Here is a 288,358-nt window from a genome sequence, read left to right on the forward strand (position 1 = left end):
CCTGCAACCCAGGCATGTGCCCTGACTGGGAATCGAACCGCGATCCTCTGGTTCACAGGCCTGTGCTCAATCCACTGAGCTACACCAGCCAGGGCTTGACTGGAAGTTCTTATGTAATTTAAAATGAATCCCAGGATGCCAGCATAAGGCTTTTGTAACTGATCATATGTCAGGTCCATAGTGTGGCCCATCCTTGGTCCAGTGAAAATGGAGAGATCAGGGAATGAACTTCAGCAGGGCAGTGGCTGACCTGGGATCGAATCTTAACTGTAGCAACATGGGAGACGCGAGACAGGCTATGGAGTCTGGCATAAAACCCCTGAATTCTCATGCTATGTGTTGACATTTCAGACTATGCCATCTTGGGCATGTCCCCTAGTCTGCATGAACCTCAGGAACAGAGGCGATCTGAGACAGAGTCAGCCAGTCTACTTCCCCTTGCCTTAGGAATCTGCCTTTGGTCAGCCCGACCTCTGGGGCCGAAGAAAGAAGGCAGCACATAGTCTGAAATGCAGATGGGTTCGCTGGGCCGAACATTCCCCATTAAACCGTCTGGTTTCTCTGAGGGGAGTGCATAAGTCCCGGGGCACAGATTGGCTGCCTACCACCGTATAGTCCTGTCCTGGATGTTCCAAGGTATGTTCGGTTTGAGAAACAGCACTGGGGTGTTGACTTGTCCCTGTGTTAGGGAGCATGTCATAGAGCAATCGTATTTATTTTGTGCTTCCTAAGAGCCAGTTGTTCTTAGCAACAGTCCAAGAAACAGATTATTTTTTTTTATACGGTAGCTCATTTGTGTGTTTCAATCAGGTATCTGGTCTTTCCTATGACTGGGGTTTTTCACCAATGCTACTGAATACGCTTTCTTGATCTACCGTGACCCCAGCATTTTGGTTTTCTTATCGGACCGTTTTCGCCTCAAGGACTGGTGTGGATTTGTGACGCGTGGTGCCCCACGCTGATCCTGAGGGTGGCCAGTGGCATCAGTCTGTGACCTGAAACCTGGACCTGTTGGAAGCGTCAGTGCCCTCACTTGGCCTGTAGGACGGGTACTGCCAGAGGGTCCAAGGAGGCTGTTGGGAAAGGAAGGGAGTTAACCCCCGGGCAGGACGGGTGAACCTAGGGGTCCCTCTCTGTTCTTAGCTACTGCGTGGACCTCCCGGTGCACTCTTTTCATTGCACTGAACGTGCATGTTCACTCGCTCCAATTTCCTATTCCCTTCCCAACTAAAATAAAGCGGCTGGCACCAAAGACTGGGAGCTGGATGGGCACGGGGGGAAGTCAAGCCATATTTCTTTCTATGTCACTTACTTTTAGTGCCTGGTCTTATGTCACACACTGAATGCACTTGTGCTGGGGGTGTCGTCTCAGTCCCCGAGGCTTTCAGTCCAGCCGTCTTCAATCTTTTGTAAAAATTAAGCAGATGAATTTCCGAGTTCAGGATTCACACCCATGGACTATTTTATGACCCATGTTTATCATTCCTGCCCAGACGAATTCACATTCCTGGCTGCAAGGGGCTAGTTGGAATGTCTAGCCTTAGAAATTCAGATTTTGTAGTCATTTCTATCTCATATATTTAACCCACAAACTGAATATAGTTGAAAACAGCAGTAAATCTGTTTCATATTAGGTGACGCATGTAGGGTATTAGCAAAGACCATAGGAAAACACGAGGCAGAGTATAAAGACTTAGAAATGCAATATCAGAATCTGTAAAATGGAAAACACCTTAGCTTTCCAACGACCATTAATATAAATTTTGTAGAAATGAATACGTCTCCAAGGATTTTTTAAAAAATGCACTCAGAAGGAGTTTAAACTCAGAGTAACAGATTTAATTTGTAAGTATTCTTAAGTGGTAAATATCAAGAAACTCTTCTTAGAAGAAGCCAATTTATAATGTGTGTCATGAGACTTGGAGTCTGTTTGTATTCTTATATACACACATCACTATAAAAGATATAACTATTTTATTCCACATGCTGCAAGATTAAAGTAAAATAGTCTGAAGAAAGAAAAGATAGGAAGTTGAGGAATCCAATAATATAATTCCCCGCGACATAGCATGCCGGCTACTTTAACGTCAAACTGAAGGGCTGGAATTGAATTGCTCTCCTTTCTTGGGGAAAACACCAGGGAGTTTTCCCTGAATAAGAACCAATGAATCAAGACCAAAGGAAACGGACCACACCTGTCCTGGATGAAAGAAGGGAATAGGAGCTGCCACCAGAGGCCGAGCGACCTAAACCAAGCCGATCAATGGGCTGTCGGCGACTTCCCGTGGCCCTGCGACCACGTGCAGGTGGGTCTCCGATCCGCTCCGCACCAGCAACGATGGGGCTCACAGGCTCCCACAGCGCCCCCAGCGCACACCCACGTGGCTCCAGGAAGCCAGCCAGGAGCACAGGCATGTGTATAACGGACTGTGGCTTTTCTCTCCCCCCCTGTCTGTGGCTTTTTTTGTGTATGTGTTGGCAACCACTGCTCAGAAGCGCCTCCTGAGAAATACAATACTATTAAAAATATACAAATAAGTCACATTTTTTGTCTGAACCCATGCAATAAATTTCCAGTCAGAAGAATCCCTTCGGCAACTTAGAATTATGCAGGACCATCTCCGTTTAGCTCTTTAACTCCTCTTTTCTTTTTTTTTTTAAAGATTTTATTTATTTATTTATTTTTAGGGAGAGGGGAAGAGAGGGAGAGAAACGCCAGTGTGAGAGAGAAGCATCGCTTGGTTGCCTCTCCACCCAGAGACCTGGCCTGTAACCCAGGCATGTGCTCTGACTGGGAATCAAACCAGCGCGTTTTTGGTTCACAGGCTGGTGCCTCGCCTGCTGAGTCACACCAGCCAGGATTCTTACAAAAAAAAAAGAAAAGAAAAGAAAGAAGAGGGAAAGGAAGGAAGGAAAGAAAAGAGAAAGGACGGAAGGAAGAGAGGAAGGAAGGATGAACGGACAGAACAAACCTTTTAGACCTTTCCTCTCACCATTCATTTTCTCCATCATGGACCAGGATGTCTCTCTGGTGGAGTCCCATGGGCGTCCTTCAGGTGACTTAGTCAGTAGTTAAATGGAGTTGGCAGGTGCCTTGTGTATGCACAGCCCTGTTGTAGAATTCGGTAGGTTAAAATCAGAGGAGTCTGCCTTTCCACTCAAAAGCAGATGATCTGGAAAGGTAGAGAAACAGAAGTACGCTTATGAAGTGATTAATTCAAGTTATGGAGGCAATGCGGAACAACAGACGAATACCTTGTCTTAAAGGCTACCGGGCATTTTTAAGAATATGGGCAGGAGTGTTAATTATGGATTTCTCAAAACAGATTCTGGATAGGAAGAGAGTTTTTTTTTTAAATTCTCTCAACTTAAACATAATTATTTTCCTGAATACCAGCACAGTTGGCTACATTCAGTGATCAAACTACATTCTATTCCAAGAGTACGTTAGATTTCCAAAGTTAACAACAGGATTGCATATCTACAGACTGAAAGAAGAAAATTATACTTGTACATTGTTGGGATAACTGTGTGGAAATTATAAAGCAAAAATAGACCCCATAAGAAAAACATTTGATTGCAACACACACTATAGTTGTCCTGCAAAGAATCTCTATGGAATTTTAATTCATGTTCACTTCAGGTCTTTTCTTCATTTGTGTTAACATATATTCAGTAAGTATTTATATAAGAATATAAAAACCATCAAACCAAAAATTCAAAATGTTGAGAGTACTTGGTTCATAGTTTGTCCATGATGAGATCCTTAAGAAACTACTAGCATAGTCTTATATTGAAGTCAGCTTTTCTGTTCCTTGTATAAAGTATCTGCCCAAGCAAATGCTTTAGAAAGTTACCCCTTCTCTGTTTTAAGTCCTAAAAGTATGCTTGGGCTATCAGCTCACGAGGAATGTGGTCAAGCCCCCACGTGGCAACACGAGAAAGCGTCAGTTCCGCGGCTGCCTTCCAGTGGCAAAGCCGTCCGGGGAGTGTGTGATCAGAGATGAAAAGTTTAGAACAGACGCTGGACACAGTGATAGCTCATAAACTCGGGAGCAGGTTGTCCTAAGATTCCCGGTGAAGGTGGCTTTATGCTAACGTACACCCTAGAAAAGAGTTTGATTGGTATAAAGAACACAGTTGGAACGGAATCTGATTCTGTCGTGCTGATGGATCCATAATTATGCTGAAAGGCTTGAGGACGCCTTCCTGTGCATTCCTGGAGTCATTCATGAATCCAGTGACTCACACGCGGTCACCACGTGAAGCAGGTATGAGTTCCGCTCACAGAGGAAAGAAACACCTTGTTAAAGAAACTATCTTGTCAGGTGACCAGATAGAGGTGGGGTGTGGGGATGCCGGGGCTCTGACCAGGGGGCCTTTGCAAAGAAGGTTGTTCTGAGCTTTGACTTGAAGGGTGTCTAGGAATTTCCCTTGAAGGGTGTCAAAAGAGAATTTTATGTGAAGAAAATAATATAGGCCTTCTCCCTAGAAGTCAGATAAAAGACGCCCTTACCTGTGTTTGACAAACACTGGGCTAAATTAAAGTTTAAAAGTTCTCTTTATTGCAAACTCCTCAGAAACCTCAAGGACTGCTTCTTAACTTTTCTTCATGATAAAAATGCTTTAGGTCACTTTATAAGAATTCACTGTCTAATTCTTTAATTCACTAATTCACTGTCTCAGCCCTGTTAGGCCGTGCAAACAGATACCACAGGCTGGGTAACATATAAACAGAAGTGTATTCCTCCCAGTTCTGGTGGCTGGAGCAAGGGTACCAGCGTGCTCATGTCCTGGTCAAAGCTGCCTTTCTGGTTGTAGGCATCTCTTGTCCTCACCTGGTGGAAGGGGCTAGCACCCTCTCTGGGGTGTCTTGTATAAAGGCACAGGCATCATTCATGGGGACTCTGGGAGGGACCCACAAATGTTCACACCATAGCGCTCCCCTCAAATATGTGACTCAGAAACTTTTTATAAGTAGGCTGAGAATCCACGACTTTGAACAAACGTCTAAGGTGGTTTTTCTAAATCTTGTGAAATGTGTGAACAACTCTACTATTTCAACAATTGTCCAGGCAAGTTCTTTCTAAAAAGAATATGGTGTAGGCCGTCTCACAAACTCACTTTACACAGTAGCTTCTATACCCAGGAAATTCTTGTTTGCATGTTGTGAAATAATTGTGCTGTGCGGAGCATGTTTGAAAATAGTCACAGAACTATGAAGACACAGCAAGTTGCAAAGCGAGGAGTCACCCTGTGAATCCTGGATCTGTGCTTCTGGTCACGGGGCTGTGGGACTTGAGACTTAAGAATTTCGGGGACAAGACAATGCAGCCTCGCTCGGGTGTTTGTACCTGGGAGGATCCCAGAATAACTTTGAGGGCAGTAAAATGATGTCCGCAAAGGTTCATGGATGACTTGATGGATTTGCGTCATCTTGTGGCATACATTAATCATGATTATGAAGTTACACGTTGTGCAAAACAGTGGCGAGACCAACCAGAGAAAAATGAATAAGACAGGATTGTGTACAAATGAGTGAGGATGGAAGCCAGCGCCCCCTAGGCACTCACTGGTGAATGTGCGCATGTGCCGGGGGTGAGCTCTGAATATGGCCCAGGCTTACTCAAGGGCAACCTCCCAAGGACAGCAAAATGCAATGTTAGGTCAAGGTAGTATTGCCTGAGTATCTGTTGAATGAAAGATCAAAGAGTGGACAACTGACTGAGTAACTAAATGGAGATTTACTTTAGAGGAAGATAAGTCTGGGTGCTACACCAAGGCGGGGAGGCTGCAAGAAATTCTGGTGGCAAAAGCACAATGATGACATCAGGGAGAAAGAGCTGAGGCTTGGGCAGGCAGGCAGCACTCGCAGACGGGTGGGGAAAGCCGGATTCGAGAGGCAGTCCTGAGACGGGAGCGATGGTCCTCAGTCATGAATCTGATGATGGACAACAACAACAACAAAAAAACGTGATGGGAGTTGAGGGTGACCCGGGCTTCGAATTGATGGCCCAGGGGTGTCCAACCCGTGGCCCGTGGGCCGCAAACAGCCCACGATGGCTGTGAATGCGGCCCAACACAAAATTGTAAATTTGCTTAAAACATTATGAGATTTTGGGGTGGTCATGTGTCACGATGTATTTAATGAGTGGCCCAAGACAGCTCTTCTTCTTCCAGTGTGTCCCCGAGATGCCACAAGGTTGCATACCCCTGGCAAAAGCTCCGTATCGGAGAGTGGGGACCAGCTTGAAGCAAAGGGTGCGTAGAGGCGAGAGATAGGGGGTTTAATGTGGGATATATTAAGTTTGACATTTCCACAGGCCGTTGGAAATGCAGTTTGTGGAGCTCAGGGAAGTGTGTAAAGACCAGTGATTTTTTAATGAACAATCTATGTAGCTATTTCCAAGACAATAATAATATTACTTAAAACTTCCCTAAGAATAATCTAAAAGTACAATAATATAATATCAGAAAATGAAGATGTGTTTTCAGCATACCAGAATATAAGTGTGAAAAAAGCTGTCAATAAGTATGATATTAACTATTTGAAAAATATGCTTTTTGCCCTGGCTGGTGTAGCTCAGTGGATTGAGCGCGGGCCTGTGAACCAAACAATCGAGGTTCGATTCCCAGTCAGGGCACATGCCTGGGTTGCAGGCCAGTTCCCAGCAAGGGACTCACGAGAGGCAACCATACATTGATATTTCTCTTCCTTTCTCTTTCCTTTCCCCTCTAAAGATAAATAAATAAAGTCTTTTAAAAAATAAAAAATAAATAAATAAAAATTAAAATATCCTTTTTTTACTGTGAAAAGAATGGTAAACATTTACTTGGTAAATTTTAGAACTAAGAAAAATATCTAACATAAAAAATTCAAATGAATACTATCTACCTATTTCTTATCAAGAAAATAAATCAGGAGCAGAATTTTAATAAGGTTTTGTTTTTGTTTTTGTTTGTTTGGTGGGTTTTTTTTCTTTACCAGAGTATACGTATTGTCAGAAATCACGAGGGAAGCAAAGCTGGGGTTCATGAGTATCCCCGCATCCTACTGCCAACATTTTACTGTGAATAATGCACAGATGAAAACTGAACTGTGGTCCATCAAAAGCAGTTGTTCGCTAAGCAACCTCAGGATTCTAGCAAAGTGTATCAGAACATGTATTAAAAGTAGATTCAGTGAAACGGTTAATAAATAACAGGGAAAACCGTGTGTAGTCCTTGACAGAGTTACTTTTCATGGGTATAAAACCTCATTGACATAAGCTGTACCACCACTCCCTAGGAACGCGTTAGGGACCTCATATCCCTGTTAGATTTTAGAAAAAGAAGAAAGTCATACTTTTTTCTCTGTCTCCTCCAGCTTCCAAGGGTGCCCCCAGGTGAATCACGGTGGTGGGACAAACCCGACAGAGTCGCTTATTCCAGACAAGCCAGACGGAGCGCTGGGCTGTCCCTTCCCTGGACACTGGAGGAGCAGTGCTCATGAGGAGATGCTGAGTTGGCTTTGCTTAGGTGCCACAGTGTGGGTCCCCAACACGAGTGATCCGAGTGACAACATTCCGAATCAAGATCCGAGCAGTGTATCCAGGTCATTTATCTATTTCCAGACAAGGAGAAGAAACAATGGATAAGGGCCCAAGATTAGTTTATTGAGTGCTCTCAAAGTGCCAGGTGCTGAAAATACAGCAACAAATGGACCAATTCTCTGTTCTCATAGAACATTCCAGGGATGTGGGAGTCTGAAAATAATCACGACACAATCAATTTAAATTCGTGGAGTAAGCACAGGGCATTGCAAACCCCTGGAAGAGGATGAAAGGAATGGGGTAAAACCTACCAAATTATTGTAGCAGTTTGTTGCTGTGAAGAGCAAGGCATTCTTCATGCTCAGCCCAAACGCTGCTCCCTTTTAGAGGCTTGTCTGAAGAAAGCAGGTTCTCATCTGTCTCCCCAGAAGGTGCTTCAGGTACAAGTATTCTCTCAGACCATGTGTGAGCTCTCATTTAATGAGACTCATTATCTCTGTTTTGGCTCTATCCTGGGTTCTTTGCTTTTATTACTGTTCATTTTGGAACCCTAACTGTCTTCAAAGCAGTTGACAGATTTGATCCCCGGCCAACATACCAGACATTCTTCCGAGGAGCTCATAATGTTTAAAACAAAACCCTTTGGAAACACAGCAGATCGCATAGGTACTCTCTGCGCCAAACTCCTACCAGCCTGCCTCTGGACCACACACTTGAATGGGAGGCTGGCTACTTTTTAGCCCCTCTGTAAGGACTTGTCGATTCATCAGCTATGTGTGAGGTTTTACTGTTCGTTCTTCGGTTGCCCTCAGTGAGTCAAATTTCCTCAAGTGGAATGTGAAAAATGTGATGTTCAGAGCAACATTGTTTTCTGTGTTCATATACTGTCTGAGTATTCATTTTTTTCTTCTAAAATACTCAGAAAAGGAGAAAAAAAGTCATCTTCTTTATCTTCCACCACGATCTTTTCATACAAACTGCAGAGAGACATGAGTGAATAGAAGTGGACCCCATGGGAACCAAGTTGTAATTTCAGGAAATGAAGCCAATTTCACCTCACATTTGTCACATGTTTTTCTGTCTCTTTAAAAGGAGACAATTTGAAGAAAGAAAGGAGGAGGCGATGAAAGAAACGCGGGGAAGATTTAGAGGAATTCAGTGAGGACCACATAAATCAGAAATAATACACATGATGTGTGCTTGAGGGGGGAGAGAAAGGGAAGACTTCTCAATAAATTCTGCTTTAAGTGATGGACGACTACGAGACGGCTTCGTAAACACCGGCTGGGATTTAACTTTCATTAACAGCCAATTCCTGCTATACTTAAATGATGTAAAGTAAGGATTTATGTAGCTGTCATCCCGATGGACGCCGAGGATTGTACAATTGGAGAAATAATGCCAGAGTTAAATGACTACGATATAATTTATTTTACAAAAAGAGAAACGTAGGCTTAGAAGATTAAGTGGCTTGCTGCTGGTCCTTGCCCAAATTGGTAGCAGAGCCAGCACAATCAGTGCCTAGAACCCAGTTCTTCTCCCATTCAGCCCAAGGCATGCATATGATTTACTTTTGATACACAAGAACTGTTTTCAGTCACATTGAACTTGGCTAAGATAAAGCAGATGGTGATACAGGGTGTGTGGCACTTCGATACATTTCAATATAACCACCCAAGGAGTAGACCAAAAACCACCCTAAAGTGGTTTTGCATTTTACTCTGGTAGGAACACTGTGAGGAAACTTTTTTGAGAGTTTTTAGACAATCACCCATATTTATACAATTAAAATATTTCCCCCCTTCCTTGATGTTTGAATACCACATTTAGTAAAAATACAGACTAGCGAGGGAAGGGGTAGGGTGAAGGATGGTCCCTGAATCTCGATGCTTTCTAAAGCAAAATGCATCTCCAAACATTCAGGAAATTAAATGATGAGTATGACTATCTTAAAATTTTCAAATGAATCTTATATAATATGTCTAATCTCTTCAAAGGGAGGGACCCTTTGATGTGAATCTTCCCACTTCTTCCTTTCCGTTCGCTATTTCTAGACTTTGACTTTCCTTTTAACGCCTATCTGGAGGGTTTATTCTCATCAAATGACAGTGATATGAACGCGTAAGTTAAAAAAGAACTGTTATGAAACCCATTCCGCCTCTTGAAGTAGAAATGTGCAATAAAACAGCAGTCAAGGCTTTTCTCCCCCTGCCGAGATCCACCGCATCGCATTGTCCCTCCCTTCTGCTTACTTCCTTACAGAGCTGATAGTAACTAGCATTTGGGCAGTGTGTGCCAGCTCACCATTCCAGCTCGTGCGTCACCAGCATTGCCTCATGTGGTCCCCACAATACGCCTTTGGGTGGTGGTGGTCCTTCCCGACACACCGTGCACAAGGAAACTAAGATTCAGAGAGGCAAAGCAACTTGTGAATAGTTTTCAGAATGCATTAGATTCATTATGCATCTATTAAGAATGAGGATTTGGTTAGTAATTGTATGATACGGGAAAATGCTTGCGAAAAAATAAATTAAAAAGAAAAACTCAGCAGGCCATAAACAATGGTAAATGAATCCAATTTTCTCTTTTCTGCACCTCAAATTTCCCACAAAAAGCCTTTACTAATTTTCATAATTGGATTAGGCCCATGCTAATTTTTATTATCTGGCAAACATTAGCTCTATGCTATGTTAAGTTTCCCTACCAGCTTGCTTACAGCAAAACCATTCATGTCAAGTTATAGAACTGTAAACACTCATTTTGGAAGTGATTACCTCGAGGATGCATGTAAGCGGGTTAATTCCCTCATAAAAGCCATCAGTTTCTTTGTTCTTCTCAATTATTTTTTCCCCCAAAAGTCATTGCATCAGGGGCATGCCAGGAGAAATGGACTAACCGGAGGGTATTCATTGTCCTTGGAAATCTTACACTTTCCATGCTCCAGGGAAGTATTCAGAACTCAGTGTAGCTAACATTTATCGAATAGTTAGTTATTTCATGCTAAATATTTTATAAAACACTGCAACACAGTAAGCCACTGAATTCTAAAAACATCTCTATGAAATCGGCCGTATTTACCACACACGTTTACAGCTCCAGAAATTGAGCCTGGAAGATGTGAGATGAATTTCCACGTTCGTGCTAAGCGAATGGCAGAAGTACAAGCTCAAGCCCAGATATTTCTTTCTCCAAACGCCCCGTCCTCCGGCTGCTACCGTGCTCTCCTTGACCGGAAGGGTGCAGAGAACTTGACCTTAACCCCTGAGTACTCTTAACGTAGTAACTCCACTTGATCACCTCCTTCTTGGTTTATTTTAAATTTTAGAACCTAGTTTAGTTCTTGGTTTGTTTATTAGCTAGCTATTTGTTAATATAGAGAAAAATATATAAATACGCTTTCTTATGCTGGCTTCCAGTAATCAGTCATTTGAGAGCAGTAGGAAGGACCAGGGCATAAACAAACCAACAATTCACCCCGCAGTGAATTCACAAATCTGGAGGTTTGATGAACTTTGCTATGTTAGGAGCCATTGGGTTTTTACATCCCAAATGGAAATTTGCACTGTGAAATTAATAGATAGATCATTTTTTTTCAGACCAAACGTTCCTGGGCTCATCAAATATCGGATCTTAGGTGGTCCCCCTTTCCTGCGAAAAAAGGGGAACGTGTTGAAGATGCTCTCCGTCCCGGATTGGAGGCTGGGGGTGGGTTGCCTTGCCCTTTTTGCAGACTGTCTTTGAAAGACTGAATTATCCCCTTATCTCTATGGCAATAAATTCTGACTCTGCTAAATTCTCTGCAGGAGCACAGGTTTGAGACTGGAATGTGTCAAGATAAAGAAAAAAAAAAGTCAAATGTCATGTGAGAACTGAAATAGGGCCACCAAGGGGAAGTACCCAATCAGAGGAGGTGCCTTTTCTCAGTCCCTACGATTTTATCGTTGGTTTTCTGTGTAGAAACACATCTTATCGCTTTATTTTATTTCATCTTTCAGTGGTTTGTTGCCTTCACATAATAATCCAATCTGTTCTCCACATTCCGTTTAGTATAAGATGTGATGGGAATAATTTTAGAATTGACAAAGTTTTTCCTGAATATTTCACTTAATTTCTTTTGTTTGCCTTGGAGGGGCTGGCAGCCTCTGCTTCTCTGGCTCCTTCGTGATGTTTTCACTTACGTAAAATAACATTAGTTGCCCACTTTTATGTTTTATATGGTTTTACTTATTATATACAATAAAATGTTATTCTATATTCTGTGACTTTGGGGTCTGAAACTGCAAACGCAGATACGCAAGGCTTGGAAGACTCTCCAATGTGAGCATTCTTTGGTTACGAAGTAACCCACCCCACGCTCCATGAAAAAGGATGCCTTTTCATGCACTCAGATTTTTGAAAATTAAATTGAGAAATCAAACCCAACGCATGAGTGTGAGTGTGGAAATACGCCGTGTAAGGCATTGTACATAATCCATTGCAAATTAGTTTATTTTTTATTGCAGTGTAAAAAAATTGTAAAATTTTATTTGTCATAAATAGAAAAACCATCTCCATCTTTCCTTTAAGAGCCAGACCAGTACATCCGGAGGGAAATGCTGCCATTCAAGCCGGAGAATATGGGTTACAATTTTCCCCATTCACGGAATGTGTGAAGTCCAGTGCAGTAGGTGACTTCTTGCAAACTGGCAAGGCTAATGAGCTATATTGATCCATAAATCCCTTGGGGGCTATGAAAACACACACTAGAGGATATATACGTGCTTCTTATATGGTGAGTGTTAATATTGAGAACAATAATATTCCTTTAAACAAAAGAATTATCTAAAGTTGGTTAGGTTTACTGAATTCCTATTATAAATTGATTTCCAAATGCATAGTGTGGCTTCGAAATGCTCACCTACTGAGATAATGCTCACAGTATCTCACCTACTGTGGGAGTTGGTATTTTGTTTTCAATCTTTAGTTGCTTTAACTTCACGGCCCCACAAATGTTACATCTGTTTATGTTACCTTCTTTGTACTGGTCTCGAAGTAACTCACAGCCATACTTCCTGTGCCTCCTCTGCCTGGCATGGGTTGCACAGGTATGGGCTTCTATTTTAACTTGACTGATTTGGGGTTTTTGTTGTTTTAGTCTTCCTTAGTGTAATTTAACTTTTTATTTGCAAATAATTATAAATACACTAACATTACAAGAATAGCAGAGAGGTCCCGTGCGCCTTCCACTCCAGGCCGCACAAAAGAAGATGACTTGAAACAGAACCCGTGTGGTGTCCAAACCGGCACATCAGCATTGGTGCGATGCCAGTTTATTTCCAGCCGCCTCTTTGTCATGCGCTCGTTTTTTGCATTTATACTCCCATGCCTGTTTATCATATATGTACAGTGGTATAATCACTACCATAATAACTGTTCCGTCACTGCAAAAATTCCCCTCAAGCTACCCCTTCGTTCATTACAGATTTGCTTCCTCACACCCTCTCTCCCCAGGCCCCAGCCTTATAGGATCACTCATCTGTTTTCTGTCATTATAGCTTTATCAGTTCAAGATTATTCTGCAAATGGAATTATAACATATGTAACCTTTGCTATTGGCTTTTTTCTCTCAATATAAATCTGCTGAGATCCACCCAAGTTCTTGTGTGTATGAATAATTCATTTACCTTTTTTTTAGTAACCGAGTAGTTTTTCACGGTGGACTATATTCCATGTAGATGTGCCACAGTTTGTTTGATGAGTATCTAGGTTATTTCCAGTTTGGGGTTATTATAGATAAAACTGCTGTGAGCCTTCCTGGTCTATTTTTGTGTAGACCTACGTTTTCATTTCTTTGGGATAAATGACCAGAAATGGGATTGTTGGGTTGTATGCACGTTGTATTTTTCTTAACGAAATTCTCACACTATTTTCCAGAGTGGCTATACCTTTTACACGATATTCTACCAGCAATCTGTGAGGGACGCGAGTCCCTCACCTCCTCACTAACTTGGACGCTGTCACTGTTTCCAAACACTCACCTAATATGAGTGCAGTAATAGCTCATTGCGATTTTAAGTTGCGTTTCCCTAATGATGGTGAATATCTTCTGTGTGTTTATGTGTTTATTTGTTATCTGTACATCCTCTTTGGTGAAATGTCTGTTCAAAGTCTTTAAGCAATTTTTAATTTGTGTGTGTTTGTGTGTAGGCTGCATTTGGAGAGTTCTGCATAGATTCTAAATAAGAATCCTAATGCAGGTATGCGGCTTGAAAATATTTTCTTCCATTCTAGATTGTCTTTTTATCTCCTTAATGATATCTTTTAAATGAATTCCTCAATTTTTCCTTTTCTGGCTTTTCTTTTCATGTGTGAAAGTTCTTCACCTAACACTTAGGTCCTAAAACATTTTTCTGATATTTTCTTCTCTGTAAGTTTCACAGTTTCATAGTATACATTTAAATCTTTCATCCGTTTAGAGTTAGTATTTGTGTAAGGTGTGAGGTTTATGTTGCTTTTTGTGTGTGTGTTTTTAGGGGTATTTGCATATGTTTATCCAGCTGCAATTTGTCGAGGCTGTTCTTTCTCAATGGAAGAGCTTGTCCACCCTGTTTACACATCAGCTGGCTGTGCCTTGGGGAGCCGGTTACCGCCTCTTCTATTCAGTCTCATTCGTCGGTGGGTGTGCAGATCCTCACGCCAGCACCACACTGATGGCGGTGCCTAAACAGTAAGCGTTAGCCCTGGCTGGTGTAACTCAGTGGGTTGAGTGTGGGCTTGCGAACCAGACGATCGCGGTTCGATTCCCAGTCAGGGCACATGCCTGGGTTGCAGGCCAGTTCCCAGCAGGGGACCCACGAGAGGCAACCACACATTGATATTTCTCTCCTTCCCTTTCCCTCTAAAGATAAATGAATAAAATCTTTAAAAAAAAAAAACGGTAAGCATTAAAGTTGGGCGGCGCTTCCTCCCATTTTGTTCATCTTTTCCAAAACGCTTTCAGCTCTTCCAGTTCCCTTGACTTCCCACATAATTTGTATTTTTTAATCCAAAATCTAGAGTCAAGAGGCTCAATTCATATGTCAAGTATTCCAAGAGGTTAAAAAAAAAGAAATAATCCAGTTGGATCCAACCCTCATAAAAGAAAATAATAAATGAGCCTCATGTACATAGTATAATACATCAACAGAGCTGCATCATATGAAATGTAGTGTAAAAAAAGTTACAGCAGAAATCTTTTTGATATGATTTAAAATAAAGTTAATAAACTAAGCTATATATTATTATGGAGCACAAAGGTGTACTAAGAATATAACAAAAATAATGTGTCACTATAGTTAAATCTATGCCAAGTATCAAAAATTGTGACATTATAACACTACCCACATTTCTTTCACACCTTACACGGAGGGACCTCCGTGTGATTTCATGTGTGATTTCATTGACATTTTTAGTTGTATAATGCAGGGCTGTGAACTCAACTTCCAAGTATATCATTCATTTTTAAAACTTAGTCCATGTGCATTTTGCACATCTAAACCGACCACTCTTTCTCACAGAGTTTAAAAGGACGCCTTATAGCCGTCGTCTCCATCGCGGGCCTTTGAACACAATAATGGAGATTTTATTTGCACCATTTTACGTCTGTCTGTAAATGGTTTTCCAACTAATCCTCCACCTGTCCCTCTTGCCTGTCTCGGAAATGACAGTTCCATGGTCACGAAGGGACCGTGTGCGACGTGCCCACTTCCGAGTGATAGCACACGGTGGGTTCCGACACCCACATGCACGGAGCCAGCACCTTCCAGCACCTCAGACACACTCAGAGCCCCGCGCTGGTCTCTGTGCTCCTGCCCCTGCTGCCCCACAGCGTTTCCTCAATGCGGAGGTCAGAGCAATTAGCTAAACACGCAGGTCAGGTGATTCCTTGGTCCACAGCCTCCACGGCTTCTGGTTGTAGGCAGACCCTAACAATGACCTACGAGACCCCACGACTCAGCCCCTGTCCTCTGAGTCATTTCCTCGTCTCCTGCTCATCCTTCTCTGTCTGCCCAGCCTCCCCTGTTCTGCCCCGCCCCCCGCCCCTTGGCCTTTCCAGGGCCGGTCCTCTGCTCAAAGTGGCCGCCCCTGGGCAGGATAGCGAGGCCCACTGCCACCTCGCCTCCTCTGGGCACTTCCTCCATTATCGCGTTCTCAGGGAGGCCTTGCTGACTCATCAACGAAATTTTTCAACTTATTGTTATCTGCATGCATGCAGAGAATTTTTAAAACTTACTTACTTCATTTGTTTCCCTTCCCCTTGACTTCTAGAATGTAAGCAGTACAAAGACAAGAACTCTTATTTTGCTTTTTTTCTTCCTCCTCCTGCTCCTCCTCCTCCTCTCTCATTGATGCTGACGTCAGTGCCAGACTCAGAATACAACCCGTTGTGAATGCTTCTCATTCCTGAGGTTGCTGGTGTTAGGGCTGAGTCACTGTATGTACATCCGGGCATTATACAGGGGCTGGCACAAAGAACGCCCCTTTTTATTGAAAAAGCACCGTAAGTGTGTAGTTCTGTAACATCACAGTATCACACTCAAGCACACCATGTGACATTTTAGGTGAAATGTAACACACATATGTTACATATATGGTGTATATATGTTATATAATGTGCATATGTGTGTGACATATATACTGTATATTTATATATATTTTATATATATAAGAAAACTGTGTAGAGCACTTAAAATTCATTCAAACATGGTTCCAGAAGGGGAAGGGCCCTGTGGGAACAGTGCTGATGCATGAAATACGCCCCCTAAGTGCAAGGAGAAGAAATGGTTTGACACTCAGGAGATGCAGATGTTTATGGGAAAAGAGAAAATGCTAGAATAAGGTGCAAACAGCCTCACACTCTGAGAAAGGACATTGCATGGACATTATACAAATTTCATGTATAATTTAGGTTTACGTTAGGGTTTTATGTCCAGTTCAAGCTTCTTTCTCTTTTTGTTTCCAAGTACATTATTTTTTTCTTTGCAACATGAAATAATTTCTTTTTTTAAATTTAATTCTTGTTCAAGTACACTTTTCTCTCTTATATTTTCTTTAATGGCAACATTTTTGTTTGTTTCTGTTGTTGCTTCAAGTGAAAGTGTGATCCGTATAGGAAATCACAAGAGTAAGTTCTTGTCAATCGTATGCATAAATTGCTTGTGTTTCTTGCAGCTTTGAAAAAGACCACCCCTAAAGAAAGTTTTTTTTGAAAACGTGAGCTAAAAAGAATAAGTATGAACTCTTCAATTGTCATAGTTGACCACATCCTGGCAAAATATTGTTATTTTCTTGGGTGTGGTAAACACATGGTAACCCTGAGAGCAGCAATACCATCTATTTTGCTCATTGGCTTTCTTAGTACGTTTTTGTTACAGTAAATGCTCCATAATTAACACACCTAGGCAGCATCTACAAAGATAGTTATTTCTCATTCATGAGAGCTGTGGGTTTTCCAAGGCTGGACCCTGCTGGGTTCTGCTGAGCAGGACCTGTCCCTGAGGTCAGGTTGAAGACACACAGGGACAGAGTAACCAATTCTCTGGGATGCGTTTGTTGTGGAAAGTGGAGCCCGTGACCCACACACTGCACAGGGCTTGGATGAGGCACGTCGTGGGCTCCCTCCCTGTTCCTTGCAGGAGCAAGTCCCTCGGATGAGACTGAGGATGGAAGGAGAAGTTCCGCTGCACTTGCAGGGATACACAGCAGGTCTGAGGGCGGACAGTTAGAGAAATCCTCCTCCTTAGGAGGAATTCACGAGTGGAAACAATAATGCGATCTACCACATGGGCCTAACCCAAGCAACCAGTACAACGTTACATAAAGGTTCGTGGAACGTATAACATTAAAACTTAACCATTGATCCAGATTAGGAAATATACACGTTGTATATGATCAATACATGTTTTTTGAATTACAAAAATCAAAGGGCATTGATCTTCTGGCATGGCCGTCGAACGTGGGCGCACACGCACCCGAGGGTGCGTGCGAGCTTTTCAGGAAGGAGGGCTGGTGTTGGTAGAGATGAAAGGAAATGATACTCAAACCCTCGGCTTCTTACTGTTGTTCTTCCTGGGGAAGCATTTCTGGCCACCAGCTCCCCTATCACGTCCCTTTTCATAACTGCCTTTGTACCACATTACAAAACAAGGCATGTTCCCTGCCCATCGAGACTCTTCAATCTCCAAGGCATCAAACGAAAGGGTGTGTTTCTCAGTGAAAACAGGCAAAGAGAGCCTCCTGGGGTTTATGTGTGGTGTTGGCCCCATGCACCGCTCTGGGCAGGGCTCCATGCTGTTACTCACTGGCTCCCTTAACTATATATCTGAGGACTGGAACTCAAAAGCGAGGGGAGGTTGTCCTAGGAACATATATCCATGTATACAAAATCACCAAGTTAAAAATAGAGTCCAACTCTCGTTGACAGAAAGCAGATTGGATTTGGCTAACCGATTGAACAGTGAAGGCTGACTTTGCCAATCGGATTACATGGTGACATTTTCTATAAATTAAAGGAGCTAAATCTGTTACTCTAAGGGTGTAATAAAATACAATCAGAGCGATGAAGTTCACAATATAGAATATACGGGAAAACATATCCTTCGCCGGAATTTAAATTACTTTTAGCACATTTTCAGACTCTAAGATGTACTTTTTTACCATATTTTTTGCTTCAAAAATTTTCCCCCTGTTTTCCTCCTCTAAAACCTAGGTGGATTGTATCATGAGGAACCCAGACGCACCCAGGTTTTAGAGGAGGAAAATAGGGGAAAATTTTCTGAAGCAAAAAATGCGGTCAAAAACTGTGTCTTATAGTCCAAACAATACGGTATATCAAATTTAAAATAAACAGGAGGATGCATAAGCTTTCAAAAACATTTTTGCGCAGTAAGCAAGCAAAACTGTCGCATCTGGAGTACGGGGCAGGAGGGAAATGAGCAGCCGGTGTAGCTGGAGAACACTGAAGATGGATTTTGTCTAATTAACAGCTGCATGCATGGCTGGCTGTGTGTTTCTTACCCAAAGCTGAGGATTCATAATAAACGTCCAAGATCTCCACACACAAAACCAAACGTGTAGGCTTTGAATTGATACCTTTGAAGGCTTTATTTTGAAGACCCGTTCTAAGAGCAGGTCTCCCAGCCACTGCAAAATAAGCACCGGGAATGCAACATGATGAGGGTCTCAATGCCATAATGGCTGTTCTTCAGCACCTAAATTATGTAGCCACCCGTCACCCAGAGTCGGCATTCACACAGGGCAAACCGCCATTGCGGAGCTGCAAGGGTTTGTTTGGAGGGTGCAAAATAAGTCACTTCAGGCCGTCATGACCAAATTGCTGGGCTCAGCATCACTGGCTTCTATGATCAGCCGCAGAGGTGAAGGCGTGGTCGAAGAAACAACCTCCTGAAAATTAACCGCACACGAAAGAAGGGCCGGCTGAAAAGCAACGTATTGGCTTTGACCCCTGAAACCCCTCCATAGCCACACAGCCACTGTGTGGTTGCCCAAGTTGAATTTTGCAACAATCCCCTGCCAGTGGAGTATTGAGTTTCTGCCCTAAATGTTAACATGAAGTTTTGGAAGTTACGTTATTTTTTTTAAGATTTTATTTATTTATCTTAGAGGGGAAAGGAAGGAGAGAGAGAGAGAGAGAGAGAAATATCAATGTATGGAACCGGGAACTGGCCTGCAACCCAGGCATGTGCCCTGACTGGGAATCAAACTGGGTCGTGTGGTTCGCAGGCCCGCGCTCAGTCCACTGAGCTACACCAGCCAGGGCTGGAAGCTACTTTATTGCTTCATCACATGCCAGTGCAAACTCTGATGCTGGTGGTGTGCTTGTCACACCATGACTGAACACGCAGGTCTCAATGGAGGCTCTTGATCAGAGAGGCGCCATGACATGTATCCGGGTGTTTTCCAAATACGTGTTTTAAAAAATGAGGGTAAGTGATACTCATTTCATTTAAATATTGCTTGGACACAACCTAGAATTTTAAAAATCTCATAAGAACAGACAATGTAATAATTTTGATTTCAGGAATGAAGGAATGTGGGCGCCATGTGGTAGTAAAACCTTGAGAGTCAAGGGTGTCATTTGCCTGGGAGGCTAACTTTGTCTTCCTACCTACACATCTGTCTATTTTTCCTTTAGATTTGATGAAGTATGCTATTTGATAGACAAATATCAGCTTTTCTAATATCCCAATTATTCTCAGTGTAAAATTAAAGTCTATAGTTAAATTTATTGAATGTATTTTCTAAGTTGAAATAATTCAATAAGTTATTGACCCATTTCCTTAAGGAAACAAGTACATTTCATAGTGTTTTCCCCTTACTTCACTTTAACTTTAAGTCTTTTGACATTGTGATGATAAATCACCCCTTTGAATTAATTTTCTTTAAAAAGTGGCATGTTAAATTACAAGTTGCTACAATAAATGGCATATTGTTTTATATAGCAAAGCTATTTATTTATTTATTTTTTAATCTTTACCCGAGAATACGCTTATTGATTTTTTAGAGAGAATGGAAGGGATGGAGAGAGAGAGGGAAAGAAACAGCAATGTGCAAAAAATATCAATCAGTTGCCTCCCCTACACACCCTGACTGGGGACTGAGCCCTCAACCTAGGCATGTGCCCTGACTTGGAATTGAACCCATGACCTTTCTGTTTATGGGGTGATGCTCCAACCAACTGAGCCATACTGGCCAGGGTGCGGAGCAAAGCTTTTTAAAAAGTATCATATTGTTATTAAATTACCACCAAAGTAGCTGAGTGTTCTGGAAGCAAATACATGGAAAAACTAAATAAATTCGCTCCATACTTGGACCCCTCTTCATCCCAGGATCCTCTCGCTGCCTTTCTCTGCACACCTCTGTGTCCACGAGGCTGGTGCCCACGGGCCCCATCGTTCAGACCCCTTACCTTTGGCTTCCACTTACATTTGGTTATTTCAACAGAATTTCTCAACCAGGACACACCCGATATCCTGTGCTGGGTCCTTGCTCGTTGTGGGGGGGGGGGTCCCTCCTGCACAGGCAGTATATTTAGCAGCACCATTGGTCTCTAGCCACTAAAAGCCAATAGCACCTCCTGCCCCCATCACGACAACCAGACATGTCTCCAGACTTTGTCAAACGTCCTGGAAGTGGGGGTGGGGAGGGATTGCCTCCATCAAGAAGCACTTATTAACCAGAGGAAGCAATAGGAGATAAAACAGAGGAAATGGAGAAGTCTGGGTACGTGAAGCTACTCCAGCCCTCACCGGGCAATGGCTTGGCCATGGCTTCCTCCTTCTATGTTTGGGATCTACATCTCAAAGCTGCATTTCTCTCTGGGTTCTCACAACAGTAACAGTGTTGCCCCCTCCCCTTCCACATCCGATCCAGAGTGGTGATGGCTTCCTGCCTTGCTAGTCCTTGTCCAATTCACCAGCTGCTGTTTCACACACGTTCACTCTCCTGCAAACAGTCCATTTACCAAACTCCCTTCGACCAATTCCCTGCTGAGTTCTGGACCAATAAAGCACACCTTTTGGGAAGATGACTGATGAGTCTAGTAAACAGTGTTTGGGGACCATCACTCATTTCAGATCTCTCTCATTGTCTCTACCATAAGAGTTCTATTGTATTGCATATCAGATGATATTTGCTAGAACAACCAATGTTTAGTACAAGAGCAAGTATTTGTTCATAGCCCAATATTCGATATAATGACTGCACAATTACACAAAGTGAAAATCATTTCTTTTGAAGAATGTGTGGCTTAGGTAAGCACTTATGCACATTTATGTGAATCATTGTGTGTTATCTAGCAGGTTGGATATGCTGAGTGAGGTATCATCATTGCTGTCTCTAGCAAGGTCGCAAACCAGTCAGTGGCCAGAACAAAGGGTTGGTCCAGCCTTTGTGGGGAGAAGATGGGGTAGACAGAAGGTCGGAGCTTTAATCGATAGGACAGACCTCTGCTCCTAGGAGATATCTCTTCATAGAGACCTGACTTACTCAATGCAGGTCACAGTAGAAACACGCTGCTTAGCTGGTTTGGGGTAGCTCTGGAGCAGATCAGAAGCTCCTGGTTCACCTAGATAAGGCCACAGGGTTAATTCTAGACCTTGCCCGCTGGTGAAGAGGTAGTTTCTAATATACTTCTGTGTATGGTCTGGATTAGCCCACAAACTTTGATGGGAATGAGTCCCTAGACAGAATTATTTGAAGTTGAACTTGACAAGAAAAAAATAATAACAAAATAATTGAATCACTCATTCACATATTTAACAGATCCACTGATAACTTACTCAAATGAACAGCGGGGCTTCAGGAGTTGAGGATATAGCAATAAATAACAAATATCTTTATCTCGTGGTGCTTCCATACTCATAGACACGGATGGGCATACCTTAAATTCCTTCACACAGGTCTTTTCCTCAGAGGAAAACAACAACTGAAGGAGACCTCAGCTACAAATTTCATGCTGAAATTTTTGATTTGCCCCTAATTTGTTCTTTTAAAAAAATCTGTGATTTCTGTTTATCTTTTATTGTTCCTTTGAGTCTCTGGGACTCGACTGGAGACAATTCTAAAATAGAGCAAATTTGGGTTTGGGGGTCATTTATCACACTGTCGTGCCCTTTGTCCTCATTCCCCCCTTAAGGCATTTTTAGTGGGAGATCAGCATAAAGGAATAGAAATACTTCAGTTAGGGCCTGCTGGAGTGGAACCCGGAATCTGCTGCTTATGAATTATGTATCTTGATACCTGCCTAGGGCCTCAGTTTCCACACCTGTACGGCAGAGACCCACAGGTTGAGAGGACGGACCTGTACGACAGTCTCACTGCTCTGCTCCTCGCGTGCTCTGAGAAACGGAGAGATTGGTAGAATTTTCGGTTTCAAGATAGATTTGAATTTTTAGTGATAACTTCATGTTTTGGATAGCTAAACTTCTTTCTGTAGAACTGTTAAGAACTTAAAAGCCAGAACATGGGTTATTTAGATCTGTTTTCTGGATGTTTTAAAGGCAATACTACCTATCTTTCCCTTTTCACCTGCTATCTAACCTCTCTGAGTCCTCCTTAGCAGGTATCCCAGGCAAAGATGACCCCATGTTAGCCAAAAGTGAGTCTCCTTCTGAGGGTGAGGTTTTCCAGGGCCGCTCATTTGTTCTGTGGCAAGGATTCCCATCCCAAGTCCAAGGCCTTGTTAGCCTGGGGTCCATTCCTGTGGTTCCTACACTTGGAAGGCACTCGCAAGGCATGGGGACGGCCGCTGCTGGCCAAGTCAGCAGCAGCAGCAGCCTCACGTGTCTGAGATCATGTTGTGGTTTTCCTCCATTTGATTTTTATGGTCTGTTTGGCCTAAACACTTGCCGCTATGTTGTGACGCTCAGGACCCAAAAGGCCAGCGTTCCTTACTGTCACGTGGCCTCACGACCCCGTTGTCACAATCAAGACCCGCCAGGAATCCCCCCAAAGAGTGAGCTGATCTTATTGATACTTAGGAAACACGTAGCAAGGGTCCGTGGCGGATTTTAAAGAAGAGAATTTTTACAGTTTCACCAGCTTTAAAGGAAGGTAAAAATATGTTTCAGAAGAATTTACAAATAATTATTTTTTTAATTTGAATATATTTTATTGATTATGTTATTACAGTTGTCCCTTTTTTTCTTCCTTTTTTCCCCTCCACTCTGTACCCCCCCTCCCACCAGCATTCCCCCACCTTAGTTCATGTCCATGGGTCATACGTGTAAGTTCCTTGGCTTCTCCGTTTCCCATATATTTTTTTAAAGATTTTATTTATTTATCTTTAGAGAGGAAGGGAAGGAGAGAGGAGGAGAGAAATATCAATGTGTGGTTGCCTCTCGTGAGCCCCCTGCTGGGAACTGGCCTGCAACCCAGGCATGTGCCCTGACTGGGAATCGAACCGCGATCGTGTGGTTCACAGGCCCGCGCTCAACCCACTGAGCTACACCAGCCAGGTCCCATACTACTCTTAACTTCCCCCTTTCTATTTTGTACCTACCATTTACATTTCTTATTCCCTGCACCTTCTCCCCCATTCTCCCCTGGCCTCACCACTCATAACCTCACAACTATCAACAGCCAAACAAAAAACAAAAACAAAAAAACAAAAATGAACTAAGCAAACCACTAGAACAGGAACAGATCCACAGAAATAAAGATCACATGGAGGGTTATCAGATAGATAATTCTTAATAGCCGGACATACCCCATGAGAAAGGAGCACACAGATTAATCCCCTGTCCCTCAGTCCTTGGAGGACTCCTTTCTCAAAAGCATCTGTATCGTTGACGCTAAAATCACATGACTCATATCCAGGCTTCTCCTCTCTGTCACCGGGGTGCCCCTGGGCATTTCCCCTAACCTCACCAAGCTTCATCTTCTGATCGGTAATCAGCAATTACCAAAAAAAGCGAAGGGGCTGATTTTTCACCCAAATTGCCAGCATGTGAGCATGGCTCATGGTCACGGACTGGCAGGAAACCACAACACTGCAGGTCGGGGGCACCTAGGACTCCCAAGTCCCAAGTCGTAGTGATTCTGTGGCAAGAAATCTTTACTTCCTGGCTTCTTCTCCGAGGACTTTTATTTTTCCCCAGCCTTTTAAATCATGCATCACTTTCCATAAAGGTTTTTGGTTTCCAGAATTTTATTGACATGGAATGCTCGTTGGTGTATCTACTCGCTTTTTCCTTTTAGGAGGAAGAAAAATGCCGATTTTTAGGGGGAAGCACAGCTGAATGAAAATTTGTCTGCAGGCACATTTTTAGAAGTGTGTGTTCTGAGATGTTACAAGGGTTGTTACCTTCTTCCAAGTCCCAAGTTATCAGTTGTATACACAAGCCTGACGTTCATGGTGCCGTGACAGTTAATTATTTCTTTTAAACACTGTTTTTCTCCCGTAGAGGTAATAAACTTGTTTACTTTGCTGTGGGGACCTTTGACACAAACACAATTTTTCTAAATCCTTTAAAAGGGTCAGAATTATTCCATCTCCAGGGTGAAGTTAATGTCATGTGAGTTTGTGTAAAATCTTTGTCTCAACTCTTCCACTAGTTGGCTGCATTGCCTGTTTGGTTTCATTTCCCTGATATATAAGAAATCTCAGTGCTTTTGTAAAGATTCAAATGTAACATTATATATATGGACATGATTCAAACACAGCAGAAAAGTATTATATGAATGTAAGGAATTATTTAAAGGAAAGTATTCTACAGAATTTAAAGTTAAAAGCAGTGCTATTTTTTTCCGAGTCACTCTTTTGGTTGGTTTCTTTGTATAGTCTCCAATTCTTTGGTATGTCTCTTCAAATATGAAATTCCATCCTAGATGTAATACCTTTAAGAGAAACTTACCCAGGCCAAATCCATTGTTCTCTGCTTTCATTCCATTAACTTGTTTCATTCCAGTCTTTTGTCAGCTTTTGAAGTGGATGCAGAATTCCATCTTACTAAATGCCATTGTAATGTCCAGTCCTCCAAAGGGGAATGTTTCCAGGTTTCCAAACACATGAAAAGGGCATACAACTGTTGAAATACTCTTTTACTGACTTGGATACAGCGGTTGGTATGAAACACAAATTTCTGTTCACGAGACATATTCAGAAATCTCCATCTACCACGTGACATTTTCAACGTAAATCTTGTCCTTGGAGTAAAGTATTAGGTAGAGCAGATCACTGTAAAGAGTGAGAAGTGTTATTTAGTACTTCACACACTTTATTACTTTAGATTAAAACACACGCTCGTCTGTGCTTTCAAGACCGCTGGCCGCAAGGTTGCCCAGAGAGGGTAATTAAAAGCATCAGAAGTGCTGGTACTTCCGGCCAGCACCCCTCTGGAATGCGCAATGGGTACAACGGAGTCACTGAGTAAAGCAGAAGCTAAATCCAAAAAGTGTTCTGAGATGTTTCACAATAGCCTTTGAGCTGCAAATGCGCCATACCTCAAAAGCCCCGGGAGGGCAGCCTTTCAAAGTGACTGTCCCCTTCTGTGGCCGTTTCTAAACACAGTTGCTCATATTTTGATGTTTATCCCATCATGGCGTAGGGTTTCTGTCACTTCCTTTTGCTTCTGGCAAGCTTCTGACTGCTGCAAGCAATAGATCACAGTGCCAATGACGGTCTGTGACTTGAAGGCTTGCTGGGAAAGGCCACACGGCTTCATCTGGTGACCTGGAGTCTCCAGTTGTCAGGTGAGGAGTCTTACCGGCTTGACATTGTCATTCCACTCCAACGTCCACAGTACCCAGAAAGGCTGTGGAATGACACTCTGATTGGCAGCCCAGCTGCATCCGAATTGGAGTCATCCCAGCCCTGGCACAAGATAAATGAGTGAAAATTCGTGCAGACAATTCCAGTCCCAAGCCAGCGAAGTCCATTCAAGTTGAATCTTTCTCATCTGTGACCCTGGACCTGGAGCAGAGACAAGTCCTCCAAGCCCGGCCCAGGCTGAATTGCTGACCTGCAAAGTTGTAACATAACAACGTGGTCATTGTCTCATGGAACGACGTTTTGAGAGGGTTCAATGGGCAGTCACCGATCTCTAACTAACCTCAAATCAGCAACGGCCTTGAAAGAGTGTTGTTCTTCACTATATGACATTCACACATAGCATCAAACAATCTTTGGATCAATCACTTTGCAAAAGTCAAGAGAAGCATAAAAAATGACCTTTTGAAATCAGTGCTCTAATCATTGTCAAGCCGTCATGTTTAGTAATAATTGCATCGAACATAACTTCCTTCTTTGGTGTGTTTTATGTAAGCCCATTTTGCACTTTTTAAAAATTTAGAGCCTCTTAGAAATATATGCACTTTTCTGATGAAACCAATTCTGCTCACAGAGAGTAGAATGAAAATGTATCAGAATTTCTAATGGAAATAATCTGTGTCACTTCAAAAATAAATTTTAAAAAGTACACAAAGTCAAGGTTAGAGATGGAGAGTTGGAGTTGGAAGATGTCCCCAAGAATATGCCTTAATTATTAGCATTGCTTGGTCTCTCATGTGAGATTTTTAATTTATAAAGTGCTCCTTGTCCAAAGTCTTTCCTCTTTGTCTTCTTTCCATGCATAATTCACTATTTTCCTAAATACTCATAAAACACATTACTGTTGACACTCAGAATGGTTCTCTAAAATTATATGTATATTTTTATTTTAAATCACTTTAGTATCTGTGTCAAATATAATTTAAAAAACCTAGATGTTATCTATGTTCTTTGCAATGACTTACGTCAATTAAAGATATAGCTAGAGAATTTCATAGGCGTTTCTACTAAATAAACTTGGGATATCAATGCTCATTTAGAGATAAATGCTTTAGATAACTTTGGGATAGATATACTAAAATAAAAAAAATTCTACTGAGATTGTTCAGCTATTTTTTGGAGTGAGACATATTTAGTAAGAGAATTCCTGAATAAACGTTACGCTTCCCGAGTGACTAACAGGTGATTGTTATTTTGAGGCCCCCAACTAGAAATAAGTGATCTCTGTAGGAGTGGTCAGGCTTCTAGGTAAATTATGGGTTAGATATTAGCAATGATATCTTTAGGTCACACATCGTGATGAAGGAATTCTTGGCTTGTTGAGGACTGTAAACACATGATATCAATTAACCTCACTATACTCAATTGTACAGATACGGAGACCAAGAGGAAGAAGAGAGAAGAATGAATATTTATTGAGCCCTAAATATACACAAGCAGTCTCTTAAGAGCTTTATATCTATTCACTAACTTAATTCTGACAAACAGCTCTATGAAGTAGAATTATTTATTTTGTAGTTGAGTTGACTGAGGTCAGGAGAGGTAAAGTATCACCTTCAAGATTGTCTACACAGTAAGTAGTAAATATGGAATTTAAAACAAAACAGACTGTTTCTGAACCTGTATTCTAAAACATTATGCTCTAAAAATACCAATATCTGTATTTATTTCAACCAGTTCAACCTTTCCCAAGAAGTACCGGTTGGTACTCAATTGCTCACCAGACTTAGAAACAGATAGATTAGGTAGACAATTTGCTAATTGTTCTCATCTTTTTTTTTTTGTTACAATTAATAGCTTTAAAAACATCGCCCCTTGGCACTCTGCTAGCTAAACATGATGGGGGGAAGAAACGGTACCCAGACTCACTGACACCGTGTTTTCAACCTCTACCCTGTGGTGCTGCTGAGTGAAAACCCAGGGTTAGGTGACCTGCCTTTGACTCTGGAACAGTGGCAGCAGGGAGAACTTGACCTTCAGCCCTTGAACATGAAGTCCCTTGCTTTTTAATTTTTTAAAGCCACACCACACAATCTCTTTTCCTCATCTTCTCCTCTGCCTCTTTCCACGTATGTGTCCCAGATCACACATCGGTTTGCTCTGGGGTGCACTCTATGTTGGCCCCAGATTTTCTACCTGAAACCCTCCATTCCCCACACAGTACGGAAATGAAGTACAGAGTCCTGCCAAGTTTACTCCATAGAGTTTAAATCATACATGCAACGCTTCTTCTGTCAACAGACTCCCTAATTTACGAATACAAAGGTAACTGAAAACTGTCCACTTTTCCTTCAAAGCATCTCACAAGAATATTCTAGTTTAGTGAGTTCCACCCCTGACATTCAAGGTCACGTTACATCTGACCTGGATACTTCCATTGTTGCCAAACGGTCTCCCAACACCCACGTTGGCACCCCTCCAATCCGTTTTCCACAGCAAATCCAGGACACAGTCTTTGAAATGCAAATATAATGGTTTTTATATCCTGCCTAAAATCTCCCACTGGCTTCCCACTGCTCTTAAAATAATTTGACCGAGAGATTTTCCTCTGGTTCAGGCCCAAGGTGTCTAAAGTCCCCTTTTTTCCTTCCGCAGGAGAGCCACGCATTCTTGCAGTCCTTCAAACCCTCTTTATCCCCGCCAGGCACGGAGAGCTCTTCCTTGTTCGTTTGACCTGAGTTACTCCTACTCATTTTAGATTTCATTTTGAACATGACTTCCTCAGCTAGCCTATCCAGGCCAGTTTCTACGTGGCCAACTTCAACTTCCACCCTGACAGCCTCCTACTCTGGCATAGCAGGCAGCACACCGACAAGTTCACTTGGTCGCATGGTGCTAAGCTTAGGGTAACCTCTCTTCTCTCACCCGCGGTAAGCTCTCCCAGACAATGTCTCTTTTGCAAATTGGTGGACACCTGGAGACGAGCTGAGCGTGTGGCCCAGAGTAGCAACCTGGCGATTGCTGACACGCATTCACGTTCCGCGCCTGCCCATGGACTCCAGACCTGTGGACTCCAGGCCTGCGGTTGTGGCGCCCATTCTCTGGCTATTGCTTCAAGATGCTTGAAATGCCTCCCTATTCTATACAGGGCACACTTTTTATTTTTGATATTCAGTGAGTTACTTGTGAAATTTTTGAGCCACAGATAAAACAATGTAGTGAATGAATTGCTCCCCGAGGCCCTGACCGAAATTCTCAGAGCTGGTTATTGTAGGGGACAATCTGGTTAATTCCCAACATCCGTTGTCCTCAACACACGGGAACCCTGCATTTCTTACTATGCCAACACGAGGCAAATAGCTCTTCCCTGGAAGTTCTGAAGGTGCTAAAGTAACACACGTGGGTCCCATACACTCTTCTGTTTTACCGTGCAAATTAAGTACCTTATTTTTTCAAAAGTACGACCCACACAAGCAGAGAAATATGCCTGGGTGAAGACTGTCCAGCATAGCAAGATGGTTGAGCTTTTAAATTGTTGTTGGCATTGGTACAGGTTACGTTTCAAGCACAGGATCGGGGAGTGGGATGGAGAACAGAGTAGGATGTGGGGAGTCCATCGTCCTCTAACTGGACAGGCTCGGTGTGATGTTGCTGGGGGTCATTCCCACTTCCTGTTTTAGCTTTGTTCCAGCGAGTACGAATATATGCAAGGAACTTAATACATGGGAGAGATTTTCAGAGTCCTACTACCTTCCATGGTCCCCTTATTGATAAGGAGAACCTAAAGGACAACAGCATGAACTGATTTTACACAAACTGCAGGTTTACTGTGATTTTCTTTTCCTGCTTTGTGAGGACACACAAACATATGAACATTTTCCCTAAGTCTTTTCTCCACGTGGAAAGCAAGGGCTCATTTATTTAAAAAAAAAGAAGAAGAAGAAGAAGAAGAAAACTGATGCTTGTTGCCGAAATCTAATAAAAATCGATGAATCTGTTCAACTTGAGCATTGCAATGATCAAGAAGAGAAGCAGAGTGTGACTGTTTTAGGATCCACGTAAAATGGGGTTTCGGTGAACCACCACACCAACACCCACTCAATGAGAGCAATGCCTTACGGTACCAAGGGCTCCTGGCCCTCCCCACCCAGCCATATGAGGCTCCTGGCTGCCTCTGTTCCTTGTGACACACCTTCTTGCCTCAGAGTCTTTGCACTGTGNCTGTTCAACTTGAGCATTGCAATGATCAAGAAGAGAAGCGGAGTGTGACTGGTTTAGGATCCACGTAAAATGGGGTTTCGGTGAACCACCACACCAACACCCACTCAATGAGAGCAATGCCTTACGGTACCAAGGGCTCCTGGCCCTCCCCACCCAGCCATATGAGGCTCCTGGCTGCCTCTGTTCCTTGTGACACACCTTCTTGCCTCAGAGTCTTTGCACTGTGGTCCCCTTTATCGAGGGAGGGGGATACCTTCCAAGGCCCCCAGGGGATGACGACTGAACAGAGAGTAGTTCCGAAGCCTTGTATATACTATGTTTTTCCTTAGGTAGACATGCCTGTGATAAAGTTTAACTTACAAATGATGCACAGTGGAGATTAACAACAGTAACTGATGATGAAATAAAGCAATGATAATAATATACTCCAATACAAGTTCCGGGAATGTGGTCTCTCTCTCTCTCATAGCTCATCTGATAACTGAGATGACTAAGTGACTAAGCTGTAGGCAGTGTATACAGTATGCATATGCCGGCCAAAGGGATGGTTCACATCCCAGGGAGGAAAGAGCGGAAAGACTTAAGATTGTATCACGCCGCTCTGAACAGTGTGTGGTTTAAAACTTATACATTCATTATATCTGCAGTTCTCCATTTTTTTTCGCACTTGCCCTGTGATAGTTGTGGAGATGCTGTTATCTATCTTCTTACCACGTAGACTGGACGCTCTTTGAAGGCTGAGATGCCGTCCTTTTTACGTTGCCTTCTAAGCCCTTCTCACAATATTTGCTACACGGTGAGAAGTCAGTAGATACGTTGAGTCGTGGATGGATGGGGAGAGTAGTGAAGACCTATAGTTTTATCTACCCAAGAAGGACTTCCGGGATGTTGTCTTCGCCCTCAGACACACGGCCACGGCCACTAGAAAGTCATCCTGCTAAAGTGGAAGTGATCCGGAGGCAGGCCATGAGGACGGATTCAGAGCTGAACTCTTTATATTCCTTCGTGTATCGTAGTCTTTCTGTGGGCATTTGGAACACAGGACTGAGGGAAGAAGGGCACGAGGGATCATGGAGTCAGCATCGCACTATTGACATTTCCTCAATGGAACAATTCATGATGTTTTTCTGCAAAGGACCAGAATTTACTATCATTCCCATATTCCCCGATGCTTGGTTGGTCAATTTCTTCTTGGATTCAGAGAGATGCTAATGAACAATTTCAAGTAATTTTTTCCTGTGCCTGAGCTAGGCAGAGGAAATTTCTGTTTCTCGTAACCCAGTGAATTGTAGCCACTAGGACACGATGAGATACAGGCTGGCTGGGGAAGGGTGGGCACAATGTCAATATCCGGGAGATATTAGACACGGTAAGTACGAGAGAACTTCATGAGGACAGACCTGACATAACCCATTTTAAGGATTCTATCACAAGAGGCGGGGGGTGAGGTGATGTTTTTCCAATGGGAGCTTAGTTCACATGCTGTAGGGGATTGAACACGTGTCCCCGTTTAGCATTGCTTCTTAGAGGCACCAAGTCTCCATAGCACCTGGATCTTTGATAGACAAACCCGTATATGGCCACATTAGCAGCCATCACAGAACCTCGGGGCTAGCCAGGGATTCAGCCAGAAATAGAACTCACAAAGTTGAGCTCCAAGCCCCACTCTCTAACCGCGAGCACCCCTCCCTGCCTACAGTACATTCAGTGTGAAATAGTTTGGGGGTTTCTTTTCATGCTTGCAGTCAACTGAAGGAGTGTGGAAAAATTCAAAACAGACCATGCACTAGAAAAAAAATGCATATTTTCCCTCCCATTTAAGAACCTTGACTTTAAACAAAAAAAAATAATTTAAGAAATTTCATGGACATTAGTAATGCAAAATTCAGTTTTCTGCTACCCATTTTACTTTTTTAATGCTGAAGCTCTTAAAACGTAAGTGTGGAATCTTTTCATCTGTGCACAGAATTAGACTATTTTTCTTTTTGCGAAACAGCACCTTTCAGAGAGGGACCCCAAATAAGGGCCTATTTTTCTTCAGATTGTTTGGCCCGACCAACTTTGACAAGGAACGATTATTTTTTTAAAAAAATTTAAAAAGAAAGAAAGTTACTTTCACATTTTAAGTTACATTACACTACTAATTTGTATCATATTTTGATTTTTCCAGAGTTCGGGTAAATTAGCATTTTGACAAACACAGAATTCAGAGGTAAAGGCAGCTTGGTGTCTAGAGACTCAGCCATGAATGAAAGAACCTCTTTTTCCCCTCCTGTTTCCTGTTTTGGAACCATACAGGCAAAGAGTGCTACTGTACCTCAGCACCAATGGCCGAAAGTGACATTGATTATTGTATTTATTTACTTTTGTGTTTGTTTGGGCAGCCTGCCTGCAGACAGCGGAACCTGGCCAACTGTTTTACTTTGCAGATGTGCTAAATAATTTTTAAAAATTTTTTAATGGCAGAGAGGATGGCTTTAATGGAGCTGATTTAAATTAGACAGCAGAATTGGACTCCTGGAAACTGATGGAAAAGAGTCATCTGACTCAAAGCTAAGTATTCACAATAAAATTCTTGATGATTATGTATTTATCACACTTTGCATTCTGAGGTGAAAAAATGATTAGATGTGTGTATTTAATGTGAAGAAAATAACAACATACCCACCCGATTTATTTTAGTGGGCAAAGAGACCAAAGGTTTAAAATGCTCTTTATTGCATATTACTGATTTTGTTCTTGAAATGGGTATCATGCCTGTAAGTATGCTGATGATAATGCTAAACGGGATGATGAGTTTTTGTTAATAGCAGATTGTCATAAGTATACTTTTCTTAGAGAGATTTTATTTATTCATCTTTAGAGGGGAAGGAGAGAGGGAGAGAAACATCAATGTATAGTTGCCTCCCGTGCATCCCCTGCTGGAAACTGGCCTGCAACCCAGGCATGTGCCCTGACTGGGAATCGAACTGCAATCCTTTGGTTCACAGGACCACACTCAATCCACTGAGCTACACCAGCCAGGGCATAAATACACTATTTGAAAAATAATGAAGTACCTTCAAACGGTGTATTTTCATCTAAAAAAGGCTTTAATAAAGAAGAAGAAAGTTTTGATTAAAGGATAAAGGATGTGGAATTTAACAATTATAAATAGCAATTTTCAGGGCATCCTGAACCTGAAGGAGGTCATTCTAGGGTATGGCTCTTAACATCCCCGAATTCATGCCCAGCTAATTGACATTGGTGTTTCAACCCCCACATTCTTTTCCTCACCTCAGACCAGCTGAGCTTTCCTGCCTTTGAATTCCTCTTTTATAATCCCTGCTCTTCATGGTGCTGTGAGATGCATATTTTCTATAAATAGAACATTAGTCACAAAAAAGGGATTCAGTTTGGTTTCATGATCAAATTTTTTTCCACTGTATTTAGGTTGCCCCATAATAACTGATTTTTGGAGCAACAAAATTGAATTTCTAGGCTCATTTATTCCTGGGCGGAATTTTCCATAGCCCTTTGCCCCTAAATTTAGTGCCCCTAATTTTCAGGGGCTTTGGGCCCAGTAAATCCTGATACACTGAAATAATGGAATAATATGCAGTAATTAAAATATTATTGAATACAAAGTTGCTATCCCGTGAGAAAACAGTATGTATAGCGTCTTCTAAGTTTTTCTAAAAACTAATTATAGCTTGATGTATAAACCTGAGTGGAAATAGAATTCAAAGGAATACATTAAAAGGTAGTGGTATACAGACTGTGGAATTAAGGGTGATTTTTATTTTATTGTGCATGTTTTTGGTAGTTTGTATGATGCAGAAGTACTTATTCTGCAATCAGGAAGATGTTCTTTTAAATGAGCTTTATGATAGGAGCTGGGGCAGTGAATTATAGTGCCGTCAAAGGTGGATATGATTGTGAGACAGTGCTGATGAAATGATTATGAATCATCGCCTTATTAATTAAGGCTCTGGAATGTTTCACCCAGGAGGAAACTGCGTTGCTTTTCTGTGGTGTGCCTTTGGCCACAAGGAAAAAATAATTGTCCCCAAAGATGTTGGACATTAGTGGCTGTGAGAAAAGACCTAAGATTCTCAGCTCACTGGAGCACGTTATTTGAGTTTGTGGAGATGAGAAATGTTTCCATTTTAAATCTGCATTTAAAGTGCTTTCATTTGAGTAAATGGTAGAATAAAATAAAGCCCTTAATTTGGACTTGTATCTGTTGAAAAGAAGTCAAGTTACATTCTCCTGACCTAATGTTACTCTCCTTTCTCTGGAATCCTCCAGTTCCCTGGCTAGGAAGGATAGCATACCCTAAAGAGCCGAGCCCAGTTACCCAGAGGGGTCCTCTTACCCCGCTTTCAAACTCATTCCCGACACTTCTTAAGCAATCGCCATCTGAAAATCATAAGTTAGCCAAGTGTCTGCTTTATAATTCTGGAGAATTATTACTGTGTCTACAGAAGAGTTCCTGATCACTTGTATGGTGCACGGCACATAGTAATTTTATATCATTTGGGTTAGGTGCCTTCCCCTATTTAGGGGGCATTTATTCCCCTGGGGAGACATGAACATGTATATCAATATACATTTACTTATTTATATGCATTTATTACATATGCACATTAAGTTATAGATATACTGAGTTATTGTATTTGGATGCTAATATAGATGCAGAGAAAACACACATGGATACTGGAGTCCACGTCAGCAGTGGGGCCTTCTCACTGCCTTAGCTGCCGTCTCGTACCAAAGTCTGTGGAGGAGCTTGTCAGAAAGTTGGAAGGACGGTACCTGGCCATTCCCACGGAAAGGTCGTTTTCATTCCTAGGAAATGCAGCACAAGCGGTTCTTTCCCCATATGCATTTAGTGTGACCACACGGGAGGGCCCTCTGTGGGGCGACTCACCTCCACGGACCTGAGTTTATCTTTCCCGACCCACGGCCTCGGCCAGACCATGGAGGGTTTGATCTGCCAAGAGGGTATAATATAACGTGACACTACACCAAGAAATCCTCTTTGCAGCAGTGCAGGACGTTTAGCAATGAACACTCGGTGATGGAATCCGGGAGTCTGGTCACGTGCTGCGTGACTCAGAAGGCGCTGGCCTGAGAGAGCCGTGGGATGCTCTTGTGAAGGTAAGGAGAGGCGCCACCTTGGAGATGCTACTGGGCAGGGAGTGAGGACCATCTTTTAGAATGCATTAGACTCGCTAAGTGAACAGTTAGCGTCGAATTCTATGCCCCCAGCCAGTGGAATACCTGGGTATGGAATGGAAACTAAGGGGAGAAGTAGGAGTAGGTCCCCCGGCATTACCACTGCGGTTACCACGGGCCACACAGGGACCCCGGGGGGAATCTGTGCTTCCTGCCCCGATCACCTTGAGCTGGAGGATCGGATGTCCTAGTTTCCAGGCAGACACCGCTTCCAAGGAGGGGTGCAGCAAAAGTCTCATCAACTAAAATGCTGCCCCATTACTTCTGGTTCCTCCTTCTGAGAGACTGGAGGGCGTGGAAGAGAGTTGCTGTTTTGTTAGAGGTGAATTGGTTCCACTTAGGAAGAGAAGGTCGGGCCGCCGCTGTGCAACAGGGCAAGGAAGGCATATTGGACAGTGGGTGACCCACTGGGCAGGCAGTCTCTTGGTACCACTTCGCTCTATCTTTATTATGAACACATCTGAGAAGGGCATGGTCAGAGCCCCCAGAGGAGAGTGTTGGGTAAGGATGCAGGTAACTGAGCCGAGCCCAGTTACCCAGAGGGGTAGTGACATAGTGACATAGTCCAGCAAGACAGGCAGAAAAGGAAGAAGGAAACGAGTGCCCACCTGGAGATCCGCTCCTCAGAGCCCGGCCGTCTTCCTTCCTGAAACAAACAGGCTAGGATCTGGGGAAAGCGCTTTGTGAAACAAAACAACATTCAGGTTGTTCAAGAGATAAGCTGTACCAGGTGCTCTAACGTGTCATGTCGGTGACCCCCTCAGAATTGTGATCTTCTCTGGGTGGCTGGGAGCGTTGTCAGCTGAGTGACTGTTTAGACATTGACCTCTGTGACCTGCATTTGTATGTGTGTGTGTGTGNTCTGTGCTTCCTGCCCCGATCACCTTGAGCTGGAGGATCGGATGTCCTAGTTTCCAGGCAGACACCGCTTCCAAGGAGGGGTGCAGCAAAAGTCTCATCAACTAAAATGCTGCCCCATTACTTCTGGCTCCTCCTTCTGAGAGACTGGAAGGCGTAGAAGAGAGTTGCCCTGTTGTTAGAGGTGAATTGGTTCCACTTAGGAAGAGAAGGTCGGGCCGCCGCTGTGCAATGGGGCAAGGAAGGCATATTGGACAGCGGGTGACCCACTGGGCAGGCAGTCTCTTGGTACCACTTCGCTCTATCTTTATTATGAACACACCTGAGAAGGGCATGGTCAGAGCCCCCAGAGGAGAGTGTTGGGTAAGGATGCAGGTTAGTGACATAGTCCAGCAAGACAGGCAGAAAAGGAAGAAGGAAATGAGTGCCCACCTGGAGATCCGCTCCTCAGAGCCCGGCCGTCTTCCTTCCTGAAACAAACAGGCTAGGATCTGGGGAAAGCGCTTTGTGAAACAAAACGACATTCAGGTTGTTCAAGAGATAAGCTGTACCAGGTGCTCTAACGTGTCATGTCGGTGACCCCCTCAGAATTGTGATCTTCTCTGGGTGGCTGGGAGCCTTGTCAGCTCAGTGACTGTTTAGACATTGACCTCTGTGACCTGCATTTGTATGTGTATATATATACGTTAACCGTATATGATTATGTATTCTATAGAACCCTTAAACTATATGCATAATCGATTTAGAAAAAAGTGGATTAAATGAAGATGGAAAACTAAAACTTATTCCATTATTTCTTAATGTAAGTCTATTATTTTCTTAAATAAAGTTGCTCTTCCACTCTAGTTCACTCTTTTCCTTCTTGAACCCTATAATGTGAATGTTAGTTTGCTCCATAAATCCCATAGGCTTTTTTTCATTCTTGCGAGAGTTTTATTCTCTTCTCTGACTAGATCATTTTAAATCACCTGTTTTCAAGCCCGCTGATTCCATTTCTGCTGGTTCCAATCTGCTGTTATTCAACTCTTCTAGTAAAATTTTCACCTGAATTATTCTGTTTTTCAGTTCTGATATTTCTCTTTGGTTCTTTACTATACTTTATGTTTCTGTTGGTATTCTCATGTTGTTTATGTATCTTTTGCCTGATTTCACTGAACTATATACAGTGTTCTATAGCTCACGAAGCTGCTTTTAGGCCATTAATTTGAATTGTTTATCAGGTAATTTATCAATCTCCATTTAACCCCGGGCTGGTGTGGCTCAGTTGGAGCATCATAATCTGGTACACCGAAGGGTCACAGGTTTGATTCCCAGTCAGGACACATACCTAAGTTGCAGGTTCCATCCCTGGTGGAGAAGCTTACGCAAGGCAACCAATCAGTGATTCTGTCTCACACCAATCTTTCTCTCTCTCTCTTTCTCCCCGTTCCTCTTGTTCTACAAGCAATAAAAAAATGTTCTCCAATGAGGAAAAATAAATAAATAAATAAATAAATCTCCATTTATTTTGCCAGGTACTAGAGATTTGAGTCAGTTACTGGAGACTTAATTTCTTCTTTTTATTGTATCGACATTTCGTGTCTCTAAAATGTAAAATATAAATTATCAGTGAAAGACAAGACAGGAATAGAATTATCATTCTTAAAATAATCTTGACTTGGCAAGGTGCTATATGAAACATAAAACAAGTGGTTCTACTTTCATCTTGATGATTTAGTTTTATTTCTGTAATTGGAAAGGGTCTACTCACAGCAATAAACAGTGATGTTCACCCTTTAATCTGTCCTTGACTTAGGGAAATATTTTTCTTGAACCCAGCAATGATCTTGCAGATTGCAGAAAGTGTTGCGTGTCTACTTGTTTTTTAAAAGAGCTCCAAATTCACCGAAAATCTTTATTTAAAAGGTTTAGACAGCTACAAATGTTTCCACTTCCTATGAGTCCAGATATGAAAGTTTTGTAGGTGACATAGGTGATTCTTGGCATTGATAGAACGAGAGAAACACTCCCATACCTATGTTTTCTAAGTACTCTCTCCACAATATAACTTCCTTTTCAAAATTATTGCTTTCTTAGCCATTGCTGAGATGTCATCTTTAACTTGAAGACATATTTCACTGTACACTTGTTGATTAAAATATCAAGTTAAACAATATTGTCAGCCATTTATCATCAAAGCACTTATAAATTTAGAAAACTTTTGTGGGAAGATGAAAGCAAAAATGTAGAACCTTAATTATGTTCTCCTACCCCTTAAATATTTGGCCACCAGATACTTTCATGGTTACTCTCCATTTCATTAGGACATACTGTCATAAATCAGCTGTATTTGTGTGTGTTCCTATAAAGCTATATTTATAAAACAGGTAATCTCTTGTTTTCCCGCCACTCTTGCTCTACATATATCACTTGCTTTGCATATATCACAAGCAAAAGCGAGGGAGAGAAGTCATATTCTGAAACCCACTGTATTTTAAAAGTCTTTAATGACTTTATCCCCATTGATGACATCTTTGTGCCTTTTTAGCTCCAACTGCTTCACTGCTATGATTTGTCTAAGGATAATTTTTGGAAATGAATGTTTCATGTAGAAATATCACTGAACATAACTTCAAAATAATTTTCTCTGTATTGCTTTCGTAGCAGGCCCACTCAGATGGTTATACTTGCAGTGTTTTTCCAAGAAACATTATTTTTTATTAAGGATTATTTTGCATCCTCTTTAGCACATCTTTTATTGACCACACACACACAAATAGTCTTTTCTGTTTTACTGCTGAAGAAGATTCTACCAAAAAGTAGCACTGGAGAAATGTTAGAAACAGCTGTACTTCCTTCACCAGAAAACCTCTGATGCTATGCAATTTGCTTGGTTTATTTTTCTCCAAATCTTTGGCAGTATTTCGTTTCTTCTGAAGTTCTTGCTGTTAAAGAAATACATTTTAGTTTTCATGCCGTATAGTTTCAATAGTATAAGTTGACCTCTTTTTACCATAGCAGGAAGAAAGAAAAATTTATCCATAGGTATGAAATTGTTTTAAATTGAGGTAATATTTATATAACAGATAACCAACCATTTTAAACCGGGCAGTTCAGTGGCATTTTGTCTAATCATAGCGCGGTGGAACCTCCATTTGTATATGGCTCCAAACTATTTTCTTCGCCCCAGGTAGACCTCTGTCGTTAAGCAGTTATTCTCATTTTCCTTCCTTCCAAACCCATGGCAACCACCAGCATGCTATCCGACTCTATGGGCACAACTATGCTAAGCATTTCACGTGGTCGAGTTACACAATGCTAGACCACTTCTGTTTAGGTACTTTCAGTTAAGCATCGTGTTTTTAGGGTTCATCCATACTGTAACACGTATCAGTCTTTTGTTCCCTTTTTTTGGCTGAACAGTATTTCATTTTTAAAATGTACATCGCAGTGTGTTGATCCATTCATCCATGGGAAGGCATTTATTTGGGTTGCTTCCACCTTCCGGCTGCCGTGCAGAGTGCTGCCGTGGATGTGTGTGGACACGTATTTGTCACAGTACCTGTGCCAGTTCTCCTGGGTGTATTCCGAGGCCTGGGTTTGCAGGGTCCTGCGGGAATTCCGTGTTCACCTTTGTGTTGCGACCCTTCGATACTGGGTAGGTCCGCGGCATTTGCACAGATGGAAGAATATTCACAGACCTGTTGGGATGTCTGACGTGCCTCTATTCAAGGGTGGACGAGCCACGCATGCTGCAAGCCACGTGGCCACCTGCATGTCTCCAGGGGGCACACATTTTGGCCTTTGCCCTCCAGCATGACACCCAGTGGGAATCCCTACTTGCTTAAATAGTAGAGGCAAACGAGCTGGAAAAGCGCCGGAACATTATGTAACATAATATAATTCTGCACATGCAAGCCCACTTCATGTTATGGGAACCGTTTATCAGACCCAGTCTCAAGGCTATGAGAACACTATTATCAAACCCATTCACGGCTACAGGAACACTGCTTCCCAGTTACCCAGACACCTGGGTGAGGAAGCCAGGCTGCCTCCACTTCCTCTACGACCTTGTTGGGAAACCACCAAACTACTGGGTTGGCCAGTAAGTTTGTATGATTTTTCCTGTAAAATAAAAGACACAATTTTCACATTCACCAATAACTTTATTGATTTAGATATTTTTGAGTATGTGCCCTATCTCCTGTGTGGTAGAGTGTTGATGGTTCTCAACTGGTGTCTCAATTTGATCGCTATCAGCTTCAGCCGGTCTACTGGACCGAGGAGCATTACCCATCAAGGACTCTCCAGCATGCAATTTCACAAACCACTTTTGACCCATTTGATCAGTCACAGCAACTTCTCCATATACTGCACACATCTTTTCTTGTGCATATTTACCTTTTTTTGAAATAATAAAGTATAATACACTAAAAAGGTTTGCGTATTTTCTTCCATTTTCTATACTAAAATGGTGGCACACAATTTCGCCAGTTTTGATTTCTTTTTTAAATTCATGCTGATATGGTAGCTGTCACAATACAATATGACAAAATTATGTTGAATGTAGTTAGACAACTAAGTGCTACTAGAGCCATCTTATGGAAAGAAAAAAAAAACTAACTAAATTTTTGGCCAACCCAATACTACGGGATTAAGTTTGCTGGTCATTTGTTGAGCATTTGTGCAGCTATAGTCATAAGAAATATTTCCCAATATGTATAAACTTTTAAACAAGGGACACGTTCTAATTTCCCTGTGATATGTTCTTTGACCTAATGCTTCTTTTAAGAATGTGTTTCTACGCATTTGTGAAGTTTCCAGTTTTCCATTTGTTATTGATATCTAGCTCCATTCCATGGTGGCCAATGACAATACTTCGGGTGCTCTGAATCTTTTGAAGTTTGTTGGGACTTGTTTGGTCACCTGAAGAAACGCTCTGTGCTGGAGACTGTTCCCTGTGCACTGGAGAAGAGTGTGCGTTCTCCTCCTGTGGGGTGGGAAGTTCTGTATGCCTGTCAGGGCTGGTGGTTTATTATGTTGGTCAAGCCAGTTGCCTTTTGATCCTCGGTCTACACATCCTATCCATTACTTAAAAGTGGGTTCTGAAAGGATCCAGCTATTAATGCAGGGCTGCCTGTTTCTCCCTTCAATTATGTTTCCATCAGTGCCATATACTGTTCTATACGGTTCTAGAACCTGTAAACAGGTTCTACTGTTTACAATTGTTATATCCTCTTGATGAATCGACCCTTTTATCAACATAAAATGTCTTCCTTTGTCTTTGTAACCACTTTTTGGCTTATAGTTTATTGTATCTGATGTATTTCCCAAAGCAGTTACCATTATCAAGATTCTTTACTTCTTCACGGGCTTTGAATTACTGTCTAGTGTCTCATTATTGCAGTTGGGGGGGGGAGGGTCTCCTTCAATATTTCATTAAAAACAGATCTACTAGCAAGAAACACTCTCACTTTTGTTTATTTGGGAATGTCTTGGTTTCTTCTTCATCTTCGAAGAATAACTGGGCACAGAATTCTTGGTTGAAAGTTTTTCCTTGTAACACTTTTTAAAATGGAACCCTGCTCTCGTCTAGCTTCAGATGAGAAATTACTGAGAATTTCTTGGAGTGATGAGCAACTTGTCTCTGGCTGCTTTGAAGGCTCTATTTGTCTGGGGCTTTACACAGTTGCATGATACGGTTCAGCGGGGATCTGTCCACATGGATCCTTTTTAGAGTTTATTGAATTTTTGAGTATGAAGATTCCTGCATTTTTTCAAATTTGGAGAATTTGTTTTCCTCATTTCTTTAAATAGTGTTTTAGGTTTTTTTTCTTTCTCTACCCTTTGACATTTTCATTATGTGTGGGTTGATACATTTGATGGTGTCCCAAAGGCGTATCGGGCTTTGCTCATCTTCGTGCTGCTATTTTCTGTTCCTGAGACTGGATAATTTCAACTTCCCTATCTTCAAATTCACAGATTCTTTTTTCTGTCCACACAGATAAATCCTCCAGTGAGTTTTTCATTTCAATTGCTGTGCTTTCCAGCTCTAGAATTTCTGTCTGATCATTGCTTTAGATTTCTCTTTATTGATAGTCTCTACTTGGCCACTATCATTGCTCTTATTTCTTTTAGTTCTTTTCCTACAGTTTCCTTTAAGTCTTTAAAAATAATGAAGACAGTTGATTTACGAATTAAAGTTGATTTTAAGTACTTGTCTAGCAAGTGCAATGTCTGTACTTCCTCGGTGACAGTTTCTGTTCATTCTGTGACTGACACAGATTTTTACATTACTTTGCATGCTTTACAAGTTTTGTTGACAATTGGGAGTTTTGTAAATATAGTATGGCAGCTCTTTAAATCTGATTCCCCCCTCCCCTTGGGGTTTTGTTTAATACAGCTTGAGCTATTTGTTTAGTGCCTTTTCAAAGCTATTTTTAAAATCCACAACTTTTTCATGTGTTATCTCTGAAGTACCTGTTTAGCTTGTGTTCAGCTATTGCTTTAACAGAGATTTCCTAAGAGCCAGGACCAGGGGCAGAGAGAGAAAGAGAGAGAGAGAGAGACAGAGAGAGAGAGGGACAGAGAGAATAACTTATAAAAACCACCTATGCCAGACTTTGCAGGTTGCTTCTGAGCTTCACACTTTCAGCGCTTAGCCAGGCCTTGTAAAACTCTGCCTTAGCCTTCACTTCCTGCTGCACTGAACCTAGAGATCTGCAAGGGATTAAATATAAGAATTCTTTTAGGCCCTGGCTGGTGTAGCTCAGTGGATAAAGCACGGGCCTGCGAACTAAGGGATCGCAGTTCAATTCCCAGTCAGGGCACATGCCTGGATTGCAGGCCAGTTCCCAGCGGGGGACACATACATTGATATTTCTCTTCCTCTCTCTTTCCCTTATAAGAATAAATGAATAAAATCTTTTTAGAAAAAGAATCTTTTTAGGTTTTTACCGAGCAAGTGTCTTTCCTGAGCATGTGCTGTGGCTTTCTAATCTCCCCTATATGCAGGGGTGTTTTTGAATACCCTAATTTCCCCCCCAAATTCTTTACCCAGCTTTTCCTCCCAGGCTTGGGGCACTCCGTCACATGCCTCAGGTTCATCTGCAGGTCGTACTTCTGCCCTGCAATGTGGTTCGGGTATATCTGCTGCTTTTCCGACCTGTGTGAACTCTGAGTCAGGCAAAATAAAGACAAACACCTTAGGTAGGTCTTTCCGTTAGCTCCCAGAGAGTTAAGAATTCCCTGAGGATAAAGTGTGCTATGCTCCTGGTGTCTGCCATCAGGCCATACATTGGCCATGTAGCTTGTGGTCTTTGAGATTTCCCTTGAGCCAGCCAGAGCAGTGGAACCAAAGCAAATAAAAATGCCACACATCTTTCCTCCCATTTTTATGTTGCCTTTTTCTGGATTCACTGTTCTCTCTTTGTGGTAAAACTTAGTTTTTCAGAGTTTTAACAGAGTTGATTCTGACCATATTTGCTTGGTTTTTCAGTATTTCTGTAGAAAGACAAATGCTTGGATCTGCTTCCTCCACCATTTTTGCTGACACACTCTTCTTTGTGTTTTTGTCCTCATTTATTGTGAAATGTCAATGTAGTTTCTAAACATGAGGTCGGTTGAAGTTTTGATTATTATGTAGTTCATGAAAAGTTAAACATCACCGACAAAACTACAGCTTTCTTCCAATTACAGAGGAGTTTATATGCCATATTTTGATCATTGAGATAAGTTAAGCTTGCCACTAGTGAGCAACAACATTCAAAAACAGTAAATACAGATTTTAATTGATTTGCATGATACATATCCTAAAAACCAAAATGCAACTAGTTTACTTTGTTATCTGATCAGTTCAATGAATGACATTTGCTATAGACTGAATATTGTGTTTCCTCAAAAGTTGTGTTATTTTTACTATTACCCTACCCTAGTGAACACCTAGTGAATACTTACAATGTAACAGGCATGCTGACAAAAAAAAATTGTGGTTCAAAAGAAAGAACAGATCAAAGCTCCAAAAATAGAACTATGTGATGAAGAGAGAACCAACTCATCAGATACAAAATTCGAAACACTGGTAATCAGGGTGCTCGCAGTATGGGGACTCACAGTATGGTCCCAAAATAGAGGAAAAAGTGAAGGTTATAAAAAGTTAAATAAAAACATGTACAGAGAACCAACAGTGAAAGGGAAGGAAACTGGGACTCAAATGAATGATTTGGAGCAGAAGGAAGAAATAAACATTCAACCAGAACAGAATGAAGAAACAAGAATTCAAAAAAAAAAAAATGAGGAGAGGCTCAGGAACCTTCCGGACAACTTTAAACGTTTCAACAGCTGAATCATAGGGCTGCCAGAAGGAGAAGAGGAAGAGCAAGAAATTGAAAACTTATTTGAAAAAATAACGAAGGGGAACCTCACCAATCTGGTAAAGGAAATAGACTTCCAGGAAATCCAGGAAGCTCAGAGTGTTGCAAAGAATTTTGACCCAAGGAAGCACACACAAAAGACACATCATAATTACATTACCCAAGATTAAAGATAAGGAGAGAATCTCAAAAGCAGCAAGAAAAAAGGAGACAGTTACTCCCAAAGGAGTTTCCATCAACTATCAGCTGATTTCTCAAAAGAAATTTGCAGGCAAGAAGGGTCTGGAAAGAAGTATTCAAAGTAATGAAAGGCAATGACCTACAACCTAGATTGCTCTATTCAGCAAAGCTATCATCTAGAATGGAAAGGCAGGTAAAGTGCTTCCTAGATAAGGTCAAGTTCAAGGAGTTCATCATCACCAAGCCCTTGTTATATGAAATGTTAAAGGGGGGCTTACCTAAGAAAAAGAAGATGATCAAAAATATGAACAATAAAATGACAACAAACTCACAACTACCAACAACTGAACCTAAAAATAACAAAAACAAGAAAACTAAGCAAATAATGAGAACAGGAACAGAATCACAGAAATGGAGATCACATGGAGGGTTATCAGCAGGGAGGAGGAGAGGGGAAAATGTACAGGTAATAAAAAACATAAGTTGTAGGCACAGAATACACAGGGGAGATTAAGAACAGTACAGGAAGCAGAGAAGCCAAAGAACTTATATATACGACCCATGGACATGAACTAAAGTTGGGAGTCAGATGTTGGTGGAAGGGGGTGCAGGGTAGAAGGGAATAAAGGGGAGAAAAATGGGACAACTGTAATAACATAATCAATAAGATACATTAAAAATAAAAACAAATATTTTGGATAGTTTGGAGAACTGTTAGTGCAATTATAATTATATTTTTTCTCTTTAAAATATTGAATGCCTTTTTTTCTCTTCCTTCTTGGAAAGAGTAAAATGACTTGGGGTTAACTTCAGTAGTGTTTTCTGTTTACAGGAGCATATGAAGTTACAACATTTATCTTAAAATCTCAAAAGAGTGAAACTGGCAGGTTGGCATTGGAATAAAAATAACTCATCTTTCTGTATCTTTAAAAAACAGATTTTAAAATTGTGTTAGAAATGTATTCAGATTTAGACTTTTTTAAAGGTTATACATGTAGTCAGCAATGTTGCCTTTCCTTATTTTAAGGTTTGTAGTACTGGGATCACATTTGTTTTAATAATTAATCTGTAAGGAAATAATATGCCTACCGTAAAATGCAAAAATATATTCTCAAAGCGTACTACTTATAAAGAATTAACAATAAGAGCAGAAATATGCAAATAGAATGCTTCTTCACATGTTAGGTTTCTGTAGTCCTGGTTTGAACTTTGGGTACCCCAGACGTCATTCTTAAAATGTAACTCTTAAAAACTGTGACGTTCCTGTATCGTGAAGATGTGCTGAAGACTAATAAAACAAACCCATGATGTGTTTTCAATAAGATGTTCCTATTCTAGTAAAAAAGTTACTTTTCCTTCAAAGGTATACCTTCTTATTGAATAGTGCTTCTTTTGAAATCATTGGAACCCATATGTGATTTTCCAGTCTTCATAGATGAGACTGCAAGAACTTTTGAAGAAGAATCTATTGCTTGTCCAGCATTTAAATGAGCAATAATCTGACCATACTAGTTCTGGCAGAAAATCCAATGTTGGGAGGGTTATTAAACACTGAGAATCTGCAAAACAAATTAGGTTGGCGTTATTCATCACAGATGTTTTACAAATCCCATCTCTTTGGATATTTAACCCTATCCGGCAGCCTAAAATGCTGTATTTGGCATTCGTTGTGACCCCAAGAGAATGTCCAAGACTGTCATATAAAATAACAGAAACATTGCATATAATTCTGAAATGTGTTTTGTGTGAGTCTTCAGATTTCTAAAGTGCCTGCGTTTGGTTTCAGAATTAAATGAGTCATTACAAATGGTGGAGGCACAATACACATTACATATAATTGTCTGACTAAAGAATATTTATTTTAAGGCAAGAATCCAGAGAAATGCCGTGATGGGTAGATAAGTCAGTGAAGACGCAGTAGCGGTGAGAGAGGCTTCTAGTTATTTCAGAAGGCGCAATGGTATATGTGGTCATCTTGTTGCCTTTTATTATTCATTTCATGAAATAATAAGTGTCCAAAGAAGTCGATTTCTATATTCTTAGTTTACTACCAAAATGAAATTTTAAAGAGCATTTGTAAAATTGTTATCAGAAAAGTCGTAAGAGTAAATAACCCCTTGAAAGTAGCTATAATCCTTAACTTCAGCAATGTTATTTTATTAGGAGCAGCTCCTGTGAATAAAGATAATCCCCCCTCGGGGGGTAGCTGGGACGCCACGTGCAGTGAAACATCATCGGCGTGCGTCATCGGTGCGCCGCTGCCCTTGGCCTTGGCCGTGGCACGAGTTTCACTGAATTGCTTTAAAGTCCACCTTCAACTTCTGCTGATAGAGACGTTGAGACTGTTCAGTCCCCTTTTGCAACGAGTCCTGTGACATTTTTGCTCACACACACACGAGCTCACGAAATGCCAAACCCATTCAATTAAGGAGAAAAAAGATGCAGAGAGTAAAAACATCCTGATGAATGTCCAAAAATACCTGTTTTTAACCTCAAATCATTTTGTTCGCCGTTCATCCCTTCCCACTTTGGACAATCACGTATAAGGACTGTCATGGCTTCCTGTAAGTAGAGGTGGCGAAGGGTATTTTACGGGGAGACGTGCCGGAGTGTAAAGGGCTGTATTGCTCACTTGTTTGGGGTCATTTAGAGCTGACTTTTACGGTATTTCCAGCAGGATGGGTCTGTCACCTCCACTGAGTTGACTTCTTCAACACTTCAACAGACCAACTTTCCATGTAATGGTTCTGTTCTATCATGGAAATGGGGCTAAATTTGTGCTCGATGTTATTTCACAGCAAAGGGGCTGACACTTCATCATCAGTGTGGGGTCACTGGTGAGCTGGCCTGCACTGTGGAAATAAACTCCCCTGTCTCCTCCCCACCCCCACTTTCCAGGGTGAACAATGGTGGGTCTGTGCGGTAAGAGGGACAAACTCCACACTTAACCAGAGACTAATTTCTAGCCACTGATGTATTAGAAAAACTGTAAAATAAATGTCAAACTGCTTAGTCACTTCTTCTTAAAATAATTGACCCAAGTTCAGAAAAGGGCAAGAAAGACAAACCATTAAGCACAGTAAGAGAGGATTACGTTCAACAGCAATTTTCTTTGAAATGTTTTAAGTATTTCTGATGTGTGTGAGGGCTTCCCACCCCTGTAATTATTTCTCATTCAATAAGTCAAATTGGATGCAATGGTTTTACCTACAGTAAAGTGTCTAGAGAAAATGCCTGTCCATGTAAGATACAAAAATAATATACAGAGCTTCAGAGGAATTAGCCCAATTTCCACAATAAAAGAGAATCTTTAGATAAAAGCTTGGTCAAAGGCTTGAAGAAGCCAACCCAGAGGCTACACACACACACACACACACACACATCAGCATGAGAAAAGAGAAATGCCAAATGATTTAAAAGATGATGTAATTTTCTAAACCTATTTCTTCTTCTAATTCTACCTGGATTTATGTTTTATAATAGAGTTGTCTTCACCTCCAATACTTTATACTCTTGTGTGAGGGCCATCCAGCTCTGGACAAGGTTTCCTCAGTCCCAGATTGGCTTTGGGGTCTCAATATGTAAAACATTGGTTTCATATTCCCCAACGCCTTGGGATTTGTGAAGATGTAAAGGGGATCTGCTGGCTTTTCACGATGTTTAGTGAAATTTCCAGGAACTCGGCAGATCATCTAAAACAGTCACATGTCTGTAAACTCACCTTCCAATCAATTATCAAATTATAATCTGTTTCTCTGACGAACCATTATGGACAAATAAATTTAAAATATAGCTACCAAGAGAGACTATTTTTTTTTCTGTAAACTGTTTCCATCCTGTTTTTTTTAAAAGATTTTATTTATTTATCTTTAGAGGGGAAGGGAAGGAGAGAAGGAGAGAAGTATCAATGTATGGTTGCCTCTCCTGTGCCCCCTGCTGGGAACTGGCCTGTGACCCAGGCATGTGCCCTGACTGGGAATTGAACCGTGATGCTTTAGTTCACAGGCCCGTGCTGAATCCACTGAGCTACACCAGCCAGGGCTCCATCTTGTTTTTGAAAGGCTTGCAGTCAGAATGAATTCTACAAAGCTGCCAAAGACCTTTAAACACTGTCTATAATGCGGTGAAATAGGAAAAGTCATATAGCCGATAGTGCTTCAGACTAAGGCTATGTCAGGAAGCTGTCATATTCTTTTACATTTTGAATCTATGTATATTAACAAAGACTGGCTGAAAGGTGGTGTAGGAACAATGCCCTTGGAAGGTAATCCGTGGCGAGTTGAAGGTAGTGAGGTGTCCTCCAGCTTCCCCGCACTCCATTTCTTGTTCAGGATTCTCCTTCCTCTCACTGAATTCATCTCCGGTGCCTCCACGGGCAGGGTCCTGGGCTCTGGACCTGGCTGCTAGCTTCAGGCTAGATGGGGTTCGACATAATTTATATTCCTCACTATGAATCTACTATATTTCCTGCTAGAGGCGTTCATTCAGACCCAGGTTGTGCCTCGCTGGGCGGTGGCCAGAGGAATGCAGACCACAGAGCGCAGACAGCGTAAGGTAGTAATAATGCTATTCACCCAAGTCACTTTGCCTGAAAGGACCCTTTCACCGCAGGGAGAGGCTTGAGATGTGACCAGAAGGTGGGGCTTGCTAGACTGACTGCCTGGTTTCTCACCTTCCAGAACAGTGTCAGGCCGTGAAATTCCCAGTAAGTCAGGAGAGGGATTGAGAACAATTTGAAACACTATTGTACCTGTTCCTACAAACCCTATAACTCTCTTGCTATTGAGTTGGTTTCTGATTTTGGCCACCTCACACATACGTATTTCCAAACCTCGTATCAAGTACACCATCTTACAGATCGGGGAAGACTTACAGAATGGGTTTAAAAATAGACAAAGAATTGAATGGGAAAATCATGTTTCGAAAAAGCATGGAAACTGCAAAAAAAACCACACATTTTTCATTTTGAAGAGTAAAGGCTGTTGAAGGTGGTACATTGACCTGTATTAACACTACAAAGTCCTGTGTATATTCCAGTTTCAAGCACACTCTGATACTGAATTATTTTATTAAATTACTAACAACCCGAGGTTGTCATCTAAAAAGCTGGTGGGTGATATTTTTCTCTTTTTTAACGATTTATTTATTTATTATTTTTAGAGGGGAAGGGGAGAGGGAGAGAAATATCAGTGTATGGTTGCCTCTCATGCATTCCCTGCTGGGAACTGGCCTGCAACCCAGGCATGTGCCCTGACTGGGAATCGAACCTCGATCCTTTGGTTCGCAGGCCCGCGCTCAATCCACTGAGCTCCACCAACCAGGGGGTGATATATTTCAATAGCTGATATAAGGCATCCCAAACATTGTTGTAGCATTTACTAATACAAAGGTGTTTTTTGTTTGTTTGTTTGTTTTTAGCTGTTATCTAGGAGGTAAACTTCTTGATATGGGAATGGTTCTTTGTCGCAGAGAGCGGCTGTCATATTGAAGGCATTTTCCAGTTGCCTTCCTCATTTTGCCTGCCTCCTATCCTACACGTGCCCTTAAGCCATTCCATCCTGGGCCTTGATCTAGTCTTTGAACACCTCGCATGTCTTACGCCACATCAGCAGAGCATTTGATTAATCAGATGGGTCATGAGTCTAGTTCCATAACTAATAGAATATTGGGTTTCTAAAGATTAGTGGACTTGTGTGTCTCCTAAACTTAGCTGGGAACTCTTAAATGTGGAACTCTCCTAACTACTCCGCATAGGTCCTGGCCAAAGCTTCTAGTCTTTGCCAACAGGAGGATGGATTCATCCACTGAATGCATCACTATTGAGGGCCAAAGGATGCAGGCACCTCCCAGGGCTCTGTTCCAGAGCGCTGCTGAGAGAGACACCTGAGGAAATATTAAGGAACACGAAGGAGCTACCAGGAGGAAATGATTCAAACGTGGAAAAAATGACCAGGGAAACTGTATTCCAGGTTTCAGTGGACTGACTAACTTTGAGGAAAGGTGTAGAAGGACCTCAGAAACCCACCCCTCCTTATTTTCACTGTGGCGCGACCCTGTTTTCAGTTCCTGAGACCCTTTCTGAGGGGGCCCTGGGGACGCTTGGAGCTCCCTACTGATTGCTTTCCTGCGGTTTTCTCTCCCACTTTCCCCCTCTCCTCGGGGATCAGACAGAAGCAGCTGGAAAACTAAATTGCCCACCGCCTTCACGTCAGCTCCATGCGTGTCTTTCTCCTGCTGCTCCGGAGCACAGATCCTGCAGAATTCAAACCTTGAGGACAGCAGCCTGTACGTTTCGGATCCTAAAGAAGACCTTCTCTGTAAGATCACCAGGGTCGACCTTTGGGGTCCCTCTAGCTCACCTTTATCCCTTTCTTCTAATTGCCGGTTAAAAAAAAAAAAAGTCAACCGTTTTCCGAGCACGCAGAGCCGTGCGTACGCCGGTTCCAGGTCTGCTCCGAGCAGCAGATTTTTGCCCAGGGATAAGGTTACGGCGGCCAGCCCCGGACTCCAGCGGTGCGGCGGATCCGACGCCGGGCTCCTGCCCTCCCCCGCCGCGCCGACGGCCGAGCGGCGAGCAGACGGTGCAGGCAGACAAGTAGCTGTTTTTATTGAATACAGAAGCTCCTTGAAAGCGCTGTGGGCTCCGGGGCTCTCCAGCCATTCCTTTCATTCCCAAAGTGCAGGAGCCAAGCACGCGTCCCCCGTCACTCCCTCCCACTCCTTCCCGGGGGCTCGGGCTCGGAGAGGAGGGAGGCGGGCGGGGGGCCGGCGGGGGCTGGTAGGTGGGCTGGGCTTGCCCGGAGTCGCGATCCCGGGGCCGGGCCAGCGCGGGGCGGGCTCGGGCCGCGCGCGCGGCGTGTGATTGGGTCGGACCCGCGGCCGGCTTGTCAGTTTCGCGCGGGGGCCGGGGGGGGGGGGCGCGGGGGGCGTGGGCGGGGGGGGGGGCTGCCCGGGGCCCCTCGTTCNGGCATGAAGCCTTTAGGGGCGCGCAGTCCTCTCCGATTTTTGTTTGAAGCCCCTCATCCGCCTTCAGTCTGAAGGCAGGGCCCCGCAGAGGACGGATCGAGGGTCCCGGCCGGCGGGGCCGAGCGCGAGGGCGAGGAGGGGGCGAGAGACAGGAAGGAAGCACACCATCCAATTTGAAAGAAAAAAAAAAAGCCCTTTGATTTTTTTTTTTTTTTTTTGGCTCCCGGCTCCCTCCCCAATGGCTGTGTAGCAAACATCCCCGACGCTACTACCTGGGCAGGGACGAAGTCGGGGTGCCGTCGCGGTCTGGTGGGTAGAGCGCCCAGCTGCGAGTGCGGGGCTCGGAGATGGAGCGGTGGTCCTCCAGGTGGAAAACGAAACGGTGGCTCTGGGATCTCACCGTAACGACCCTCGCGCTGACTTTCCTCTTCCAGCCCAGAGAGGTCAGAGGAGGTAAGAAACCAGGGACTTGGGGAGGTGGGCGATCGCTGTCGGTCTTGCTCATGCTGCGCCCCTCCCCCTGGTGGCCCCCCTCCCCTCCTCCCAAAAAAAAATTTTTTTCTCCTAAATAAAATCCAGATTGCAGCTGCCACCAGCTTGGAAGTAAAGACTGGAGAGAGAGCTGGATGTAGGCGGGACAGTAATGGGAGAAGAGGTAGCAGGGAAAAGGTCTGTCAGGCACAGAGCCTGCTGAAATGCCCCTCGCCACTTTGCAGCGTCTTTGAAAAGAGGAAAAATATTACCTGGAACACAAGGGCACTTGTAAAGAGCTTTTGTTTCAGGATCAGCCCTCAGACTGCCCATGGAACACATCTCCTGGTTTCTTCAGACTCTAGCCAATGGAAATACCTTTTTAGAGGCGAACTGAGCCGAAAGTATAGAGACAGAGTATAAAATGAACCTTGATAAAGTTCTTTGTCTGGAATAAAGTGAGAAAAGGGGCTGTTTTACTTTTAGGGATATGAGAAAGCAAACGAGGGTGAATCTAGAAGACTGAGAACACTTGGTGTGTGTGGCATTTTGATGAGATTTTAAGTGGGGGGAAAATTGGCAGGTTATAAGGAATGGGGTTGAAGACCTGGGGAACGCTTTTCCCCGAATTTCAGCCCCCTCCCCTCCACGATGACCGCCCCCCCCCCCGCCTTTGCAGGTTGGACGTGCAGTTCTCACGGAGAGTGGTGAAGCTGGCCAAGCAAATGGGCTGGGGGGGGGCGGGGGTTAGGGGAGGGGGCGCGGGCTAGGGCGGGAGGAGAGAGGTAAGGGAAAGTTCCTACGTGGCACCAGCGAATAGTCAAGGAGCAGACCTGTCGGGAAGACGGCAGCCCTGTCAGTACCCAGGGAGGGAGAGCCACTTCCCTCCGCCCCGCGTCTCCTCCCGCCCCTACCCCGCCCTTTCCCTCCTGGGCGTGTGGCTGGAGCGGTCCGTTAGGTGCCGCAGACGCGGCTGGCGGTGGAGCGCCTTTGGAGTGCAGGGAGCCCCCACCGCGGAGAGTAGAAAAGCCAGCTTTGTTCAAAGGGCAGGACGCAGCGGGGGTGAGCAAGAGGGTGGCGAGGATTGGCCGAGGGCGAAAGAGAGTGTCAAGCCCAAAGGCGCAGGCTTTAGCAGAAACCCGAGTCTGGCCCCGGTGGGTGCCAAGATCGGGGTTCTCCCTAATGGGAGCTGGCGCTCCCGGAGGCCGGGCTCTTCGAAACCAGGTCTGTGTTCCTGCGCCACGCGCGCTGGCCTTCACCTGGAGCAGGAGCAGGCCGCGCGGGCTGGCTCCTTCCTTCGTGCGACCCTCCCCGGGTGGGACCAGGCAGTCCGAGCCTCGGGAGGACTGTTTGAGCTTTTACGGAGTTACGGCAGTTATGTGGACTTCTTCGTTTCTGCCTTTCCAAGGATAAAGAGTAGAGTCTTTGAAAGTGGAATCCATCCAAAGTTTGCTTTCTACCTTGAGTACCTGGTCACCCGCGGGATTGCTCCTTCTGCCCGCCGCTCTGCCCTCTGCTGGTTCTGGTCTTATTTGGAACCCAAGCTTGTGCCTAGCAAGTGAGGCTTCTTAAAATCCTCACCGCGGAGGAAGAGATAGACCTACCATGTCTTCTTCTGCGCGTCACAACTTATGTGGACACAAGTATCCTAAAGTCAGCTGTTTGTTCAAAAATAGAGACACTCAGACTGTCTTCTGGGAAAGGTGAAATGTGAACTCAAGAGGCGCCATTGTAGCCTTCAGGGTTAGAGATTTGTTTCTTTTCCTTAAACTTCTAAGGATGTCAGACAGATGAAGTTTCTACTCCTGTGGTGTACAGTTTTCTCTCTCCAATCTGGCTACATCCCTGGGCCACTTTTAAACAAACATCCCTGTACCGCAGCGAATAAGTGATGGAGAAAGAAGCTGTCCTGTTATTATAAAGCCAAGTGGTGTGTGAGAAATGGCAAAGCGTGAGGACCCTATGTGATTTCTGTTTGTCCTTTCTGGTGAAATGTCTTGAAGGTTGTATGATTGTTTAGATAGTCCCGCCGCAAACTTTGGTATGCGTTCAACCAAGTTGCCAGGTGTTCGTGGCATAGCGGGAAGCGAGATACTGACTTAAACCTACTTGTAGGCATTTTTGTCACTTAATAAGCATCCAAAAGGACGTGATTGTCTATTAATGCGTAACAGGAGACGTTGGCCTGACTCGTCACACAAGGGGAAAATAAACCAGTGTCCAGCACTCATACTAGTCATTATACTTGCAATTGAAAAAAAAAACAATGAATGAGATTTCACTCTAGTTTCTAAATAAAGGTGTAATACACTGAATTGTTCTATAATGTATTGATTTCACTGAGGCACAGCGGTGTGATTTGGTTGCTAAGCCCCAAAATGATTTAAAACAGCCTGTTTTATTCTACAATTTGTATTTCTGGGATTAAAAATATTAAAGCCTTAAAGAGTTATGAGTTGATAATACATTAGACTCTGAAGGAAGTGGAGTTAGGGTCCTGAAGCATCTAACCCGACAGGGGAGAAAGTTGTGAATGGGTTTAAAGAAAATTTATGGCTGGACACCGTCCTTATTTTTCTTTGCAAGTCCGAACCCCGTAACTTGACAATCTTTAGCAAACTTATTCAAACCTTTTAGCATTTATTGTGATTTAATATAAAAGGGTGTTATAATATATTCATTTACATTAGCTTCAATATTTTGGTTAACATAAATGCATATCTCAGAAACTGATGGGTTTCTCTGTCAATGAGCCCACTACTTATTATAGAAAGAACCTGAGATTTACCTGCACTCTATAACGACTGCGCCACAGTTGTGGGAGGATATGTGCTTTTCAAGTTTTTAAAATGAGTTAAGGCATAATGAAGTGCTGAGAAAAACAACATCTCATTGAATCCTTTTTACCAATTAAAGTGGTATTCAACCCTTGGTGGTTCAGCCAACACTGTTCTTGCAAAAAGTTGATTAGTTTTATGAGAAGTTTTCGGAGCTGGTCAGCAGATGGTGGTGAGCCCTGCTGGGTGTTGTTCTGAGTGCCCGGGACCAGCAGGTGAAATGGCGCTGGCTTCCAGGGTCTGTGCTAATCCGTCTCCGCACGGGGGTCAAGTTCGTCCGTGCGGTTACTTAACAGACTTCAGTTAAAAGATCAGATGCACTTCTGATAATAAATGCCGCGACCGCTGTGATTATTGATACTGTCTTTCCATTTGTTTTTCAAATGAAAATGGACCAAGTCTGGAATAGAGACACAATAAAGACAAATAGGTATCTCATCAGAAGCATCTTCCTGCATGTCGTGTGCAAATAGTCTCACTTTAGGTTGTGTGCGTGTGTGTGTGTGTGTGTGTGTGTATTTAGAGGCACTTTCTCAAAATTGTTCATCAGTTTACTGTTATTTTAAAGTGATGATTTACTTCATAATTAATACTTAACAGAGTCTATTTTATAAAAATACTTTCTAAGTAGTATTCTCATCGTTGCAGACAAAATTAAAAGGTTGTTAAATGAGAAATGTATATATTCAGTATGATTGCTCACAATGCATTTATTTATTCTTTTTAGGTTCTTTTTAGGTTCTGTGTTTGCCTTACTTTGTGACTAAATTACCAGGAGCACGTTGTTCAAGTTAAGTTTTCCCCATAATGTCGTAAGGCAACCAGTGGACCCCCTTTTTAGATTTGTGGGTAGGCTTTCTGACCCCCCAAAATCTAAGTAACCCCCTTTTGATTTCTAAAAATTTGTTTCTTTTGGGGACAAATTCTCTTCACGTTGGTTAATTGACCCAAGTGCTGCCTATTTAACAATAACAAATGGACTCATGTCAAGCTTGGGAGGGGGTGTCTGGAATAAAACGGCGAATTTTTCAAAGGAGGAAAAGGTGTCTAGATTTTTCCAAGGGAATGCTAGACATAGCGATTGTTATAGAAATTGCTTTCCCACATACGACCTTCTCACTTTACTAATGAGGAAACTAAGACACAGAGAAGATCTGCAATAGCGATAAAAAGAACTTTGAAAAATAATGGTCTGAGCCTTGATGGGATGACCAGATATTACGTAAATGCATGTGCTGGAGTGATTGCCGAGATGGGTTACGTGAAAAGGACTGATCTAGAGAAAATTGGACAGGAAATCGAGTTGCAGAATGCATGTGAAAATCCCTCAATTTCCTAAGTTTGGAGAAAGGTACTTTTGGATTGCTTGTGTTGTTTTCAATACATTTTTTAAAAGATCTTATTTATTTATTTTTAGAGAGGGGAAGGGAGGGGAAAGAGAGAGAGAGAAACATCAGTGTGTGGTTGCCTCTCACGTGGCCCCCACTGGGGACCTGGCCCGCAACTCAGGCATGTGCCCTGACTGGGAATCAAACCTGTGACCCTTTGGTTCACAGCCCACGCTCAATCCACTGAGCTATGCCAGCCAGTACTTGCTTGTATTGTTAATATACTTAATTATGTGATTCTGTAAGATTACCTGCATCAGAATAGAAAGCGTAATAGTTTGTAAAATATTTTTGTGTATATTTGTGGCTGGATTAAGAACATAGGTATTTTTTAAAAGATGTTATTTATTTATTTTCAGAGAGGGGAAGGGGAGGAGAAAGAGAGGGAGAGAAACTCAATGTATGGTTGCCTCTCATGCACCCCCTACTGGAGACCTGGCCTGCAACCCAGGCCTGTGCTCTGACTGGGAAATGGAACTGGGAACCCTCTGGTTTGCAGGCTGGCACTCAAATCTACTGAGCTATACCAACCAGGGCAGAACACAGGTATTTTTTGTTTGTGTGTTTGTTTTATCTTCTCTAAAGTCGTTACTGGAGGAGCTGACACAACTTTGAAATTTTTAGAAGCTAAAAAAATTATATATTTTACATAGGGCAAATAATGTCAAATTTCTATGCTTCGCATATTGATTTCAGATTGGTCCAATGATATATATTTTATATATAATTATACGGCTTTCATTGTTAAGTCAGATAATAAATTGATCATTACTTGACATGGGTTGTCTGTCTCATGGATCTTTTTTTAAACAAGTGGTCCACTTTGGGAAAAAACAGGAGAGGGCTCATTAGTGCACATTCTAATTAAATTCTTTCTTCTGCATTGTCAAAGCCTCTGGAATTGCATAAACCCCCGTTACCTTAGGAATGAACCAGCAGAAATTTTGTTTATCGGAAAGTACTCTTAGTGGGCTACCATGGTGCGTGCGCTGAGAACCCCACGGTAGGGCAGCCTGAAGCTTCCCTCTGTACTGATGGAGAAGCGGCGGCTATCCTCAAGAAGGTAGAGTGGAAACTCAGGCTGACACTCACGAGACATCTAATGATTCATAGAAACATAGGGTTTTATCAGTGCTGAGCTCATCCCATCATTTTATATCATCTTTAACGATTCTATCCAGGTGGGTAAGAGCCAGAGTTCTCTTGTATCCTAAGTGCACTTTTCTTTCTTCCCCACCTTTGGGGAAATGATTCAGGGCAGTTGGCCTAATCATTCAGAATTCGAGGCACTGTGAAGGTGGGGCCGAGAGCTGACCTGCATTTCTGCTTTTACTCCTCCACTTCCCTCCTCTCATTCTGGGCAAAGAAATGTGACCTGAGCTGGTGTGCGGAGAGGAAACCAAACTTGGTCGGTTTTTTTGTTTTTTGTTTTTTTTTTTGACCTTTGAAGCTTTGTGTCTTTGCAAAGGAGAGGTACACACAGATGCTGTAAAATGTTGCCATGGTCCACATTCTCTCACCCGAGAGTCAACTCTAGCTGCAGTTTTTGGTGTAGCCTTCAGGATGCCTTCCTATGTTTGGACTTTTCTTCTTCTAATCTCACAATTTAATTTACAGCCCAAAGGGTTTTTTTTCCCATTTTAAACTGCCTTGTATGTTCTATTTATTTCTCTTTTCGAAATTGTAGTATGGTTTTATTTTTATAAGTTAATGCTTTTTTAAATCTCTACTCAGTCGTGTTAGAATGCCACCTGAATAATACTAAGCTGGTTGAGAAGATGAAAGTCAATTTTAAAGTGATTTCGTGAGTACTATCTATTTATCAGTTACAGTCTTCGGCCTACTACTGACTTGGCTAGTGGGTCTTTAGACATTGGCTGATCACCAGACCTCCTGTTATCTGGTAAAATAAACTCTTTGCTTGCTGCGCATGGAATTAGAGACAGTGCTATTAATTTAGGAGAAAGAACTCAGAGAAAAGAAAGGTTATCATATTTCAGAGTAAGAGACCAGCTTAAATACGACGGGACAATTGAGAACTAAAACAAACCTGTGTAAAAGTGCTTTAGCACAATCAACTTTTGCAATCCCCTCAAACCTTCTTTTTTTTTTCCTTAAAAAGCATTTCTTTCTTATTTTAACCAAATTTAATTGCTCTTGAATGGCCCTGTACTGTACAGGCAAATGAAGGTCCCTATTCATGGGACCCGAGCGCATAGAGTGTCGGAGAAGCTTCCTTCCTCTGTCTGACTGGTAAACTGACATCCGGGCTTAAAGGAGTGAACCTTAGACTGTAGGAGGCGGTTGGCTCTCCTTCCTCACTCAGATTTGCACAAATTCCCGAAAGGACGACTGCTAGAGCGAACAGTAGTTGCGATTCTTGACGAAGCTGATAAGACACTGGAGAGCATGTTTGCACTTGGCGTTCTTGGTGGTTCTGCGGAGAGAAAGGAGGGGGAAGCCTTATAGGGGCACTTGCCCTGACTTCGCTCTCCAGACCGGAGTCTGACCCTGGAGCTCAGGCTACTTCCTGCCCTCATGCTCCTCTTTGACCTCGGATGAGCCTTCAACGAGTTTCATTGGTTTTGAGGATCACGGGAGTGTCCAAATGGCTTAGCGTGAAGGAGTGTGCCCTGCAGAGTGGAATGGCCCCCTGTGTGTCCTGGGCTCAGGATGGGCCATTTCCCACCTGTTCCAATTCCACTCCCACTCTCCTGCGCGTCATCCACTGTTTAACCGTGTGCTGCGTCCTCCACTATCTTTGAACACACTGTTCTCTGTCCCTGGGATACGGGTTCCCTTCTCCTCCCTCAGGCAATTGCCTTTTCATATGTAAAGACTGAGCTCCAGCTAAGATCTCACACTGTGTGCATGCTGCTCGTTGGGCTGCACATGGGTTCTGGTTTCATTCTGACAAATGCCTTGGAAGTAAGCTCGTATTAAGATCTTCATTTTACCCACGAGAACGTTAACAGAGAAGTTAATGACTTTGCCTAAGGTCACACAGCTACAAGGCCACAGAGCCAGGATTTGAACCCACACAACCTCGCTTTTGATCACTGTCCATGGTGACTTTCTCGTGTGTTCTAAGGCTTCTCCACAGCCCCCCTGACTTGTGATTATGGCATCTTGGGGTCTAATATTAATGCACGGGTCATGCATTAATATCATGCATGTTTACATGCAGCTACACCCCAGTAAATACCATACATTTGTATGGATAACTGCAGTGCCACCCAGGAGATAGATAAAGAGCTCCTGGCAAAGGTGATGTTCTAATTCAGGTAGCTCTGCAGCCTGCACTCAAGTTCACGGGTAGATCACTGTCATCATTTATGGACCAATGATGGGGGAAACCCAAAGAGGGGTTGCTGGGAGCCAAGAGAGGTCACTTGTTCCTTTGACTAAGTTAAGGAGAAGTTGACAGCTGATCTGTGGGTATTCAGGGTTTAGACTGGGGTTGGCTTGGTTACGTTAAGTAACAAGGACTCTTGCAAATTGCCACCTATTCCTATCAGGATCCAATGCAAGGAACGACAGGTCCCCCTCCACTTTGGGGGGTTGATGGATAGAAGTAGCCTTGTCCCCTTCAGTCTGAAGGTGTCAGATCTGATGATCTAAAAGCTGTTTGGAATGTAATCTACTGGGAGAATGTCACTGGAAGATTCATGGTTTGCCAAAAGAACCCCACAGAAAACTCACGCCACAGTATCGTTATTTTAAAAATCACTCATTTGTATGTTAGTCTTCCTCTAGAAATTGCTGGGAGGGTCGTGAATGTGGTTTGGTTTTATTTCTGTCCCCAGTGTCTACCGAGATGCCAGAATGCCCAGTCTTTGGCATGGTCACTATTCAGATGATTAATTATCTTCTTACTTTGCACCGCAGACTGGAACAGGGCAAAAGCTGGTTAACTCGGAGTGGTGTGGGGTGACCCCCTCCTCTTGTCACGTAGTTAAGCAGTAATAAGACCCCCACTCCCTTTGCCCTTCTTCATTTTCAGAAAGTGAATGAGTTGGGGCTTCTCTGTAGCTTTCCTCATCTGGGAAACAGTTTTACACTTTCTCTCCAAAGATGCCTCTACATATTTGAAGCTACTGATGGACTGTTTCCCTCTAAAATGTGGTCATCTGGTAGAGAAAAAGCCCACGAGAAGTAGTGTGTTCACTTTGACAGCAGCATAAATCATCCCTTCACTTGCCTTCCGGTGAACAAGAAAGTTTAATTCAAGACTGATATCAATCTATAAAAGTAATAGTTGGAGAAATTCCTATCATCTATTCATTTTTGACCTTTATTTTCCATGCTACTAGGGATCATCTATTTTTGCTTACTATCAGAAACAGTAGCCTCTCTAATAGTTGCTGCTTTATAATTACGTTAGCAAACATTCTTCATGTTAGAAAGTGATTTGCATGTTATACATATAATTCTGCTGGGAAGTGCCATCTTTAAGGAGAGAGTGGGTAAAGTTTTGAGTGCTTACTAGGACTGGTAGATAATAGTTGTAGAATTGTTTTGGAAGAAAGTATGTATGTTTTGTATTCTACTTCTATCCATCACGACTTTAGTGACACCACAGTCGCTGGCCTGGGCATCTTCATCTGTTTTATGCAGTGGCTCCCCAAACACCCAGAACAGATGCCTGTCTCATAGCGAGCATCTGGTACATCTTTAGTGAAAGCAGTGAAGGTATAGGTTGCAGCTCTGATCAACTGCTCTTCAATAGCCTGATGGCCTCAGTTGGCATAGAAGATCATGTGCATCAGTTGTTGCTGCTGTCTCCAGAAGTATATGGAACCGATGTTTGCTGATGTTAGGGTGGTTTCTTGCAAATATCAGTCTCTATTTTGCCTCTGGGCAAGCTGGGGTCTCTACCCAGAACACTCTCCCAATCTGCTTGTCATCGTCTATTCAAGTAGTGTTTAGATATCATCTCTCCAGGAATACTTCAACCATTCAGTTTCTGCTAGTTGACCTTGTATAACACCGCAGAGCATGAGGTAGTTACTCCAAACTCGAGTGCTTATCGCAGAGCGCTCTTGGCGCTGAAACGAAAGCAGGCGATGCACCTTTTTTCATCAGTAGAAGAAATTCTGGCATCTGGCGCCATACCTGCAATATAACAGACGGCCAGTAAGTATTTATGGAGTTCATTAATGAACTCATTAGAAAGGACATTTCACTGAAGTCAAGAAAGTAGAGGTATTCAGCCCTGGCTTGATATCACCATCATTTTCAGTCCGTCCCTTGTGAAGTTCCGCAGATAATTTTGATACACCGTCAAGAGTTTACAGACCTTCTGTTACAGGAAATAAATATACTCAAAACAGGGATGTGCCTAGCTTGTCTCACGAGGCACCGGAAGTCAAGCGAAAGATTATTTATCTGCTGTGTGCAAATTATCCAATCCATAAATACCCGATCGTCACACAACCATGGCTCTGCAAACACTGCTGGGGGTAGATCAGCTGATTGTGTTATAGATAATGCTTTTTGGAAAAATCCTCTCCATAGCATGTCATGGAGTAAATGTCAATGAGTATAGATAGCTCTTTTCAACATTAAAGTCAAATGGTTGCGTTGAACATAGAACGTTAGTTTTATAAGAAGCATTTCCATAGCTTTGGCCACTTAGAAATCAGAAATGCCATACTTTTCTTATAACACACTCTCGGGGTGGTGATATTATTTCTGCTTTCGACTTTCAGTTCACAGAAGTGTGCATGACACGAGACAGTTCGGGACGGAGGCCGTTCCATCGCTGCGAAAATTAAATGCCTCCCCTCTCCGTGCTCTGTTAGGTGCTGTGGCTGCAAAGACAGCCTGCCAGGCTGTGCTCCTGAGTGTGCGTGTTATTAGAGGGGCGTGGAGGCTGAGGGAGTGGGCGGGGCCACATAACACAGGACCATATGGATATTGTTTTCTGCATGGCGTGGGATCCTGTGACTGATTAAAAAGTACAGGGGGGGCTGCTGTGTTGGCAGGGTGGGTACCGACTTTGAGATCTAGCCATCCTGGGTGGTTCCAATTGATTATAACCATTGTGTCCCCCGACAAATAGCCACGCTGCCCTTCCTGGAACAGCCAATCCCCTTCAGAGTTACCTGGGGTTCTCGGTGATGATTGGTCCATTGAAGCCACACTTGATACAGAGTTATGGCCACGCCCCACGCTGATAAGACGTGTATAAGGCAAAGAAGTAGCCTAACATTTTTACACCCTACAATGGGATTGTTCTTGTTATAACCCCAATGATAGCATGTTCTGAAACATAAATTGTAAAGGGCGATTTTTGTTTCTGAGGATTAATAGAGTGATCCAAGATCTCTATTTTGATTATTTGAGAGGATGAAAATATTTATTGCAAGCATTTCTAAGTCATAATGATTTCTTTCAGGGAAGGTTATACCAAAAAAAAGTTTTCAAATAACCATGTCATTAAGTTAATTATGGCTTTAAATAACATCGGTCGGCTGTCAACTCCCACAGTTTTATTTCTACCCTGGATCTTTCCCTGGAACTTCAGACTCGTATACCCAACTATCTATTTAGACATTTCCAAGACGTCTATGAAGTCATCTCAAAGTGAGCCTGCCAGAAACTACAGAACTTCCCTACGCTCACCATCTTCCCCGTCTCAGGCGATGGCAACGATGTTCAAGTTCAACTGAAAAAAACACCGGGAGTCAGACGAAACTCCTTTTCTCTCATACCCCGCATCCAAGCCATCGGCAACTGCTGCGGGTGCTCTGTCCTCAGAACACGCCCACGATCTGACTCAGTAACTCATCTCTCAGTCCAAGATGACCAAGTCTGACTCGGAGAAGATTGGAGTTGCTTCCTGTCCGCCCCGTGCTTGCACGCCAGGGCTCCTCCAGTCTGCTCTCAGCTCAGAGCCGCAGTGATCTGGAAAATCAGTTGGCTCGTGATACTCCTACGCCCGCAGCTTCCAGTGGCTCCCATCTCACCTGGGAGAAAACCCCAAGCCCCTGAACCCACAGAACCTGGGCAGTCTGCCTTCAACCTGCTCTCGCCCTGCCCTTGTTTCTCTGACCCCATACCGGTTTCATTTCCTTTGCTGGAGACATATTTGCCTCCTTGCATTTCCCGCAACATCTGGGGCCACTCCCAACTCAGGTTCTTCGCCCTTGCCATTCCTTTCACCTAGAATGTCTTTCTGTAAAAAAGAGCAAGATAGGCATTTCTGGACGATGTCTTTCTAGACTGCTCAAACATCATATTCTAGGGAAGCCTTAACTATCTTTCTTATTTGTTAGGGACTCCTCCCCTAGCCTTCTTATACTCATTTACTGACTTACTTTGCTCTTTTATATTTAGCCAAATATTTGTCATTTATAAAAAGGAATGTCCTGCCTGCCCTGACTGGTGTGGCTTAGCTGGTTGGGTGTGGTCTTACAAATCGAAAGGTCACCAGTTCGATTCCTCATCAGGGCACATGCCTGGGTCTCTAGTTTGTCCTCAGTTGGGGAGCGTGTGAGAGGTAACCAATGGATGTTTCTCTTTCACATCAGTGTTTCTCTCCCCCTCTCTTTCCCTACCTTTCCCGCTCTCTAAAAAATAAATAAATAAAATTTTATTTGAAAACGTCATGCCCTATTTAAATTTATATGAAATGTGGAATTAGATAATTTTGGAGTACAAATATTGCCTTGAATGACTTGGGCAGCTTCTAGGCCAGATTTGTGATCCAAAAGATTGCCACAGTTTTTCCTTTCATTGTACATATTTAGATGGAGCCCACCTGACAGCCCCATTCCACCTGGTTGGAGAGTTCCCTCGTGTGATGGACACCATGCACATCCATTGTTTTCTGAGGTTATGTGTCATTGTGTAGAGATGGTGATGGGAGTTCGTGCTTTGCTTCCCGGTTTCACGGAGCGATGATGTGTTCTGTCCAGGAAGCAGATGGGAGATGTGCGTGGAGCCAAAGACCTAGAGAGTAGTTACAGAATAGACGCTGCGGAAGAAGTGTGTGCACAGGCTGACACCAAAGCCAGGCCATTTATTGTTCCTAATCAATGCAAAACTTATCCCAACCACTCGATAGATCAGAGTTAGAATAAATACTCAGCACAATGGGTTGCGACTGCAATTGATTTTGGTGGGAGTCACCCTTTTCCCATTTGCTATACTTCAGAATACAGGATGAGACCCAAGTAGGTTTCTAGTGGTGAGTACGTGAAACACAGGGTTTATTCTTGCATTATTATTTATNGACCTAGAGGGTAGTTACAGAATAGACGCTGCGGAAGAAGTGTGTGCACGGGCTGACACCAAAGCCAGGCCATTTATTGTTCCTAATCAATGCAAAACTTATCCCAACCACTCGATAGATCAGAGTTAGAATAAATACTCAGCACAATGGGTTGCGACTGCAATTGATTTTGGTGGGAGTCACCCTTTTCCCATTTGCTATACTTCAGAATACAGGATGAGACCCAAGTAGGTTTCTAGTGGTGAGTACGTGAAACACAGGGTTTATTCTTGCATTATTATTTATTAATTATTGTATGATTTTCTGCACAGCCGATGGTAAACCTACTTGTTTCCCACCCTGTATTTCATTGTGTACTTTTCCCTGACCTTTTTTATTTTGAATTTCACTGTGTAACTATTTTTTAAAAACTGGCATTTTCATGGAGTTGCAAAAAAGTGCATTTACATTTGACCAATGGGTTTCTATTTCCTGAAATTCTAGTCCCAATAGGCTTGGTTTGACAAGATGAACCGTAAAGACCCTATGACTCCAGGATACTGTTTCATACTGTCTTGCCATACATCATTCTTGATTCGGGGCTGTTCTTTGTTGGACTATCAAAACGCATTTTTTAAAAATGCCCATCAAAAACTCAAGCCTGTGACATATTTTTCTGTAGGAGAATATATTCTCTAAACATAGGCTTAAAATGGCAAAACATTTAAATTTGTTCTAGAACTGCTTTGGGGAAAGTAAACTTTAAACACTTGCCATGCCCAAGAGTAAATAATGCAAATTGTACAGCTCAAATCTTATATATTTGCAATTTGCTAATGTTTCCCAGCAGTCTATTTCTCTCATTTTGCACCTTTTTTTACTACAGAGGTTAGATTACAATACACACACAAAGAGTCTGGTATTTTATTTCCAGTAAAAAGCTGTGTGGCCATAGGAAATTTATATGATTTCCATTGACATTAGTTATCCTTGTAGGCATTTAAAGATGAACTTCCATGCTTTTAAACATGGGAGGATTCAGGCCAATATGTTTTATTTTCTAATACTTCATATTTGCCGATAACACAAGATTCATACGTAGCATGTGTGTCCGAGATAAATGAAAGAAAAACAGTAGAGGAAAGACAAGAAAATATGAGGTTTTAAACCCTTTTAATAAATACCTGCCATCAGGGTTCCTATGTTAAAGCTACAGTTATATTCATAACCAAGAAAATGCTGTGTATGCAGTGCCAAGAAAAATTATTCAAAGGGAAAATGCTAATGTTGTCAGTGTATTAATGTCAAGTTAATGCAACCGGGCAGCATTTGAGCAGAGAGCATGATGGTACAGATTTGAGACTCATGTGGTGACAGCTTAGCTGTCACGATTCCAGGAACCCTCTTGGGGTCGTGTGTGGGTAGGGTGGCATGAGAACGTGCTGGGGAGATTGCTGAGCACAGGGCAGTTTTCGTGGGTGCCACGTCATGGGCCTTTCCAGACAGAACTCCTCCCCTGGGAGGAGGGTCCCCAGGGTCGTCCGAGGAAATGGACGGCAGGAATTGGGTGAATGGCAGCTCTGGGGAAACGTGGGTGGCACTCCCCAGAACTCATCCAGATCTCCCAAAGGGTTGACATTTTGAAGAAGTAACGCCTTTTAATATTATTTTTATTGAATGCTTACTGGGCATCCAAGATTAGAATCCCCTATATCGTTTATTCTCAAAATGAGGTTGAGTTGAAGAAACTAAGTCTTAAGGGTAAGAAGGGAAAGTGACTTACCCAATGTCACAGACGCAGACAACAGTATGGTGATGGCCAGAAGGGGCATGGGGGCTGGGTGGGGGCGGGCGAAGTGGGGCAGGAAATGGGACGTCTGTAATAGTGTCAACAACAAAAAGTAAACGAAACAAAACAGAGGAAAACATGAATGAATGTCTGGGCTCCAGCCCAGTCGTTGCAGCAATTAATTTTTTCTTTATTTTAAAAGACTTTATTTATTTTTAGAGAGAGGGGAAGGAGGGAGAAAGAGGGAGAGAAACATCAATGTGTGGTTGCCTCTCACTCACCCTCTGCTGGGCGCCTGACCTGCAACCCAGGCCTGTGCCCAGACTGGGAATCGAACTGGCGACCCTTTGCTTCGCAGGCCAGCACTCAATCAATCCACTGAGCCACACTAGCTAGGGCTGAGCTATCAAATATTTTTGTTTCAGAACAAGAGATTTATGGACTTCAGAGAGAGTTGATTCTATACATTTTCACATTATTGTGTTTCACATTCAGTCAATGTTTTACATAGTCCATGTGTGTCTGTGTGTGTGTATGTGTACATACGAGTTCTCTTCCAGTTTGGGGAGAACTGAAGTCTAGGTAAACCAGTAAAGGCAAATGTGAAGGCTGTTGTGATAGAGGTGTGCATCTCTAACCCAGCTTCCAGAGAGAGGAACTGCTTTCTAGAGGGCGTTTCCCATCAGTCACATCCGGCTCACCCCCAGGGGGAGGAGCTAGCGTTTCAGACCTGGGAATGAGATCTAGAAGGGCCCAGAGGCAGGAGAAGCAACATGGTGGGCCCTGGGAAGTCCGAGTCCGGCATGGCTGATGCAGGGAGTGAGGAGGTGTTAGCGGGTAGTGAAGCCAAAGGATGCAGAGCCACAGAGACCTGAGAGGAAGAGTGAGTACAGCCAGGTCATCACCATTGTATGTGCATGGTATGTACATACATCTGGAAGTCAGTGGGCTTCTCTGAAGGGATTCAAGGAACAGGCTGCTGTGAAGCATGGAGTTTTGGAAGCTTACGCAAGCGGTGGCGTGCAGATTAGTAAGAAAAGCCATGGAAAACTGTCGAATGGCTATTGTCGTAATGGACTGGCTCTGATGTCCTATTCTCCCATAAAACAAACAATAAAAGTAGACAATAAAAGCCAGGAAAATATGACGGAACAAAATATTCTGATTGGGCCCATCTGAAAACTTCATCATGCCGCGTGGGATCTCTATTAGCAACATAGAAACCATTAAAATATTTAGGGCCTTTAAGATTTGCTTTGAATATGGAAATTTCACTTCTTTTAGATCGATTGAGTTGAGCTAAACCCAATGAGCACTTTTAATCGTTCACAGTTGCAGTCGAGTTAATAAAATGTGACGACTAGTTTGCCTGTGTACGCATGCACGTTTGTGTAAAAACTTAGAACCATAAGGATTTGTTAAATGCTGTGATTATGAGGTCGGACAAAAGGCAAATTTCAAAGTGGCTTTGTTTATTATTGATTTAATTTGAAAGGAAAAAGACAACTTTGAGACTTGGTTAATTGCACTATGTCTTGGGAACTTGACATGACTTTTTAGAAAAAAAAAATCTACTTGAAATCTCCATTAGATGTCTCAATTTTTTCGGCTGTTTTGTGAAGAGTGAGTAAGTACTTCATAGCATGTGTCTCTCCAAGGAACTGCATGGGGAAACTAGAACCCATAGTGTGAGTCCGGAAGAAGGAATGTGTTCTTGTCACATCCCTTTCCTAGTAGGAAAGGGCCAATGTCACAAGCCCTTTGCTCGTGGAGGAGGTCCCTCCTGTGGAAAGATCGCGTGGAGGGAAGGGAAGTCACAGTCCATTTTACGTATTATTTCCCTCTATGCAGTCCGACGATGGGGCTGCCTCCTTTTCTTCTCAGAATTACAGCCTTTGTGCCTGTGTTCCCATCCTGGGGTTTTTAAACCATTCAGAGGTACTTTTCCTAATGGCTTCCAAGCAAGAAGATAAGATAAAACACGCAGATAAGAAGTGGGGGTCTCCTTTGGTCTCCTTTGCAGTGTACCTGCAGCCTGAATTGAGTATAATTGAAAACAAATATAAACATCAGGGATCAATTAACGGCCTCGAGATCATTTTCATATGTGATATCTATGTTTTAAGTTTCTTTCTGCAGGGTTTTTATTTCTGGGGTATAGCAAGGGGGGTGGTGGAATGCCAAAAACCCAGGTTCGATATGTGCAAAGACTTTAGGAACGTCCTTTTTTTAAAATTATTTTTTTATTGTTCAACTACTGTTGTCTCCATCTTCCGCTGCCCCACTCATCCCCACCTCCCACCCTTGTACCTACCCACTTTGGCTTTGTCTATGGGTCCTGTACACATGTTTCTCGATGGCTCATCCCCTATTTTCCCCCATTATCCCTCCCCCCACCCCTGATTACCGTCAGTTTGTTCTTTATTCCAACGTCTCTGGTTGTATTTTGCTTGCTTGTTTGTTTTGTTCATTAGGTTCCAGGTACAGGTGAGATCATCCTTAGTTTGCTTTCGGTTCCCATTTCCTTCCCATGCACCGTGTGGGTGGGAACACAGCCCCCGAATGGCCTGTGGGGGTTAAGGCCTGAGAATAACTTAGCCCGGTGACTGGTACACACGAGACTCTGGACATTGCAGCTGGTATAGTTCTTACTCTCTTAGTTTTAACTCAGGAGAAAAGACAATAGTAAGAATGGTCAGGTGTCCTACTGGCCCAAAAAGATTGGCCATTGCAAGGAGGACCTTGTAAAAGATGCTCTTCACTTCTCTTATTGTTCTCTAGATATCCCAAGGCTGAACTGAAAAGTGTCATATTTGATAGAGTTAGTGATCCTTTCAAAACATCCAATTTCCATAAAGAAAAGTTTTTTTTTTCTTTTTAATAATTAGAAATGATGTCTGCTGTCCTGGGTTGTAGGTTGATGTTCACTCAGAAGCTTGGTGAAATAAGTGGACGGTCTTTTTTGATAAAAGAAAGTACATTAGTTATACTGTAAGAGGCAAATTACTTAAAGCCTCATCCACATATGTTTGTACACATCAAAGTCAGTGCCCCCCCAAATTAGTTAATCAAGGAAGTGACCAGATGCCCACTGCTCACAGGCATTCACTCAAAGATTCTATAAAAGACTGAAAGTTATGGTGAAGAATATCAATTGCAATTGTCATTTTCAAAGAACAGCATGGTTGTGGATCACTTCTACTTTGTGTGGTGAACTCTGGTGATCACAACTCCTGACTCTCAAACCAGCCCTATTTTCGTTCTCCTCAAGTCCTCCCAGAAACAGTGCATTTATGAAACCTACCGTGTTTGAGACGTGATGGCAATTCCATTTTGTTTTAACAAACAATGGAGACTTTCCCAATCTAAAATATTGGTGCTCACTTTCAGCCAGAAGTGATTTCTTTTCCTTCTGAACAAAACGGGGCTTTGTGAACCTTCCCAAATACAGACACTGCCTTCTATATACTTCCCGGGGCGTAATTAGTCACTTTTTAGGTTGAATCTCAGTATTTGAGGTGAAAGCTATGTCTCAGACATGCTCAGTGATACATTGGCCAGCACGTGGCCTCTTCTGAAATTTTAAATTTTTGAATAAAAATAGAAAGCCCATAGAATGGAAGTGTATTGACTGAGTGACACGGATTCTTGAAGTCTGGTTTTGTAACGACGCTTACATCTCGTGATCCCTGCGGTTTGTACCCTTCGAGTGAAATGGAATGATGCTGGTTGTGGGTCAGGAAATTTGAAGGTCTAAAAAAGTCGTTTGTCCTTTTATGCCTGGCTCATTTCAAACAGTGTCATGTTCTGAAGGTCCATGCATGTTGTAGCATGTATCAGAACTCTGTTCCTTTTTACCATCAACTCCTATTACATTGTGTGTTTATAGTACATTCTGTTCACATATTGATCAATACCTGGGTTACCTCCACCGTTTGGCTATCGTGAATAATGCAGCAACGAAGAGTGACCTGCAGGCATCTCTTTGAATCTCAGCTTTCAATTCTTCGGGTCTATGCCCAGGCGTGGGATTGCTTGGTTGTAGGTACTTCTATGTTTAATGTTTTGAGGAACATTGTAATATCCTATGAAATATCTAAAATAGGCAAATTCACATAGACAAAAAGTAGAATAGAGATTACCGAGCACTTAGGAGAGGGGGAAGTAGGGAATTAGTGGCTACAGAGTTTCTCTTTAGGGTGATGAAAAAGTTTTTGGAAATATTGGGTTGGCCAAAAAACGTTGTTTGGTTTTTTTTCTGTATGATGCCTCTAGTCATGCTTAGTTGTCTTTAACTTCATTTGAGAAAATTCTGTTAGATGGTATTGTGACAGCTATCACATCAGCGTGCATGATAAAAACACTTACCAAAATTGGTGAATTTTCTCATAGCCATTTTAATATTGAAGATGGAAGAAAATACGCAACATTTTTGGCATATTATGCTTTGTTATTTCAAGAAAGGTAAAAACACAAGTGAAATGCAGAAAAGATTTGTGCAGTGTGTGGAGAAGATGCTGTGACGGATGGAACGAGTCAAAAGTGGTTTGTGAAGTTTCTTGCTGGAGATTTCTCGCTGGACCGTGCTCCACGGTTGGGTGGACCAGCTGAAGTTGATAGCGATCAAATCAAGACACTAACTGAGAATAATCAAAGTCATATCATGTGGGAGATAGCCGACATGCTCAAAATATCCAAATTAATAAAGTTTATTGGTAAAAATGAAAAATGCATGCTGTGTTTTATGGAAAAAACTAAACACACTTTTTGGCCGGCCCAGTAGGTGGTGGTGACGGTTGCCCAGTGCTGTGAATGTGATTATGCTCCTAAACTGTATACTTTAAAATGGTTAAAATGGCAAATTTGTTGGTGTATCTATTTGTAATGTGTAAAAATGAAAAGCATAATATACCCAAACCGATGAATTGTCTAGTTTAAATTGCGTTGTATGTGAAGTATATTCCAATAAGTCTGTTTACTGCATCAAGTTTACCCGAAGGGGAAGTCCCAGGTCCCCAACTTATTTCCTACTGATCACTTCATGGTGGTGGGAGGGGCTGGAATGAATCAGATTTGGGGAATTCATGCTTCCATCAACAAGTGGACCTGCGTGAGACACTGGGATGCTACTTAAGGGAGGGGGGAGGAGAAAGAACATGATTACTTATCTCCAGGGGCTTTTAGTCTAAATATTGCAGCATGATGCAATGTCCATGAGGTTGCTCTAGCAAATTTAGATGGGGAAAATCAATAAATTAGACATTGATACGTATGTGATGCATACATACACAACACACACACACGTCCATGCAAGTATAGGCTCTTTTATATGTAGTACTTTGTAAGTAATATCAGAAAGCACTCAATATGAGGGCATTATATTTTGCCACTGTTCTTTTTTTAAAAGATTTTATTTATCTTTAGAGGGGAAGGGAAGGAGAGAAGGACAGAAATATCAATGTATGGTTGCCTCTTGTGGGTCCCCTGCTGGGAACTAGCCCGCAACCCAGGCATGTGCCCTGGCTGGGAATTGAACTGCGATCGTGTGGTTCACAGGCCCGCGCTCAATCCACTGAGCTACACCAGCCAGGGCTGCCACTGTTCTTTTAACATCTTGTAACGTCTCTTTGTTCATCCAATGTGGCTTAGTAACTGCTCATTGGCAGTATTTATGCATAACATCCATTCTGAGTTTGACTCTTCAAAATCACCTGCATTTAGATTACAAAACATTAATTAGTGAATCTATTAGAAGTTAATGGAATATGTACAGATGCTGGCTTTCCCTTTGATGGCAAACATGTCATTATTTAGAATAATTAAAGATGTATAAGTTGTAATAGAGGTGCATCAGAATGTTTGTACATTCATAGATAGTTTGTATTAGGTTCTCAATCTGCATATATACCCATTCACATTTATATTATATATACTCATATATGTATGTACATATGCATGGAAGTATTCAGCTTTGTTATTCCACAACTTGATTCCTGATTAGAGATACTTTGCCTTTGAAAATGTTTTGGTTGGTATTGTACCTGCTGCCCCGCTTCTTGGCTCCCCACCTGTGTTAGGGAAGCATTTCAAGTGATAAACAGATTTGAGAAGTGGAACAGCAAACCATTGCTTCTGTTCAAAATACTCATTTTTATATTAGAGATGATTTGTTCGATCATGTTTTTCTTCTTTCTAATTTATTTTTCAGCTGCTCCCGTTGATGTACTAAAAGCTCTAGATTTTCACAATTCTCCAGAGGGAATATCGAAAACAACGGGCTTCTGCACAAACAGAAAGAATTCGAAAGGGTCAGATACTGCTTACAGAGTTTCAAAGCAAGCACAGCTCAGTGCGCCTACAAAACAGTTATTTTCAGGTACGTTCCCTGCATTCACCATGGTTACTACTACTGTGTTAAGTCCTACTATCTTTTTACCATGCTGTATAGTGAACAATTATGGTGGGGAATATATAGATATATATATATGTATATACGTATATGTATATACGTGTATATGTATGTATATATTAGACAACAGATAAATTGTGGTCTCCAACAAATATAAATAACCATTTCATAATTGTCAATTTGAATTAAGCACAATCACAGAAGATATGCTTACTTGAAAATTTAATGATTGCTTATTTTGTTTCAAGATGATGGAACTTGAAGACCATATTATGTTTAACTCATTTTTGCATACAATCATGCAGAATTTATTCATTGGGGAGAGCATGGCATCTTCACCCTTAATGACCACCCTGGTCAACTTCATGAATATGTGGATTTAGACACACTTAACGAGTGTCCCTCTGAAATCCATGTGTGTCTCTGCTGCAAGAAATGTGTCTTCAGCAGATGTTCTAAAAAAAGATTATCCTGTATTATTTTTGGATGCCATTCCTATCTCAAATATATTAAAAGTCATATCTCATAGTAATAGTGAGAGGTAGGACTAGAGATTTTATTCTTTACATGGGAAGTTTTTAATAACAGTATTGGAAAACACTTGGTGGATATTTTTACTTTCCATGAAAGCACTAATTGACCCCATAAACTAATTATCTAGAAATCCTAATAATGTAGGAAAACATTATGTAAACAAAATGTAATCCTAATAATGTTGAGGGGTGAAATGACGATTTGTGAACATCACATTTTTTAAGCTGGTAACCGTTGGCAAGTACTTGCCTGTTCTTGGGTGCGTGGTGATGGCTTTCTCTTATAACTTTACTAAGTCGAATGTTTCCATCCTTATAGAATAGAAATGGAATTTGGGTCTCACTGAAGCTCTCTAACTTGTCCGAATTAGGTGGGGTTAATACGTAGTCCAGGTCTTGTCTGTTCCTAGGGCGAGTATTATTTGTCTTATCAAGTGGTTTTATTTTTGTTTGTTGTTTGTTTTGGTGCTTTGGGACCATCTCAGAAACAATTAATTATATTATCCCTTTATATTATATTCTACCATCTGCACCTGAAGGAAACTAAGCTCTTCGTTTTCACATAAAATTGTTTCCTAACAATAGAGTAATTATAAATCAAGGTAGTAAAACTTACAAAATGAGGCTGTGTGTTTTTTTATGGGAGGACATTTTAAAGTACACATATTTTTGAAAACACATTTATTTTGACAAATTATTGATTTTTCCACACTATTCCTAGTTTTGAAATCATTTTTAAGAGAGGAAAGTGATAAACTGCAAATAGAAGGAATTTCAATGCACTGTTTTTGTGACTTTGAGTATGAAAACAATTAAAATAGTTATTAAATCCATAAAATATTTAAGCATTTAAATTAAAAGTTTAAAACTTTTAACTATTTAAAAGTTTTGGGGGTTGGGGGTGGGAGAGAGTCTGCCTTCTTGAATTTGCAATCGGATTGACCAAGTATTTAATCATTCTGATTTATAATGACATAAGCTTTCTTAATTAATGAAGCTGTGTCACATGATAGGAAAAACTGATCAGGAACTCTTTAGCTTTCAGAGGGGTGACTACAATAATATCTTTTAAAATTTTATTTATTTATCTTTAGAGGGGAAGGGAAGGAGAAGGGGAGAGAAATATCAATTTATGGTATGGTTGCCTCTTGTGAGTCCCCTCTTGGGAACTGGCCTGCAACCCAGGCATGTGTCCTGACTGGGAATCGAACTGTGGTTGTTTGGTCCGCAGGCCCGCGCTCAATCCACTGAGCTACACCAGCCAGGGCTACAATAATATCTTTTTCTATTGTGTTCTTACACGGCCTCTTTGGAGAGACGGTGGATGGCCTCTGACTAGACAGAGGCAGGAAATGCTGTCTTGCACCAAAAGCGAGACTCAACTGTTTTTAAAATGCTCACTGAGTGTTTGATGTTGGATGTGGCATCACTGTCTGTTTTCTCACTTTTTATTTAATTTTATATCATTATCATGCTTGAAATGAGTGGCTTTAATTTGGAGTATAGCTTGAGGAATTATTGCAGGAATAGCTTAACAGAGATTCCTCTCCGTTTTCTTTTTAAAACCATATTGTTATTACTATGAGATCTTAGGTGACTTGGGAAGGCCACCCAGAACATTTAAAACCTAGTAGGGTGATCTCTGAGTGATTTGGGAATTTGGATTCTCACTCTTTGGACTTCTCTTCCCAGGAGGAACGTTTCCAGAAGATTTTTCAATATTATTTACAGTAAAACCCAAAAAAGGAATACAGTCTTTCCTTTTGTCTATATATAATGAACATGGTATTCAGCAAATCGGCGTCGAAGTCGGGAGGTCGCCTGTGTTCCTGTTTGAAGACCACACTGGGAAACCCGCCCCGGAAGACTACCCGCTGTTCAGGACTGTGAACATCGCCGATGGGAAGTAAGTAATAGAACAATCCCATGCTTTGGTGGAAGCACATTTGATTAACTCGAGTTGAAAAAGTATGATACGGTTTCTAACTGTACAGAGTTTACAGTCTGGGCAGACAAACAAGGAACAATCAAGAGTGACTAGAGAAGTGTGCCTCACGAGGTGATAAGTGAGAGAGAAATGGGCCAGGGATGAGGTTGGGGAATGGTGTGAGGGGTGCACTTTTAAGGACAGGGCCGAGGGGAAACCGCACGAAGAAGGTGACATGTGAAGGAGGCTGGGGGCCTGTCATGCTGATAAATTGAGAGCCTACTATTCCAGGAGGAGAGGAAGCAGACCCCGGGTGGCTGATTGGTCTAAGCAAGGTCAAGGGAGCTGGCCTGCCAGGAGCAGAGAGGGTGATGGGAAAGGAGAAGCCACAGGAGGCCGGATGGGACAACACATTGCAGGTGGTTGTTAGTGCTTTGGGTTGTATTTGCAGTGACGTGGGAAGTCACTGTAGACTTTCTGAGTAGAGGAATGATCGCTCTGCTTGCCTTTCACCAATCAGATTAATACTGATGCGCATCAGTGCAATGGAAGCCTTACAGTATACTTGATGTGTGCTATACACATCTAAACACTTTATATGCAGTTCAATTATTTAACTTCTCACAACTCTTAAGGGGAAAGTAACATTAACAGCCCATTGTACAGATAAGGCAACCAAGGCACAGAGAGTGTCAGTAACTTGCCTGAGATCATGTATTTGGAAAGGGGGAGAGACAGGTCACATTTTTGGGAAGTGGTCCGAGTCTCCCATAGCCACAACATTCTCCTGAAAATCATGCTGAGTTGTGAATTCGGTGCTCTGAACATTGCCTCCCATTTAGGCAGCAGCTGAATTCACATCAATGCTTATTCGATTTTCTTGGCATTTGATTGCTGAATCTAGGCTTACCAAAATCGGTTTATCTGTGATAGGACATTTGGTTATAGATTTGACAAGGAGATAGCAGGGCAGATGGCGCAAAAAAATCTACACTCGGCGTATGTTTGTCAGAGCCTTGGAGGAAACGATATCTCGGTGCCAGAAAATACTAAGCTGTCACGAGCCATTTACATTATTCCCCTTAACATTTAATATGAAAAATGGTGGTAGGTCAATGAATGAAGCTAAATCAGAGTAAGTGATGTAGGACACGCCTTTTAGGTAGAGTGGTTCTTTTTGATATGGTTACACTGAGCAGATACAAGTTGGAGGGAAGGAGTGAGCTACATAGGGCTATGGAGGGAGAGCATTCCTGTAAGAGTGGAGATCCATAGGGCACAACAAGGAGGCAGCAGTGTGGCTGAAGTACAGGAATCAGAGGACAAAAATTTGGACATGAGGTCAGAGAGGGCCAGAGGACAACCCTTGTGAGGTAGAGTGGGGACTTCAGCTGTTACTGGGGCTATTTGATGGCATTTAGCAGGGCAGAGACTTGATCTGATGTTTTTAAGTGGCTGCTCTGTTTGCCCGAGAGTGGAGGCAGAGACGAGGTGGAGGTCTAGGAGGGAGGGATGGCAGTTTGCACACAGCTGAGAGACACTGGGTTCGGTATGTGCTTTCACCGTAAGAACTGACCTGCTTTTCTGAGGATAGGAAGGTGTAGTATGAAAAAAGCATAACTAAGAGGAACTCCAAAACTAAGTGTTCACGTAGTGTTATGAATATTACATATGACACCATAGTCTGACACATCATTATTAACAGATCTGAAGTTGATTCACCCAAAATAGCAGACTGGGAGTCCTAATTGGTAGTTAACAATTGAAGTCATTTTTATTTTCTGTTAACGAAAAGCGTGCACCTACAACAGGGAGCGTGGCTTAAGTTAGGACGTGGGCCTCTGAGCAGACCTCTGTGAAAATGTTACGGTCAGAGGATTAGGTTCCGAACGTAAATCTTGGCTCAGTTCCAACGACGCGGACGCCTGTGCTAGCTGAGTGCGCCGTGGAAAGACCGAAGATTCCGTGTATATGGAAATGCACTTGGTCCTCATCAGTCACTGTGCCAAGTCACATGAAGCACATTTTAGGAAGGCTCCTGCTGCGTTTTGGGTACTTTACTTTATGGATCGAGTCCTAGACATTTCTGGAATATTAATCTAGCACATTTCATTTGGAAAAAAAATTTTAAATATAAACCAGAGTGGCTTGCAAAATCCAGTGAGCTTCGTTTGGTGCTTAGGTTAGCAGCAGGTACTGTGAAAAAAACCACCACGTTACGGTAGGACGAGGGCATGCGTATTTCCAAAGGGCTGGCCAGATCGTGCCCTCTTGGCCGTCAGTGCGGTCCTGCGTTAGCCGGAGCGGGTCGGGACTGTCCCTCCACCCGTGCGTGGACTGGGCTTTCATTCAGCATTTCCACTTCCTGCCAACCCTGGAAAGAAGGAGAGGGATTGTGTCTCCTCTTGGCTCGTGCCCACAGTAGTGATCTATAACCGTCTTGAAATTAAAATGGAAAAATAACACAAGAGCACTTGAAGTACACGTGAATAAAGACAGAGAAGCACATTGTGTGTTTGCAGTGAGGACCTTCCGTGGCTCCAGATGGAACGCCCATTCAATTAGTAGACGTCCCCTTTTACAGTCAATCTCCGGGGATCTTTAGAGCAGAAGGCTTCCCCCCCCCCTCTTTTTTCTTTTTTCTTTCTTTTTCCTAAGTGGCATTCCACTTTGGAAGAAAGCATTTACGTACATGGACAGAATTACTTAGCCATATCCCACCCCTAATCTCTATCAGATACCCTGGTTCGGACGGGAGGAGATTGACCTTTTGTTGAGACAGCACAAAGGGAAGCAGAGGATGGCCCTTTCTTATCAGCAAGAGCAGCCAGTGCTGCTGTGAGTCTTGCCTGTGTGTGTCCTCGAGCACCTAGGGCTGTTCTGGGTAAACCGTGAGCCGTCACTTGTCAGCTGATCCATCCCTAAATGAGCCTACCTACGCTCTGTGCAATTGCAGCTTGCCTTCACAGCTTAAAAGGCATTGCATTTTTAATGGGGACACTGGTTCGGCAGCCCCCTCTCCGAGGCTTACGGAAGAATCGCTTGGCTTTTTCAGGTGGCATCGGGTAGCAATCAGCGTGGAGAAGAAAACCGTGACAATGATTGTGGACTGTAAGAAGAAAACCACAAAACCACTGGACAGAAGTGAGGGCTCGATCGTGGACACCAATGGAATCACGGTTTTTGGAACAAGGATTTTGGATGAAGAAGTGTTTGAGGTAAAAATAAACCGAGCTTTATTTTCAGGGGAATATTGTCGAGCCCCGCACACCGAGTGAGTAACAGCAACAATCGATACATGCTGAAAGCAAAGTGGGAAACTGTACGGGGTGACCTACTTTCTTCCACTGTGGGTGTAGCGGCGATGTTTTCTATTGTTCGGCAGGAGAATGAGCAGACAATGGTGACTTTAGGCCCCGGGAAACGTTTACAGAGATTGGTTGATTGGGACACAGGCCCACTATTCTCCTGGGCCAATGACTTTACTCCTAGTGCTTGGTATTATTTTCTTCAGAGAAAAGAACGTTTTCTTCACTTCCTTCTCTGGGAGATTAATTTAGAAAAATGTACGAGTCAGGCATTCTGCCTTTCTCTGTTCTTTGTCCGTGTTTCCACGATATGATAGAGATGGCAGAGAGAAACTTCACCTGTTGAAAATCGCTTTTTAAAACAATGTGGAGGTCATGGGGAAAAGCCCTCTTCCGATTATAATTCCCCAATTATGATAACCACATTCTTTGTTTTAATCTTTCAATTGCTGGACCTGGTGACTTGTACTTTCATTTCCATTTAGTATTTAAATTACCTATAGAGCAAACGGTCCTGGTGCCTGACCTCATAAAGGGATGCGCTTCAGAGTCATTGCTCTGATGATTATTTTAGTACAATTTCTAAGGAATTTGGTCTTCAAAATGTAACAGAGTAAAGCTATGTAAGATACTAAAGGTTGGTAGACAGGTTTTACATAGAATACATTGTTTTTTTGATATGTGAATGTATGTGACACAACATGTATGTACATATACATATATATCTACACATACACACAGACAGTATGTATTTTCATTACAAGAACAACGTAAATTTTGTAATTATCAAAATCATGTATCCAAAGAGTCACTATACATAAAATTCAAGTCTTATTTCCTAAATTGTATTACTGTGTGATAACAAAATTTCAAAATATTTAGTCTTTCCCACTTGAAAACATAATATGAAGAAAGTGAATAATTTAAAGATACATATTTTAAAATCAGAATATAATGCTCTAACTCCTTTTGTGAAATTAATTCAGCTTCTGTGATATGGTGTCAATATATCTTTTCCTGAAAATGTATCCAACTAGTTTTCAGTTCATTTTGGATTCCATTATGGTACCTATTTAGATTTCTGAATCTTTGCAACTGAATGTGTAGAAATTAGACTGAAAGTGACAAGGGATAGCAATGACACCATGTACGCATTATTTTAGTGTTAGGTCAAGAGCTGCAAAGAATAAGATGAGATAAAAAAAACACCAGCGATTCATTAGCCTGAAAACTGGAAATGTCACTTTTTTGGAAAAAGTGTCATTTCAATTTAGATGCAAATTTTAGTGGATATAATTCTGTCTACATACTACCCTGCATTTATAGAAAGGTGTTGCTGTGGCAAAAATGCTAAAGTGGCCCTATTTGAACTGAAATCTGAAGACTTTTAGGAATACAACAAAAAAAAAAACAGATAAGAGCAAAAGTGAAAACTTAGGATGTTTTAAAGTACGACATACTTAAAAAGTATGACAAATTAGTTTATTTGGAAATGGTCCAATGACTACATAGACCCATAGTTCAGACTGTATGATTTCAGGATAGCAGAAGGAATATAAGAATTCATTCCAGAGTGAGAAGAATCTGATTTTGACTCTCAGCATCTAGCTTAATTACGTTTCTCAGTGTCATTCTTGTGTATGTTTTAATTTCTCATTCTTCAAATCAGAATAGTAATGTAATCTTCCTCATACATATTTACTTAAAAAATAAGTTTATATATGGAAGGTGCTTAAAATACTGGTATTAGATATATGTGGATGTATATTATATGTTAACTTAATTATGCATTGGTGTATGCATTCTTTAGTCATTATTAGAACAAAATATCCAATCAACCCTAATCAATAGCCTTAGTTTCTTCTGGCTTGATAATACACTTCAAAGACATGAAGAAAAGCTACAGTAGAAGAATCACATTGCCTGCATTCATTATCAATAAAATTACTTTTGGAGTATTTAAATAGGAAATTTCTTTGCTAAATAACAAGTTGTAGCCATTATAACTTCAATTCTTCAAAGCATTGCTATTTCAGTCTTTTTTAAATGAATCAAGACAGGTTATTACAGGTATTTTATGTTTTCAACGGTGATGTACCTTTTCAAAGATTCTTTCTTTTGAAGAAATTAGGAAAATACTCAAAAGTTCCCTCCTGCAATATTTGAACCCATGTCTTTTTTTTACCTTAACCCCAGGTAGTCACTAATTTGCTTTTATCACAGTAGCTTATTTAAGTTTTGTAGAATTTTTATGCATTTGAAATTTATATAGATTTTAGATTTTTCTTCTTTTCTAACGTATGCATGCGATGCATGTATTAAACCTTCTTTAGGATAACGGCTTTTGCTGTATCCTGTATATTTTGATAAGTTGTATTTTAATTTTCACTTCAAAACTATTTAAAATTTTTCCAATGAGATATCACCACTGACTCAGGTGTTACCGAGAGGTAGGCTGTTTCTTCTCCAAGTTTGTTGGCCTTTCCAGGAATTTTCCTGGTATTGATTTCTAGTTCAGTTTCACTGTGTTCTGAGACCAGATATTGTATGATTCTGTTATTTAAAATTTTTTTAGGGTCTGTCTTGGTGAAAGTTCCCTGTGAGCCGGAGAAGAATGTGTAATTTGCTGTTGTTGGGTGAAGTGATCTCTACAATTCAGTTATATCCAATTGATTGAGAGTGCTATTAAGTTCAAGTGTGGCCTTACCAATTCTTGCATATGGATCTGTCCATTTCTGAGAGAAGGGTGTTAAAGTCTTCAACAATAATATTGGACTAACCAATTTCTTCTTCTTGGGTTGTTTTAATTTATTTTGTTGTTCCTCTTTTGGGCACATATATATTAACAGCTGCTATTTCTTCCTGGACATTTTTCTCCTTTATCATTATGTAATATCTTTGCTTATTATGGATAACTTTCTGTGCTCTGAAATCTACCACGTCTAAAATTAACATCGCTAATCTTGCTTTCCTAGATTAGTGATAGCTTGGTATGATTTTCTCCATCCCTTTACTTGAGTCTGTAGGTATCTTTGTACTTTAAGTAGGTTTCTTGTGGACAACATATACTTGGGTCTTGCTTTTTGATCCATTCTCACAAGATATATGCAATTATTTCTAAAAGGGGACCTTCCTGCTTTCACACAGACATTGTCCGGTATCTCTACATGACAGTATTTTATAGTAGTAGTTTATTAAACATAATATTTTTCTTACTGTAATTAATTTAGAAGTTGTCAGATTTTACTTAGACTCAGTGTTAATGATTATTTACAGAGTTGTGTCAGCAAACATGAGCTGTCGCTTTGGACTTTGCTGTTTTAGGAGCTATTTAAGCTTTCGTACAAATCACATGTATGACTAGATCAAGCTGCACCGTTGGTTTGATGAGTGCTATGAGCGTTATCTGTAGCCACGTCTGAAAGGAGGACCTGCTTTCGTCTGTCCCACGTGTGAGCACATGTGAGCACATGCGTGCTGAGCTCACATGGCAGGTGTGCTGAGGGACGATACACAAAAGTGTCCCACGTCACTGATGGCCACGTGTCATTGATCTGTAGGGCACCTCCTCCTTTCTCCTTTCCAGGCATCCCTGAACTTGACCATGCAACAGCTGTGCAGCATCCTGTACCGACTGTGCACAAAAAAGCATCACACACTTTATTTTGTCCCTTTTATACATTTTATCTCTGTGAGATCACACCGGTGCAATGGATACCTGCCTTCCCTATTTTTAGTCTATAATAATTTTTTTAAAGATTTTATTTATTTATCTTTAGAGGGGAAAGGAAGGAGAGAAAAAGAGAAATATCAATGTATGTTGCTTCTCCTGAGTCCCCTGCTGGGAACTGGCCTGCAACCCAGGCATGTGCCCTGACTGGGAATCAAACCGCGATCGTGTGGTTTGCAGGCCCGCGCTCAATCCACTGAGCTACACCAGCCAGGGCTAGTCTATAATAATTTTTTTAACTTTTCAAAGAGAACGAGGCACCTGCATGTTGTTTTATAATTATCTATTAGTGTGTAGTTGTCTCCTTAGACTCCAAATTCCTGGAGAGCAGGCTTTATCCCCTGTGATTGTAGATGTTCCAGTAGCAGAAGCCAGAATCCACACTTGGTAGTGTGGTGTTTGGAGCCAATGACCAGCAGTGAGCGGATGGACATGTGCTCTACAGGACAGGGGTTGGGGCTTGGTCAGAGTGGCCTGGGCAGGGAAGGGGAGGGGGGCTCTAGGTTAGCATTTGCCACTGAAGTCAGGTGCTTATTAAGTAGTTGATGACTCCCTGTTGAAGTGGAATAAATACTATATGCTAAACATTGCACTTAAATAATTGATATAGGAAAATAAATTGATATAGTTATAATAAGATATGATTTTGTCGTAATAAATATATGGGCATGTCAAATAGGGGAATAAGAACTGTATCCAAGAGGCTGAAGTATGAAGGACATCTAACTCTGGCTGGGTGGCTCAGTTGGTTGGAGTATCGTCCTGGACACTGAAAACCTCGGTCGGGGCACGTACAGGAGGCAACCAATTGGTGTTCCACTCTCACATCACTGTTTCTCCCCCTCTCTCTTTCCATTCATCTCTGTCTAAAATTAATAAACATATCCTTGGGTGAAGATTAAAAAGAAAAAAGAATATTTAAAGCTGAGGACGTGTGCAGAAGGTGACGGTTTGGAATGAAAACAGCAGGTCTGGGAATGCAATCCCCTTTGGGAGCCGTAGGGCCTGTCCGTGCACCGTCCTTTGCAGCCTGCGGAGGAGGCTGAAGTTTGAACCATTGCCCGTGAGAAATTTTGTTTAGTAAAGGAAATAAAAATTCAGATCTTGGAAGCTTCTTTTTGTGGCAGTGGAGGGTGAGAATGTGATGGAAAAGAAAAACAACCCCTGATACATTGAAATATTAGTTCAGACAGAAGGCCTTGGAGACAAGCCCATGCACTGGAGATGGGGAAGGGTCTGGCTTCGGGATGGTCATGTGGGGGGACGGACAGGTCCTGGGGAACGGTCGGTGTGTGGGTTTTGGGGGAGGAAAGCTTTACTACCTCAGACTTCCAGCTTGGACACGTAGGGAATACATAGGTGATGTTTCTTTCTTCCAACCAGGAACTGTTTGGAATTTTAGCTGCATTTAAAAGGCTTTCATTCTCCTTTTTTTAAAAAAAAAGTTTAATTTGCTTTTAACAAAGCTTTCAATTTGCTAAAATACCATATGATTATCTTGGACAAAATAATCCTGTTTTGACATCTTTCTATACTTTCTGAGTTCTGCAGTAAATACGCGGTTAGTGTGAAATGAACATCAACTCAAAAAAGTGTAAGAATGGGAGTGATTATTTGCAGTATTGTTTAAGTAAATTTTTAAGGAACTAGATATTTCTGAGGCATGGCCTAGTTCGTCTCTGTTTACACTGTGGTTATTTAAAGTTCTTAGAAAAGTAGCAGGTGTGTAGTAAGTGAAGTCTACATACTTATCTCTTTTTTAAAAAAAGATTTTATTTACTTATTTTTAGAGGGGAAGGGAAGGAGAGAGGGAGAGAAATATCAACGTATGGTTGCCTCTCTTGTGTTCCCTGCTGGGAACTGGCCTGCAGCCCAGGCATGTGCCCTGACTGGGAATCGAACCATGGTTGTTTGGTTCGAAGGCCTGAGCTCAATCCACGGAGCTACACCAGCCAGGGCCGTACTTACCTCTTAATACAACTGTGTTATCTGCTCCTTGGGTTCATTGCAGGAGCCCTTTAATGCTGTCCTGGCTTCTGTCCTTTGCATCTGTCTGCTCTCTCAGCTTCAAGTTTAGAATAGCCAGCGTATTCCTGTCCAATAGTCTTAGCTGGAGGAATGACTGAGTGAAAGACAGATGTCACCACTTGACTTATCATCTTCTGGTGGCATTGCATATCATTAGAGGACAAGTTAAACTCTCATTATTCTGAAGGCTCCTGCATGATCTCTCCACACCCCTGCCCTTTGTGCTGACCTCAGCCATGCTCCTCACCCCCTTGCCCACTCTGGTCCACAAAGTGCCCCTTCCTGGAGCACAGCAAACATCTCCGACCTTGGACCCGGGCTCTGGCCAGTTCTTCTGGAAGGTTCTCCCCTAGGTGTCTGCACTTTTTCTCCCCCAGTTCAGTCATCTCTGTCTCCAGATCCTTTTCATGACCACACTTGGCAATAGAACATCCTGCCTTCCGGCCCATCTCCATGACCATATTCTTCACAGCACTTAACACTCTCTAACGCATCATGTTTTGCTTATTCCTCTTTCCCTCTCTGGAGCCTGAGCTCCAAGAGGTCAGGGGGCTTTGTGTTGTATCCACAAGGTCTTGAATAGTGCCTGATGTGTTTTACTGTCTGAATGAATGAATAAGCATACTTTTTAGCAGTTACTCATTTAAGGGGTGTAGATCATACATGGCAAACAAGAACACAGGAGGCAGGGTCTGCTACGTTCTCCCTAAACATCGAATTTAATGAACTTATTACTTTGGTGGAAGAGGGTCATGTTCGTAATTATTTTCCAGTAAATAACACTTCACTGGAAGCATAAGACAACTGTGCATGTCTCGTGGCAGCATTTTATTCAACTTCAGGCATTTTCTAGAATACTAGTTGGTCAATAATTGTTCAATTAGTAACATAGGATCCCTACGCATTTTCTTCAAGTTGATTTCACAAGCTGGTTTGGGGACATGGTGAAATACCCCAGTGATGTCTGTGTGGGTAGTAGTTCCGTCTCTGACCACGTGGTCTTCCTCGTTCAGTGCCATCTCTGGGCCATGTTTCAGCCAAACTAAAACTCCCGGCATTTTGGCAGCTTTCTGTTTCCACCCAAAGCCGTCGAGAAGAATCGTGAACTGTGTGGAACGCCTTGGAAGAAAACTCAGCAAGAGCTGAGGTCCCTGCAAACTGAGGGGTCTGGGTAGACAGACAGGAAACACAGGTTCCCAGTTCATGTTCTGACAACAGTAGATGCTCCTTGAGAATTGTGTGCCCTGTTTAAGGTTTAACGTCCGTCTTGATCCTGAATTGGCAAGCAAAAACTTCTACCAAGACCACCAGCCTGTTAACAAAGCTCGGATATCAAACGTGAACCTTACAGAAAAAAAACAGACCCTCTAGAATTTTCTTCAGCAAGGGCTTGTACAGCTGCATGTGGTGGAAACTGCTCCGAGAGATGGCCTTCTCTTTCTTTCCTATTACGTTTTTTTCTGATAGGCTTTCCTGACAGAGTAATGATTTTAGGCTTCTGAGCCTCAGCTTGTGTTTAGAATTTCTTTTGAGAACAATTGCCAATGGATTCTCCAGCAGCATGTCTTAAATTTCATAGTGTCCACATACACATTTTCTACAAATTTTCCATTCAAAGGTGTACTCTTTAATTGCCCTCAAATATCCTAATCTTATACCTAATATTTGTGCACACTTTATACTTGCAAAACTGCTTTAGTACATATTAACTTTTAAAGCATCTCTGAGAAATATAAGACAAATAATAGTATTCTTAACTTCAGGTGTTGAAATAGAGGCTCATCGTGTTGCGTAAACTCAGTGCCCTATGACCCGTGTGTTGAACAGATGTCCATCTGTGCCCACTGCGTACGGGCCTGTTCCAGAAAGACGGGAAGCTCGGAGAACCAATCAGGCAGGGCCCTGCTCTCATGACGTTGTATTCGTGCACATTTCATTGAACAACGTGGTTTGGCTGATTAACAGTTCATATTCTGACTATGAACTGTGTCTTTTGTCTTCTGGTAGAAGCAGTGCGCCTTCCTGGCAAGTGACACGCATTGGTTATTTGAATCCTTAAACTTAGTATGTGTGTGAATGGAAGATACCACCGGTGGTCGAATAACCTCATTTGCTTCAGCACCTTTGATGTGCGCTGGAGGAACTTCACTCCTGTGTATGGGAGCTAGTCTGTGGCAATACTGATTTTTGTTGTACGTCGTTCCTCTTAAAGTCGCAGAACCCACCGGGATGTTAAGGGAGGGCTTACCTCTCTGTGGTCTTTCTCTGACTTCTCACGTGCCCTGTGAGATCACTCTGGTTTTCCGGCAGGAAACAGAATTGACTGAGATGATGTCAGAAGTGTGACTAGGAGGTATGGGCATTACTATTCGAGGGGATTGGGGCCCAGAGGCAGAATAGTGATTTCAGGCTCCCTGCAGTTGGAGCCTGCAGAGCTCACCGCTGAGCTGGAGTGCTCAGCGTGCCAGCCGGGCAAGTGTGGGGACCACCTGTTTGTCCTGAAGTTGTACCGTGCCTCCTCATATTAGGAATGTTGTGTAACTGGTTTGCTTTTCATGCAGTGAAAATACAGTTCTTTCCAAACGCTTCCATCTCGCTGGGGAATCCTGGCCGTCAACTTTGAGAGCATGTGTCCCGTCTTTCACCACTCAGTAGACAAGTGTTGAGAAAAGACGTTTTCTCATGGACATTAACGAATAGCTTGTTTTCAAAATGAAAACATGGAAAAAGATCTATCAATCACTCTATCTACATACTTTAAAAAATCCTCTTAGGCGTAAATATTTCACTAAATATCCAATTTTGATTGACTAGATCTTCAGTCCCCAAGGGGAACAGTCGTTGGATTATTATGTGGTGGGGGACGGCAGCGAGTAGAAGCCAGGAAGTGTATTCAAAACCCTGCTGTTCCAGGGACGGCCTCACCGCCTGTAGAACCAGAAGAGTGAAGGTGGAGAAAGGCTACTACCAACGATTTCTTTCCATCCACGGGTAGATATTTGCTCTGGCCTGAAAAATAAGCAATAAAAAAGGTGAAACAATGTGTAAAAGGAGTGATCCCCAAATGTCTAGTTTATTTGCTTGGGCTGGAGGAGGAAATGGGCCAGTTCAACTCTGTAAAGTCTTTATGAAATGATGAAAAGAGTGTATCATAATTTCATATGCAAAAGATGGTCATTTAAAATTACTTTAAAAATAAATCCAGAATATTCTGCCAAGCCCTTGGCAGTGTGACTCAGTTGGTTGGAGCATCATCTCGTAGGCCAGAAGGTTGGACATTCCATTGCTGGTCAGGGCATATAGAAGAATCAACCAATGGATGTGCAAATAAATGAAAGAACAAATTGATGTCTCTCTCTCTCTGTCTCTCTCCCCACCTCTCTCTTCTCACACTTCTCTCTCTCTAAAATCAATCAACATATTAAAAAACTGAAAAAAAGTTTCTGAAAAAACAGAAAAAAGTTTCTATCAACTCAAAGACCATAAAATATAAAGAAATTGCCAAATTGTGCTATTAACTTTGTGTGACAGGTTATGAAATTCATACCTACATGTAAGGTCACATTTGACCTTTATGCTGATATTAGGTACGTGGATTTGTCCTTTGAGTCTGTGTTAAAATATAAGTTAAAAAATATTAAATGATACCTATTGTTTCCTTTCATACAAGATTTTTTCTTAAGTCAGTATTTAAAAATAACATCACAAACAATTTCCAGTTTGTTTTTAAATCTTTAGACTTTATTTTTATTTTCTCATTTTAGATTTTAAAATGTTATCTTCCATTATATTATTTTGGACAATGGATATGTATAAAAAGTATCAGATGAATTTATTTTGGGGGGTGAGTAAACTGTGGTGACACATATTTTAAATGTTCATTATTAATGAAATTTTGAAAAAGAATCCTTTTCTTATCTAAAAATCACCTCATTATTTTTCCACATTTGTAATTGAAAGTTTTACTTGTATTGCTTTAAATCCAGAAAGAACTAAATGTGTTTCACTGTTGATTTACATTAGTATGAACAGATTAAATGAAATAACATAAATAAAAATATCATTCCTATATACACATATATAATTCTGATATGATAATATATTTTCTGTTCTTTTTTTTTCATTGACATGAAGAAGAATTAGACTATAACTTCATTCATATGGAGTTAATGATACAACCAGGAATTATTTTAATTTTTTTACTAGCTTAATGAAAATGCATTTTTAAAATACTCGGGTATATGTGTATTTAAATTCAGATGAACTATAGCAGAAATTAATTTGAAAAAGTTTACTTAAAAACTCATTCCCTGCAAATTCTTTATCTGTGCTTCAAGTCGACTCCTTTCCCGTGGTTTTTACTTCCTCTTCCCTCCTGTGGTGTGGGCCCAAGGATATTTGTAAATGGTGGTGCTGTCATAATGCCCCTGGTTATAATGTCGGGGACATTGTAACAATGATCACCCTGAGTTCTAGCTGTTTGTCAAAGTCAGTCAGCCAGTGTTTCCATGTATGGTTGCCTCTCATGAGTCCCCTGCTGGGAACTGGCCTGCAACCCAGGCATGTGCCCTGCCTGGGAATCGAACCAGTGACCTTTTGCTTCACAGGCCTGTGCTCAATCCACTGAGCTACACTAGCCAGGAATTTATGTGTTCTTCTTTATTCTGTTATAAAGACAATGCACAAGATAAAACTAAAAACAAATGAGTATTAATTTAGTCTGTATTATGGCAATAACAAAACACCACAGACTGAATATCTCAAAACGACAGAGATTTATTTTTTTTATGCTTCTGGAAGCCAAGACGTCTGAAACCAAGGCCTCTCTCCTTGGCTTGCAGGCCGCTGTCTTCTCCCCGTGTCCTCCCACAGTTTCCCACGGGTTGTGTGTGTGTCTTAATCTCCTACTCTTATTGGACAAGAGCTCACCCTGAAGACATCACTAACCTTAACGATCCTATCAGTCCTATCTTTGGAGACAGTCCTATCTCCAAAGTCACATTCTGAGCCTAGACCTTAAACTCATGAACTGGGAGCGGGAGCTGGTGGGAACCCAGTATGACCCAGCGCGATTCATCTGGGCAAGTCCATTGTGTCCTTGAAGATGAGTGAAATGTGAGGCTCAGTCACATTAGGCTGCCAGATTGGAGAAGACTTTTCTGCTGATTCTTACTGACACTTGTCATTTGGTTTGGCTTTAGTGCTGCCACCTAACAGTCTTCAGACAAAGGTGCAACGGTGGGCGTGGCAGGACTCAAAAGGAAATGAAGCCAGTTCTCTGGAAAGAAAAACTGAATTTATCCCAGCAACAAGCGTTCATTATCATTTCTCTTCATAGACCTAAGAGGTTGAACCTCCCAAGTTTTCCTTTTGTTGTATTTCTTTTTTTCGAAGATTTTATTTATTTATCTTTAGAGGGGAAGGGAAAGAGAGAAGGAGAGAAACATCAATGTATGGTTGCCTCTCATGAGTCCCCTGCTGGGAACTGGTCTGCAACCCAGGCATGTGCCCTGACTGGGAATTGAACCGCGATCATGTGGTTAGCAGGCCCGCACTCAATCCACTGAGCTACACCAGCCAGGGCCTTTTGTTATATTTCTTAATGGAATAAATGGTGTTGTCACCCTATCATTGCTCAGCCGGAAGGGACAAGACCACTCCTCCCCACACCCCCAATGCAAGTTCCTCCCTGGTCTGCACTGTCCCCTCTATCCCCCACTCCATCCCCCACCGCTATCACCAGCACCCAGGCTCCAAATCTCACAGATCATTTCTGACCCAATAAACGCAGAGGCTAGATGGCTTTACAGAACACAATCGCAGCGCCTGTGTGATGTGCTCCAACACTGGGTGACAGGACATTGCTAATTCTAGAAACTTGGGAGATTCAGTGAAATGCAGAGTTAATAGATACTTGGAGTCTTCCAGATTTTGTCAAAAGTAAATTATTCTCTCAGAATATAAGTTACGTCCAAGTTTTAATGTTAGATGTTTAAGTCTTCCGAGATTCAGAGTGGAACTGAACCCCTTATGGGATCGTACACTTCCCAGCTGCTACCTTGACATTCAGGAGAGACTATCTGTAAATAAACTGTTTAACACTAAACTAGTTATTTGGACTGAGAGTTGCCAGAGGAAGACCTTGGGGGACTGCGTGAGAAAGGGGGAGGGACTGAGAAGCACAGATTGGTAGTTATAAAATAGTCACGGGATGTAAAGTAGAGCATAGGGAATATAGCCAGTAATATTGTAGTAAGTATATATGGGGCCAGGTGGGCACTGGAGATATCAGGGGGAAACACTCTGTAAAGCATGTGATTGTCTAACCACTTGGCTGTATGCCTGAAACTAATGTAGAATAATATCGCAAGTGAACTGTAATTGAAAAGTAAACTTAAAAAAATAAGTGTTTACCCGAACGGTTATAGTTAACCATCCATCCAGCTTCTGAATTAGCTGGTTTGGTTAAACCTGGACTTCCTCTGCTGTTCTCGTGATTTTGTATTTGTCCCAAGTGCATGACCCGCTCGGAGGTCACATTACTTGATCACATGGAGTTGAACATGACGGCCATTCAGAGCCTGGTTTTTTGTTGCTCATTCTTCCAAATTAGCTGCTGTGCCGTCCAGTTCAGGGGATGGTCAGGTGGGAACTGACTCCCACCAGGCCCTGCGGGGCCTCACATCCGATGAGGAGTGGGATCTGAAAATTCAGACCCTGAACATTGACCGGTTGACACGGGACCTTAAAATACGACACCAGTCTTTTAGGACGCTTTTTCAATAAATGGGATTTCTTACACAGGCAGAAAAAGCGAACTATGTTTTAACTGGTGTATTTCAAAGAGTGTGATGTAATTCCATTGATAGCACAGAAAATAGAACTATCTGGGTTTTCTAGCGAGTGTATAAAACAAAACCAAAAACAGGCAAGTAGACATGGTTAGAATATAGGCATCACATTTTTGTTTTGAAAGGGTGACATGCTGTGTTATTACTTATAAACCGGTCTAATGAAACTGTGGCGGGAACCTTTTGCAGTGCACGTGGCGTTCAGAAGAGCCTCATCTGCATAGCACGTTCTATCCAGTTTTCTTACACGTGCGTTACCCCAGACTCACCTTGTCTATAGGCAAATACAAGAGAAGAGCGAGACCTAGCTTGCACCGCTGGATCAGGCCAGGTCGCTGCATCAACTCTAGCCTTGGCTTTGCAGGTCCGTAGAGGAGCAACCTTGGCCTTGCAGGATGCAGCTTCCTACCTGTGTGCTACTGAGGCCTGTTTCACTTGGTAACTTCCCCTTTTTCCAGCTGTGGAAATTTTTAAGATTATTGACTCTGGATATTTATAGTCCATTCAACCTGTCAGGATGCTTTTGTTTATCGGCAGACTGTCTCACAACATGTCATGTGATTAATAGAAAAACACTGTAAGATGCCTCCTGGGAGACAGAGCACTGTAGATTTTTAACTGCATTTTCCAGCTTCTTTCCAGTGGTAGATTTTATGGCTGCATACTTAACACCTGCAATAAGAATTTATAGTGGAAGGGTTGGCGGGAGTCCCCTTAATGAAGTCAAGTGCCTTAGCTAGAATAGTAAGTACTTAGGAAACCATAATTCCCCTCAAAAATATACCATTTTAAAATACCATACGCCTATAAGATGGGCAATGCTTTTATGTTTCAACAGTAGCTTCACTTGCTTCATTGTACTTCCTGCAAGGTAAGTGCAGAATTACAGATTTTTTAGTCTTGGAGAGGACTTCGGATCTGATCTCCCAATGTATTCATGTCACAAACGATGAATTGGGGTGAGCGACTTGCAGAATTCCAAGTGGTTATGGCAAAGCTGAGGGAACATTCAGGAATCATGATTTCTAATTGAAACCCTTCATGAGGCCAGTGCTCAATGATGCCTTGTTATTTTTTGTTTTTATATTTATTTCTTAAATCTTCACCATAGGATATGTTTATTGATTTTAGAGATGGAGGGAGGTAGAGATAAAGAGAGAGGAGGAAGAGACAGAGAGACAGAGAGAAGAAGAGAGAGAAACATCTCTTGGTTGCCTCTCCCAGGGATCAAACCCACAACCTAGGTACCTGACTGGTGGCCTTTCGGTGCACGGGAGCATGCTCCAACCAACAGACCCCTCAGCCAGAGCCCCTCATTAATTATTTTAAGAGCCTAAGGAAGAATTCTGTATTCAAATTTCCCTTTGTTATTTGTAGTTATTTATAATAATTCACTGTGGCTGCACAGTGTTCTAAATCGCTCAGCTGGTGTTGTGGACCTTAGACATGGAATACTAGGCCCTTAGCTACCCCAAATGACTTCATTTCAGAAACAGCAGAGAACTTGCAACACGGGACGAGCAAACTATGGCGGACCACAGGCAAATCCGAGGAGATGAAGGGTTATTTCTTCGTATGCAACATTAGAGTCTTTATAAGTTTCATGTCTGTGTTTTCAGCAGGCCCTATAGAGCAACCACTAATAAAATGCAGAAGAACGCAGAGAAAGAGGGAATAGTGGTGACGTTATTTAGAGCGACATCAGGGGTTCTGTGAGTCAGGTTCCTGTGCCCAGACCCACAGGGCCTTGAATTTCAGAGTCAGATGGATATTAAGCCAGACATTTTCCTGGGCCCCAGTGAAATGAATATGGTTGCAACCCCTAGATTCTTATCAGACATGTTTCGAGTTTAAGGAGACCTGTGTGGAAATAGATTGCTTCAAAAGCGGAGCACACTTGACCTTTGAACAATGCTGGTGTTATGGCCGCCAATCCATCCTTGCAGTCAAAAATCTGTGCTTAAGTTTGACTCCCCAAAACTTAACCCCTCATAGCCTATTGTAGTTGAGAAGTTTTACCAATAATACAAATGGTCAGTTAACACACGTTTTGTATGTTGTATGTATTATATATTTTTTCTTATGACAAAGTACATGAGAGTAAAGAAAATGTTTTGAAGAAAATCGTAAGATTCATGGGTGAATTTCAAAAAATTGTCCAAATTTTTCACATCCACACAGCCCTGGTTGGTGTGGGTGGCTCAGTGGGTTGCGTGCAATGGGAAAAGTGGGGACATCTGTAATAGCATAAAGAATAAAAACAAAGTTAAAAAAGAAAAATCCACCTACACGTGGACTCACGCAGGTCACACTTGTCTTGTGCAAGGGTCAACTGTATAGCTTACGATTTATAGAGGTGTGTGTTTCCTTCTTCACGCGTATTGTAAACGACCTATTGTTTTGGACACGTGTTGCTCTAGACCTCTGTGCATTTGGAAACGCTGACCACACCCGCGCTTGCTTCTTGGCAGGGGGACATCCAGCAGTTGTTGATCACCGGTGACCCCAAAGCCGCCTACGACTACTGTGAGCATTACAGTCCGGACTGTGACTCTTCGGTGCCCAAGGCCGCGCAGGCGCAGGAGCCGCAGGTCGACGAGGTGAGGCCCCCGAGATCGGGCAGGGTTCTCATTTCCATGCTAGAGACGGGCTCCTGCAGTGTGGGGGCGCATCCAAGTTTAACTCGCGTACACTTCCCGGTTCATAGTGCGCTACTATTTCTGGCAAGAACTGACTCGAACGTACTTTTTTGGCGTGTTTTTTCCCCACTTAGTAAAGTATTCTAGAACTTAAATTTCTGAAAAATAGACATGCCTCTCTTGTTTACTGTGTCTCTAAGCATATTTTATTCTTTGGAGGGGAAGAGGACGGTGATTTCTAAAAGTTGCATTTGTCCCCGTAGCACTGCAATAACTACCACAGCCTCCAAGTAAGGGTGAGATGCCTTCTGAGGGTCTGCCGTTTGCCCAGGACTTTGGAGACCCGTGCAAATGAGAAAGTGACATTAGAGTGATCTGGAAGTTTTCAGGATGTGAGGGAATTTTTTCCATTCCTTGTAGGCTATGCCCCATCGGTAGATGTATTTTTTCTTTTTTACACAAAGTCTGATATGACATGGCGATGACATGAAAAGCAGTATGAGTGGATTGTGATGATTAACGCTATTCATATACTCCCATTACCGTTAGCCACCTTATTTAAAATTCAGGTGTGAAAACAGTCTCCCAAGCTTTTCTCCCCAAGAAAATTTACCGCAATGCAATCTTAGTCTATTCTTGCCCAGGCCAAAAATACGTATAAGTTCGTATAGTCATAGTGATTTTGTCAGACTTGACAATCCCAAAGGAAAAAAAAACATGTTATAGTGTACGCTTGGCCCAGGCCTTTAGGTAATATTCTTTGATGTAGATTTTCTAGAAATTGAAAAAGTAAGCAAATTGGAAGGAAGTTAGTCTTCGGGTGTTGTCAAAATTATATATTTAGATTTTCTCCTCAAGTTGAAAGTGTTACATTTTGGAAGAGGTGGTGGAAGTTTTAAAATATTAACAGTGTCCTTATGTTTGAAAAGAGCTCAAATAACATTTTTTTCTTACCTTATAACTATACTATTATTAGGGGCCAACTTTTTTGAGTTTTTCACTATTTACGACAGGTCAATATCTTTGATTTTCAATGGTTATTATTTTGCTTGTGAATTCATTTGGATATTACCTTTTCAATGCTTGCCATATATATATATGTATATTTTAAGATTTTATTTATTTATCTTTAGAGGGAAAAAGAAGGAGAGAGGGAGAGAAATATCAATGTGTGGTTGCCTTTCGTGGGTCCCCTGCTGGGAACTGGCCTGCAACCCAGGCATGTGCCCTGACTGGGAATCGAACCGCAATCATGTGGTTCACAGGCCCATGCTCAATCCACTGAGCTACACCAGCCAGGGCATCATATATATTTTTTAACATTACTTTTTAACGGTATGATAGCGAATTCTGTTGTGCTGATCTTTTCCATGGCTTAATAATAATTTTCTTTTTAAAACAGGACAGAGTCTTAAGAAGCTGACAGGAAAGCAAACACGAGAAAGAAAAGAGAAATTACCAGGAGGCTTGTGTTTGCTTGTCTCGCACAGCTCTCGAGTGCTTTGTTCTTTTTGTTCCCTCGTGATTTATTAAAGTGGGTTTCTATGAATTCCAAGAAGATAGGTAAAATAGTCATCAGGCTTAGCGCTTTTATACACAACTTCGATATTAAAATTTATAACCTTTAGTACACATGTTCAAGATTGAAGTTTATTTTGCTACTGTCTTAAAAAAAGACAAGGCTTCTCTATTTTTAGCAAGAGATGTGGCTGTGAGTTTTTGAAAGGATAAAGGTGTGCACTCCTAATACATTATCTTGAGGTGTCTTATTCCCACATTTTAATGCTATTAGCCAGGGAAGCTGAGTTATTTTGCATCAGAATAATAATTTTTTTAGCCCTCTTTTAGTTTTCAGTTGGTTTCAAAGTAAACTTGTGTTTTTCTATTTTAGTTGTTCGCACATGCAGTTAACATTTTGAGATGTCAGGTTTGTTTTCACTAAAAGCCTTTGATTAGGGAAACATTGCCACAATTGAAGCTGCCTACAATCTGGCTTGGGGGTAGCCTCGCTTAGTAGTTTCTCTATTGAATGTGTCACAGTGAAAAATGTTTCTTCTTTAAATCAGCTCTCACATTTTTTCCTAATTCTTAATGACACTGATACTTCAATAATAAGATAACCATTTTATACCAGTATGTAAAACACTGGTTAGTCAAATTTGTAAGCAAGCCTTATATTAATTTTGAATTATAATATGACATTATATTACAAATATGCATTTCTATACAATATGGGAATGCACAAATATTTGTCAATGTAATAGAAATTAAATATAATAGAAAGCACCAAGCATACATGTTGTTCTTTCTATTAGTTAATTTTCTATTAATAAATTTGTGACATTGCATATTTATTATTCCATTTTGGATTAATAAATATGTCAGTTTCTCTTATAAAATAACTGGCTTGCTTTTTCTCACTTCTAATTTAGTCTCATCAGTATCCTCTGAATAACACATTCTAATTCATTCTGAAGATTCATGTTTTTATGTGTTTGGCACGACTGTGAAAAATGCAGAATGTAAATAGATTTAAATGTAGTGATAACATCACCAAACTTTAATTCTGTTTGAACCTACACAACACCATTGACTTGGCAGAGTGACTAATATTAAAATTATGACAATTTTGGATTTTCACATCAAGTTAGATTATTTTCCTATTTTAGAACAAATTAGATGTTAAATCTATATATGGTTCTTTCTTAATGTGTTACACAGACTATGATGCTTTCTATCCAGAAGGTGGTTGATAGTCTTATATATAAAAGATAATAAAGAAAATAAACCCAATGAAAGATAATCTTTTAAAAAGAAACTTAAAAAATAATTGACTTCCCTAAATATATTAGTTTAATTTTCTTTTCATGTACCGTTTGCCATTTCGTCTGGCTCCCATAAGTACACAGATACTTGCTCTTACTACTGCTTTCTATCAAATTAAGTAAGAACAGATGAGGACATGCCTGGAAGACCCTTACTCTTCTCAGCCGTCACTTATGCGAGGCTGCTCACAGATACAGTGGGACGCATTCCACCAAGGCTTATCTTTTTGCATATGTGCATCTGGTGGATTGCAATGAGTTCTCCCTTCTTCACCTGTTCTTAAGGCAAAAGTCCTCCAAAGTTCATAGTTGTAAAGCTCCATGTAGACCAGCAAAGCCTTGAATATACTCAGTACTAAATATACCAAAGGGGCATGGTGTGTAGATAAAAAGGCAGAACAAAAGCCGCGATTCTTCTCAGTGGGTCCCCAACAAAGACGCATGTGAGTGCTGAAGACAGCAAGCACGTGGTCTGTTCCATCCTTCTACAGTCACGGAATGACTGCCCATCATTCCACAGTGTGGTTGTTCCCCACGTGGAAAGAGTTGGAACAGAGGAAAGACTTGTGGAGGTTAGAAGAGGTTTCCTCCTACAAGAGAAAAACATGCTATAGAGATGACTGGCTACTTTGGCAGGGTATATTTGTGGTCTGACTACAAAGTTTTAAGGCAGATTTAAATTGCCCCTTTATGCCTTTATTTGTTGATTTTTGCATTTACAATTCATTATAGATGCACATGATTCTAAAAAGTATGTTTAATTATAAAACTCTAAAGTATAAAGTAGACTGGCTTTTTTTTATTCCAGTTTCAGCTGGTAGCTAGTAATTATAGAAACCCAGTATTTCTTATATTAACAAGGGTAACTGTAACTACAGAAACATTGCTCATTACATAACAGTCTCCATTAACGTCCACTTCCTATATATCTAAATTCAGTATTTAATTATTGTATGTACGTAATGGTGTTATTAATAATGCTTACATTCACTTTCCTGGAAATAGTTGGCGTTTCTTGTTTGCAGAAGCACAAATGCAAAAGTTTCGGCAAATGCATTTTACAAAGATGCAAAAATGTCTAAAACGTTATAGACACGCATTTCTCTGTTTCACCAAATTCTATACAGATTCTAGTTAGCACACATTTTCGTTGAAATGCTTCAAATGTCTAATCATTGAAAATGAAGCTATTGCTGAAGAGAGAAAATTATGGCTCCATTTCAATTAATGTAATGAAATTGGAGGGTTTTTTAGGGGAGGCATCATAAAGAACACCAAAAGTATGTCTGTGTTTGCATTTCAATATGACCTTCGGCTGAGGCTTCTAGAAAAGCGCAGTCCACTGAGGGCATTTTGCAAAGGGCCAGATGCACAGTATTGCTACAGTGATTACCGTTCTCTAGAAGGCGTGTGGTCAGCTGTTAATTTGCTGACAGATTAAAAGGGATTACTTGAAATACCAAGAGAGGTTATATAGGGGCATAACTGAACTTTTATCAAATATAATATTTAAGTCATTCTAAATAGTTTGCATTTAGCATTAATATATATACATATATATGTATGTATGTATGTATACCGTGTTAGTCTTAGCTAGTTGAGTTTGCTATTTACTATTTTGTACTATATATGACATTACTGTATTTAGTTATTTTTACTAAAACCAGTTATTAATATATGCTTCAAAATAGCTGTATTTTTTATTAAAACTTAAAGTGTTGATAGAGATTTTTGGCTGTGACGGTGAATGCATTACTTCCGTCATCATTCACCTTGTATAATTGTCTTGCACGTCCCTCTACGAAGAACATACCTCTTCCCAATACATTTTTTAAATACAGAAAATTCTAGTATAAAACACGACACTCTGAGTTCAGTTTAAATAGTGTAAGATACATTCGTGACATGGCCTCTTTCTGGTAGATAAAAAGGCAGTATATTGAAAATTTTAAGTGAAGGGTTAACTCTAAGCAGATATGATTTTGAATCTTTTAATGCTTCACAAGTATTCTCTGCACATTTGGATCTTAAGTCTACAGTAAAGGAGAGGCTTCTGAATAAATCAAGCATTTTCTCTTTTCAGTGGTTCCAGGATTTCTAATAGAATATTAGACTCATTTCATGTGCTTTGTGTTTCCTTTCCCTCCTCCCCCTTTCCATTTTACAAGAGATACCAAAACCCCTTCATACACGGAAAGACTATTCTCTATATTTTTATTTTTATATGTGTAGTCTAATGAAAAAAAAAAATAGCCCCCACTGAAACTGTTGTAAAATTTATCTGGATAAGTTTTGTGGAGTAATTTTTACAAAGCAAAACAAGCACAAATATTTGTCAACTATGTCCAAATACATAACTTTTATGTGTGAATGAATAGTCAACAATGAAAAGTTCGAATTAACATTCGAAACTTTTAGATGCGTCCCAATCCTAACCACCATTAGGCTCTTCGAACCCCTGCTTTGTCACTGCTCTGTTATTATACTTTGTGTAAGACTGTATAATAATACTTTGCATAATGCAGAATAACAGTTCAATAACCGTATTTCCTGGTCTCTTAACATTTACTCTGAGTAAACGTTAAGAAGATGATCCCGACTCTATTAAGGGTAGGACCTGCAACTAACAACGCTGCCTGGTGTTTTTCCCTTTGCGATGTAGTACGCGCCCGAGGATTTAACGGAGTATGACTATGAGTATGGTGAAGCTGAGTATAAGGAGGCTGACAGTGTGACAGAGGCACCCACTGTCGCCGAGGAGACACTAACACAGACCGAGGTAAAGACCGAGGAGCGCCTTGCACACGGTGCCCTGATGCCCACCATCCTGTGGCCCCTAATGGCCGCGGTTCCTCACGCTCACCACCGTCCACCTCTCATCCCCCTGATTTCTGGGAGCCAGTTAACTGTGATTTCTATTTGGCAGTCGCTGTCCCGAAGGAACGATGCTCATTTCCTTTCGCTCCTCCTTCCTTCCACCCACGCTCTTCATTTCCCTTCTCACTCCACTTACGTTTTCCATTCCGTCTTCCACCGCGTTTTGCAGAAAAAGAAACCCAATTTCAGAAAGAAGACGAAGACAGTGGCCGCTAACTCAAAGGAGAAGGCCAAAAAGCTTACGCCCCCTAAATCTGAAAAATTGGCATCCAAGAAGAAGAAAAGTTATCAAGCAGCGGCAAAAACCAAACTAGGGGCCCAGGTAGCAAAGAAAGAGCAATCAAGATCTCCCTTAGAAAGACGGGAGATCTCTGATGATGCACCGTTGTCCTAACCTGGCTAGATACACCCGCATTTGGCTAATACGATAACCCAGTGAAATCGGGCTTCACCAGGACTGGGGTGACCTCCTGATTTCACTGCTTTTCCATTGCATTTGTTATTAGGCCAATATCGTGGAGGACTTTCAAGAATACAACTATGGAACGATGGAAAGTTACCAGACAGAAGCTCCTAGGCGTGTGTCGGGAACCAATGAGGTAATGCTCAGGGGCAGTATTTAGTCACCGTCCTCCACGGAAAAATGTGTCCCGTTTTCTTGAGCTGCCTCCCTCTGGAAGAATCTATAATCTCGGAAAGTTAGATGTTTTTCTTGCTTGGCTGAGGTGAGAAAGCAATCAGATGGGTTCACTATTGCTAAACACATTTCACTTAGAATCAGAGTCAATTCACGTTTTGCATAGCTCTTGGTTTCATGCAAAGGCTGAATTGGTTCAGCTGAACGGCTGCTGCCATTTTCTTGACCGTCCCTGGGATTCGAGAGCTCCTCAGCATGTTGTGATGAGCCAAGGGCGTTCACAGCATGAGCCTTCTCCGAGGAGGAGAATCCTCTGCGGCGACCATTGTATCCTCAGGTGATACAATCAGAATTTATTCCACCTGGCTGGTAGTCATGCGTTTTCATAACAGCGCATATTCTGAGAAGACGCAGCCTTTGTGGATGTTAATAGCTATTTACAGTTTCACACTTGTCGGGAAAGTAGTGTTAAGTATGGCTAAACTAATATATCTTACCCTTTTCCATTCTTTTCTAGGAAAAGGATTAAGTTCCTAAAGGGACAAATCAAGCAATCTTTCTGAATTTCTTATTATGCATATATTCTGATCATGAAAAAATGAGTATACAATTCAGTTTAACTTTGTTAAACACTGGCCATACTGGGTATGAACAATACCTGAGTAGTTTAGTTATTAGGAAATTTGTATAACACATGTCCCAATAGTTGGATAAACTCAGGGGTATATTACTTGTGAATGCATAATCCGGAATAACAACATTTTAACAGTTTAGCTTAAGAACAGATTTTAAGTGTTCGCCTAGTCCAACTTAATCATTCCCCGAAATGGATATCTTGATTCAAGATGTTTATTTATCTACCCAAATTCATGCAGCTTTTTAGTTCGCAGCTGTGAACACAGCAATATTGTGATGTGGGCAAGACGCTTCCCCCGTAGAGACCGTGTCCTCCTCGTTTAAGGACATGAAGAAAATGTGGTTATGGGACATTCTGCTTTGGTTAACAATTGCCAAAATAACCATTCAACCCCACTTTTATTCATGTGATTTTGTTTTCTTATCATCTAGATTCACTATGTCACGGAAAACAAGTTACTTAAAAATGAAATTTGAAAACGTAGCAAGAGAAATGATTTCCTTTGAACATCATAAAAAATATAATGTAGCCAAAAATTGCATAATGAATATGATTCAGATTTATGCCATTAAAAGGAAATTAGCCATGAGAAAGGAAAATATACTATTTATTTTTAAATATCTCTGAAGGGGTTTTATTGATTTAATTTTTACTTTTAAAGTAAATATCATCTACTCTTTATGAGGTTTGGTAGTGATATATTTTATTTGAATGTCTGAAATTTTGAGGGTTGTATTTTATATTTTATTTGCTTTAAAGAACTCTTTGGTGATATAAAACTTCCCTACATGCCAGATACCACGAGTAAATATGGCAACGATAAGGCTCAACGTTGGCCTTGACATTTTATTTTGGGCATTGAAAGTCAAAGTTCCATGGCTTCCCTGGGGGTGATTACATTGCATAATGATGTTCTATGAGATTTGAAAATTAAGCAAAGCTTTAACTAAGTGCACATTTTACTATTCAAATCTTATACTCTAAAGTAAATATCAAATTGACTGACAAGGTTGTTGGCAATGGAACAAGCAAATACACATGTGGACTCCATGTGAATATTTGCAGTTTATTGGGGAGCGTGTTCCGAAAGCCATGTATCCTTGTCTGTACCGATGCACAAAGCTATTTCTTTCGACGATACCGGCAGAAATAGTTCCAGGACTTGCTTGAGTAGCCTTCAGCCTGCTACCCGGCCCTCGTCGCAGCGATCACACTGTGATCGCGCGCTCCCCTGGCTTCACTAACAGTAACCTTCCTGTTCTCCACTTCCTCGCACCTGAAATGAATAGCCCAACCCAGCTGAAGAAGTATTTACTGAAGAGTATCTAACTGGAGAGGATTATGATTCCCAGAGGAGGAACCCTGAGGAGACACTGTATGAAAACAAAGAAATAGACGGCAGGGACTCTGACCTCCTGGTAGATGGAGATTTAGGCGAATATGATTTTTATGAATATAAAGAGTATGAAGATAAACAGACAAGCCCCACTACCGAAGAATTCGGCCCAGGTGTCCCGGCCGAAACAGATATCACAGAAACGAGCGTAAGTCGGTGTGCCTCGCGGTGCCATTGTGTGTCTCATTCCTGGAGCATGTTCCTGTTCGTCTTGATGTCTTTTCAGGTTTATAATACGGGTTGTCTTCTTGTGTAAATTTTGAATACTTATGACAACCGGGACATCGTGATAGATTCTTCCCCACGGGGAGTTTCTGCAGTTGTATGTCTGGCCACGTTACTGAAGTCTTCGTTTGGAAGTATAATCTTGGATAAGATTGTAGTGAGATTTTTTTCACTGATATGATTGAAATAGAGCCGTGATTATTTGGGGTAGTACGTGTCATTTCAGATTTTTAGACTATTTCATTTTTAATTATTTACTACTTTTGGTGTTGCTCAGTGATGTACCATGCTTATTATTACTATTCTATTCTTAGTTTAACCTTTGGACCTCCTCCCCCCTTTTTCCCCTACTCCCCTCCCTTATCTTATTAAATTTAATTTGATGACACTTTTTTTGCTTAACGTCTTGGGCTGATAATTGAGGTCCACAGATGACTTTTAAGAAGCCATCGTTCAATCTCAATCAGAATTCACTATTAATATTCATTATACTTCTCTTTTTTTATATTTTTGCTATTTAAACCTTTAATAGGTTGCTATTTAAGAGGCACCTTTCAATAGGTTGTCTGAAATGCGTTTAGATCATTAAATTGCCTTATTAAAAATACTTAATGGCCTTATTTACTTAAAGACAGGCTGCTTGAATTTTTCACTCAATAGGTAACCGGCCATGGCGCGTATGGGGAAAAGGGCCAGAAGGGGGAACCGGCGGTGGTGGAGCCGGTAAGTCCCGGTGTGAATACATCGTGAAGGTTGGTGAGCTACTTGATTGATCTGTGAGCCACCGTCACCTTAAATGATTACATACCATCATGTATGACCGTAGAGAATTCTGTTGTCCAAATGTGTCTAATTTGTCACGGGTAAGGAGTGAGTAAGGTCGCTTCTGGCAAGTAGCGTTTCAATACACCAAACAATATGGAATTTGAAAGTAGCTGAAATGTGTCTACTCTAATTCTCTCATTTTGCAACCAAAGAACTCAAGTTTTAAAGGGTTTAAATGACTCTCCTTGGGTTTCACTGTTCGGTGACTGAGCTATATGTCTAGACCTGAGCTCTTCCAGTTTCTGATCCAATGATTTTTTTCCTGTAACTCTTGTTAATTGACGTTATTCAACATATATTTTTGACATGGATACAAATAAGTATGAAACCATTTTTGTAGCCAAGAAACATTATGTAATAATAAGACAATGTTCTTTTAAAATGTGATTTTTAAATGTACGTTAATGTTCTTACCACTAAAGATATTGGTGAGAAGCAAATTCCTACTGGAAAGCAATTTTGCCATTGTTCTCTTATTGAGAAACTTGGGAAAACTAAAGTTCTATGTCCAACCATTGACCTCAAGGTCATGAACATCGTTTCAGAAATTACAAGGACATAAAAATTCAAAAGAAGCGGGAGGCAAGATAAAACTTAACGAGCTGCATTGGTGGGGACATTGTTGGCTAACCGCTCCATTATTCCCAAATCTAACCAAGCAGGCCACTCAAAGACTCACCAAAGACTTGACGAATATGTTTCCAGAATGAAAATTTACAACCGACTTTGTAAAATGACCAGTTTTCAGCAGTAGGCTCATAACATGTTTTAGAACTGGGCTTGTGTCCTGAAGTCATGCTATATTCTTTTAGCCATGTCAGAACTGATCTCCTATTTGTCCCTGATTCTTTCCTCTGGGCTTTGCTCCCCCTCGATGGGTCGCGGGGCTGAGGTGCCGCTTCATGCACATTCTTTCATTCCTGCGGCCAATCGCTAAGGCAGCTCGGGACAAGTCGGTCACATACCTTTATTGTACTTTCCTGGAAGCATAGTCCCCTTGTAATATTACCAATCTGAATATTTATTTCCTTTCTAGTTAGTTCACAGATTCTCTGAGGATGGGGACTATATCTCCTATCGTTTTGAATTTCCTCCCTTCCCCATGCAAACACATTTGTGATTGGTTCTCTGTGGTAGGGGTAGAGAATTCCCTTTGTAAAATGCCTTTCTAGAGTCAGCTGCCTCAGAGCTTGGGGCTACATTTCTCTAGAAACGATTTGCTCTCTTCTCTCATCGTAGGGCATGCTGATTGAGGGACCACCAGGGCCAGCAGGACCTGCGGTATGTAAATGTTTTCCGATTGTTTTTGTCTTGATTTTTAATATCAGATGTAAGCTTTCTATTACATTATTGAATTGATGTCTTTTAGACTCATTGGAGTATTGAATTATAGCGGCAAACATTTGTTCTGAAGACCTGGTGGCCTTGAATTTCCTTTCTGATTTGGTGACCCAAGTGATGTTCTTTTGCAAGCAGGAGAATTAGAATCTGTTTTAAACATTTTTGTGGCTTAGATATCTCCACATCTAACCTACTTTCAACTTTGTACCTGAGAGTTATGAAAATAAAAAGCAGCGTTTTTAGTAAAGCGGTATAAATATATCAATGAACGGAGCTGAGGATTCTGAGAGATTGCAGGTGTCTCAAATTTATCTGGACCTGTGAACGGCGCAGTTATCAGCATCCCTTGTCCTTTCCTGGGGATGCTGTTGTCACTCGGTGTGTCTTGAGTCTCAGGCAGTCGTACTGATCTGACTTTGTAGGAAATCCTCCTTCTTTCGTGGAAATAATTAAGTTCTGTCATCTGAAATGAATGTGGGGTACTGATGCCTTTACATGTATCTACCCATGAAAGAAATGTCAGAGTGCCTCCAAGCTAGACGATGCCTGCCTTTTTTGACTTTCCTCTCACCTGTTGGAGGCCTGATTGTGGGAGTCCGCCATTTCTTCAGTCAGAACTGCAAACCAGCTGGGACCTCAGGGACTTGACCTTGGCGAGTTCTTCATTCCCGTTTTCCCCTGGCCGCCTGGCTGCCTGGCTGCCTCCTCTGAGAGCAGCTCCATTGAGGAAGAGTTGAGAATACTACTAGGTGGTCCCTGTATGTCACCTGTTCACAGGAAGAGACGTAGGGCGAATATTTGGGAGACAGTTGTATCCTGGTGAAATACACACGGCTCTTCTTTGACGTTGGTCGGGTGAACTTGCCCAAATGCTAAGGAGAGCAGGAACCTGACCCAGTGCTCCTTCTCTTTCTCCGCAGGGTATTATGGGCCCTCCAGGTCTACAAGGCCCCTCTGGCCCCCCTGGGGACCCTGGCGAGAGGGTAAGTGATGGGACTCTTCATAACCTAGATTGAAAAATTAAAATGTGTTCTAGAAGTTTAATTTGTTATTCTTCTCACTGCGGGAGGACGGGCCTATACATTTAATGTTGTACAACATTTTAGTTACTTTTTCTAACTATAATTTAGAAGTGTGGGGGAAAACGTGCATATTATCTATGTAATAATTAGTAAGAAAATGTATTTTCAGGCAATTTTATGTTGCTATGAACCCGTTGCTTTATATTCGTGTGTTCAGTTTGAATTCAGACACCTTTTTGGGGGGACTCTCATGGGTGTTCATCTGGAGCCTGGCAGTGAAGGAGTTAAAAAGTCTGAATTTGAGTCTGGGGATCACATCCTGGGTGGGTCACGTTGGGAGGCATACCGTTTATGTTAAGTCTTTCCAAACTCTTTTTGTAAAAGTCCTTCCCCCCATTTTTTTGTTTTTCGGTTTTGGTTTTCTTTTTTGGTGCATCATTAGCCAATAACTCTGTGTGCTATTAAAATAACATTAACAAGGGCAAGGAAATACAACCCATCCTGGGTATACTAGGTATACTAAAAGGAGATAAAATTAGATAGTATAGACTTATTGAAAGTTATGCAGTTTGTAATCAATTTGATCAGCTCATTTATTTATTAATTTTGATGGTTTATTGCTTTCCTAGGGTCCTCCAGGACGTCCTGGCCTACCCGGGGCTGACGGGCTACCTGGTCCCCCGGGGACCATGTTAATGTTACCGGTAGGTTTTTTCTTATTGCTATAAAGATGACTTAATATTTTGTCATCTTACTGCTGAAAAATATTGTTGACCCTATTACAGAGCAATCAGCTAAAAACCAGGTATGAGGGAGAGGTTCTTGAAATCAAGCAGCCTCTGGAAATTATGAAAAGTTTTACCAAAAATCACATTCTGGTAAAGATCGATGTCTGATTTAGAATAAAGCTTTCATTATTTGATGATTCTTCTGACACCAAAGCTTAGGGTTTTTCCTTAATATTTCTTATCATGTGCTTTTTCTTGGGTCGTATGATTAATGTGTATTTCATATGCTAACAAAATGCTAATGTACTGCTTCTCACCATGTAGACAATAGTTGATACTTTTAAGAAGTATCCATGATGTCATTATTCATTGCTCAGAAATTGTTTGCTCTACCATCCGGATCCCTTTAATGTTGGCTTAGTTCTCTGGGGGAGAAATGATTCATCCCCATAACTATAATAAAATTGCAAGTCACAATTGTGTAGTGAGAAATTGTCTCATGCTGCATGTGGAGTTAAAATCAAAAAGAAATTTTAGAATTTTGTGGAGGGACATGGTAAGATCTGTTTTTTAGTATAATAAGAAAAGGTAAACAAGATAAATATATCTCAAGGAAGGTTTCTACTATATATGGAAATCGATTCCAAAAGTTTTGCTCCACAAAATGGCAATGGGTCTATGTCTGTAACCACCCCTGAACACAGTGCATTTGGAATTTTTATAAATGAGTGAATAGCACTCACTTATCAAATGGGTGGGGGGGTCTTTCGCCTCTTCTGCAAATGGTGAACCATGGTCCGGGGAGCTTGCAGATGGTCAGAGGAGAAGCGAAAGAGAGAAATCTAGGTATCGTGATCCATGACGCAGTTACCTGGACTTTTATAAAATCCCACCATTGTAGCCAACTGGCTTTTATCTAGTCATTAAGGCACCCAGTAGACAAAGGCGTCTCTTGAGTTTTTGTGTTCTCTTTCTTTAGTTTCGTTACGGTGGTGACGGCTCGAAAGGACCGACCATCTCTGCCCAGGAAGCGCAGGCCCAGGCGATCCTTCAGCAGGCCCGGGTGAGAAGATAGCATGTATTCCCCTAACCTGACGCTTCACGTGCGGGTGTGTGCCTCTGGAGGGCGCCACCACAATGAACAAAATTCTTATTGCTGAAGAGTACATGGAGTTTAGATGAGAAAATGCTATAGATTATTTCTCTGTCCAGAAGGATTATTTTCTTTAATTGAGTGTCAAAGGACAGACCCTTGCACTATCTGTGCACACTTCCGGCAGTCACACCCAAACCGTAACACACGTGTGGTCTACATTTTTTGGAAGAGTGCGGATGGGTTTATGCCTCGCACTCACTATTCTTCACATCCACCTCTTCCTCCTGGGGCCTAAGTCAGTGAGGAATGAATAAAGTCAAAGGACAAAGTTGAGATAGTTTATTTCCTCTTACACTTCTGTATTTTTTAGGATATCCCAAACAATTCAGTAAATTAAATTTCTTAGGCACTGTCGTAGAAGAAAGAAAGCTACACGGGGCTATTCTAAGCTCTCATCATTATAATCTATAATATTTTGACACAATTCATTCCATTTGTAATTCTTTGTCAGCTCTAAGCTTCCGTTATCTGTATACTTACCAAATACATATTTGTTTTCTTTAATGTATTTAAGAAGTTTTTTTCAGTTATGTTTCCATTCAGTATTATTCTGTGTTAGTTTCAGGTGTACAGCATCGTGGTTAGATAGTCATGTGGTTGATAGAGTGCCCCGCCAATCTTTCCAGTACCCACCTGGCACCATGCATAGCTATTACAATATTACTGCCTATATTTTCGATGCTGTACTTTTATTTATTCTGGATTAGCTTCACTGTAATTAAATTATACATAAGGAAATCAATAGGAGGGACTGGAAAGAGTTGAAAGTCACTTAATACTTTTGCTCCTGGTGTATTTTATTTTTTTAAAGGAAACTAAGGGCTTACATTGGTATGATTGTGGGCATCCACTCGCTAAGTGATGTATATCACTTATGTGATAACTTTTTATTTTTTGTCATAAACCTGTGAGTGTATAAAATATCTGAAAACATGAAGTTTAAACTCATTATCAATATTTGCTTACACTTTCAGTCTGCCAATCAATCTACACAGTCGCCACGGTTTGCTAACATTAGGTATAAAGACAGAATGTAAATATTTGTTTACTAGGCTTGGCGTAAACAAATACAAAAATATTTAAAATAATTTATTAATGATGCCTGCTGTTCATCTCATAGATCATATTACTTTGAACAAATTAAAGGTAATTACTTGAGCGTAAATCTTTCAGGAGGCCATTGAATTCCTCATTTTATTAGTCCTTTTAACTTACTCAGAAAAAGGTAGCAAGCATTATAATTCCAATTTTTCAGATATTTAATCTCAAGGACTAAGAAGTGTATTGTCAAAAATCTCATGGTGAGTCAGCAGTAGAATTTGGGGGATCCCACTATTTCATCTTGTGCACTTTATGATTTTACATATTTCTATGGCTGCATTATTTTTTGTGTCTGGACAATCTTAAGTATTCACCTCTGGAATCACTAATATTCAAAAATCATGCACCGTACCAATGTAACATCTGTCAGGCATTTATCCTGTGTGCTTTCCTTGTTTGAGCTTTTTAAGGATGCTAATTTCACAGCCCTAATTTTCAACATCAATAATGCATGTAATCAGTCTCCATGCCTAAGATTTCCCAGAATAAATCTGTTTTTCTATATTTCGTTAAAAGTGAGATTTGCTGATAGAAATGTATTGTCATAACACTTTCTGATCAGTTTTGCATTTTGACATCTGACTGTAATTGGCATCATTTTCCCTAAAATGCAGCTGGAACATTTTTGCTTAAAGCAACTCGAATTGTCCGCCTCTAGAAGTATTTCCAACGAATATTGCACCTATATACTTAAGCGAGGTCTGCACACTATGCTGAAGTTCACTTCAGGGTAGAAAAACATGTCAGATTCTAGATTTCTTGCTGGAAGAATCTGACGAATAAGCCTTAATAATATGTGGTACAAGATTACACACGTTACAATGATTTAAAAATGACTGATACGTATGTGGGTCATTTGTCACTCCGGAAAGTCGCCATCCTTCAGTAATCAGGCGCTCTCTCTGGCATGTAGCTGTTACATTTGTGTCGATCGTCCGTTGCTGAAGGGAAGCTTGCGGGGATGAACACTGTGGTTGAGTGTGTGAGTCCGACAGACCGTGCCTAAGTCAGATGCATTTTATTTTCTAGATCGCGCTGCGAGGCCCGCCTGGCCCGACGGGTCTGACCGGAAGACCAGGCCCTGTGGTAGGTCGCCCAATAGGAGGATGTGTGTTTAAATTCTTCCCGTAATAGTCCCTTGTACACCTGTCGCCAACCATTGTTCACACCTCTGGCTGGGGAGACTGCCCGTGCCCACTCATGCTTTAGTGTTGTTCCCAGGTTCAATCGAGTCCTCAGTCAGTTTTGATGAAAAGGTTTCAATGAAACGTTTCCAAATTAAATAAAGACAATGAGAAATAAAACTGTATCACACAGCCAACGATTAGTTTTTCGAGTATAGGTATAATTTACATGCACAAAATATGATTATTAAAATTCAGTTTTACATTGAATTCTTGAGACTTCATTTTATGGTAAACAGAATTTTCAGGAAAATATATGTGAGGCTGGTAAAAATTATTCCATCTTACTAGGCGCAAGCAGGATACTTGACTGTAACTCCAGGCTGCCTCCAGTATTCCTGAAAGTGCTGTCTGTACTATAGAAGTTACTTGTCTTTCAGAGGCTCTTGGAAAAATAAATGTTTTATTTTTCCTTACTAGCTTGCTAACAAGCTAATATATCATAAATAGTTTCCTTAAGTATCTTCAAATCTTTTGAAACTCACCAAATATTCAGCAGCATTGCAATTCATAAAATGCAATTTTTTTCAAATTATATTTTTTTCTTGAAAAAGGAGAGCATTGTGGGATCCCAAATTAAGTTCTCATCAATTTTAGAATTAATGGAATAAATAATCTCTATTATAAGTATTTGTTTTTTAATAAAAAAGGTATGTCTAGTTTGCTCTCATATGCTTTTATATGCTTTCAATATACTTTTGAAATAGGTATTTATAGAAAATATTGCTCTGAACATTAAAATCTTATTTTTGGTTTACTAGTGGACACTTATAGGGAAACTGTTTTATTCAAATTCGAATCAATATATAGTGTGTTAAATTTGTTCTACTCTTATTAGGATAAGAAATAGTTTTCTCCTTGTATTTTATTCCAGTCTATTATGTAGGTTTACATAAATTTACAGTTCTTTTGATTCAGTCGTGAAAATTTCATAGCATGCTGTCTATTTTGAAGGGCTGTGCACTCAGCCCTATGAGGAACACATGTTCTAACAGTATGTTCCACAGAATTTAAATTGTACATGATTCTATATGCATTATTACTAAGTGAATGCATTATCATTCATTTTCACTGCTCTGCCTTTCAAACTATAATAAGAGACACGGAAGATTCCACGTCTCTTAACACAGAGAGAGATATTGCCAATATTTACTGGTTTGTTGGTGAGAGTGCACATCTGCATGACGAAGGAAAGTCGCCACGTTAGTGCTTCACAGATTCAGGGGCAGAAGCATTACCCACATATTTTATTAAAAATAAAAGTTCTTGGGCTCTGAACTTGAGACTCTGAACATACAGGTTCAGGGGTGGAAGCAGCAGGCTATATTTGTAGAGAGTTCACCACTCTGATTCCTATGGTCACGAATGTTTGGGAAACGCTGATATATTTTACCATTAACTACCATGTACGTGTTCTCAGTGTTATCTCCAAGATTAATTAATTTCATTGCTTACATCTTTGTTATGGAAATGTCTCAGGCCCCTTCACGATTAAAGGTATTAGAGAAAAAATTCATATTATTTTTATTCACCATTTTCTCTTCTATTACCTTTTGCTCCAAAATATGAAACTATTAGACTGTCATGTATCTATTAATGCTGGAGTTCAAAAAAATTATACATTAAGAATTAGAAAAGAAATAAAGTCTACATCAATATTTTAATAAAATATTATATTCTCCCAATGGAAAAAAATTTTTATTCAGTTGTTTTTTACAATTGCTTTTATGGACAAATGGAGGTTTACATGACAAAATATGAAGAAAATGTAGAAGATGTTCCCCCCACTGATTCTGTTACTCTCAATTATTGCATGACAACTTTTCAAATAAGCGTTTGGGCAAGTAATTACAATCTGTTGAGTAGGTAGTGCTTATATACAGAGGACATAATGCAGTAAATTAATTAAAAATAAATTGACTGTCCTAGCGTTCAATTCAGTGATTAATAATCAGACTTTGTGTAGAACCAGTTTTTCTCTTGAAGGAATTTAGCCGCAAGAATTCTTAATTAAGAGTTTGAAAGTCGTCGTTCTTGTAATTCTCGGGGTGGGAATATTCATGTTTTTGACCTGCTGCCTTTCTCCGGAGTCATAGTCACAGTTATTTTACTCTGGAGCCACCAGGAGGCGCTAGCTAGCTAACATTTTCCCACAGTATAATTTCAATCTTCTTGTACTTGGATTCAGTGCACTGTCATTGATTGTGAATTTGACTGACACAAACTCTACACTTTCTAAACACACAAAGTATATTTCTACAGCATGAACTAACTCTAATCCCCACGTTTTAATGTTCTGAATCTCTTTAGGGAAGGGTCCATGGACTAGTATTTCTTGTACATTTTATTTTTTATTTATTCTGTGTCGCCACACCACCGATTGAAGCAGAACAACACAGCATACCCTGGCTTCACTCAAAAGCAGACTGTGTTTGGTTTGCCCTTTCCTTTAAGGTCAGAGGGTCGTTACCAAAAGGCGCAATGAGCGCTTTTAAAAGGAGCATCCAGTATTTATGTTTAAAACTCCTAGGACCTTTATAAAATGAGTTCCATTTTTTTTTCCAGTCAACATGCCAGGTTTTTGTTGCACCTTTTGCATTATGTAAATGTTTAGGAGAGGCATCTGTCACAAGGACTTATTCTCGTGGGAAAAACACAGACCCATCTGGGGGAAAAAAACGCTTTGACGTGATCTCAGGACAATGATAATGATAGCCGCAGCATCTGTTCTTGCCGTAGAATAATTTTTTATTCTGCGTCTGATAAATTTCCCAACACGAAAGCAGGGCCACGTCGCCAGGTCCTTGCTGTCTAATGCACTCTGTCTAGAACTGATTCAGTGAGACTGTGTTGCCTTGGGTGCCCCGGCGACTGCAATGATAAATAAGGCCTGTGGGCTATGGGCAGTGCGCGAAAGTACACACAGGGAAGAACGTTTCTGTGTGATTTCATGAAACTGGCTTCCGTGGACTGAAGCTGGAAAAGGAGTCTTAAGTGTAGCTCACACACTGCCCTACTAAGGGTAGCTCACACACCGCCCTACTAAGTCTGAGAGGAGAGGCATTTGCAATGGAAGGACTTGAAAATTTTGTTGTGTTAATAAAATCATATTCATTGGTGAAATGCATTTTAAATCATGGAGAGGATTGAAGTGGTTAGGGGATTGCTAAATGAAATATTTTGCCTTCACTGTGTCTCCACAGGGGGTGCCTGGCTTATCGGGGGCCAAAGGGGAGAGTGGTGACCCGGGTCCTCAGGTAACAAATAATTCACGTCGCCTATTTTATTTTTGACTTTTTCTTTCAAGTCCGGGAATTGAAGCATCTGCCACTTGTTTTATGAGCAAGGAAATTACTTACACTGTCTTTAAGCTCACATCAACTCCTTTCTCTGAAAAATCCTTTGTGGCCGGTTGACTGCCAATGACTCGATTAATTTAAACAATATTAAAAGCAGGTAAACGAGGAAGAGAAAAGTCTTGATGGTATTAGCCCCTCAGAGGATTACATTGGTTTGGGATTGTTCAAAGCGGAGCAGAGCTCTTGCGTTTTTACTTCCACCGGCCCTGCCTCCAGCCCCAGATGGCTTCTTTGGAGATGACATCTAGTAGTAGATTTACTCAAAAAAGATATTTAACAACCTCCAAAGAAGTTAACTCCGAACCCCGTGTGGAACTGAGGAAATTCAGAGAAATTAAGACTATCTGAGCTGAAATGTTTTGAAGATCTTAGATTTTACTTACATGGTGCCAAATGAAAAATATGGCTCTTTTTTTCTTTAATGACAATAAATAAATAGAGCCATTCAATATAGGCACACGATGAAATTTACTGATCCTAGAAAACAAAAACGAAATGTGTTGTTCTTCTAGAAATGCATTCATTTAAAAGAAATCCTTCTTAATGTACTCGGTAAATACACATTCAGACTGGGGTACAGGAGCTCTCTCTATTAGGCAGCGACTAATTTGTTTTCTCCTCTTTAAAGTAGTTTTATTTACAGCATATCCTATGGAAAATTTGAATTTTAACACCTGTCCATATTCTTTGCGTCCACCACCGCCATCATCAAGATCTGTAACCCCCCAGATTTCTTGGTGCCCCCGCTTTGCAGGCACATCCTCTCCCCAGCCTGCCACCTGACAGTCCCCGGACCTGCGCTACATCACCCCAGTTTTTTCTTTTCAGGATGCCCTGTCAGTGACCTCGTTCATGATGTGCCCCTCTGACTGCGGCTTTTCTCCGGGCACGGCACCTTTGCCATCCCGCACCACGGATGCGCGCATGGCTGCCCATTCCTGTTTGTTGCTGAGTGGTACTTTCCATGTGGATGCACCGCCTTTTATTTACGTTGTCGTGAGAAAAAAATCCGAAGGGCTTTTCGGGGGTGCAGAAGGTGGAGGTGTTCTCGTGCTTGGTGACTATCGCCCTACAGGGGTGGCAGGCCTGTGCGGCCTGACGGAGACGTGCATCCGACCACTGACATGACACTCAATGGGGACTGAAGGAATGTAATCTTTTGCTAAATGTAGGAGTTTTTTTTTTTATCAGACTTAACATCTATCAATAATAGATGAATCTGAAAACATACTGCAGTTGTGTTCGTGGATTTTGTGGTTTTTCTTGACTCCAGAAATGGAGTCACTATCAAATGACCACTTTCACTAAAAACTAACAAGGTTTGTCCTGTTATTAACTGTCCCTTGTCTTCAGCTTGCCTTCTCACTACAATAATTTTTAACGCTATATTCTTTAGCGTTGAAGTGGTAGCCTTAATTTCATAATTTCTACAGTCAATGTTTTACAGCAATCATAAAATTATTTGTAAATGTGTGTTACATTTTCCACCACATTCACTGTATGCATACTGTTTAAATGAACTGTAAAAAGATAGAGTTCATTAAATATAGTTGAATATACAGGCCTATATCATATTTATACGGGAACTGCATTTGACCTATTATTAGCTCTGTAATTAAAAAAATGTGGATCAATCTCCTTGGAAGACTTTATACGTAGACACGACATTGCACTGTAATGATTCAGGGGAGAGGCGTACTGAGTCTTTAACCTTGACTCTGACCCGGCATGGTGCCAGTCAATAATTTGCATCAGGGCCCGGTCACCCTCCAGCATTTCGTAGATGGTTGAAAGACCCTGGGCTGAGTGGCAGCTGTATGATGGAGAAGAAGTCCAAAACTGCAACAGTTAACAGTCCAATGGGAGACTCAACTGTGAGAAAAAGCAATTACAAATCAGCACAATAAAAGAAATATTATAAAAGAATAAAAGGGGAGAAACTTCAAAGAAAAAGGTAAAGGGGAGGGAAAAGGGGGTGGAAAAAGAAGAGGATTAAGATGGATGGGTTAAGAGTGTTTTCAGCCAAAGGAAATAAAAAACCCTCCAGGTGTTGAGAAAAAAATGAGTCATTGAGGATTTTTTAGAAGATTAAAATCTTACTGTGTTCCTTTTGTTTAAATGAAGGTATGTATCCAAGTACACTTAATAATATCATGTGCCTCTTTTTTTTGCAAGAAGCCATCTAGAAAAATTGATTCTCTTCTTTTCTGCTTTATCTGGACTTTTCCAGAAGAGATTATTTTCTTATGTTAAAATGATTAAGGTCAAGTTTAGTGGATGTGAATTCCTGAAACCATCTCACTCAAAGTGATTGAGTTCATTGATCAAGCATTTTATATAAAATGAATTAATTATGATGATTTGATACAGGGTCCACGTGGTGTGCAAGGTCCTCCTGGCCCAACGGGAAAAGCTGGAAAAAGGGTATGGTCCACTTTCACCGTGTAGTTTGCGGGTGTCGGAAATTGTCAGCTATTTTGTTTTATTTGACTCTGTGCTGGTGGGAGTCCCTTTTGCTGAGTCATGTTCTTGGCATTGTCAGGGTCGACCAGGGGCTGATGGAGGAAGAGGAATGCCAGGAGAACCCGGGTCAAAGGTCAGGAGCTCAGTTGTTTGTATATTCACATCCTGATGTCGGTTCACCCTGGGAGTTTTGTATTTTAAAATAAAGTTTCTTGATATGAAAGAATATGTCAAGTTCAGATTACACTGCTGGATTAGACTGGGAATGCGATGATGATGATGATGGTGATGGTGATAATGGTGGTGGTGATGATGATGGTGGTGATGGTGGTGGTGATGGTGATGATGATGATGATGGTGGTGGTGATGGTGATGATGATGGTGATGATGATGGTGGTGATGGTGGTGGTGATGGTGATGAAGATGGTGATAATGATGGTGGTGGTGGTGATGATGGGGGTGATGGTGATGGTGATGGTGGTGGTGGTGGTGATGGTGGTGGTGACGGTGATGGTGGTGGTGATGGTGATGAAGATGGTGATAATGATGGTGATGGTGGTGATGATGGGGGTGATGGTGATGGTGGTGGTGGTGATGGTGGTGGTGGTGGTGATCGTGATGCTGATGGTGGTGGTGATGGTGATGAAGATGGTGATAATGATGGTGGTGATGGTGATGATGGTGGTGGTGATGGTGATGATGATGGTGTTGATGGTGACGATTTTACAGGGGGACAGAGGATTCGATGGACTTCCAGGTCTGCCCGGTGACAAAGGCCACAGGGTAAGATGTACCATATTCTGTCACGTTTTGTACAGAGATGATGCAAGATTATTAGGGAGTATTTTAGAATTGATACACTCTAGGAAATTAGAAAAAAATTAAATTTTTGTAAATCCATTTACTAAATTATTACACCTGCTAGATAGTTAAAGGAAGATAAGTACAATTATACATGCAATATCAACATAAGTTCTTGAACTGTTTTTAGCCTTTAAAATACTCATTTCATGCAAATGTAAGTTGAGGTGCAATTTTTATAACCATGTACATGGAGAACATAAATTATAGAAGAACAACTATAGAGATTCCACTTTGCCTCTAGTTTTTTATAATTGCCTCAATTTTCTCTTACATTTACCTTACATTTTTTTCATTTGTAGATATATACTCCAAAAAGGACATCTGTAGGCAATCTGTCCCTAGTTTAACAATGTACTGCACGCTCTTTTATTATTCCAAATGGCAGAGACACCACACGCTTTGTTATAATTTGACCTGGTAGCCAGTGCTAGGGCCTGTCATTGGCTAAGACTAACTAAACCACCATCACGGACAGCCATCCATCCAGTAGATATTTTTACAGGGAAATTCAGCAGAAGTGGTCTCTGAAAAAAAGATCAGTTTGGGATCTTTACGGTTTTTTTCTCCAGAAGTTAAGAATAAGGGTAGGATAACCTGTAGATAAATTGGAGAATTAAAAAAAGAAAGAAAGAAAAGAGAACCCTACAGATATCTGGCAAGATAGATAGAGCATGCATTCTATATGTCCAGAGAGACTTGTTTGCTTTTAAAAGAAATTCAAAATTCCTTTAGTCTTCTAGAGTTGTGCTGATGTAATATGAATTATGTTAGAAGCAGAAAAAAAATCAAATTAAAATCACCAAAGTGTATCCATGCTTGAAACAATCTTCAGCAAAATAGTATTTTAAAGGTTTATCTTATAATAATTTGATATCTTCCCAGACATCAAATTATTACTTAGGTAATAATTACTTAGGGTGTTTTATTTAAACTTTTTTTTGTGTCAAAAATCAAGGGAACATTTCCCTAGCATACTAATGTAATTGCAGTCCATGTAAAATTATGATTTTCCTGTGAAGGGTTCTGAGGAGGGCAAATAAAGCCTAAGCTTCGCTATTGAATGTCCCGTTCTGTTTGGTAGGAGAATATAGAAAGTCTTCTAAACCTTCTGCCTCACTTTATATTCTAATCACATTGGTGTTTATTTACCAGGGTGAACGAGGTCCCCAGGGCCCACCCGGTTCTCCTGGAGAAGATGGAATGAGGGTACATTAAACTTCATTTTTTAAAAAAATATGTAAAGTTAAGCACAAGAGGATGAAACCGTGTTGAAATGATGCATTATCTAATCACATTACCCTTCCATTCATTTTGAAACGACAGGGAGAAGATGGAGAGATTGGACCCAGGGGTCTTCCAGGTGAAGCTGTAAGCAACTTTTTTTCTTTTTAAATAATTCCCCATTTTGGAGGAATAGTGACTGGTGTTGCACATGTAAAGTCAGTAATAAGCTCAGGTAATTGGGCCAGTCTTACGTAAGCTGACCAGGTAATTATCATGCAAAAACAAAATTAAAAGGGATAGGGATACATTGAGCTTTTCTGTTGTAGAGAATTTGAAAGGAAAGAAATGTAAAAATACACCACCTTGTCAGCCAGAAAACCTGGTCTAGTTTTTGTTGATGTTTCTCTGTTTTGTTTCAATTGTCTCTATCAGCAGCAGCTTCAGAATCTGTTTACACATTTAGGATAAATGAAGCTTATTACCGGGAAAAAAACAAACAAAACAACAGAACAATGAGGTGCTCAGCATGCCAGTTAGAGGAATAAAATGTGACAGATTATATTTTTCTCCACTGAATTTTACCAATGAGAAAATTGAGCTGAAAGTTTCACCAGAAGCTAATCAGAGCATGAGGCTAGAGCAGGCGCCTCACTTCAGGAAGGTGTGTGTCTGCAGAAACTCAGGGAACTAATATGACTTTTTTTTTTTTTTTGCAAGAAGCCACTTAGAAAAAAGAAATGATTCTCTTGTCTTCTGCTTTTTCTGGACCTTCACATAAGAAATCGTTTACCCCCTTCTACAGCGTAGGAATCTGTTCAAGTGAATATGAGAAAGAGTGAATTATTGTATTGACTTTTTAAACAAGGGGGATAAACAAAGCAGATGGAGGAGGGAGAACAGAAGTGGGAAAAATTATTTACAACTTTAAAAAGTAATTTTTAGAACATCTTTTTAGGAACATGGTTTCTGTAATCTGCAACCATAGTTACCCAGGGCCTCTTTCTCTGAGTGAATGGTCTGTCAAGATGGAATGAACTCGATGTGAAAGAGATGAACTCTGGCCAGTGGCTCTGTTAATTGGAGTGTCATCCTGAGCACTGAAGGGATGTGGGTTCGATACCCGTCAGAGCAGCAGCCCATTAGTGTCTCTCCCCGCTTCTACTCGCTCTAAAATAAATAAATAACTGAATAAACAAATACGTAAAGCAAAATCATTTAAAACAGACGAGTAATCGAATCTATCTGTATAATCGAATTAATGAAGTTTAGCAAGATTCTGTGCTGCCATTCCAATCAGAAATGACGCCAAAGGGACCTATTTCAAATAGTAAAACTACTCATTTTCACATGTTCCCAAGTGGCTCACACGTAAAGTTACAGAATCGAAGACCCACAGTGTCTATAGAAAAGACTCGCTTTTGCCCATTGTGGCCTCTGGGTCGGTATAAACACTGGCTAGTCGCGGGATATAAAATGGTATTTTAAACACCACTTTTCATTGGGTGAAGACATGAGGTGCAGGTATTTCTCCTCTGAACATTGCATTAATATTTCTGTAGAGGAAGAAGCGTGTTTTGAGGGCTTTTCTTACCAGGGTGTGTGGGGGTTTGCCTTTTTTTTCTTTTCAGGGTCCCCGAGGTTTGCTGGGGCCAAGGGGCAGTCCGGGACCTGTGGGGCAGCCCGTAAGTGTTGCTGGGATGCGCAGGATTTGCTGGGGACGCTTGTTTGCTTTAAAGCCCAGAGGCCGTGAAAGCTTTCAGCCGAAGGCCCGGCATTTCCTGCCTTGAAATATTCTTGGGCCTAATGATCTGCTTATCAGTTTAGCTGCTCTGCTCCTTTTAGTTGGTCTGTTTTAATGTTCAGGGTCTGCTTTGAGCTATTTGAAGGCTTCCCATCCAATCCCCAGTGCCCAGGGGAAAATGCCTCCCTCCAGGTTGTCTCCAGTGGGAAGGTGGACAGGAGCGGGAGTACAGATCTCTCCTTTTTCCTCGTTGTCATCCAATTCTAAAATGGTTTCTACTCACCCTAGGCTAGTGGGTATCATGCTATAAGGTTAGACTTTTTGATATTCTGTCGTAGCATCTAAACGTGTAAGCATCCGTATGTTTTTCTTCATTGAAGGGTATCGCAGGAATTGATGGCCCCCAAGGACCGAAGGGGAACATGGTATGTAGAAAAGTATCCACGAAATAACGCGCTTCTGCAAACCTGGGTACTAGTGAATGACCGTTGCGAGATCTGAAATACAGATTTCCTCCAACATTTGCTAAGTCCATTAGCTTCTGCAGGCATTAACATTTTGCAAGACTTTCCAGATTCTCTACAGGGAAAATGAATGTGGGGACCATCTTTCCACTGAGAAGAAAACAATGCATTATGTGAAATAGGTGTGTTAAGGATTCCACATCTTTTCCTCTGGCAGGGACCCCAAGGGGAGCCAGGACCGCCTGGTCAACAGGGGAACCCAGGGCCGCAGGTGAGTCAGAACCCCTGGCACAGCTCCTTTGGCATCATGGGGTAAGGAGGCATCATCTTATGGGAACACCGACAGCCTCAAAATCTTGTATATAGAGCTAAAAATGGCTGCAGGGTGAAAATAGGAAGATAATTCTTTCCCCACCCTTTCAAAAACAAAAGAAAAACGGAGCAGAGGGGCAGAGGGTTGGAGGATTGCGTGAAAGAGGTGAAGGAATTGAGAAGTACCGATTGAGAGCTACAGAATAGTCACGGGGATTTAAAGTACAGCCTAGGGAACACAGTCAGTAATATTGTGATAACTCTGTACGGTGCTAGGTGGGGACTGGAAATACTGGCGGAACCCCTTTGCAAAGCATGTGATTGTTGAACCGCCAAGCTGTACACCTGAAGCTAATACAAACTAATGTTGAACGGAAACTGTCATTGGAAAACAAAAACAGAAACAAACGTTGAGCAAGTGAGCAGAAGCCTCTTCAAGAGAAAAGGGAGTCACTCAGGGTTTGTGGAATGCCAGGAGAACAGCGCCCCCTGCAGGAGCGCGCTGAACAGCATCACAGTAGAGTCCCCTTGCCTAGAGAGAAGCTGGAGGAGACTACTCCGCGCATTCCAGAACTTTCTGGGGATTGCAGGGAATGTATACAGATTCTCCTAACTTATTTACTCATGTCATATGAGAGAGAAGGCTAATAATTTATTATTCTAAAAAAGTGTATTCTTGGGATATGATTCCTGATGAATGAAATACATCCCCTTCTTACAGGGTCTCCCTGGTCCACAAGGTCCCATCGGTCCTCCTGGTGAGAAGGTGAGCTACTCTGTCGCTCTAATATTGCCCGGTGAGCAGGGTGGGCTGCCACCCTTAGGGGGGGTGCTGTGGATGGGATATCTCGATGGCTCAGCCTGGAAGGCATCAATCTGGGGGTTCAGCATGAGAGGTCAAGGTGGGGAGAAGCCATACACACCCCCCCCCAAACTGAAATGATGAGGTTTCTGAGAGTTTCCATTTGGAAAGCTTCCACATGTGCCACTGTTAGATGTATTAATTTCAGAAAGGTACTGGTGTGAACCAATGTTTTTCCTTTAGTTTCATTCTTCTTTTCTTTCTCATTATTTAAAACTCGTAATTAGGTTGGCTTGCGACAAAGGGTCTGTGGCAAGATCTGATTAAGGGGAAATTGTGAAGTTATCATCGCCACCGTTTCTTATATATAAATGACAAATGAGGTTCTTGCTAATAACCTGATGTCTGGATCAAAACAAGAATAAATCTTTAATTAAAGTGATGTCTTTGTTCTTCTGATCTTTCCTGCCACATTTCCTAGGTGTTGTTGACTGTCCCCATGGTTACAGCACAGTGTCAGCTGGATTCCCTAATGCCTTTTTTTCTTATGTTCGTTCATTTCTAGGAACATTTAATTCTTTAAAATTCATAGCTTTAACGGGAGTGTCGTTTCATAGTATAAGACTTCATTCGTTTTGAGTGTACAAGTCAAGGAGTTTTAGTAAATTGACAGAACTGTGCCATTATCCAATATTTGGACTACGGCCCAGAAGGAAACCTTGTGCAAATCCACACTCCTCCTCCACCCGGCCCCTTGCCCACCCAGCTAGTGTCTGCGGATTTGCCTTTTCTGAATGTTTACTTGGCTGAACTCTTGGCTCCTTTTTGTTGCCAGATGTATTCTGGTGATTGACTCTACGGCCATTGTCTTGAAAGTGAAGATAATCTCAGTGATGGTCAAAACCCTGCCATTAAAAATGTAGTGCTTTGTAATAGTTATTACGACATGTAAGACTACCAGACTAAACGTGACTTTGCAGAGTGGCGAAGGAGACTGAGACGTTTAAATCCTCTCAATGAGGCGCAGCTGACCTTGCTTGTGAACTCTCCATGGTTCAAGTTAAAGGTTATTTTTATGTGTCTGTTGTTGCTCCATGGCGCCTTGAGGAAGGTCCTGTCCAACCCTGTCCTGTCAGTCTGGGTGAATACAGCGCTTCTCCTAAACACTCGCTGAGAATGGGGAACACCCTCAATGATGCCCACAGCCCAGGACTGCCCCTCGGTCTTTACGTTGTCCATTGTCTCTAGATTCTGGCTTACATCTTGACCAGTCAGCAATCATGGCCTGGATGCTAAGGACTGGGGGAGGGGTCCATTTTTCTCAGCAGAATGCCTGTTTTCTCCTAAGAAAGGGTCTATCTACTTTTGCAATAGCCCTGTCGCCAAGCACCAGCCTTCGTGATGGTCAAGTTAAACGAGATTTAAACCCCTCTGTGGCTAAACAGGGGTTGAACTGTCGAGCACATAGTTGCTGTTACTATTCGTTAGTGGAGTATTAAGTGATGCCTCTTTTGCATGAAAATATTAGATTCAGGTTTTTTCATGACGTATGAAAAACTGTCACCCTATAATTTATTGTTTGAGAATATTTTAATAAGTCCTGATGTTTCACCAATGTTGCTCCGTAATTATTTGATTTGGTACAGTATCATTGATGTATATATTCAGCGTTGGCTTCTTCTGTGTTATAAATCAATGTATTTCTGACTTACATTGTTTTCCTTTTGATTCTTGAAACTCCAGTTTAGTGTGGTGTGCAAAATTAATCTGCTAACTTAAAAAGACATTTAGGATTATTAAGCAGGCCGAAAACTAGCCTGTTTTTGATATCTGTTTTATCTCTGCATGCCATTCCTTCTGTATGATATAGTCAAAGCTATTTACATGTTGTGTGGCATATATATAAAAGCCAGTGACTCGAGTTAAGAATTTTATTGCTGGTATATTCCTATGCACAAGGCCAGACTTTCCATTGCTTTCATTTCTGAAGCCAAAACACTCTCCTTCTCTCTTTGGTTAGGGACCACAGGGAAAACCTGGGCTTTCGGGACTTCCTGGAGCTGATGGGCCTCCTGTAAGTAATAGTTACCTGCTTGTTACGTTTCTGCATATTCTCTTCAAAATGATTTTTACATGTGCTTTCACAATGATTTTTATGAATTCGGTAACAAGAGCAAATCGAGCCAGTAATTAAACATTGACCACTACAGTGCCATTTCATGGTGGCACGTCCATGGCACAGCCTCACCTAAGGAGCGTGCAGTCACCTTTGGAAAGACCCGTTCCCGTGGCCGCGCTGTTGGCCAGAATCTGGAGTTTTCCTGCCGTTGGCTGCTCTGTTCGCACACTCCCGACTTCTCCACTGTTACACCTTTCTCTCCCTCGTCCTTTCTTCCCACAGAAAGTACTTTCTCACACTCTCTTCCATGTCAAGGTACATGTTTCCTAAGAGTCCATCTGAAATTCCTCCCCATTGGTAAACTTCCTCAGACAACTTCCACAGAAATCCCTCAGCCTTCAGGGATTCTCACCTTTTCTAGAAAAATAGCAATGTTTGTTACACTCTATCACTTAGTAATCAATAATGTAATTTTGTAATCTCCACAGTTGTTGGTTTTAGAAATTTGCTATTGATGCTTCTTTTTTCCCCTCTTCCAACTTATTACTCAGAACTAGGATACATTTTTCATTCTTTCTCTGCTTGCGTTTATTGAGTATGATTGTGATGGAGCTGCCCATTTTTATTCATTTACTCTCAATAACTTTATCATTAACACTCAGTGTTATTTATGATCTTGCTGTGTTTTCAAATATCTCACCCTCATGCCTAGTTCTCTTTGAAGGTGCAGGTATGATCATTTGATCAATATGCAAAATAAAAGACTGAAATATTTTTATGAGAGGCTGTAATTGAGACTGAGGTTGAATTGTTGATGAAGAATAATAGGTATTGTTTTAAATGTTTTTCCCAAGTGCTCTCAGATATCTTATGTAGTTGATAAAATTTGCATCCATCCAGTGCCACCATTTTCAATGTTCTGTAAGGCCATGGATGTTGACGCAACATGTTCCGTTTGTTTAGAAACATAAGGAGTAAGATCTCAGTATTTTGGAAAAAAAAGAGAACAATTTAGTAGTGCTATAAATTGCTATTAATATTGCACCTTACCAGTGTCGACTTTTGCTAAATCTAGGGTCATCCTGGAAAAGAAGGCCCGTCTGGAGATAAGGGCGCTGTGGTATGTTGCAAAGTCCCCCTTTAAATGTTCTCTCCCTTTACCTCCCTCCCAGAGAAAATGCCTTACTCTGATCTCCTCTATGGTATATATATTTTTCCATGCTTGCTTAAGGATGTGAATATTAGAGAATAAGTATCAGAAAATAACTCATCTCCACCTGTTTTAACTTTCAAAAGAATTGTGGCTACCTTATAGATGTGTCATGTTCTGTCCTGGTCAGATAGCTCAGGTGGGTGGAGCATCGTCCTGATACATCAAGGTTCAGGTTCAATCCCCAGTCAGGGCACATGCCAGAGTCAACCATTGAATGCATAAATGAGTGGAACAACAAGTCAATCTCTTTTTCTCTCTCAAATATTAAAAAAAAAAAACATTACAGCCCTGGCTGGTGTAGCTCAGTGAATTGAGTATGGGCCTGTGAAGCAAAGGGTCGCCGGTGTGATTCCCAGTCAGGGCACATGCCTGGGTTGCAGGCCAGTTCCCAGCAGGGGACTCATGAGAGGCAACCACACATTGATGTTTCTCTCCCTCTCTTTCTCCTTCCTGTCCCCTCTCTAAAAATAAATAAATATTTTTAAAAAACATTACAAAATGTCATTTTCCTAGAATTCTTTTTTGTTTAGGATATGATAAACAGATATATACTGGATAACTTTTAATTTTCTTTTAGCAATTTTATTAGACTGCATTTTAATTTTTTAACATTCTCATGATCAGAAATAAATCCACATTTTGAATATGTAGTATATGTGGAATAAACAACTGTGTATTATAATGATGAAATTGGACAAGAACTACTGAATATCAGTAAACTGTTTATGTCACTCAAACTTTATTTTCACTTCCTACTTTCTGATAACCCTTAAAGAAGAAGAGAACAAATTATAATAGCAACAATTATCAAAATATCTAAATAAAAACTTACTCAATGTTAGTACTAGTTTGGATAACAGTAACAGGGGTTAGTTCATTTTTATTTAGAGTTGTTAGTTTTGAATTCTCATCAAAATACTCAGAATTACTGCAGAAAGTGTACAGTATATATATATAATATATATTATATATATATAATATATATAATATATAATATATAATATATTATATATAATATATATAATATATATAATATATATAATATATATAATATATATATATGAAGATTTTGTTTATTTATCTTTAGAGGGGAAGGGAAGGAGAGAGAGATAGAACTATCAATGTATGGTTGCCTCTCATGGGTCCCCTGCTGGAAACTGGCCTGCAACCCAGGCATGTACCCTGACTGGGAATGGAACCACGATCCTTTAGTTTACAGGCCTGTGCTCAATTCACTGAGCCACACCAGCCAGGTCTCGTAGTATATATAACATATTGTTTCCATTGCATAGACTAGTGACATTAAACCAGCAGTGGAAAATATGCCGTTTTGATCCTATTCCTAATGACGTGAATGCCGCCGATGTATTCCAGTATTTGGTTAGAAATTATTGATCCTCTTGTACTCTGTAATTGTCTATTGTAAGCACTGAGGACATCAGATTTTTTCAGGGTTAGAAAACTAGTTATTAATTATATAATTATTACACTACTTTATATTTTTAGAATATTGATCTTATATTTTTAGCATGAATATATGATACGATGAGTTTGGAATAAGTAGGGCTACTCACATGGTTTGGTTATCGTCTCTGACTTTAGAAATTAGCAGTAAAACTACCCGAGAAGTTTTTGCCAGTAGTAAAATAGCATATTCTTGTAGATTACTCGGTAATGTTATAATATGTTAAGAAGCAGTACTGGAATGTGTTTAGTGTTACATTGCAATGGGTCTGTTTTAGGGTCCTCCTGGTCCACAGGGTCCTATTGGCTATCCCGGTCCCAGAGGAGTGAAGGTAAATGCTTTTATTTTCCCACATTATTTAATTTCAATGTAAAACATTATAGTCATTTACTCTTTCTAATTCGTTCCGTAGGGAGCAGATGGTGTCCGAGGTCTCAAGGGCTCCAAAGGCGAAAAGGTAAATTATAATTTATTTAGGTGGTTTTATATATCACTATATACCCTTTATATTAAGCATGTAAATTAATATAAGATATTCCACTTCTTAAACACAGGGAATGATTTCGTATATCCTAGGCAATGCAAATGTAATCTTGTACTTTGCATCCTGAAAACTTAAAAAAATATTCTTATCATCTGGAGTGAGGACTCAATGATAGGACAGGAACAAAATAGGTTATAAACAGAATGAACCCTGCATCCTTTTGTTTCTTACATGTACCTAACTATTCTAAATCATAACACTGGCCCCAAGAAAATGTGTTTTCTGCAGGGGTTGTTCAGTATCTAATGATATGCATAACAGAGGAGTGTCTGTTCCCTGTTTTTCTCTGCTAACATCCCCCAAATTCATAAATTGAAACTCAGTGCAAAATATGAAAGTTAGAAGCCCCCTACATGAACTGGGGGAAGAGGAAGTTTCCATATACGATACAGCCTACACAGCAAAGTTATTAACGAAAAGGAGGTAAAAGGTCACGATCGGGCAGAATCGGATGGAAGGGTGTGGGATCTTTTACACAGCATGTATTGTTTTAATTGTCTTTGGACAATGAACTTGAAATTGAATTTTTTGATGTAAACGTTTAGTACACGTGCGGAACTCCGATCCTTCGACGTGTGCGCTGAAAATGAATGCCTTTCCTCAGAGTCAGTATTGAGTTATCTTACTATAATATTACATTGAAAAAAGTAGAGTTTCTTATAGTATGTTGGTAGATTTGGTGAGAGATAATGGAATAGAAATGTTGATTTCAAGGTAACTGTTTATCCCCTTAGACATAATTTTATCAAAAGCACTTTGAGTGGATTTGATCTCAGTAAGGAATTGATAACAAGAGATGGACTTATCATACCCATTATACTTTAGTTTTCTGAAAAATATATAAAAGGTATACAACTATATTGTCACTTCTACTGTATGACAAACAGAATGCATTTTCCATGAACTCCGCTACTTTGATTTGAACCCCAGTTCTTCTGGTTCATCCCAGATGGGATTCATGGAACGATAATGTCTTACTGAGGTGGTAACAGACAGAAGGAGGGTCCAGTGTTGAGTTTGTGATTGTTGGCACCTTGCCTGTGTGCAAAAAAAGAATGCCTTAGTTTGAAATTGTTCTTGTGAAGACCTTTAAGTATCAATCAATTTCTCTGCTGGGATTAGCGCCCACCCAGGATTTGCAGGGAAGGCAGCTTTTAAAGGAAAGGTGTTCAGTTGGGGCGGGGAGCTTGTGAACTTCTCGGGAGAAGGGGTAGTTCCAAAATGACAGAGGGAAGGAAGTTATAGATAGTGTGATGTATGTGGGGTGAGATGCACTCAGAAAAAAAAAGAATATTGTTTATATGTACGAGGGTAACTTGAAATTCTTGGTTGTTTTGAGTGGTGTGTGGTCTCAGAAGGAAGGTGCATGGTCTAATTAGTTCTTTCCCTCAGACGTAGAAGGAAAGAACTAATATTTTAAACTTGGAGTTAAAGGTTCTGAGTTCTGATTCTACTATATTAATTAGGCATGTAAACTTAGATTGTGTACTTCTCTGGAGATTTATGTTAATGCCTGTAAAATGACATTTTCCAAATGAATCTGTAAGGTATTTTTTTTTGCTCTCTCTTTTATTATATACTATATGCTAATTCAGTAGGATATTAATTATCTAGATTTAAATAAATTGTATATAAAATTTGATGGAAAGTTATTTATAATGATAGAAATTGGGGAAAATGAGACAACTGTAATAGCATAATCAGTAAAATATATTTAAAAACCTGTGAAGAATTATTAAATCTGCCTGACTTATTTCACTTAGCATAATGCTCTCCAGATTCATCCACACTCATTGTGAAATTTCACCACCTGTACATTTATGAATTCATAAATTATGCACTTTCTCTATGAAAAGAAAAAATAGCATAGGAAATGCAGAAGCCAAAGAACTTATATGTACAACCCATGGACATGAACTAAGGTGGGGGGAATGCTGGGGGGTTGGGGGAGCAAGGAGGAGGGGGATAAAGAGGAGAGAAAAAATTGGGACAATTGTAATAGCACAGTCAATAAAATAGACTTAAAAAATAAATACAGCCCTGGCTGGTGTAGCTCAGTGGATTGAGAGCAGGCCTGGGAACCAAATGACCGCAGTTCGATTCCCAGTCAGGGCACATGCCTGGGTTGCAGGCCAGTTCACAGCAGGGGACACACAAGAGGCAACCATGCATCGATATTTCTTTCCTGCTCTCCTTCCCTTCCCCTCTAAAGATAAATAAAATCTTTAAAATTTTTAAAAAATAAATAGAGGCTAAATCAAGAAAAAAATTACTCAATCCTAATGAATTTTAAAGTATATTACTTGTTTTTTCTGAGTTGGTATTATAATCGACCATTAATCTCATAAAAGACAAAAAAGGAAGCCAAAGCTAGTTTCTTTTTACATATAACAACATTAATTGTTCACGAAAGGGAAAATAGCAAGGCTTAGAAATCTCAATTGTTTCAACTCAGAAATTTCCCTTAGACTTCAAGCAGCAAAGCCCAGTAATCCGAGGGGCATGGGTAAATTCCTCTTTTACATCTTCCGAAACTCTGAGAATTTGTTTTTAAGATTAATACAGACCGGATAATCTTAGGACTAGACAGCTCAGACTTTGGTCGTTTCATTTGGTTGCGAAAAGCCATTTCTCGTAAGGACACCTACTTATGTGAGAGTCACCTAATTAATTTCTTTAATGGTGAGATATTAAAAACAAACGTGAGACGAAATAGCCTTTAGTTCACTGTGCTTTCTCTTAAAAAAAATAAAAAAATAAAAAGAAGCCAAAGCAGCTTTGCCTGGAAAAAGTCCGAAAAACCGTTCCTGATTTTCAGACCTAGAGTGCAATCTTTTTAAACGGAACTTGGCAACTTTGTAATGACCTTGCTCCCCAGGGAGAAGCTAATGAAGACAATAGTCAATAGGAAGTTAAGAGGCCATTTGCAGCTTTCAAGCCTCTTCTGCTATCGTCTGGTTTCATTCACTGCAGACAGAACCCTAATTCTACAAGGAGAGTTTATGGCCAGAATGTTGAAAACAGCATGTTTCTGTCTTGAAGGAAACTTCTACACCAGTCAGAATTCTTAGGTTTAGGGAAGATACCAGATTGGACCCCATGTCTAGGGGTGGGTCTCCTGTACCTTAGCACAGCTGGCCAGACCTGCAGGGAGGCACCGGTGATTCCTAAATGTTTGGTTAAAGGATGTTCGTTGAACACCATGATTCCTGAGGGCCAAAAATGTACTAGGCACTGGAGATTCAGAAGCTAATTCAGCATGAGGCTTTTTTCTACCATTCAGTAGAAAGCAAGAGACCTCTGGTCTACTAAGCAGGGTGGGGGTTGTTGGGGTGATAAATGTTCAGTGGGGCATGCAGGACTGGGAGGGTCATTTTTGGGGGGAAACAGAGGCCGTGTAACATGTCATCGCAGATCCACGCACTGAGTCTGAGAGAAGGGAAAAGATGGACAGTGTGTGGGAGATTGGGGCCCAAAGCCAGAATTGCAGATAGAAAGACAGGTGATGGAGAGTTTCTAGAAGGCAGTCCCAGTGTTGAGTCAGCTGGGAGGGGAGGTTCCAGGCCAAAGACCAGAGAGCAGAGGTGAACAAAAGCTGGCTGGATCAGGGTGGAGAGCGAGGGAAGGTGGGAACTTCGTCATCACTAGCCAATTGCAGTATTTTAAAGTAAAAATTGATTGGAGCGGTTTTGTGTTTTAGAGAGGCCGTTTGGCAGCAGGATCTGGAAATGTGTGCGTCAGTCTTTCTAGCTCTGTTCTCACACTGGCCTGAAATGTCCTTTCCTCAGACTATGCACCTCAAATCCATCTTCTAACTACCGATGGAGGGACTTGTTGTCCTTTCTCCCATTCACCTTCTAACTCAAAACCATCACCAGCATCACCGTCACCAGCATCATCACCAGCATCATCACCATCATTATCATTCCCACATCTTTTCTCCGAACACCCGTATGGCTCCATCTGAACCACAGCTAATGCAAATCTTCTACCCTCATGTTTATTGGTAAAATAAAAATGTCCAAATACTCCGCAGGACTCTGAAAGGAATAATTGCTCAATTAATGTTATGAACTACGTGAATAATCATTCATTTGGAATTTAATTTTTTTTTCTTGAAACTGCGACATAGTAAGGTTGCCTGTGGCTTTTCTTAAGAGTTAAGATTTCAGTAAGAATGGCAGGACATGTGTTTCTATCAAAATTTCTCCTCTTTGCTAACGGATGCCTGGTTTTCAACAGCAGTGGTCTGAGCCTGTGATGCACGATGACAATGTCTATTTATATATAAAGGGTAATCTTAATTTAGGGATTAGTGGATAGAGAACAAGTTGAGCTGGAAAGCATTTATCTAAAGCCCATGCTATAAAATTCATGATACAGAATTCTTAGGTATAAATGAGTAAATCAAGGGTAAAGGTGTTTTATTTCACAGCCCACAGTTAAGATGATAATTATGTACGTATTTACCTTTTTTCCAAATAGCACAGAATACATGTTGTCGTAACAGAGTGGTCATTTCTCCCATGACAGAGGAAATTGAATGGATACATTTGTAAAACATTTCCTAATTTTTAAATGATCTTTAAAAATTATTTATGAATTCACACATTATTTTATTTAATTATTTTATTAATTTTGGAAACAGGGAAGGGTACTGGGGATAAGATTACAAAAGGGTGGAAGAGGTCTCACAACCAGGATTCATGGGTCTCAGAACCATTTTTCCTGATCATCAGTATTCCTGTTGTGTGTGTGTCCATATTTTAGATTCATCAAACCAACTGATTAATCACCTGTTTCATTCCTTATATTTTTTTAGGGTGAAGATGGTTTTCCAGGATTTAAAGGTGACATGGGTCTCAAAGGTGACAGGGTGAGTGGAAAGGAAATCCCACCAGCGTCTACAGTGGTGTGCGTGAGCGCGTGTGTCATCTTATATCTAAATATAGGAGGCTGAAACACAGGATAAATAAAAATGTTTGCATTAATATTACAGGAGACATTACTCATTGATGTTTATATAAAATTAGGTGATTTAATTTTTGTGACGATAATGCAATTATCAATGACTGTCTTTTGTATCTTATATTGGATTTCCAAATTTAATATAAATATGTTAGATTCTATTTTTATAGACATTTTCAAAAATAATGACCAAATTGCTTAAAAGAAATCATGTGATGATGTTATTCTAAATTTATTCATAGATAGTGAGCTATGCTGCCTGGAAATACATCTGCAATTGTCATAAATTTTTACTATATGGTGGCCCTAAATTTTGACTAAAAACACCTTTTTTTTTCCCTTCTGGTAATGGGTGTCTAGAAAACAAAAATGTGAGTCACTGAAAGTAAATTAACATTTTACTGGGAAGATTTATATTACAACTAACGTAATAGTCCTTAATAAATATGAAAAAGAAGGGAACTATAGAACATTTTGTTTCCCTAAAATTCCCATAAAGCTGGTTTCCAGGAGGGAAGCAACGACTTTTCATGTTCCAGGGCCCGATGCAGGCAAAACCTGAGCCTAAAATGGAGACGTTTCTCTTGTGTTCCAAACAGTGATTTCCAAAGTCACTCTTGCCAGATGGGAAAAAGTGATTTTCCCCAACATCATGATAGGTTCTCTGGCTGGGGCTCTGTACAGTTAGGCTGACAAAAGAAAGATTAACAAGAGACCATAAAAAAGAAGTTTGCTGGCTGCTGCCGTGTATTTACACCTGGGAGCACTCGGCGACGAGCAGTAACTCAAAGGGGCGGTTGGAACCTAGGCTTACGAAGCATTGTACAAAAGTAACAATACATTGTTAGAAAAGTGACGAGACACAGGAAAGGACTTTGAGCTTCTAGGACTGAAAAATTGTGGGAAGGCACAGAAAAGGGAAGCCATTGGTATGTGAAGGCTGATTAATGAAACTTCTTGCTGTAGAAACTCCTAATGCTGTCTGCTTTGGACTCCAGGTTGATCAGAGTGTATTCGTCTGTAGCGAATACTTCTGACCTTTCTGGTAAAAAGGGGAGGAAGGACACCTTTACAAGCTTATGTCCTGTTTTTAGGCAAGTTAAGGGTAGGCAGAGAATTTTTTAAATGAACTTTATTGGGATGATCTTGGTTAAAACATTATATAGGTGGTACATCATCTGTATGTTGCCTGTGTGAGCTTCTCAATTGCCTTTAGCTCAAAATACTCTTTATGCCAAAGTGGTAGAATTTGATGCCACCTCGAATCTCTAATCTCGATTCTTATTTTTTCTCTCTGCACCACAGATACATTAAAATTAATTTCATGTACTACATAGCAGCAGGAGCTTCTATGGGTTGTCAAATGTCAGACTGTGATCTTGTTTGTTTATCACTGGAAAGATTGTTGAAGGGCCACACTTTTCAGCATCCTTGTCCTAAGTAAAATAGGAGTCAAGAGACCAGGAGTTGAAGAATATGATTTTTTGATAGGCTATAACTCCTGCCATTTGATCTCCAATATATGAAGTCACAGAAATGCTGTCACTCTGCGTTTCAGGGAGAAGTCGGCCAAATGGGCCCCAGAGGAGAAGATGGCCCTGAAGGCCCCAAAGGTCGAGCGGGCCCCACTGGAGACCCTGGTCCTTCTGGCCAAGCAGGAGAGAAGGTCAGTGAGCAACCTCAGATTCCCAGATGTTCTAGAAGAAAAGTCTTCGTGGTTATTTAAACACGGTTCTAATTGCCCATGTCAAAAATCTAGAGGATGCTACTGAATGTCAAGCATGTCCCTGTGTAGTTGCGGGCTGCTTAACAGTGAGACTGTGTTGTTAGGTGATTTTGTTCTTTGCGAGTGTCATCGCACACACTTCTGCACACCTGGATGCTGCAGCCCACTGCACACCTGGGCTGCAGGTGCAGCCCCTGCTCCCAGGAGGCTGTGCAGCTCGTCGCTGTACAAAGCAACCGGGCTTCGGTCAAGCCTGGGAGGAAGCGACGCCATCAAGAGACACGGTAAACACAAGGTGTGTGAGGCTGTGGCAGCTGTCATGCGACATGCTGGTTTCGCCAAACTGTTTTTCAGTAAGTGGAGAAGAGTGTGCTTTCCAATAATGATAAAGCTGCAGGACAGTCAATCCATAAATCAACACCATCGTCATCTATTATCATTATCGCGTATTCTCCACTGTCCGTGATTGTACGTGCTGACCTTTGTGTGACTGGCAGCGCAGTAGGTGTGTTCGCGCCAGCATCACCACACACGTGTGAGTCCTGCGTTGCACTACAATGACACAATGGCTGTGACGTCACTGGGGGACAGGACTTTTTCAGCTCTGTTATATCTCAGGGAACCACCATCATGAATGCAGCTTGTTGTTGACCAAAATGTCCTCCTGCAGCAGCGTCGGGAGACGCGTGCACTTCCCTGACTTTTTGGTCCCTCTCACTTTCTCCTCCCATCTGCTCTCCTGGGTTGTACTCGAGCAGGCACTCACTAAGCTCTTTCACACTAGAGTTTAGCATTTGGGTGTGATTAAGGGAGGATGAAAGAGTTAATGGATGTTGGTCTACTTGTGTTGAGTGGAACGCATATCTTTGCCCCAGTTACCAAAATACAGATGTCTTATTTTTCCACCTAACATATTTTCACTGGTCACTAGTATTTTTTCACATTTTAAAAAATACTGATGTTTAGGTCCAACTTCAAGAGAGTTTATTTTTAATCTGAGGTTGATTTAGGCATCTCTGTTTTAAAACATCGCAAGATAATCCTACCATTCGTTGGCTGAAGAGCCACTGGGTTGTATGTGTTATGTCAGAAGTATTTGCAACCGTTATGTTTATATTTAGGTGCAATATAAGGCAACATGAAAATGATGCCTTCATAGGACATTTGCTGATATGGTGATTTGATGAACATCTTATCATTTACTCTGAGGTTGAATTAAGAAATAATACTAGGAAGGGGTGAAATAACTGTGACTGATGTTCACTAAACGAAAATAGAAACAATAATTACCTCCTGGTATAATTTAGATGATTTCCTTTTTTATATGTGCATCTGTTCTCCACATTTTCTATAATGAGCATCTAGTTCAGTCTATAAAATAGGGACATTCCAGACCAATTAAGAAAATTCTGATCTCCAACCCTTATCACCCTGTCCAAAAAGGAAAATGTATTGTGGAAGGATTCTGTGGGGTTGGGTAACTAGACAAACACCCAGGTATTTCCTTACGTTACTATGAATCGTGTCACGGAGCGATTCTTCAGTGATGACTGACGTTATCAGAGAAAGGAAAAGACCAGGGCAAAGCACCAGCACCCGAGGCCCTGTGACCCCTCCCCCTATCTGGGGGTTCTCCTGGGCCCGCCCTCTCCCCTTTGCCCTCTCTGTTCTATGGGAACAGCCCCCCAAACTGCTCTGAAGCATCCAGGCTTCCCAGCACCCCACAGTTTTCATCCTTAACCTTTCATTTGTCTGTTCTCCTTTTTGGATCTTGCGGACCACCCTACTGAAAATACAAACAGAATTTTCTGCCTGGATGTTATTATGACCCTAAAATGAACAAGAGTATGCATTCTAATTAGTTTTTAACACAGAACACAAAAGCTTTGTGATCATAATTAGAGTATGTCATTAACCTTGAACTCGGTGGCGTAGAACAAGCTATTGTGGCTTCAGGCACCCAAGGGGACATCATTACAGGTATGCTTCTAAATCATTTGCCTAGTTTCTGTCTGGAGGCTACGTACCTATGCACGTTGGCCTAGGCTCAGATGACTCTAATTCGGTCTTTGGTGACAAGGTCGTTAACTATATTCCTAATTTTTCCATTGCTTCATCTGGTGAAATATTTACTTTTGTTCACGAAGTGTTGCGCATCTTTTAACATGGTATATAGTCACTTGGACTTGCTTATATTTTTATTTTGTTTAAAGGTACACATAATGTACTATGTGCTTGCTGATGTTTAAGAGTTTGAGAAATAATATTTTATGAAGTGTGTTTTCATAAGATCTTAAGAAAAATGAATCCCAGTAAAATTGCACATATATTATTCAATTCATTTATCTTAATTTAATTTCCTCTCTATAATTTTTTAAGTTAATTCCTTTCCAGGGGCCCAACTTTGTTAGTATAGAATTTTAAACATCTTAGTCTTTGTTACATGCCTGTGGACTTTGCTGTAATTTATCATTTGTTTTAGCATTTTTTAGATGGAGATGTAATCTCCTTGCACTGGAACAAAATAGTTACACATAGAAGTGCCTGCCTGCAGGAATGAACACTCCACAAAAGTCATTATTTAGCTATAGCTCTGGACATTGTGTGCATTTATGAACCCAGATATTTGAAAAAAGGAAAGAACTGCTCAAAATTAGGTCAGAATTTCTTAGTATTGTATTAACTTTATTTACTCAATGAGAAAAAGTTAAATAACTCACGAATGCTGGCTTTCTAGTTACCATGAGAATTGAAATAATTTTATCAAAAAGAAGAACTTTAATTGGAATAAGATCTAAATGTACTTTTAACTACATTAATTAACTTTTAGTACTATTTAATGTTGAAAAAGGTTAGGTGGTTTTTTCACTCATGCTTAAAATTTTACAAAGACTTCTAGCATTGTCCTTAGCTCAGGGTCCCATGTCCCCAAAGAAGGCACAGCCCTTAGCAGAGGTGACGTTGGTGAACGTTAGAACATTAGAAATGTGTCTAACCCAGCAGGGGGTCAACCTTTTGGTGTCTCTGGGCCACTGGAAAAAGGAGGATTGTCTTGGGCCACATACTACATACGCAAACACTAATGAAAACTGATGAGCGAAAACAAAGGTTGTCAGTCAACGTACAGTTTTGCGTTGGGCCGAGTTCATAGCCGTCCTGGGCCGCATGCGGCCTGTGAACTGTGGGGCTGGACACGTCCACTCTACAACATCGATTTTCCTATTCAGATAAAAAAAATAGAATGATGGTATGGAAAAACAGATGCATATCTTTCTTTCAAGTGTACAAATATGTGCTTCTTCTAAAAAAAAGACTAAAATCATCCTTTAAATTTAATTCAACTTAGAATGTATTATTATTATTATTTTTGACTTTAGGGAAAACTTGGCGTTCCAGGATTGCCAGGATACCCGGGGAGACAAGGTCCAAAGGTAAATGAAGTAGCTTCATTTTTAGAGTTTATTTATCGACATTTTGTGAAGCACTTAGAACGAAGCATAGAGATGGTGAATGTTCCAGTGTCATTGCACAAGAGAAGATTTCACACAGTGCGTGGGTGCCTGGGTGGCCAGGAGCTCAGAGGGCCGGGCTGATTCGGGATCGGAACATCTTAGGAAACGGGGTCCTAAAAGGATGGCATAGCCGGCCGCTCTGTTAGGGTTGGAATAGGATATGCCAAGGCAGCACACGAGAGCACCTGGGAGTGTTAAAGGGGATGACGAGAGGTGGCTAATAGCCTTTCCTTTCGTTGCTAGTGCCATTAGCGTTTGAATAACCCCTTGAGATTTTTTAAAAAGAATTATTACACATCTTTTATTCTCTCATCTTTCCTCATTCCCGCGCAGCCATGACACAGCCCCACACATTTGGTGACTTGGCACAATGGGAATGTGCTCTTTCCAAGTCTGGAGTCCAGAGGTCTAGTGCAGGCAGTAACAAGGCCGGCTGTCCTCCAGACCTCTAGGGGGCGATCTGTCCTTGTCTCTTTCAGCTTCTGGTGGCCCCAGGCACCCCTGGGCTTGTGTCCTCGTGTTTAGTTTGCAGTTTCTACCCTCTTCTTCACAGCCCCCTCCCCTCTTATTCTGTGCCTGTTTCTCCTCCTCTTCTGTCCCTTACGAAGGCATTTGTCACTGGATTTAGGGACTGCCTAGGTAATCCGGGATGGAGACCCATCATTTACTTATATCTACGAAGACCTAAATAAGGTAACATTCTCAGGTTCCAGAGATTTGGATGTTGCATATATCTTTTCTTTTCTAGGGGGGGGGCACCATTCAACCCCTTACTGCACTCAACTTCTGTATATTTGACTACTTGAAATAGGCATGCATGATAGATTAAAAATGGATGGTTTTCAAAATGCACATTTACCCTGCTATGCTGATTTTTCTCAAGCTAATCATAAAAATATTGTTAAGGTTGCACTTGATGCATTGACTAGATACATTAAAGTGGTTAAATGAATTCATATATATATATATATTTGGATATTAATATTAAGGTAGGTATATATACATGAGATTATGTATGTATGTATGTGTGTATGTATCTACCTGTCATCTCTCTCTGTTTAATACATTTAGTCTTAACAGATATAGTAGATGGGGACAAACCCTAATTACATAATAACCCCACAACATTTAATTATGAATAAGCTTCACAAATAATCAATGGGAAAGAAAAATGTCCTTCCTTCTGACAAATGTGTAATGAAAGCCTTTATGTTCACTAGTCATCATGTGATAACACTATTTTAAGCTTACCGTGTGTTTCCATCTTATCATTTTTCTAGAAAACTTACTTTCTAGAAAATACATATTATATACGAAATACATATTATAAGACATACTTCCTCTACAAGAAGAGGTAAACATAACTACTTCCAGGCCTTATAAAAATAAAAGTCATTTCACCTATGATTTAAAAATAATAGCATCATTTACTATTTCTGGCTGCATTTAAAATGCCGATTCGTAACTTTTATCTGTTAAGTATTATTCCTAATACACTGTCCTGTCTCCTGGTTCTTTTCCTGTTGGATGTCAAGCATTTTCACAGGTATTATGAGTGAGTGAAGACATCTCCTTCACAGCTCGGGACTTTAAAGTCTCCCGAGATTACTTGCTGGATTCTTGATCTGATTTCTAGATCAGTTGAATTGCAATCTGGTGATGTTTTGATTTAAAAACGAGAAACTGTCATATTATTTGAATGAGCACAATTTTCTTTGATGAGTTTATTTGATGTTATCTTTTGCTGTTTTTCATATGTCAATTCTCTGTTCAATATTCCTGAGTTTGGGCTTTTATTATTATTAACTAAACGCATCAGAATGACTAGGAGAGAAGTGTTTCTTCCTAGCGGAATCAAACACTTCCTCTTACCCTTTCACTTAAATGTCTGATATATTTTGCTTTTTATTTTTTTATATGACTTTTCTTCATAAATTTTTTTCTATGCTCAGACACCATCTATGTTCTAAAACAAAAAATGATGGACACATCAAAGATCAAATAACTTCAAATTTTTCCTATGAGGAAGCCAATGAATTTTAAATAGATTTAAATATTTTTTTGTACTAAAAGTGAAATGTGACTATGGATCTTCTTCAGGCAATTCCCAGACTATCACTGGACCACATACATACACTTACCCAGTATATTACTAGTGAAATCTTACTGGGTATTTAAAAGACGCACCACCCTGTACACTCCAAAATGACAGCTATTTCAACAAGTGAAGTCTATTTTAAGACAAGATTCTTTTACGTTTAAATCAGTATTAAAATAATTTTTACATTTTCACACTGAGCCCTAATTTGCCACTAGCCTTTGGAGGTTGGCAAAGGGGTGGAGGGGAGGAATAGGGACACCTGTAATAGTGTCAATAATAAAAATAAAAACAAAGGAAAAAATCAAAACCTTTCAATGGAAATTATGTATTGGGTGTTAACTGCCTTTCGTGAGAAAAAAAGTGATAAACCCATGTATGACAAACTGTTTAGTTGGTAGATTAGACATTTTTGTCTCTTTCCCATAAATTTCTTAGAGGAGAAACTATATAAGAAAATACATTAGAAAAATAACATAGATGTGTACGAGTCATTTCTTTTAATGGAGTCTCTCTACATGTGTTGCTTATCTGTTCTGTTCAGGGCAGAAATGAATATTTGTTCCCAAATAAAAGTTGATAGAAGTAAATTATTTTCATATTTGATTATACTCACTTATCAAATTCTTTGTATAGTCACCAAGTAATACTCTACCAGATATAACTATCTGGTTCTCTGTAGAGGAGGAGAAAAGGCTTTGAAAGCCCTTCAAAATTGTAATTGGAGACATTTCCCCCCATTATATGACTATTACAGGTCGTAACAATTGTCCCAGGTCGAATGCAGTTATCTCTCTAGGCATAAATTCGATACATTGGGAAATGGGTTATAACGAGAAGAGAGCCGTGCATTTCGGGTTCTTGTTTTGCCCAGCAGCCACACACACAGCTTTCCTGACTCGTGGAGGAAATGTGAATGGATAGACAGCATCCACTCCGTCTGCGTGACCTGGAAAAAGTGTTAATGATGCTGACTTCTGGGTCCTTCCACCGGAGAGCTGGTCTCAGGAGGTCTGCAGTGAGACTTGGCAGTCCATGTTTATAGCCATCACTCCAGATTTTCCTGACCCAGACAAGCCATGTAGCGCTTGGAGAAACACGACGCTCGGGGCAATTCAATCCAAATGAGTGGTATTAAAAAAAAAAGTCAAAAAATGTACTCAAGTCAAAGAAGGCTTTGTTTTATTAGTGTAAAACTTTTTCCTTCAATGCATGGGGAAGAGTGTAAGATGTGGATGTCTACTACTCTTTGAGAGACATTTTACACATTACTGAATTTAATTCGTACAGTGGTCTAAGTGGGAAGAGTGAGTACTTAGAAGCACCCCATTCCCCTTCCCCAGCATCTCGCGAGTCGAGGAACAAGGATTTGAACCCTCATCTGCTTGATTGTATGGTGCAATAATGAGCCAAACAATCACGGTTGTGTTCAAAGGAATCTCTGAGCAGAAGAAAATCAGTTTTGTATATTTTATTTGTAAAACATGGCTGTTCATGGAAGAAATGACGTAAGGCTTTTACTGTGCCTATTACCTCTTTAAGTAGCCATTATTTATTGCTGTCATTATCATTTTTATACCTTGCCTTCCTTTATTCCACTCTCCCATAAATTTCGTAGGACCTCTAAGATGCGGGTGGCCGCCCTCATTTTGCAGAAGAAAGAATGATGTTCCAAGAAAATAAGTAATACACCCAACCTATTTAGGTGCATGCATGACAAGAGATGTCTTGAATTTATGTCTTTGGAATTCCCCAAACAGGATTTTAATGCCGATTGCCTGGCTTCACGTCTCAGCGAGCTCTTACCGCATTCAGACATCAAGCAGAAAGGGTGGAGGGAGACTTCCAGTGTTTATGATCTGGTCCCATTCTAAAGGCATAAAATCATTCAGTGAAAAAGTGATAAGTATACTAATACTAGAACTTACACTCAGGAGAAATATTTTCTAAAAGTCTTATTTTAATATATGATTATTCATGCTTAAAAAAACAATTCTTTAGAGTTGAAGCAGGTATGAAGAAGCCTAAGTCAAAACTGTATTGTATTTAAAATGCCTCGTAATTGCTGCTTTCTAATATGAGAAATGATGTATTTGACTAATTATGTTACCGAAAGTAAACTAAAGTACATTTTATTAATTCATGCTTCCGAAGCTCCCAGGATTTCAGATGTCGCTGTAAGTTCCTTTTTAAGTACACGAGTGGAGTTTGTATGGTATATTAAAATCATATTTTTCATTTCAATATCATCAGCTTGTGTGAATCACTGTATTTCAAAAGACCTCCAGCTTGTGGTTAAAAATGTGAGTTACCACAGTAATTGTTCATCATTTGCCTTTGTCTAGGGTTCCACTGGGTTTCCCGGATTTCCAGGTGCCAACGGAGAGAAAGGTGCACGGGTATGGTGATAAGTCTATTTCTCTGGACTGGCGGGCACACGTGTTCTCACGTGAGGGCCAGTCTCTGCGTCCCGGCCAGTGTCCCGAGCTATGCTAACCACTGACCCTGTTTCAACTGTCTTTGGCAGGGCGTGGCCGGCAAACCAGGCCCTCGCGGTCAGCGTGGTCCCACGGTGGGTGCTTTGAGTTCATACCGTGATTTTCATTTCGGATGTCATTTTTCGAGATACTTGTTCCGTGGGATTTGCTTGGCACTGGGACAGTGTCGTCTTCCACTTTCCTCTGCAGGGTCCTCGGGGTTCAAGAGGTGCCAGAGGCCCCACGGGGAAACCAGGTGCAAAGGTATGGTCAGCACTCGGTGCACCCGGGCCTCCCTGCAAGTCCTTCGTCCAGAGTGCACGCTTCGAGAAGGCATCCAAACTGATTCCTTTGCCCCTGTTTTCTTTGTGTTGTTATCGGCAGGGCACGGCAGGCGGTGACGGCCCCCCTGGACCCCCTGGGGAGAGAGTAAGTGTGATACAGTCGCATCGTGCAAAATAAATACGACCATTTCCGGGAAAAGAAACTTTTCCTGTATACATATCTCTGAGACGTGTCTAAAGTCATCCGCAAACCCTAGGATGAGTTTAAAAATTCCTATTCTTTCGTTCACGCCTCTAAAAGAAAGCGTCGTCAGTTATGAGCTACTGATCTTGTTACAGAAATGAAAGGGTGTGTGCAACAGGCCGACAATGTCACTCGTAAGCTCTAGCCAGAGTGATTTTTTTCGTTTAAATAGGCGTGCAACACCTGCGCCTTCTTCACTTTCCTTCCCGTGGATACTCTTGTTGCCCGTGGAGCTGGCCAGCGGCATTATGCTGGTAAAATATAAAGCTTCCAGTGACCATTAAATCACAATCAATAACCATGCAAATTGAGATAAAACATCTATTCCAGGAAACAGAAAAACTACTTAGTAAATTGATTTCCAATTGATGTAAAATAAAGCTAAATACACATGAGTAAGCACGCCTTTTATATTTTTCTGGCAAAATAGAGCATTTTGGTAGCCAGAATTTTAAAAGCTATCTTCTTAAAAGAATTTTGGATATTAAACTGTGCTCCTGTCCATGAAATTAAACTCATTTCTTAACATTCTGTATTTTCAGTATTATACAATCATACAATATATGTAATGCCATTTTTTGAAATTTGTAATGGATGTTTTACGAAAAGAAAAATGGAAACATCCTCTAATGTGTAACATAAAACTGATCAGTAATTTCTTTGGGTTGAAGTTTGTATTTGTGATAGAAATGTCAGTGATGAGAATTCTTCATAAGAATTTATTCACAAGAATAAATATCTAGTTAGGGTCATTTTCCTCTTTGCTTCGTATTTAACTGCATTAACCTTCCTACTAAATGTTTCTCACCCTTGATGAACTATCCTCACATTAAGTCCATCCTGCATATTTTTAGTTCATAAATAATACAAACATTTGAAATATTTAACAGGCCAAGTCATCTTAGAGAGATAACAGTTAAATGAATTAAAAGGACCCAATCCCTAAGTGGCATCAAAGTGTTTAAACAGTTGTAGCACCTCTAGGAGTGCTGTCTCGGAAGCACACGCGTTTTTCTTTCCACGCGGTGCCTGTGTGTGTCAGAACTGCACCGTCAGCCATATGCTTTTACAGTGTTACTTTGGAGCACAAGTCTGTGACCCAACAGTGTGACCACTTGTAATTGTAAAAAATTCGAAACACAAGAGCAGTACATTTTGAGGATAAAAGTAAAGATTGATCCCTCCCAATTTTTTTTCAAGTACCCTGGAAACAATTTTCAAGAACTATTTATACGTGTTTTAAATATCCAGAATGAATTTTCTGTGTTCTCCATAGTTGATGGGACCTTTTCTCCCTAATGTATCCTCATTTTCTGAAGAGAATTTCTATTATGAACTATTTAGTTATAGCTCAGGCACACAATTGAAGGATGATGGAAGTACTGCCACAGAAATACAGGGTATTCCGGAAGTTAAATGTGATCACTCATACCCAGTTATTTGTAGCTCAGAGCAGCCTGTCACTAAAGATTCAGTATAGCTTTAGAGGGTCTGAGATGACTGACCAGAGTTAGCAAAAATGAAACAAAACAAATCAAAATCAAAGAACTGAGACACCCCATTAAAGTTGAACTTTACATCAGCACTGATTTTTTGTGACATAAGTATGTTATTTATCCAAAATTCAAATTTCATTAGACACTGGGTATTTTATCTGGCAACCCCAATTGACTTTCAACACTATCTTTACAGAGTTTTTATGTATTTTCTTCCTTACCTGGAAACTATTTTGATTAATTCAACCTGTCAAACCCTGTTTTTTTTCTTTTTGTAATTTTGTAAAGAAAGATCCATTTATCCATCTTTATTTTCAGTGAGGAAGTGATTTTTTAAAAACTTTTCTTTCTTAAAGATATTTAAAAGCAAAATAAAACTTTATTTGGAAAGCAGCAAAAATTTAGAAAGCAAAGAAATAACAGTTTAAGAAATGAAAGTACAGCTTGCTCGATAATCTCAAATGAATACTTTTTAAATAAATTTTATGCATTTAAAATTAATTTTGGTTTAAAATTTTCTGAGATTATCATGATAGATATTTAAGAAGGCTAATTTCACACTTGAATAAGAGTACCAAAATTTTTAAGTCCTAAAAATCGACCCAGTGTTATGTGGTAATTGCATGTGGTATCTGTTTTTTAAAAAACATATCCAACTTTGATGTTTCTTTTCATTTTAAGATAAGGCGATAAGATAAGATAAGGCGATTGCTGATAAGAGCAATAATTTGTACTGATTTCTGATTTAGCACTGGCTTATGAATGGTAATGAAATGTCATCTTGGGAAGGCTAAATTGGTAAATTGAAAAAAGTAAATCCTATTAAAGATCAATTTTAGTAAACTCTATTTCTGAGTTAAACATATGTATATCCTACCCTAACTATATTACTTCAGACATTCATATTATCTTCTGTTTTATACATATTTTTTTAGAAATATGTTCTGAGCTCATAAAGGACCATCTTTGGCCCCCCCTCTGCAGCCTCCAGTACAGTTATTAGGCCTACTTTATGCATTTTAAAGATGTGTAAATATGAGTGTTGACTAATATAGTTAAACATCAAGTCCAGAATCATACTATAATTATATATTTGGATTAAATGTCAATGAGAATTACACAATAAAATTCTTTTCACCTATCTACAAAAGAAGTTTATACCAAAGTAGAGCAAGATACAGCCTCAAAAATAAATATATAAATCTAAGTATAAAAGTTAGTTAAAGGCCTCGTCTATGGTCTTTTGGAGGCAATGACTTCTTTTTCCTTTTAGTTTTGTCTGACTAGAATCAGAATACTTTTAAAGTCAGTTTTGAAACTACCTGTTCTAGTGGGGCCTTTGGAATGGAAATATCCTTCTTCTTGGATGTTTCTGGCCAGTGTTAAAAGGAGAGAATCTGTGGAACTTCCTTATCCATCTGTGTCTTACTTTTCACATGAGTTCTGAATATTTCCCGTATTAAGTGAAGGGCATCGGTGTGCTGTGCGGGTTTGAGCACCGCAGAGAGTGAGAGGTCGTCCGCTTTGCTCTCCGATGAGCACAGATTGTCTTGCTGTGTTGCCGTAGTCTTGCCGTTACGGTGAGGAAGCGCATGCTTGGCTGTGTCCGATCTACAGAAATACACTGCAGAGTATCGAGACGTGTCTAGAAGAGGCACCTTCTTAAATTTCCTCCCCCCCACCCCCACTTTCTCTTTCCAGGGCCCTCAAGGACCACAGGGCCCAGTCGGATTCCCCGGACCGAAAGGCCCTCCTGTAAGTGCAAACGTTCTTCTCTTTCTCCACCAAAAGGTGTTTTGAGATTTTGGAGTCATAACTTAAAATCTGTTTAGTGACAAACATTGTTAGCAATTTACATAAAAACAAAATTGCGGTTAATGATGTCGAAAGTCAGAGATAGTTTCAATTTATGATGTTGATCGAGTATTTCTGTATCTACTGAAATTATATCGTATTAAATGTTCTTTCAAAGCCTGTCAAATTCTAGAAAAGGTGATTCTCTCAACTGACCTCTAAGTGCAACAGATATTATTGGTGGCATAAAAAATGGTCACATCCGATGTGTCCTTCAAAATATCGCTTTCTAAACACTTACCTACATTCTGACATAATTTACATCACATTAAGGTTTATTTATTTGTCCTCATGATTTTGCCTTTATAATTCATTGTCCTAAGAATACACACTGATCACCCTTCCTGAATCATACCTCTTTTACGAAATGTGGTTAAAGCAATCTCCTTTTCAATAGCTTCATCAGATACCTTCACAAAATTATCTGATGTCTTTCATTTTTATTCTAAAATGGTCCTGGGCATACAGGACACGCTCCATGTGCTGCTGTTCTGTCGAGTTTGGGCCATCTGTTCAGTTTATTTCTGAGAGTTGGAATCAGTTCTCCACTGTCTTAGTCTGTTTGGGCTCCTGTAACCAAAGCCCACGGACGGCGTGGCTTCTGGACCACAGAGATTTATTCTCTCCGTCCTGGGGTCCTAGATCAAGGGTGCAGGTATCCGTGGTCGGGCGAGGGTCCCCTTTTGGGTCTCAGACTGCCTGTGTGCTCACCTGGCGGGAGGGGCAGGGGCCCTCTCTGGGACCTCTTCTGTGAGTCCCTAATTCAGCTCAGGAGGCTCCAAGGAGCTGACTGCAGCGCCTTCCGAAGGCCCCACCCGACTAAGAACATGACCTTTGAAGGTCAGGACTTTAACATGAGGATTTGGGTGACCCCAGCTCTCAGACCCAGTGCCACCTGTTAAGGAAGCTGCTTGCAAAGCATGGTCCCTGGGCCAGAGCATCAGCAGTGCCTGAGACGCGACAGAAAGGCCACGTCCTGTGCTCGCCTCACTCATTTCCTCGGAAGCCCCGGGGGAGGGACAGGGGGTCTTCACCAAACTCTGGGTAGTTCCCACGAGTGCTAACGTGTGCTAACCACCCTTCTAGTCTGGTTTTTAATGGGCATGTGAATTGTGCTGGTATCTTGCTAAAAAAATGTAGATTTTGCTTCACTAGGACTTGGGTGCATTCAGTACTCGTCTTGCATGAAGGGGCAATTCAGAAGATTCTAAATCAAGATGTTAGAAGTTTAATAAATACATGTTATACCTGATTGTATTGCCTTGTTAAACATGTTGAAAATAATGTGTAAATAAGTCCATGTATCTTCCAATTTTTACTGAATTTAAATAACCCTCTGTTTTATGGTTACTTTTAAATGTGACTTCAGCTCTCATCTTTAGAAAATAAATTATTTCTTGGGAAATACTGACCTAAAANTGGTATCTTGCTAAAAAAATGTATATTTTGCTTCACTAGGACTTGGGTGCATTCAGTACTCGTCTCGCATGAAGGGGCAATTCAGAAGATTCTAAATCAAGATGTTAGAAGTTTAATAAATACATGTTATACCTGATTGTATTGCCTTGTTAAACATGTTGAAAATGATGTGTAAATAAGTCCATGTATCTTCCAATTTTTACTGAATTTAAGTAACCCTCTGTTTTATGGTTACTTTTAAATGTGACTTCAGCTCTCATCTTTAGAAAATAAATTATTTCTTGGGAAATACTGACCTAAAAATATTAAATGCTAAGGTAATTTCTTTCTACCGTAATTTTTAGATAGTATGTTTAAGATTTTATCTTAACACTGCCGTTTTATTTCATTACTGCAAACATATCAAGAGCAGATTATTATCATCTGCCTTATAAAAGGATTCATACACATGACTGATGTTAAGTATAGGACAGTACTACCTGCCTAGTGTTGGTTACCCACTATTGCGGTTTTGTTCAAGATGTGACATGAGACTGTGCAAAGTCTCACCGACAGGGAAGTGAAGGCCCACCTCCAGAAGGACGGGGTACATAGAATTCTTCTCATAAGGATCTTGAAGCCATTTGCTCAGATCATTGTTTAGCGACATAAAAACCGGTGATGTGTGTAACTTCACCACTCTCCCACCATTTGTTTTTGAACATGTTGACAAGAAATGGTTCCCTCGTGCAATGTAATTTTATTGTCAAGGAAAGCTACTTGACCCATTTTTCCCTCAGACTTTTCCAGTCTGTTCTTTCGTGCACGTTCGGCCAGTTTTGAGCTGTTTGTCTTGCACGCGTGTGTGCCCGTGTACTAGAAGTGCAAGGGCCTGCACTTGACTAGTGTGCGCTCTTGCTGGACAGATGTGACCCTGTGAAGGCACATTGCTTTCATCGCTAAACAGAATGCTCTTTTTCCTCTGTTTCTGGCAAGTGATACATTAGAGCATGAAATCAAAGAACCCATCATTTGTCTGGCGCGTGCATTTCTATACTGTTTAGGATAGAAATGGCCTCATCTCTGATACAAAAGGAAGAGGTTTAGGTGGAGGGATAGGACCAATCTCCTCTGCCTGCAGATTCAGCCTTTACCAGCTACACCTCAGAGGGGCAGCCAGGGATGATGGGCAAAGGTATTACTATTATTTTAAATTAATGCTGTGGAATTATTTGGCAGTAAATCCACTTTATTTTATTGGGTAGTAGTATGGGGCCATTAGAGTTATCTAGGATTAACCACTTTAGAGCAGGAATACACCCATAAATCAAGAAAAATGACAACGGTATGAATTCTGGGTGGAGTCTGTTCCCACCGCACCCTCAGAACATGTAGGAAAGACGTTAAAACTCACGCTGCCTCTACCCCTGGGTGACACCATGTACACCTAAGACTGCTCTTTTCAAGCTGATGATATTTTGCAATAAAAGTGTCATCTCTTCACTTCTCACCCCAGCAAATTGATGGAGCTATTTAACTTTTATTATTCTGATTGTTGGACTAATGGAACCGGTTTATGCTGATGGCAAAACACATTTCAGAGGCATTTTCATATGGTGGGAAGAAAGCCCAACTCATATTTATTATCTTTAGCTGTTACCCTCTATGTTTTTAGTTAAAACTTTTACCACTGCCCCCAGCTGATATCGCAACTATGTGTGTGTGTGTGTGTGTGTGTGTATCTCAAAACAGTGATCAAGAACAAAATTTGTTTTTATTTACTGTTCTGAAACACTGAACCTACATGAGGTCAGGGAATTCAATAGTAATTCCTAGGAAATACTAGGAATTAACTATTTCTGCTTCACCTTTAAACCGAGGTCAGAGCTATATCTTATGTTACTATACACCTCACGCCTAATGCATAGCTATGCAACGTATATTTTTGAAAGAAGAAATGGTAATGACCCCCAAGAATGTTTGGGGGCCTTGGTTAAAGGCAGTCCAGTTTTGGTCTTTTGTGGGGACTGGCATGAGAATCACTGATATGGGCCCAGAAAACATGAGCAGACCACTGCGAAAGCCGTGGTCATGTGAAATATCGTGCTAACAGCCTTTGATTAGAATTGCTAATGCACCCTTCAGCCAGTTTGTCAAGACAGATGAGGTCAACGAGCAGACTGGTTCAAGGTGAGGTCAGGAAGACTTCCTACTGAAGTGTCGTGGCCACGCTAGAAAAAGGCTCACTCCAGCCAAAGGACCCAGTTGAGAGAATGAGCTTATTCCAAAACAAACCCTTTATTCCTACTTAATATTAAAAAATTGAAGATAGATTCATGTAAATAATATATTTGTTTAAACAAACAAAGAGGGTTATCCAAATAATTAACATATCCTGAAAAGTATATTTCTTATCATGAAAATGCTGTTATTAAAAGGGTCATTTTTCTTCATTTACCCAGAAGGCCTAGACTCTTTCTGCCTATATCTATTAAACATGGTTTGAAATGTAAACTTGATACTTCTAATGGTTTCTGAGTAGGATGAATAATTCATAACACAGTCTAAAGAAGCAATCTATTTCTACTAAGTATCTAAAATATAGGAACCTCACAGAGTTGCTTCCTTTAAGTACTTAGTTAATTGCTTCATTTATTTCTTCAGCCATGACAAAGGCAGCATCCTTTAAGAAAGTGATAGCCTAGTAGATTTGCTCTCCAGTGCTTCATAAACGTTAAGCTTCCAAGCAGAGTTGAGAAAACCTATTGGGAAAGATTGGTCCCGACTCTCTCTAAAATGGAGCGTCGCCTGTACCTTGTTGCCTTTACTTGAAGCCATCGAGAGGAAAAGTGCCGTTGTTTTTAAGAGTTTGTGTTTCTTGTCAGTTAGAAGCTCAGGCCGCCACTGCAGGACGCTGCCCTGGTCTCGCATCCAAGCCTCGATGGATTGAATTAGGAGCCCATCACCGAAAAGGGGGGAAACTATTCATTTTTCAAGTACCAAAGAACTAACATCTTTGTAAAAATAGAAACACGTACATAGGAGTATTCTTTTTAAAAAAGATAAGTACTAATGAAAAAATTTCATGTAAATGTAAAGAGCCCATGTAGCGTTGTACAATTTTCTCTTGGTCTCAGTTCAGGTAGAATTGTAGTGTAGAGATGTATACGCGTATTACCATATATAAAATCAGAAGAATGTCCAAAGGTGATATCTAATGAAAATATGATAAGAAAGTTATTTAACATAGCATGTTTAAGCTACAAAACAAGTCAAGAAATAGTTATGACATGTGGAGTCTATCTCTGTGACTTCAGGGACCACCCGGGAAGGACGGCCTGCCGGGACACCCAGGGCAACGTGGAGAGACGGTGAGTCCACTCTTCTCCTGGAAATAGCTTGTCTCTAGTGCCTTGTCCTTGTACAGGAAGCTACTGTATCATTAACAGCTCAACTGCCAGGTTCAGGACAATGGAGACATTGATTCTATGGAACCTGTTACTAAAATATGTGTTGAAAACGCGTAAATAGACCCAGATTTGTATCTGAACACCTGCGTGAATATATTTGAGGATTTGGGGTGTTAATTGATCGTGGTCAACAATAGCTTTTAGGGATGAGCTAATAGGGAAGACCCCGTTTTCTTGTGGACATCGCCACCAGGCCGGCAACCTTGACCCTTGCCTTGAAGTCTTTGTTGACAGGTCCATTCCAACCAACCCTGTCACCCTTCCACTCTCTGAAGGAACCTCGTTAAAGTAAGCCATGCTGTTAATACATTCTCCTCCCCCCAGAACGACCGGGTGAAATATTTTCTGATGTTGAAACCACAAGGCTATAATTGGTCTGGAACTATGTCAAATGCATCCCCTTGCCTGAAGTAGAAAAATGTAAATGGGAGCGTGTAGCTGAATTTTACTTTCCAGTCATGGAATATAACATTAATAAATGGTTCTGGCAGAGGGGAAGCCAGAAGCTCGGCTCTGCTATACGGGTTCTGGTGGGTTTGCTGGTGTATTTGCCACTGGCGCAAAACCACGTGCCTGGCTACCCCGGTGGGGTGTGAGCCTACACAGAAATCATTGCAGAAATCATTAGCACGTTTCCTTGTCATCACATTTTAGTTTCAATTATGGATTAATTTCATCCAGATTTCTTAGGGAACTGGATTTCAAAGGGAACACAGACTACCTTTGAGTGTGTGGCCCCAGTCATTTCAGGGCTTTCGGCGAGCATGAAGACCTGTTTGAAGTCACATCGCCGGACACAATAACACATCTGGAAACGCAGGGGAAATGACCTGCTGGCAGCAGCCAGACTCCTGTTTTGCTCATCCAGTGACAGTTTTGGGTGTAACAGCTTCTGAGTTTCAGTCAGACTGTGAACTTCAAAGTCTTGGATTTCCGAAATGCGTCCCTAAACGGTGTAGTGAGATGGGAGAGTAAAGCTGCTCGGGGTTTCTCCTCAGAAAAAGGGCTGCCTGCGGGGCATAAAATGAACTCTCTAAGGAAAATTCCACCCTCAGATCTGCAAAGGCCTCCTCACTTAAATCTCTCAGTCAATCCTTTTTAACTAAATCAGGGAATGGCTTCGTGGGAATAACTCTAGAATATTCCCAAAGCATCTTTGAAGAAAGGGATACCTAGTGAGTTTCTATTATAAAATCCCTTTTGTGTTTCAAATGAGAGCTCTGCTTCTATCCAAAGTTAACAATGTTATGTATTTAAATTTAAACAAAGAGGAAAAACTGCATGTTCACTAATGATTCTAGGATAGATGTTCTCATTGAGTGGTTTCTCCTAGACGAAGGCTAGAATTATGAATTATTGCTGGAAAATTCTATTTCTGATTTCAAGTCCACTTTTCAGAGTTATAGCGAATAACCTTATTGCCAGGAAGCTTTCTTTCTCACTTTTTTCTTTTTTGTGCTGACTCGGATTAAAAAGATTGCTTTGTGCAAGGATCTGGAGCAGCTATATACTTTTGCTATGCATATGTGACCTTATTTTAAAAATGATTTTCTTTACATTTAGATTCGGTCTTCAGTCAGAACTCCTTGAATTCAATCTGACCTCTCCCCATTCAAAGCTTTTTAAGGCCACAGGGAGTTATTAGAAATAGTTTCTATTATATTTAAACAACGCGAATCTGCCTCAGAAACACAGCACCAAATCCTGCGTTGATCCTGTGACATAAACAATGAAGACATTGAAATCGTTATGGATGTTTGCGTATCTTGGTTCAGTGATTCATTCAAATGCAGGCTGCAGCCAGGAGACCAAGAGGAGGCCGAGACTCGGAAGGGCCGAGACGGAAGAGTCAGGAAAGATCAGCAAGGGAAGAGATGTGTTGTTAAGAGACCGAGGCTAAGACTGTTCTCGCCCTCACAGTCCCAGTTACTGTGTAGGTTGGGGGAGCTGGATGGTGAAGAAGGCAGATGCGGGGGCAAAGATTACATTAAAACATGGTGTGGGAGGAGAACTCTGCAGAGAGATGAACAAGCGGGTCCCAGAGCAAATGAAGCCTGAAACATCACTGGAGGCAAAAATGACAAAACTGAAGCTGTCCTGCTTGGGCACATCCTGGGAAGGCAGGGTTCTTTGGAAGAGACAGTAATGCTGGGAAAATAGGAGGCAGCAGGGAAAGAGGAAGACCAAGGGTGAGGTGGATGGACTCCATGAAAGAAGCCACAGGTGTGAGTCTCCAAGAGCTGGGCAGGGCTCAGAGGACAGGACACTGTGGACACCGCTCATCCATGGGGCCCCAAGGAGTTGGGGCTGACTCAATGGCACATGACACACATGTAGAGTGGATCAGAATGAGTGTGACATTTTTACTGGGTCTGGAAGGTTGTGATACAAACCTGGGGCTACCAGTTTCTCTCCTTTGCTTTCCAACTGTATCATTTCCAGTCTGATGTTAGAGTGAATGCCACTTTTGTAAATACCGTGTTTTTTTAATTCAGCTCTTCGGAAGGTTTGGCTCTCAGTATTTCAACTCTATTTCTGCAACTGTTAAACATAACTGAACTCACATGAGAAACTTGCCAGTCATAATACAGATATGTAGGATGAATAACCCATGAGTCTAGAGGAATATTGATACCAGAATATAAGCCCAAAGGCCTGATTAGTGAGCACGTGCGACTGGCGTCTATTGGATTTTCCTTTAATGACTGCACCATATACAAGATACATTTGTAAGTGATTCTGTGGGGTTTTAAGAAAGAACACTGATAAAATGCTGAGATGATTACTAATGACGCAAAAGATTATTTTCATAAACATAATTTTACATCGTGCTTATTTGACAAGATCACTGGAAGGAGAAGCGCTTGAGTATCATAGAATGTACATTTCTCTGTGTACAGAAGTGGTGGACTGTTTGACAACACCTAACCATCATCATTTATTTCATCCACAAGCAGTGCTCGGTCACGATTATTTGCGTTGTTTGATTCTGTGGATCAGGGCTACGACCATGATTTCCCTCCAGTTTTATCCTGTTGTGGTGGTTTATTTTTTAAGCCGATTGACAGTACTCATTGGATTAGCATGTGAAATAATGAAGTTGGTATCTTTTGAATGTGAGAGAGAACAGGCCAATAACAGCACATGACCACTTGAAAATAAGTATGTTAGCCCAAAGAGGACTTTCTTTTCGTGGGAGGTAGTCAGTTATCTCAGAGAGTTTTCATTTACGCTTCGTGTCCGCATGGCTTTATGGACCGTGCTCTCTCTCCGCAGGGGTTCCAAGGCAAGACCGGCCCCCCTGGGCCAGGCGGTGTGGTTGGGCCACAGGTATCTTTTTACTTTATTTCATGACCAGATTTTTTTTTCTGTTTGCACCTCTGCCCCCTCTATTCAGACTGAAAAGGGAGTATTGTTACATATTGCGTAGCATTGTAATAAATGCATCTTGCTTACGTCCAATGAACTTCAGCAAGCTATTACTTGGCTCAAGTGATTTTTAACTGAACTGAATGAATAGGAGAGAAGAATTCATAATAAAACGTCAGGAACTTCACCAAGTGGCATGAAAGCCTTCACCCATGGCATCACCAGCTAAAAACAAAAGAAATGCTTCAATACGTAGGCCGTCCTCGTCTTCTCCCAGCATTTGAAGTTACCAAGTGACTTCAGTTTTCTGATTATAAATTAAGTGTAGAAGTTTATTACCAACATAAAACTTTTAACACCATTTTCTTCTACAATTTTAATACTTGTGATATATTGCATGTTTCTTAAGACTTTTGTCTTCATAAGAAATGCTTTCCATCTGTGAAAACATATTAGTTTGTAGTCTTTGAGTGTATCGAAATCATGGGAAAGACAAGTAGCTTTTTCAAGCTAAGAGGCAGAAAGAAGCTCACAAGCTGATGCCGTATCCTGAATTATAGTATTAAATACTTATATAGAAAATTCATAGGAGTAGAAAATACTATTTTAATTCTGGCAAAGAGTATTGACTACACTGTGCACATTTAATTTACTCAGCTGGAATCTTACTCCTACTAATAAATTTTAGCAAAAGAGCTAAAGCCGTTGAATAAGTATTTTAATTATTCAGTTGCTGTACATAGTCTTCCCTCAATCTATAATTGGGTCTTAATAATCTGCAATTCACACACACAGGGCACATTCAAACACACGCACCCAAGGAAACAAAAAATTGCATCACCTTTCTGTAGGAATATGTGTAACAGAAGTGAAAATGAAGAATTCTTAAATTGCTTCATCACTTTATCTCGGATATTAATCATTACCAAGGAAAATACTGTTTGCTCCTTTATAGAGGAAATGCGGCATCCATGCTACTCTTTTTAACATACTTTTTTTTGCATGGGATGAAGGCCTCCTTTTAACTGCTTATCGGTTTTAATTTAAAAAGGAGTACTGCCTCGAAAGTTAACTTCTTGCAAAAATGCTTCTTTAGGAATTTCAAACAACTTCACAGTAATTTTTTTGTGTAAAAACATTCGACACATGTCCATGAACAGAAATGGAATTGGAGTCCAGCTAAAATGTAAATATCACGGGGGTGAACTGAATTTTTCCAGACCTCACTTCACACCATCTGAGCATTTCGCTCTGCCTAAGGCAGGCAGCTGGTGTCTGAGGCCTGTGTGTTTCGTTTTCTTTTATTTTTGCCTCCCTACTTTAAGATATAAGAAGAACAGGTGTTTTACCGAGTGTGCATATACACTGAGTTATTTTTATATTGCTCCTTTTAAGAAAGAAGGTCCAATTGCCTATTTCAAATTTAACCATATCTCATGTTGAGACAAAGGGAGTGATTTGGTAGGAGCAATATGGATTGCAAGACTTGGCATTCACATTTTGGGGTACAGTTATGGGAATCACTCCTCATTTTGTCTCAGTGGTGATAACCATTAAATTGGGGTCAATTTTATATTCCTCACTATTTTTTAAAAGATTTTATTTATTTATCTTTAGAGGGTAAGGGAAGGAGAGAGGGAGAGAGATATCAATGTATGGTTGCCTCTCATGCATCCCCTGCTTGGAACTGGCCTGCAATCCAGGCATGTGCCCTGACTGGGAATAGAACCACGATCCTTTGCTTCGCAGGCCCAAGCTCAACCCACTGAGCTACACCAGCCAGGGCAACATTCCTCATTGTTAAATTCTGATAAAACATTTAAGGAACATTTCCTTTGGAGGAAGCGATTGCACGCTGATAGTATATAATTAAAGGAATTTCAGCCTAGATATTCACACTCAAAATTCAGGGCAGATGGTTCTTGATCCAAGACCAAAGCGTAAGAGAATCCGTTGCCTCTTTAGATTCCCATTAGCATCTTCGGTAATACTCTCCACTGTTTATCAATCACGGCAGCTGGAAAACTTCCGCTGATCGACTCCTAGCTTAGTTCCTTCGTTTTCCCTTCTTCTGAGTGGCGCGAGAGGCCGCCGGTCTCCATTCTGTTTTTACACCTGGAAGCTCATTAAACTATAGCACCGCCGAGCCGCACGGCTCGGGGACACAGGGACGACTTGGCATTTTTCACCTTGGCGTTTGCAGCATTTTAAGGCAGCAGGTTATTTGTTACAGCCTTTGGCCAGGAGGAACTGGCAGTCCAAATCATGGCCTTGAGGGTCACGCTCTAGACTTTGTCAAGTGAATATCGATTCACTGTAGTGAGGTCTCCCATCCAGACAAAGCCCCACGAGAACCACTTTGGTCCTTTGGGTTCCTGAGCTCATTATCAAGCAGTGAGTCCCTGAGTAGCCACCACAGCAGTACCGATGCCTTTTAAACTCCTAAAGGCACTGGACAGCTTATAAAAAAAAAGAGAGAGAAGGGGGCAAGCTAGAGTTAAAAGCCACAGTTTTTGACACTATATAGACTGGCCTCACACTGGAGCGTTCCTGGAACAAAGAAAACAGCTCTTTGCGTTTCCACGCATTTCCCCGTACGCTCCGATTCTAGCTAAGGTTGTAGATAATGTTTCCAGACTCCTACCAGACACGTTCCTGTCAGCGCCATAGGTGACCCGAGTTGTAGGATGTAATGGAAATAAATGAGAGTAATTAACATTACGGAAACAAATGTGAGCGATAAACGCTGTGGGGTCTGTGTTATCTTTGCTAAAAGAGCCATTTAATGAGTTTTGCTTTTCCATCGAGGGGCCCACCGGTGAGACGGGCCCCCTAGGTGAACGCGGACACCCAGGCCCTCCCGGGCCTCCTGGTGAGCAAGGCCTTCCCGGTGCTGCAGGGAAAGAAGGCGCAAAGGTACAAGTGCTCGGGGGCTTTTCTTGGCTGCCCATATCCATCTGCTGTTCACTGTAGTTTCTTATCCCTGGTCCATAGCTGGGCTAACTACATGTTGACTTAGCATTTCAATGAACGTCAGAAAGAAATGCCATTAAAATATTGCTGTGCTTCAAGGCATGACTGAACGATAATATAAGAAATTAGCTCCATTGACTATAAGATCACGCATTTATATACACTCTGAAATACAGGTGGCAATGGGTAGTTTGTTTTAATCCATGCAGCCTTTCCCATCATGTTCTCTCCATGAAATAATACTCGCCTTCATGCCCAGGAGGTTAGAGGTCATCACAGTCTTGTTTGTAGGAACGTGTATAGAACTTACTCCCAATGACAGGTGGATATTGTTTTCCTTAGGGCGACCCAGGTCCTCAAGGAGTCCCAGGGAAGGACGGCCCAGCAGGACTCCGAGGTTTCCCAGGTGAAAGAGGTCTTGCAGGAGCTCAGGTATAATCAACGGGTAGATAAAGCACGTGAATGCAATTGCTTATTAGAAATATTTGGGTTTTTTCTAACAAGATAAACATCTATGAATAATGAAGGGGACATATACTGTGCATTGATTATCATCATCCGTGTAGCAACATGTGCTTGTGTCTGGAAACACTTCCTAACATCCTCATCTCACCAATCCTACATCTCCTCCTCTTGATATTCCATTCGCATTGATTCCTTTTCCTTGTTTCTTCACTTTTCCCAGGGTGCACCTGGACTGAAAGGAGGAGAGGGTCCCCAGGGTCCACCCGGCCCAGTTGTAAGTATAATTACAATAAATAACCGTGCCGGCCACGGTTGCAAATTATAGCTCTTCTCTCATTATCCTCATGCTGTGATCCCATAGTGTGTGTGAGGAAAAATAAACCCACGTCAATCAAGCCAGCCAACGCCAGCATTCTACTAATTGCACGTACTAATGAGTGCAGAAACAGAGAGTTTGGATAATCAGAAATGTTTATTCCACCACCACAGTCAGGATGGAAAGGAGCTGCCTTGCCTCTTACCGGATCCCCCCAAATACATCATAATTTGTCCGATTCTGAGTACTTGAATTTTGGTGAGACTTGAATTTCAGCAGTGCCAATTTTTAAAATTGCTCAAGTATGAAAAGTACACATTCATTTCTTTATTATCCAGATTGCTTTATTTAGCTGATGTAACCTTATTGAATAATTGGCAAATGAGTAAATATCAGATTATTACCTCCCTTTTTTGAGATAACATTATCAACCCCTAGAAAAGCAATGTAACGCAGCCTTCCATAAATTAACCTTTGTCCTTATCTGTACTCTGAATGGTTACCAGTAACAGCCAAATCTCAAATTTTAGTGGCCTCTTCTCATCCTTTGTTTTAGTTCACCGATCTACAATGCTAAAAGATCCCGCCTTAAATTGTTTCTCAACTTTCTTACACACGTCGAAGTCAGTTCCACAATCAAAATGCTTTCATGTGTCCCCTTTTCTTCATTGCGATGGCCACCACCTTGGTTCAGCATCTTCCTTTTCCTTTCTTGCTTAACTGTGTCCAAGCTCATGTACATGAGTCCACTTTCTCACCCTCTCCGGCCGGATCTGCCCCCTGGTTAGAGTTGAATACACACTCCTAACTGTGCTGTTCCTCGGCTTTACGTACCTCGTGGTCCCCTGCTGCCTCCGGAATCCAAACTCCTACAGTGACCAGCGAGTTATCTTCACGCTGTTATCCCAGTTACTTTATTTTCCCTAAGGCCTACCCTCTAATTCTCTCCAATCTGATGCATTGAACTTCTTGCTTCTCAAACTCTCGTGACGTGTTCATCTGCAGCAGAGATCAAGTGTAATGTTACTGCCCGATAAAGTTGTCTTTGGGCAGCTCGTATCCATTTCATTCATTAGTGAAATTTCTTCGCCCCCCTCCCCCAATGCCCTTGGTTATGACTTGTATGGTGGAAATGACGCTGGGATAGAATCGGTTGTCTCTAGCTCTGGGTCAAGTTCCTAGTTTGGTTTTGGTTGTATTCACAGCACAGTGCATGGCAACCGATAATTATTCCCTATCTACCCACTCAAATTATCATAGAGCCCAGTATCAGGGTAAAGTATATACAGCATAACTGATACTGACAACACAGCAATGTAACTTCAGCAGGCTGATTAACATTGGTTTTTAACATGAACACTTACACAAATGTCAGAGTGTGATGATTAAGGGGTGGCATGGAGAGCTGGTCATTTTTTAAAATTAAAATGAGATATTTCAGAATTATACTTAACTTTCCATATTCATAACATTTCCATTTTACAAAATATGTAGAACATTTTAAAATATCCTTATAAGGTGGTGGAGGTAGTAGAACTAGTAGCAACAACAGTTGAAAAAAGGAAAAAGTTCTTTGAACATAAAACTTTTTATATAACACAATCCATTTATTCAGACCTGGTTACAAAATGGTTTTGTTTTTGGAATTTATATATATATATATATATATATATATATATATATATATATATATATATGATCCATGGTTACTGCATTGGCAAGACCTGAATTATGACCATAAGAATTAAATTGTTTAAAGTTATTTTTAGTTCCCAAACAAGGAATGCTGTTCCAGCTTTTTGGAAGAGCTGAAATCAATGTATTTGTAGGGTCCAAAATATGGCCTGGAAATACACTTCACCAGGATATATATCAACAGTTATCTGGTTGCATTTAGGATAATGTATTGAATATAATATAAAAATATAATTTATTTAGTTGGTTCTAGCATGATTTATTTGGCAATTACTACTTTCCTGTATATACTTAAGCTCCGTGGAAGATACCTCTTTAAGAGACTTACTGTATAGTAAACGGTTTTAAAAAAGAGCACACCAAAGATAAACCAGCAATGTAAGACAGTCAATGATTAAATGACTGATAACACACATCAATAAATGTTAATCATCAAGGGTGGAGGGAACAGAAGAGAAATCAGCAGAAGGGTCATAGCCCTTGAACTTGACACAAACCAGTCATGGGGCAATCCAAAACCTCTTAGCAGTCGCAAAAGTTTTTAAAAGGCCTTTATACTTGGCAATTGGACATGCTCCACAGATGACCACTGGAGGTCATGTATTTGGAATTAACACCTACCGTAGGACAAATTCACGTATCCAAACCTGGAGGCATCAACCAATGAAAATGCTTCCTTCAAGTCGATGGAAAAGGAACCACTAAAAGGAAAGCTCTCACCCACATTATGAGTTCCCTACATATTGCTGTAATCATTGTAAAAAATAGGGAAGAGGTTCACAAGGATGCCTTCTCCGTAACATGTGCTGAACAAGCTGCAGTTTGCTCCCTTTTGAGCGAGTTCGGTGCGCGTGAAATCTGGTTTTGAAAACCTCTTATTCCAAATGACTAAGATCAAAACTCCCAAACCCGCTGAGTTTCTGAATGCGACTGGTCACTTCTCCAGAAAGTTTGTTCATGTTAAAGCTTCTATTTCGAGTAACTCAAGACTTGCTATGAGCTACTCAGAAATTAATGTTAAAAAGCAAAGAATGGGGAGCGGTGGCTGCTTTGGCAAGAAAGACAACAAGTCACGTTTTGCAATGTCGGTCAAAAAGGTGACATTAAAGTATCAGAAGGAAACAATAGGCCAGTTGGGGAGAGAACGAAACTATAAGTCATAATGGATAAAGGCATAAGAATATTCTATAGAACTCCTGGCCTCCATAATAGATCTGTCTGAGTTGACATCAAATCTTGCGTTAACGTCACCTTTGGGAGATTGTCTGAGTAATGCTAAGTACTGGACTGAGACTCACAGGAGCAGAGAAGGATGGAGATTCTGCAGTTATTCATACGAAAGAAAAAGCGCTAAAGTGATGAATTCTTGGGGGAGAAATGGTATGAATAAAGTATGTGAAGGCTAAAGGGAATAGAAAATGAAATAATACTAGGCGTGTTTATCCTTTCAATTTTTAATGCTACGAACTTTGAAATCATGATCTTATTTAATCTTCATAATCTGGCCAGGTAGATATTAACATTCCATTCTTTAAAGGCAAGAAATCTGAGGCTTAGAGAAGGTGAATAACTTGCCCAAGTTTATAGTCCCGCAAAGACAAAGATTCGTAATAGCCTATTACCTATGCATTTCCAGATACCTAGATCACACAGTAAATATCTACTTAAGTCCCCCTCCCCTGTTTTGGTTTATTTTTTTCCAACTCACCTTGGTTCTTCTCTACTCCTGTGAATAATTTTGTCAAAAATGGAGAGAGAGGAGCTAATGTTACAGCTCACTGGGCATTAATATCCCTATAGGTGTTCTTTGTAACGGTTACTTAATTGGAATGAATCAAAGATTAAACTCCTGAAACAAATGGATGGTCTGAATCTTTTGACACCCGTTGTCTTCAGTTATCACCCATGTGGTTGGAAACGTAGAGCAGGCTATTTGTGTCCTGTTGCTATGACACCTAGTGAGGGATGTTCCGACCTTTGCTAGGTCCAGCAGTGAAGGCACTGGCCGGTGGTAGGCAACAGTGATACACGGAGTTGCCTGAGCCAGAAATTCCATTTAAGAATGCATGGGGGGGGGGGGTGTCTGTGAGCAGTGCCTTCCATATGGGTTTCCCCAGAAGAAATATCTTGGGAATCACAGCCTGAGAAATATTTGTAATTTCTTGATCAGTGACCCGGTATATATTTTCGTAAATTGTGAAAATTAGATTTCTCTGTGTGCTTCCACTTACAGAAATCGTGGAGTCAAAACCAAGACACAGAGAAGATAACTCTTTGCTTTATGACTAACATTTTGAATAGAACTCACTATAAAAACCTGTACATATGATATATTTTAATATTTATTATATTTTATTATAGTCCATATTTAAAAATTCTGGACAAGATCCATTAAAGTGATTTCAAAACCCTGATTATGACCTGTAGTATGCATTTTTAGGTTACTAATATTACTGGTTTTATTTTATGCCAATAAAAAGTTACTTGCTTATGAACTTTTCTCACTTAACTATTCCTTATTTATATTCATTTATATTTTATATCTTCCCTGTGAGCTACTATAAGTCTTTTCTTGTGGAAAAACTATAATTAAATATCTGACCATACCAACCTATTAAACTGAAGTTTTATAGATTCATTAAATGGGCATTTCCTACAAAGAGTTTATGGCTTACTGAAGGAGACATAGGAGATAGACAAAATAACAAATAATAAAGTGTTATATTAAAAGACAGAACAAAGAAGGCAAGGCGAAAGAAGTGATTTTTGCCTCAAGGAATTATTTTAGAGTTAGAACTATAAATCAAATACCAGTTTTATTATGAAAAGCAAATTTTTGAGTGAATTACAGTCTCAGAGTGCTCACCGCTGTTTGGGTCATCTTAGCACAGTGCCGGTGAGTCATACTTTCCTAAAGGTTTTGCTCTCAGAATCGGTGTATATTGAGAAACATTTTTTCAGTGCTCTCAAGACAAACACAAGGATCCCCACAGGGTGCTGTGACTACTTTGGGCTCCTGACGCCTAGAGTAAACATGACTCCACGTGTTTATTCTGTGCAGGTTGTTGTACCTGAGAGCTGGGAGTAGATGCCAGTCACAGCCCAAAGAAGGGGCAGGGGTTTGCTCACGAACTGGCCATCTGACACGCATGCGTGCACACACACACACAAAAGCAGAACGCCACCAGAGGCTGAACAGCCAGAAAGGGGGGCAACGCAGCATCTTCTCATATGTGGAACAGAAAACGGATGGCGTGCTTTATATTTATGTCAGCGCACAACACACACAAATGCACCAGGCACGCAAATTCTCAGATGGCTTCTACCACCTATATTTTCATAGAACAAAATCAAGGAAAATGGATTCCCTAAGTAATTTCTCCTCTGTATATATTTTTCTGATAGCGAATCTCTTGTGGTCGACCATGATTTCTCTAAAAATGAGATGATTCAAAGAAATACAGTAGTGTGTGTAATAAAAGACCTGCATTGTTACAACCATTTGCTTTGGTCGCCAGGAAGGGGGAGTTCATGTGGAGGAAGTGTAGCAGAGGGGCCAGAGCCATCGCAAGACGAATGTCCAAGGCTTTACAATCAATCGTGCGCTGTGCCCTCTCTCCCTCTTCCCAGGACCCCTATTTCATGACTGTTCCCTGGCGCTGCGATGCTTCTTCCCTCCTAATGTGCTATTATTTCTTCTCCTTGTCAGCTTTTCCTTTGGAGTTTATAAACCCTTCCCACACAAGCCCTATTAATTCTAATTTTTTTCTACAACCCATGCCAGACAACCTTCTTTTCACTGCCTTTTACTTATGGCGCAAACTTGGTGGCCAGCGTTTTCAGAAGGCTCACAGCTACTGACTCATGCGGTCATAAGCAAAGTTTGTTCAGCTAAAGCTCATTTTCTCTATTGGAACCCAGGTAGATGTCAGCAGGCTAGTATGAAGCTGGTGGTGGGGCCAAAGGCCAGCAGGACTTTGGGTTGGTTATTCATTCAGAATGTATGCTTTACGTTGTGGCAGTGTTTGATATTTCACAGAAATAGTTAGCCTATCTGATGTAAAATATATGTGATCTGAAAAATAGGAATTACGGCATATGTCTTACTGTGAAGGACAACTTGACCTTAAAAAAGGGGGCAGCTTTTTTTTCCCCTTCTCTAGCTCTAGTTTATAAGAACATTCTACATTTATGCTTCTCTCTCTTGTGGGCTGCCTTTTAAGTGAATGCTGATGAGAGGGCTTATCTGTTCACTAGTTCCATTTGCTTTGCCAATGCTCCTCAGAACATGAAACACCCAGGGAAAATCACGGAAAACACGTTTACCTGGGTGTTCCGTGTGGGACGCAGCGGAGATAAAACCACTCAGCGCTGCAGGACCGTGAACGATGCTACTGCTCATTTCCTTACCATCGTGTGGAGTAGGGGAGGTACTGGGGAACAGGAAGCTCGCAAAGGTAAAGCAAGTAACTAAAATCTAAAGAAGCAAACAAACAAACAAACAGAATGGGAACCAAAGACTCATACTGCAGAGAACAGACTGAAGGTTGCCAAAGGGGAGGGGAGTTGGGGGACTGGGTGGACCAGGTGAAGGGATGAAGACGTACAGACTGGTAGTTACAAAATAGTCACAGGGATGTAAAGTACGGCACAGAGAATATGGTCAATAATACGGTGGCTTCCAGTCAAGATGGAGTCATGGGTAGATACACTTTGCCTCTTCACACAAGTGAAAGAAGGACAACAACAAATTTAAAAACAAAAATAACCAGAACTGCCAGAAAAATCAAACTATGGAAATCCAACAACCAAGGAGTTTAAGAAGAAACATTCATCCAGACTGGTAGGAGGGGTGGAGACAGGCGGCCAGGAGGAGAGGACACCAGGCAGGCAGTGGATGGAGGACCAGGTGGCCCCACGTTCACGTGCAAATCAACCTGGATGAACAACTGGAGGAACAATCCAAGGTTCCACTGGGGAAATAAAGCCTCAAACCTCTGACTGAAAACACCTGTGGGGGTTGCCAAGGTGGGAGAAACTCACAGCCTCCTAGAAGAGTTTGTTGGAGAGACGCACAGGGTCCTAGAACATACACAAACCCACCCTCTGAGAATCAGCACCAAAAGAGACCCATTTGCGTGTGGGTAGTGGAGGAAGTGACTGAAAGCTGGTGGGGAGCTAAGGAAGAGGCACTGCTCCCTCTTGGACCCTCCCCCACATACAACGTCACAGCGCAGTGACGTGATTGCCCTGCCCTGGTGAATACCTAAGGCTCCTTCCCTTATTACATAAGAGGCACGTCACGACCAAAAAATGGACCAAATGAAGGAACAGATGAAAGCTCCAGAAAAAAATAATACAACTAAGTAATGAAGATGTAGACAGCCTATCAGATGCAGAGTTCAAAATGCTGGTGATCAGGATGCTCACAGAAATGGTTGAGTATGGTCACATAATGGATGAAAAAATGAAGACTATGAAAAGTGGAATAAAGGAAAATTATAGGGAGCCAACAGTGACAAGAGGGAAACCAGGACTCAAATCGATGGTTTGGAGCAGAAGGAAGAAATAAACATTCAACCAGAACAGAATGAAGAAACATGAATTCAAAAAACAGACGAGAGGCTCAGGAACCTCCTGGACAAATTTAAATGTTCCAACATCTGAATCATGGGGGTGCCAGAAGAAGAACAACAACAAGAAATTGAAAACTTATTTAAAAACATAATCAAGGAGCCTTGTCTGGTGTAGCTCAGTGGATCGAGCGTGGGCCTGCAAACCACACGATCGTGGTTCGATTCCCAGTCAGGGCTCATGCCTGGGTTGCAGGCCAGTTCCCAGCAGGGGACTCACGAGAAGCAACCATACATTGATATTTCTCTCCTTCTCTCCTTCCTTTCCCCTCTAAAGATAAATAAATAAAATCTTTAAAAAAACATAATCAAGGAGAACTTCCCCAGCCTAACAAAGGAAATAGGTTTCCAGGAAGTCCAGGAAGCTCAGAGAATCCCAAAGAAGTTGGACCCAAGGAAGCACACATCAAGGCACATCATAATTACATTACCCGAGATTAAAGATAACAGCATCTCAAAAGCAGTAAGAAAAAAGGAGACAGTTACCCTCAAAGGAGTTTCCATAAGACTATCAGCTGATCTCTCAAAAGAGACCTTACAGTCAAGAAGGGGCTGGAAAGAAGCATTCCAAGTCATGAAAACCAAGGGCCTACATCCAAGATGACTCTGTCCAGCAAAGCCTTCATTTAGAATGGAAGGGCAGACACAGTGCTTCCCAGATAAGGTCAAGTTAAAGGAGTTCATCATCACCAAGCCCTTATTATATGAAATGTTAAAGGGACTTATTTAAGTAAAAGAAGATAAAAAATATGAACAGGAAAGTGACAACTAACTCAGAAATATCAACAGCTGAACTTAAAAACAAAAAACAAAATGAGCTAAGCAAACAACTAGATCAGGAACAGAATCACAGAAATGGAGATCACATGGAGGGTTATCAGTGGGGAAGGGGAAGAGGAGGGAGGGGGAAAGGTACAGGGAATAAGAAGCATAAATAGTAGGTACAGAATAGACAAGAGGAGATTAAGAATAATATGGGAAATGGAGAAGCCAAAGAAGTACGNACATACATTGATATTTCTCTCCTTCTCTCCTTCCTTTCCCCTCTAAAGATAAATAAATAAAATCTTAAAGAAAAACATAATCAAGGAGAACTTCCCCAGTCTAACAAAGGAAATAGGTTTCCACGAAGTCCAGGAAGCTCAGAGAATCCCAAAGAAGTTGGACCCAAGGAAGCACACATCAAGGCACATCATAATTACATTACCTGAGATTAAAGATAACAGCATCTCAAAAGCAGCAAGAAAAAAGAGGAGACAGTTACCCTCAAAGGAGTTTCCGTAAGACTATCAGCTGATCTCTCAAAAGAGACCTTACAGTCAAGAAGGGGCTGGAAAGAAGCATTCCAAGTCATGAAAACCAAGGGCCTACATCCAAGGTGACTCTGTCCAGCAAAGCCTTCATTTAGAATGGAAGGGCAGACACAGTGCTTCCCAGATAAGGTCAAGTTAAAGGAGTTCATCATCACCAAGCCCTTATTATATGAAATGTTAAAGGGACTTATTTAAGTAAAAGAAGATAAAAAATATGAACAGGAAAGTGACAACTAACTCAGAAATATCAACAGCTGAACTTAAAAACAAAAAACAAAATGAGCTAAGCAAACAACTAGATCAGGAACAGAATCACAGAAATGGAGATCACATGGAGGGTTATCAGTGGGGAAGGGGAAGAGGAGGGAGGGGGAAAGGTACAGGGAATAAGAAGCATAAATAGTAGGTACAGAATAGACAAGAGGAGATTAAGAATAATATGGGAAATGGAGAAGCCAAAGATGTACGACCCATGGACATGAACGTGGGGGCATGCTGGTGGGGGGAGAGGTACAAGGCAGAGGGGAATAAAGGGGAGGAAAAAATGGAACAACTGTAATAACGTAATGAATAAAATATATTTAACATAAAAAATATATTTAGGTGCTGTACACCTAAAACTAACACAAAATAATGTCAACTGTAAATAAAAAATAAAAATAAGTAAAAGAAAATAACTAAATATGGAAATGAAAAGTTCTCCCTTTCAAAAGCTCGTGACTGTCCACTTTCCACTTGCAAACGAGTGACCCGCAGGGGCTGATGTTTAGTATTTGAATACCAGAACACTTTCTGATGTCATGGTTGTTATAATTCATGTAATTCAACCCACTATGTTTGGAAAACTTAATTTGTCACATGTCCAGTGCTACTTAAATCACAAATTGGGGCGATGATATTTCTATAGCTTTTAGCCTCTCATTCTCTGAGGAATTCCCATGTGAGCACTTTTAATGTTTAAACTATTTGTCGTTGCTGTAGAGAGATGAGTGTATAGGATTGGGGGTTTTTTTGTAAATAAAAAAGGTCAGTTTGACACAATGTCTTCTTATTTAACCTCACTACAGCTTAATTGTAACCACTATACTTGTAGGTGTTGAGCGTTTATACTTGGTAATTAGCTTAATAATTCAGTCTTCATTACTTTCTACATTATGATGCTGTCATGTCACTCATTGGCTGTTGTCCCAATGACTCTAATTCCCCTTGCTGTCACACAGGTCGTGGGTGACTTGTTGATAACATTTTGAGCCCCTCTGTTACCTGCCAATCATTTATATATCTTATTTCAATCTCCCTCCTTTATCAGCTTCTTTTTTCCCTCCGAGATCTAGGCAGTGATCCTTATTGACTAGTCCTGTGAACTAGTCAACATGGGATGAAAAGCTGATGAGGACTTTAATTGTTTTTTCACCTTGGACTCTCTTTTAAGCTTCCGATGAGCGGTTTACATGAGGACAAAAAGTACTGGGAGGTGGCAAAGGTCTGCTCTCCCTTTAACAGTGTGACCTCGGCCCACACCACCTTCTCGAGCTTAGTTTTCTCTTCACAAAATAAAATTTCACTTGGACGATCGTTTGGGATTGCACATCTACGTGTAAAACGGAGAGTGGTTTATGCACAGCTCTCTAACCTCTGTTGCATCATAGTTTAAGGAAGATATCGTTTAAAGAACTTTCCATGACATAAAAAGCATTGACATCCCCCAAACCCAGTGAACCCGTCTGTATCAGCGCCCGTTTTATTGGCAAGAAAAGTGAGCCATAGAGAAGTTAACCAATTTGGTGAAGGTGGAAAGAGGTTCAGTGCTGGGACAGGCCAGTCACACTCCGCTGACCTGTTTCCTGAGGGTTGCCAGTGTGCCAGCCACTGCCTGGATGGCTGGAGGTCAGCGGGGGAAAAAAAATAGAAATCCTCCCCTTGTGGTGCTTTTTGTGACTTGTTTAACTTATGTTTCAACTCAAATGTATTAGTTGTAGATGCACTCATGTATCTAGCAATTATAAAGCCCTCTGTCCTGTACTATAGCCAGTTACAGAGAAGCGCAGTAATTTCTATCACTACCAATGTCTGCCCTTCATGGGGAAAAAAACGCATCTGCAGTGTGAGTGTCGAAGGGCTGGTACCACCCCCGGCAGTGCCTGCTGGGTTCCNCAAAATAAAATTTCACTTGGACAATCGTTTGGGATTGCACATCTACGTGTAAAACGGAGAGTGGTTTGTGCACAGCTCTCTAACCTCTGTTGCATCATAGTTGCATCACATGCCATAAAAAGCATTGACATCCCCCAAACCCAGTGAATCCGTCTGTATCAGTGCCCGTTTTATTGGCAAGAAAAGTGAGCCATAGAGAAGTTAACCAATTTGGTGAAGGTGGAAAGAGGTTCAGTGCTGGGACGGGCCAGGCACACTCCGCCGACCTGTTTCCTGAGGGTTGCCAGTGTGCCAGCCACTGCCTGGATGGCTGGAGGTCAGCGGGGGAAAAAAAATAGAAATCCTCCCCTTGTGGTGCTTTTTGTGACTTGTTTAACTTATGTTTCAACTCAAATGTATTAGTTGTAGATGCACTCATGTATCTAGCAATTATAAAGCCCTCTGTCCTGTACTATAGCCAGTTACAGAGAAGCGCAGTAATTTCTATCACTACCAATGTCTGCCCTTCATGGGGAAAAAAACGCATCTGCAGTGTGAGTGTCGAAGGGCTGGTACCACCCCCGGCAGTGCCTGCTGGGTTCCCGCTCTGTGTATTGTCAGTCTCACGTTTTCACCTCATTTCTCTGGAATGTGTAAATGGGTTCTCTTTTTATTATTGGGTTACATTTGCATTTTTTTTTTTAAAAATGGGACTTCTCCAGTAATTCAGCTGGAACTGGAGGATTCACTAGCTTATCCTTTGACAAAGTTGGCCTGGGGATATTTCAATACGATTTGCAAGTTTGTAATATGATTTGCTTAATCGGTACGTCTCATCAGAGACTTTCCCTTTTTCATTTATCGATGTATAAAATAAAATCATTGCAGAGCACGCTGTTATTAAAAGTAGCTCGACTTACAGAATGTTTGAAATAACTAATGGAAAAGGAAATTGCAGCTGTACTGTAGGGAGCAAATAGACATCAAAAAAGTTTTCATCCACTCTTTTGAAATTAATGAGCTGTGATAATATCATCGGCAGTATTTTAACTACAGGAAAGTAATAAGTTTTTATTGTTAATTTTAATGCAGTTTGCACAAGCAAGATGGCAATCTGAATTTAATCTTATTAATACTCCAAGGAAGTCATTAAAATAGTTAAGTTTTGTATAATAAAAAGATTACATAATATCTACAGACTCTTCCCATTGTCATTGATTCAAATCAGCATTCTTTCTCTCATATGTATGGCAGTATATATGTAATGAATTTGAAAGATTAAACATACTTCACTATAAAATTAACAATGTTTGTTTTCTAACTAAAAGCCATGAGTTATTGTCATGTCCTTGCCAGTCCTAGTGTGTCCAGTGAAGGAAATATGTATTTGTCTTAATTGTTATTCCACAGCTTCTCAGGAAAGTATACATTCGCTTGGAATCCCTTTTCCTGCAAATTTGGGTAATTTGTAATAACCAGACATGAGTCCACTTAGAGCCTGTATTTTTAAAAACATTTCCATCCTGTTCACATGTTTTATAAAAAGGCCAGTGCATACCTCTCATTTTATAATAATTATACATTTAAATAAGAAAGATAACATCTTTAAAATATGAAATATATATAATGTTGAAATGACTTCATCTTATCAGAATTTCCTAACTTTTGGTACTAGAGATTAATCTTTAAAGTAGTAAGTACCGCTGTTCTTGTTTGAGATCTTATCATTGTCTCAAAGTGACCTTTGCATTACTTACTAAAAGGTTACACTATTCAGTGAGCGATGCCTACGCCAGAATCTCCTTTTCCGTGATTGTTAACAACATACTTCCCGCCCCACCTCGTGTCCAGGGTTCGCCGGGAGAACGAGGAGCAGCAGGCACCGCGGGCCCCATTGGGTTGCCAGGGCGTCCGGGACCCCAGGGCCCTCCTGGTCCGGCTGGAGAGAAAGGCGCGCCCGTAAGTAATCTCAAAACATATGATCCCGCCACCCTGCACAGTCATTACTTTTTACTCGGGGATATTAGCTCTTCCTACTCCCCTGCATTCTCCCTGTGTGTGTGTGCCTGGCATGTAAGCTCGCTCCTTTTTATTTTTATAATACAGAAAATTTCCAATTCAATTAAGTGAGATGGCATTTTTTCCCCATGCTTTATGAAACCCTAATACCTGCGAGGAGGGAGTTGGATATTATTAATGTAAAAGGCTCCTGATTTTGCTCCTTTAAAAAATAAAATTGGAGTTTTGATGAAAACTATTCCTTGCTGTTTTGTATTAGGAAAGTGTGCACTTTTCACGCTCCCTGAAATACAAGTATATTTCCAGTCATTTTTCATGCAAGTTAAACCCACAGAAAGTGGCTATTCTTCTCATGTAATTTGAGTCTTTGTCTACAGCGAGTGAGAATGAAAACATGTGACCAATGATCTCATCTTAATCATTATTGGACTTGAAAAGTTTTTATATTTCAGTGACCGTAGGCTGTTCTGTTCACTAGGTTCCTGCTTCTTCGTCAAGATCTCTTCCCTATTTTTCTTTCTGCTTTTCATTTAATCATGTTAATTTTCTAAAACATGAAAGCTTTCTCTCATCCTCCAAGATTAAAACACAGACTCGTTTGGTGAATGTAGTCAAAAATCGCTGACAATCATACACAGATATGAGTTTGATACTTCTGCATACATGTAAGTCTTGAAATATATAATCTAGTCTACACGTATAATTTTTAAAAACTTTTTTTAATCACAAAGACTTTAGTTTTAGCAAGTTAATTCAGATCAAGCATGTTGATTTCATTGTCTAAGCATTTTCTCTCATCTCTGTTTGTGATATTACTCAAGTTTTTTTCAAATTAAAATGGTTGCTTCATGTAATCCATTATCTTTCAGGAACATTTAGAATATTAAAATGAAGCCATGCCACCTTGGACAGAATTTGGGGGGGGAACAGAAAAAAGCATATTGAGTTACTGAGAATTTTTTTAAGTAATAATCTATTTCCAGCTTAGTAAATGTGTTGGAAATCTAGACATTACTTTCTGAGCTGTTAATAAACAACGATGAAAAAATTGTTCTTTGCCTACCTCTTACAAGTTCTCTAATTTCCAACCAACCTCAAAAACTATAAAGATTTGTCCACAACGTTTCTAGTACCCTGAGCCCTGGGAAGGGAGAGAAAAGGCAGAGTTTCAGGCCCTTTCATACCAGTTCATTCACACGTCCAGGGCACTTAGGTCTTGCCACAACGCAGTGAAGAAGGCATATACAGAAGAAAACAAAAATATACATTGCTTCTTGTACAAATTGAGAATATACTAATGAAGAAGTCAAGAACTCTGTGACTATATTGAATTATGGGTTTTGAAGTGGTTCAGTACCTTGACTTTATGAAGAAGTAGAATACTGAAACAAAGACTAGAAAATGGAAAGGTACTGAAAGAAAGAAATTTGTTGAGGTGACAGAGAAATTGCCGAGGGGAGCCCAGGAAAGGATCTGAGTCTGGGCTGTAGTGGGAACTGATCTGATTATGACGAGACAGGAGAACGGAACGACCCGCCCATCCTGCCTCCCCATTATTCCCACCACCAACAAAAAAGCCAAGATGCTCATCCTTTTGTTCTTGTATTCAACAAAACCAATTGCCAGCAACCGAGTGCTGAACGCTGGATTAAGAAACTTTTTTTCCCCCAGAAAGGGAGTATTTTAGGTATAGTAGCATAAAATGGTTATGAAGTCCTTGAGAGAAAATAGCCACAGACCTCCTCCATACAGAGCTTCAGTAATGACTGATGGAAATATTAGCGAAGATGTTTAGCGTTTCCCTTTTCCTCAACTCAGACGTTCGTGTTGCATTTTAACTCCCCTGAGCAGCTGGTGTTACAAGACACCACGTGACCATGGGCAGGGTGAGGCTTCCACAGAGAAACCCAAGGGGAGGGTTTGTGCAAGGCAAGTCCTCGTTGCTCTCAGCCCAGCTCCTTGGAAGAGAGAAAGCAGAAAATGAGCCTTGAGCATCCATCTGCATGACCTACTTACGGCATTAACTGCAGAACAGACGCTGAGTCTGCACCTTCGCATCCGTCAATCAGATTAGAAACGCCGGGTTGCAGGGGCCAGTATGGAGAGTGGAGCTAAAATCTCTCCTAACTTACTGCATTGATAGAGATATTTCGAGGGGGAGAATAATTGCTGAGGAAAACTACTCATTGCATTAGGGGAGCACCAGATGCAAAGATTACAGAGAGGAAATGATGTTGATGATATACCTATTCAGGAGACAGCTGTAGAAATGGGTGGGAAATGCTACATCAGAAACAGCGAAGGCAATGTCTGAACTGTAAAGGGGTCAGGCGATACCAGTTGGAGATAAGAGAAAAAATACAATTTCAAACACACGTGTATATAATACAGAGAATGATCAGCGTCAGGATTGTAAACCTGGGGTCATGCACCTATATTTTGGGACTTATCCAATAAGAAGAAAGAATCCGTGGAAAGGGAAGAAAAGGGTGTCCGAATTGGGTTGGGAGCTCATTTCTGCCACTTACTCAGTGCGTGATTTTTGGCCATGTCATTTAACATTTCCAGACTTCTGTTTCTTCATCTCTGAAGGGAAGACGGCCACAGTAATTGGTGGGGATTAGATGAAATTGTAGTTCTAAATCACTTTGTGTAATTGTGATACCTAATCGGTGAGTCGCCATCATGTGAAACAGAGTTGTCATAAACAAGGATGGATGGATAACCAGAAAATAAGCAAATAAGTTGGCTTTTGGATAAGAAGGGATGGATTCTGTGAACTGTAATACAGGCTAGTATACAATTATGCCAACTCAGACATGGAAATGAGTAGTTAATTTTATAAATAAGATTCAGCCATTTTATTAACGAGGGTGTAGAAATGATAAAAATAAGTACTTCTCCAGAGGGTACAGATGTTGTTTCTGGTAGTCCTGCAGGTTCAGGGCCGAGAGATACATATTGGGGAGAGGGTTTCTCATCTTGCAAGTTGTAAATGAAAAATCTAAGTTTAGAGCGTGTGGATCAGTTGACTTTTACCCCTGACTCCACACAGACCAGAATCAGAAGAAACAAGTGGCAGGTGATTCCTGGCTGTAGGTTATATGTGGACTACAATGAAGGCAGACGAGAGTCAATCTGTCTTATTTACAGAGACTCTTGTATAAAAGAATTGATTTTTGGAGTTCGGGGTCATGGGAAGTCCCAAGGAAGGAGAAATATCTGAATCAGCTGATGTGTTTAAAATAGTGAAGTTCACTGTGAGCAGCAGGGCACAATGTATGAGCAGCCATAGGTTTAACATATTATAATATTTGATTGGAAGGAAATGAAAGATCTCCAGAGTGATATCAGGGGTATGGTTTCAATGGCAATTTCGGCACAGGTTTGAAAAATTAGATCACATGGAAGCCAGGAAACTAGTAAGTCAGAGTTAACTTTGCTCTGTCGATATTTTGTTACTTTTGTTGCCATTAAGTAATTAACAAATTAATTAACAAATTAAATATCCCTTAAGAGGCTAGTCTGGGCCACAGGCCGGGAGGATGCAGTTGAATCCAAAAACAGACAGCTTCTGCCCTCCCACAGTTTATTGTCTGACGGGGCAATTAGATAAGGAGCAAGGAGTCAGGAAGCAGTGGCGCATGACGGACTCTGGTTAGCGATGTGAAGGAGACGCACTGGTGTGTGTCAGCTCAGGACAGAGGGGCCTGAGAGAGGGGCCTGAGCTGGACTCGGCCTTCTCTTGGACAGGACACTGCGGGTGGCGTGTAAACAATGAGAAGGAATTAGCTGAGCGGAGTCCTTTTATGGTTAGCACCCCGGGCCAGGGACAGGAGGGGCTGGAATCAGGTGTACCCGGAAAAAAGTCTAGAGGGGTTGGAATGCAGACAGCATGGGCAGAGGAGGCTCCAGGAACCTGGGCAGGTAGTAAGAGCCCGATACCACTGCAGGGCATGCTAACAACTTGGCCTTCATCTTAGGAATCCTAAACAGGTGAACTGTGGGATGTTGGTAAGATTATCCGAGTGTGTCTCTCTGGTTCCATCAAAGGGAAGAGTTTGGAAGTAAGAACAGATGTGAGGATGGGAAGAGGTTATTTCAGTGGCCAGATGTGGGATAAGGTGTCGGTGGTGGAGAGAAAGTGCAGTAAATACATTTGAGGATACATTTTAGTATTTAGTAAATACTAAAACTTGGTCATGGTGAAGCGCCAGGAGGAGGTGGCGAGGGAAGGAAGCAGCTGGAGAGCTGGCTGCTGCGAAGGCAGGCAAGTCACTATGGGCACAACCGAGGAAATCTTGACTTGTAGAAAATAAATAATTCTGAGTTCTCAAAGGAATTCTTAAACAGAAAATACAAGACATCTTCCTTATCAAGGCTGCATTTTTACTATTACACCATATATGAGTGGGTGCATTTTAAAACAGGAAAATAATGCCATTGTCAAAAAACAAGCAAAACAAAAACAAAAAGGCTAGGAGCCTTGTCATTTTGAATAAGTGAAAGCAGCAATGAATTAAACTATCAAAATTCGGGACACTCCATGGCACATTTGTTAAAAATATAAAAAGGTCACACATAAAGCCTATGGCAAAATTGGGCACTGAACAGATGAATTTCTATGAATTTTTAGGCCCATTAGCTACCTAGTATTACCAGGGAAGAATAAAGGCTCAGCGAGTTCTTATAAGCCTCAAGTATGTGATTTATCGATATACAATACTTGATTAGAAAATGTGTGTTTAAAATGAAAATTCCAAGATGAGTCAATTATATCTGTGGACCGTAGCCTGAGATTCATAAGTGGTTCTCAAGGATGGTATTCTTGGTCGTAAGCAAACACAGGCATGTTTTGCATCCTCATTTACAAAGTATTTTCTTGCGAACATTAAGCGATTTCTTTGTCAGATGTGGAGGGTAGAGTATGGGTTAGAGCTGAACCTTCAAATTATAACAAGAGGCTAAGGGACAGGTGTCTTCCAACACAGTAATGGTCTGCTGGATTTTCAATACAGGGAGAAAAAGGCCCCCAGGGCCCCGCGGGCAGAGACGGGGTGCAAGGCCCCGTGGGTCTCCCGGGGCCCGCCGGGCCAGCGGGCTCCCCTGGAGAGGACGGCGACAAGGTTGGTGGTCTTCATTCCATTGCCATCGTAAAGTCCATTTTTCCTAATAATTCTAGATGTAATCTTTCTAAGATTAGACGCCAGATCCAAAGCTAGGTTTCCCAAAGTTGCATACATCTTCCGTGTGCTCAAAAGTTTGAGTTTAGAGGTGGAGAATTCGTAGCTACCCCATGATATGCAGGGCATAAGCAAGAAAAGAGAGCATGTATGAGAACAATGGTAGTGGGAAAAAAATAGCAAATGGCAGAACTGCTTAATTATGTTTAAATATATGTGCTTCTGAAATACATGGGAGATCAACTTTGCCTCCAACTTTCAAATACAGGGTGAAATTGGTGAACCTGGACAAAAAGGCAGCAAGGGTGACAAAGGAGAAAATGTGAGTTTCCTGGTTTTTTCATTAAGGGCGCTTTATTTATTTAACCCTTTTTTGCTAATAACCATGGGCAGTTTTTGTTAGTACTACTTACCTATCAAAAAATTATAATATCATTATAAAATTATAATATACTACTTCCTTTGGCATTCAGTCTATTCTGTTTTTTAATTTAGATTGTATTTTTCTATGACACTTTACATTCAATATTACTTTGTGTTCAGTCAATTCTAGTAAAACTTCTTTTTCAAGTTATGCACGTTCAAAGATATGCAAGAATTCCTACCCTAAAAGCCTCAGAATGGGACTAGGACATGAGCAGTTTTACCCACCATTAGTTCACATGTGTGTATGGTTTAAAGACAGATCAAGTCTCAGTTGTTACGAAAAGAGTTTTGACCCAGCGCAAACCTGAGAAGGCTTCATGTCCCCAGTGGTCCATGCACCACACGTTCAGAATCTTCGTGTGAAGTACTTTTCCCAACATGTAGCAGTGATGCGAAGGAACAATATAATCCAATGACTTTTTCTCTCTATAATGCCTTAGCAGTTCTTTACACATAAACAGGCAGTTAGCGAGGAATACTTGTGCACGTAAGACTAATAAACCTATTCAAATCTATTGCTCACAGTAAGGAGTTCTGGAATACTTAATAAAGAACACTCAGTTTGCACATGTGTACATACAGGGAAAATCCTAAATTTCGTATATCACTGTGTTCTGCATGTATAGAGTCCTCTGAACCCTAATATTCATTTAGACCGAAAGCATACTGACATATTTTTCATGTGCTCATTCTGACTCACACGTATCTCATTAGGAGAAATCTGGTATTTTGAGATTTTCTCAACGTGAACACTGTTTACATCAGCACAGAAATCCATTTTTAAACATTGCGGATATAAGCATTTTCAATAACTGCCGATTTAAGATGGATCACGAATAGGCGCGTCTCAGTCTCCAGGACAGAAATCAAGGATGGCTGAGTGCATATCACAAAGGAGAGTCCAGACGATTAATAGGTTTTCATCAGCCAGATGTTCTGCACTGTACGGCGAGGCTCTTCTGGCTTCCGTTTCGAAATGACCGATTTTTATCTCACCGCAGGGTCCTCCTGGCCCCCCAGGTCTGCAGGGTCCAGTCGGTGCCCCCGGAATTTCTGTAAGTCGCCCTCTTCGTTCATCAGATTGGAATCCTCCCAGCCCCTGATTAGATATATGAACCAGTCTATTAGACGTAACCAGTCTATTGCACAGAGGGGTGACTTGGATTGTATACTTAAGGTTGATTGGAATTAAGGTGATCTAATGTACCAAAGGAAGCTGATTTGGGTAAACAAAGAATGTTGTGACTTCATCTTTTTTTTTCTTTCTATCCTCACCACCAGAGGACATGTGTATTGATTTTTGAGAGAGGCTAAGGGAGAGGGGGATGGAGAGAAACAACAGTGAGGGAGAGAAACAGTGATGTGAGACAGAAACATCAATGGTTGCCTTTGGGTACAGAACCAGCAACCTAGGAATGTGTCCTAACTGGGATTTGAACCTGTGGTCTTTTGGTTTATAGGCTGACACTCTAATCAACTGACCCACCCAGCCAAGGGTGTGATTTCATCTTAAAATAGATCCTAACCCGTTGAGAAGTACTTCATTTATATTAAATTCTGAACATTATTGTTCCCTTATTACAAAACATCTACTTCACTTGGTAACCATAAGAATATAAAAATCAGCCATATTCCAGATATAAAGAATATAAACAAAACAAATAATGGCATATTTGCAGCAGATCATGGAAATTTAATCTAATTTTTACTCAGTTACTCGTATATAGGCCAGTTTTGATTAAATTAGAAGCAGCTATACTTTTAGGATGACTTGTACCAGAATCATAATCTCTCCAGTCTAAAATCATTTTCATTTCTCTCCGCCAGGGAGGTGATGGTGAGCCAGGTCCCCGAGGTCAACAGGGGATGTTTGGACAAAAAGGTGATGAGGGGGCAAGAGGGTTCCNAAACAAGTAATGGCATATTTGCAGCAGATCATGGAAATTTAATCTACTTTTTACTCAGTTACTCGTATATAGGCCAGTTTTGATTAAATTAGAAGCAGCTATACTTTTAGGATGACTTGTACCAGAATCATAATCTCTCCAGTCTAAAATCATTTTCATTTCTCTCCGCCAGGGAGGTGATGGTGAGCCAGGTCCCCGAGGTCAACAGGGGATGTTTGGACAAAAAGGTGATGAGGGGGCAAGAGGGTTCCCAGGACCTCCTGGTCCCATCGGTCTGCAGGTAAGATGCTGTGGTCCTTGCATCTTCTGCTATCCCGCCTTACTTTGCACACCAGGTTTTCTGGTGGGTGTGAAACAAAGGAGAGTGTTGGTACATGTTTAACTGTAGGGACTGATTTTCTTAAATGTGTATCTGAACTTCAACTTTGTCCTCAGTTAGATGTTTCGGAAGCTGTGTCACCCCAGCTTTCTGTTTCTGGTGTTAATTTAGCCCCCCTTAGAAATGACATCTCCTTTCTTTATTCTCATTGTGTTTAAACAACACATCTTGTTTAAGTCTGACAGTCAAAAAGGAGATGTTAGGAGGTTGTTTATTTTGCCCTGCAGATCTCCAACCAGAGGAATTAGTATTTTGGATGGGTAGCAACAATTAAAAGCATTTTATAAGTAGCAAACCACCAATCACAACCACCGCTGGAAAATAACAATAGCAAATGTAAAGAATAACTAGGTAAAATAAACGAACAGTACATTGATCATTTAGAATAACACTTACAATTATGATCTGTATTTTATAAAGCACATTCAGGAGAGGAAATATATTACCATAAAGCACTGCAGACTAAGGAATTGTCATTCAGATATGTGCTTCGACTGGACTCTTAGACAGAGTGCTGGGGAATACACACCCTTCTTCCTCCCAAAGGGCGCCCCTGCTTCCTGCAAACCCTGTGGGCAGCTAGCTTTCCTTTTCCACTTGCTTGTTCTACGCCTGCCCAGGGATCCTCTAAAAAATCATGAAACTTTGTTTTAAATACTATTTAGGGGCTGTATGGATCTTAGTTCCGCCACATTAGAAATTTTAGAAGTGTTGAAATTAAATCATCTAGTTACTGTATTCGAAAAATTGGGGAAGCTGTAGAAAAATAAATAGGAGTTGCATGTGTATAAAGTTAATTTTTAAGCTTCATTTTCAGAAGTAAAAAAAATCCCCAAATATTGGTTTTTCAAATTAAATAGCTTATGTATATAATTATACAGATTACTGGAAATAATATAATTAATTATATTGTCATAACTATTATTGTTATAATACTCAGTGAATATCTACCAGTGAACATATTATTGTTTTTTGTTTCTATTTTCATAAAAATAAAATAAATAAATCCTTTATTTATAAAAGATAAATAAATAATAAATCCTTTTTAACTTGAAAATGCAAGGGTTCCATTTTCATATCAGATTTCTGTGACACACACACCTTTGGAATCCACAACAGGCACTAAAAACCAGATTGCCAATGGGTCGGTTACCATTCATTTTCCACTTCCCAGTTTTTCATTTCGTGGAATATTGTGAATTCTTTAAGGGTGTAGTTTAGGAATTCAGTTCTCATGATTAAAGAAGATGCCCTGTAGCTCACATTACTAAAATATTAATTAAAATGATCTTCATTTCCACAACATAATAAATGGGCTCTTTGATGAGGGTGACTCAAGAAATCAATTCACTGAAAATTGATTGTATTTTCCTACAGCTACTCCTTCAAGTCAGGAATCTGAAAAGATGCTAATGTAATTAACATGTTCACAATTGATCTACTTTCCTTAATTGAGTCTTCGTGGCAGAACAGATAGTAGCAATTATAATAGGCAAATAATAATGATATACTACCGTGGTCGAATGAGTTGATTTTTCAACTTGATGTGTACTATTTGCCTGCATTTAAAGGAGGCATAGAGAATGAGTGTTCTTGGCCTGAGTTCACTCTTTGATTTCATCTCTTAAGTGGCAAGTGATATTAAATTGACAGGCCTTTAAACAGAAACTCTGCAGATATAAATTACTCCCGAGGAGAAACTTAAGACACGTGAGATGATTTAATACTGCAGGGTCATGTAGGATGTTTAGCTCCAAGGCAACAGAAGAATAACTCATTATGTCTCTATTAATTGTAATAATAAGAACATTTTGTATTAATCAACTCAAACTATAATCGAGCTTATCAAAAAAGAAATATTACATTTTTTCTATTGGGAGGTTTCCTATTGAATTAATATTAGGATTAACCTTGTGCCTAAAGAAATGACAGCAATACAGAGCTGGGCTTGTTGTGGGAAAAAAAGAAAGCTATAAACCAATATTTATATACAATTCAAATTGGGGATCCCGAGTCAGACACACTCTCTGGTAAAAAGAAGTGGAAACCTAGACAAAATATAGGGACTGTTACTGTTTTTTGATACAGCATTTATAAGAACTGAAGTATGTCTAGTTGCAATGCATACTACTAAAGAAAATGGACTTAAAATGCCATTTTCCCTGTGTTAATTTCTACTTGTATGTTTAAGAATTTAAGTTTGTATGGCCCTTCAATGAATTAGAATCTCTTAAGTTATGGGTCTTGGAATCTAAAATTCAACAGTCTCTCCCAGGTAATTTTTAGGCAGACTCAAATCTGAAACACTACCTGGCTATTTCCTCCCAAGAACGTCTATAGCAATTCTAGAAGCTTCCATCACATGATGGTAACTATATAGGAAGTATATGTAATAGTCTGTTTTCCTAGACATCTATTCTGACATTTAATAAAATATAAAATGAAATCCTGGTATATGTTGTCCATTATAAACCGATAACTAAGATGTTCTCATGAAATGAATATACACCGATTTTTTTTTAAATTTATAAGTATCCTTGGTAAAGTACCCTCTCCCCAAACTGAGAGTCATATGGAATTAGTAGGTCACTAAAACCATTTAGTGAGTCACTCAGCATTAAAAAAATAACACGAAACAGGATAAGTAAAATAGAATAAAAATATCAAAAATCATCATCTATGTCTGAAAGGTAAGTGCCTCTTTTTGAAACTCATGTCTCAGCTAGTGTGCGTGTTTAGGGAATCATGAGAAAAATGTTTTGATTATTGCAGATCACAATTTTCTAAAATAACATTATGAATTTAGAGCTTTGGTATCATGTATTTTTTATTTCTTAACTACATTACACCTTAGACACTATTGTACAAGCTTTAAAATATGTATAGAGATATATACAAATATTGATAACTCTGAAAACATTGAAATTAAAACACTCCATAATCCTAATATATAAAAACCGCTATCACTTTACCGTTTCTGTCCAATAATCATCCTGCCTCAACAGATATTTACAGTTAAATTTATACTATGCATATTCATTCATTTTTATATTTTATTACTCATACACATTCATATTTAGAGAATTAGTATCGTATTAATAATCTTATAACCTTCCATTAGTTTATATAACCAAATTGATTTTGCTGTGTTTTCTGCGATTAAACATTTGGAATAATTGAGAATTGTAACCACCACGGTGTTATAAGGACTTTTTATGGCATGTAGCTTTTTCTGTTGATTTATTTTCTTAGCATTCAGTCATTCATTTGTTAAGTCAATATTTTATTGAAATCCTAGTTTTTCACTGGCCCTCTAGTTGCTAGAGATTTGAAAAAGAAAAATCGACACCTACATGCCACAGCCCCAAAGTAGCTTATGGTGATAAGTATACAAACCAGTGGCAAAATCGTGTTTTAAAGAACTGTGTACAATTCCAGTGTGTATGATGTGTTGTGATATGAAATAAAATTACACACACAATTCTGCAAAGGGGTACTAGTTAGAAAGATCAAGAGAAAGTGAAATAATTTTCCCTGAAAGACATAACCAGCTGAGATTTGAGTGTCATCTGCTCTGTGAGTTCTTGTAACTAAAACCAACCAGCATCATATGATAAAAAGCATGAATTTTATTTGTAAATGTAGGATGTAATATTTTATCATCTGTAGCCAATACCTGCATTATATGTATTTTGACATGATAATTTCTGAATCTTCATTTTTATGTTAATTTTTTTAAAATTTCTTACTTAGCTTTATGCTTAATTTTTGGTTTTATGTTAGAAATTGCCAAGTATTTCTTTGTAAATAAATGAGTGGCTTCTATTGTTTTTTCTCAGGGTCTGCCGGGCCCGCCTGGTGAAAAAGGTGAAAATGGGGATGTCGGCCCCATGGTAAGTTTTCATTTTTAAGTCTTTGATAGATATTATGGCTTTTCATGTCATTAATGTCTTTCTTCAGGTTGATGAATGTGAACCCTAAAGGCTGTGACTTGTCAAATTGCAGCCTCCCCTTGCCTCCACCCAGCCCACCTCTGCGGCCGCTGGGTCCCCTTCACCTTGGATCCCTGTACTTTCCTCTTTCTCAGTTTTGAGTGATGTGGAACACACATACGCATTCATTGGTTGTTACATCATTACACATTCTCCACTTCTGTGTCTCTGTATTACTGCAGTGTATATAAACTGTCACACTTCAGTTATGTCTTAGCATTTAGCCCTGGATTCTCATGTGGAACAAGTAAGGAACAGACAGTCGTCACCCAGGACTGGAATAATTAACACATATTAATACAGTATTAAAAATTAATTGTAGTTATAAATTCATTGAATAAGAAATTCAATCTTAATTAGAACATTGTGACATGATTTCCATTGACTGATTCTGGCTTTCTGCTCTAATAGTTCGCCTGAAAATGTGAAATACATAGATTTGTTTATTAAGCACTATATTGGGTAAGGAAGCAATTAGGTAAGGTCATTGAAGTTCATAATGAAATATAATGAATACGTCCTAATTGCGCCTTTCTCTCAATAAACATTAGCCCAGTTTTTACTTCCTCGAAATCTGTGTTTGATCATTTTACACTTGAATGTTCGATTTTATTTTCTTCAAGTAAGAAGTGACTTTTACCATCACAGTAAACTTGAAAGCACATACACCTTGCAGATTCAAATAACTGGTTAACACTCCAGGCAGCACCAGACACAGGGCAGTTGTCTTTCGAGGCGTGGCTGTCGTGGGTCCCTAAGTATGAACACAGCCTCCCTGACCTATGGTGACAGTGAGTATTACATACGCTCTCCAACCATGGCATTAAAATAAATTGTAACCTTTAAAAAAATACGAATGCCCCAGTGTTCACTACAGACTAATTGTAAGTGTGAGGTACCAGGTTCTGGCGGTCAGTATTTTATAAAAAATGTCCAAGGTCATTTCAATGCCCGAAGGCAAGAGAGGGCATTGCTTTGGGAAGACCACAGGATAGTTAATCTTATCTCGATTCTAACATATGAAACACGAAAGCTGACAAAAAGTGTATACACATTTAAAAATCCTCTATGGAATTAAGAGTTCTAAATCCACTCAAGCTCCAACTCCTGTTTCAGCTTTATGTTCCTTGTATACACTAGCATTCTGGCCCCTCCTAGCATAAAATATTTCTAGCTGCATTACAAATTCATTAGACCAGATAGTAGCAATGGACTTTTTAAATGCTTAGTGAAAAATTTTTGCTGTAGTTTTAATTTGCGCGTAGCTTCGTGTAAAACACCCTTTGCTAATGGGGTGTGCTGTCCACCAAGGACATCTTAGGGCCCCGTCGTGCATCCCGTCTGCGATTTCACAGGCTGGGGGGCTCCTTTTAGTGCTCTCGGTCCCCAAATGAAAGGCACTTGAGCATGGTCCTCACGACGCTTCCTGTTTGTCTCCCACAGGGTCCACCTGGTCCTCCAGGCCCGAGAGGTCCCCAGGGCCCCAGCGGAGCTGATGTAAGGACTGTGAAATGTGTTCATTTTGCTGAAGCAATGGGGGGGTCGGTGCCGTTTAACCGCAGATGGTGTCTGAAGTACAGGGGAGATAATGACATCATTATCAGATGTTCCAGGGCGCAGAGCTCAAGGACCCTCTACTTACTCCATGTCATTTCACAGGAAAAGAAACAGGCTTGGTAGGGCACTAACCACCACAAATATGCAGTAGCTACAAAGCTCCCATTCCGTGTATGGTTTTTGGTGAATGGGGAATATTGGCTTCATTGTGATAACCACATTTGTTCAGTTCCACATATAGACAGTGCCTTGCATAGGATGCCTGTTGAATGGTACCAAATTGTTTCACATTTAACCTTTATCACTTACAATAGCTTGAGGAGATGGTTTGTAATGGGCTTCGATTGTACTAACCCAGGTCTGTGTGCCAAACATCCTTTGTATCAACCTCTGTCACCAGTGACTTTGATTTAAAAGCTTGGCATTTTGTATCTTGACTCTGTAGAATAGGTTAGAGTAATATGTGCTTAACCATGTATCATGCACCTCTCACCAGATAAAATATGTCCTCTCAATTGTCTGCACAGTCTCCCTGAGCTTCATAATTGACTCACTGTTCCAGTGCGGTGGGATTTTGAAATGTAACACCGTATTTATCTTGTTGTTACCATGAACAAATGTACAGGTGTTGGTGTCATCTCTCCTTCGGACCTTACCTTTTCACGGAGACGTTTATTCTGGTCTTTATTGTTCTTCTGTTATGTCTGCTTCTAATTCTGGCAGACTGGGGTGTTCCAGCAGCAAGCGCACTAAAAAAGCTTTTAGGGTTCCACTGCCCTTAAGTCATTTTAAGGTGGAGAGATGGTTTATATTGTTTTTTTTTGCCCGGGTTTCTTCATTCCTAACCACAGTCGTGTTTTGATCCACTAGAAAAATTTACAGAACCATCCTCTAAATATGACATGTCTGGTGGTGGAAAGATTGAATTTATGTTACAAGTGTCAGCTGGCATGACTGGAGTTGGAAAGCCTCAGGCCTCATCTTCAGAATTCTGGTGCATTAGAAAATTGGTCTAGTATCATTATATTGTATTGTATTGTATTGTATTGTATGATATGACTGCTCTCTAGTAAATTCGACAGCTCATTAAAGGGCATGATTTTGCTCCTTCCTTCCCATGACTTGGGAATGTGCTCGCATATATTTCTCTCTTGTTAAGAACAACTAGACATATATCTACGAATTTCTTACAGCATGCCATGAGTAAGAATAGCTGTATTCCTTTTCCCACACTGCAGGGACCGCAAGGGCCTCCAGGATCCATTGGTTCCGTTGGCGGAGTGGGAGATAAGGTAAGGAATAGAATGATTCACAGTTTGAAACAGCAAGGGTAGGGCCTAACATTCTAGGGGCTTCCAGGAGCGCTGTCTTTCTAAGTCACACATGGCCTTGTGAATCACTGCTCATCCCAGCTGGGAGCTGAATATTTAAAGGTGAAATGATGTTGAGATACCATGTTTTGGATGACCAGACACTGTGCAGGGCGACATCCATGGATTATTTTCTTTAATCGACACAAGCGCCCTGTGCTGACGGTATCGTTATTATCCACGTGTTGAAGCTCAGGAAGCTGAAGCTTGGGGAATTTCAGTACCCCAGTTCGAGTTTTGTCTTTAAAAAGTGACTAAGCCAAGCTTTGTCCACTGCAACCCATTTGTGTCCGACTAGACTGTGTCTCTTAACAACACTCATTATGAAAATAGGAGAGATCCGTGGCTGTAAATGACTTAAAAGGGAAAAAAGAAGCCTTCCAACTACAAAGGAATTAATCATTCGCTTTGCCACATTGGGAGTTCTATTTTCGTCGACAATGCTCTGACCTGTCTCTGGCACTTTTCAGAGGAGTTGGCGTGTGCGGAAACATCTGGGCTCCAAAGAGCCTCCTGTTCTCATGCGCGTGATTACATTTAAAATATCCCTACTTCCTTTTTATGAAAATGTCAAAATGATTCTCTCATTCGTAATTTACATATTCGTGCTCATTTCTTAATGGAATTTTCAAAAAGTTGGCAACTTTTACTTTATTGAAAAATAGACTATTTGCTAGGTTGGGGGGTCAAAAATTAAATTTTATACCATGAAAAATTATACCATGGAAACAATAGAAATTTCTTGAGTTTTCTAGTTATTTATTGAATTATATCAGAAGTATAGACATCCTAATTATAAAAGTTCTGTTGCTTGGTCTCAGAAATTTGGGCCATATCATAGCTTGTATTTAAATTCACTTATTTTAATTAAAAATTTATCCCTCAGAAAAGCAATGTAATAAGATTATAGTCTTTAGATGTTTGTTCTGCTCAACACCCACCCATATACCAGTATTTTGAATGTAATTAACCCTGTATGATTATTCAAATAGTTTCTTAATGACTACATGTGAAGCATTTAAAAGCTGTTATCTGATTCTTATTGCATAAAGAGTCTGGGCTTTTGATTGACTGTCTCTTTGTTTATACTTTTAAATTTGAAGTTTCATGTTGAAAAGGTGCAGGTGAGCTGGGGGTGGAAATGAAAAATCCTGTTTCGTGAGTTCACGGGAACAATGGCCACAAAGAACAGGGTCCCTGATGGTGTCGCTGTGTCGGACGGACCCAGGCCCGACTCTGTTCCTTCGGCCCGTTGCACTGTCCCCCTCTGGCTCTGATGCTGATGAGAGAGTTCTGAACTCTGGTCTCGCTTTCAGTTTTGCTCGCACAGCAAATTCTAAACCCCTGGCATAGTCTTTTCAGCTGCTCTGCTTGTTGCCTAAAGCTTTGGGGCGCAGTGGGAACAGTTGTAAGCAGTTCAGTTGCATCTTTTACGGTTTTTCTTCTGTGCAACTCTCCGATAAACATGGAAGCCAGATGCTTGGAGTTTTGGAGACTCCCACCCCATGCTGTTTCCATTTGCTTAAAACCTGCTGGTAACCTCGCCAGCTCCGAGTCTCTAGGGAAAGACTCACACGGTGTTGATCACACTTCTTACAATTAAAATGTTAGCTGACTCTAAATGGGTTACCATAAAATAAAGTTTTCATTTTTCTCTATTTCAAACATTGTTTTTTTTTTTTCCTATGTGACAGGAAGCTAGAAATGAGACTTCAGGTTTTTTTCTCCAGCAGCTGGGTAATACAGGTTGCTATAGATTATGGGTCGCTGATATCAGCTTTGATTCTGGCTGAACGCCTCCCCATTTCCATGTTAAAATTTATTTCCAGTCACTAATTCAATAGGAAAAAAAAGAAACATCCTTTAGTCATGCTGGATTTTGCTTAAATATGTGTAACCGGTTTTCCATATAATATAGATTTCCTGCAGATGGGTTCTGCACTTCAACAGTTTCCTCAAAACAGAGATATGTATCAGAAAGGTGCCTTGAGATTTCATGCGTATTTTATGACTTTTGGCGTAGGGAATAATCTGCCGTCCCTCCCGGAGGGTGCCTTAACCCGCACAGGGGTGTTATAGAACGGTGTAAAACAGTTGCATGATCAGTAATAATACTTGAATTGTTATAAGGTAGTCATGTGGAATAATTACATATCAATTATTATTTATATGACCTGCATTTCTTCTTAAGTGATTGCCATTTATACTGTGGACACTTGGATCTAATATACGAAAGGTAATTTTCCCGTGGATTTTGGACAAATGAACACCAAGGCGTTGTTCTCAAAATGGAGAGATTTTGTACTAAAAACTCGTCTTTGAATTTTGGCAATTATTTAAGCCCTTCTTTTTACTACCTATCATTTCCCTCCTTTGAAAATATGGAAATAATCTTTAAGAATCTACTTCAGTTTAACTTCAGAGTGGTCAACGATTAAAACAGAACAACAAGGTACACAGAGGGTGAATAAAAATATAGTTATTTCCCCGCCTGTTCCCACTTCTGAGATTTCACCATGTGGTGCCAAAGAAAACGTCTAGGGCCTGGTCAGTAGATTTCCTGAGCTATAATTGACCCATAAAAATGATGTATTGAAGGTGCCCAACTTGGTGTTCTGATCCCTATATGCTTTGTGAAATAATGCCCACACTCAGGCTGATTAACTTATTCCTTGCCTCACCTGGCTGTCTTTGTGTGTGTGTGGTAAGAACACTTAGAATCTGCTCCCTTGGCAGATTCCAAGCATGCAATATGGTACTGTTAAATTGAGTTATTATATATAGTGTATATTAGATCTTAGGAGCTTACTCATCTTGGGTGTCTGAACATTTGTACCCTTTGACCTACATTGCCCTATGTCTCCCAACCCCCAGCCCCTGGTGACCACCACTTCACTCAGCTTGTATGACTTTGGCTCCTTTAAATTTCACATCTGATCAGATCATGCCGTATACGGTACATATTCCATATATATAGCGTTTGATGTGTGCATTTTACAGGTGCTTTGAATGGAAAACTAAGATTTATTTTAAGGATATGAAGAGTGATAGAAAAATATCACATATATCATACTCATAAATAAGGAAAATGCAACATTACTAAAATAAACATTATTTGTAAGATTTATCCAAAAAAGTGGAAAAATCTGCTACTCATCTAGAGAAGAAAGTAATTTTTCCACAATAGTACTAATAAATTCCTAGGACGTGCTCGATATTTTCCACCCTTACACAGTTAATTCACGATGTTGAAATATGTGCATATTTTCATAGAATAAGGAATTAGCATCATGTTTGTATTTAATGTAATACATTTCAAACCAATTGGTGTGCAATAGAAATATTTGGGAGAGTAGACCTAAAAGTTAAAGAACATTCAGGCCACACATTTTTAAAAAACAGAAAAATTTCCAGTACCACTGGTTTGGTGTGGGAACATGGACCATGTATGTACTAACATATTACTTCATTTGGATGGTAACTCAGATAGAATATTTGCCTGCATTTCTAAGCGCAAAGAGTTAGTCGCAGACTTTCATAACTAAAACCTGCTCATCTAGGAGGTGAATTTATAAGTTTGCCAAGATAGAAAAGCCATCCAAATGTATAATGTGTGTATTCTCAAAAGGAACAGTTTTGATTTCCACCTATGGACCTTTTAAGTATCGTATAAATATATTCCCTTACTATGTTCTTTAGTCCTCGCCTAACTATATCTTACAAGAGTATCAAAATGCTACCAAATTATTTGCTTCATTGTTAAAGTGCAAATAAATGGAATTCATATGCTGGAATACAAATAACTGAAATTGTTTAATCCATAAACCTAACTGTAGCAGCATGGATACCAATGCAGCACAAACACACATACACACAGTGTGTTAGGCACCAGCCGCTGTCTGTGGTATGTGATTTGGTGGTGACCCAGGTGGGCGCTCTGGCTGGTAGCTTGAGCTGATTGGCGTTGTAGCATCAGCTGATCTGTCTCCTCACCTGAGAAATAAAAGTCAACAACAGGAAAAGTTCCGTCGTCTTCCTAAAGTTTTTCACTGCCTTTTGAAAAATACAGTGCTTTAAGGGCTACTCGAAAATGTCATGGCCATCGATGAAGGCTGTCTGGCGAATGTAAACCATCATTTCTGTGTCCTGACTGATGCCCATTTGATCTCTTCCTTGTAGGGTGAACCTGGGGAAGCAGGAAACCCAGGGCCTGCTGGGGAAGCCGGCCCAGGGGTAAGCACGGTCTCTTCATCCGCGTGGGTGTTCAGGAATTCCTTTTAGAGTGTTTGACACATAATTCACTATTTGCCTTTCCTTCCCCTTAAAAATAATCACAAATGCGGAGCATTATTTTATTCAAGAATTTTCATATTCTCTGCATATTTTCATTAATGTAGAAATTGCAAACATCACATCAGCATACATTAGAGCGCTCAGACTGAAGCTGCTGAATTGTCCACAAAATAAATAAACAAACCAACGCTGCCACATCAACACTTGTTATGTATTAGGATTGTGTTGCTCTAATTCAGATTGTTTGAAACTGGAAGTGAACTTGACCCTGGGGAGGAAACATTTGAAAATGTCTGGAGGCATTTTTGGCTGTTGCACCTGAAGGCAAGGCAGCTTCTGGCATCTAATTAGTAGAGACGGGGGGGCGGGGGGGGTTGCTGGTATTCAGCTTGCCATTCATAGGACAGCCCCCTGCCAAAAAGCATGGTCTGAAGCAATATGCCAAGGTTAGGAAACTCTGACTTACATAAATATTCAAAGTCTATATCGGCTATTCTCAAGCAAGAGGAAAGCTAGAACCTTGGGGAAATCATAGTTTCTTGAGAGACTAGACTGGATGATCCTTTTTAGCTCTAACTTCCTATAAAAGCTAAAACCTGTGTTACTACCACTTCTTGGGTTGTCATGAGTACATTTCTCTCTTTGTATTCTTTCTCATCTGATAGTAAAAGGTGATCCAGTTTCCTCTAGAAAGCAAAGGAAACTGAATACCTTGTCCAGGAAACTCAGCAAGAAAGTGAAAGCTAGGATTTCAATGCAAATCTGTGTAACTCAAAGTCCACGTTCTTTCCATCTGTCAGTGATGAGGCTGGACGATCTTCGATTTGCTTGAATAACCAAAATTCTATGCCTGTCATGAACAATGTGTGGCTTACAACTAAAAATACCTGAAAATTGGAAAAATAGAAAAAAGAAAAAAATTCTGATGTATGGCTTGTACGTTAATCACTCTTGTTCTCTGGCCATGTAGGGACCCAAAGGAGAAAGAGGAGAAAAGGGTGAAGCTGGGCCCCCTGGCGCTGCTGGACCTCCGGGTGCCAAGGGACCACCAGGCGACGATGGCCCTAAGGGCAACCCGGTAAGTGAGCTTGGCCCCTTAGAAGTGGCATCCAAGTCAAAGCCATTTTGGAGTCTTTGTAGGAAAATGAGAAATCCGGAGACTCTGGCCCACAGCTGGGAAAATGGACTTTTCACCATTTCCTATAGTCAGAAACATTCTCCAGCGACTGCATTTTTTCCTATAAACATATTAACTTATTTTTTATTTCTCAAACATTTTTTATTTTTTAAAATATATTTTATTGATTATGCGATTATAATTGTCCCATTTTTCTCCCCTTTATTCCCCTACACCCTGCACCCCATTCCCACCAGCATTTCCCCACCTTAGTTCATGTCCATGGGTCATACATGTAAGTTCTTTGGTTTCTCCATTTCCCATATTATTCTTAACCTACCCCTGTCTATTTTGTACCTACCATTTATGCTTCTTATTCCCTGTACCTTTCCCCCACCTTCCCCCCTCTTCTTCTCCACTGATAACCCTCCAGGTGATCTCCATTTCTGTGAATCTATTCTTGACTTAGTTGTTCGCTTAGTTTGTTTTTGTTTTTGTTTCGGTCTTTTTAGGTTTGGTTGTTGATAGTTGTGAGTTTGTTGTCATTTTACTGTTTGTATTTTTTATCTTCTTTTTCTTAGATAAATCCCTTTCACATTTCATATAATAAGAGCTTGCTGATGATGAATTCCTTTAACTTGACCTTATCTGGGAAGCACTTTACCTGCCCTTCCATTCTAAATGATAGCTTTGCTGGATAGAGTCATCTTGGATGTAGGCCCTTGGTTTTCATGAGTTTGAATACTTCTTTCCAGCCCCTTCTTGCCTGCAAGGTTTCTTTTGACAAATCAGCTGATAGTCTTATGGAAACTCCTTTGTAAGTAACTGTCTACTTTTCTCTTGCTCTTTTCAAGATTCTCTCCTTATCTTTAATCTTGGGTAATATAATTATGATGTGCCTTGGTGTGTGCTTCCTTGGGTTTAACTTCTTTGGGGACTCTCCGAGCTTCCTAGACTTTTTGGAAGTCTATCTTCTTTGTCAGATTGTGGAAGTTCTCCTTGATTATGTTTCCAAATAAGTCTTCAATTTCTTGTTCTTCCTCTTCTCCTTCTGGCACCCCTATGATTCAGATGCTGGACCATTTAAAGTTGTCCAGAAGGTTGCTCAGATCTCAACTGACTTTAAGTCATTTCCTCTGCTACCCACAAGCAAATTGGGCCCTTCTGGTGCTGATTCCCAGGTGGGTGAGTTTGTGTACATTCTAGGGCCCTGTCAGTCTCTCCACAAACTCTCCTGTGAGGCTGGAAGTTTTTCCTGCTGCCGCAAACCTCACAGGTATTTTCAGTTAGAGGTTCAGGGCTTTATTTCCCTGCACTCAAACCCTGGGTTGCAGGGTCTGTCTCGCTCCCTGGTTGTTCCTCCTGATTGATCTGTACTCAAATATGGGACTGCCGGTCCACCAGCCACCACCTTGCCGTGAGTTCTCTCCCCCCTGGCTGCCTGTCTCTGGCCCTGCTACTGGTCTGGATGAATGTTTCTTCTTAAACTCCTTGCTTGTCAGATTTCTATATAGTTCAATTTTCTGGCGGTTCTGGTTGTTTTGTTTTTAAATTTGGTGTTCTTTTTTGATTGTGCAAGCAGGCAAAGTATATCTACCTATGCCTCCATCTTGACCAGAAGTCTCTCTGACTTCATTTTTAAATTCCCAGCAGAAGGAGGGAAATAGTCTCATATGGTTTCATCATGACTCTTACCTCTGCAACTCAGAATATCATGACTTCATAAAAATCATTTTTCATTTATTCCCTTTCTTTTAAAACCCTTATTCTAGGGTCCTGTTGGTTTTCCTGGAGACCCCGGTCCTCCGGGGGAACCTGGCCCTTCGGTAAGTACCAGGGAAAAATAAAGGGATTTTTTGGGTGAGGATGTTGCCCGTGTCTCTATTGTTAATAACGAAAGACAACTTGACTCACTTAAGTGAAGCTCCTAAAATAGGAGGGAAAAGAAAACATGAACTGCAATCATTACAATGAAATCCATGCAGCTGGAGGCTATTAGACCTGGGGCCTGTGATTGTCCTCTTCATTGGGGTTAGTTTTCGAGACTTCGTTTCATTGTGCAAATATCTCGGTAGCAGCCTCACTACTAATTCGAAGGGGTAGAACTTTTGCTTTTATCTGACTTTCTTGTACAATGCAAATCCCATCTCAAACTGCACCATGTTTGTTCATGGTGCAAGGATGCACTCTATACAGATACTAATTACATTTTTTTGTTTCTTGTGTTAAGAACATACTGTACTTTTAATTTGATGTTGTAGAAATTTCACAAGTGTGTATGGAAAAAGTGAGCGCTACCACAGTCCCTCAAAGAAAAATAGAAAGTCTATACTACTTTAATTGTCCACCTGGTAATAATTTGTCTCCAGGACTATGATAGTATATTGTACCCTTTTCTCTGATAAGAGTGAATTAATAGTGAGACACACCGGGTTCATTTTCTGCTCCTGTTACAGGGTCAAGATGGCGTTAGCGGTGACAAGGGTGAAGATGGAGACCCTGGTCAGCCGGTAGGCAGCACGTGCTACTTTGATTTCATCTTTACGTCATCTCAGACATTTAAGAAAATCAGACATAATCAACCTTTCAGAAGCATAGCTTCTGAGACAATCATCAGTTATGTTCGAATGCCAGCCAAAAGTCAAACTTCTGTGGAATGTTTCTAACTTGACGCAATTTCGGAAATATAAGCAAAGCTTTCATGACCAAAAAAAAAAGTAGTCACATCGTACTAATGCTTTTGTAAGACTGTGTCAAATTCAGCTGTCTGTTTGTGTTAATGAAAATTATTCTAACATCACAAATAAGACTGAAAGGAAGACAGCCAGATCAGTAGCCTATCATGGACGTGGATTACTTCAGTTACTAACCTAACGGAACTCAGCACATTTTGTTTTATTTGGTAACATCAAAGTCCTGGGCTCAGGGAGGGCACCAACTTGAGCAGGAGCCAAAGACAGACAGCGCCCCGATATAGTTTTTTGTCTAGCGTGATCCCCATGGGCATTTGCCGTCAGACACCTAGGCTTATTCTGTGCAGAGAAGACTGTGGGTCACGTCCCACCGTGCTCGTCCTCCTTGACGTAAAAATGCTAGTGTGGTGCAGGAAGGAACGGCAAGGAAATTGTTTTCTGGTTTCACAAATGCGTGTGCCAGGAGTAGAATTATTAACTGTATGATTCTATAATCAGTATGTCTCTTGGATAGCTTGTCAGATATAAATTAGCACTTTGTAAAAGAACATAGATTTTTTTTTAATTCACCTTCTTCCAGCTAGGAGGAAGTGTTAATACGAATTTACCAGCTCTAAACAGATCCCTAGAGGAAGGTCAGGTAACTGAAACAGGGCTGAGATTTGCCAGGAGAGACAGATGTGGGGGAATGAAGAGGGAGGTTTCAGCCCCGACTTTGAAAAATGCTGCGTGGGCCCCGAAACAACGCTCAGTGGATTCATTGTGTTTCGTCCATGTTACAGGGTCCTCCTGGCCCATCTGGTGAGGCCGGCCCACCAGGTCCTCCTGGAAAAAGGGTAAGTTTTCAAAATTCTTTATTTGAAACATCTACTTCCTATCTACTCTATGCGTGAATTCATATAACATAGGTAAGTGGTAGGCAGCCCTTTATAATGAAGCTAAAAAAGTAAGTCCTCGAGAATAGGGTGATTTCTTAAATGCGTCAATATACTTATTAAAATACATGGCACTTCAACTGACAGGTTTACTCTGTCCCAATGAAAAGCAGTTTCCACATCCCTGTGCTGAGGTCCCCCCGCTGCACAGATGCTGTAGGCTGTTGGAGACTCGGAGGGGACCCCGAGCTTCAGCTCCTGATGCATTACAGACAGATGGAATGTCACAAATCCGATGCTGCCTAAAAACACTGTAAAAACCCAAATGCAGGATCCGTGGAATGAGCTCAGGAACAGTCAGCATAGAACATTCTATTTACACTGGGAAACGTCTCTGTTTTGGAAGCCACGGCAGGATTTCAACAGAAGACTGTAGTCAAATAGAAGTACCCAGACCTTGTCCAAACTATTGACTGCGGTGGACGCTAGGAGACTGACCTCAGTGTCTTTTTCTCGCTATTGCACTGTCTCGGAATAAGTCAGTTTCTCTTGTAGCCCTTACACGCCCGTGTGGAGTGCCCTGCGGTACCTGCTCTGGTCAGCTTCCCTCCTGCCCGTGCACATGATATGTGCCAACTGTCAAACTAGCTCTCTGCAGTAATCCAAAGGGCCACAGCAACCAAGCCACTCTAATGGTAGCTTTAAAATGCCCACTTTGGGGACATTTTCACGTTACACGTCTTAGTATACAGAGAGTATAAGTAGGTTTTAATTTGGACTCTCAGCAATATAAATTGGAGTCAGTATTTATGAAGATTTCCCTTTGACAGAAATGGGTATAGTTTATAGGAAATATCTTCTCTAAATACAATTTCCTCTTCACTGACCCCTTTTACCTTCCTCTTCCTCCTCTTCTGACTCCTCCTCCTTATCGTTCTTACCATTTTATTTTATTTTCCTTTATGTTTTGTTGGTAATGGCAAATCACGGTAGTGATTTGGAAAAAAGAATGTATTCCAAAACAACTATTGGGTTGTTTTTCTTTGAAAGGAATTGCAAAGTATGCCAGGATTTTTGCAAAGTGTTGTCTCTGTTGGCCAGTGGCTCGGACGCCCTAAAACCTTTGGGGTAGAGAAGTATCTGTTCTATTACTTCAGACCTTTCAGAAGGCAGCGGATTTGTCCAGCACCAGGAAGCTAGGACTAGTGTGACAAGTCATGCTGTGATTGAGTGAGTTAATTGAGAAGGAAGGACACGGGGCCTTAAATGTCCTGCTCACACGTGAGGTCAGCCCGAGTGCTGGGTGAACTCGAGGCACCTTCACCTACAGGGACACAGTGTAGGGGGGATGGGACACACTGACGCCGAGGGCGGAAGTCTGTGTCCATGGGGGGCAGCAACGTCTTTGATGCAGGATTCAGTTGAATACCATCACCTTTGTGGAAACGACGAGAACATATTCCTGTGCTAGAGTTATACTATCTGATCGGCGCACTTAGCATTTGGAAGCAGAATTGCCTTTCTGTCTGTTCTCCTTTAATCCACTAATGAGACCTCCAGTAAGCTTTGCACATATTCTGTGCAAGTCCACCTGTCTCCTATCCCTAGGTGCCCCGCGTTGGAGACCCAGGAAGGTAATTCAACAGCAATTCCCCTGTTGCACCTCGTTGCCAAAGTAGCAACGACTAGAAATAGGTTCCCAAGCCTCATCACACGCTGCTCCACGAGTGAGTCTTACAAATAAACCTGCCTAATAGAATATTGATCAGAATGTTGTCCGTGGGAGCGATACTGAAGAACAACATTCCAACAGTTACCGAACAAGCAGGGAAAGTGAGTTGTCGGTGACAGTACAGGAGCGCCCTGTCACGTATTGTAACACTGGAGAATAAATGTGTATTTCCTTCAGGCCCTAGAAGATTGTCTAGTCGGTGTCCCCAAGTTGCGAAATGTTAATACTCAAGTCATCATCACAGCTATTTGGAAACCAAGCTAGTTCTGTGGATTTTATTGAAAAAAAAATTTCTAGAGCTGACTAAAATAATTTAAACATGGGCCTTGAAATGTACCTATTACAGTCAGTTTTAAAAAGTCCAGCTCATATTGCCAAAGGAAAGTTCAGAATAAAAAAATTAAAACAATCACTGCTACTATTAATTAGCAGATGTAGATATATACTTTATATAGCCGTGTATACCGGGTAGCATGTACATGGGTCTACATACATGTATGCGTGAATGGAATGGTCAGAGGCAAAAGTTAGGGTTAATGCTGCTGACGCCAAGATTCAGATCGGAAGTCGGATTTTTAGGAAAGCCTTCCCAGCTACCAGACTAGATCAAGGTCCCGATTTTGAACAGCTTACTTCCTCTGTGGGTATTTTACAGTGTACTGGGCTTGTTCATTTCGATGTCTGTCTTCAAAACTAAACTTGTGGACCCCCTAGGACCGGGGTGTCAAACTCATTTTCACCGGGGGCCACATCAGCCTCTCGGTTGCTGGATGTGATTGTAGGGCTGTATACATGTAACTTCCTCCTTAACAGGGAAGCGAGAGCTTGGCACTGCCACTGGGTAGAAACAAGGAGCCGGGCTGGATAAAACAAGGTGGAGGCTGAATTCTGCCCGCGGGCCTTGTGTTTGCCGCCTGTGTCTTAGGGTTTCACTTATATTTTATTGTTTTGTATTCCCCATGCACAGCGTATTTCTAACACATAAAGAAGTCATAAATATGTGTTTCGCGAATGGGAGAATGGGTAAATTCTAAAATAATATTGTAAAGCGTGAATAGCAGGGAGAGGATTAGGCTGTGTGTTTTATTTAAAACAGATTTCTCGTGGTGAGGAAAATGCCACATAACAGTGATTGCTATGGAGAGTTAACTGAGGCTTAGGTTTCAGGAGGAATTTTTCTACCAGAACACTCTTTACTTCAAGAAAGCACGGCCAACGGTTCACTAGATTAAGTCCTTGTCCTTCTGTTTGTACAGATATATGAAAAATAAATGACCAAACATTTGCCCATCGGCGTTACTAGTTTTTTCCCCCCAAAAGGAAACTACTTATTCTCCTACCAAAAGAGTGTTATCTATTTGCATTCTAGTTTTTCTTAAAGAGTGTGCACCATCTGGAAAAACTGTGAGGAATAAATGGAAATGGAATAAACTAAGATAAGAGGGGATAGACACTTAGCATGTATTTCTACTGTGACCGGCATTGGGCAGACATCAGACAGAAGGAGTCCTTCTGGGGCAGAGAGAACCTGCATCTGAACCCCAATATTGTGGCCACGTGTCAGTGGCCTTGTGTTTAAACCCTCAAGGCTCTTCAAACTCCAGTTTTCTCTTCTCCCTTGCAGTCAAAGCAATATTTATGGTACATTTTTAGACAGCTGATAACTTGCTTTTTTTAAAAGTCAGATCTCAATCAAGCTTCTGTGCTATAAAGTTCAGGTATATATGTGCAGCCATTTGAGGTTAAGCCATGGGCCTGATGTCACTGGTTTAAGAGAAAATCTTCATGAAATAAGGACAAGCCCCTCATTTAGTGGAATCTCGTGAATTCTGTCCCCACAGTACTATCCATTGGGGTGGTTTTACCCACTTTGCATAGGTTCATTTTTTAAATATCACACCAAAATAATTTACAAATCAGCATTTTAACACCGGGGAATATTTGAAGCTCCTACTTCTATAGAGAATTGCTCTCACGTAGATGGCATGAAATTTAAAAGATACACTTCAGTTTTAATGCACGTATTATTGTTTAGATACTGCTGCTGCCTTGAGAGACTTCTTACAGAAATGACACCCTTTTTTAATCTCTGGGTTGAGACCCAATGCGTGTCTAATGATATATAAAATTACAGAGATCCATATTGAGAAGAGAACTGCTAATGACGTACAGCATGGGAGGTTTACAGTTGTTCCTATGGAAAATAATACAATAATTCATAAAGAATAATAATACAAGAAAAAGCTCTGTGTTTCACACGCTCACAGCTGCAGACCTCCTTTCGCCCCTCCCCGGGTGTTCATTGACTCTCAGCAATGAATGAGTTCATGGGCTTCTCTGAATTTGATGCAGTGCTTGAGCCTCATTTGAAACGTGGGTTTAAAAGACCAGATGAAAGACTAGCCTGGAGGCACCGGCGGAATATTAACATCACATCTGAGGGAGAGGAAGTCATCCCGCGGCCCCACCCCATTCTCACCCATCAAGGCCGTCCCCACTATTTCCCCCAACCTCCAACCTCAGTCGCAGTCCACAATTTTGAACACCATTCATTGCAAAAATTGAAGTAAACAAATGGGAGATGAGAGAATCTGGGGAGGGGGAAAGCATGCAATTCTCTCAAGATTGTGAAGTGTCTTTTTTAAAAACTTTCTGTTTTTGTGTCTGAACTGGTGCAGAAAATCAGCATCAGGTTGAATTTAATGCTTGTTCAGTAAAAATAAAAATTCAATTAACTAGTGGAAGTGAAATAAACATAACAAAGTGTACATTTTACAGGTCTTGGGGTAAGCTTATTATGAATATGTATGGAAAGCTCTTATTGTGGGTTATCAAAGCCAGTGTCCTTTTTGTGTTGAGTTGAAAGGTTTTTTGGAAATGCTGTAAGAGAAAATAGCAAGGATCTGGTGTAATGATCAGGAACAAAACTTAAATATAATGGGAATTATGATATCTTATTTCAAACTCAAAATTTTCCTGTGTTAACTTGGAATATTTTGCAATATCAATGATTCTTTTCCTACATGATTTGGCAACGTCAGGTTTTCTGTCTCCCAGACCACTACATAAATGCAAGAAAGAAAATTGACTGTTTGATGTTTACAGGGTCCTCCGGGAGCAGCAGGAGCGGAAGGACGGCAAGGCGAAAAAGGTGCCAAGGTAAGGCTGATTGCACAGGTATTGTGCACGCGAGGCTCATGCGCAGACGGCTCAGCATCACCGTGAATGCTTTCAGTGAAATGGTGAGATGTCTTTTCTCATTAGTAACATGTGCACCTCTTGTGTTTTCTAACAGGGAGAAGCAGGTGCCGAAGGTCCTGCTGGGAAAACTGGCCCCGTTGGTCCTCAGGGACCTGCCGGAAAGCCGGGTCCAGAGGGTCTGCGGGGCATCCCTGGGCCCGTGGTGAGCATCTGTGCTTACAACCGCCATTGTTTTTAAAAAATATGTTTTATTTCTAAAAAAAAATGACAAATGGAAGTATTGATGACAGCACTATTTCATAAATTAGAGTGTGCATGTTGTATGGGAATTCAGGAAATGTTATGTGAAAATTAAAATCTTAGATAGCTAAGTAGGCCATGTATTCGATAAGTTCCTGGTAAAATTTTAACTCATGAAGGCAGAATGGAACACTGAACCCTGACAGCTCAAAGACCAAGTGCTTTTGTGCCTGAGTCCATCCGTATACACGAGGGTGTACGTGTGTGCCTGCAAGTACGCACACAGTGAGAAGACCGAAAATTGCTTACAGTGTCTGTGGAGTTCTCCATGTGGCGGACTCCGTAAACCACATTTGCTTTGTTTCTTTTTGTGTTTCCAAAATTAAAATCGGACAGAAGCAGGTCTGCTTTTGGTAAATTTTAATAAGTGAATCGTGTTTATTTTCCATAGGGAGAGCAAGGCCTTCCCGGAGCAGCAGGCCAGGATGGGCCGCCCGGCCCTTTGGTGAGTGACCCCCTTCCTCGTGTTTAGAAAGGCAGAATCCCGGACACAAAATGGTTTATAAGCCAGAACAACGGAACTCATATCTTATAAATCGGTCTATATCTTGTACAGGATTCAAGGAAATGTATTCTCAGGCCAAAAATGAAGAAAGTAATTCGAGCTGATAGATTACTTGGAAAATATGTCCCTTGACCAGAAGATCTTTCCTTCGTTGGGTCCTTTGGATGAAAAAACTATTTCCACTCTAAATAAAATGCCGCTAATGGCCCGGCCAGTTCTTTTCCAAATGTGCGCAGTTTCCCCCACACGCTTGCCATGGCTCTGAGTTTCCTGGCACTTCCTTTAAGAGAATAACGTTGGCACAGTCGCACGGTGATTCCTTCACCCATCAATTGTTCTCCTCGTGAGTCGTGCAGGCTGAAAGATAAATCATTAACCCCCCCCGGGGGAAGAAAAGTGTAACTGTCACGACGCCGAAGCTTGGTTATCATCAACACGCTGCGTGCAAACGGCATGCGTGACAAACTCAGGGAGCACGTAGGTGGCCAGCTTAGTGCTCCTGGATGACGTGTATTACCGGAGCTCAGAGCTCGTAGACGGAGTTTATTACGGGAGCCCAGGCCCTCCTCGCTACAAAATCTGGGCAGAAAGTAAGAATCCAAGTCACGCCTTCCAATGATTGCTTACTGCGTGGCAGATTCCATTGTATGGTAGAAATGTGGGGACTTCGTTTTCCATATAAATAGCTACGTACGAAGGGATTAATCCAGACAGCAATCGAGACATCCAGCGAGCCCTCTGTAGGTGAGGCATATTGGTTTGCATAGGCACGTTCTTCCATACATTAACTTAAATTTTACAAAAACGCTGCTTCTCATCAACATGTTTGTTATCTCAGAGACGTAGACATACTCAGAAAGCTTTCCGGGTCCCACGATCTTCATTGTTGAGGAGGAATTTGGGTCATTCCTTCAGTAAGAACGTCACAAAAATTTCCTCTAACCTACCAAGTAGTTCATAAATGTTACAGTTTTTATTTTTTAACTTTCTCTGAGACGTTAAAGATCGCTTATTCTAGTAACTGGGTGAAAGTTAGCAAGACGTGAATGACTTCGAGCAGGAGGTTATGAAGTCCGCACACCACCGCACGGGCCCAGGAACGGGGGCCTGGTGAACTCGGAGTCAGGCCTCCTTCTGTACTATTTAGGGAATATTCTCCGTAAATATGGTGAATTCCTAACGGCACAGAGTCAACCTGAAAAAGCGAAGTACTTCACATTCATGTCACCCTAAAGTTTGCCAGACTTTTTTCTTGTTATTGCAGATTTTCCAGTAAGTATTCTGACCTTTATTTCCAGGTGAAATAAAAAAAAAAAAACCATCATGCTGGAGATTTCCTCTGGCTGATATTAAGAATAAAACCATCAGAAATCCCACCTGATCCGGCCCGTAGAAGTTTCCATTTCTGACTCTCAGGTGGATGTGAGTTTACTGAACTAGGAAGGGGCTTAAGGACTCCAACCCTTTCAGGCTGAGCAAAATGAGGTCCTGTCTCTGGCTGCTTGTTTTAAGTACACATTGTAGCTTTTTCAGGGCATCTGATAGTTTGACCGTGATATCTAATTTCAATGAAAACACTGCTTGGTCCGCGGGAGGTGAGGGCAAGTGTGGAAATCATCTCCAGGATGTCTTTCAGGGCAACCTCATGACCGTTCGAACTCAGCCAACGGAGATTCCATTTCATAGGCGATCTGTGATTCATGGTTACTGGTTACCATCATTGACTTGAGGACCATGGTTACTGGTTACCATCATTGACTTGAGGACCAAGCTCCTCAGTTTCAAAATCAAGTACTACCACTGACTTGTGGAAAGATGTTAGGAAAATGTTGTTTGTTTGTTTTTGAAGCTTAGGTTCCTCATCTGTAAAATGAGAACATTAATAGCACCTAACCTGGATGTTATGAAGTTTAAATTAATTATTGTAGTTTTTGAAAGCAGCTGAGCATCTCTGTTTTAGGTCTAAGCTTTTATTTTGCTTTGGTTCATATTCTTTCATTTTATTTGTCCCCGTGTAACTGAAAAATGGCTCAGTATTTATCTTTAGACGGGTTTACCCCAGTAGTACCACACATTCCTTCTTCTCACATACTGATGAATAAAAGATCTGAATGCATTATTTTTCGAACCATAAATGCCTGAATAAATGGTAGGGTGGGTTACTCAATTGCAGTTTCAGTTTCTTTAAAGGCTACATTTAAACTCTCCGTAAACAGGTGGAGATGTGTAGCCCTCCAGAGTGATTCAGCATGTGTAAACAACAAAACCTTTGCTTTTCACCGAATTAAATAGTATCTGACGATATTGCATTTTTTAAACTTTATTTTTGTTGTTGGCCTTATTGTCCACCTCCACCCAGCCCTCACCTGCTACTCCGTCCAGCCACCGCCACACTGTTGGCTGCGTTCGTGGGTTATGCATATAAGCTCTTTGGCGAATCCCTTCACCTTCTTTCATCCATTCGGTATAAAGTGTGGGATCTGAAGTTACTTGGAACTTCAGTGCACTGGAGTTTTGAAATGTATATCAAAGCCAATATTCTGTAAACCTTAGCGCTGCAGGGAGAAATGTTTTGATTGTGTATTCTAGACACTTAAGAATGTATCGTCCCTGTTTTCCCTTTCACATTATTACTTATGAATTATGCATTTCCCCAGAGTTTCTCAATTTACACTATCTAAAGGGGAAATAGAAAATATTTACACCTGGAATGACATTTTTCTATGCAGTTAATATTTTTGATATGTTCCAGTTTCAGAGCGTTGTTTATTACTACTGTTAATATCATAACTTTACCAATTTCTATTTCCAACTGATGAAAACGATAAGAAACTGGTTCTGCTTCTTGGCAAGTTCCTCCGTAGATGTAGTTTGTGATTTCATAAGAGATTATTAGCTTTTTGGAATTAACAGTAATTTCCTGTAACTCCTTCATGAGGAATATTTATAGAAATGATTTAAAATGCATTGGAAACACAAATAATGTCTAGTGTATTTCTCATTAAGCCTGAGCAATTAGAATTCCTGCTACTTCTTTTTTTGCCATTTTCCCTCGTACTGTGAGCGTGTGATGAGAAAGCTGATTGATAACCGTCTGTAGCTCATCAGAAATGAATAATAACTGATGTTTCCATTATACCTCACAGTATATGCAATGCTTTTGTTGGACTATTTTTTCTTTCATTATCACAATTCTTTGCCACGGTAATTTTTATTAGAATACTTTTATAAATAAAGCTCACAGATAATAAGAAATAGATTCAAGATTACCTAGCTAATGAGTGGTGGACTTGAGACTCAAGGAAGCCAGCATTTGAATACTGATGTCGAGTAAGCAACATCCCTATCAGTTTTCCCACTCACGGCAACATTTCTATAAAGTGTATGGCATTTATGAAAGAGTTGGAATGTAAAATGACAAGTGAAGAAAGAAAAAAAATCTGGCCTCTTTAAGTAGTCTCATATTTTCTCCCTGGCTGGTGTGGCTCAGTGGATCGAGTGCTGACCTACAAACCAAAGGGTCGCCGGTTCGATTCCCAGTTCAATTGCCACAGGCCTGGGTTGCAGGCCAGGTCCCCAGTAGGGGGCGGACGAGAGGCAACCACACGTTGATGTTCCTTTCCCTCTCTCCTTCCCTTCTCCTCTCTCTAAAAGTAAATAAAGTATTTTTAAAAGTATTAAAATATTTAAAAATAGTTTTGTATTTTCTATCTAATGATAGGATTTACTTTGAATAGATGTATGTCAATGTTAACAATATTCTTAAATACTTTCTGCTCCTGGTCCATGTATCTGATTCTTTCATGCAATTACAATATTAGAACTACTTTTTTATGCTTTTGTCTGCCACCTTGTTCTAACCTAGAAAGGCTTGGGCATCTATCTTAATGGTGACAAGACCCCCAGAAATCATCTGTTTACATTACTCATTCGTATTATTTGTTTTAAAATGTGTTATCGGGCAGCATTATCTTCCGAACTAATGATTTACCAGGCTGATCTAATGAGATCAGAAAAAGTAAATGCAAAATACAGTTCCTTAATTTTAAATGGATTAAAGCAGTGTGGTGAAATGTGATGGGTTTACGTGACCATAAGTGAGCTTCTGTAGGCCGGTGTGATTTGCACATTCATGTAACTGGAGTTGGGACATAAGTCCCAGACCCATGCGTCTCAAACCTTTGACACAGATTGCTGGTCTCGAACCCCAGACTTTCCGGCCCAGTTGTCCTGGGTGAGGCTAAGTATAGGCTTTTCTGACAAATTCCCAGGCAGCAACACTAATGCCGCTGGCAGAGGGCCACACTTTGACATCCGTCAGAGCAGGGTATCGATAAACCGGGTCAGCGACTTTCAACCCCCTTCATTTAGGCCACACATAAACTAGTTACTGAAACTCTGCAACAAATCAAATTCTGCAACCAATCTGGCAAAAATGAAGTGTAATTTTGATTCATTCACACTGGACAGCTGTTCTTGTGTTGGCTTTTGTCATTTTTTAAAAATTTAACAGCCTAAAGGAATAGAAGTTAGTGCCCCTGACTAATCAGTCGGGTATTGCATGTTTTCAAAAATTCTTGCAGCACAGTGGTTGCAGTTTGCTGACCTAGATGGAAGTCCAGTCTGAAAACCCAGGCTTTCAAGTAGAATATATTTGAAAGTGAACTCGGTCCTTTTTCGACAGAAATTTAATGAGGTGGTGCAATTGTTGGTTTCTGCACAAAAGAGAATCTAAATTGAATTGACATGAATTTAGATCTAAGGGTTAACAATACTCTCCTTGCTAGAAGGATGTTATTAGGTGTGTTCACACTTACTATCTATGAAAATAACTTTAATCTGTTGTTACTGGATGATACAGGGAAATTTTCCTCTGTTATGACAACATCTACAGAATTTCAAGTTCATTCGTAAGTGGAAACAAATATAAGTATGCCTAATAGTTGCCCTAATACTAATGTTACACAGCAGTAATTTATCCTAACCCTATTCTTACTTTCCCCAGAAGTTCAGGAATTCAGTTTGAGGAGTTGACTTCAGAAGCAAGAGTGGAAGTGAGGGCCACCTACTGTATTTCCCAGAGTCCCCTTAAGCTAGAAATTGCCATCCTTGGTTTACAGACGAGAAAACTAAAGCTGTCTTTGGTTAACTAATTTAAATTACTCATAGTTACCAATTTATTACCAATAAGTTAGTAGTAATTTATTACTTCCATGGCTGGCTTCTAATTCACATCCATCCTGTCCTGACCCCGTAATTGTCCTGTTGCACCATGCTGCTCAGCTCAGATCCATGGGCCTTACTACTTTCAGTTCCCAAAAGCGATGGGCCAGGGTCTTGGTGTGCTCTCCCACACCGAACACTCCAGGTATCTGTCTGGGAGGAGGGGGGCGTCCTACAGAAGGAAGTCCAGCGGCTCTAGATGATTCGGCTTTGTGAAACCTAATAGGCTTGGCCAAGGGCCGTGTTAAAAATCATTACTGGAATTATAATAAAAATAATTCAGCTCAGGCTAACTGATTCAAATCCGCAGAGGACCCACATGGCTATTTTGCCTTTGTTCCCCGAGGCCTGGCTGTTTGCCACCGTAGTGACCCCCCCGTGTGGGGCGTTCTATCGGACCCATTTCATCGCGTCCCCACAGGCCATCTTTCAGGGTCTGTCCGTCCACACATGTGACAGTGGCAGCTGCCTGCGTAGCTCCACTTGTCGTAATTTCACACCAGGGTCTCATTTTGCATGGCTCTCCATTTGGAGTACACAGATCCTTACGTTAAAATGTGTGTTAGGAAGTCATCAGTGTAAATATTTCTGTGGGTAGGGGTAAGGACTAGGTTGTTAGTCGCTTAAGGTCACGCCACAATTTTCATAAATATATAACTTAGCATGGATGGATAACTGCCATGTCCTTGAACTATTAAGAAAGGTGAAATTATTAAAACAGGGATATAATTATAATATGAAGAAAGTTACATTACTATTAATTTTGCAAATCATTTATATTCAGAGATTCAATTCAAGAATTACAGCTCAAAATACTGTCTTGGGAGTTTACTTAGGAGATGTTATCAAAGGTCGGTTGACTCTTAAAAGTGCATTGAAGTTTTTCTTTTTTTAATTTTACTGGAAATATCGCAACCTTTGAGTTTCCATTTAGCGCCAAAACATTTGATTGAACATATATATTGTTTGGAAACCCCCTCTTCCCAAATTAGTGTAATTAAAAATTATCCTTACCGTATTTCTGACTTCATATTTGTTTAAACAAAATCATCATTATTATCTTTTATTATTGTGGTTAACTATTAAATCATCGTTTTAAACACACGAAGCTGTTTAGAATTCTGAAACACAATGGCTGATCATTATTGCTTTTTAACGTTAGCAAAGCTACCAACAGCAAATGCACCCTGTGCACAGTGACGTGCTTCCCTAATCCGCACCTCCTCTCTGTACATGTACCATTTCTCGTTCTCAGGGGCCCCCTGGATTACCTGGCCTCAAAGGCGACCCCGGCTCCAAGGGTGAGAAGGTGAGCTTCAAGGTCGTGCTGGTACCATTTTCACATCCTAACTACAGAGGAGATAGTTTGGCAGGTTGAAGCAGAATGTCTTCATTGTCCCGACCAAGGAGAAAGCTGTCAGTCCTTAGCTCTGCTGTTGAGTGTAGGGAAAATGTGCCTAGTCAGAGCGAAAAAATGTACCAGAAATTGGTGTTACATTTTCTCAGTGTCCCCAGTGGGAACCAAATGGAGAAGCCTATGGTTATGCTGAAAATAAAGTATCAGAACATAAACACAGGGTGTAACAAAATGCCCATTTTGGGTTGTTTTTTAACATGGAAATAAAAATTTTTGAATAGACTATCTTTCAAATAGTAGTAATTTGATCTCTCAAAATGTATGCCGAGTTGTACCAAATAATTAAAGTAAATAAACCTGTGCTCTGGCTGGCATGGCTCAGTCAGTGGTTGGAGTGTGGTCCCATACATGGAAAGGTCACGGGTTCGATGCCCTGTCACAGGACATGCCTAGGTTGTGGGTTCGATCCCCGGTCGGAGTATGTACATGAGGCAGCCGGTAAATGTTTCTCTCTGATGTCAGTGCATCTCTGCCTCTCTCACTCCCTCCCTTCTGCTCTCTAGGCCTGTCCTCGGGTGAAGATTAAGAAAATAAACCTTTGTGAGAAAGGCATTAACCTTTTTGGATTATTTTTAAGCTTCCAAATGTCTCTTAGAGACTACAGGCTCTCTGAAAAATAGAAATTATTTCACATAAAATAAGATGCTTATTAAAACAATGAATTTTCCGTTGTTTATTTCACCAATATCCCACGTGGCCATTATTGGCTATTTCGTGGAGGGAGCTGCCTCTCTGTAAATGAAATGGTGACGATGCTATTTTTAGAAAGCAGTTAGTCCCACAGTACTTCCAACCCTGAACATGGACCTCGCTTAATGCAAGCAGTGAAGGATCTTGGTGGGTGAGGGCAGGGAGGGTCGGAGTCCTACATCCTTTTCAGAAATGTTCAAGTTTTTATGTAGCTGTTCTACCCCTCTGTTTCGTCAGTGTCATGTGCAATTATCGTGTGACTCTGATTTCCTCTATGCTTGTAATTTATCTGTTGTTAACCTCTTTTTTCTCCACCTTCCCAAGGGGCACCCTGGTTTAATTGGCCTGATCGGGCCTCCAGGGGAGCAAGGTGAGAAGGGGGACAGAGGTCTCCCAGGAACTCAAGGATCTCCGGGCGCCAAGGGTGATGGGGTAAGGAGAGCTAGAAATTATTGTCCTGTCCTTCCCAGTTACACACACACAGCTGCACACGTGCCCTTCAACTTGACCGAGGAAGTGATGTAGAGCGTCTTTATTCTCATCTCCTGGAGTCAGTGGCGTTTTCAAAAAGAAATTTATTTCACCTTAGACTCAATAAATTAAAAATGTGGCAAGTCAGAAAGACAAAAATTACAGTTCAACAGTTAATTGCACTAACATTTATTGATTTCCAACACATACAAATCATTCTCCTGAAGGCTGCAGGAATATAAATATATGTGTAGACATTGAAGCAGAATAGGAAAAGAATAGATTATCTTGCAAAGTTACTATTTAGATTTACAATAGAAAATTTAAGCCCTTCTTGTGTATTTTTGCGTTCTCTAAATTTTGCTGCGTGCTATCCTGCCGGACAGGAGAGTAGGGTCACTGAGGAAGACACTCTAATTTGGATGATTCTCTTTACAGGGAATTCCAGGTCCTGCCGGCCCCATTGGGCCCCCGGGCCCCCCAGGCTTACCGGTAAGTACAAGAAAAGAGAGTTTCATGACGTCAGCCTACACCGACACCGGAGAGACCCAAATGCTCCACCTTTGTATCTGTAATTTGCTTTTGTATTTTCTAGGGTCCTCAAGGCCCCAAGGGTAACAAAGGCTCCACGGTGAGTACCCTCCCCTTTGGCCTTTCCATTTCTCCGTGCAGCCTGCTCCGGTGCCCTGTTCTCTGTTTATATTGTCCCTTTTCTTTTTCACAGGGACCTGCTGGCCAGAAGGGTGACGGTGGTCTTCCCGGGCCTCCTGGGCCACCGGTAAGTACCTGGTGACACAGTGATATTCTGGTAGTTAGGGTTCTGACACTGTCAGCGAGGTCTTTGAATCCATAAAACGGATGAGCAGGCATGTTCTGTCCAAGTCTGATTTTCTAGGAAATAGCCACTATGTTAATTAAGTACTCAGGTCTACATGCCAAGACGTCTTTTAATTGGTTTCACTGTGACTAGAAAGATACCTTAATTATATACCTCTATACTATATTATGATAGTCATGTTCCTATTAGTTTCTTAAGAAAATCATATACTTTTATGTCAGATTTTTGTGACAGCAACTGATTGCATGCTACAAAGATACCATTATATCTCTCTGACACTGGACATAAAGGAGAAGGTGCAGATGGGTGACATTTTTTCCTACTGCAGATAATGACGATAATAAAGGTAATAATAATAACCACCACTGATGAATGCTGACATCTCCCAGGCTCCACACAACTGTTAAGTGATAGATCCCTGTGAAGATTCTTCAGTCTCCTGCCTTAAGCTTGTTCCCAAGCAACAGGGGTACCAGTGCGCCAGGGCTGCCGCCACAGATCAGGTGGCTTCAGCATGGGACTTGCTGCGGAACAGCTGGAGGCCACCAGTCCTCTGTCAGAGTGTCCCCGGCGCTGGTCCTCCTTCTTCGGTCTCTCCACCTTGTCTTCTGCCCATGTGCATCTCTGGGCCCAGATCTCCCCTTTTTAGAAGGATGCCAGTCATACTGGAATGGTACCCACCCTAAGACATTCGCATTTACTTAGCTAAGTGTTTCTGCAGCAACCCCATCTCCAGATCAGGTCTTATTCCGAGGTGCGGGCACTCCAGACTTCAGCACGTGCTGAATGTCTGTGGGACTCCATTCAACCCCTAACAATAGGGATTACATATTTAGTGTAGTTCTACTTTCATATACATGTCAGTGCAAGGTGGGTTGCATTTTTGGAAGCTTGTTCATTTACAAAGATTAAAGTTGTAAATATTTAAAGCATGCTAATGGGCATTTGTAAAAGATCGAGGTATCAGGATATAAATTATTACCAAGCACAACAGACAACTCATCAGATAGCACAAGAACCTTGAGTGGTCTTCTCATCTCCAGAGACCCACGTCTAACTGTGCAGATGAGGCGTGTAAAGGAGGACTAATTAATAAACAAGAAAGGGAGGCATTCATCGTGTGTCTACACAGACGTGTGCTACATACTTCTACAGCAAAAGGTCTAGGAATGCCCTGAGCGGTGTACCTGCCTCAAGGTCTCCTCTGTGTGTTTTTGAAAGAATTCACAAAGTGTATACCATATACAGTGGCAATTACCGAAGACATTGAAAATAGGGGAAACGCTGAAAAGCTAAACCGTCTGTAACTTCTTATGCCATCGCCAGCCACAACTAAGATCTGCAGGACTTTTAACTCAGCAAACAATTGCGTGAACAACATCTCTCTTACAGGGTCCCCCTGGGGAAGTCATCCAGCCTTTGCCAATCTTGTCACCCAAAAAAACAAGAAGACACACTGAGGCCATGCAGGCAGATGCCGGTGACAACATTCTCGACTACTCGGATGGAATGGAGGAAATTTTTGGCTCCCTCAACTCCCTGAAACAGGACATCGAGCACATGAAGTTCCCGATGGGCACGCAGACCAACCCCGCCCGGACGTGCAGAGACCTGCAGCTGAGCCACCCCGACTTCCCAGATGGTGAGCTGATAAGGCACGGTGACACCTGTGCGTGGGGCCTCTTGGTGACGGAGGTGCATTGTCAGCCCATTAATTCTAGTTAAATGCTCGCTGTGGTCTCCAAATGAAGCGAACACCAACGATTTATTAATTCCAATCTCGTAGACAGAAAAAGTCATTTGTGCTGTGTAATGCACGGTCTGCTTTGGAAAAACCCGTGTCTGTTAAATAAGGTTTCATTAAATTATGACAAGATCATCTTTGGTTGATTATAGATAACACAAATGCATTTTGCCTTGTAAGCATAGAATGGGTTTTACGTGTGTGCAATTCTGGGCGTGTTGCTATATAATTATTTATATCCTATTGTCCTAACTTACTTTAAATTAATGTGTGTAAAATCAACGTGATGAAGTAGCATAACTGAATTGTATTTGATCCAATGAAGAGAATATTTAAGAATTAGGATAGCTTGGAGCAAAAATGTATTGATCCACAAATAAGCAGAACAACTATAAACCATTTACTTGTAATAATAATAAGGATAATTTGCCATACCCAGTATTGGACAAAACCGTAACATACATATTCTGAGAAGGAAACAGTGACAAGTGTCCCTCGTTGACTCACATCACACGTTGAGTCAAATTACCCAACTAGCCAGGGGCAGAACTCTCTCCGATGTGAAATCCCCCACTTGATGTGGAAATACTTTGCCCCCTTTTCATTCTTGTGACAGTATCATTTTAATGTCCAAACACATGAGTAACATTGCAGCTGAAGTCTGAATAACTTGGTTCAAATGGAAAAGTTGACCACGATGCAAAACCACCAAAAAACAAGAATACCGGCAAATCGGGCTCGCTGAAACGGCCTCATAAAATGATCACATCTACAGATGATGTATGTTGAGACCTCTATGACCCTATTCACCAAGGTTGCCCCGATAAATTTAATAAAATAAAATGATAACACAGGTAGTTATTATTAATGGCTCTATCCAAGCTGATGTCCAAAGTCTTCAGATTTATATTATGTTTCTTTGAAAAGATATGTTTAGCTCAGTATTATTTCAGTGATTTATAAGGGGAATGACTCAGCCCTCTGATCTAGCTGACTAAGACAATCATACATCATTGAAAATCAAATGTGAAAACCTCACATGACTAGTTACAAACTGAACAGTCCAGAAAACATTTTGTAAACTTTCAGAATGGAAAGCTCAGAGTGGGCTCTATAATAACTGTGGTTTCCATATCATAACTGCTTTATTAATTCTTCAGTGTGATAATTGACTACTATTATATGTATGTACTTATTTATTATTTACTTAGTGGTGCCAGACACTATTTCTCATGCAGAGATGCCCAGATAAACAAGGAACAATGCTCTCGAGTTACCATTATCTAACCATGGAGAGCCCCATGCACTGATAACCTACTGTGAAAAANAACTGAACAGTCCAGAAAACATTTTGTAAACTTTCAGAATGGAAAGCTCAGAGTGGGCTATATAATAACTGTGGTTTCCATATCATAACTGCTTTATTAATTCTTCAGTGTGATAATTGATTACTATTATATGTATGTACTTATTTATTATTTACTTAGTGGTGCCAGACACTATTTCTCATGCAGAGATGCCCAGATAAACAAGGAACAATGCTCTCGAGTTACCATTATCTAACCATGGAGAGCCCCATGCACTGATAACCTACTGTGAAAAAACTGGGTATTTATTATAGTAAACTAAGGGGTGATTCCATTTTCAATTTAAAAAGATGTTAATACTGGAGGAGGTGACTTTCGAGCTGAAACATTAAAGCCGTAGCCAGTCATGTGAGAATCAGAAGGCTCCTCTCTCAGCAGAGGGTAGGGGACATTGGCAAGGCTTTGAAGAAGGCAAGATCTTGGCATCTTTGAGGAACTGAAGGTCCCATAGCTGGACAACAGGGAGCAAAGAAAAAAGTGACTTGAAGTGACTGGGAGGGAAGCTGGGTGGACAAAAGAAGCAGGTTACAAAGCTGTTGGACAAATCCAGACAAGAGATCCTGGTGTCCTGGTGGGCGGGGCCGGGGGGGGAGGGGGGTGGCAATACAAACAGGAGATGAATAAATAGGAGATAAACTGAAAAGAGTATCCACAGACCACTGAGTTGATTCAGCAAAGGTGTCTTAGTAACTAAGCTATCAATATGTGATTCCAAAGAATGCTTAAAGACAATGTTAACTGAATAAAATAAAATAAAAATAATGCTTAACATATAATTCAAAATTGTATATTCCTAAAACACATAAGCAATCGTCAAGATAAGAGGGGTTACTCTGGCTGGTAAAGTCTTGGGTGATTTTTATTTTATTGTATATGTTTTTCCTGAGAATTTCCGTTTGTCCCAGATGTGAATTTATTAATGGCGTAAACCAAAAAATTATAAATGTTTTTGTCATATAATACAGTTGGGGTCCCCAGACATGCCGCAGAAGCTTGTTGACTCTGCGAGTCATTTCCCTGTTTATGAACGGTAGTAGCCAAAGAGAAGATAGCTCAGCATTGCTGTTTCAAGAGGCCAGTAGAGAGCTAGGCCTTGGGGGCTGTTAAAATGTTCAAGTTCATAGTCAGTGGTTAGACAAAATGGACGTCAACATTTGACATGAAGTGGCGGCATGAAAAATGGTAGGAGGGAGGCAAAGTCATCTTCCCGTGTCTGTCAACTCTGTCTGCCGATGATTCTTGGTAACCAAAGCCATGTTGTCAATTACTTAAAGAACGACTTTGGCCCTGGCTGGTGTAGCTCAGTGGATTGAGCATGGGCCTGCGAACCCAACAACTGCTGTTCGATTCCCAGTCAGGGCACATGCCTGGGTTGCCGGCCAGTTCCCAGCAGGGGATGCATGAGAGGCAACCATACATTGATATTTCTCTTCCTCTCTCCTTCCCTTCCCTTCTAAAGATAAATGAATAAAAGCTTTAAAAAAAGAACAACTTTGTTACTCCCACTATTTACCGTCTTTACTCACCTCATGCCAAATTAATGGCAATGGTTATTCACATGTTAAAACTTGTTCGGTACCATTTAGATAACGACATTAATAGCAAACAGCACTTAAATGCAGAGGTCAGCAAAAGTTGGTTTACAGTTGTAATACGAATAAATATTAATAAGGAATAGTACAAGTATAAACTCTGTGTTTCATGCTCAGAGCTGCAATCCTACTTTTGCTCACCCCTGGGTATAAAATCGACAGGCTTCTTAGGATCCCACTCAAAGGAAGAGTACATTTGCTATGAGAAAGTTTTGCTCCAAAGTAATCTCTAGTCTTTGAGACTAAGTAGATACTGTCACCTCCACTGTTACCAGTGAATAAATCAAGAAAAAATATTGGCTATTATACCCAGATGACTTAAGTAGTAAATAATACTTCAAGGGATTTAGGTTGAGAAAATCTGAGTCCAAGTGTGCAGGCAATTCATCACCCATGATAAATAGAATGTTCGTATTTGAGGTGACATGCCCTAAAAGTAACAGACCCTTCTGGGAATAAAGAAGGGTGTCCAGGCAGAGGGTCTGGGGGCATAGGCACATCTTTGAGGCTCACAAGACAAAGGGTCACTCCTCAAGTCCTCAAACATGGACCCCAAGACGACCAAAAACATAAAAGAAATTCCTACGGGAAAAGATCAATGGATATTCATTGTTCCTTATTCCTCTAGTAAAATTTGATACATACTGCACTTGCTTTTAAACACCTACGTGGGTTTGTCTCTGACATACCTGTTTCCTCCCTCCAGGCGAATACTGGATCGATCCTAACCAAGGTTGCTCCGGGGACTCCTTCAAGGTTTACTGTAACTTCACGTCTGGGGGTGAGACGTGCATTTATCCAGACAAAAAGTCCGAGGGCGTAAGTACCTGTTGGGTTTGGGGGGTGACTGTGGACAGTCCCCGCCGTATTCTGGCAATGGTGGATGAAACAGGAAAATCATGCCGTCGTGTTTTTATTTATCTGCTGTTCTTACAGGGTAATCAGAGCATTTCATTTGCATAAACATGAATCGGGCACCCAAGTGACGGATGGGGTTAACAGACACTTCTTTCGTTTTTAACCCGTGTGCATTCTTTGTGCACCTGCTTGCTCTCTGAAATTCCGTGGCTTTCCATGACAGAGTGCCGCTGGCCCACATTTCAGTGTATGGGTAGTATTCTTCATCCCACTCACCACGCAGTAGAGCTCACAGCTATTAAGCTGAAAATATACAACTTCATAAAGAATTATTTTTTTCACGTAAAAGGTCCCTGTTCTCTGCATGCACGTACTTTTTAAATGTGTCTTCTCTTCGGGCCCATTTCTCAATGTTCACCCAGCACTCTCAGCACATTGGAGTTCTACCTTTTAGCTAAAGGTCAATGATTGGTATAAGGAAAGATTGTTCATTAGCATCATGGTAGTCTCCAAACATTACACAGGTGGGAAAGTTGGCCTTTATTTATGTTTGTTGAATAAATCACCTTTTTCTTTGTAAATGGCGTGCGTCTCCAGAGGCACAGAAACTCAAGTCAGAACAAGCGGCTTCGGTGTGGGGCTGATCTCGTTAAGACAGAGACGCCGACCTTGGCTAGGGAATGCTGAGGGCACCGGCCCAGTGGCTGGTGCCAGGCAGCATGGTGAGGGTTTCCTTACAAGAGGTCACCTATGTGTTCCAGCAGTGCCTGCCGTGGCCCTGAGTGTGCCCGTACCAGAGGATTTCCCCCTTCTTCTTTTCCAGCAACTGAAGAAAACTGGGAAAATGACTCGGTCTTCACTAAAGGGGAAGTCACAGGGTCGATCTCAAATGCTGTCCCTTAGGTTATCTTGTGTCACCCAGAGGGGACCACTTGCAAGCTCCGTAGCACCTTGGGCTTACTGAGAATTACTGGTATATCCATAAACATTACTGCTCATCATTTTTACCTAATTTCTGATTTTCCTGCTCTTTTGCAACAGGTAAGGATTTCATCTTGGCCAAAGGAAAAACCAGGGAGCTGGTTTAGTGAATTTAAGAGAGGAAAACTGGTATGTTATTACCTCAACATGAAATGGTTTACCTTGAACTTCGTACATGCAGCTCAAATTATACATCTCCCGAGACCAAGTCTGACCGTGTAAATTACACTAGAGCAGGTGTCCCTTGTGTCCTTGAGTTCTGCCCGTGTCTTGCTCTGAGACCACTTCAGAGAAGTCTACAATTTTCCTATCAGAAGTAAATGGAAATAGACTAAATTTACCAAAAGAATATGATCATAAACTATATGTTTTCTTACGTACCTGAGAAAGCCATCATGAAAGTGGATTCTGTTAGAAATATCAGGTGTAGAGAATATATCTATTTAAATAACATCTTTGATTCTGGCTATTTCCTTTTCTATCTGCTTGAACCCTCATTTATTTCTTTTCTCCATTTCAATAAGATTTCATTTCAATATAATTTGGGTAAATATCTTACTTAATTTTAAAAAAAACCTAACTTTGTATGTCTCAGCTGAGCCCACTACATATTTCTACTATACTTCCTAAAACAATTTATAACCTTGGTAAGACAGACATTTTTTAATACTTTGCAATTGAGACTATTTTTCTGTTGTAAGAACAAAGATGTTTATTGACTGAACTCACGGGCACTTGCACTGTATCAGGCACTGTGCCCTGCGCCGGTGGAACCCTGGGGACTGGGTGCGTCAGCTGGCAGGTCTGTGCTGAAGTTCAAGGCCGGAAATGCCTTGGAAGACGACAGCCCCCAAGCGAAAAGCACAGAAACGTGTTTAAAATTTGGTTCCAGGAGATATACTATGAAACTTTTAAAGGAGTAGGGAAAAATCAAACAGCAGAAAAATAGTTAAATTCTACATTGCCCCGATATTCTCAGTTCTCATTGTTATACTCTTTTTCCTATTTAAAAAAGAAAGACAAATGCAATACATGGGGACTTGGAAACAAAAGTGTCTTTTTTTTGCAATTTTTACTGACAAAGAGACCGAAGCATGGAACTGAAGTGGTTTTTGTCAAAGATAAGCAGAGCTTACAGTAGTGACCCTGGTGGGAACAGAATCCTGAGTTCACAAAATCCTGTCTCTGGGTCTCCTGACCCGCTGTGCCCAGTTCCTTTCATTAAGTAAAAATGGGTCTGCTGAGTCACCCGCACGCTTATGTGCCCTGTCCATGGGGATTTTCTTCCTGAGAGCAAAAAGGAGAAGCGTTTTTACGTGTCCTTCTCGCCTCTGTTCCCAGCTCTCCTACTTGGACATGGAAGGCAATTCCATTAACATGGTGCAGATGACGTTCCTGAAGCTGCTCACGGCCTCGGCCCGGCAGAATTTCACCTACCACTGTCATCAGTCGGTGGCCTGGTACGACGTGTCATCAGGGAGCTATGACAAAGCGCTGCGGTTCCTGGGGTCGAATGACGAGGAGATGTCCCACGACAACAGCCCTTACATCAGAGCTCTGTCCGACGGCTGCTCGGTGAGTACTGTCCCCACTGGCCTTCCTGCACCAAGGGGAGAGGCAGCCGTGACCTTCGGTTTGGCCCTGTGTCCGATACCTTCTATGGAACGGATGTCTCAGATGAAATGTTGTTAAGAGGTGACGCTTAGCACTGACATATCAAAATACAGTATATCTGACACCATAAATATTCACACACACACATACACACACACAGAAACTCTGAAACATGCAGAGAGACCCGTTTTTAAAGCCTTAGCAGAAGCTCCTTTGGGATCCTTTTTGTGGAATTATTCCTGATGGTTGAACACCTATGTTTACAGCTAGTTTTCCTTGAAATGAAAAAAATTTCCTTATTTCATTTGCCTCCTATATCCATGATTCTCGAATGACAAGTGAGGGAGCCATGACAGATCCTTCTTAGTCCTGTATCTTAATTATAAGGGGCTTTCTGACTGGTGACACGTCACACCGGTTTGGACAGCTACTGTCATTCTTTTCATCCTCTGGAACTGTCCTTTTCACGCATGTGGGAATTCCACGTAAGAAAGTGGCCCACGGAGCACCCGGAAAAGCCCGCTGTGTTAGCTGGTGACTAAAGAGAAGTCACAGTCAAGGTGAATGGGTCCCTGCCTCGGACAGTGAATAGGTGTACATCAGACACTGGAGCGCATGAAAAGGGGCAATGAAGTGTTTGGGATTTTCTGGTAGCAATGAATTATTGATCATTAGTCACAAAATTTATATATACCGGCAGAAATGCTTGGACTTTTGACCTTTTGCATTATAGTTCCTATGTTCAAATTTTTCTTACAAAATTGGACTCTATCCAAATTATGGGTATAACCCTAAGGATATATCACTTATGTAGGTGTATAACCAAATGCCAACATCGGTTTGCCTACTAAACTGTGTTTATCAATGCAGTAAGATTCTCTTCAACTGTGCAATACGTAGATTGCTGTAGCTGGATCATTGAATGTGGTTGTGCACATCTACAATTTAGAGCCACGTAGGACATGAGGAACATCAGGACTGCTCATTATTACATCAATAATGGCAAATACGCTCTTCTGCTTTCTTCTTTCTTCTCTTCCTACCTCCATTCAGGGGCTTCAGAAAAAAAGAACACGTGTGTTAAAAATATAAAGTGACTGTATAACATTTTGAAATTTCTGCTTCACTTTACAGTCCAGAAAAGGATATGAAAAGACTGTGATCGAAATCAATACACCGAAAATTGATCAAGTACCTATTGTTGACGTAATGATTAATGACTTTGGCGATCAGAATCAGAAGTTTGGATTTGAAGTCGGTCCTGTTTGTTTCCTTGGCTGAGATGAGGACAAACAACACATGAAATCAACAGAAAATATACCTTGGTGCCACCAACCCATTTTCTGCCACATGCAAGTTTTGAGTAAGGATGGTATAGAGAACAACTTGTTACATATGTATGTACCGGTTAGGGAACACAGGCGCCCTTGGTGGGGCGGAATCACATGACGGAAGCTATGAAAATCGTTTAAAAATAAGGTAGTGTGGCTGAGATGGAAACGAGCTTTATTCTTGATTCCCAATGTTCATCTCTCCTTTCCCCACTTGGATTTCTTTGGTGCTGTAGAAAACAAGAGAGAAAAATATATATTCATAAAAAGATATGGTGCTCATTTGCATCCACGAAGGATGTGCTCAAACAATGTGTTTAATAAATTGTAATTATTTTATGTACAGTTCTACACTGTTATCTATGTGTCCGTTTCCAAAACTTGCACGTGTCTCTGAATTCCATCTGACTCTAATTTTACGGCAATTGCAGAGCCCTGATGGCAATAAATATATGTATTATGACAAAATAAAGTTGTAATTTCTGACGACTCTAACTCCCTTTCTTTGATTAATAATAAAATGCCTTTGTATATATTGATGTTGAAGAGTTCAATTATTCGATGCCGCCCGCAAATTTCTCAGAGGGGCAAAAACCTGGAAGACGTTCCAACGCACACTCCGACCGGCCCTTCTCCGCCGACGGTAACTTGGGTGAATTTCAGCCACATCTGTGCATTTCGATGCTGTATTCAGTGTTATACCTCAACCTGTTTCTGCTCAGAGTCCAGGATTTCACAGGCTACTTGTATATACGGAAAATCACCAAGTTTCTATTTTTGGACAGGAAAATGTGTACGAGAAGCTGTTTTCACCAACGGATGCCTCCATCCGGCAAACAATCAGATGTACAATTTTGTTACAACCTTATCTCACCTCTTGTGTTCCGTGTGCTTCAGTCATGCAGGTTGATATGAAAAGTTGGAAGCTAAGCAATTATTTATGAATACGTTTGATGTTATACTTTAAAAAAATTAACTTTGTGAATTTGATTCCAAGTTGCATATTATAATAGTCTCCAAAAATTATTTCACCTGCAGTTGCCCAACAAATATTATTTCTTTTCTTCCGAGATAAAATTATACGTTATTTGACCTCCTCATTGCTCAATGACATATGGTGGACTGTTAGTAACGGTGTGTGTTTTTAAAGTCATACTTATTAAATTAAAAATGATCAAGACATTTTTTTTCACTAAGGTGTTTTCTTTCAGGTAGCTTGAAATAGCAGTAAAATTTAAAAAAAATTACAAACTGAAATTTGTATCTATTTTAAGTAATATATGTAAGACTTGAAAATAAATGTTTTATTATTTCTTATATGAAGGGTTAAATGAACTGATACCAGATTCCACTGGAACATTTTCAACTCATAATTTATCACAAATGAGCATACCTGTAATATTGACTTGGAAACGTGGACATGTGTCATTCAGAAGTTCTTTTATTTTTGAAATTAAGTTTGTAAATGTCCTTTCATGAAGGGAGATATGAATCATATAAATAAACTCAAGTCTTGTCGACCTGGATTCGTCATTCTCTTTCTTAAATAGGTTCCCAGTTTCTCTCTTCTGCAGAAAAGGCTTTCCATTGTGTTTGTCGACCATCCAGGTTAGAATTGCTTTACATTTTTGAAAAAGCGTAGTACCCCATAGAGCTAACATGCTTAAATTCTCCATGGGTCTAAAATAAAACACCACATGGTAATATACTCTGTTTATAAAATAAAAATAGCTTATAATTTCAAAAAGATATCTCTTATAATTAAACATCTTACAAAACCTCAAACACACGGTCATAATGTCACCATTATAAGTATTTCCAAAAATTTCAATAGTCTCTAAGACATGCATCAAGTGATATGTTAACCAAGAGGGGTTCTGTACATCAGATAATTTACTTTAGTAAATGTACCGCAGTAACAGAGTATTCTGAGTATTCATCTGCACTGGGAAAGCTGTCCCATGGGTCCATTTAAATAAAAGAACCTCAAACTTGGTACTCAATAGAATTCAAGAATAAATAACTGAATTACCTGTCCTTGCCTATTCCTTTCATGGATGGAGATGGTCTTCTGCATAGAATCAGATGTTGTTTCTCCCTTACAAGTAATTGAATCGAGACAAAAGGAAGCCCAGTGGAAAGGGTTTAAGTTACTCATGTGTACACTGCGGAGAGTACGGTTGACTTCACAGGCACGGGGGTTTCTAGACCAGGTGTTCGTAAAGTGTGGTGTCTCTTTCAGAAAAATAATACAAAATTACTAAGAGAAACCAGTTACTATTAAAATGAGTAAAGCTATGACAGAAAAGTATTAATTTAAAGAATGGCCCAATACCAAAAGCAATCAGAAAACCCTGGGAAGTATCCATGTTTTCATCAATTCCGTGAAGTACTTCTGTAACAATTTATCCTATATGTTTATTTTGGGGCTGCAATTTCTGAGAGTCTTTTTATGTGAGAAGTTTATCAGGTAACTTTCTATAGAAAGAATACATTTTTCTAGCATAGTAAATTAAAAATATGTTTGATTCTCCGTAGCTGAGACTTACTTCGGATCCAGGTCTTATTATTGGGGAGTATTTTAAAGTGTGTAGGTCACTTTCAATTTAGGGAAAGGTCTGTTAAGCTCCTTTCGCATATTCACAATGGGTTCGTGAGACTGCTCCACGGACTGATTCTGCATGGTTTATACTTGCTTCTCCTCCACTGTGGACAGGTTTCCAGTTCTGGGCCACACACGACACACACACTTCCTGGTACAATGGTCCTCTTGCCTATTCCATCATCGTAACACAGTGCGGGGCAGGGTTAGTCTGGAAAACCATTTCTATACTAGGATGACCAGCATTCTTTATAGATAACTATTAACTGCACTCCATATAATTACATCCCACCAGGTAAATACTTTCCACAACCCCCCATAGATCAGTCACACTTCCTCCTTGCTGGCTCCTTCCAGACCACCCAACACAAGAAAGATGGTCAAAGAGAAGTGAGAATGGAAAGATGCTGCTCTGAACTCATCATGATGAAAGCATCTTACTCTGACCAGTTTTATCAAAGGGACCTGTGGCCGTATTTCCAGGAGCTCTCGCGAAGTTTCAGATGGGACCCGTAAAAGAGAAGGATCCCGAAGCTTAAGCTTTATAACCATCACAGTAGATAGTCCTTTGCACGCCGGATAATTGCAAAATAAATACGTTCATGGAGGGCTTAGCACATTGACAGACGCTGAGAGCTAAGTAGATCGTTTCTGGAGCTCTAAACCTCCTCCTGCCTTGGTCCCCACCAGACCACAACTTTCTTTCTAAAACGGTGCAAAGGACTCGTGGGCAACCTGCCTCCCACAATGGGTACAAAGATTTAATTTAAAAAAATAAAATACTGTACAAATGGCACGATCACAGGGGCCCAAATCAGCAAACAGCCCCCCATGAAATACAAAGGACACCGAAAGGAGCCGCAGCATCGGCTAGAAAAAGACCAGGACACCCGAGTGCGTCAGGCACAGCCTCACGGGTGCCCTCCCTGAAGGGCGTGTTTTGCCCTCCAGAAGGACGAGTTCCCTAGGTTTTAGGGTCCCTCAGACTGAAAACTTTGCGAGTCCCGTGTCTCTGTAGGGGTGTTCCAACTAATGATTCCTCAGCGCAGCTGAAGCCCAAAGATCCAAAGACGGAAGGATTATTTACCATTCAAAATCTTTCAGAAATCTATCCTGCAGGTTCAGTAATCAGTACATAGCAAGCACAGCAGGATCCTCATTGATTTTCTATCCAGTAAATCCATCACTCAATACGTGGAAGGAGATTGGTCAAGGTCAAAAGCAGAGGCAGGAAGAGTTACAGGCCCACTGTTAACTGTTTCCTTCCAAAGCTAGAAATATAAATAATTTCAGCAGTGCTTCGTGTTGCCATAACTAGGACTTATGGTTTAATAACCTCATACTGGCATTTCTGCCTCTAATACTGTTTACACAAAGTCACACAAATACACAAATACCTATTTTTAAAGTACCTGTGTATGTCTATAAAGAAAGACGCAGGTCTTTCTCCCATAATGGAAAGATCTACATTGGTCAAAACTGAAAAGCAAACCCCAGGTCCCAGACCTTGTTCCAGTGACAACCAAGTGAGCTAATGAGTTGTGCCAGCTTAATTCACCATCACTTCCGGGCTCTGGCGTAAACATCCGGTTGGCCAAAAAGTCTGTTTAGGGTTTCTTTTTTTCATAAAATAAAAGACATATTTTTCATTTTCTCAGGTAACTTTATTGACTAGGATAGTTTGAGTACATAAGCTATCTCCCACATGGTATAACGTTGATGTTCTCAGTCACTGTCTAGGTCTGATCGTTCTAAACTTCACCTGGTCTGCCTGACTGTGGAGTATGGTCCAGGGAGAAATCTCCAGCATGAAACTTTGCGAACCACTTTTGACCCATTCTAGGAGACACAGCACCTTCTCCACATACTGCACAAATCTTTCCATGTGTTCCAGTTGCATTTTTACCTTTCTCGAAATAATACAGCATAACATGCTGAAATGTTGCATATTTTCTCCCATCTTGAATATTAAAATGACGACACAAAAATTCACCATGTTTGATGATCATTTTTAAAATGCACACTGATAAGTAGCGGTCACAATACAACCTAACAAAATTGTTTCGCATGACGGTAAAGACAGCTAAGCATGACTAGAGCCATCTGACAGAAAAAACAAAGTTTTCGTCCGACCCAATAAAATGTTGGCCAGCGACGTTGGGGGCTCGTGGAGGGACATGACGAAGGGCACACAGAAACTGTCACCTGAGGTGACATGAGGCTTGTGCTGGACCCTATGTGAGATGCAGGAGTAGTTAAAGGTAACAAAACCCCCTTAAAAAGATAGTGGTTGGCAGGCCAGCACAGTGGGAGAGTCTGAGTCCTCAGCAGTACAGGTCTTGGCATGTTACCTGTTCAGGAAAATGCAGTTACTGAGAAAAAAATTACCACGGCTGCCATTTTATAAGGTAAAATGTACTTTTTGAAAACACTGAGTTGTATTTTTATGCAACTAGAATTTCTTAGCTATAAAGAAAGAAACACAACCACATGTAAAGGAATGTTCATAAATAGTTATTTCTATGTGGCCATAAAGATTGTCCACCGCTACTGAGAGAAATGAGTCAAAAAAGAGAAAATGTTAGCATCAAAAGTAAAAACCCTCCATTACCTAGTCAACACAAAGTCGGAAGGTGAAATGACTAAGTAAAATTTTTATTTCAGATTTTTGAGGAAATAGTTAAAAATCTTTTGAAAAGGTTTTTCTCGATGTGGGGGAACTTTCCCCCACCTCTGCCCCCACCAAACCCCCAAGGAAAAAAGGGGGAAGAGAGGGCAGGTGGGGCCGACTTTTTATGTAAATATTTTCTAAAGACAGAGCCTAGTGCTTTTGAATATATTAACAAAATAAAGGCAAATCACAATATTGGTGACAATAACAATAAGTAACTGTCAATAATTTTGTGATTGGCAAAATATAGGAAAAGATTCTAGCTGTGATCAGGAGCCCAGAAAAGTATCTGTGAGTAAATGACCTTCACCATGAGACCCAAAGGATATGCAGAAATTTCCCATCTCAATAACACTAAAGAGAGAAAAGGGTGTAAAGAAAAATAATGATTCTACCATAAATCGAGCAAAAAAATTCTTGAATAATAAAAAAAAACCCTGTGCATTTTTCTTTTTCTTTTGGGGAATGGTTAACAAGGCTTTTCTTTTCATTCTTCTTCCTTTTCTTACCGCACCTGTCTCTGTTCTCTGGTTCAGCCCTGAAATTTCTGTGAAATGCGCTGCGGCTCCCACAGGTGGCCGCCCACCCTGGGCGCCCGGGAGCGGCGATTATCACCCGGTGCACCCCAAGAATGTTTACAACATGCAGTAAGTGACTATTGAGTTGGGGGCACTGGCCTCTTCTCCGTTAGACTGTCAACTAAAAAAAAAAAAAGCAAATGACGACAGCCAGGACAACAATAGCTGTCCAGTATGAATGAGTCAAAAGTACACCTATGTTTTTGTCAGATCGGAAAAAATGTTTTTCGGTGTGCTGCAGAATTTTAGCGATAGTTTGTGTGTGCTTCACAGGATGAAGAGGTGGAACATCGCTGCCTGAGGGACGAAAAGAGTGTGACGGCTGTGCCTCTGAGACCCACCTCAATGGCAGTGCAGAGGAACACCGCCGACCTACCTAAGGGAGAACCACAGAGAGAAAACGGTACCAGGAATAAACACCGGCCGTCATCACAAGCAGGATTGAAAGCCCCGGCTGCTCATTGAGTCTCGCAGCCCAACACTGGCAGAAGTAATTTCCGTGTTGTTCAATGGAGTTTTTAGGGCAATAAACTCCTAGTGCCTAAGGTAACACAATCGTATTGATGTCTGCAGGACAGATGTAGCAGCCGCCACCGCAGTGGTGGCTGCAGAGCTGTGTTCCAGAGTGTGGCATCACCAGCTACTGAATGCAGACAGGCTCAGCCCCAGGATGGAGCCCTTTGGGCAGCTATCCCACAGCCAGCTGCTGGGGGAGCCCTACTCCCAGGCACAGCAGTGCTCCGTTAAGCCTGAGGGAGCTGTCGGCTAGACAGATCGAAGAAGAGACGTGAGACGTGATTCCTCCACAAGCTGGCCTCAGGTGGCCTGATCTCCAAAGCCATCTGAGAGGTATGTATAGGGGGCCACCAGAGAACTGTCTGCATGACAACCCCCAGCTCTCCCCTTCCCCGGAGGGAGGCATTAGAGCGATTGGACCAGCAGTGACCTACGCCGAGGACCGGAGAGGAAGCTGGCCCTCACCCCTCTCTTGCTTGGCAAGAATAAGGTTGGCTCCTCTAAGTCCTTTTAAAATCTTTTAAAATTAGCCACTGACCTTTACAGACTTGAGTTTCTGGCTTCTCCTGAAAACGTGAGGATCTGACACAATGTCACAAAGGACCCAGGGCACCGTTCTGGGGGACCGCACTGTCTCATTCACTGCGCACTCGGCACGCCCCACTGCTCGGGGGTATGTCTCATTTGCATCACGGGTATTGACCGTTCCCAGCATCTGAATCCTAAGCCCAGGACTGACAGCTGGAACCAGAAGAGGCAAGGAGGAGGGGGACTGCGAAATATTGGCCCGAGAAAAACTCATTGTCCGAAAAAGAAGAGTCCTAAAAGAGGTATATTAATAAATGCAGAAGAAATTGGGCAGATCACCCAGCAAGATCAAAGAAAGGGAGTCAGATGTCCTGAAAGTTGAGAGACAAAGCAAGGAGATAAAAGACTGTATTTTGGGATAGCTTCTACTCGTGTGTCCAGAATAATGAAGGCAGCTGCAACCCCAGCAAGAACCCATCAAAGTAAAAGTCTCTGTATGATACCATAGACCATGTGGCTTAAACAGCTGACAGTTATTTTCTCCATATTGGAGACAGGGAGTCCGAAGTCAGGAAGCCACCAGTGTTGCTTTCTGGAGCTGGCCCTCTTTCTGGCTTGCTGCTGCCTTCTCATGGTGCCCTCACCTGGTGTGTGGGGGGCAGGGGTGGATAGAGAGAGACAGACAGAGAAACAGAAAGCACTCTGGTGTCCCTTCTTCTAAGGGCGCCCTCTCAGCACCAGGGCTCCATTCGTGGTGACCTTGACGACAGAGAAAGCATCCTGAGGAGAGCCACAGGGAGAGACAGGGGGAGGTTCAGAAGGGGCTTGAGCTTGGAAGCTCGTGCCCCTGGGGATGTGTTCACCAATTTGGAAGCTGTCAGATGCCCGCCCTTTTGGGATGTTCGTGGAGGTCTCACGACATAGGAATGATGGATAACTGACTTCATTACAGCCTCATTCTCCTTTCTGGAGAAGAGGAGGGAGGGCTGAAAATTCCCAGGTTACAATCATGGGGTGGTCTCTCTGGGGACCAGCATATCCAGAAGCCCCACCCCCACCCCAGACTACTGTCTCATTAGAATAAAAGGACTTCCTGTCAGCCAGGAATTCTGAGGGATTTGGGAATTCTGTGTCTGGCATTGTTTCTCCTCTCTCAGGAAATGACAAAGGTCTCTAGAGCTATGTGTCAGGAGCCTGGGCAAAGACCAATACATGTTTTGATTATTATCGTTATTATTATTATTATTCCACACTTCATGAAAACAAAAGTGGGTTCTCTGTAATAACAAAATTTAGCATTGCAACAACATTGCTCTAATCAAGTAAAGGATAGAAACTGCAGCTAACCAACGCGTGGGACTGAACTGTTTCTGTTTTGTAGGAACGGGACCTGCCAGAGTCTGTCTTGCTCGAATTTCCTGGGAAAGACTCACCAGCGTGCAGACCCACGGGCGTGGGTCAGTGGTCGCCAATCATTATCGTGAACGTTTTTGCTTCTGGATCTTAGGCTCATTGTTTTGTATTTTGCCGCGTAGCACAGGCGGTACGATTTCATATTGAGATAATTCTATAAATCCACAGTTAAATTATTATAATAGGTTACTGCCTATAAAATAATATACAAAAATATGGCATGTTATACAGTGGTACAAATGAGAAAATAAAATAAAGACTGTTTTAGTTGAACAAGAAATAAGGGATAAAATGAATCTGACAGTTGTGAGAAGTCACTTTAGGATTCTGAACTTGTAAACTCTAGACTTCCTTTATTTTGCTAATATAATTCAGGTTACCTTTTAAACTTCTGCAGCGAATTTTACTTCAAAATTATTAACAAAATCATAAAGGATATATAGAGGTGATGTTTCATTCAGAGGAAGATTCAAAGAAATGTGTAATGTTTCAGTTGTTAAACATTATGTAGGGTATAGTGCACAACAGATTTGACAAAGTTAGCACCAAGGGTGGTAGGTACACTTGTTTGCTTTATTATTCTGTAACTTTCTGTATTGAGATGAATTATAATAAGTTAATAACATTTTAAAATAAAGATGTTGAGAAAAACAAGGCTAGGAGAAGATAAATGCACTGTTGCAATTTGTTCATTGCCAAATTCTGATTAGAGAAACTAACCAGGCAAGTTCACATGTTTCGAAAGGTAAAATCGTGATTAGCATTCATAGCTGTGCTTCACGGCTCTTTAGCGGAGTGTGTTTATTTTCACAGTTGCGTTTGTAATGCAGCCGGTGCCTTGACAGATACTAACAAAAGTAAATCAGCAAAATAATTCTCCTTCTTCTTCTACCCACAGCCTCTGGGCAATCACAGAAAGTCTGAACATCTGCTTGGATTGTGAATGCCATGTTCACTGATTCAGGGCACCCAAATAAGCAACAATTAGTCTGCCCACCATGTGTCAAAAGATCCACCGAGTTAATTCAAATTAAGACAGGATAAATTGAATCCAGTTGGCATCGTGAGTATTTGCATGCAAAGTTTAAACAAGCATCAACTGTGTCGTTTTCTTTTATTTACAAGCAAAACAAGAATCCGTGGCCCTGGCTGGGTGGCTTAGTTGGTTGGAGCATTGTCCCATGCACCAAAAGGTTGAGGGTTCAGTTCCTGAGCAGGGCAGGTACGTAGGTTGCAGGTTCGATCCCCAGTCAGAATATGTACAGGAGGCAACGGATGGATGTTTCTCACTCACATGGATGTCTCTCTCTCCTTCCCTTCCTCTCTCTCTGAAGTCAATACACATATCTTTAAGTGAGTACCTAAAACAAGAAAAAACCAGAAATATATTGTTACATAATTTCAGAAATCACTATTTCTCATCATAATTTTTCTTATGTCATTGGATGTATTTTCTTGGCGTGGAAATTTTTCTAGTATGTTTGAGGGGACTTCTGTATTGAATTAGATTAAAATCGTGTCTTTTTTTTCTTGGACTCATTTATCTTATTTCCATTAATTAGCTCCTACGTATACAAATGGGTTTCAAAGCTTGAGTTGCATGAATTTCCATAAATTATGCTCCCAAAGGTAAGCTCTTTTTATACATAAACTTAACATGCATTTCTTAAATTTTAAACACTCTGCAAAATGTTCATGTTGTGAAGTGGTCAGATGACAGATTTCCATCTCTATATTGGAAGACAATCTGCAGTACCAAATAACTCTGTGCTTGAACAAAGAGAGAATCTAAATATTCAAAGAATTAAGACACTCTGGAATTTGACAGGTTCATAGCTTAAGACAGAATGGCTGCAGGAGCATTGATTAATCTCTCTCCTGTTTCCCAGCTGATGACAAGGTTCCACGTCCATCCCTACTGATGTTTGCTCGGGGTCATGGAGCAGGTGGCCCAATGTCCTGTACACTATCGATCTTGGAAGAGAGGCCCCATGGTGCTGATTTGTCTCTAACACACCCAGATGAGACAACTTTCATGAAAAGGAAAATACAAAGCTGTTCTACCGAGCTCTTCTTATTCAACGTTTATGTTTTGAAAGATTTTATTTATTTATCTTTAGAGGGAAAGGGAAGGAAAGAGGGAGAGAAATATCAATGTCTGGTTGCTTCTCGTTCACCCCCTCCTGGGAACTGGCTTGCAACCCAGGCATGTGCCCTGACTGGGAATCGAACTGCGGTTGTTTGGTTCGCCGGTCCACACTCAATCCACTCACCTACACCATCCAGGGCCTCAGCATTTATTTTTAATGACTCACATTCTCCCATCTTTGACACTGTATCAGTAAAAGATGAACGAGGAGGCTGTTAGAATTTGCGGTTCTGATGGAAGTTGGAAATAGGAGAACTAAGAAAAAAGAGGAAGGATATGAATTATATTTTTAGGAAATACAGAACAGTGAGCCTAAGATTTAGAGGTGAAGGCATTCACAAGGACAATTAGCGACCACTGACCAAGAGGCCTTTCGGTCTGCACACTGGTGATTACTTTCCAGGAAATTAGAGCAAGACAGACTCTAACAGGTGCCGTTTCTAAAAATAGAAATAATTTGTTCCTACTCGGGCCAGGGAATGAGAGACTTCTTCCATTCTTCTGATAGGAATGTCAAATAAACACTAGGTTGGCAAATAACATCGCCTGACATGATGGTCCACATAAAGCTCGATACAAATTTCAGCTGCTAGAATTGGCATTGCAGAGGAAAAGTAAACTAATAACACTTTCCCAAAATGATTAGATTATGTGGACAGCGACTTGGTGCTAAACGCTGGTCATGGAGGGATCCTGGGGACACTTTCCAGTAGCCATACCTGGGAGCTGAGTTTTTTGCTTTTATTTTATTTATTCATTTTTTGTTGTATTTTTTCAGGACCATTTATCCCACCTATATCCTCTTCCACCTTCACTCACCCATCCTCTTCCCAGAATTATAAGCTTCTAGAAAGGCCTGGTGCAGCAGGTAAGATAGGATGAATGTTTCCTTGCAGGGAGTTCTCTAGTGTGAACCATGACTTGTGTGTGTCTAAGTGTGTGTGTGCATACACCTTATAAGGTGTGTATGTGACAATTTGCACAGGGAAACAGTAAAATCCAGTCAGATTGAGCTGGATTGAATATATGGTTTCTGTTCAGACATTTTCTAGNTATTTATTCATTTTTTGTTGTATTTTTTCAGGGCCATTTATCCCCCTCCTCTTCCCAGAATTATAAGCTTTTAGAAAGGCCTGGAGCAGCAGGTGAGATAGGATGAATGTTTCCTTGCAGGGAGTTCTCTAGTGTGAACCATGACTTGTGTGTGTCTAAGTGTGTGTGTGCATACACCTTATAAGGTGTGTATGTGACAATTTGCACAGGGAAACAGTAAAATCCAGTCAGATTGAGCTGGATTGAATATATGGTTTCTGTTCAGACGTTTTCTAGTCATTGCCCATTTCCATAGCTCCTTTTTGGCTTCTTCTATTTTCTGGAAACTTGTGAGGAGCCACGTCTGTTTGGAATTCTCCCATGAAAGAGGCTATTATGTCTCCCAGATGAGAAACATTTGACCCAATCATGGGCACTAGAATCATGTCATTTTAGGCAAGTCGAGTGTTTGATTGGATGCGTGGCTCTCATCAGGGCTCAGATTTGCGCAGACACCGCAAAGATATGATACAGTAGAGAGAAGTTACAAACTGTCCTATCTCCAATTGCTCACTCTGTTTCCAGGATCCAAAACCCAGCATCCTTGGCCTCAGCCCCCAGGCTGAACCAGCTCTCCAGCCCCAGGGACTGGGGACAGGCCGGTGTTCCTTGATCTTCCCAGTGTCCCACCGAAAGCTGAGTCTGGTCATCAATAATTCCTTCCAATGAATACCTGGAGGGTATTTATTCTGACATTTCCTTAGCATTCTCCTTTTCTGCCTAAGACATATTTAGTAGCTTTGGAGAAACTTGGGCTACGGCCAAGAGATGAGATGGAAGAAGCCAGGTTCTGTACGTAACCTGTTTCCTATTTTGTATGTTGCATGCAAATACAGACTCCCGCTTTGACAGCCAGAGTGAGAGAAGCCCTCAGAGGAGCAGCTGGACGGCGAGAGAACACAGAACTGAGCTCTAAGTTTGCACCCTCTGAACTCAGAGGCAAAAAGTCATTTCAGAACGGCTTGTTTCCACAAGCTTAGCAGCGACGCTGAGACGAATCAAATCTTGTCACATTTGCAAGTCAGGTTGGCATTTTTTGTCGTTAAGCTCTTGGAAACCCAGGCGGGCAGAAGTGTGCATAAGAGAAATGAAGAGAAATGTATTTTCTCTTCATTGGCTGTTCTACAGTGAACTGTGTGGGCATTTAACCTCTTCGGAGGCCTAGTCTCTCTCCCTCCCTGACTCATCTTTGCTTTGGGGTCTTGGGAGTATCCCTACTTCCGTATTTATTTAATTCTTAAGTTGAATCTAAAAACAAGAATTATACTTTTCTCAATTATCATGGTCCTTCCCATGTTTCATCCAACCTCTCAAGGTCCTCATTCGATCACACTTGTTATAGCATCAAAGATATCAGTGACCTAATCCTGCACTACTATTTTTCAGCAAGTCCTAGAGGAATAGCTTTTGGTAACCAAGTTCATTGTCAAAAGCAATTTTGAAAAATAAGCCTGCAAAGGTGAGTCTTTGCATCTTCCCAGGATATGACACCTGGCCAGCAACATACCCTTTCAAACGACTACCGCTGGTCATGGCAGTGGTGTAGCACATGTTCTACTTTTGATTTGGTCGTTTTAGTCATGGCCAAGGTCACTCCCAAAGAAAGCAGCACATCAGTCCTTTCACTGCAGGCAGTTTCCTTTTTCTTCAAAGGGATGTAAGTGTTCAGACCTTTGTTAAGTTGGCGATCACTGCAGCGAACTCTTCTTAGTCCTGTCCCCAGGTCCTGGCAGGGAAGTGGTAGCCAAGTGTTTTGTTATTAATTCCCTACCCCATCAATCGGCAAGGTCATTGCCTCTACCTATTGCTCTTTACTGTGGTCTGGACAACGCATTTCAAAAACAAAACAAAATCCCTAAAATACACCAAAGTCACGTTTTTAGTGTTTTGTGCTTTTTCATTAAAACATTGAATTACTATTGCTGTAAGTAGGAATGCTGATGATTATATGGTAAATTAGAGCTCCATTTCAATTTAATGGAAATTTAAAAATATTAGCTCATACTGAAAAGAATAACTGTGTGAACTGTTCCTGATCTGGCTGACCTGTTTCTATAGTAGAGTTGAGAGATCTAATTTGATTCAGAGGTAGTTACACACAAAATGTGTAACACAAGTGTTTACTGATCATGTGCTATAGGAAATGAAATGAAATGAAATTGATATTGAGAGGTAAATTATGTTTTGTGGGGAGGAGCACCACTGAGGGATGGTGGATGCCATCAATCCTTAAGGGTGGCATCTTAACCAGAGTGATGCTAACACCATCCCTTCGGCAAACACTACAATGAGTCAGGCAGTTCTACCTTCGATGGGCTGCAGAGAAATTACCTGAGGGTTCTCCCATTTCGATTTGGAACATCAGGACAGTCTTCTGCTTTGTAGATCGTATAGATGCTGCATTTACTGCAGGTGGTCTGTCTTCAATGAAAGTGCCCTCAGCAGCCATTGGCACGGATGGCTATTAGCAAGAATGAGGAATCCCTTAACCCACTGTCACAAGGGCTTGGGGACAGTGGAGCAAAGGCCAAGGAGACAAAGTACATAAATATCGAAGTTATTGTGGCCATGAAACATTGCAAATAAAGGGTAAAATTCAATGTAAATGAACTTTCCAATGGAAAATAAATGCACTGTTTTACAGAGAACACGTCAGGAGGCCAGCCACACAAGATTCATCATAGAAAGATCTGTAACTTTTAAAATTTGCTATCCCCTTACCTGTAAGACCGGTTATTGACTAAGAGCTTGAGTTATGAGACATCAAGAGAACTGAGTAGGAACTTTACCTAAATAATTGGGCTTCTATGAGTTACTACTGAATTTGATATTTATAAGATATTCTATAACAGACTGGCTTTATTACCAGGTCATTTTTTTAAAAACTGAGATAAAATTTGGCAAACCTAATGTTCCTGGTCATTATAGCACTTGCAGTCTCCCTCATTTATCCTGGCTTTGACCTTCAGTCTCAAATGCTATGAGTTTATGAGTCTTTCTCTTCGTGATACAAGACTGACCCTGTACTTTATCCTCTATGAAATACACTACTGTGTTCTGTGCAATGAAGTTGTTTTCACCTTATGATTATGCTGATGATACTCTTATTCTAGAAATTCGCAAATTCCAGAGGAGAGGTATCCAGAACAGGGTGGGGCTGTGATGAGCAACTGTACTGACAGTTTAAAAAATCAGCAGAAATATTTCAGACAAAGAAAAAGCATTAATTTCTCTCGAGGGCATCCTCTCAGAAACATATTTCACTTGTAAAAATTGCTCTGTTCACTTCATTGCCTTCCCCATCATCCAGTGTTCCTAAGCATACCCACTACTATTTTGGTCATAATTCATTGTACAATTTGAGTTTGATATCTGGGAAAAGCGATTTATTGGCCATTTATTTTTTCTTATGCTGTGTATGCATTTTGAAATAAATGATTTCCGACTGAGACAGGAAAAGTAAATTCATTGAAGACAATGGCTGACGTGATGGAAGCATGACCCTACAGTGTGCCCCACAAGGCCTGAGCATGTTACATGCCTTCAAGACCAAAGCAGCCAGTTCCCCGAGATGGAGCCCTTTCTTGCCAGACTCTTATCTTTGGTAAGTGATTCCTGCCTGGTCTTCCCCCTGAGGATAACGTGGAAATATCTTGTGCGCGTCCGCTTGTCGAAGCCAAGAAATGATGCGAAGCCACTCACATGAGCTCTTCTGATTGTTCTTGAACTAGCAACTGAGGAATTCTCACAGATGGGTTTATCATAACACTTTGTTAGCATTTTTGTTTAACAACTGCCTTTTCATCGGAAGGAAACCCTGGAGGAAAATACACCATTCAGGAATAGGACTTGAATATTAATTAAATGATGTTTCAAGTAGGAAGTTTTCTTTATGAAGATGCTACGTGCCTATAGTGAAATTTGTTTATAAAATGCAATTTAAATTTCTTTAAGCTATACGCAGAAGTCATATTTACTGGATTTGCAATAAATCATTTTTGTATTTAATGATTTTATTTTAGAATCTGGCACTTTGATATCTGCTGTTCCATAGGCTACTTTGCACGTTTTCTGTAGTCAATAATTCTAATCAATATCATTGGGTGGATATTGATTAATTGTAGATATTTCATTAAGGATTTACAAATCTCGGTAGGATAAGTTATTAAATTGGAGCATGGTCCATTGAGTAAGATTTTGGTCTGCCTGTTTGTTTGCTTTGTGATGAAGTGTGGTGATTTTATAGTAGTGAATATTCTTTGTTAAATTTGTTGTAGAGATTTATACTAAAGTCACGAAGGCCTGAAAAAGATAATAATAAATATGGGACTATATTTATACTTTCTTTAACAACTGTGACACATTAATTATTTGGATGGGTACATTAATTTTAGAAAAGAGCATTAAGTGTCCCCGAGACTGTGATCCACAGGCTATTTTGCTTGATATGTACCGAATTCTGTCTTTACCTTTATTCTGGGCGCGGGGCGGGGAGGGTGGGGGTGTGCATGATGGTGTGTGAGATTGTATGATAGTGGAGAGGATGGTTTTGAGTTTGCATGGATTCTTTATGCTTTGTCTTCCTAAAGTCTACTAAAATGAGCTTTCCTCTATCCTTCCTATTGAGATGTTAATAAATGAACGCTATTTTATTTAATGTGAAAAATGAACTCGATAACCCATCTCATATGTTTCTTCTCTCATCTTTTATTCTCTCTCTCAATGGAATCTATGATTAATTCATTTACACATTTTCAAGTAACCTTTATGTCAACCCTATTAATTTAAAATTCTATCAATTAACATATCATTCATATTAACAGTATGCTTTGTGTGTATTTGCTTTATGGGAGGCATATTGTACTATTTTTATTTGACAATACAACATTTTAATGCACAACTTTTAAAGTGATACATTTTCTCATACCATTGCACCTGGTTTGGGACATTTATCTTTCTTATGTTTTAGGAACACAGAAAGGTGTTCATAGTAAACTAAGAAATGACTTATTCTGAGAACTGTCTGTCTTCAGTTGTGTCCAAACTCTACAAGGATCCGTATTCATCCCCATGGAAAGACAAGTGGTAGGAAACAACTGACCTTCTGATGAATGCCAAGCCAACACTCTCCAATTCAGTAAATAAAAAATGGATGACAATACAAATGCAATCGCCAGCTATCACGTTACAATGATTAGAATGTTGCCAACTTTTAAAACATTCAGTATCCAAACGCGTTCATTCCAGTGTAGCAGGTTTGATGTAAGGAAGCTTCTGGAACAACCCGGGATTCTGTAGAGTGGTAGCCAGGTAGCCTCAAAACTCCCTTCCATTGTGGGGCAGAAATTGGGGGTGAAACAACAATCAGAGGGCCCTGCAGTTTGAAAAAACGATCTCCAGAAAAGATGACAGGAATCTGCCCTGAGGCATCATAAAAGTGTAAAGATAATTTCTGACTTCCTGTGATGTGACCTTGGAAGACAGTTTCCGTTAGAAGTTTATTCTCAAAACTGCGAGCCTCTTCTCAGTTGTCTCATTTAAAAACATGTTTTTCATTCTGAAGACTTGCATATATAAGGAAGAGGATGATTTATATTCTTTCATATTATTAGTTAAAGAGCTGATTCTCAGGAACCTTGGGGAGTTGCCAAATGAGGTTAGAATTTTAATGTTTTATTCCATTAATCTATTTTCAGAAATATGTATTTCTAGTAGAGAAAACCCTGGGTTTAAAAGTTAAATTTTGAAGGGGGTACACATGATATTTTGGACATTTACTATTTTAACTCTTAATTGAAATGAAATTATTATGTTCAATTTTATACAAGAAAATGTAATATATTTTACTTCATTAGTGCATATTGGAAGACATGCAGAAAGACCATAGTCATCTTCTTTCTCAGTACAACTTCTATAAGAGAGATTTTTCTTTAAAATATTTTTCTAGAACAAGCATAAATCAGTTTCCAGGGGGTAATCTGGTTCATGCTCTTTGTTCATTTTAAACTTCATTCGATTATCAAGTTTGCATGTGTGTGCTGCAATAGCCATATTAATTTAAAAGCCCGCAAGAAGAAAAGGTACACTGAGCCAACACGTGTCGTGGTAGACTTTTTAAGTGACGAAGAATCCAGAATCTCAATCTGTAAATCCAACTACCTGGACGGAGAGTTATGGTCCTTCAGTGCCCTCAGTTGGGATACAACCCCTCTCCACCACTTCGGAATTCTGAGTAGCGTGCAGACCCCTGACCAGCGCAGACCAATCAGCTTTCCATTTGCTCCCTGAAGTTCCCTCCCTCACTTGACGAGACACCTGCAAAGCCGTCTGCGCAGCCCCAGCACTCACTGGATCCTCATTGGGCCTTTTACACACGCGAGTGCTGCGATCTGTATATACGCCACAGCCGTAATCTTCTCATTAGGTTCCGCACATCACCTCACTCTGTCTTTTAGGAGAGACAGGAATCACATTTTAAGGGCACATCAAGGTCATTGTATGTTCCCACCACAGTTTTGCAGTTGGCATTTGTAGGGTAAACAAAGTCAGTCTGGCTCCCTTACCCAGATGTCTGGGAACTGAGACAGGCTGAGTCTGGATCTGAAAAACTGCATTCCCATAACCCTGAGTGGGCTCACGTGCGCAGAATCCTGCTGCGTTACACGCTGTCTTGGCTTCTTGCCGGCATCGTTTGCATTTAGTGCGTAAGGGAGTTCAGGGCTTCCTGCTGGGGGACGCGTGGCTTGGAGTGAGTGCGGACTGCCCGCCTTTGAACAGAGGCATGTCAAGCACCCCCACAGCTCCACGCATTTGTCTTCTGTAGGCCTGAATCGAGAGCGGACCTGCCAGGCTTTCATAGGCTGCAACACAGCACTATATAAATAAGCAGATGAGAACATCCAGATTCTTGTTTTCATCAATGTAAGACCTCTAAAGGTCTCTTTAGGTAGAAAGCAAGAGGTTCCAGCCGAGGTGGAGGCACAGGTAGAAACGCTTCACTTCCCCCCACGAAGGAGGATAACCACCAATCTAAAACCAATGAACAACCAGAAATGCCAGAAAATCAAAGTGCATGAAACTCCGACAACCAAGAAATTAAAGAAAAAGTCAACCAGAACAACCGGACCAGTCAGAACCTGTGGTATGGGCAGGGCTGCAGCGAGGTGGTGGACCGCGTGGGTGAGGTGACAGGCTGCGTGGGTGGGGCTGGCTGAGGGGAACTGAGACTCAGAGTTGACTGTGGACTGCAGCAGTTGCCACAGTGGGAGAAACTCCCAGTCTCACACGAGAGTTCCTTGGAAAGTGGGGTAGAGATGAGCAGGAGAGCTGCACTGTTCCCTCTAGGGCCCCTCCCTGACAGGCAGAACCACAAGGCAACAAAGAGGTTTGCCCTGCCCTGGTGAATACTGAAAGCCCTTCCCCCTTACAACTGAACAGGTGCGCGGAAACAAAGAAATAGGACCCAGATGAAAGAATAGAGCAAAACTACAGAAAAAAAGCTAAGTGATAAGGAGATAGCCAACCTATCTGATGGAGAATTTAAAGCCCTGGTAATCAAAATGCCCAAAGATCTGATTGAGCCTGGTCAAAAAATGAAAAAACAAATGAAAGATACCCAAAATGAAATAAAGCAAAATATTCAGAGAACCAACAGTGACAGGAAGGCAATCTGGACTCAAAGCAATGGTTTGGAACAAAAGGAAGAAATAAACATCCAACTGGAATAGAATGAAGAAACAAGAATTCAAAAAAGGGAAGAGAGACTTAGGAATCTCTGGGACAACCTGAAGCATTCCAATATCTGAATCATAGGGGTGCCGGAAGGAAAAGAACAATAGCAAGAAATTGAAAACTTATTTGAACAAATAATGAAGGAAAAGTTCCCCAGTCTGGAGAAGGAACTAGACTTTCAGGACATGCAGGAAGGCCAGAGAGCCCCCAAGAAGTTGGACCCAAACAGGAACACACCAAGGCACATCATCATTAAGTTACCCAAGATTAAAGACAAAGAGACGATCTTAAAAGCAGCAAGAAAAAAGGAGACAGTTAACCACAAAGGCGTGCCCATCAGACTATCAGCTGATTTCTCAAAAAAACAAAACAAAACAAAACAAAAACCTTGCAGGCAAGAAGGGGTTAGAAAGAAGTATTGGAAGTGATGAAAGCCAGAGACTTACATCCAAGATTGCTCTATCCAGCAAAGCTATCATTTACAATGGAAGGGCAGATAAAGTGCTTCCCAGATAAGATCAAGTTAAAGGAGTTCGTTATCACCAAGCCATTATTATATGAAATGCTAAAGGTACTTATCTAAGAAAAAGAAGATACAAATATGAACAGTCAAAGGACGACAAACCCACGACTATCAACAAATGACCCTAAAAGAAAAGAAAAACAATGAACACAAACACTAAGCAAACAACTACAACCGGAACAGAATCAGAGAAATGGACCTCACGTGGAGGGAGCTCAGTGGGGAGCGGGAAGAAAGGAATAGCGGGGGAAAAGGTACAGGGAAGAAGCAGCATAATTGGTAGGCAAAAATAGGCAGGGAGAGGTAAAAAATGGTATAGGAAACAGAGAATGCAAAAAAAATCTTATATGTACAACCCATGGATGTGAACTAAGGGGGGGATGCTAGAGGACTGAGGGGTGCAGGGCAGAGTGGGGAGAAAAGGGGAAAGCTGTAGTAGCATAGTCAATAATATATACTTCAAAAAAGAAAGCGTGAGCTCCATTTGTATATATGGCATAAAACGGGGGTATATATTTATCAATCAGTCATTGCTGCTAGGTCTCCTGAGAAACTTTGCTTCTATCAGCCATCCCTCCTCTGTGTGCTTTGCTTTGAGACTTCCAGCTTTGCCTGCCCTTCCGAGGAAGGCTGTTGCCATACAGAGCAGCAAGCGTTTGGGCGTTCGGCGGTTTACACCTCTCTTGATGGCCACCTCATCAATAAGTCACTGTGAGTGAGTTTGAAGGTCCAACTCGCTTGCACTGGGCAGGTCAAAAATGTGTCATTTGTGCTCCAGAGGTCACCATGGGGACCAGGCTGAAGCTGAGATTTTGCTCGAGGTCTCAAAATTCTCTGGCCTTTTGTTCTTTCCCTCACTTTCTTTTCTTTCTTTTTTTAAACCAATTTCTTTTAGGAACTTGCTTTAATAAATCACTGGCACACACATCCTATCTCAGGATCTGCTTCTAGAAAATCTGACCTAAGGAAAGAAGATTCGCAATAGCTATTCAAAATATATAATCATGTAGGAAAATGTTTTTAGAGAGATAATCCCCTGGTGTGTGTGTGTGTGCCTGTGTGTGTGTGTGTGAGAGAGAGAGTTCTTGCGTAGAAAATACACAGCAGGGAATATTTGGTAATTCTGGTTTAAGACACATGATGAACTAAAATAGTTCAGAAACTTCTGCCCTAATGTGAAAATATTGGATTAAGTATAACTAAAATAAATTAAATGTAGAGTTGTACATAAAAGAGCAAAAGAGAAAATTCCCAAATGTCAGAAATGCACAGGCCATAAGCCCAATGAATGACATCAGGAAATACAGAGTCCCTTTGAACAACTCCTATTAATTTCACGTGAAAACACAGAATTCTAGAACTTCACTACGACGGAAGTCTGAGTATGAGTTTGTACTACCAGTGTAGCCCACGCACCATCCAGGAGTTTATAAAATGTAAAAAGAAATGACATTACCAGAAATAGCCCAGCTGCAGAAGCAATCTTGATATCCATCAATGGACGAATGGATAAAGAAGGTAGAATACCCTATGCTTTCACTTATATGTGGAGTATAAAAAAAAACAAAAAATAAACAAAATGAAATAGAAATAGACATGACACACGGAGAACAAGCTGATGGTTGTCAAAGGGGTTGGAGCTGGGGGACGAAAAGAAGAAATACTAATAGATGTATTTAGGAAACCAGAATAAAAGGGACATAAATGACCTGCTGGAGGTTGGTACTGCCATGGTCTGTGTTTCCTTAGGGAGCCTGCGCTGGGACAGATCCTCATACAGGTGGTTTACTGAGACAACTCAGGACGGAAACAGGATAAAGCAGAAAGAAAACGTGATCTCTGGTGCAATCTCATAGGATGTTTCAGCTGGTCATCTGCAGTTGGGATCACTCTTCTAAGTCGTCCTGATGTGGGTGACCCGGGGTAGGTTCTAGTCATCACAGCCATTAGTCATTTGGTACCCAAAGTCCCAGAGGGAAATCCCTTTGGGCTTTCTTCAGAGGAGGCGATGCAGTTAAGCACTGGACGGCGATGAACTGTCCGCCAGCAACATTCCCCAACACTCCCAGCACCTAAGAAAATGTGCTTTTCATCCCTAAATGAATGGAGATTCCCTACATGGAGATCTAATGGAGGGTATTAGATAGTTCAGCATGGATTTCTATCAAAAGCTCGAAAAATATTTTCAAGCTATGTGATACAAATCTGGAAGTGTTTCGAAGTGAACAAGTCTACACCGTGACTATAATCACTTTTATTAGCATTATCCTGAAGGCAACAGTCCAGAGAAGAACAAGAAACATGCATCATAAGAATTAGAGACAAAAAAGAAGAATGGACAGAGTTCTTAACTGACAGCATCAACTACGTACCTCCAGTTTCTGGTGGTGCATTTAACCTTTGACCTTCTCTACTCTCCACCCTTCCTCAAACACAAGCAATTTCCCAAGAGCTTCTACTGTCTCCTGTCCACGGATGTTTTTTTGGGGAGGGGCCTTGTAGTATCATAGTCCTTGGAATGTTAAACACCGCTGGCCATTCCCTTCTAGAAAGGTTCTGCCCGCCCACCTTGGGTGCCCCAACCCTCCTTGCTTAGTCCCACCCGGGCTGACTTTTCTTCACGGGCACCTCCTCACTGCCTTCTGTGTGGTGCCATTCCTGGCCCGTGCCTGTCAACTGTCCAGCCTGGCTGGGCCACCACGGCCCTTCCGACCTGTCTGCTCATGACCCTCAGATCTCCTGGGCGGCCTTTGTCTTCACGCCAGGCCTGCACCTGTTTACCAGTCGCATCCTCCAAGTCTGGAAGTCACCTGCCATTCAGAATGTACACGGCCAAACTCATCATTTTTCATCCTCAAGCCTACTTTCCTACACTGCAATTTTTTTTATCAGAATCTAAATCTGGACCCAACTGAGAGAAACGTCCACTTTACCATGCACACCAGAAGGTATTCGTGCTTTTTTTTAATGCTGAGGAAATTAAACTTAACATAAGAGCTTTCTTTGTCTCCAAGTAAAATGTAACCCGAATCTCACATCAAAAAAAGTCAAATTAAAACTGACCCCCTGCTGCCTTATACATTCATATGAGACAACATACGCTTTGTATAAAGTTTTTAAAGTGAGTTTTGATGGTTGGTATTTCTGAGTAAGTTTTGTATCAGGTATAAATAAAGGAGAGTCTTAGGTCTTTCCCACATATGTAATAAAGATAGACATGTGTTATTTAGACATCACCCATAACTGGGAAGTCTTTCAATCAAAGGTTATAGAAATTATATTTCAAGGTTCTCAAAAATATAAGCTTTCTTTATCCCCACAATTAATTACATTTTCTTGAATATATATATATATAAATGAATTAAGATATATGTCAATAGCTATTATTTTTATAAAATGCCCTTGTATTTCTAATCAATATCTCACATAGAAAGTTTTGAGTGGCAGTTTTAGAAATGTATCAACAGTGGCTTATTCCTATCAGGGACTTTCATCTTACTTAAAAGAATCCTGCATGTAANCCTTGTAGTATCATAGTTCTTGGAATGTTAAACACCGCTGGCCATTCCCTTCTAGAAAGGTTCTGCCCGCCCACCTAGGGTGCCCCAACCCTCCTTGCTTAGTCCCACCCGGGCTGACTTTTCTTCACGGGCACCTCCTCACTGCCTTCTGTGTGGTGCCATTCCTGGCCCGTGCCTGTCAACTGTCCAGCCTGGCTGGGCCACCACGGCCCTTCCGACCTGTCTGCTCATGACCCTCAGATCTCCTGGGCGGCCTTTGTCTTCACGCCAGGCCTGCACCTGTTTACCAGTCGCATCCTCCAAGTCTGGAAGTCACCTGCCATTCAGAATGTACACGGCCAAACTCATCATTTTCATCCTCAAGCCTACTTTCCTACACTGCAATTTTTTTATCAGAATTTTTTTATCAGAGAAACGTCCACTTTACCATGCACACCAGAAGGTATTCGTGCTTTTTTTTAATGCTGAGGAAATTAAACTTAACATAAGAGCTTTTTTTGTCTCCAAGTGAAATGTAACCCGAATCTCACATCGAAAAAGTCAAATTAAAACTGACCCCCTGCTGCCTTATACATTCATATGAGACAACATACGCTTTGTATAAAGTTTTTAAAGTGAGTTGTGATAGTTGGTATTTCTGAGTAAGTTTTGTATCAGGTATAAATAAAGGAGAGTCTTAGGTCTTTTCCACATATGTAATAAAGATAGACATGTGTTATTTAGACACCACCCATAACTGGGAAGTCTTTCAATCAAAGGTTATAGAAATTATATTTCAAGGTTCTCAAAAATATAAGCTTTCTTTATCCCCATAATTAATTACATTTTCTTGAATATATATATATATAAATGAATTAAGATATATGTCAATAGCTATTATTTTTATAAAATGCCCTTGTATTTCTAATCAATATCTCACATAGAAAGTTTTGAGTGGCAGTTTTAGAAATGTATCAACAGTGGCTTATTCCTATCAGGGACTTTCATCTTACTTAAAAGAATCCTGCATGTAAATGCTCTCTGGCTAAGCCCTGGCTGGGTAGCCTAATTGGTTAGAGCATCCCAATACCCCACTACCTCAAGGTTGTGGGTTCAATTCCCAGTCGGTACAAATACAAGATTCAAGTAACCTCTCTCTTCCCCACTCCTCTATCTCTCTCAAATCAATTGGAAAAGTAATACATAGCCATTCACCTGGAAATCATGTTACTCAAAAGAAAGTCACAACATAATAAATTTATTGCAAAAGTGTCAAAACATCTCAAAGCTACAAAGAGTTTCAACAATGCCAGATTACGAACAGCATATCAAAGTATTTTCACACTGAGAGAAACAAGGTAGGCACTCAGATTAAAATTCTCATTTTGGGGTTTTGTTTATTTTGATGTTTTTCCAAGATTTCATCATAAACCCATCAAGGTTTGCTGGATTAGATAGTTATTTTTGGAACAGTACTTCTCAGTATCTACCAGCCTGTACAAGAATCAGTTACTAGGAGGTGCAATACCAGGACAGGTCATTTAATGTCATTAGCACATCTGAATGTTACACTTCTACTTTTCGCTACCAGCGCTCCTTTCTTGTTTCTGTTTCTATCTCTTTCTCTGCCTCAATGTGCCCTCCTCCTCATTTCCGGAACTGGGATTCTTCCTTTATTTGTTGCCTGGGTCCCCATTTATTTTTCAGAATGAGTAATTCTTCAGATGAAAGCCCAAACAGAAATGATTTAGGAGTAACCACAAGTCCAGACTCCTGCCCTCTCTTGGTGACAAATTCTCTCTCTTGTGGAAAGAATAAAGAATTCCGGGACATCAATAATGACTCACATTCTGCTCCCGTCATTATACTGCCTATGAATCAGTAAGAAAAATGAATGTTGGTGAATAACGCACCTAAACCCCCTCCCTGTCAAAAAGGAGGAGAAGCTCGGGCCACACTGATGACTGTTTATTTACTTTTTGTCAAATACGTTAAATACATAGTCTATGTAGACTTCATTTTTTCACTAAAGTATTATTAATTGTTCTTTTTCTATAGTCACTAGACCCCTTCTTGGCTGTTTTAACTTGGATCAAGTTGACTAAGTGACTCAGACAAGAATTGCTTTAAGTTGTTTCTCTTACCACTGCTCCATAAATCAATGTTCTATAGATTGACAACGATGGGGAAAACATTGCCAAAACGGTCTTATAATTCTCTTTGCAGAAGGATGGGGTGGTTGTTAAGGACAGGTTGACACAAAATGAAAACCAGAAATAGTCGTATATTCATTCTATTCATTTCTCTATTCCTGCTCTATTCATTTCTGATATGGGGTTAAGAAGCTGCATCCACGGTTTATAGAATTGCTTATAAACTCCAAGTAGAAAGAATCTATTTAAAAAATCACACATTTTAGTTAAAGTTCAGAATGACTTTGTGAAACCCTTGAACACAATTCCTTCGTTTGATATGAACTGCACGCCTGGCACGGAAAGGACAGAAACCTGTGCCCGTGGCAAAATGGTGAAGCCAAATCTCAACTTCCGGATGTTGGTGAGCACACCCACTCACAGACACACGGGCATGGCCAAGATCGCTGGCAGTGTGCATGTGTGATGGTCTCAGTACCTACAGAAGAGAAATTTTAAAATCAACTTAGCAAGCAAAAACAAATGACATGATTCCTGGCCAAAGAACTTCATTGCTTGCATTCTTTAATCTGCCTAAGTGATAATGAAAACTTGTATTCTGATTTCTTTCTTTATACGACTATTTCTGATTTAAAGTTCACTTTTCTTTCAAGAGTCCACCCTGGTGTTCCATCTGATGACCATATCCTTTACTGATAATTTTGCTTCATTTTTTGAGATTGCACCTGATTTTTTTTCAATTTAAAAACTATTCTCAATTGCACTTCATATTCAATATTCATTTGTATTAGTTTCAGGTGTACGGCATAGTGGTTAGACAGTCACATACTTTACAAAGCATACCCCCTGATATCTCCAGTGCCCACCTGGCCCTGTACATAGTTATAATGATATTATTAACTGTATTCTTTATGCTATATTTACCTCCCTGTGACTGTTTTGTAGTTACCAATTTGTGCATCTTAACCCCGTCCCCCTTTTGTACCTATCCCCTAAGCCCCCTCCCCTCCGACAACCATTAGGCTGTTCTCTGTACCTGGGAGTCTTTTACTACTTTGTTTGTTCATTTATATTGTTCTTCAGATTCTACATATAAGTGAAATTGCATATAAGTGAAATTGTATGACATTTGTCTTTCTCTGACTGACTTATCTCACTGAGCGTAACACCGTCTAGGTCTATCCGTGTTGTTGCAGATGTAACATTTTGTTATTTTTAGGCAGGTGATATTCCATTGTACATCTGTCCCAGGGCTTTTTTTCCCTCTCACCTACCGATGGACACTTGGGTTGTTTCCATATCATGGTGATTATAAATAAGCATGGGATTGTAGTCACCTCACATTTTTTTATGTATTTTTAATGTAATTCCCTTTTTTAAAGATTTTATTTATCTTTATAGAAGAAGGGAGGGAGAGAAGGAGAGAAATATCAATGTATGGTTGCCTCTCATGCATCCCCTGCTGGGAACTGGCCTGCCACCCAGGCATGTGCCCTGACTGGGAATCGAACCGCGGTCGTCTGCTTCACAGGCCTGCGCTCAATCCACTGAGCTACACCAGCCAGAGCATGCAATTTCTCTTTTTAGCACCTCTATCATTGTCTTTTGAATTGCTAGTTTACAACACAAACTGGGAATATTTTGATGTTTCTTTATTTCTGTGGTTGATAATAACTCGTATTTGCTTGCTCATTCTGGACACTCAATGGGAAATTTTATCCTGCAAAGCGATCTTTTCATTTTCACCGACCGCCCACCTCTGGTTACCGAGTGGACTGACCTATAGCTCTCGCCGCCGGCCACAGGTCGCGTTCTGCGCTTCACTGTGTCCGCCTTTTACGCCTCTGGGAAGTCTCACTCAGCTCACGATTTCCCCTCCTGTTATTTCACACTGTATAGTCATATTGAACACTCTGCTGCCGTTCTAAGACTTTCTCGATTCCAACTGTCAAGTAGAAGAACTGAGGCATTGTGTTTGCTGGTTAACTGACCTTAAAGAACATTTAAAGTCTCCATAGTTTCCACATCCTGGTCTCCCGTGATGACACAGGTTTCTGTCGTGTCCAAGGCATGAAAAATCACCTGCTTTTTCACACCCCCAGGAATGCATGGTTTTCTAAGTTGCCTCTGGGCCCCCCGTTAGTAAACGTAATAAATAACCATGTTTGCTGCCTCTTGGCGTTATTGCCTTTAGAGAAAAAATGATAACTGTTAACTTCACATTTGCCAGCTGACTCATATCAGATGGGAAGATAAGAAATACCTCTTCAACTACAATAAAAAGGCCAAATATGTTTGCTTTTCCAGGCATGTCAATCCTATATTTTATCCCTTTATTTAAATTTTCGGCTGAACTATGAAAAAGTTAAAGAGCATCGTCAATGGTACTTTTCAATAACCTTTCAGGTAGCAATTAGATTGGGCGATCAGAAATACCAACTAAATAAATCAACCCTGTAAGAAGTGTTGATAGTATTAAAGCATACCTTGTTTCCTCTGAATATTATTATTCAAATTCAAAGACGTACTAATTTTATTTATGTCTATCCAAAGAGGAGACTAGTCGAAGTTGAAAAGAAAATTAATAGAGAATCTACTCATTTACTTTCCAGCTTCCTTGTAAGATCACCATCCAAATAGGAATGACAGTTCTGAGAACAGAGGGAAGCAACCAACCACTTGATGATGTCGTGGGGGGTGGTGGAGAGCAAAGCAGTGCCCGCTGACGGGCAACGAGCACCGACGGTTTAGACGATTGTGACAGAAACCCCTTTAGGTGGCTGTCCTGATGATGGTGATGAAGACAAAAACAAAAGCTTTCTGCATGCATTCCTTTTAAATATTCCCTTGACGATAGCATTAGCATTTGAGGGGAGCTCATTTGGAAAATACAATCTGTCTTCTGCACAGAGCCTTTGACCTATCATCTGTAAAGAAGCCCTAACATAGCATTTTGTTACCTGTTGAAAATTACTCGTTCAGACAAGATAGCTCATGTTTATTTCTCCATCTTCAGGTGGCATTGCTATAGCAAAGAATTGATATTTAAAAAAAAAAAACCTTCCAAAGTATTAAGGGACAAGATTTCAGCTGACGTATCAGATTATTTTAAACTCGAGTCGGTCCTTGACAGCTACTTGGGTCCTGGTTTGCTGATAATATTGAAGGTTTTAAAAGGAATGGGTTTTTCCTTGAAACGGCTTTATATGTCAGGTGCCCTTCAGTTTATAAGGTGACAGAATCTTTACCTATTTGAATCGCATGCCAAAAGCTAAGGTAACTTTCTCCTACAAGCATGTGTAGTTGGGTAATGAATTTGTACAATACAGTCAAAGTATCACTCTGTGAAATGCCACATTTCTGTCCATCCGTGATTTGTAGGAACTTTTTTTCCTGCTTCCCCTCCCATTCTCTAATTGCAGCCCATTTGGTTCAGCTGTACCCAAACTAGGCCCTTTTTTCTCGACCATACTGATGGTCACTTCTTATCAGAAATTTCATTAGTGTTTTGAAAATTTCACTACAAGGCAAAGGCAATCCCTGAAGTCCCCTTAGAGAGATGATGAGTTTTCCAGGAAAAGTCTATGATGATTTTCATTAAAAACTGCCCTTTTAAAAGTTATAATACCTTTAGCCTCACATCACCATTTCTTTAAACACAATAATGCATTGGAGGGAGCATGCAGTAATACGCCTGTGCCTACATGACAAATGACCTATTGGATGTGCCTTTAATCATTTACAGCGGATTCCCTTGATTAACCAATATTGCCAAGTACTTGGCATAGCACACATATCGTCAACAAGCTGAGCAAAATTGAAACTTAATTCCATTTTATAGACACATCAACTTGGGCCAAGCATCTTCTGCCCATCAACCTTGACCTAAGTGATAACTCTTGTTAATTACCATGAGAAAGTAAGGACACTCAAATTTCAATGACAGAAATTTGGGTCTCTGCGGTCTCGGCCCAGAGGCCTATCCCTGGATGAACTGTCAGCTAACTGAGAAACAGCAGGCACGCAAACTACTGTTGCAACTTCTGATACTTTGCACTTCGTAAAATATTTCATAAATGCTTTCCATAAGCAAAGCCTATGGAAACATAAAAGCTGGATATTAATATGAAGAAATGCCTAATCTCCTAGTAATCATCATAGTTACCTGTAAGGAAGCTCTGTTATTCTCTATAGACACATCCTCATTTAATACCAACCATCACCCTGCCAATATTCCTTTGTGTGTTTAATATGAGGAAAGAGAAAGGGAAGAATAATTTGCTTGATATCATATACCATGTATCTATTAAGTAATTTTGGCTAGGACGTGGAGCCACAGTCCGTAATCATGAATCGTATTTTCTCTGAGCCCATTAGAGTAACATGAAGTGTATCAAATGTATATAAACCATCCATAAGAAAGACAGGACAAGTCCAAGGGCACAGCATGTGATGAGTTTCACAGTCCAGGCAGGAAAGTAGGAGTCAGGAAAGACTTAACAACGCAACTGTGGCTGTGAGATAGGATTTGAGAAAGCGAGGCTTTGAGAACTTAGGTCAGAGTGGTGAGAGAATTTAGTTCACTTCAGTGAGATTTTATTATTTTATGAAATAGTGGCATTTTCTTCCAGAAAAATAGCTTGAGTAAAAATTGTACTGGGAGCATTAGCTTGAACTTATTTTCATCCAAGAGGTGGTGAGGACACACAGAATGTTTTTAAACAGGGAAGTTATATCAGAAAATGTGTTGCTTAATTTGGCATAACTACCTTTGAGGCCTGGGAACTAGTTAGAAAGTCGTTAAAATATTTTTGGAAAGCATTTGTCAAAGCGTGTTTCGCAGAATGGTAGTTCTCAGAGGTTAAAAGAACTATTGTTAAAATAAAAGTTGCTGTGTTGAAATAAGATTGGAAATTTTGGACTAAATGAGTCAAAGGGGTTCCTTTATTGGGAGACGTGTGTTAATGAGCATTTAAATCTCCACAGTGAGGTAAGACATGCGGCATTCTAAAATCGATCTGATTGCGGCACGCCCTCTTTTTGGAAGAGACTCTCAAAGGGCCAGCATGTCAGATCTGAACGCTCTCAAAAATGCTGTTTGACTGTGCGTGGGGGAGAACAGTAGCAATGGGGAGAGAAAAGAATTTAGGAACGTGTGGCGAAAAAAGGTGTCAGAGGATTCCTGAGTGGTTTAGAGAGGGCACGATCAAACTCCGTATTAAAAGCAGATCCGCAATTCTGAATCTAAATGACAAAATGAAAATGGACAGATGAGGATGTGTGATGCCGAGGTGGGGCGAGTAGAAAAGAAGGGGGGTTGAGGTTTAGGTGCGGAATGCAGGCGGCAATGACATTTTATGAATGTCCTCTTCATTTTCTCCTTGCTGTGCATCGGTCCATTTTTGCTCCCCGTGTCTCCATCTGCCTGGGGGGCTCCTGAGCGGCCGAATGCTTGTCTCCTTTCTGACCACCTCACTCTTCCAGAGACAAGATGAGCGAGGCACTCTGGGGCCTCCGATATTGACCGTGTTTGCGACCGCAATGACGCAGTCAGCAGAGAACACAAAAACTATAAAATGCTCAAAAATGTCTTAATACGCAGGCTCTGTCAAATCTCTCCATGCAAAATCCAAGGTCTCACTTTTAGTAGTAAACTACACTTTTCCAAAAGTTTCCTAGGCCTTTTCCCAAGGTAGAACTGGCTAAACAAACTTTGGATCTGCATGGAATCCTTGTTAAATGTAGCCCTTTGCGTTAAAATTCCAGCAGCAACCCCCAAACTGAGCGAGCCAGCAGCGGTGTATGAGTTTGTTCCCAGGTGGCTCAGAGCTGCTGGCTCTGCTCCCACACAAGTTCAAACAGTGCCCTTGACTCCCCGAACTGTTGTGCTTATAAGAAGGTAAATCCTGACTTTTCATGATCTCACCTACCTTTCCACGAGGTCGTCTGAGGTCACCCATCAAATGCACTTCACTTCTCAGCTACCCAAATGCAAACATTTCCTTCTTCTGCGACAGTAAGATTCCGCTCTGATGGAGATTTTTCAACGAGCCCCCACCCCCCCCCTCCCCGCTCCCTGCAAAAAGAGCGCCTGCGTCTCTTTTACCACGTGTCCTGCCATTCAGGAAAGGGCCCTCACTGTATACGTGGTTTCTAGCTCGTTTTCTGAAGTCACTACTCACCATCCATCTAACATCGTATCCTATTAGCAACGCCGAGTTGTAGCGTCAGGCTGGGCACCCTTTTGGGCAGGACACTGTCTGGCTCCTCAGCTACCTCGTCCATAAAGTAGGTTCCCAGGAAAGGCTGGCCCACCCGCAGGCTGAGCAAAGAGTAGGCATTCAAGGCCTGCTTAAAAGATACATTTTATCTTGGTTTTGCAAGTGGATGGGGAAGAAAATAGCAATGGATAAACCATACGCTGATGTGACCTGCTAGGTAAGGCGACCGCAGGAGTCTCACCTGGCATGTTTTTGTCTCGTACTAAAACCTGCAGATACAATGTGGTCTGTCTTCTTCCGCCCGCCTGTCGGTACTGGAGAAACCCCCAGACAACTCACGCCTGGGGTGAGATGATAGAGTCAGAGCATTTGCGTCTCTAACGTTAAACCGTGGACAAAAGAAATGGTAAACGTGGGATTTTACAGGCTGTCACAGCAATTGTCCATTCTTCATCATCATAAACACGCTTGCAGCCTGGAAAGAGAAGGTGGCGATCAGAAGAATTCTGGGCCTTATTGCTATGACGACGATAGGATAAAATGACTCCTACACCAGACCACAACCGGGAATAAGGTCACTTTCTGAAAATTAGCCAACTGAACAGGTCCAGTTAAGTTAGTATCTAGATATCCCCCAAGAAGGCCACGACTCAAGGGCAAGGATTCAGCAAGTCACTTTATTTCCTTCCTAGGAAAAACACCCCCGCAACGAACATCAGGGGATTTAATGACAAAGGAGAAGAAATGTGACCTCAGGGGCATTTTGTGATAAACCTGTCAGAAATGCCCCCCCCCCCGCCGAGTTATAACTGGTTCAGTTTTTCAGCCTTGTACGTCTTGCTTTAAATTGTATTTCAAATAACTTCATGCAATTTTTTGCAGCTCTGATAAACCCTGGCATTGAGAACTTGGAGAACGATCCTTCTCTTCTGTATGGATTATGCTAATGGCAACGGACAAGTTGTCACAGAAGATTTTTCTTGCTGTCTTTTGATGCCTCTCACATGAGAACATACCCACTAATGAGTGTCATGGTTTGAAACCCCTTCAGCCTCGGGTTTAGTCTTAAGCCTGAGGCTCACCACATGGCTCAAAAATAAGTCTTTTCACCATCTATGAAAGGTCACATTCTATCTTTAGTTACAGTTAAAAAACGGCTTTAAGCCTCTGATTTGTGTACTGGGGTGACTTTCAGAAATGATAAATCTTTGCGAAGAATAAAAGTAACATGTTTACCAAAGAACAAAACCAAGCAAGCCATTAAATACATATGTCACAAAATGTATGCCTCTAAGAATACATTTGGAGATTATTTTCTTAATACTCTGAATACATGAATGTATTTTTTAAAAGTAACTGTGTTTTCACAGGCAGATAAAAGGGAGCAAATGAGATTACTAGACTGTCAATATTCTGGTTTTTTAAAAGCAAGTCAGGCCAAGATCCCTGCGTCCCTCCCCAAAGCAGGTCTCTGGGATGGGTAAGGAGAGTGTGTTCTTTCTGCAAAGCCTCTCTTAAAAGATTTCTTGGTTAAAAAAGCAGCCTCATATCATCTTTGTTGGTGTTTAAGTAGAAAAATAAGAGAAACAGGTCTCCACCCGCATTCCAAGCCAGTTAATAGACTCTCTGACTGGGTGGCCTGATCAAATATTAAATTCAATGTACAATCCTTTATCTCCTCTCCCATGGAACACACACAAATAAAAAAAACCTTTGTGATTACAACCATCAAATATAGTCTACCTTATATATATGTTTGTGTATATATGTGTATATATTTGTATATATATATGACAACTTTGGCTGTTGTTTTATAAATAAGTACATATGGAAAGTTGTACAAATGACAAGGTAGCAGTTTGATAAATTATTATAAAAGGAAGATATCTTCCCTGGCTGGTGTAGCTCAGTGGATTGAGTGCGGGCCTGTGAACCAAAGGATCACGGTTCGATTCCCAGTCAGGGCACATGCCTGGGTTGCAGGCCAGTTCCCAGTGGGGGACACACAAGAGGCAACCACACATTGATACTTCTCTCCGTCTCTCCTTCCCCTCTAAAGATAAATAATTTTTTTTAAAAAAGGAATACATCTCTTCATCAAGATCCAGAACAGTGAGTGGTATATCAAAATAATCCCGGAAGACTACCCATGACCTCTCCTGACCTCTAACCTCCCTTTCCCCAAAGGTAATCCTTCTACTCCCTAAATCGATGAATTGATTTTGCCCACTTTTGAACAAGCGTGTGGATGGAGTCACATGCATGTGTTAGTCTGTGTGTGCTGCTCTGTGCAGCAGAAGATCACACGTGTTCATTGTTGTAAAGCGTGTTGTTGTGTAAGTAAAACATTTCATCCCTTCTAGTGGTTGTGAACGACACAGCTCTGCCTCCGTTTCAGCAATTAACTCCAGCAGCTGTGAAGATACTACACCCATATATCGGACATTATCATTTAAATTCCTGCAGGTTTGTGCTTAGGCATGGAGTGTCTAGGCCTTAGGACTCTTCCATTTTTCAGCTTTGTGAAATGATGCCAAGTCGCGTCTGAACGTACTCACACGATTTTAAACTCACACTGTTAGGGCACCAAAGCTCCTCTCCGCCCCATATGTTCACTTGGAATTTTCATTCCACTTAATCTTAGCAGTTCTGAGGAAGACAGTAGAGGAAAACACTTCCATACAGATTTGCTTTTGCTTGACAAGTGAAAAGAATTTCTTCGTTCATTAAAAAAATATTTGGATATTTCTGCATAGAGTGTTAAAGTCTGCCCTGCGTCTGTCTGCGGGGCTGCCTATCGCGTCCTTCGGTTCTCTTCTTGTCTTGGATTTGAGCCCGTGGGAGGTGTCTGTTGCCAAAGTTCTTCCCTGGTCTTTTATTTACTCTTTTACTTAGGTCTGTTAACAGGGAGCTTATAGTTTTAATGTAATCCAATTTAACAATGACTTACTTTACAATTCGTGTTTCCATAACCTGCTGGGGAAATAATCTTTTCCTTCTGATGGAGATGTTTCACTCTGCCTTTGGGAAACTCTGTTGTAATCCTTTAAGTACATGGCAGGTAGAGGTCAAGGTGCCTGGTCCGTGCATCAGTTGCAGCAGCATCTTTTTGCAGAATAGCATCGCCACGCCCCCTACAGTTGCCTCTCAGTCATGACCCAAGTTTTCTTGTTACGTAAGGGTCTCTTTCCGGACACTCCCGCCGGTTCCATTTACCAATGTTCGCGATAGTATCATGCTCTATTGATTACTCTCTTGTGATCATTTTGACACCTGGTCAAGCAGTTCTTTCTAATTTGCCTTCCTTCATCAGAATAATATTGATTATTACCTGGGGGCCCTTTCTAAATGCTTGTGATTCGCTTGCCATTTTCCTGGGAAAAAAGGTTGGGATTTTGATGGACACCGGAGTACATGTTTTGATTCAGGGAGAGTCCATATCTTTAAAATAGCAAAATAGCAATCCTCTCCATGTACGAACGTGGTACATCCCATATTTAATATAGTTTCTTCGGTTATCTTCCTCACTGCTCCCTTTTTCCTCTTCCTGACGTATTAGACTGTCTCTACCAACCAATAGAATAATGAATAGAAATGTGAAAGTGGTCATTTTTGTCTTATTCCTGATGACAGAGGAAAGCTTTCAACATTTCATCATTAACTATGATGTGTGTTGCTGTTTTTAAAACATGTTGTATCAGATTAAGAAGAATGTTTACTTCCCTAGTTTGCTGAGATTTTTAAATGATGATGGTGATGCTAGCTGTTAAATCTTATCAAACGTTTTGAGCATCCGTTAAAAAAACAATTTTTGTTGTTTATTCAATCTGTATTCTTTTATTTTTTTATTTTCAAAGCACTCCAGTAAATATTCTCTTACTACATAATTTATAGTGGTTTCTTCTAGCTCTCTTATATTTAAAATGCTATTTTTCTTTAACTAGCTTTTTGAGGTTTAGAGTGACTTGATATTATTAATAACACTTTTAAAAAACTATTACCATCCAGTTCTCTAACATTTTCCTTTAAAAACTTCTTGACATAGTCAAAACATGAATATGCTTCATTCTTTATAGATAAATGTTACCAATCTTCTCTTAATAGCAGTTATATTATCCTGCTTTCCAGGGTTATATCTGCATCTATTCTCTGTCCTTATACTAGTTATTGGATTTAAAAATATTCTTTTTAGCATGCTATGTGCTATCACTATCTCCTTTTAATTTTCATCTCATAATAGCCTCTACTATGGAAAAGGTAGATATACAACTATTACGTCCAGATCTATTAATATTAAAGTGTAGTTTATGAAAGAGATAAATCCATACAATAGGTGATAGACTAGCTTATTGCTTTAACCCAGAGGGGTAACAATCTGCATATAAAAAAGGTCTAAATACCAAATACTTTCAACGTGGCTCCCAATGAAAATGTTCTCTGGCTTGTAAACTACAAACTCACAACTACTTTGTGAGCAAAATTTATTTGAATTTCTCTTTAACTGATCTTCAAGCGCAATTACAAGGTAAACTTATTTTTGAGGTAGAGAATATGTCCACCTCTAAACTCCCAAACACAGAGTTAATCTCTTACTTGTCAGAGACGACCTTTACCATTTTAAACATGTTCTCTAAAGCGCCTAAAAGACCTGTGAGCGATGTAGTCTTTACTCTTCTGTTAATAATATGTTGTTTATATCCATCACAATCCTCATTCTTGGCCAGGCACCGTGAAATGCTTCCATTTAGTTCTTTTTAGATTAGCCTCTATTTCTCTATTTCTCTTTCCCTTTGGCCATTACTTCATAGGTGACTTCACAAGAGAAATGCTTAATAAGAAAATTCACCTTGGCCTCTGCCCGAACTGCAAACGACGCCCCTGCATTATTTTACATTCTGCGTTAAATATGAGTCTCCCCAAGTGCAATTTTCATCTTTCCACCAAAACAGAAAAGGCTGACGTTGCCAATTTATGACTCCTTCTGATATGGGAGAATAATACAGTCTTTAAGCTGTGTGAAATGTTAGGGGTGGTCCCCAGGTGCCAGCTTTATAGAGATTCATAACCCCGTGTTGACTCCCTGCCTTTTATTGCAGAGGGTTAACTAGGACAAAGCTGATTTTGCTACCATTTTATTTAATAGAGATTTTCGACAATAGTCTAATAACTGCCTGGTGTCAGCTGGTACGAGATTTATTGGGTTGATTCCTTAGTGAGTTATATAATGTCTAATCCCTAGTGTACGCACCTGAAACTACATAATAGTGCACATCAACTGTAACTGAAAAATTGAAAAAAAGATTTAAAAAGAGGGATAAACACCTATCAGTCCCTACGTGACATGCGTAAAGAGAGACACCTTTATTATTTTTAGGTACTCAGTTCAAAGAGTTGTTTTTCCCCCTCTGTGAACTATGACGTCTTTGCTGCATGATCCAACTTTTAAATGGACACACACTGTAAAAACAAGCCAATAAATGCTCAGAAAATAAAAAATAATAATTTCCTCATAGAGATGAGGGGAAGGTCATTGTGATGAGTGAGCACTTTCTAGCAGTTTTGCTTGGGGCCAGTGGGACTGGAAAACTTTTCGGGTTTTTCTCCTGACCTGTCCCTCCAGATTAAAGCCCCTGTCTATCAGTCGCTAGATGGATTAAGTTTTGAGCCTCGTTCGAACAGAGCACTAACTTGTCTCCAGGCACATTTGAAGAATATATTGCACAACGACACACAGGACGTTCTTCACGGACCTTTGACCAAAGTCTGGTAAAACCTCCACATGACGGACAAACCTCCGAGACAGTTTCTTCTTTTCCTGGATGGATAACGCATGGCCATCTCTAACTCTGCAGTAGCAGCCTAAATACTGTAAGTTATTTCCAGAGTCGCAACTGGCAATATAATCCCCTGAGCTCTTACTTATTTTTAAAAATATTTTATGTATTTATTTTTAAACAGAGGGGAAGGGAAGGAGAAAGAGAGGGGAAGAAAGATCAACGTGTGGTTGCCTCTCAGGCGCCCCCTACTGGGGAACCTGGCCCGCAACCCAGGCCTGTGCCCTCGACTGGGAATGGAACTGGTGACCCTTTGGTTCACAGGCCAGCACTTGAATTCCTGAGCCACGCCAGCCAGGGAAATTTTCTGGGCTTTTAGTTTGGTCATATGACTGAAGATTTTAAAGGTGAACTTCATCTTGATTTGAGTTGAAGAGATGGCGTTTTACAATCGGGGAAGCGGACGAAGGTGATGGGAAAGTCCATGAGCTACCAGGAGTGAAGAAGGCCAAAAAAGAAAGTTCACAGAGATTTTGATTCTCAAAAGCAATGGACTAACTGACACTTGAGTCGATTTTAGCTAAAACTCCAAGGGGGTACAGCACTGGGATCATGTCCATTTTCACATAAAAGAATGTGCGTTGTTAAATCAATTTACTACCTATGAGATGTGTGTTAAAAATTTGTTAGTAATCAAATGTCTAGCTTAATGACCTTAGCTATGAGAACTACAAGTAGGATGACATGACATTGTGCTTTTACATAAAGCCAATTCAAAATGGCGAGTCCCCTTATACTAATTCTATCAACATGTTCAATAACCATCACTCTTCCTCTTTTTGGTTTTTACTAAAATTAACCCCAGCAGAAACTTTAAAATAAATCGTTAATGCTCATCTTTTAACTTTTCTACTAGAGCATGTTATAGAAGTATAAAAATCATGATGTTTGAGTTACTAAATTTCTATCGAGTAACAACAGATTGTATATTTTTATTTCTGCATGTACTCACACACTATTCCACATTTGGTACATTTAATAACGGAATATAAAAGAGAAAGTATAGTTTTAAATAAAAGGAAGTACTCATCTATTCTGGGTAATGATCTTTTAATCCCACCCCCAAGACTCCACGACCCTCTGACCTGGGATGGATATATATATATATTCATACTGTGCATTAGGACATTTGGGTCGACAGGTGGCATATATGATAGCGGTCCCATAAGTTGACAATGACGCTGGAAATCTATTGCCTGGGGACACCACGGCCGTCAAGCTGTCGCGGCGCAGCGCATGACTCACGCGTGCGCGGTGGTGCTGGTGCGCCAGTCGCCGAAAGGGCGGCGCGTACAACTACGCGCACTACAGAAAGCTTGATGATGACGATAAACAACTTCGTTACTGGCTATGAATTTACTCTGCTATACTTTTAGTCATATTTTAGAATGTACTCTTTCTGCTTATTTTTAGTTAACGTTGCTGGGAAACTGCGCCGGATTACGCACGCAGTGGCCTCGGTGGTTAAGTCCCACTCTACGCCGTGCTCGACTCTGAACTTGCTGGGCCGTGGCACGTCCTCCACGACGCAGGCGCGTTGGCCTTCAGGCCTCACCACTGTCTCTTTCCTGTGCACCGAACTTTCTTTACCAGGATCCACTCACTTTCTTCCAGTCTTGGCCCCACTGCCTTCTTCTCCATAGGAGCCCCGCAGGGACCGAGCTGTTAAAATGGTGACCCCCGCACTTACACTGCTCCCCGTTCTTGTTTTTCCACGGTACCTACCGAAGATCTTCTCTTGAGTACTTACTGCTTATTGACTCTCTCCTTGCTAGAATGTGAGCTCCGTGGAGGCAGCAATGTATCTGTTTTGCCCAGGGTTACATTCCAAGTGTTGGAACAGTGCCTGGCACATAGTAGGCACCCATAAACATTTATTAGATGAATCAGTCATGCATAAATAATGATCTAAACATCCAGCTAATTTTTGGCCTTGTTGGCGGTTGATACGTAGATCGGCATAGTGCATAGAAAAATTCGCATTACTAGTATATTCAAATAATGTCAAGAGTGAAAGGAGGTACTTTGTGGGCATTTATTAAATGGGCCACTCCAATATTTCAGTTATTGATCTTGGATCAAAACTCGGCTTATGTTCCCAGAGCTGCCATTTTTTTAATTAGGGCCAACATATAGTGACAAATCACACTTGTCACGTTAGTGAGTATACGTATAGGAACAGTATTTATAACAACCTGGGCACAGTTTCCGGGCATATGTGCGGCTGCATGGCTTATCAGCTATTTTATATGGTGGGTGCTCTTTCCAACACCAACACCAACACCAGACAAACTATAAAGCAACCTACCAATATGCCACTTAGCCTTTACGCGTAACTTGCCTCCCTTTTGTTGAGACTGTAAGGAACTGGAGAATCTCCACTACGTTTCCGTCTTTCTCATATGAAAAGGATATATATATAAATGCTAGTGTTGAAAATGTTTTTGCTGCTTCCTTTAGATATGAAGGAGAAATAAAAGTGGCCTTAAGAATCTTAGGGCACTGTCCTGGCTAGTGTGGCTCAGTGGATTGAGCATGCACGGGCCTGGGAACCAAAGGGTTGCTAGTTCGATTCCCAATCAGGACACATGTCTGGGTTGCTGGCCAGGTCCCCAGTAGGGGGCGCATGAGAGGCAACCACACATTGATGTTTCTCTTCCTTTCTTTCTCCCTTCTTTCCCCTCTCTCTAAAATTAAATACATTAAAGCTTTTTTTAAATCTGAGGACACTATGAATCATATAAGTAAACATATTCTCCTTTGCACTGGTTGTAAAAATTGACAAATTTATGACCGAATGTGGACAGTGGACTAATACGTGAACACCTCTGATCCTGACTTCATGATTCTTTGTTAATATTCGTATTCCTCTTGATTTTTCATTTATCTTTAAAATAAATGAAATAGATGTAAGTCATGTTTTAAGCAAGGGCCAGAAATCAGCCTGTAGAATTCTAAAAAGCAGTTAGCAATTTCGAGAATGCCACAGTGTGGCTACCAGTCACCTGATGCAGGCACATCACGCCTTTCGCTGGCTAGGTCGCTGCTGTTCCAACACAATGGCTGAACTGCAATTCCATTCAATAATCCCAGTGCCTTGGAAGACGTGTCTCCACAGTCACCTCCCATCCCAACTGTCTCTATGGAGGACATTTATTTATTTAATAAATAGCTACGTTCAGCTACTATGAAATGCCACGGGCACCTCCATCATACCCCAGGCCATTTTAAACATGAACGGGCTAAATCCTAGGCACCACTTTTGTTTCCATTTCTGTTGGGCACTTTCCTTACAGATAATGTGTCATGTGTTTTTAGACACTGTCCTTTGGCTGCTAGAGCAGGTAAAATGGAACACCTGAAAATCAGCAATGTTAAGGATTTTGTAAATGCCCCAAATACATTTTATTCTCATTTTTGTTACTGAGACAGATGTTCACCCTGAGATCTATACTGGGTAACTGAGATAAAAAGAAACCTTCTCCCTTTTTAATTAAAAAATTGTGATCCTGCAGCATAAATCATATTTATGAGGGTTCGTTTACAAGGCCATCATCATTTTTCCTTAAACTTTTGGAAATTGTGTTCAACAAAGGGGCGAAAACAATACAGCTTAACATGTTTTTATTATGAATGTGTATGTTTTAAACTCCAGAGAAGTATGTAATAAATAGTTTCAAACTTTAAGCTTTTTAAAATGTCAAACCACATATAACACTTTTAATCCATTTTCTTCTCACCCATTACAAAGCAACACAGTATATATATATATGTGTGTGTGTGTATATATATATTAAAGGTTTTAAAGCCCTGGCTGGTGTAGCTCAGTGGATTGAGCGCGGGCCTGCGAATCAGACGATCGCGGTTCGATTCCCAGTCAGGGCACATGCCTGGGTTGCAAGCCAGTTCCCTGCAGGCCAACTCCCAGCAGGGGGCGCATGAAAGGCAACCATACATTGATGTTTCTCTCCCTCTCTCCTTCCCTTCCCCTCTAAAGATAAATAAATAAAACCTAAAAATAAAAAAATAAAGATTTTATTTATTTAGATTTAGAAAGAGAGGAAGAGAGAGAGAAAGAGAGGGATCGAAACATCAGTGTGTGGTTGCCTCTCATGCGTCCCCAACCAGAGACCTGACCCACAACCCAGGCATGTGCCCTGACTGGGAATTGAACTGGTGACTCTTTGGTTCGCAGCCCATGCTCAGTTCACTGAGGTACATCAGCCAGGGCAACACAGTATTTTTTATTCTGAGCGTCTCCACTCAGTTTTCTCTCCCTCGCTGCACACCACATCAAAGCTTGAGTTGCCCCTGGGTTCCAGCAATCACTGGGTTACCGGGAGGACACATTCACTTACAAATGGGCTCAGCACCTGGCCAAGACTGCCCATGTGCCAGCTGATGATGGACGACGCGCTTCGGGCACAGCGTCAGCGTCTGCCTTGTGAGGTCGATCTGATCTGGCACTTCGGGCCGCACCTGTGCCCCAAACCCGGCGACTCATGGTCTGCCAGGCCTGGCGTTGTTACTGTTTTCCTCTCCTGTGCATCTCCCCACTCAGATGTGGAAGCCATCCTGGAACCCGTAGGCAAGTGGACCTTTGATTCCTCCTCGGTGCTCCAGTAACGAATGTGCGCTTCTCTGTCAGCACTCGAGACACTGTATTTCTGTTCTATTTTTTCATTTATATCTTTACTGAAAACTAGCGGGACACCGAGCACTCCTAGGAGTTGTCTGAATCTGGATCGAAAAGACAAAAGCCAATGTCACTGCGATATCCACAGCAATTTAAAACGATCTTTTGTGGTGTGCATCATTAAGTCCTGCTGCTGTGGTAGCCAGACATTGTGGCTCATCCATTTTTCTTCTCGTGGCCTTAGCAGGTGGTGGAACACAGAGAATACAGAAGACATTCAATAAATAAAGATATGTACGGTTTGCTAGTAAAATAAAGGGAGGAAGCTGGTGGAAAGCATCTCGCAGAGGGCGACGTTACTGCAGGCCGCTGCACCCCCAACGCTGTGTGACCCGACAAGGTTACATACAGCTGGGAGGGCAGAAAAGCCCGCCGTGTGGCCAGCAGTACAGGCGCTATGCTACCTACAGATCGGCACGGTTTGAGGTGGAAAGTGTCCGTCTTAACTCACATCTGAAAACTTAACTTCCTGCCCTGGCCGGGTGGCTCCGTTGATCGGAGCATCACCCCATGCACCGGAAGGTTGGGGGTTTGATTCCCAGTCAGGGCACAGACCGAGGTTGCGCGTTCCACCCCCCGGTCGGAGTGGGAAGGAGAGGCGGGTGGGTACCTACCAATGCTTCTCTCTTATGTTAATATTCCCCCCGCCCCTTTCCTCCCACTCTGAAATCAATAAAAACGTATCCGCGGTGAAGATGATTAAAAGAACACAAAACAAGTTACTTCCTACTCTATAAAGCTTGACGTGAAATTGATGTTTGCCACGGTTACTTGGACTGAGCGGGGTTGCGCGTCGCCCCCACTGCAGGGGAGCTGGTGACTGTCGCGCGGGGAGACGGTCGAACAGCGCAGACAACGTGGTCATTTAGGACGGATAAGGGGCGGCTTAGCACGCAATCCCAGAAGGGAGTCCCGGTGGCTCCATTGCTTGAAGGGGTTCTGACTGGGATCTAAAGTGTTCTCCAAACCAGCTCAGAATGTTTAGCAACACAATACCCACCGCCTTTCCTGTGGCTCCTTAGCTTTCTGTTTGCCAGGGTTATTTTCCATTGAGCGAATGAAAGCAATAAAGGAAGTAGGTAGACGCTTTTGCGGATTAGCTAAGGAAGGCAGACCCTCTCGCTATAGGAGCATGGTGATAAAAAATATCTGGCTCATGTGGCTCAGTGGATTGAGCACGGGCCTATGAACCAAAGGGTCCTAGGTTTGATTCCCAGTCAGGACACATGCCTGGACTGCAGGCCAGGTCCCCAGTAGGGGGCGCATGAGAGCAAACCACACATTGATGTTTCTCTCCCTCTCTCCCTCCCTTCCCCTCTCTCCAAAAATAATTTTTAAAAAAATCTATAAGCCTCATTCATTTATATAGAATACTTAGTAATTTCTTTAAAATTACAAGACTTTTCCATAAACAGTCAGCAGGGTCTTGCCAGTGCAGACTGGACGTGCCCAGACGGGGTCCGAGGAGAAGCTGCTCTGAGAAAGGGAACTAAAGGTTGGAACCCGAAACCCACTGGGCACATTTCACAGCCATTCACATTCGAGGGTACGAAGATGAACTGAAACGGCCCTCACCTGCCTAGGTAGGCTGCTGGGTTGATTCAGTGCTTTCCAGTACTCACCGTGCTGTTGGGATAAAAATCTTGAGAAACCCCCCAGGTTTGGATAGGGGCAGATTTCTCAGTCTGGATGGGGCCACACAATATCTTGGTCAATATTCCTTTTTTTTCTTTATCACATTTAAAAAAATGTTTAAAGTTTGTCTTCAAGATTTTATTTATTTATTTTGAGAGAGAGGGGAAGGGAGGGAGACAGAGAGGAAGAGAAACATCAAAGTGTGGTTGCCTCTCACATGCCCCCTACCTGGGACATGGCCCACAACCCAGGCATATGCCCTGACTGGGAATCGAACTGGTGACCCTTTGGTTCACAGTCTGGCACTCAATCCACTGAGCCACGCCAGCCAGGGCTTGGTCAATATTCTTGTGTGAAACATAGCAGGAGGGATTGAGCAAAAGGAAAAAGGACTCATGGGCATGGACAATAGTGTGTTGATTGTAGGGTTGGGGGCTTGGGGGTGGAGCATCTATAAGGAGGCCAAATGGTTACATGGGAAAACCACAGTAAAAAAGCTGCCTATGAAAAAATAAAATATCAGTAACCAAGGACTTCATATTTGGACAGAGAGTGTGTGTTCTGACGGAGACACGGGTGAGAGAGAGGTCATGTGGAGGGATGCTATCAGGTTTAAAGGGCCAGTTGGGTGACTCACTCTCGGCAAGAAAATAGTATTTTGAAGGGATAAGACGGCTCTTCTAACACACAGGTGGGAAGACGGTATAATGGCTGGGGAGCCGGCGGGTATGATGTTGGGATTCAATCCTATAAAACGGCTACTATGACTGAGCTTGCTTATTTCACCATTCCTAACACTATTGTCCTTAGCCCCATTTTAAGGAATTGAACTTCACTTTAAGAAAGTTGTTTAAATACAGCAACTTCGAGACAATGAGTGATGGATATAGCAACAATATTTGTGTACAAACACAGATTTCTGACACTATTTTATTTGGCCTCGCAAAGGTAATTAGAAATGCAGTTGAAGGACCTGCATTAAGACAATTGATATAATTGCACGTATTTATTTATGTATGCAGCATGAATCTACTACAGACCACTCTGAATGTCAAGTTTATAAACTGTGGGTTGAAGCTAAGTGTCACGTGTAATCAGTCAAGCATGGCCTCCTGTGTGCACATCAAAAGAGAAAAAGAAGTGAATGGGAATAAGTAAATTTCATGGCATGAAAACCTAAGAAGAGTGGACAGATCACTCACTTCTTTCTGGCATTCATGTAAATTCCACGCAGCGCATTTCACAACTGTTTGTGTCTTAAATCGAAACACAGCAAACAGAGTTTGTTTGTGTTTGGGGATTGGGATAGAAATGAAAGAGAGAAACTGGTCTCCTTTATGAGCAATTCATCATTAGAGAAAGCTGTTTTTATTTGTTTTTTCCTGAATAGGTAAATAAAAGCAGTAACTTGTCACGTTTAAAAATTACGTTAAGAAGGGAAAATTGAAAAATGAACAATCGGTCAAATCTCATGTTGCTCATAAGTAAAATAAAAAGAAAAACAATGAAGGTATTTGAGGCCTTGTAACACAGTGCCTGGCCCCTCATATGTGGTCAAAAATGAGTTACTTATCCAATTAACCCTCCTATAATAAAACAGAAAAGCAACACCATTTTACCGTAGCGATAAAACTAAAGCTTAGCAAATCTATTGTTAAGTAATTGAATTGGATGACTTTGACATATTTATTCTGGGTGTTCATCATATTTCAGCTATGAATGGCAACATAACAAACATCAAAACTTTAAAGAGGATTCTAATTTATGAGTGAAGTGAACTATTTGGTATATGGGTTAAAAATGCCTACTACTTTATCATTACATCTCAGGATAATAGTGCAAATTCAAATTATTTAATATTTGCTTACATAAAACAACACTAAGAACTAGTGTCAAAAGGGATACAAATTGATAATCTTCCAAGAATCAAATGAGTTGATTCATTTAAAGGGATAAAACTGTTGCAGAACATATCTCTGACTTGGAAGTATCGAATAAGCACAAATAGAGAAGTCTAAGTACAAATATTATTGTGGTTATGATATAAGGTGCCTGCACTGCACTTAATGGAATTTAATTTTACCTTTAATATCTGTGAAATATGAAAGATAATGAGCTCTATAATCGCCATCCTCTGGGAGAAATGTATCACCGGCTGAATCACAGGGTTCATTACATCTCCTCTGCCTTTGGTGATGAGTGTGCACATGGTAGGGCGTGTGTGTGTGTGAGAGAGAGAGAGAGAGAGACAGAGACAGAGAAAGAGAGAGAGAGAGATGCTACATTCTTTTCTGGAATTTACCCAAAGTGCTAATTGTCTCTAAAATTAAACAAACATGTCTCCTTCTTTTTATTGCCTGTACTCCCAAACCGTGGGACTCTACGAATCTACCCCTTGGCTTGGATCAATACTGTAAATGCTTCTTGAACTCTCCTCAAAAACCACAATCACTTTTATTTTAATTTTACTTTATTTTACTTATTTGTTTTAGTAACAAGGCTTGACGGTTAGGCAAATCAACCAAGGTCGCCGAGAGCTCCAGGTCACGCACCGGGCATCGAATGAGCAGTGCCAGGTTTAAAAAGATGCCTCTGGCAACAAAGGGGACTCATGAGAGTGACCGCAGTTTGTTCCCAAAAGTCTGCGCTTAGAAGGAAACCTCCGGGGTGGGGTACATTCCCTAAAGACCTCATGTCATTTAGAAAACACATAAAACATGAATCTGTCAAAGAGTTTTTAAAAAACCTGTCATTGTTTTTCCTGTCTCCTTTTCGTAACTGAGGTTGGTGTGTTGTGCAAACAGGCTGCTGATGTGCTGGGAAAACTTGAACCTGACTCCCAGGCAAGGAAACCCAGGCGCACACACACACACACACACACACACACACACACACAAGTCATTTTCACAGGCAGCTCTCTTGTTCCGCACCCTTTGGGTGTGGGTCCAGGCCAGCCAGGCCTGCATACCCCTGTCCCTCAGCATCTGTGCGCTGTAAGAAAGGCAGGCACATGAGAGATATCCACAGCCCCCCCAAAATCAGAGAATCGGATTCCTGGGTCTCCAAATAGCACTAACTCTCCTCCCTTACAAAACACCACGGCTAGCCTCCCCTGAGTCTTACCCAGCTTGAACAGTCTACCTTCCCTCTTACCTGAGGAAGAAAAAGTTGGCGACGGCTGAGTGTATCAGCTGGTTGTTTTTAAATCTTGGAACACTTTTAAATAACTCCCCTTGGCTGACAAAGGAAACAACTCTAGAATAAAAGCAAATGGAAACAACTCCCATTCTGCATAGAATTGTTCAGAAATTTAAAAAGCTTGAATGTAATGGTATGCTTGAAAAGGACAGTGGACCGGTTTGGTCTTTGTTTACTAAGGTTTAAAATTGATTATTACAAGTCTCCCCCACTGGAAGTTATCATACAATTGCACATCTGTCAAATGATGCTCTAATCATTTGTTTTGTTAGGATTGTGCTTCTCAACCAACACCGATTTTTTTTTCACAAAAACAGACTTTTCATTGTTTTTATTTTATTAAAATCTGAGTGACACTCTGGACTATTTTGTGGATATAAGTATTACAAGTACAGAATTTACAATTGCTGGTGATATGCAAGTGTATAACAGAGTATTGAAATGACCTAGATTGTTTGATGCATGTGAAAATCACTGTGTACTGAGTGAGAGTGTTTATCAATTGGACAATGTACTTTATCAGGACTTAAGAGTGTTTGTCAGGACACCAAATGGGACACCTTGGGCAACAGCTGCCTCTGAATAACTCCTGCTCTCTGTCTGAATCAGTTTCCTGCTTCTCCCTGGCTTTTTCCCCCCGAGACAACTGGTTAACAGCTTGACTCTGGAGTCTTACTAACTTGGCTTTGAAGTCAAGCGTTGCCCCTCTCCAGCTGTGTACTTTTTGATTCGCTTTGAACCTCTCTAAGCTTCATTTTGCTCCGATGAGAGAGTAAGAATGACCCTCTCCTCACTGTCATGAGGAGTACACAGGGCATGCGACACATGTATCCTCTGACCTCTAACATGTGGTCAGCACATGAGCTGGTCATTCAATTAATCAAGGACACTTACCTTCCCCTCCTAATTACATCTTGAATCTCAGGTGCGCGCGCTTTCTCTCTCTCTCCCTCATCAACCACACTGCTCGAGAGCCAGGCTAGCTCTCCTGTGTAACTACAAGTCTGCTAATTACTCTCTTTGCTCTGTTGACATGTTCCAAAGCAACTTTCCAAAACAAATATCTGATTTCAGCACCTTCTTATTTTGCAAGATTCCCACCTTCTACGCCATCCTCTTTGCCTACCTTCAAGATATTTATGCTTCCTTATTTATAAATCATATCTATGAACTACAAAAGGTGAGGGAATTACACAATATAGACAAAACTAGAAAATAAGAGGGGGTAAATATAATCAGAAAACAAGATTTTTTCCAGGCCTTTCAAATAACGAATTACCCGGCACAGTCCCGTGAGGGTTTTGAACTTGGAGACTCCTGAAAAGCTTGCGGCAACTCATTCGAAGTTTTCTTACAAGCACTTAGAAGTTTTTATCACAGTTTCTGTGTCTTTCGCCACCTTCCTCCTAAACTTCGGGCTCACCGGGCTCAGTCAGGATAGAACAATTCAACCGTCCCTCGACTGGGCCCCTTCCCCACTCACTCCCCGGGAGCCTGCAGGGCGTCTGCCTCCGCCCTCACTAACCTCTGCACCTGCCGCAGGCCGGTTGTATTGGTTCTTCTTTCATGTTGCTTTTGAATACCATGCAGTCCTGGGTAACTTTTTATTATTTTTATCAATTGATGTTATTGTAAATAATAGATTATTTTTAATCAATTACTTCTTTGGTTAACCTTTTAGGATTTCTCAGATGCAAGAACTATTTTTATATTCTCTAGTAATAACAGTTCAATAAATATTTATAAAACTAAATATTTCCATATACATTTGTTGAATCGCATTGAACCATTGGCAGATTTTCTGGAGTTCTTTGCATGCAAAGAGCGTGTTCAACTGCTATTTACTTTTTAATAATCAGAACAGGTATTGACTCTCTAATGCCTGTTTTGATTTTTTTAAAATCGTATTTGTTTATTTTTAGAGAGAGGAAAAGGAAGGGTTGCCTCTCATATATGCCCCAAGCAGGGACCAAACCCACAACTCAGGCACGTGCCCTGACTGGGAATCGAACCAGTGACCGTGCGCTCTGTGGGATGACACCCAACCAACTGAGCCACTCTAGTCAGGGCCCTCTTTTGATTTTTTAAGGCAAAGCCGACTTTCTCTCCTTTGACTCGTTCTTGGATCTGGTACTTACATGTGTTAGTACTTATCTTCCTAGAATGAAATGTCTGTTTTCCATGTCAGATTTCTCCCACGACAACGTGACTTTGTTCAGGGCACAGACCATTGATCTAGTTTCAGCTTTTTACAATAGTTATTTTCTTATTGAACCACTAAGCAAATAACCAAAGGAATAAGTGAGAAGTATGATCAAATGGTAACTGAATAATTCAAGACCCACTGTTTTAAATGATCTCTTTTTTCTATTCTGGATCTTCAGAGTGATTGAAATGCTCAGCAGTGTTTACATAAAAAAGAAAAACATTTTGTTTCTCCATCAAGACTCAGGAGGACCTAAGAGTCCAACCCTGGCATTATAATATCTGGATGTTCAACATTTTTTAAGGACATGAACAGAACTCATAAATATGTATTTCAGTTGAAAATTGGTTTAACTGGCCAATTTTTTTCTAGCTGTCCTCAAGTAAAATCACCCTAATCATCAATATTATCATCATTATTACTGTTGATATAGTATTATTATTCACTTAATCCAAATATTTGCTGGGAATATATCCAGCCTATTGTTCATTGTAATTTAAAGGCATATGCAAAGATGAAATTAGTCTATAAGCAATGAGAGATATATTACAACATGACAGTTTTTTGCTTTTTTTTCTGAGTAGCTTTAAAAATGGGCACAGCGGTTACATGCCATGTCTCTTAACATGTGATTGGCTATGTTTCATATAATATTATTGCTCCTGGTGGGTCCTTTAAACTTCATTAAAATGGGCAGCTTTTCTACAAGTTGGAAAATAAAGCTGACACGCTGTAATTCAAAAGCAAGTGTTCTCCTGCTGGCCATCGATCTTTGGAGAAGCAGAGAAAAGTTTTAGCTTTTATTTTTAAATCGCCCCTACTGAAGACTGAAATATGATAAAAACCCACATTTTACCAAAGTCAGCTGCCTCATGATTTTATCCTCAACACAGACATGCCTACTTATAACTGGTGTTCTAACCATGGAAAATACGCCAATGTATCAGGTTATTCTCGTAGGATGCATTCAGTGTAAATCCAATTTCTTTTGAACACAGTGTAATTAGCCATATCGATGATTAATGAATCATCGATTGAGTGATTTCAAAACAGCATGATTGACCTAATAAGGGGGAACCTCTGCTCAGGGGTCTTCCTTTGCTCACCTCTAAAAGGAAATTATAGAAACACCTTTCTCATACATTGCTGTGAGCATCCGATGATGGATTCATTGAAAAGGGTATCTTTGTTACCTGTTGCCTATTACCACCTGGGGTGCCGTTCACCATGCCTGTCTTGCATTCATAGTGAGTAGAAGAGAACGGAACTTAGGTTGCTTTTATCAGATTTAGGTTCGACACTCTGTGCCCACGAATGAACGGTCGCAGAACTTGCATCAGAGACTCTAATAGCTTTTGAAGACTGCAATTCACATGGACCAGAAAACTTGGACGCATGGGCCCACATTTATTTTCCTCTGTGTTCATTTATCGTGAGATGCTCGAGTGTGCTGGCCTCCCGGGCCCCCTCTCTCTGGAGCCTTATACAAGATGTGCCCCTTGGGGAGGAAGATCGGACAGGCCCAAGAGGAAACGCATTGTGCCCAGGTCTTCAGCTTCCCGAGCGGGAAGGAGGAGAAGGAAACAGAGACAGGGAGGCTGATAGAGGGGCAGAATGTTCGGCCCTGGACCGCTGCCTCACTTGGTGGATAACTTGCACATTTTTCTTGAAAACCAGAAAAAAACTTCACTGTGTATAGAGAGAGAGATCACGACTACAGCCGGGGCACAGGGTAATTTGATTAGCCTGCAAAATACAGTCATGTGTCTCTGAGGTCAGATGGAGGGCAGATAGCCCCACTGAATCTCCCAGTGGGGGACCTGTCACTCCTGAAAGGAGTGTGCTTGCCAAAGTGACCAGGAAGGGTGCTTGGCAAGAAAAAGAGCAGATTCAATGCCAGGACTTAATTTCCCACTACAAGGTCTGCATGTGAATAAATTAGTGCTGTTCCCAGGGCCTGTTACCCAAGAGGCAGTTCCATGGTCTGAATGACTGCACACGCCCCACACCTAATGCGGTGAAACCCTGTCCCTCAGTGGTGATGGTGTTAGTAGGTGGGACCCTCGGGAGGTGTGTCAGTCCTGCTGGTGGAACCCTTGTGAATGGGACTCGGGACTGACAGAAGGTCCCCAGCCCATCTACCATGTGGGGATGCCGGGTAAACCCTGTGTCCAGAAGGCAGCCAAGCAGGCTTGCGCCCCGAGTTCCAGCCTCCAGGACTGGGAGAAGTAGGTATGTTTGTTATAAGCTACCCCGGTCTTTTGCTGGAGCAACCCGAAAGGCCTAAGATAGAGGCTGCCTCATTCTCCTGAAGACTCATCCCTCCACAGGCTTCTCCCACCTTTGTAAAGGCCCTTTTGGGAAAGAACAGGGAACTGCCTCAAAAGCTGCTGAGAATGCCCTGTCTGCGTGTCTCTGCCGGTTGGAGTGGGGTCCTGTACACTGAAAAGTTGTGTGTCCGATCCCAGTCTGGGGCCTGGGAGAAGTAACCAACTGGTGTTTCTCTCGCTCTCTCTCTCTCTCTCTCTCTCTCTCTCTCTCTCTCTCACACACACACACACACACACACATGCACTCAATAAACATATCCTTGGGTAAGGATTAAAAAACTGCTGAGAACTTTAAGAAATTAAGTGATAAAAAGTGCCCCACTTTCCAGGTTTGCTCCTGGTTCTTAGATGGTCTCTTTCTACCCAGGTGGCACTCACGGGACTTCCTCGGTGCTGGGCCCTGAGTCTCCTTACTGTCCAATCCATCAGCCCCCACGTTCTCCAGTCATCTGCACTCCTGGCCTCTCTGAGAGTCAAGCCCGTGTCTGCCACCTACTGAATATTTCTACACGGACTATCTTCCATGTGCCTTAAATTAAGCACCACGATGTAGTGATTAATCTTTGACAACTCTCCCTTTTCTAATCTGCTTTTCCTTCTGCGTGCCGCCCTTGCCCAAGCCAGAGACCTGGGAGTCCCACCCGACACTTTGCTCTCTAATGAACCCACCACAAAGCCCAGGGGTTCCACCAGAACATGCACCCTGACTCCCTCTGTCCCCTCCCCTATATTCTTGCACGTGGCCATCATCTTACACGCCTATGTGTGCAGTCTTGGGTGATCTGCCTGCTCTCACGCCTGCAGCCAGTTCGTTTTTCGCCGAGTAGTGTTGATAGAGCTACAGCAGAGATTGGAACACGCCACTTTTCTGTCCCAAATCTCTAGACGGATTCTTACGAGAAAGAATGAAATCCAGCCCTGGCTGGTGTAGCTCAGTAGATTGAGTGCGGGCCTGTGAAGCACACGATCGCGGTTCGATTCCCTGTCAGGGCATATGCCTGGGTTGCACGCCAATTCCCGGCAGGGGATTCATGAAAGGCAACCATACCTTGATATTTCTCTCCCTCTCTCCTTCCCTTCCCCTCTAAAGATAAATAAGCAAAAAATCTTTTAAAAAAAAGAATGAAATCCGATAGTCTACGTAGCTACCGAGATTTTCACGAGCTGACGCTCGGCTTGTGTCCCTGCTTCAGCGAGTGCCCTACACCCTGCCACACGGACTGCCAGTCTCCACTCCATCACTGCCCCCCCAGGGGCTTTTTCTGGGGCTCCGATGAAAAGGAGATTCTCTGTCATTTCTGCTCCTACTGCCTGGTACTGTTGTGTATAATGCAATCCCAGTTTGGTATCACGAATTCATGGGCTGTAATTCTTTGGTTTACTTCATGGCAGTCATTTAATGTGCGATGTATTTTGTTTCTATTCTACTGACTTTTTTTAAAAAAGTAGCATTTGGTTTGGTTCTAAATTGCAACTTGGCACATAACGAACATTCATCAATATTTGTTGAGTGAACAATTAAATAAAACTCTCATTTCAAAGGCAAAACTACATGACATTGTTCAACTCCCTAATACCATAGCTTTCTTTACCTGGAAACTTCTGATATTTCCCATTGGTTCTAGTAATCCTCTTATTATTGACTGTTCCTGCTAATCCTTCACTCTGGAATTACAGCACATTTTAATGGCTATATCGACACGGCACTTAGTTTCCGAGTTTGAGGTTTATCAATACTGGCTTTAAGCATCGACCTCTCCACACTGCCACAAATCTTCATCAGCTAATTTCTACAGAGATTTTTGACCTCCAATTTGTTCTGTAAAACACTTTCTATGACTTCACTTACGAAAAGCATCTCTCTCACCTGAGTGCATTGCTCTGTCCAGTTCTGGATACTAGGGAAATGCAGAGTAGATTTGACAGTCTTTATGGATTGATGTCCGAGCTCACAATGACTGTCCCCAGCACAGAGTAAAATATGGATACCATACAACACCCTTAAATTAAAACAGATATATTGGAAAATAGAGATTGCGAACAATTTAACTAGTGCCTATTATTATGTAGTACAAGTTTTGCAAACGACATCTTAAAGATAGCCTCTCAATCATTATCACTTGCTAATTAATTGATCTTTGTGAAATATAGCAATCTGTTAGTCTAATGCTTTGGATCTGAACTTTGATATGCTCCTAAAAATAGAGACTCATGAAATCTGCCATTAACCTTGGGATGACATTGAAAGTCCAATAGTTACTTCCCTAAGCAAATTATCTTCTGGTAAATTTGAAGACATTTACTCTTCATGTTATTTAACTTTTCTGCTTGACACACTTACCTGTTTCTATAACTGAAAAGTAAATACTAGTATTTTAATTTACTCTCACCATTCTCACAATTACAAATTCTCATGCAATTGTATTTTTAGATTACCTAAATTATTTAAAATATCACCAATAATGGTGGAGAGATGAGGAAGGGGCAAGTCAAAGAACAAGTGTGCATGACCTGTGGGCACGGGCAATGGTGTGGGGTGGATTGTGGGAGCGGGGGTCAGGCTGGGCAGAGGAGGGCAAAGGGTGAAAATTTGGAACAACTGTCATAGGATAACAATAATAAAGAATAAACATGAAGTAAAAAAATAAAATAGCATACTTTGTAACTACATACTAGAAACAGAATTTTTCACAATAAGAACCAATGATTACTTATTCTTTAATCCCAAACCCTGGCTTGGTGCCAGTCATAAATATTGTGTTCAGTAAACATTGGCTGAATAAATTAACAAGCCAATTTTAACCAGCTATACAGAGAATTTTCCTATTTGCACAGAATCATTTTTTAGTTTTATGTATATTTTTGACAATGGAAATTGTCTCATTCTGCTGTGTTACTGAGTGTACCCTGTGCACACCTCTAGTTATCACTCAAGTCTTTTTCTTATATTTCTGATGAGAGATACACTGCAATATCAAATAACTTAATAAAAATAACTTTAGATTTCATAAAGCAAATACAGTTGGCAAATATTTCTTTTATTCATTTCAGCTACCTATTCAGTTTATCTAGTCCAAGCTAGTATTTTAAAATTTCAAAAATAGATATTCACTGATTCTACAGAGTGAAAAAGGAAGGGAAACAGAGAGAGAAATATTGATGTGAGAGAGAAATATTGATTGGTTGCCTCCCAAACACACCTCAACTGGGGATCAAACTGACAATCTAGGTATGTGCCCTGACTGGGGATCGAACCCTCAACCTTTTGGTGCACAGGATGGTGCTGCAACCAACTGAGCTACCCAGCCAGGGCCACACTAGTATTTTGAACTCATGGGTTGAATAAAATCCTTGTTCTATTACTGCTGCAGTCGCACCAAAAGCACTCTGTTGATACCAATAAGCTTTCTTTGGAACATGACACAGCTTTTATAAAATCACTCCTCAAGATAGCCATTTTGTTTAAAGGTGTGTGATTTTTCCCTTTGAAAGACCCTGGGTAGTAGGGGGGCAATGAACCCTTGCCAACTCTCTAAAAAGCTGTGGTTGCGTTCAAGTGGGTATTTGGGCATGCGCACATCACCGCATTGCTCACCTGCATCACGATGATGGGCTGTGCAGACAGGGCCTCTGCGTCCCCTGATCTCCCTGCCCTGCGGTTGGAGCCCAGCTAATGCAACATGACTGGCCTCTCTCTTCCCTTCATCTCCTTCTGCCCTGGGATCCCTTGAGTGACTTACCCAGTCGGTGAATTTAAAGAGAACAGAAGTGAAGCTTGCCTCTGTTCCGTCCCCTTTTCCCCTGGGAGCAAATGTACTCATTGATTCCAGGGAAGAGGAAAACGCAGAGAAATGAGCCTGAACACGTGCCCACTTTTTCTTCGTGACATCGGCTGACTCCTAACCTTGGGCTTGACAACAAGATTCCAGTAAACTCAGCTGACCACAGAGCTGGGAGGATAAAAATCTGAGTCTCCGTTTTTACAATCCTTTTGGGTTGGGGAGACAGAAACTCAAGTTCAAACCCAGTGAAGTTGGACAAATCTTTGTGAATACATGGGGCTTAAAGTTGAAATCTCAGAATAATTACACATTTACCCAAGGAGCGGAGACTGGACTGTTCAAAAAAGAACAGTGCAAACTTAAATGAGCAAGTCCTAACACAGTGTAAAACTGAGCCTCCTCAGAAAAAGAGGAATTTCCAGAATTCTCTCTGAGGGCCAGTACTGAACTCAAGCTGGCAGGAGGCACAACATAGCACACAGCAGCTCCCCACCTCAACCAACCATGTTTGAAAAAGGTCAACATTTATAAAGCAGCCTACAAAAATGGGAATAAAGGACCAAAGACAAGAGGAAAAACAACTTGAGAGAGAAGTGGGAGAAGAGAATGATTTGATGTGTTAGGGCAGTAAAATCAACAGGGCCTCTGGTGGTGTGTGAATGGACAAGGGAGACCGAGGCTTGGGGGCTGGACCGCAGGCTCAGAAGCAAAGAGGAGCAGGTTTGGTGAGAAGGCAACGAAATGACTTCAGACATGTGACGTCTGCGGTATTTATGAAGCATCAGTGTGAATATATTTCAGAGGCCACATGAATCTGAAGTTCAGGAATCCCAGTCCTAGGATGGGATGCAGCTTTGGAACAACCAGGTATCAATAGTAATAAAAATTGCTTCACTGGACAGGACTCCGAGATGCCAATTACTGAGAGTGGTAAAGAGGTTCGGGGAAGAACCTTGGAATAGTGTGGCAAAGGCAAGGAAGGACAAATTAGAAGAGGAAATCACAGGAGAGGCAGGCCATCACCCAGCCTGCATTTTCCCACAGACACGAGAGCCCGATCAGTGGACGCAAGTCCACCCCAGACTGTTAATGGTTCGTTATCTGATCCCACAGAGACGCATAATCCCACAGCCACATTCATTCACACCCGCGTGGTGTCGTTTCTGGGTTTAACACAGACTTTAGAGAGGTTGTATTACTTTACAATATAAGCCTTCCTGAAACATGGGACAGAGTTTTTATCTCCCCTAAAGCATACTTGAAAAATAATTAAATAACCCAAAGACCTTTCCACCTAGTTTATAGAATCTATTATTAGAAAACAAACTCTAGGGTTTGTGCTCTAGGGTGAGTGACCTACAGCACTCTTTTTTTTGCAGTGTGATGTTTTTCTTGTCAAAGAATTTTTAAAGTTCCTTTCCACACACCAGAGAGCTTCAGAAACATGTCGGGAGGGTCTGTGAAAGTCAGTCGTTAAACAGGAAGAACTAAAAGGCCTCTGGGTTGTATTTCTTCTGCAGTTAGTGACTAATCAACTCATTCGGATGTAAGATGTGGAGTCCTACAGTGACTTGGTGTCGTGCGGGGGAGAGCACACTATTTGTTTCCATTTACCATAGGACTTCAAGACGTTTTGCCTCTCAAAATGGAGCTGTTAGATTGGGAGTTAAAACCTGCAGAATCAGATTTGCACTGTGTCACTGTCCTCATCTCCATCACTCTAGACCATCCATGTTCATGGGCGAACTTCCTAAAGTGTGAGTGATGCAACAATCTACATATTTTATACCCCCTGCCCACTGGACAACAAATATCCTTGTTTAAGAATGCCAGTGGGTTGTCTTGGCCGGTGTAGCCCAGTGGATTGAGCACGGGCCTGCGAACCAAAGGATCGAGGTTTGATTCCCAGTCAGGGCACATGCCTGGGTTGCAGGCCAGTTCCCAGTGGGGGACACACGAGAGACAACCATACATTTCTCCTTTCTCTCCCTCTCTCCTTCCCTTCCCCTCTACAGATAAATGAATTAAACACATTCTCTTGTTGAAAGATGTGCCTGTAGTTTCAGCCAGTTCACATGGAGAATTGTATTCATGTAATTAATAATAATGTAAACTCACCACTATTCTAGGGAAGTTTAAAATCCAACTCTGCCTACTGGTTCATGATCTGTAACATAATTTATTATTTTGTCGGCTTGTCTTTGCTAGTGTGAAGTCCACCTGAGGTTGCACATCATTCATGATCTCACAGTGTTTTTTTTTTTACCAGGCCCCCATCCTGTTTATGAAGATTCTGGGAGAACCAAAGATCTACGTACAACCTAGCCGCAGAATACGGCCTGGCGAGATGGCTTTAACTTTTCCCCAGGGGTACTGTGATTATGGGAAATCCATGCTGATGACCTGTTAGTTCAAAAATATAGGGTGTCTTGCCCACTGTAAATAGAGTTGACATACTGAACGATAAATCTCAAGTAAATCTTATAAAACTGAATGGTCTTTGTTGAACAAAAATGGGTTTTGCTCTTTCTCGACAATTTTTGCTAAGCATATCTGCTATTCTGGTGAAATATAAGGCACTGTACACAATCTTCGGGGTATGCGAGTCTGGAAATAGCCGAACTGGATGGAAATGAATAACTGAATTATTAAAGATGCAGTAATAGGTTTTGTACCTGGCCAAGCTGGTTTCTGCTTTTAGTCACAATGACAGACTCTTGATTACGATCCTAAACATCAATAACCCCTGTTATTGGCTTTGAACTTAAACTTAAAACTTGAACTATATTTCTACCTTTGTGAATGTGAAGATTCCTGGCCGTTTCAGCATATTTTTTAATGGTCTCTGTGTTTGTGTTTGTTTAGCGCTAGTCTGTGGCGCTCCTATTTTCTTGGTCTAGAAATTGTTTTATACATAGGTGGTGTGAGAACAAAGACTGGTGGAACAATAATTGGAAAGCTTTGCTCCAAGCACATCGCTGCGAACCCTGCTGAAGGGGACCTGAACCAGTGGGAGGGGCTTTTCGTGGAATGATTGACAGTCAGTGAATCTGGGTTATGGGTCAAATTTGGATCGTCGTTGTTACTCCGAAGGATCCAAAATATATCGCGGGTGAAGTATCAGGCGACATTTACATATACCTGGGAAATTCTTTCAACCTAATGATTATATTTGTCAATTTGGGTCTCAGATATTGAAAAACTGAAATCAACATTTTTTATATAGGTTGAAAAAAGATGTGCAAATTGATCAGGGAGCACTTCACAGGAGCAAAGAATAAAAGCTTAACGATCAGCCCCGAGAAGAATGGGCTCGCTGGCAGCTGGGAAATCATTCAGATGACAGTCTTTCACTGAAAAGAACTTTGCAGTGGATCTGTGGGTAGGCAGCTCGGTGTCTGTCACTCTATAAAAAGAGTTTTAAAAACCCAAATGAATAAATGACAGAGGACACAACACATCCTAACTCATACTTGTGTGGTCAGCATTACCTTCATATCAAAACCCGATACAGTAAAGGAAAAAGAACACTGTAGATCAATAGTCCTCACAAAACAGACCAAAACTCTTTAACAAAATATCAGCAAGTTAATTACAGGTGGATATAACAAGGATACTCCTTCAAAGCCAAGTGCAGACTACCTGAGGAATTTGCCGATAGCTTAACACTCAAAAGATAGTTCACTTAATCCACCACGTTTATCGGCTAAAAAAGGAAATCCATATGATTATCCTTAGAGAAGTAGAAAAACCATTTGACAAAAGGTAACGTCCGTTCCAGACGATAACTTCCATTAAACTAGGCAGAAAAAATAGTTTTCTCACACCGATAAAGCAAACGTTGGAACCAGGTGTCTAACATTATTCTTCCTGGCAAGAGACAATACTTTCTTTCTAATGTCTGACATGGAACTTGGAAGAAATTATTTTTAAAAAGATGTTAAAAAATAAAATGGAACAACTCCATGTATTGATGGGAAAGAAAAACGTTGACATGTTGTAATTATTTTTATCACTACGTGGTCCATAGAGGGCTTCATCACTTACAGAGCTCTTGTTTGCCTCTCCCCTTTATAGTCTTTTGTATGTTTCTCGGGTATTTTTTCATGTTTTCTGTGAACTCATAATTCACCACTTTAGATGGGGGTTCCTAATGTATAGGGGAAAGAGGTGGGGAGGTGAACCTTAGCCCACAGTTGGATCTTCCACGTTAACCTTAGGAAGCTTGTCCGTTCGGGGAATCTTCATCTTCCTCCTCCTTCGATGCGACTTTTTCCTAATAATTATAACGGTTGTTTGCAATTACCAAAAATGCAGATTGTATTTGAATTTGATGTCTGGTCCACGTGACTAACAGCGCCCCCTGCTGGTGCTATGCAGCAATCACCTCTCGCCCTCCCCCTTTTTAGCGGTGACAGGCGAGGCAGTGATCCATCCACCCGTGGCCGTGCAGAAAAGAAAAATGAAAATGAGCAAGTGAGTAGGAAGTTCTCCCCCCAGATTATCCCAGTCTTTCCGTGGCATCCGGAGGATTTTATTGGGGGGGGGGGGCTTGCAGACCATGTGATTTCACCACTTCTTCAAGAAAGTAACTGTGCACACTCGAGCGGGATAAACACAACCGAAATTGGGTTAAAACATGAGCGCAGAGGAGTTAGCTCTCGCTGCAACAAAACAGCGGAAGCACTGTACACATAAATGAAAAGGCAGACTTCTAATGAAGTCGCTCGCCTGTTTTAAGAATTTAAAATGCCTCGTTTTCTTTTCTGTCACATCAGAATATCTCAGGAGCATTTCATAGAAGCGAAGAAGATTGACACAAGGAAATGAAACTGTATTGAAGCGAGACTGGTTGGATGTATACATGGGAAAATGTAGATCCAAAAAGAAAAAAGCTCAGACATATATATACCTGTGACTTCAGAAGATGACAGGGCCTTGAGAGCAAGTGTGCCTTGCTCCGTAAAGTTCTGGGTGAGGGGGACCTTCAGATCCTGAGTCACCTTTCCTTCCATCCTGGAACATTGGAGGTTATATGCCTGCAGAAGTAAAAAATGTACCGGTACCTGGGGCACTCCCAATGCTCAGATATGCTCTACAGTGAGGCCCGATGGCTGGGGACCACACCCGAGTCCAGGAAAGGCTTCTGCTCCGTAGGTAACAACGGGCTCGGTAAGGCCAGTGTGGGGCTGCTGCCTGTACTCTCGCTCACTTTTGGCTGCCTCACCGACCACTAAGGTGCGGCCAGCAGCCCTGCCTTCTGAGGATTACGATCGCCATGTGCCTAGAGGCCAGAGCAGAGCCTGCATGCTGGGACCTCAGGCTACCCCCAACCCATGTTTAGGGGACAGCCTGGACCCCTCAGATGGGGTAGAGTAGGCTCCCCATCATCACAGGCCACACGGGAATGTTCCCAGTGACTCGATCCAATGCGCTCTCCTGGAACCACCCTCCAGCGCCCAAGCTCTCTCTTAATTCTTAAGAGCCTTCCCAGGTCCCGGGTCAGTGCTTATTGCACAGAGTGGCAGGCTCTGTCTCCCCCTTAACATGAATAATGGGGTTTCATCCCGTCCGGGGATCTCCAGAGCCTGGCCCACAGCAGCGGCTGAACAAATGGCCTCAGATACACATTCTACAGTCTAGAGCCCTTCCGTATATGAGAGTTGTTAATTAATTAATTAAAACAGCTGACTAATGCCATCTTAATATCAGGGTGGCCTGTTTAACTGAATCGAGGTGACTAAATACCCAGGCCTTGGATGGGGTTAGCACTGGGAACTCCGTGTCCAGGAAAACTCCTTGGGCTCAGGCAGGAAGGTTGGTGCTCCCATGTTGGTAACTAAAAGTGCACAGAAGTACACGGCACAAGAGCGGGGCACTCACACGTCCCAAACATGCATTTGGTCAAGCGCTCCGTCATTATAAAGGCAACCATCACACAGCACAACCTGAAAATAAACAGCGTTTTGCGGAGTGATATTTGTCCGTCTATAACTAATTCATGGATTTTTCAAAATGAATTTATAAACGGTTTCCAGACTCTTTGTCTAAGCAATGGGCAAAGGAAAACGCAGAGGCTCAGAGTCAGATTCTGTTAAAGCATGGTAGACCGCTATTTGCTGTGAAGTAAGCCCTTAATAAACGCTAGCTTACCTCTATATGGACTTCCACGCACTTCCTGTTTCCATCCTGATTATTGAATTCCCTGCTATAAGGAAAAATGATATATAAATTTTATTATTACTTTGATTACATAATTGGCATGGGTGTTCTGGTTCACCGAATGTTAATTATTCCAATTGGGTTAAGGATCCCAAAGGCGAGACCAAATCTGAATGCATTATTTAAGGTTCCACAAAACGGTAATAACTTGACAAGCAAGTCTAGTCCAGTTGCTACTTAATCTTACGCCTTCCCTAAATCTGTTGCCCATTGGACACTGCAAGTCTGTGGCTTTGCCACTCCTTCCCCTACAGTATGTGACATTGGCCAAACCTTTTCATATTTTATTCTTAGCTTCAGATATAAGGGATGATTAGTTATAGTTCCTTGGCTTCAAGTGACACCACCCACTGGCTTCATTGGTCAGTGTTTACTTCTGGACTTCTCGGGCAGGCATTGCCGCCACACTTTCTGCGCTGACCGTCGCTGAATCTTCGTATTCTATCCTTAAAGACTTGGGTCCTCAAGAAGCTGTCCCTGCCCTTCTCGAGTCCAGGATCTCTAGCCCTAGGTCCATCTGTTACACTCACGGAGACGGAAAGTTCCTACAACTTGGCCTCTGGGAAAATCTCGTGAGCAAGAGGCCAATCCAATTTGCATGTATGGCAGACCGAGTGATATTGAAGGTCATTTTCAGCTCTGATAAAATATTCTATTCGCCAAAATAGGTCAAAAGGTTAAAAGGAGAGTTGCTTACAGGAATTTATAATTTCTACAGCTTGATTAATGACCCCGGGCCATTAATCTCGTGGCCTCTTACCTCTTTAACCTCAACTCTGGATTCTTCCCGATTTAGCAGAAAACTCGAAACCCAATATTCAGCTCCATCTGTTCTCCCTCCAGCATTTGAAATCCATCTTTTCTCCATTTCCAGGATGTTGCAAACAAGCACTCCTGTCTCCTAACTGTTACCTTTTCTTCAAGTCTATCACTTATTTGTCATATGATTGCTTATCTGCCCATTTCAGTGAAGCACACCCAATTCTGTGAAAAACATCCGTAGGGAACAAACAACACCTGAGTTCCTGACATCGATGTTCAGCTATTTCCTTAAGTTCACCGAAGTCCCAGGTGGCTCCCAGCTTCTCTTGGGCGTCCTTTTTAGCCCCTCCCCCATCACACTAGATAAACTTTACTGTAGTAGATATTTTCTCTATAATACTGTTTTCATCCGATCATTTCACCCCAACAAATTCTTTCTTACGGCATGGGTTGAAGCTAACATTCTCCAGGCTTGCATTCAATGCCCTTCCCAGTCTCTCATAACAATGCCCATTGTTCTAAGCATATTTTCCACTCTTCTCTCAACATAGATTTTCTACTACAATGCAATGTTTTCTGCTTATAATATTATTTGTTTGTTATTCTTGGAAGCATCTGTAGTATTTTATACACTTGGTCCTCAAACAAATCTTGTTTTTCTAGTCATTCTTTACACATTTATGTTTGTATAAGTTAATTTTGTCTTTCAACAAGTATGCGTTGTGTTGTACCCTGGGTTTGCGGTATTTCAAATTCAGCAGTTAATAAAATCATTTCTCCCCTCGTATATGTTGTCGTGTGTCAGTAATGCCATAAACAAGTAATGTCTATGTAAACAGATAGTTGCAATGCAGTTAATGTTGCGCACAGACAGACAAAGCCCTGCAAACAGACAATTGCCCTACAACTGATGTTACGTTCATAGAGAGCAGTGGAATTCAGGGGGGAAAAAATGGTTAAATCTCTGTGGGAATCTTGAAAAGGAAGTCAGGGGCAATTGGTTGACACTGAAGATTCTTGGGCCATCCTGAGGCATTTTAATGTAATAATTCAAGGGAGGAGACAAAAAATTCCTGCAGAAACAGCTAGAAAAATATTCCCGTTCTATTTTTTTTCCATGGGCAATGGATGATGGCTTGCCCAGGACAGGGTGTGCACTGTCTGGGGTTTTCCCCAAGGAAGTTTATAGAAACATAGATGAGACTGATAAGCTGGGCTGGGTTATGTTGTGAAAAAAAAAGGACTAAAGAATGGTCTTCGAGGTGCTAATCTGTTAACTATTCAGTGGAATTTACAGTTTTAAAAATCTGAAAAATGAGCCCTGGCTGGTGTAGCTCAGTGGATTGAGCGCGGGCCTGCGAACCACACAATCACGGTTCGATTCCCAGTCAGGGCGCATGCCTGGGTTGCGGGCCAGTTCCCAGTGGGGAACTCATGAGAGGCAACCATACATTGATATTTCTCTCCCTCTCTCCTCCCCTTCCCCTCTAAAGATAAATGAATAAAATCTATTGAATAAAAAAATGTTTTAAAAAATCTGAAAAATGTGCTCTACATCTTTGCTGTTCACTTTAACAGCCTGGATTTGCCATGCAGCCTTACAGGGGATCATTGGTGTTACATTTTAGGATGGCATCCAAACAGGGATAGAACCTAACGACTAACTGGCAAAACTCCAGTGGATTTTAGACAAAACTCTCTAACTAAATCTCTCTAGACGAAGCATAATTTATTGCAGATTTCCCCAGGATTCCCTCCAGGTTTTGACTGTCTTTGGCGACACGGCCTGAATTGCAAATTGATTTAATCATTTCCAAGTCAAGCCGTAACAATCGTTGTCACTGTTATAAATGACAATGCTTTCTACTTCTTTCCCTCTATTGAAATGATATTCCTAAGTCGTATATTTGTTTCACTCTATATCTTAAAATATGTTATCTGTGTGTGACAAGAGAATACCTGGAAACATTTTAGAAAGCTAGCAACGGTGCATTCAAATAAACCACTTAACTCTATTTTTTTACAGCTATCTCTCTCTACCACAGTCAAATAGCTACCATCCCACAGTGAGGAAAGAATGGGGGGAATATTATTTTAATTTCTTTCTAATTTCAAAAACGTATAATGCCTGGTAGTTCTCTATTTAAAGAGATAGCTAAAAACTAATTTTCTGGTTAGAATAATGACATGCTGTACCATGAATGATGCTGACTTGTATCATTCTTTAAATCTTTTAAAAATATTTACAAATATTATCTCCCTGGATGTGCATGTGAATCTGTCAACAGTGTTTTCTTTTGTTCTTTAACTTCCATTTTTTAAATTAAAGATGCACACAGATTCAAGGTCACACACTTAGACGTACGTGATGAGTGACAGGCAAAGAAGCTGACATTGCCTATCTGCTACGAAGGTGTCCCCGGCCTCCCTGAGTGCAGCTGCAGGAAGAAGGTCTTCTCAGGGAGAAGATCCTTGAGACGGTAAGGCCCCTCTGTCCTACAACTGCAAAGGGTCCTCATCTGTGTCCCCATGGGAGATAAAGGCCCATCCGAGTGGGCACAGCCTCTCGGCCACTTCTCTTTGAGGGTCAGTGCGGTTCACCAACAGGGCGGAAAGACCTGCCTTCCTCCTGCCAAGGTTCTGGGGTTGGGCCTAAGAGTTAAAGTAACATAAGACAGGTTAACAGAAGAAAACCATATACCTTGTATTTAACATTTTCACATGTACACAGGAGTCTTCAAAAAGAAAAAAAAAGGACCTGAAGAAGCAGTTAGGCCCACAGGTTACATGCCATTTTAAACAAAGACTGATCAATCACGCGGCTTTGGCAAAACAAAGGGGTTTTGACTGGGGGCTGTCAGTCCTGGGACAGGGATTGGGAAATACACGGAGAACCTAATAGAAGTTAAGGGTTGTTTTCGGAGATTTGCTTCTACAGGTCCTTTTGGGTATTGGCGGGCAGTCTTCAGGGATGAGAATGTTTCATTCATCCAGTCCTGCTAAAGGAACGCACTTTCTCATGAGAATTCTATGCCCGCTTTTAGGGAGAGCCAGGGTGGTCAGGAATCACATTTCTGCATTTGCTATTTTTCAAGTGCTTTCAGCTGAAAATGACCAATTTGCCAAAGTGATATATTTTGGAGTGGCTTGTTCTGAAACCCTTCCCATCATTTTGTGCATCAAATATGCTTACTTATCCTGTTTTTTAACTGATTTTTCATACCTTTTTTCAAAATGGAAATCAAATCAAATTATGTACATGATCTTAACCAACTTCTGTTTATTCATTTCACTGTTTTATCGCACGTGTGACTTGCTTCCTCAGTAGATAACACCTTCTCGTTTTTCCCGATATAAATAATTATACTATAAAATACTTCTATCTCAAAGGAGTGTGTAACATTTCAATTCACTGTTTCAAATGTAGACTTGTTGAAATTTGAGTTTATAGAAGATAGACATTATAATTATTCATACTGCTAATTACCTAAAGAAATTTTGAGAGACAAACAGAAGCTAGAAGGTGATTATTTATTTGGCTTGCCTAGAATATTGAACTTTGTCCTGTTACACTGGAGTTCATGTATAAGAAATGAATAGTTTTAATAAAAAGAGCAGAATATGACATGATCAGATTAATAATTAATTTATTTGGATCAAGTATCTGCCACACGATCTGGACACCAGCAAACGCCGGTGTGGAGAAGGCAAGAGTGGAAAGCAGAAAAGAAAGACGGATACCTGAGCTGGTTTCGGAAATAAGGACAATTTGATCTGAGATAGTACACAGGGTTACTGCAGAGCGGAGAGCAGTTTCCTGGGATTGTACAAAAGAGTGTGGAGTGCCTGGAACGTGGCTTGAAGAAGCGTGCACTTCAGCAGGGCACGCAGTCTGAAGTCTGGTGCTGGTTACTGTATGTTGAGTTTGGAGTGCCGGTAAGATGCCAATGGAGAAATCCGGTAAGGAGCTAAGTAAGGAGCTGGTTTATGCTCAAATCAGACAGCAGGGCTGGATTACAGGTAACCGTTACATCTGGATTGAAGGTAATCATTAACACACGATTCTCACTCTTACTGAGGTCAAGGCATTGCTATTTGGGGAATTAACAGATTAAATAACAATTCTAAATATATTATAAGCATACCTACAAGTCATCATTCATTTTAGGTAATTCAACTAAATTATTTGTTCTCATACCTGTAAACTCAAGTTACAAAAACAATAAAACTGGCTTCTTATAAATAAAACTTGAGTAGCCAAGTTATTTACTTAATTGACAATTTTGTCTTACAGAGTCAGTTGGTTTGGTGCCTCTGGGATTGTGGGTATTTCACAATGTTGTACTTATTTATCCATGCATTCGTGTCATTCATTTAATATTGTAATTACAATTTTCTTTGTGAAGAACTTGGAATGGTGTAGGTGGAAGTTTAATTGGTGTGTACCAGCTAGACTGAAACTCGTTGTTGCTTTTCAACAGTTATTACTTCTTCTTGACTGAGGTCATGCTCCTCACTGTTGGCTTAGATCAGAATGAGTTGTCTTCAGTAACATGCTCAGTCACTGCTACGGACTAGTGACCCATGTCTTCCTCAGCAAGTCTCAGCGCTTTTCCAGGTGGGCAAGAGGCAGGTAGATCTCTATTGGTAATTGTTTTCTCCCTCCGTGAGTGCAGTTGGGAGGCTGGCTGCTGGTTTCTCCGGCTGTGACTACATTTCCCATCTGCCTTTGTTTCTACGTGGATGGGAGATGTAGTCGCTCACTCACTTTATCTTTCCTATCTGCTTGCTGTTCAAATGCTGATCACAAAGGTGGGCTCAGAATCTTCAGGCTGCATGAGGCAGACCCTCCATTAGCCTGAGCCAGGAGTAGCTGCACAGAGCAAAGCTCCACTTTAGTCCTGTTGACTTTACCAGGGTGAAGGAATCCACTTCCAATGAGCTGCTGAGAGCTCATTGTTGATTTGTTAGAGCTTCTAGCTAGTGTGACTTGAAATTAAATAATACAGCAGGGAATTCTGAACCACAGGTGTAAGCCCTGAAATGTAGTGTCCTGTTAAAAAACACCCACAGCACCAGCCATTGAGAAAACTCCAGTCTAACTCTGTTCGCAAATCAGGTTTCTTGAGCACCAGCATCCACAGATCCCTTTGAAGAAGATGGAGGTAGAAAGTAGCATTGCTGGGGGCAGTTAGGCCCTAAAAGGTCATCTTACTTGTTTCTCGTGAAATGTTCCTCAGTGCAAAAAAAAAAAAGCCTTTTCAAGATAAAGAAACTGAAGACAAGAGAGCTTAAGTGGCAGCTGGAAATTCACAAAACTATTGTCAGCGGTCCCAACCAGAATTATATAACCCACGTTGGAGAACCCATATTCTTTCAAATACACCACACTGTTTTCCAACGGAGCTCCCAACGTTTCTGCTTCTCAAGACATCTCTGCATCTTCCTAAAGAGACAACTAAAAATAACTTCAGAAATTTTAAAAAAGATTTTATTTATTTATCTCTAGAGGGGAAGGGAAGGAGAGAAGGAGAGAATTATCAATGTATGATTGCCTCTCATGAGTCCCCTGATGAGAACTGGCCTGCAACCCAGGCATGTGCCCTGACTGGGAATCAAACCGCAATCGTGTGGTTTGCAGGCCCACGCTCAATCCACTGAGCTACACCAGCCAGGGCTAACTTCAGAAATTTATTCTTCCACAGATATAAGCTCTAAACAAACACTTCATGCAGAAATGGTGAGTCTTCAGGGAGACGCACTATACCCAGTCATAATCAGAACAGGAACGCCCTGCTTTTCCAAAGTTCGCTTTGCGCCACTTCGCTTTCACGAAAGGTTTACGTTAGTACTAGTTTTCACCACCTGAAAAAAATTCCCTGGGAACCAGGATCCCGCTCAGCATGAAGCCGCCGCAGGTCTGACCCGGCGTCTGGGAGCCGCGGGGCTGCCTCTCCATCTACTGTGCGCATCTGTTAGCAAGATGCGTCCTCAGGGCCAAACCTGCGAGAGCTCCTATGGGAGTCACCCGGGACCTAGCTGTTCCAATCCTGGTGAACAAAGTAATGACCTCGTGTGTGCGTTAAACTTGCCTGTGCGCTGTTTGTTCAGTTTACGCTCAGAGAGACAGCATCTGGAGATGCTTTCTATTAGTTCCAGTGACTACATGTTCTTTTTCAGTCAACACCCAACGAGGGACAGAAGGGAGAGTCAGCTGCTTGAGCGGACTTAAGGGTGTCCAAAGCGTCCCGGGTATTGATCGTATCGTCTGTGCTTTTACTGCACGTTAGTGGTATTTTAGGTTTTACGTGGCATTTGGTATGAGTGGGTGGGTTATTTTGGGGGGACTGGGAAGGCTCATAAATTTCCCAGATAAATGAATGGGAATTGCTTCTCTGCTTTATGCCGTTTTGACTCACAGGGTCATTGGAACATTTGACTTTCAGACAGGGGAGGAGACCCTTAAGAGGGTGTCATCTTTCAGGAGACCGGAAAGATGTGTGTTTCAGGAAGATGCAGCCAGGCATGCAGTTTTGGAATTATGGATATTCATTGGCGGAAACTTGCAAAGGATTAGGAGAGAGCGATCTCATTTGTAATCCCGTACATGTGGACGGCAATAAAAAGTCTCCCTGAAGGTGATATAAAAGCAAGCGATGACTGAAACAGCCTCTCAGAAATACAGATAGAGGCATATGGGGTCACCTGTGTTGTCAGGGAGAATATAAATTTATCTGAACGCACTGAATCTGGGAACACTTACCAAATAAATGGTGGGAACATAAATCCTGGACCGGATAGCTGTTGTATCAGTGAAAGAGACAAGCCAGATCTGCATTCTATTGTAACTCTCCGGTGGTTTTATATTGGTCGAGGACAATTAGAAATTGAGGTTAGTATTGAGACTAGTTAATGAAGCACATTTTTCTCCACAACCACAGCAGACACAAAGCCTCAAAAATTCTCCTGTCCGCAACCATCCTGGTATGAACCAGAAGAGGGATGATGAGGAGGAGAAGGAGGGCAAGAAAAAAAAGACAGAACTAAGATATATATATTTTTATAAGAAAGTCTGCAAGGCAACTGCCCTCCTCCCCCCAAATCCTGCTGTTCTGTCCCCACAGCTCTTGTACCTCACCCAGAGCAGACTGAATTTCTCAGTCTCACGCTAACTTCCATCAAATCACTCCCGGCTTTATTTTCTGGTTTTGAAGCCCACAGTGCATTAGAAGTAAATTAGGGGACCCAGTGACGGTCTGATGTCCACGAGACATGCCAGCATGAAAACAGGAAAAACAGAAATATGTAAATATAAACAACTCTCGAATGTCCAAAGTTGGAGGTGTTTGGAACCATTAAGGGAAGGCATAGCAGATTTTATACGCCTGGGAGCACGGCTGTATTATAGAATACGATTAGAATCATTTGTACTGATGAAACTTAGTCTTAAAGGAAAGTTAAAATATTTAAGTGTTGTTTTGAGGGCAGGTAGGGATATATCCGTTAATATACTTAAAGCAAGCGACACCCATTCGTTCACTGTTCATCCAACCAATATGTGTTTAGCATCTTCCATTACGGATGCTGCCCTAAACACTGGGATTTGGGTATCAGTAAGATGCACAGACCCTGCTCTCCCACTGGTTAGTGTTTGAATAATGAAAGGCAGAACACTGTAATTCTGTTTGTAAATAGCAATATTGTGATGCATGTAAAGCAGGGAAATTAGTACCCTATGGCACCTTCCTGCTAATTAGGAAAATACTGGGCTTCTTGCTCAAACACAATGGAATGCCCTGGAGCACAGCTCGGTGGGTGGGCTACGGGATGCAGTTTACTCCCCCTCTGTAGGTGCTCTTGGGTGTGGGTAACCTGCCCTGGTGTAGAGGTGACAAGGTAAAGGGGACAAAGAGTGCATTTCACACAGTCTGGCAGTTACCTGGGAGGGCTGGGCAGGTGATACCAGCTGGGAGAAAGAAGCATCAGGAATGAGAAATGGTTATGACACAGGACATGAAATGCGACAAGCAACGCATGTGCGGGGGTATGTGCACTGGGAAGTGTTTCCCCTATGGGCCAGGTTTACTGTGTGGGACCTGTGAGGAGCACAGAACAACATAGACCCAAGTGAATGAGGAGAAAAAAATTGTCTCTTAAATCTTTCACCCTTTAAAGAATAATATAATCAGCTTTTTTCTTACTTGAGTTTTCCATAATCTTTATAAGTATTATAAATATTATTAACTATATCAAAATATACCAAAATGTATGCCAACGTCTGAGCACAATGAACATAGCAATGTCTAACTCTGAACATAATTGGAAATGAGGAAATATAGCTTTAGATTTGGGGGGCATGACTCATCTGTGAGAGCCAGAAGAAGAAGGGATAATTGTGTGTGCTATCTGCTTCAATTCCTCTTATTCTTTTTCATATAGTTAAGGAGCCCTTGCCAAAGGAAGAATTCTACTGGGCGAAGTCAAACAGGCAAGGGGAACGTTTGTTCAAGGCCACTGGGAGAGAGGAGAGAGATGAGAACGCAGCCTGAACTCGACAGCGCAAAGAGAAGAGCCAGGAGGGGTGTGGGTGCTGGCGTGAGCCAATGAGAAGTGCGGGCTGAAGTGCGGGCTGGACTGCGGGAGGTGGCGCAACATTTTCCTTGATGTTTTATATTTTAGGGCACACCTCC

The 288,358-nt window shown here is 41.1% G+C and overlaps 1 protein-coding gene across 2 annotated transcripts; it reads left to right on the forward strand.

Moving 5' to 3' along the window:
• The first annotated feature begins 51,782 nt into the window (after positions 1–51,782).
• On the forward strand, positions 51,783–217,904 carry COL11A1 (collagen type XI alpha 1 chain). 2 transcript variants are annotated; one of them, XM_037051306.1, is made up of 67 exons: positions 51,783–52,028; positions 72,487–72,654; positions 74,913–75,126; positions 78,203–78,365; positions 93,536–93,664; positions 99,191–99,307; positions 99,912–100,004; positions 101,969–102,223; positions 102,961–103,023; positions 104,365–104,406; positions 105,387–105,449; positions 106,118–106,192; positions 107,196–107,279; positions 109,503–109,559; positions 112,861–112,914; positions 115,387–115,440; positions 115,559–115,612; positions 116,209–116,262; positions 117,496–117,549; positions 117,667–117,711; positions 119,196–119,249; positions 119,689–119,733; positions 119,990–120,043; positions 120,806–120,850; positions 122,907–122,960; positions 124,081–124,125; positions 125,961–126,014; positions 126,096–126,140; positions 131,050–131,103; positions 132,754–132,861; positions 136,299–136,352; positions 140,877–140,930; positions 141,059–141,103; positions 141,219–141,272; positions 141,393–141,437; positions 144,734–144,787; positions 149,602–149,655; positions 153,031–153,084; positions 155,932–156,039; positions 156,439–156,528; positions 156,782–156,835; positions 169,503–169,610; positions 174,689–174,796; positions 175,122–175,175; positions 176,281–176,334; positions 177,359–177,466; positions 181,405–181,458; positions 183,001–183,054; positions 184,353–184,406; positions 188,664–188,717; positions 189,748–189,855; positions 191,667–191,720; positions 192,351–192,404; positions 193,370–193,423; positions 198,300–198,353; positions 198,490–198,597; positions 199,087–199,140; positions 205,679–205,732; positions 206,855–206,962; positions 207,440–207,493; positions 207,597–207,632; positions 207,726–207,779; positions 209,232–209,481; positions 213,249–213,361; positions 214,442–214,510; positions 215,723–215,956; positions 217,130–217,904. In XM_037051306.1, exons 1-67 carry the CDS (start codon positions 51,923–51,925, stop codon positions 217,274–217,276), a joined length of 5,421 nt encoding a protein of 1,806 aa, XP_036907201.1. In that variant the 5' UTR covers positions 51,783–51,922; the 3' UTR covers positions 217,277–217,904. The 2 variants fall into 2 exon arrangements, with proteins under 2 accessions (XP_036907201.1, XP_036907202.1); XM_037051307.1 differs by lacking the exon at positions 99,191–99,307 and adding an exon at positions 99,575–99,727.
• The last annotated feature ends 70,454 nt before the right edge of the window (positions 217,905–288,358 follow it).

The sequence above is a fragment of the Sturnira hondurensis genome, unplaced genomic scaffold, assembly GCF_014824575.4.
Source record: "Sturnira hondurensis isolate 20B ecotype Veracruz unplaced genomic scaffold, ASM1482457v3 Scaffold0007217, whole genome shotgun sequence".
Classification (NCBI taxonomy): domain Eukaryota; kingdom Metazoa; phylum Chordata; class Mammalia; order Chiroptera; family Phyllostomidae; genus Sturnira; species Sturnira hondurensis.

What these genes read in the sequence shown, in the direction of transcription:
- COL11A1 (XM_037051307.1), top strand. Translation starts at nt 51,923, where the DNA reads ATGGAGCGGTGGTCCTCCAGGTGGAAAACGAAACGGTGGCTCTGGGAT. An exon ending in GTGTGTCGGGAACCAATGAG is followed by an intron (nt 100,005 to 101,968) that starts GTAATGCTCAGG and finishes TGAAATGAATAG; the next exon opens with CCCAACCCAGCTGAAGAAGT. An exon ending in AGGGCCCCAGCGGAGCTGAT is followed by an intron (nt 183,055 to 184,352) that starts GTAAGGACTGTG and finishes CCCACACTGCAG; the next exon opens with GGACCGCAAGGGCCTCCAGG.